A 271,496-nucleotide genomic window follows, 5' to 3' on the forward strand; every position below is an offset into this window, starting at 1 on the left:
CCCTTCTACCTCAGATGGCTAAGAAGGTTTGGTATTAACCCCTGCATACTAAAGACGTTCTACACCAGCACTGTGGAGAGCATTCTGAAAGACTGTATCACCACCTGGTAAGGGAACTGCACTGCTCATGAGTGGAAAGCTCTGCAGAGGGTGGTGTGCACAGCCCAGCGCATCATCAGGGTTCAGCTGCCAAACCTTCTGGATTTATATACCAGCCGTTGTCTGAGGAAGTCTAGAAGGATTATTACGGACTCCACCCACCCAAGCCACTGCCTGTTTTCACAGCTGCCCAGTGGTAATAGGTACAGAAGCTTGAAAATCAGAACCAGTCAGTTCAGAGACAGCATCTATCCATAAGCAATTAGCCTGCTGAATGATCTTGTGGACTGTGGACAATATCTGTACCATCACACCTCCTCCCCATACAAACACACTCTGCACCCTGCATTTACTACTGGAACCCCTATGCGCAGTCACACAGCACCCACAAAGACTTTTCCACATCCACACTACACTTAAATTCACACCCACCCAGTGCCATTTGAAAGTAATGTAAACATTCAGATTATATCAAACCTGCACATTTAAACTGCTTTAAACCTGTAACCAATATTGTAAATAGAGAGTATGTATAATGTGTGTATAGTGTGTGTATATATATTATGACCAAGATGGCAAAACGCAGCAGCTGCTCCAGGTCTGATAAATGGTGCTCCCCAAATTCCATCAACATGTGGACTTTGCAAGGAGATGAGCAAACGCGCTGGATCTTGTTTACACAAACATACCCAGTGCGTACCAGGCGGAGCCCTGCTCCCATCTCACGTTCTCTGATTGGTTTCTGTGTGGTTGACTCCAGCATACAGGCCTCTCATCAGACACTCCAAACCAGTTCAGAAGCAGGTAAAAACCTGGCTGGCAGGAGCCGTGTCTGCTTTTTAGGACATGACATGGGACATGTATAGGGAGGCTATAAACTGTCAGCGACACATTTAACCATTTAATCTCCAGGACCATCATCTCACGCCCAAACCAGAAGCCGTGGATGACTGCTGAGGTGCATGCGCTATTGAGGACCCACGACTCAGCCTTCAGATCAGGTGACAAGGTGAGGAAAGCAAGAGCCAAATTGTCACAAGCCATCAGAGAGGCAAAGAACGCACATGCTCAGAGAATCCCCGACCACTTCAAAGACACACGGCACATGTGGCAAGTCATCCAGGCAATCACCAATTACAGGACAATGCCACCATCCTGTGACAGTGATGCCTCCCTCCCTGATGCCCTGAATGACTTATACTTTGCACGGTTTGAGGCACAAAATGACACGTTGGCAAGGAATACCACACCAAAGCCAGATGAGCAGGTGTAATGTCTTACTGGATGTGAGAAAAACTGCATCAACCCACAGAGTCCACTGTGTCCTGTCTCAATGACTACTGTCCCATTGCACTCACTACCACCCAACAGCCCTCAATGGACCCCCTGCAATTTGTTTATCAGCTGCATGGACGAGGACATCACCACTACCCTACTCTCTCTCTTTCCCACCCGGAGAAGAAGGACACTTATGCCAGAATGCTGTTCATTGACTATTGTTCAGCATTCTACACCATTGTCCGACAGAACCTCATTGGAAAGCTAAGCCTGCTGGGTCTCAATACCCCTCTCTGCAACTGGGTCCTGGGAGGCCCCAATCAGTCCGGGTTGGGAACAGCATCTCCAGCACCATCACACTGAACACGGGAGCACCCCAGGGCAGTGTTCTGAGTCCTCTGCTGTTCAGCCTGCTGACTCATGGCTGTGCGGCAAAACACACCTCTAACCACATTGTTAAGTTTGCAGATGACTCAATACTGCTGGGTCTGATCAGCAATAGTGACAAGTCAGGATAAAGAGAGGAGATGCAGCAGCTGACAGACTGGTGTAGGGTCAACAGCCTTCACCTTAATGTAGACAAGACCAAGGAAATAGTTGTTGACTTCAGGAGAGCATGACATAACCACTCTTCACTCAACATCGACAGGTCCTCTGTGGAGATCTTTAAGAGCACCAAGTTCCTTGGTGTCCACTTAGCACTTAGAGAACCTCACCTGGACCCTGAACACCAGCTACACAGCCAAGAAAACCCAACAGCATCTCTACTTTCTCCGAAAGCTAAGAAAGGCCCGTCTCTTCTACAGAGGCACCATAGAGAGCATCCTGAGCAGCTGCATCACTGCCTGGTTTGGGAACCATTTGATTTTATTTGACATGCAGCCTGCCTTAACCAGTCCGTCACAGCTGGTTGATTTTCCTTCTTATACACAGGCCCAGGTGATCCCACCCAAAAAAAGATTTTTTTGTAGCTGTTCCTGGGGGATAGGTTACACTGTTTTCTTTAACCTATTGTGATTAAATTACAACAGTCACATGCTTTATACATTAAATAATCATTGCAGTTTGTTGCTGCATCCTGCAATATTAACTCTGTGTTCCTCCTGTAGATTATCTGAACCAGGTTAAAGGCCTCTGCGGTGGGTAACTTGTTTTATTTTGTCTTTGGTAAAGGCTCCACCCCCTGCCTGAATTTGTCAGGATCTGCATAACTTTTAATGGTGCAAAACCAGGGCTGATGACAGAGCCTATGCCAAAGACAATTAACATTTCTAACTTGTTAACATTGTTCCATCTCATTAATTATCAAGATCAAATTTACGATTTACCTCATGTCTCCAGAGTCATCTGTTTATATAGGTAAAGATAATAGCTACAGCAACTATAAGAACAACCATGTCAGTTCGAAGCACTGTTTATAAGGGGAAACTTTGACATCAACTAAGAAGCATATATGTACATTAATCACACACGTATACAATTATCCACATGAGAGGAGATTTTCAGGTAGAATTGTACTTGTTTTTATTTATATATTACTTATTCTTCTAATAGTTTTTTTCTTTTCTAGAACACATGTCTTAAATAGCATAGCTGTGTGACTGTGACAGTGTGAATGTGTTTACAGTTCAAAAGGATGTTACAAACAATTCAGTCTGCAATTATAATTCTTAATTGTTTATCATATGAAGTAAAGACATACATTTTACAGAAGAAACTATAAAGTTAATCAAATTGTTCTCATACATTTATCCAATAAATTAGAGACTATTAAACTGAAATAAATAAAAAATAAATAAAAAGTAGTTACAGTGGAATCAAGGCATTGCATTTAAGCTTTTCAACAATATAAAACAAATATTGGTGGATTCTCTGCTTGTTATTTTTATCATTGCAGTTCACAATGTTTTTCCATTGCAAAATTAACTTTGATTCGCTTGTAAAGAACTTTAATAGACTGCAGTACCTCCTCTGTTTTCAGAGTATAAATGATGGGGTTTAACATAGGGGGAATTGTTTGTGTTAGGACAGAGTTGATTATTCTAGCATTTGGATGAATGTATGTTGTAAGAGCAGTGATGTAAGTGCTGGTGATTGGCAGATAAAACATAGTCACTAAAATAAGATGAGAAGTGCATGTTTTCATAGCTTTCATTCGCTCACCACCATGTGAGATCTTCAGCAATGCAAAACCAATGCAAACATATGAGAATGTTATAAATAATAATGGAATGCCAAGCACAACAGCAGTGTAGAAATAGGCCATTATGCGATTAGGGGAATTATCATTACAAGCAAGTCTAAAGATGGGACCATGATCACAGAAATAGCTGTCAATTGTGGTAGATCTACAAAAAGACAGTCTAGTGATCAAGGCTACAACAACAGCCATAAAAGACAGAGAGAAAACCCACATAACACCAATGATCACAGTCATTGTAGTTTTGGTCACGATAGCTTGATACCTCAGAGGATAACATATAGCAATGACCCTGTCAAAGGCTAAAGCAAGCAGAGTAAGAGACTGCAGAATCAAAAAGGTAAAAACAAAAAACATGCTTGCCAGACAGTCTCCATAAGATATGTACTGGTTCTCAACCAGCAACATATCTGCATACTTAGGAATAAGAGCAGTGCTTCCACATAGATCAGACAAGGCCAAGTTGAAGACAGCTATATACTTTGCTGTGTGGAGAGTACGAGCCAGGTAAATAGTGCCCATTATAAAAGAATTCCCCAGAACCGTCACAGCATAAATAAAGCACATAAAGATATAGTAATACTTTGCATGTGGCATGTTGTAAAATCCACTGATGTAAAATGTGGAGGGACGAATAAATGTTGCATTTTCAAGGGACATGACAGAAGTCATGTTGGCAGGAAACTGGTCTTAAATAAACTGCAAGAAACAATAGTTGTAAAACTTTAAACTGCTTCTCATCACAATTCAAATAATCAATATAATTATGTGATTTACTAACACAATTAAATAATTAAAGTCTTGAGCACAAATAATCAGGAATAAAGGTCATTCAGTATGATCCAGAGTAGTTTGATACCTTTTGATGCTGAAGCTGAGTTTTAGTAGAGCTCAAACGTATTAATATCTGAGCTATGTTTATGTCATCCTCAAAAGCACACCCCCTGAATTCTCCATAGGCCAAGTAGTATGCTGAACTTGACAGAAATAGGGGAGAGTGGGGCATCTGTCTACATATTGTGGGATCAGTAGTCCACAATGTTACAAATTGCATACCAAATGAAAGAACTATGTCTCGATATGAATATATAAATGAATATATATAATATGAAATTATTATCTAAATCTTAAGATTAAATTCTAAATCTTGATATATCATTGAACTTAATTGCTGGGTCAAATCCAGGATTGGAGTAGGACTCAATAAAACAGTCCAATTACAACAGCTGGAAGTTGTTGTGTTTTAAATAAAACATTTCAAATAAAAAAGATCAAACAAAACTGCTAAAAAATAAATTATTTCCTTTAGGCTCTAAGTTACGTGAGCTCAACCTTTTCTAATCAGAGACATTGTCAGAAGCAGTTTGGCTCCATACAAACAAGACACATATTAATCTAATGAGTTGTCAAATGTTTCTTTTTGTAATAGTCTTTTATCTTCTGCAGTTTTTAATTGTTCCCCTTTGTTTCATCAGGAAAAAGATTGTGGTGTACCTGCATTTGTACTTCCAGTACCCCCATAACTAATGTGTCATTAAGCAGTTTTTTTATTTATTTGTGGGGAAACAGAGACAAATGCCCTCTGCAGCTACTTTGTGGCTAGAGCTGGCATTGGTGGGCAAGGGTGAAGTGGTGCTATTTGACAGGGCTGGGTTGGTGCTGGGACATGGCATGTCGGGGTTGTTGAACCCCTGTCACCTGAAAGCCACCCAGTGGATTTGCAGTGGGTTTGCAGCCAGAGAATATGCAATTGCCACAATGCCAGATATGACATAAATTGTCATAGTTTTCTTGGGTTGTTCCTAATGCAGGAATCAGACAATGTTATTGTGTTCCTCTTTAGCTGCATATAAACAGTTCTGGTGAAAGGTTGGAGCCTGTGTGAGCAATGAGGCAGGGCAAAGAGCATGATTCTAATATTTTGTTTGGCAACATTTAGTCCATCATTGGAAAGTTGTGATTAATCAGTAAGTTAGCCTGGTGTTTTCTTTGAACACATGATCAACAAGTGATGCAGAAAATTAAAATTGTATTTCCAGCCAGCAGGGCTTGTTTCTTCTTTGCTACCAGGTTATTACTGAAGTAATAGTGATTTCTCATCCAAGAAAACAGCAGACTAAATGTGATTGTTATAACCTACTGTCAAGTTAGTCAAGTCAAGTCGTCAGATTTTTTTATAGCAATTTTTTTACAACTGTTGTCACAAAGCAGCTTTACATGAATAGTGATTAATAAAAGACAGAGACAAAGAAGAAAGAAAAAATAATGTAAGACATGATGGATCAAAGACCCCCAGTGAGTAAGCCAACGGCGACAGTGGCAAGGAAAAACTTCCACAGAGCTGGAGGAAGAAACCTTGGGAGGAACCAAGACTCACATTAATGCGTAATATTTTAATTTTTCTGGCAGTGCAATCTTGGATACACACTACAGTCACAAGATGAATGACAACAATGTCCTTTTCTATATAAAGGTGGAGGCATAAGAAAACATATGGCTATTTTGGTAAAGTGCCATTTAACAACAGTAAGGGATCAATACAAAACATTGTTAAATGATTGTTTTGAAGATAATTTCACAAATGATAACAGTACTAAAGCTCACCTCCATTTGCCATTCAAACAAACAAGATGTTTTACAGGATTCCAATTTGCTAAAAAATTAGTGCTTCATTAAGTGCCTGATGAGATATTACCTGATATATGAAATAGCATAACATTTAAAGTAAAGAGTCTGTTTTAAAAATATAGTGAAAAGTGTAGTGTAAATGTATATATTTTCTTTAGTGAGTAAAAGCAACATAAAAAGATAAATTGTTTACTTAAACACAGTAACAAAGTACATTCATATTAGCATAAAGAAACTAGCATAAAGAAAACAAGGCATTTCACAGTAAGAATCAGATCAAGACTTAACTCTCTCAAGGCATAAGAAAATTTGTAATTGGGCAGGACCCTTCCCTGTTGTAAACAATGTAATTTCTGAGTGTCCTGTTTCTTTATCTTATTTCTGTCTTTTTGTTTGCATGTATCTACTAGCATAGTCTCTCAATGTTTCTGTTTGACTTTCTTTTTCTGGTATTTCTGGTATTTTACCACAGTATTAAACTATTGGTTCTCTGGTGCCTGTCATGGATTTTATTTAGGGAAAATGTAATGTTTGACTCTGGTACCCAGTAGTTGTTTCATGTTTTCAAACATGTTCCTTGCACTGGTGTCCACCCCTGCTATGGATCTGTTATGTGTACTTGAAGGACAAGAACAACCATGAGTGCTCAGAGCACTGTATTTAGGCTGTGTAAAGACATTTATTTAAAGATTCTTTGGTTGTCTCAGATTTTGTAATGTAAGATTTTGATGTAAACTAAAATGATGCTGCACAGAATGCAGTTTAGATGATTTTATTAATAATAATATAACAACAAAGTCTACATAATAAACTGTGATTCACTGTGATTTTTACCAGTTTACAAAAAGAAAAACCTTCATCAAACTACAGTTATTACAGACACATTTTAATTCTTCACATTTCTTTTCAAAGACTTTTCCTTTGCAGAGTTTACCTTGATTCGTTTGTGGAGTACTTTAATAGACTGTAATACCTCCTCTGTTTTCAGAGTATATATGATGGGGTTCAACATGGGCGGAATAGTTTGTGTTAAGACAGAGTTGATTATTCTAATATTTGGATGTAAGTATGTTGAAAGAGCAACAATATAAATGCTAGTGATTGGTAGATAAAACATAGCCACTAATATAAGGTGGGAAGTGCATGTTTTCATTGCTTTGATTCGCTGAACACCATGTGAGATCTTAAACAATGAACAACCAATACAAACATATGAGAATGCTATTAGTAACAATGGAATGCATAGTACAATGATAATACAAACATTGCCCATTGTGTAATTAGGAGATTTATCATTACAGGCTAGTCTATATACCGGCCCGTGATCACAGAAATAGCTGTCAACTGTTGTAGAGCCACAAAAAGACAGTCTGGTAATCAGAGCAACAAGAAGAGCAGTAACACACACAGAGAAAACCCACATAACCCCAATGATCCTTGCCATTGTAGTTTTGGTGACGATAGCATGATACCGCAGAGGAAAACATATAGCAATTACCCTGTCAAAGGCCAGAACTAACAGAGTAAGAGACTGCATGGCCATAAAGAGAAAAACAAAAAACATGCTTGCAAGACAGTCTGCATAAGATATGTACTGCTTCTCAAACAGAAACATATCTGCATACCTCGGGATAAGAGCAGAGCTTCCACACAGATCAGACACAGCCAAATTGAAGACAGCTATATACTTTGCTGTGTGGAGAGTACGAGCCAGGTAAATGGTGCCCATTATAAAAGAATTCCCCAGAACAGTCACAGCATACACAAAGCACATGAATATATAATAATATTTTGCATGTGGCACGTTGTAAAATCCATTGATGTAAAATGTGGAGGGGCGAATGAATGTTGCATTGTCATGGGACACAATAGAAGTCATATTAGTAGGAAATCGGCCCTGTATAAACTGTAAGAGAGAATCGTAATACGATCTAATAAAACATATGTAACAAGAGAACAAGATGTCAAACAACAACAATGCTTGGGATGCAATACCTTCTGCAACTGTAAATAGAATTTTATGGGAGATCAAACACATTTATTACTGACCTATGTTTACGTCACATCATACTTTGAGTGCACACCTCCAAAACATAAACCCATAGAGACAAGGTTGTACATTATTCGACTCTTTTTTTCACAAATAACAAAAAAAAAACAAGTTACATTTAAATGTAAGACAGAACAGTCTATGAAGTTTACATTTTAAATTACAGCATAACTACTTAATGTATGACCACAATTTTCTGTTCTTAAATGTGCATCTCTATGTGTATGACAGCCATTTTATTCCAGGCATTTCATCAAACAAAGCTGAGTTACCTGAATTTGCAGACTATGAATGGCAAAAAGTCACCCAACAGCAATGTGAAAGACTAGTGGAGAGCCTGCCAAGACATGAAAGCTGTGATTGGCAGTCAGTGTTATTTCACCATATTGATTCTTAAATGCTCTTGAAGTTCAAATATTTGTACTGTGTTGTTTAAATTTAAATAATAACTTCTTTGCCTTATAATTATTAAAATCATTTCTTTGCATCATTTGAGCAGTTGTGTTTTTCGTTTGTTTTTTTCTGTGCATTTTTTTTGTCTCACTCATACTCTGCCGCTGCTTTCACTGGGATCTGCTGTCTTTCTTGAAGGATCAGTATCCAGAAAATTAAAGCATGCCCATTTGAATACAAGTGTGCCCATCTTGAAACATACGCAGACTGATAATGATAATAATGTGATAATGATGACTAATGATGTAGACAACTGGGTAACTTAGTTGACAGGAAACATAATTGATAATTTCCCTATTTTGTCCCATAACTTCAGTAGAAGTTACCTATAACTTATAACAATGTTTGTAATATAGTTAATAGTCAATTCGTATACATGTGACAACATGCTATTATAGTCGAAATATTGAAAACAAATAAGAAGACCTTTCCCACAGCGCGTTCAATATGCCCACCACAGAGGAAAATTACATCATGTGATGCTGGTCACATGGTATTGGGATATCATTTTCTGTTGGTAACATAAATGACAAAACGTGCAGATATGAATAAATGAAGATATTCAAAGAAAAGTATTGTAAAATTATATTTTTCGTCAGAATTTAAAATTTTGCAATAAAAAAATAGCTGTTGTTGACTAATGTCTTTTTTACATTATGTTATGGCAAGGCTAACACATTAACATTTAAGCTCAGGCTAAGACACTAATAATTCATTCACGGGTAGGTGTAGGTAACATCTTTCTTTATGTAATTAGTGTCATACTGTACATATTTTAACTGAAATCTGTTTTCTGAATTCTACTGTCCTGCTGGAATTTTAGCATATTAGCAGCTTCCTGATGCTTATAATACGCGTCAGAACTGCGTGACACTGCATAGGCCAAGTCATATTTGTGTAAAAAAAACAGTACTATTACTCAGCTGCGAGAGTACATATGCTTCTGCAGTATATAATTTTAGTAAAATTCCACTTCCTGAGTGTAGTGTGAGTCCAGGAGCAAGAAATACTAGTTCTCCATAATTCTACTTCAAGGTGGAACGGTTAATATGAAAAAGAAGCCAGCTTCTTCATGCTAACTTACACTCTTGGTGTAGCACTTTGCTACAGTTATAATATAAAGAACTGAGTGCTTTATTTGACAGATTTGAAAGATTTCCGTCTTTATTTGACAGATATTTCGCAGTGAATATATACAGACAAGCATTCGAATGTGCTGTTATGAACTCATATTATACTATAAGGATTAAGCAGTAACCCTCATGTAAAAACAGGTTCAACTTGTATAGTGCTTGCTAAAAGGCTTTTTGAAGACTATGTCCACAGCAATAAACAGACCAGTTCCATTCAGACAGTAATTTTAAAAAGTTGGCATATAAATTACATAAAGCTAGACTTACAAAAATAAACTACTTTTTTGCACATGTTGTATTGCGCATAGCTCACAAAAAGTAATCTAATCTATCTTATGTGATTAACAATGCTTACAATAATCAGTCAGTCCACATTACAAGTACAGGTATAAATAAGAACCATATGTAAAATTATATTGCATGCTTTACATGTAAACGCATTCATGTACAACTAAATTTAGTATGATATAAAAAAGTGGTAATCTTACATAACCAAAATAATTTGATAAACTAAATGAAAAAACTGTTACGAGCCCTATGGTTTAATTGACTTGAAATGTTGGTTTAGATACATAAAATGAAACTAATGAGTAAATTGTAAGAATTTCTGTCTTATTTAGACACAGATACAATATTGATTTTATGGCCCCTTCCATTTTTCTGTGTACTAGTGCACCATTTCAGAAACAGTTTTTGTATTTCTTTGGACCTGAAAAAGTACATGAATGGGTTTACTAATGGTGGGAATAACCAATAAAACAACGTAAATGCAATTCTTTCATTGATATCAAATTTCACATTGGGTAGATAAGGCATTGTGAAAACAAAGAAACGAGGTACGTAATGGATGCAGATAATGCATAGCTGTGTGGCACAGGTAGAGAAGGCTTTCACTCTGCTTTGATTATTTGCTGTTCTAACCACACACACCACAATGTTGATGTAAAAGAAAATGATGACAATGAGAGTTAGGGCAATCACACACATAACTAAACAGGTGAAAATATAGCTCTGGAAGCTGACATCAGCGCAAACTAGATTATATAAAGACATTGTTTCACAGTAGCAATGAATAATACGGTTTGGTCCACAGAATGGCATCTGTGATGTCTGTATTGTAATAATGGCAGGGATAATCATGGAAATTGTCCATGAAAATCCTGTTAATAAGATCATAGTTCGATTGGTCATTAGCACAGGATATCTGAGGGGGAAGCAGATAGCCAGATATCGATCTAAAGCCATGGTCGTCATAACAAGAAAGTTTACGTTTGTAAAATAGTGGATAAGCAGTCTCTGCAGCATGCAAACATGGAAAGAAACTGACCCTTTATTAAACAAGTAACGGACAATTATTTTAGGCAGAACAACAGTGCAAAATCCAATATCTGCCAGCGCTAAATTGATCATGATGATATACATGGGCTTTTGCAGGCTTGGTTCAATCACAAACATCAGTACAAACACTGAATTACCCACAACCACAGTTACATAGATCCCCAAGAAAACTGCAGCAACCAGGTTGTAGTATTCTGTCCGTAGTCCAAGGAATCCCACAATGAAAAACTCTGTCACAACCGAAATGGCTGTCTGGTTTTTAGCTAACATGCTGAAAACAGAAGTAATCATGTCATTTTCTTACACAAAATGCACTGCTTCACCAGAACATATGCATGCACATTTGTTATATAGATTTAGTAGATTAAGCTATATTATGTGTTGTCTATTAAGCTATTAAGCTGAGTTGAAATTTAAAACCTATTTAAAAGTGTTAATACATATCGATTTGTGATGTAAAACATTTTCCTGATGATACTGTCACAAAACATAGTGATGACAAAATCATAATAAGGTCAGTGCCAGTAGTCTATTACATTCAAACTACATTATATCTATATTAAATGTATTGCATTTTTATTGTTAACACAAACAGAAAAAAATGTTAATTATGTATAAACTGCACAGAAAGAAGATATACCTCTCCATCCACTTGCTTGACTTTAATCTCTTTTTATGCCCTTGTCTTGGAGAGTCTGTAACAAAAAGTAAATATGTTCTCAAGCAACGGTAGCATAGAAAGTATGAAATTTTCACAATTATTAATTGTCATGTGTAGAGAGCAACTGAATGATCACCTTATCCTTATCTGTACTCAGAGAAGGATATGGATCTGTACCTACCTTCTGTTGCTGCACTTTCATATGTTCTTCCTCTCCAGTCTTATATAGGATGTGAAGACGAACCATATAGCAGTGCATCAGTTGTTTCATCAGGGTCTTTTCAATTGACCTCCTTTGAGAGTTATGAAAGTTTTTCCTGTTGCCATTTTAAAGAAACAAGGTTTTTATGTGACTGCTAGAATTTATTTGAAAGTCAAGTCAAGTCAAGTCAGATTTATTTGTATAGCGCTTTTTACAAATGTTGTCGTCACAAAGCAGCTTTACATAATTAGTACTTAATAAAGGACAGAGACAGAGAAGAAAGAAGAAATAACATGAAGGATCAAAGACCACCGTGAGCAAGCCAACGGCGACAGTGGCAAGGAAAAACTCCCTCAGAGCTGGAGGAAGAAACCTTGGGAGGAACCAAGACTCACAAGGGGGACCCATCCTCTTCTGGTCAGAACTATTTAAACATTAATGATAAAAATTACCAAACCAGATACAACAGAAAGTTAATAGTGGTGATATTAATAGTGGCAGACAGCCACGAGTCCATCTAGGTTTCAACACGGCCAACCAACAGGCAGCAGCGGCAGGCGGGAGAGCCGCCGGTTCGCCATGGGTGGTGGCGGGTGGGGCGGCCCGCTGGCCGGACTGGTAGGTGGCAGCTGGTTTGACGCAGGTAGAGGGGACCTCAGCGGGCAATCTTCCAGCAGGTCGGGCTGGGTGGCCAGACATTAAAAATCTATTGGAATCCTGTGAATAACTGCTGGCACAGCATACTCTATTCCCCCACACATTTATGTATGCCTGAGGTAATTTTAGAACTGTTATACTACTGTCACACTTTTTGAAATATATTTTTTGACAAGACTAGACAACTATATTCACCATTTGTGATGGAATTTGCTCTCAGCGTTTAACACAGCCGTGCAGTGAGCACACACATCAGTGATCAAACACACACAGTGACAATAAGCACATGTGCCCGGATCGGTGGGCAGCCATTGCTGCAGCACCCAGGGAGCAGAGAGGGTGAAGATGCCAACAGTGGCATCTTGCTGAGCCCCAGTATCAAACCAACAACTCTGGCATCAATAGCCCGGTGCTCTAACCACTGCCCCTTAAAACAGGACATAAGAAAACCTGATTGTCAGAAAAATGTAGAGTATGTTTACACCATGTAATAATATATTTTGGTAAACAAACATCATACTGAAAAACATGCAATACACATACTGCAAAAAATGAATATTGTTTTGCTCATAATTTGTTTATACTATAAAAAAAGTATGTCCATAATTGGACATTATGGCAAAGCCATAAGATTTTGAATGCATTTTATCGCAGCTTGTTGTAACCCAGAGTTCTGTTGACTTCTGTTGTTACTTATTTAAGGAAACCTACACCACATAAAGCCCATGTGAATGAAGTGTCAGCTTGTGAATGGTGGTAATGGTGAATAGTAGTCAAAGGGGTGAAAATAGCCAATAAAGGGGTAAAAAATGAGACAATCACTAGAAGCACCTTTTATAACCTTGTGCTGCTTTGTAGAAATCAATCATCTGCATTTTTTCGATCATCATACAGCCGCTTTGAAGAGCACAATGGGTTTGTTAGTGCAATGTTTCAAGAGTCAAAGAATTTGTTACAGACTAGAATTGCCATCAGTTAACAATTTTTTTAAATTAATCTTTTATTCCTCATTTACTATGGTTTCCTGGGCTTACTATGGTTTCCACAATGTGTTTAGCAATAACAGCCCTATATTGAACATACACTTCATGAGCAAGATATTAGAAAAAGTAGTATTCAACCAGCTTAACAACTTTTAATTAAAACAGAGAGTGCATTAACAAAAGTTAATGGTTTGCTGCTACAAACAGGTTCCAATTATGCTAAATTCTAGTGCAGCCTTCAGACAGAGTGATAATTTTGACCACTTCTCTGTCAGAGTCCACTCCTGAGGACACCCCTCACCACTCCTTACATTGCAGGGACAGTCTAAAGCTTAACTGAGCACTCTGAGATATTGTGAAAGACCTTAAATGCATAATTTCACATCTGTCACCTTCTTCAATTGACACCAAGAATAAACTAGTAGCTCCCCAGCCTGATCGAGGGATGAGCTAGAACGCACAAACCTATGCACACTGTTGATTGCATGTAGCATATTAGTCAAGTCAAGTCAAGTCAAATCTATTTGTATAGCGCTTTTTACAACTGTTGTTGTCACAATGCAGCTTTACAAAGTCAGTAATTAGTAAAAGAACAGAAAAAAATGAAGAAATTAGGCCATAAGCATGTAGCTAATTTCCTTATCTGTAATTTATCTGGTAACCAGTGCAGGGGGCAAGAGAATAGGACAATGTTAGCATTTTTACATTTATTATTTGTAAGGTCCTTGTTTAGTTTAGCTGATAAATAAAGCAATGAACATCAATACCATGCTTATGGATTATTTAGCCTGGTGGCAGCATATAAGAGTAAGTAGTAATGGACCCAGGATTGGTGTGGTTCTATGTCACTTTGCGAGCCCTCAGGTACTCTACAGCAAGCCTAATACAAGTCCCCCATAATAGAACTGGTGAAGCAGCCTTCATTACCTATGCCCTAAAACAGTGGAACATATAACCAAAAAGTATTAGAGAAGTGGCTCAGTGGACATTTTTAAATGGTTACTAAAAACATTTTCTTATTTTAACAGGATGTTTAATGTGCAACTTCATTAACCTTTTTTATCCATTCTGTTTAATTACAGTTCTATTATTATTTAATAAATATTAATATGATTTTCCCCTTTTATATTTATTTTGTTTGAGTGGTCTGTCCTGTCTATTACTCCTTTTTAACATCTATTTTTTTCCTCTTTATTCCTTCTCTTTGTACTGTAAAGCACTTTGGCCTGCGTCCTTCATGTATGAAATGCTCTATGTAAATAAAGTATTAATAATAATAATAATAATAATAATAATAATAATCACCAAATCATTGCCAATATAACAGGAACACAACCTTTATAAAGCCCCACAGTATTGGGCTATGGAGCAGTGGAACTTATTTTTCCAGACATTATAACATTACCAGTACCTGACATCACTAAAGCTCTCATGGCCAAATGGCATCAAATCCTCACAGCAATGTTAAAATATCTAGTTTAAGAAAAATAGATGCTGTTACTGGAGCAAAGGGAAAACAAGCTCCCTATTATTACCCTTGATTTCAAAAGCATATCTGAAGAAGCAGGTGTCCATAAACCTTTTAGATATATAGTGTAATTAACAATTTCTCAGATAGTAAATACAATGACAATTAAAAAAGAAGTAACTGACAAACAGTTTGACTGATTTACTGGTTTACTGATTTACAGATCAGACAACTCACACAATAAATGTTTTATTAAAACTACAATCAGACAGAGATAACCTGGTATTGTTTCAATACAAAAAAATGAATACGTGCAAAACTTTCAAAAACTGTAATTTCTCCTGGGTTGATAGTATTGTGACAGACTTATGTTATTATATTATCATCAATTTTCAGCAGACCACAAACTGCAGTAAAACTATGATTTCATCTTGTTCCAGATGCATTGTTGTTTAAAAAGTAATAAGGAGATAAAAGTAATGTCTTTGTAGATGAGATGATATGTATATACAAAGACAAATACATTAGAGCTATTAAATGCATTCCTTATAATGAATTACTACAACAAAATACACATCACCTCCACAAAGGCCTACATAGTGATGATGCGCTATACATATTTATTGCAAAACTGAACAAATATAAATCATTTATTATTAGACTCTTGTTTATTTTTAAATCACAAATGTGTTTTATGTATGTATTTTATACATTTTATTTCGAAATAGCCACAACATTAATTTCCTGGCTTATTCCATTTTTATGAGTGCACCATTTAAACAGCAGAAGACGAATTTCTTTGGTTCTAAAGTAATATATGAATGGGTTTACAAGTGGTGGAAAAAATCCATAAAACATGGTGACAGCAAGTTTTTGATCTATATTCATGTTAAAGTTGGGCATATAAGGTATAAAATACACAAAGAGGCGAGGAATAAAATATATACCAATGATACACAACTGTGTGGCACAGGTAGAGAAGGCTTTTAGCCTGGCCTGATTATTAGCTGTTCTGATAACAGATGACCCAATGCTGATGTAGGAGAAAATTATAAAAGAAAAAGGTAAAAGAAGTACAATTGAAGCCACTGTAGTTGAAATATACTTCTGTAAGTTAACATCTCCACAAGCTAAACTGTTCATAGACACAGAGTCACAGTAGCACTGAATAATTAAATTGGAACCACAAAAGACCATCCTTCCAGTCTGGATAGTACTAATACTAGGAGGGATCATTGCTGACACCCAAGAAAGCCCAGATAGAAGGCTCATAGTTCTGTTGGTCATGAGTGAAGGGTATCGGAGTGGGAAACAGATGGCCAGATAACGATCTAAAGCCATGGTCATCAATATAAAAGAGTTCAGGGTACCAAAATAGTGGATAAACTGTCTCTGTATTAGACAAACATAGAATGAAATATAGCCATTGTTGAACCAGTAGCGAGAGATTATTTTAGGCAAAGCAACAGTGCTGAATCCGATATCAGACAGAGCTAGGCTCAACATAGTGATATACATAGGCTTCTGGAGTTTTGGTGCAATAGCAAAGGATAGAACCAAAACTGAATTCCCCAATACAGTTGTCACATAAATGACCAAAAAAAATGCAGCCAGTAAGTTAAAGTACTCAGGCTGAAGTCCTGGGAAGCCAACGATGAAAAACTCTGTTACAACGGTTAGTGCACTTCTGTTTTCTTGTGGCATACTGAAAACATAAGGGGGGAAAAACACAGAAAACTTAGCATATAAATGATAATCATATACGTGACAAGCATATAAGTGATAAGCATATAAGATCAACTATATTATAGTGCATATATGTGCATATATATAGCATTCATGTATTTGTGTATTACTTGCATTAGAATACCTCATCACTCTTGTCTATAATATCCACTCTTTATTAAGGCATGACAGTGACTAACTCGTCTCACCTCTCTCACTGCTCTTTGTTTCACTTGCTGTTCAGTCTTTTATAGTAGAGAAAACTCTTCTTGCTCTATACAGTCCTCACCTCTGGGGAACCTATTTATGACACAACTCATTTGGCTTTGATCTGCTGACGTCAGTGTTAGCATGTTAAGCACCAGTTCCATTTAACAAAGATTAAATACAGCCTCTTAAATAAAGTTATTGCCCTAAATATATCAGAAGATATATTTCCGATCCCCGATCCCCTTATTTCCGATCCCCAGATTCTCTTTAAGTACTGTTCAAGGGATTTGGCCCTGGCAGGTATCAAAAATTGCATCAGATCCATAACCATAATGATTGAGTTTGACAGTGTTTGACAAAAGGATGTGTGACTAAGGTAGGACACCGCATAAAATTTTTTTTTGACATACGTACAAAAAAACAGTGCAGATCTGTCGTGTGCAAAAGTTAAGTGACGACATACAACCAGCTGAATGAATAAAGAAATCAATTGGATGTTTTTTTGTCTTGCACACTTCTCATAAAATGAAACTTGCACAGTTTCTGATGATGTGTGTACTTTGACATCAACTGTGGCAAGAGCTACCGGTGGGCCCTTGGCATATTAGGATGGTTGGATACTTTATGTTTTTTGCAGCCTGTTTTTGAGCTGAACATGGCCTGATATGACCATGTTGGCAGTTGTTTTAAATTTACATTTACATTTAAGGCATTTAGCAAACACTCTTATCCAGAGCAACTTACAAAAGTCCCTTCTGTAATCTTATTGGTTAATGTTTGCAGACGATATGCTGCACCTGATTCTAATTTTAGGCATAATTTCTTCTGTGATAATAATACACTTTTGAAGAAAATCAAAAAAAAAAAATATATTATCACCTAAGATGACTTGAAAAGTCATTTAAAAGTTCAATCCAATCATTTCAAAACAAATCTGTCAGGGGCCCAGAGTGGTCCAGAGATGCTGTCACTATGATTAGAGGGTCGCTGGTTGAAATCCCAGTCATGCTGCTAGCCATTGAACAATTGGCATTGTTCTCTCTGTGTTGGTTGCCCGGTGATGTTGCTTCGGCAGCAGAAATGTGAGGTTTGACTGTGCGCACATTGGGTGGTCCACTCTTATTAGTGTCAGGGTCATTTCAATAGAGGTCATTGAAATAGCCAATGTTGTACATTTAAATTATGTGAGGGAAGCCACTTCTGTACAATTTCACCAAAGTGTGTTTTTAACCATTTTTAATTGGTTCCCATTGCTCTATTCTTGGTATAATTTTTAAGTAGTAACAAGGGTGAGATGTCTTACCTTTTTTCTCACAAGTGTTCTAAAGAGGGTTGTTGCCTCCAAGACTTTCTGAACCCTAATAACCTTTTAGAGACTTCTCCTGTCATGATCTCTAATGATCTCCATCTTTCCTATTGAATCTGCTTTGGCATATATTCTACTTCTACTTGACCATAGTGCAGTATTTGATCAAATCAATCATTCATATCTTTCTTTTTTTTAATTATTGCTTTTTTAAATTCTTATTTATATTGTGTATATAGTGCAAATTATTTATCTACATTTTTGTAACTGAGTGTCTTGCTATCCCTTCCTGCTGTGACACTGAGAATTTCCCCACTGTGGGACTAATAAAGGATTATCTTATCTTATCTTATCTTATCTTATCTTATCTTATCTTTCCACTGCTGCTCTTACTTTTACTGTCCTATCCTGTTCATTCAGTTCTATTGAGAGAATCTTATTACCCATAAAGAAATCTGCCCACATAACTCATATCCTCTGCCAGTTACACTGGCTACTCATAACAGAATGTGAGCTGTAAAGTTCTGCAGAGAGTTTAGTGATTAGAGTTTAGGCTGTCACCTATGGTGGCAGGTCATTTAATGCAACTGCCCCCACCCTCTGGAACTCCTTACCTTCTTAGAAATGCTGCCGTACATCTTTTTCTACCTTTATTTCTATCTGAATATTTTCATTATCTCTCAACTGGTAATGAGGCATAACAAGCATTTTCCAGATGGGCAGATGTTCCTTGGGGTCAACATAATTTTTATTTAAAAACTATGGGTCAGTGAACCACACATAAAACTTAATTTTCTATAGTGACACTGTGCTGGTACAGTCACCACTCTTAGTAGGCCCCATTCCTCTCCGCTCTATGTTTCTTGTGTCAGATGCAATGGTTTAGAGCCAAGCATCTGTGGTGGGATCATGGCATCAAAATGGACGAACCATAATGTAAAAATTTTAGAGGAGGGATAGAGTGACCAAGACAGGGCAATGGGACAGAGTGAACAGGAGCAGAGAGAGAGAGTGAATTTAATGATATATTAGGGAGCTAAGCTATTAAGATATGCAGTCTTCCTATGTATACATTTAATTCTGAAGACAATACAGTTGAACCTGGGTGATATATCAAAGCAGATGACAACAAATTGTCTATAAACCTCTAAACCTACACTTGTGATAAAGCTATCAGTTTATACCTAACCCTTATAGTCTTTATTATTTATTGTCACATCCAATGTACTGGTGTCACTGTTCAATTACTTCTTGCACTGTAACACACTTTGCCAGGCTTTGATATGCAACCAAATTGGGTCAGTGTTATTGACAGAGACAGTGATTAAAACTAAACAAGACAATAAGGAATTGTCATTAAGAAATGTTTTTCAAAGACTAGACATGAGCTGCTTTGAGTAACTATGACAGTCTCATCACTTTTGCGTGTTTATTGAGTGAGCACAATCCCTCAGGAACTGCCTCCTGTCAGACTGGTTCTCTGGGTCTGTCAGGCATCTTTGGAGAATAAATTAAGGGCACATTGCATGTGCTCAGAGTGTGTTCATTCCCACAGGGATACTCAGACACACTGTCAATGTTTCCCAAATACCTGTCATTGGGACATTGTTTTTTTGTGCCTTAAATGATGCAACACATAGACCTTACAATACCTAACACAACTAAATAAGGATCAATCATTTTTAATAATAGTTAATGGATGAAGTCCAGTAATCCAATAAAACAAATATGTCAAAGCTTATTTGTATAATACCCAGATAAAGATGTGAAAATCAAAATAAGCAAAAAAATATATAACACAAGATAACACAGAATAGCAAAGTCAATAAGAGAACCTGACCAGAGCTTGAACACTCCGCAGTGCGTAGGCCACAATATTGCCTTGATTTGTATGCAGGTCCCTCTTTCTGGCAGTGCTCAAGTGCAGAATAAATTGTGGTCTCAGGTGCTTTCCTTCCCCACTGAGATTAATCACGGCCACTGATTAAATCTCCAATACTCTAATGTTTTACCTGTGGTAATAGATTTTATCATTATTACTTTGGGGAGAAAGGATATGGAAACTTTTCTTGATATGTAAGCAAGTTGGCAATGGGTTAGACGTGTTCATATGAGGCCCGATAGATGTAGGTTGCCAGGGTTAATATACTTTTAACTATTATGCACTGATGCCTTGGTATCTAAGCAAACATAAAGCACAGTTCAGCAGACCCTAAAAACATTAATGTGTTTTGCAACCAGCTAGGAGTCTTTTAATTGTTGTAGTTGGGATCATTCTTTGCAGTAGGCCTTTAATTTATTTAAAGAGATTCTTGGGTCATCTTGTAAATCTTGCTCTTTGAGGTTAGTCTTGCTCTTTGGGGTTAAATTGATACTGCCACCACCATGCTTCACAGTGAGGATGGTGTGTTTGTGGTGATGTGAAGTGTTTGGTGTCTGCCAAAGGTAGTGTCCAGGCTGATGCCCAAAACGCATCAGACCAAAGAATCAGTTGACCTTGGAGTCTCCTACATGCCTTTGGGTGAACTGTAGTCGAGATTTAATTATCTTTGTCCCTGTCCCAAAAATGCTTTGATTAGTTAAAAACCTGATCAGCAGTTCTTCTACAAAGTAGTCATAGGTGTCTTGGTGGAGTACCTCACTAATCTTCTTCTTGCATGGTGACTCAGTTTGTGAGGATGTCCTGCTCTAGACAAATTTATACATATTATACATGTTTAACACATATTTCTAATGATGGATGTAACTGAACTGGTGTTTTGGAGTTTTTAAAACGCCACCCTCTCACTTTTCAATAAACTCAGAGTTGCTTGGAGTGTTATTGATGTTACCCAGGGGTGGACTGGAATAAAAAAACGTCCCTGGCATTTTGGATCAGACCAGCCCACCACATTTGATAACGCACACAGTTTCAGTTTTCAGTCTTTTTGGCCACTTGAATGTGTATTGAATGTTTATACCACATTTCTTGTCTCTAGCCACCTAGGCTACAAAGAAACGGACCAAAACACATTTCTTCAGGCCTAAAAAGTTTCTTAGTGTGGGTCTACTAGTTAAGCAAATAATAGTCTAATAATGAAATCAAAATGCTGCCAGCGGACTTACTTTTCATGTTGGTGAGTGGTGACTTTACAAATATGCCTACAATTATTGGATTGTCTTGTAAAGAGGCACAAAGCTGCATCGGCATAACATAGACAATACACAAAATGAAAAAAAAGTGTGATTTCCTTTCATTGTCCCTAACCACCTGCATAAAAACTGCATAACATTTTTCCAGGGCCAAAAAGTAGCCTAGGCTTGGCTTAGTCTACTACTCTGCTAAACGTCTGTAATTTTGGCACATTTGGCAGCGTTTGCTTTCGCAGTATTGCTTTTTTTTAATTATTGCTTTTTTAAATTCTTATTTATATTGTGTATATAGTGCAAATTATTTATCTACATTTTTGTAACTGAGTGTCTTGCTATCCCTTCCTGCTGTGACACTGAGGATTTCTCCACTGCGGGACTAATAAAGGATTATCTTATCTTATCTTATCTTATCTTTCCACTGTTGCTCTTACTATTACTGTCCTATCCTGTTCATTCAGTTCTATTAAGAGAATCTTATTACCCATAAAGAAATCTGCCCACATAACTCATATCCTCTGCCAGTTACACTGGCTACTCATAACAGAATGTGAGCTGTAAAGTTCTGCTGAGAGTTTAGTGATTAGAGTTTAGGCTGTCACCTATGGTGGCAGGTCATTTAATGCTACTGTCCCCACCCTCTGGAACTCCTTACCTTCTTAGAAATGCTGCCGTACATCTTTTTCTACCTTTATTTCTATCTGAATATTTCCATTCTCTCTCAACTGGTAATGAGGCATAACAAGCATTTTCCAGATGGGCAGATGTTCCTTGGGGTCAACATAATTCTTATATAAAAACTATGGGTCAGTGAACCACACATAAAACTTAATTTTCTATAGTGACACTGTGCTGGTACAGTCACCACTCTTAGTAGGCCCCATTCCTCTCCGCTCTGTGTTTCTTGTGTCAGATGCAATGGTTTAGAGCCAAGAATCTGTGGTGGGATCATGGCATCAAAATGGACAAACCATAATGTAAAAATTTTTAAATCTAGAGGAGGGATAGAGTGACCAAGACAGGGCAATGGGACAGAGTGAACAGGAGCAGAGAGAGAGTGAATTTAATGATATATTAGGGAGCTAAGCTATTAAGATATGCAGTCTTCCTATGTATACATTTAATTCTGAGTACAGACAATACAGTTGAACCTGGGTGATATAACAAAGCAGATGACAACAAATTGTCTATAAACCTCTAAACCTACACTTGTGATAAAGCTATCAGTTTATACCTAACCCTTATAGTCTTTATTATTTAATGTCACATCCAATGTACTGGTGTCACTGTTCAATTACTTCTTGCACTGTAACACACTTTGCCAGGCTTTGACATGCAACCTAATTGGGTCAGTGTTATTGACAGAGACAGTGATTAAAACTAAACAAGACCATAAGGAATTGTCATTAAGAAATGTTTTTCAAAGACTAGACATGAGCTGCTTTGAGTAACTATGACAGTCTCATCACTGTTGCGTGTTTATTGAGTGAGCACAATCCCTCAGGAACTGCCTCCTGTCAGACTGGTCAGGCATCTTTGGAGAATAAATTAAGGGCACATTGCATGTGCTCAGAGTGTGTTCATTCCCACAGGGATACTCAGACACACTGTCAATGTTTCCCAAAGACCTGTCATTGGGACATTGTTTTTTTTTTGTGCCTTAAATGATGCAACACATAGACCTTACAATACCTAACACAACTAAATAAGGATCAATCATTTTTAATAATAGTTAATGGATGAAGTCCAGTAATCCAATAAAACAAATATTTCAAAGCTTATTTGTATAATACCCAGATAACGATGTAAAAAATCAAAATAAGCAAAAAAATATATAACACAAGATAACACAGAATAGCAAAGTCAATAAGAGAACCTGACCAGAGCTTGAACACTCCGCAGTGCGTAGGCCACAATATTGCCTTGATTTGTATGCAGGTCCCTCTTTCTGGCAGTGCTCAAGTGCAGAATAAATTGTGGTCTCAGGTGCTTTCCTTCCCCACTGAGATTAATCACGGCCACTGATTAAATCTCCAATACTCTAATGTTTTACCTGTGGTAATAGATTTTATCATTATTACTTTGGGGAGAAAGGATATGGAAACTTTTCTTGATATGTAAGCAAGTTGGCAATGGGTTAGACGTGTTCATATGAGGCCCGATAGATGTAGGTTGCCAGGGTTAATATACTTTTAACTATTATGCACTGATGCCTTGGTATCTAAGCAAACATAAAGCACAGTTCAGCAGACCCTAAAAACATTAATGTGTTTTGCAACCAGCTAGGAGTCTTTTAATTGTTGTAGTTGGGATCATTCTTTGCAGAAGGCCTTTAATTTATTTAAAGAGATTCTTGGGTCATCTTGTAAATCTTGCTCTTTGAGGTTAGTCTTGCTCTTTGGGGTTAAATTGATACTGCCACCACCATGCTTCACAGTGAGGATGGTGTGTTTGTGGTGATGTGAAGTGTTTGGTGTCTGCCAAAGGTAGTGTCCAGGCTGATGCCCAAAACGCATCAGACCAAAGAATCAGTTGACCTTGGAGTCTCCTACATGCCTTTGGGTGAACTGTAGTCGAGATTTAATTATCTTTGTCCCTGTCCCAAAAATGCTTTGATTAGTTAAAAACCTGATCAGCAGTTCTTCTACAAAGTAGTCATAGGTGTCTTGGTGGAGTACCTCACTAATCTTCTTCTTGCATGGTGACTCAGTTTGTGAGGATGTCCTGCTCTAGACAAATTTATACATATTATACATGTTTAACACATATTTCTAATGATGGATGTAACTGAACTGGTGTTTTGGAGTTTTTAAAACGCCACCCTCTCACTTTTCAATAAACTCAGAGTTGCTTGGAGTGTTATTGATGTTACCCAGGGGTGGACTGGAATAAAAAAACGTCCCTGGCATTTTGGATCAGACCAGCCCACCACATTTGATAACGCACACAGTTTCAGTTTTCAGTCTTTTTGGCCACTTGAATGTGTATTGAATGTTTATACCACATTTCTTGTCTCTAGCCACCTAGGCTACAAAGAAACGGACCAAAACACATTTCTTCAGGCCTAAAAAGTTGTGGGTCTACTAGTTAAGCAAATAATAGTCTAATAACGAAATCAGAATGCTGCCAGCGGACTTACTTTTCATGTTGGTGAGTGGTGACTTTACAAATACGCCTACAATTATTGGATTGTCTTGTAAAGAGGCACAAAGCTGCATCGGCATAACATTACATTACACAAAATGAAAAAAAAAGTGTGATTTTCTTTCATTGTCCCTAACCTCTGTCATGCTGGCTAAGCTAGACATGGACGGGTGAACACTCGCAGGGACGGTGCGATGCATGATAACGTTTCATTCAAATTAACAAGGGGAAAACACAAGAGTGCAGCAATATTGGAGAGGGATAAACAAGACAAACGTGACAAACTAATGCGGGCAAAACCTGAAGGCCACCTGAGGCTGGTAGGCAGCCAGGGAGCAACGCGAGGCTGGGCCACCCTAATGGAGGGGGAAGCCAAATACAGGAACCCAAACCGCGCTCGTCAGGCGCTGATAAACTTACGTGACTAGAGTGCAAAGGAACCGGACGCCGAATCTCACTGGCGACTGAACGATAGAGCATACACTACCGAAACCCGTAGACTCTCCTAGAAGTCTCATGAACGTGAGGCCAACATAATTCTAGTTCAATTCAACATAATTAGTAATTCTCGGCCCAGTAATTCTCAGCCATTAGCGTTTGCTCCCCTTTAGTACCCCAGCTCTCAGGTGACCCAAATCAGAACTAATAATGGGAAACGGGTGTCAACGTAAAAGTCCTTGAACATGAAGCCTGTGGTCCGCGGATCCGAGACGCCCGGTCGCCGGCCAGTAACCTGCGGAGCATGAATCCCCATGAAAGTGCCACGCCAGCCAGGCGTGCCGGGAGTGACAGCCAAAGACACGAGGGCACGGCACCAGTGGAGAGGCGGCCATCCCGGAGGCGACCACGGAGCCCAGGGACCGGCCTACTCGAGCTACGCCCGTGAAGAACCCGCCGTCGTGCGGGGCCAACCACACCCCTCCCAGACCATGAAGCGCTGCGCCCGGCCCCCGCACCCATGCGAACCCAGCCACCACCTGACTGCGTGGATGGGGGTCCCTCGCCTCCGCAGGCTATGGTGGCGAGTCCGTCGGGGTTGCCTCGTCCCGGGGCCCAGGATCCACAGGTTGATCTAGAAACCAAGAAAAAAAACAAGACATGACCGAGGTGCAAACAATGAACAAGAACGTGATCAAAATACAAAAAACCAGACGAGAACCAAAACCAACTTAACGTAAAGTCCGAGGCCGTTGCGGCCTACCCGGGGGCCAATGGTGGTCAGTACCCCAGGTAGCCGCCATCCTAGGGGCCGCAGACTCCAGAACCGACGCGGTGGGCCTCATCCACTTTGCAGAGGCCGCCGCGGTGTGCATCATCCACTTAGCAGGGGCCGCCACTGAGGACGCCATGCAATCAGGCCACCCTGGGGCCTGATTGAGGAGGGAGCTGAGAGAGCTGGTCGAGCCTGATTGCGAGTGCTATGAGCTCGTCCAGCTCAAGGTCCTCACCTCGGCACGCCAACTCTTGCTGCATACAGGGAGCCAGCCCGTTGCGGAACACGGCGACAAGCGCGGCATGACTCCACCCACTACGTGCAGCAAGGGAGCGGAACTCCAGCGCATAGTGGGCTACCGACTTGTCACCCTGCTCCAGCCACAGCAGCAGGTCGTCCGGCGTAAGCCCCCCTCGGGGATGCTGAAACACTGTCTTAAAGTGCCTCAGGTACTCCGAGAAGGGCTTCACGCTCAGCTCCTCCCAGGTGGCGCTGGCCCAATCCAGAGCTTCTCCGGCGAGACGGGATACGAAGAAGGCGACCTTCGCCTGGTCAGTGCTGGTTCCTTGACAACTTAAATAAACCGAGCACTGAAATACGAACCCCTTGCAAAGCTCCGGATCGCCAGAATACGTATCCGGAATGTCCATCGGATACAGACTAGGGATGTGGCGGGGAGAAAAAAACGGCTCTGTGAGCCCTTGGATGTCACCCACTAGTTGGGTGACTGGCTGCCGTTGGTCCGCCTGTTGCTGCATCAGGTGACCAGCAGTCTCAGACACACTCAGCGGAGTGTGGTGCTGCTGCCCCAAGACTCGTCCTTCGGCGCGAGCAGCCAGATTCAGGGCACCCATCCCCGCTGTTCGGGGGTTTAAGGCCGAGAATTCTGTCATGCTGGCTAAGCTAGACATGGACGGGTGAACACTCGCAGGGACGGTGCGATGCATGATAACGTTTTATTCAAATTAACAAGGGGAAAACACAAGAGTGCAGCAATATCGGAGAGGGATAAACAAGACAAACGTGACAAACTAATGCGGGCAAAACCTGAGCGTTTGCTTTCGCAGTTTATCTGCGCCTCATCCTACATTGCACTGCAAGCCAGCACACAGAAGAAGAAGATGTTTCATAATATGATTGGGCCAGCCCTGTGTCAGTTTGGCCACTGATTTACTGGTTTTATGGCCCAATCAGACCAATATATGTATAGAAAAAAAAGTGTTTGGACTGTCGGCCCAAATAGCATGTCGGTCCACCGGGGAAAGGTCCGGTGTGCTAGATGGCCAGTCCGTCCCTGATGTCACTCTAACCCAAAAATTGAAACGCAGTCCTTTCTATGACTCTTACTATAAACATTGTTTTGCAAAATGGTGTATCACCATTCTTGATTCAGCAGGATCTTGTTAGTCATATGAGGGCTTTGATTTGCCTTTCTTATCAGCATATGTTCAGGTCTCTCATAGTGTTGTCTTGGTCTTCCAGATCTCATTATGACCACAACTGTTCCTCTGAACTGCCATTTCTGCCACATCTGAATCCACAAGCTGAAAACACTTATTTTCTTTTTCTTTTCTTACACTTATCTTCTTCTCCTTATAGCCTTCTCCTGCCTTGTGTGCATTTATTACTCTCATTTTCAAAGGTTTAACAGTGAGCTAACATGTAAAGTGTGGGAACTGAATTTTGCTGAAAGATTCTAAATACAATTGGTGACATGTAACAGGCCTGATTTGCTAATCAAGGTCTGAGACCTTCTAAAAACAAACCTGTGCTGTTATAGCACTTAAGATGTCCAAATTAATTGACATGCCATATTCATTATCTTGATTAAATGTTATGAAAGACAGAGGAACATTGGGATGTATTAGGATGTGCCAGCAATATTTTGTTTTATGTATGTTTAGCTACATAGCCTGTGTTTATGACTTATTAATTAAAGGGGGAAAAAGACAAGATAAGTGTATATTAACAAGCCTTCTATTGTAGTGGTCTATAAAAATAACGTTCTTTTTACTTTCCTATCTTGAAGATTTAATATAGGATATAGAACTTCTATCATTTTATTTTGATGATTTGATGACCTTTGATATTTTAAGTCTATAAGTAAGTGCTTGGTAATTAACTGTATTCTATATAAATTGAAAATTTGAGTAACTCACCTATATATACTGTATACCTCACACATCTGAGGGAACTACAAGACAGCAAAATGTTACTAAAGACTGCTGAATAGATACACATGCCATCATGTGTTTTTGAATTTATCAAATATATCAAATATATTTATACATTTTATACATCACATATGGCTCTCACATAACTCTGTTAATCTTAAAATAATCATATTCATTTACTTCCTCCAACATGACTTCAACTTATTTTAACTTTACATCATGTCATGTACATCCCCATGACACTGCATAAACTGTATCATTTAAACAGGGGAATGTAGTTGTGTACAACAGCTATTATTTTGTACCCATGGCTCAACTCTAATGAGCAAAGAGACTGGTGACAGAAATCTCCCAGGTGCTGTTGGTGCTCCACACCAATCTCTCTGTGGAGCCATTACAACAGGAAAACTAATTAGCAGAGTTACATCATTGCGTTAGCAAGAAGATGTTTTGTTTGGGTGTCAAGGGTCAGAGGCATTGTCACTCTGTCTAATCATTAAGACATCAAAATAAGCTAATGCAATTTTAAATGTTGATTCCACAGATTTAGCAATTTTTCTGGAGTTTGAGTCTCTTTACAATTATAGTTTGTCTTTTATTTAATAACACTAATAAAGCATATCCTTAGACCCAACAACTGTCTCAATCCTACAGGTCTAATACAATTACTATAGATCTTTTTCCTTGCTCTAAATTCCATAAACGGTTCCACCAGATCTTATTACAACCTTCTATACTTGACCATATTGAGTCTATTTTACCTAAATTTAACCTTATTTTGCCACTGATGTCAGAGATCATGTAATATAGTAAAGAGTTTTACATTGTTATAGAGTCATCTCAGACTCTGGCAGAAGGACAGATGTTTACACCACATTTTCAATTTTCAGTTGTTGACTTTTTCATTGTGAGTATGATTTGTATAGTATAATTGGCTTTACAAAAACTTTTGCCATATACTTTACTAAAAAAAGTATATGGTAAAACACACCTTTATTCGAATAAAGGAAGATGGCATATGCTGTCATGATTTGTAATGTCCAACAATATTGTCGATGGCGGAAGCAGCTTTTTTTTATTTTTATTGAATATTGTGCTTGAGAATATTGTGCTTGCATTTTTCTGGCTATGTCTACTCTGCATCAACTTTAATTATCTTTTTTATTACATTTAACATTATATTCTATCCTGTTGTTTCAAGCGAGCAGACGCTTGTCAAAGCATTTTACTACTAGTTGTACTGTGTACTGTGTATGTGACAAATAAAATTTTGGACTCACACATATACATTAGGAGGCCAATGATGGTGTTAATGGTGTTAATGTCACTAGCTATTGGTCATTGCAAGTGCTTAACATTAAACATTTTTAGTGCTTAATCGTGATTGTTGGCAATGTTAGATTTAGTTTATCATGTGTTAGCAAGCAAATATACAGGGGAATGCAGAATGAACTTTAAATAAGTAGGAATAATATTTAATCGTCTTATTTGGCTGCTCAATCTTCTCATACAGCAAATTCAGAGGGTCTGAATAAATAGCAGTTCAGTCGTATATCTAGCTTGTTTGATAATTTAAGTTTGGTCTTCAGTTTAAACTTTGGTCTTCAGAACACGCTCACAATGTACAGTCACCCTTTGGTTGTGCATGAAGGCTGGCATAGAGGTGTGGTAAAACGGTTATATTTCTTATAATCCATGCATTCAATGGTCTGTTATTTTGAGAATCACAATTTGGTGTAAGACCTGGCTTTGGTGTAAACTGATTATGCAGCTAAATGAGGAATTCTGTTGTTTGCTTTGACAGCCTTCTGTGCTGTTGTTTTTCAGGCCTGTTGGCTGGTCTTTGAAAATGCATATGGTTGGGTAATCAGTTTTATGGTGTTGTTGTTTCGGTAACTTGCTAAATGAAACTCTATTAAATCTCTAATGCTTATCATTCACTCGCTCGAGTAGTCGTATTCACGTGCGTTGGAACTCTACCCTACATACAGTGGTATGAAAATGTTTGGGCACCCCTGATAATATTTATGATTTTTCTTTATAAATGATTGGTTGTTCAGATCAGAAATTGCAGTTAAATATATCATATAGCAGACGAACACAGTGATATTTGAGAAGTGAAAGGAAGTTTATAGGATTTACAGAAAGTGAGCAATAATTATTTAAACAAAATTAGGCAGATGCATACATTTGGTTTAAATCACACCACAGATTTTCAATAATATTTAGGTCTGGGGACTGAGATGGTCAATCCAGATGATTGTACTTGTTCATCTGCATGAATGCCTTAGTAGATTTTGAGCAGTGTTTAGGGTTGTTCTCTTGTTGAAGTATTCAGCCCCGGTGCAACTTTAACTGTCACTTATTCTTGAACATTGTTCTCAAGACTCTGCTGATATTGACTAGAATCCATGCAACCCCCAAATTTAACAAAATTCCCAGTACCTGCACTGGCCACACAGCCCCACAGCATGATGGAACCACCACCAAATTTTACTGTGGGTTGCAAGTGTTTTCTTGGAATGCTGTTTTCTTTTTCCATTATGCGTACCAGCCCTTGATATGTCTAAATAACTCAATTGTAGTTTCATTGGTCCACAGCACCTTGATGAAACTGAAGCTGGCTTGTCCAAATGTGCTTTAGCAGACCTCCAGCAACTCTGTTTGTGGCGTATGCACAGAAAAGGCTTCTTCTGCATTACTCTCCCATACAGCCTCTCCTTGTGCAAAGTGCGCTGAATAGTTGAACAATGCAAAGTGACTCCATCTGCAGCAAGTTGATGTTGTAGATCTTTAGAGCTGGTCTGTGGGTTGACTATGACTCATAGGATGGTTCCCACCATCCTTCGCCTCTGCCTATCTGAGATTTTTCTTGGCCTGACACTTTGGACCGTAACTAGAACTGTGCCTGTGGTCTTCCATTTCCTCACTATGTTCCTCACAGTGAAAACTGACAGCTGAAATCTTTTTGTATCCAAACCCTAAACCATGATGTTGAACAACCTTTGTTTTCAGGTCATTTGTGAGTTGTTTTAAAGCACCCGTGTTGCCACTCTTCAGAGACGACGCAAAGAGGAGAAAACCTTGCAACTGACCACCTCAACCTCCTTCTCATAATTGGATTCACCTGTGTATGTAGTCAAGGGTCAGTGAACTTACAAAACAAGTGTTATGCCACCATTACCAAGTTCTCATGAGAAGGGTGAGTGGGGCACAACCTGATGTGCATATTAACATGTAAAGCACATTTTTAATGTAGCGAATCAGGTTCAGTTAGACGTAAGGAGAATCTAGAAAGGTTCTTTCTTTTCTAGGTTAGCTGACCCTGCTAATTACCTGCTCTCACATGCTCTCATGGCCTTAAAAAACAGAAATATGTTTATTAATAAATAAGTCAATTAGATTTATTTTTTATCTGTCCATTCATTTAAATGAGGATATGACTATTTGTCAGTTATGTTTTGATTAGAGTTTGAAGACATGCTGCAAGCTTCCATGAAAATAAGGAGATATGTTACCTGCTGCCCTTCTTTCTCAAAGCCAATTGGTGAAAAACTCGAAAATGTTAATGAGACCCATTACAAAGATATTTACTACATTTGACAAATAATATTAATGTTCTCAAGGCTTGTCTGTTCTACATACAGCACCCACTTAAGCTCTCTATATGAATGAGGCTTAATATATGATTCATATAATATAATATAATATAATATAATATAATATCATCATATAATGAAGAGTAATATAGAAATTGGATGATTGTTATGAAAAATGTATTTGTATGCAAAATACTAAACACCTCATGGTATCATTTTGGATCAATGCAATAGGACATTAATCTTAAAAATTAATATGTGAAATAGGTCGAGAATTACTGTGCTTATATGGTTCACCTAGTGGGTTGGACACATGTTAATAACAAATCACTTTAAGATTAAACACCACAGAAATGAAACATATTGTTAATTTTTGGGTCTTTCAATAGTGCAGACAATAAAATGTTCACCAATCTGTAAAAAATCTATCTGGGTCTTCCATGAGAGACACTGATACATGAATTCATTCATCCTGTAAAAAAATATTACAAATGTAATGTTTCTTTTTACACTATTGTGTTACTGTTAGTCCTGGCTATAGGTAGATCTCCACCCATTTGTTTTTGTTAGGGACATGCTTCAGGAAATGATGTCACCACATAAAAAGTATAAATGTCTGGAGTCTGCAAGTGCGTTAGTAGGATGCCTCAGATGCAGAAGGTACGATGTTAAACAGGACGCATCACTTTCTCTATCCACTACTTTGATATGTAATGCATGATGTAAATTATGCTTCCACAGATTTTTCAAGGTAACATATCCTGACTTGGAATTATTATAAACTCTGTTGGTGCCTCCATCACCCAAACGACTCCCGGCATGGCTTCCTCTGGGTCAGCCATCTCTGCAAATGCAACATTTGTTCGTCCTCCTACATTTTACATCAATGGATTTTATAACATCCCACATGCAAAGTATTACTATGTGTTTCTGTGCTTTGTGTATGCTGTGACTGTTTTAGGTAATTCTTTTATAATGGGCACAATTTACCTGGCACGTTCTCTCCACACAGCAAAGTATATAGCTGTCTTTAACTTGGCTGTCTCTGATTTGTGTGGAAGCTCTGCTCTTATTCCGAAGCTTGTGGACATGTTTCTGTTTGAGAACCAGTACATATCTTATGAGGCCTGTCTAGCAAACATGTTTTTTGTTTTATTTTTTATGACTTTGCAGTCACTTACTCTGCTCGTTTTGGCTTATGACAGAGTGGTTGCTATATGTTGTCCATTGAGGTATAATGCTATTGTGACCAAAGCAGCAATGACTTTAATTATTGGTGTAACATGGATTTTTTCTATGGCCATCATTGCCCTCCTCGTTGCTATGATTACCAGACTGTCTTTTTGTAGATCCACTACTGTTGACAGCTACTTCTGTGATCATGGTCCTGTCTATATTTTAGCTTGTAATGACAAATCTGTAAGTTATGTGATGGCTGTCACCTGTTTTGCTGTACTGGCTTGCTTTCCAATGATATTAATTACTGTCTCATATATCTGTATTGGTATTGCTTTGCTTAAGCTCTCACATGGTGTTGAGCGAATGAAAGCAATGAAAACCTGCACTTCCCACCTTATATTGGTTTCTATATTTTATTTCCCATTTTTCAGCATTAACATTTTGTCTCTCACATCATCTATAAAAGCAAATGACAGGATGATCAACTCTGCCCTGACTCAAACTATTCCACCTATGTTAAACCCTATCATTTACACTCTCAAGACAGAGGAGGTCATGCAGGCCATTAAAATACTCTACAAACGAGCCAAAGTGATAATTCTACGTGGGATGGCTCAGCCCAGTAGTCAGGTTAGAATTTCCCCATGGATGAGGAAGGCTGAAGGTGAAATGGGACATTTTCAGTGAAACCCCTGAAAAACAAAGAAAACCTTGTTTTCTTAAATATTAATGGCATCAATGTTGTTGAATATTGTTGATTATTTCTCAGCCTTTTATTAAAAAACATACCAAAAACACTTATTAATAAAACACTTTATTTAGTGTAGAATTACAAGTGAAATTTCTTAATTAAAATTACTTTAATTAACAAATTACAAGTTGTTTTTAAACCCAGTGAAACACTTTATGTATGGATTAGAAAGTAATACATTACTAAAGGATAAACTGGTGGTTGATAATTATGGTGTGCAGAGTTGATATCCTGTTGTTTTTGTTTTTTAAAGCATTCTTTAAGCATTTTACCTAAACCTAAAAAGCTGTTTGAAGTTTATCTTCTTATAAAGGCTGACAAATTACTGTTATTTCTTTCGTGAAAATACATAAAATGTTTTAACCAACAATGGATTGCAGCATTAAAATATCTTCAACCTGTCTGAACTTGGTGATAAAACTAGTTATACATAAACCAAAATTTCTATTTTTAGTATGTTAGTTTCTATTTTTTTTTATTTCTATTTTTAGTGTGTTAGTTACACAATTAGTTATAACTCCAATATAACACTCCAATGCTTATTACGTTTACATTTAAGGCATTTATTCAAAGCAAAAAAGTGCTTTGCTGTTTACTCAGAAAATACCCTATAGACTAGGACCCAAAACATACCTCTAAGTCAGTATGGAGAGCACAATACTCTATCTTTTCATTTGTTCTGCCAGGACAGAACAAAAAGCCTGGATGCTTGTCTTTGGTATTAAACCCTAAGGCGTATTATTCAGTGACTGCAACTGGGACATCAGTGCACATTGTTGGGACTATTCTTTGGTAATAGAGGTGTAAAATAAAACTTTCCACCCGCCGGCGGGCCATTGGCCATTTGTGAGGTTTATAGCCATATATAAATTAATATACATAGCTTTAACATTGTTTTCTAATCAAATCTTTTTTTTTTTTTTTTCTTTTTTTTTGTTTGCCATAATGAAATTAATGTCAATTAATTGACAAGCTTGTTTACAGATCTTTTGGGGGTTAGTTCAGTTTGGAGGTTTTTATTCTGTGTTAATAGTTAATAGCTATTTAAATATATGACTGTAAATAAATGACTACATATGACTGCTACTAACACTACTTAAAAAAATAAAATAAATTAAATAATTAATTTGTTCTTTTAGAAGCTAAAAAGCTATCCTTTAACTAAAAATACATTGTATACATTGTCTTCTATATATCAACCAAATGTAAATCACTGTCTCTATTCACTTGCTTGGAAAAGCAAGGTTAAGTTGGATATTTTAAGCAGTTTCAAGTTACCTTTTTGTTCACTTTTGTACTGTGTAAAAATGCATGGAATTGATATATAAAGACATCAATTACCCCAGGCTGGGCCTCTGTAAATCTACAAAAAATGGGGGGGGGACTTAGGATGGAAGATAAAGTACAACAAATTGTGAATGATCAGTGAACCAGTTTTGCACCCAAACAGCTTGATGGAAACTAACAATGGGCCTGGACTGATCTGGTCCCTGCCCCTGGTGATGGGGAATAAGAATGCTGTGCAAAGAAGGTGATGATGTGTGCTGTGTTGTAGGAAACAAGGGTGGCATGATGATAAACAACAGCATTTTGGCTTATAGCTGCACAATTGTGATGTTGCCACCACACTTCCCAGGAACACAGACGATGGCATGGTGTTCTATAATGTTTCTCCCACTGTGCCTTGTTTTGGCAAGGTTGAAGCTAGCTTCGTCAATTTAAAAGAACTTGTTTTCCACATCCATCACCCTCTGAAACCAAACATTATAGCAGTGTATGACAGTATGAAATATTGTCACACAAATAAATAATTGCACATGGCAATGTTCTGGAAGACAATGTTTATTTCCCAAACATTGACCAGGTCAGCCTGTCCACAATGGACTGTGTCTTGAAACAACACCAGCTAAGGATAAAGCAGGTATATTGTGTTCCATTTGAGGGCAACTCTGACCATGTGAAGGACCAACGATACCAATATGTGCATGTGAGTACAGCACCCTCTCAGTACCCTATTTGGACAGGTCACTATTTACCTCAGAAAGTGCTTGAACTGGATAGCAGTGCTGTTTCCTATAAATATATTTTCATTGACGAGGCAGGGTTCAACCTGCACAAGATAAAGCGGCGAGGGATGAACATCTTTGGCAACCATGCCATTGTAAATGTCCCTAGGCAGTGTGGTGAAAACATCACCATGTGTGCTGCCATTGGTCAATATGGGGTCATCCATCACCATGCACAACTTGGTCCTTATAACACTGCTCATTGGTATTGTTTCTTGATGGACTCAAAAACCTCCTTAACCTCCCACAGGAAGAAAACCCAGAGCAGCCCCTTATGCTGTCATTAGGGATAATGTAAGTTTCCATACAAATGTTTGAAATATATTTAACAGGAGGGCTATATCTATTGCTGTAGCAACTTTTCAGCACCACCGAAAAAGGAGGGGGCTCTAGGCCAATTACATAAAAGTTTAGCGAGGTGATGACCAATCAAATGGAGCATGCTGATCTTTTTTTATTGTTTGTCATTCCCATAGACATGCTATATTAACAAGAAAACATTATATATGGCAGTGATTCAAATATTCAATTTAACACAATTGACACTGTAGAACTCCCCACATCGCAGCAGAACTAAAACTCTGTTTTAGTCAAGACCAAAACTGCAATACATCAAGTTAGAGTTAAGACCAAGACTTTTAGTAGTCAAGTCCAAGTCCAGACCAAGACCAGGAATGGTCAAGAGTGAGACCAAAGACCAGATGAAGATGTTTTTCATTATATGAAAATAAAAATAAAATAATTAATTCATATTATATATATTACATTTTATCATTTTATCATTATTTTATTCATAATAATAATTGATGTTGCTGTTGCATTACCTGAAGAAATTGCAGAGTGAATGTGCAGCTTAAGCAATTCTCATGTGGCTGCTGAGTATTTTGCTAAGTGGTTGCTATGGTATACAGGAGTTAGCTATAAAGTTGATAGGGTATTGCTGTGGTAGATTTGATTAATTGTTATGGGATTGTTTTGCTTTTGATAAGTAGTTGCTATGATATTCAAAGCTGCTATGCTTTTTCAAGCGATTGCTATCCTGTTACCAAGCAGTTAAAATAGTATTCCAGGTGGTTGCTTGTGGTTACTAGCTGGTTGTAATGGTGTCTAAGCTAGTTTATTTTGTGTATGAGTGTGGAGTCCATAATTGGCCAAAAACAGAGCTGATAGATTATTTTATTTGAACAAAGAAAACATTATTAAGACAGAACATGCTTACAAGAACAAGGAGACCTCATAGTAAACTGAAGGGGCCTTTACCAAAATTACTGGCAATATTCTACTGACAGAACTCTGAAACACCAAGTGTAAGCATGAGTATGTGAGAGAGCAGGGCTTAAGAAGGGTGGACACAGGTACCACAGACCAACCTTGATTACTGCTGGGCAGCACTGTGTCTCCCCTCGGTGGTTGGATGCGGTATCGCAGATGGCCTAGCCTCAAGCTGGTCTATTACAAGTGCTGCTTGCTCAAACTTGATTAGCATGGTAGAGTAGTCAAATAAACACCTAATTTTCTCGACTGCAAAGTGTTTACCAATACTTAAGAATTTCAAAACACAGCAACATATCTACCTCATACAAATAGCCAAATAGTTAAAGTTCTTTTCAAAAGCACATTTTCTTAACTAAATACCAACCCAGCATTTTACAATACACACAAAGGTTTCTCACAAGTCTTAAACATGTTTTCATGCACATCACATCTTATGTTTTCCCTTGCCATGCACCTGGGATAGAAACATTTGGCATGCCTTATCTACCCCTGACAGTCCTCCATTGAAATGTCTCTTCAGCCAGCATCCATTGCATTGAGAAGGGACATCATGTGGTTGATGATCGTACACCTTCTACCTCCAAGCTGAAAACATTCTTCAAATAAGTAGAACAGGAGGAAAAGGGACATCATTCTTTGATGGTCTGCAAACCAATTTGTGATGACATGATGATGGTGGAATGATGAAATCACAAATGTATTCATGTTTCCTGCCACCTGTTCTCTTTCTGCTTCAGACACCAGTTGTTGGTAGAGTTCATCCAAAAACAAAATACAGAGGTTGCTGTTATAGAGCCCAATCTGGCATTTGTGTTTAAGTCATGTTTCCATGCATGGTGGCATAGTGTAAAACTCACTATATTACAAGATATAACAGGAATATAGGATAGACAATTTACCTGGACATATTGGTCCTGGCAATAGTTGTCAGGCCAATGCTTTCCACATTCTGAAATACCTGGTCATTTTCTATTTTGGTCTGGAAGAACAGCATTCTCCTGGTCTGCACTATTAACTTTACTACCTCACTGGATTTAATATTTATTGCACACTCCATAATTTGCACACTGCCCCTAATTTATTTATTACTCTTTGTCTGTATTGTGTTGTTTTGTCTGTCTGCACTTGTACTGTGTTGCACTTGTGTTCTGTATGCACTGTGTCTATGTTGCACCATGGTCCTGGAGGAACGTTGTTTCGTTTCACTGTGTACTCTGTATGTAGTTGAAATGACAATAAAAACCCACTTGACTTGACTTGACTTGACTTGACTTAGGAGTTTAACCCTTTCCCCAGAGGGAGAAAGACACTGCTTCCTTTACAGTTAAGGGATAAAAACACTACATATGTATTAGTGGTGGGTTTGGTGGCCTGCAGTTACTATAAGATATAGCATCAGTAGGAATATACTTGTAAAATGTAGTCTGGATAGAGATAGACCATGGTTTATCACATGGTCTATGGTGGTGGGTCTAATTTTATATATTATTTATATAAAAAATATATATATATATATATATATATATATATATATATATATATATATATATATATATATATATCCCCTTTGTCACTGACAGCACCTGGTTGCATCTCCAAATGGGATTGGAATCAGCTGCCATTGGTCTATTAGTGCATTTAATTTCAATGTCCTACATTTAAAAATGTGTAGTCCAGTATTAGCTTTTCACCTGCAAAACGTTTTGCAAAACTATGCATTTTATACTATATTGTGTAGGTTTGGGACATTTTTGTAACCTTGTATGTAGAGAAAATGTAAGCATTTTAGAAACATGGTAAATGACTGCAAAAACAACATGAATTGTATTAATTGTATAGCCCAAAAAGACTGATGTTACATTTACTGTGTTCAGAGTTTTAAAAAATGGGAATACAGATTGGACAAAATGATGTAAGCAGACCCCATTCTAGTAATTTTTGCAATTGTGCAATTTCTTAAGTAGCCTATATAAAACAACATTCCAATAGGCCAGAGGCAAAAAATCTGAATTTGATCAAAAAAATGGAAAAGTGGCTGGCTTCCACAACAATGTATACTGTGAAATGTGTGTGTGTGGTGTAGGCCTTTGGTCAAAATGTGGAGTGCCAAAGCTTTTGGTTTTGGTTTACCAAAAGCTTGTACAAGGTGTTTGGCTTATAGAGCGTTTGGGTAACAGAGGAGAGAAAGGTGTATGCTGTGTATGGTGCGGCATGTGCAGTGTGTGTGGTGTGGAACGTGGTAAGGAGAACCATGAAGCAGTGTGTGTGTGATGTGTGTGTGGTGTGCAGTGTGTATGTGGTATGGAGTATGTTGTAGAGACTTATAAAGCAGTGTGTGTGCATGTAATGAATGTGTGGTGTGCGTTGTGTGTGTGGTCTGGAGTGTGTCTTTAATGTGAGATGTGTGGAGAATATAAAGCAATGTGTGTGCTGTGTGGCGTGTGTGTGGGGTGTATGGTACGGAGCGTGCAGTGTGTGTGGTGTGGAGAATCATGAAGCAGTATATGTGCGTGTGTGTGTGCTGTTCGGTGTGCGTGCGTGGTGTGGAGTGCGATGTGGAGAATCATGAAACAGTATGTGTGTGTGTATGGTGTGCAGTATGTGGTGTGAAGAGTATGGTATGCGTGTCTGGTGTGGAGAGTGTGTTGTGTGTGTGTGTGTGTGTGTGAAGTGGAGAGTGTGGAGTGTGTTTGTGGTAAATCTTGTATTGCCTTTACATTGTCTTGCAAAAGCTTGGAAACTGACACTGACCAAGCACAAGCACACTTTTGTCCCCCCCAAGCCTCCCTCACACCCCCCTCCTGCTCCCGCCCCTGTATGTTTGTACTGCATGTTTGGCCTATACAAACTGGAACAGGAAAGAGGAGTGGAGTGTTCTCTCGCTACATATGAAGCAACTGTATAACAACGAATTTGGATGACTTTTTCTCTCAAAATACTACAGTTTTTATCAAATGTAAAACACACAGAAGATTGCACATTACACTTGCAGTTGTTATTTATCTAAGTGCAGTATACTGTAATCTATATCAATATTGTAATATATATTGAGGTACATCTGTTACCATTTTTTCTGTTTACTGTTTCTCTGTGTTTTCAGGATGTCACAGAAAAACGAGACTCAGGCTACTTTCGTAACAGAGTTTTTCATTGTAGGATTTCCTGGACTTCAACCTGAATACTACAACCTCATAGGTGCTGTTTTCTTCAGCATCTATATTATTGTAATTGGGGGAAACTCTAGCTTTATACTGCTGTTTGTAACTGAAACAAGCCTCCATAAGCCCATGTACATCATCTTGTTGAATCTTGCTCTGTCTGATATTGGGTACTGTACTGTAGCCCTCCCTAAACTGATCTCTCGCTATTGGTTTAATAATGGCTTCATCTCCTTTCAGCTCTGTCTGATGCAGAGTCAATTTATCCATTATTTTGGAACACTGAATTCGTTTATTATGATGACCATGGCCTTAGATCGCTATCTTGCCATCTGCTTCCCACTCAGGTATCCTGTACTCATGACTACCCAAACTATGAAAATTGTGTCAGGGTTTTTTTGGGTATCATCCATGATTTACTCTGGTATTTCTACAATAATGACATCTAAGTTACCCTTCTGTGGGCCAAATCGGATCATGAACTGCTTTTGTGACACTACTTCTATGAACAGTTTAGCCTGTTCTGATGTCACTTTTCAGAGTTATATTGCCACCTCAGTGGCTACATTTGTGCTTGTTCTGCCCTTCTCTTTAATTGTTTTCTCCTATACCAGCATTGTTGTGTCTGTGGTTACAATTGTTAACAATCAAGGCATGCAGAAAACTTTCTCTACCTGTGCCACACAGCTGTGCATCATAAGTATATATTACATTCCTCGATTCTTTGTGTACATTTCACCTTACATACCCAACCTAGGACTGAACACAGATCAGAAACTTTCAATCACTGTGTGTTACACATTGTTCCCAGCAATGGCAAACCCACTAATATACTGTCTTAGACACTGTCTGTTTCAAAATAAGCCAATATTGTACTATTCATTTATTTGCAATGTTGTATATTTGGCTATAGACATATATAATATACATTAATTTATTTAATTTTCATGCCTAGTTTAAATTAAATTTCAAATGGTACTGCATATATGACCAGCATACACATTAAGTGATTCAATTAAAAAAGATTTTCATTAAAAAGATTGATAAGACCAGAAATGTGTATGGTGTATGTAAAAAAGACAATGAACTCTCAACTTCACTTGTAAGGTTTTACATTATGTTTTTATTGTAATGAACTTTATTTGGATTTCACTGGGGTTTTGATTTCTAAAAGCTATAAAACAAAATATGCAAGAGACAGAGCGCATTACTCATCAGCATGGGAGGTTGCATGCAGATTTCACTCATAAAAGAAACAGGAAACATATCAGTACTCTTGATGCCCAGTTCTCTCAATTAGCATTTTCTAATGTGGGACAGTTCTGTTCAAAATATGGAACACTGAAAATGACCTAAATCACATTCATTCATGTGATAAAAACTTCACACATTTCTAAATGTCCAATTATTTACTAATTTTACCACTTAATGTAATTGCTTTTACAAAACACTTATGTGTGAATAATTTGTATGCATTACAATGCTATAGTGCTACACAACAGTGAATCCCCATTTTTGCAGTTTCTGTTTTACTTTTTGACATCGGGCAGTATACATTTCATAATGAATGGACCAACAAAAATGTTCCAAAATGACTTAATAAAATAAAAAATAAAATCTAGAAAACGTTTTTTGTGTGACAGTGAAAATGAATTTAAAAGACTTATATCCCATAATTAGGATACAATAATAGCCCATAGCCCTCTACACATTTTTAGTATTTGTACTGAAAATGTGTACTATACTGTCCTGCCTTTCTGCATATTTTCCAAAGCTGAACAAAAGAACATGACTAAAATAACAAATAAAGTATTCTTCTTATGTATATATTCATTCATTCATGCATGGACTGACTGAATGAGAAGGAGGATAAGTAATGGGGGTATTGCAATCAGGTGTGAGTAATGGCTAGGGCAAAAGATTGGGCATTACATGTTCACAGCATGAATCAGCATTATCTTGCACATGCAAGCAAACATGGACATGGGAAATGTGCTGAAAAGGAGCTGGAGGTATGGGGCATATTCAAGCAGCAGTCTTTTTAAGGATAGGTCTGACAGAAAATGCATGTTTATGCATAGTAATATCAGGGATATTACTAAAGGATTTGAAGGTTTGGGTTATGTGTCTGCTAAAGTTTGTTTGCACATGTGTGGTCCTCTAAACACTAATGCATTTGTTTTGGTTTCTTTCATACATCCAAGTCAGAGGTGACATAGGTGGCAATAGTTCCAACAAAAGTGGCAGTTCACACATTACCTTGATGCCCAAGATGGAAAGCATACCCACATTCAGCCACCAGCAGAAAAAGGAAGCACATTCCACAATTACAAAAAAATAGATTTTCTCAAGATGGCTGTTGTAGATGCTAACTGCAAGTTCCTTGCTGTTAGCGTGGGCACCCAGGGCAAGGAATCAGATGGAAAGTTCAGGATCATAAATAGAAAGTGTTTTTCTCTTTTGAAATTTGACAACATGTGGAGTGTATTCCGCTCTACACTGTGAGCAGAATTATTAGGCAAATGAGTATTTTGATCACATCATCCTTTTTATACATGTTGTCCTACTCCAAGCTCTATAGGCTTGAAAGCCAACTACCAATCAAGTAAATCAGGTGATGTGCATCTCTGTAATGAGAAGGGGTGTGGTCTAATGACATCAACACCCTATATAAGGTGTGCTTAATTATTAGGCAACTTCCTTTCCTTTGGCAAAATGGGTCAGAAGAGAGATTTGACGGACTCTGAAAAGTCCAAAATTGTGAGATGTCTTGCAGAGGGATGCAGCAGGCCTGAAATTGCCAAACTTTTAAAGCGTGATCACCGAACAATCAAGCGTTTCATGGCAAATAGCCAACAGGGTCGCAAGAAACGTGTTGGAAAAAAAGGCGCAAAATAACTGCCCATGAATTGAGGAAAATCAAGCGTGAAGCTGCCAAGATGCCATTTGCTACCAGTTTTGCCATATTTCAGAGCTGCAACATTACTGGAGTATCAAAAAGCACAAGGTGTGCGATACTCAGGGACATGGCCAAGGTAAGGAAGGCTGAAAAACGACCACCTTTGAACAAGAAACATAAGACAAAACGTCAAGACTGGGCCAAGAAATATCTTAAGACTGATTTTTCTAAGGTTTTATGGACTGATGAAATGCGAGTGACTCTTGATGGGCCAGATGGATGGGCCTGAGGCTGGATCAGTAAGGGCAGAGATCTCCACTCCAACTCAGACGCCAGCAAGGTGGAGGTGGGGTTGGTAAAGAAAGAAGTTGGTATCGTTCAAGAAAAACATGATTTTCATGCAGGACAATGCTCCATCACATGCATCCAAATACTCCACAGCGTGGCTGGCCAGTAAGGGTCTAAAGGAAGAAAAAATGATGACCTGGCCCCTTGTTCACCTGATCTGAACCCCATAGAGAACCTGTGGTCCCTTATAAAATGTGAGATCTACAGGAAGGGAAAACTGTACACCTCTCTGAACAGTGTCTAGGAGGCTGTGGTGTCTGCTGCACACAATGTTGATCGTAAATAGATCAAGCAACTGACAGAATCTATGGATGGAAGGCTTTTGAGTGTCATCGTAAAGAAAGGTGGCTATATTGGTCACTGATTTGTTTTTGTTTTTGAATGTCAGAAATGTTTATTTCTAAATCTTGTTATATTGGTTTACCTGGTGAAAATAAACATGGGTGTATATTTGTTTTTGTGCAGTAATAGTTACCTGCACAAACAGATATCCTTCTAAGATACCCAAATCTAAAGAAAAAAAAAAAAAAAAAAACTCCAACTTCCAAAAATAGCAAGCTTTGATATTTGAGTCTTTTGGGTTGATTGAGAACATAGTTGTTGTTGTTCAATAATAAAAAGAATCCTCTCAAATACAACTTGCCTAATAATTCTGCACCCACTGTACAATTGTACTCCACCCAAGGTTGTCAAGATCACTAGGTCCTCAGGGTGTCTCCATAACTTCCTCCATGAAGTAGTGGTGGATTAGGAGGATGTTACACGCTCATTGAGGAGACTTGGAGAAGAGAGGGGCTAGGAGTAATGCAACCTGTTGAGACTGCAAGCACAATGTATGTTTAATTAACTAATTTTATTGCTCTATTATCATAGGGGTGGTTATCTTAAAAATGGCAATTGATGAGCAGGGTAATTTTAGGGTGGAAGGTACTGATAGTGGTCATGTGGTGTGACTGAAGTGTGTCACCGGTGGCAGGTAGGAAATCGATTGAAGGTGGTCAGATTCTTTGGTCTTCATAAAGAATGTTCATGATTTTCTTCTTCAGCAGTTTGGCAGTTACCTGTTCTCCAAATTGCAGTTGCAGACATTGTCTTTAGAAAAGGAGCTAGATGCAGTCAGTCTGCATTTTTTTATGTTTTTATTTTTGTTTTTTGATTTGTTGAGCGGGAATAATTCTTTTTTTGGTTTAGCTCTAGGGGTGTATTTAGTCTTGACATAGCTGAAATACATGGTCATCCAGCTCATCTTCATCATCTAGAACTTGAAAACTCTAGCTACATTAAATAAAATAATTGACAAATCACAAACACCATAGTGACAATACAAATTATTGTTGTGTTATTTATGCAATCAAACTACTATCATTGAGGTTTTGTCATGATCCACTCGGTCTGACAATGACGGGAGAACACTCGCAGGGGATGGACCGAAGCGAGGAGTTTATTGATAACAATAAACCATAAACAAACAGAAATGCAGCACCAGTTACTAGGGATAAGGAAGAACTAAAAACTGTGACAAACCATACTGGGCAAACAAAAAAGAACACACCTGGGGCTGGTGAGGCACTAGGGCAGTGCTGGCTGCCGGGGCTGAGCCAATACCGCTACTCAGAAACATAAACTACCAAGCCGAGCTTGGGAAAACTTAGAACTAGAACATAAAGAGTAGCGCTAGTCAGGCGCATTGAACTTACTAGACTTGAGAGCGTGAGGAGTCAGCCACCAAACCTAAACGACTGATCCGGTCCGACAATGAGGAGAGCTAACTGCTGAAGCAAGCTGGAGAGTCGCTCACTCCTGGAGCTCCAGGACCCCAGCTTGCTGAACCGAAGAAGCCTGGCGAGAGATCGCCGCAGACCTGCAGTAGCTCCCTAATGGACCCTGAGATGAGAGATGCCTAGCTAGTTAGCTTCCCCTGCTAAGCTAGCTAGGTAGAGAGAGAGTCCTCTTGTACAAGGAAGCACTCTACAGACCAGACCGGTGAATACTGAGTCTCTACCGTTAACTGAATAACCTGGGTGCATGTGGTGCACTAAGGGTAATCCTCGGCAACCAGCAGCTGGCACTAGCCCTACTTAAATACACCAGCCCACAGGTGTAACACATTACCCAGACAATGAACAGTCACATGACAAACAAAACCAGAAACCAAAATGGCGACGAGGGGCGTCAACCCGAAAGTCCATTTCAACATAAAAGTCCTTCCATGAATAAACATGACATGGTACATTAACAAATAGTTCATTATTTCCTGTGAGCCGCGGCCCGGGACCGCCTCTGGGGCGGGCGTGGCGGCGCGGGCGTGACAGTAACCCCCCCCGAGGCGGCCGGGTGGGTCCCTCGACGGGAACGCCCCGGGCGCCGAACCGAAACCAGTGTCTCCGAACTTTCCGCGGAGGGTCCCATCCGGTCCGACGAGGCTGACGGACCCCTCTCCCGACGCGAGGGTCTCCCACGGACGGGGGCTTGCGACTTCCTGGGACGTCCGCGAGGCCTGGGAGCCGGCTTACTTGGGAACCTTTCGTGGAATTCCCGGACCAACGCAGGGTCCAGGACGTGATCGGCCGGTTCCCAGGAGCGTTCCTCTGGACCGAACCCCTCCCAGTCGAGTAGGTACTGCAAACGAGGTGGGGGTCCCCTCAATCTCCACTGGTTCCGGCGGCGTGTCCGCCGGGGTGGCCTCGTCCAGGGGTCCAGGTACCACGGGCTTGAGCCGAGACACATGAAAAACCGGGTGAACACGTGACTGTGGGGGTAGTCGGATACGATAAGCAACTTCATTGATTCTTTTTTCTATGACATAAGAACCAGAGTACTTAACTTTCAGCTTGTGAGAAGGGAGACTAGTCTGGAGGTCCTTCGTGGCCAACCAGACCCGGTCACCTGGTTGGTATGTCGGAGTCTCCCCTCTCTTCCGGTCCGCTTGGGCCTTGTAGCATTGCAGGAACGTCTGGATGTGCTGGTGGGCTCCGGTCCAGACCGCTTCACTGCGACGCATCCAAGCATCCACTGCTGGGACTTGGGTCTCCGTGGCAGTCCAGGGGGCCAGCGGAGGCTGGTAGCCTAGGTAACACTGGTATGGGGTCAGGCCAGTGGTTGCGCACCTCAGTGAGTTCTGGGCCATCTCGGCCCAGACCAGATACCGGGACCAGTCGCTGGGGTAGTCATGACAGTACAGCCGTAGGAACTTCCCCAGCTCCTGGTTAGTGCGCTCGCACTGGCCGTTAGACTGGGGGTGATAACCCGAGGACAGGCTTACACTCACCCCCAGGTGTTCACAGAAGGCACCCCATACCTTAGACGTGAACTGGGCCCCCCGGTCAGATACTATGTCCTCCGGAATCCCGAAATTCCAGAGGACGTGGTCTACCAAGGCTTGAGCGGTCTGCATTGCTGAGGGCAATGCAGAGAATGGTATGAACCTAACCCCTCGTGAGAAACGGTCCACTACCGTCATCACCACTGTGTGCCCCTCAGACTTAGGCAGGTCAGTAATGAAGTCAACAGCCAGGTGAGACCACGGATGTTCAGGAACGGGTAGCGGCATGAGCTTCCCCGACGGGAGCGTCTTCGGGGTCTTACATTGAGCACACTCACTGCATGATGCCACTACCCGATGTATATCTGCCCTCATCCCCTCCCACCAATATTTGGGAGAGAGCATATAGTACGTGCGGGCCTCACCTGGATGACCCGATGCCGGAGAAGCGTGAGCCCAACCGATGAGCTTCTCCCGGAAAGCCCCTGGGACGTAGACCTTGTCCACAGGGCATGATGGGGGCACAGTGGTGCGTTTGAGGGCCTCGTCTATCTCTGTATCCAGGTCCCACTGAATTGCCGCGACGGTGACACCCGATGGCAGGATGGGTGCTGGAGCGGTCTCTCCCTCATCCACAGACTGGTGAATACGAGAGAGAGCGTCCGCTTTGGTGTTGCGGGAGCCCGGATGATACGAGATCGTAAATCTGAAGCTGGCGAAGAACAGGGACCACCTGGCTTGCCAGGGGTTCAGACACCTGGCATTTCTCAAAAACTCTAGATTCTTGTGATCTGTTAATACCAGGAAGGGGTAGGCAGCACCCTCTAACCAATGACGCCACTCTCCGAGCGCCATTTTGACTGCCAGGAGCTCCCTATCCCCTACCCCGTAATTCCGTTCGGCCCCAGTGAGCTTCTTTGAGTAGAACGCCACCGGATGGAGTCTATCGTTCTCCCCGTGACGTTGGGAGAGAACCGCTCCTACCCCGGTGTTGGAGGCATCCACCTTGACCACGAACGGCTTACGGGGATCGGGGTGGCGCAACAGCGGGGCCGACGTGAATGCGCGTTTGAGCGCCTGGAAGGAGTCCTCCGTGGCCGACGTCCACGTGATGCGCCGGGGAGCTCCTTTGAGTAACGACGTTATCGGGGCTGCCAATCTGCTAAAATCCCGGATAAACTGCCGATAAAAATTAGCGAAACCTAGGAACCGCTGGACCTCCTTCACGGAGCCAGGTGACGGCCAGTCCAAGACTGCCTGGACTTTGGTCTGATCCATCTGAACCCCCCGCTCGCTGATAATGTACCCCAGAAAAGGGATCTCATGAACATGGAACACGCACTTCTCTAATTTAGCGAATAGCAGGTGGGCCCTAAGCCTCGCCAGGACCAGACAAACTTGACGGATGTGTGTATACAGGTCAGGGGAGTACACTAGAATGTCGTCCAGAAAGACCACCACAAAGCGTCCGAGGTAGTCTTTCAGGACGTCATTTATGAAAGCCTGGAAGACGGCGGGGGCATTAGCTAATCCATATGACATAACCCGGTACTGGAAATGCCCCCTGGTGGTCATGAATGCCATCTTCCATTCGTCCCCCTCCCTGATACGCACCAGGTTGTACGCACTGCGGAGATCCAATTTCGTGAATATCCGGGCTCCCCGCAGCTGCTGAAGAGCGGAAGGCACCAACGGCATAGGAAACGGGTACCTATTGGTGATTGCGTTGAGTGCCCGATAATCTATACATGGCCTTAACCCACCCCCCTTCTTCCTGATGAAAAAAAACCCCGAAGCCACCGGAGACTTGGACGGAGTGATGTATCCCTGAGCTAAAGCCTCTGAAATGTAGTCCTCCATTGCCCTCTCTTCCTTCCCCGTAAGGGGGTAGATCCTGGCTTTAGGTAAAGTGGCCCCTTCAACCAGATCTATGGCGCAGTCGTAAGGGCGATGGGGGGGGAAGTTTAGCGGCACTGGACTTACTGAACACATCTCGCATATCGTTATACTCCAGTGGCAGGACTACCGTGTTTTCGGGCTCAGGGCTCTCTATGGAGGTAGACATGACCCTTAGGGGGGCTAGGGTAAGGCACTTGTCACGGCAATAAGGGGACCAGGATACAATCTCCCGTTCAGGCCAGGAGATATGAGGGTTATGCTGGCTTAACCAGGGCAGACCTAGTATCATCTCATGCTCGGAGACAGGTAGAACCAGCAGGGACGCCACTTCCTGGTGGAGGAAGCTCACAGCGAGACGAAATCCCTCAGTACGGTGAGTGATGGGCCGAAGACCCATGGGCTGTCCGTCCAGGGCGGTGATGCGGAGGGGCTTCGGGAGCAGCACGGTCGGGATCCGCAGATGCTGCGCGATGTCAGCTCGCAGGAAGCTGCCCTCCGCTCCACAGTTGATCAGTGCTGAAACGACAAGAGACTGGCTCTGGTAGGAAACCCTGACTGGCAACGTGATCGACCGGGAAACGAGTCCCTGGACGGGCAGACTCACCGCACTGGCGCGAGGGGTCCCTTCCTCGCGCTCCTCAGTGAATAGGCAGGATTTCAATGGGAGTCGTCGAGGACAGGCCTTCCTTCCGTGCCCCACAGTAGTAGCAGAGTCCCTCTCGGCTCCGTCTACTGCGTTCTTCCTGTGTAAGGCCCCGGGAACCCACTTCCATGGGCTCGCAGGTCGTTCCTGCCGACGACGTCGGGGCAGTTCGCCCCTCTGAACCAGCGAGTAGGTCTCCACTCTGGACAGCCGGACCGGTCTGCCTTCCCGGCCTGGCTGCTGAACCCCCAGCTTTCGGGAACCTGGGGTTAGTAGGAGGACCAAGAAGCTGGTCTAACCTAATAGCGAGCGCGATAAGCTCGTCAAGCTCAAGCGACTCACCCCGGCATGCCATCTCCCGCTGCAGACGTGGATTAAGTCCGTTGTGGAACAGTGCCACCAAGGCCGGCTGGTTCCATCCGCTACCAGCGGCTAGTGTTCGGAACTCCAGCGCATACTGGGCTGCCGGCTTGGAGCCCTGCTCCATCCGCAGCAGGAGATCGCCCTTAGTGAGCCCCTCTCGGGGGTGTTGGAACACTGCCTTGAACTGCTTCAAATAGTCCAAGAAGGGCTTCTCACTGAGGTCCTCCCAGGTGGCTGTGGCCCAGTCCAGAGCTTTTCCAGCGAGTCAGGATACGAGAAAGGCAATCTTCGCCTGGTCAGTGCCGGTTGGGTGATTATTAAAGAAAACCGCACGCTGTAGCAAGAACCCCTCACAAAGCTCTGGATCGCCATGGTACGTATCCGGTCTTCCAACCGGATACAGGCTAGGGGAAGTCGTGACAGGGCTGGGAGGACTAGGGGGCTCCAACGAAGTCTGAACCAGATTCGTGAGCCCCTGGATGCCACCCACTAGTTGGGCGACTTGTTGCTGCTGATCAGCCTGTTGCTGCACCAGGCGACCAACCGTCTCTGACACACTCTGTAACGTGTGTTGCTGCTGCCCCAGGAATTGACCCTGGGCGCAAACAGCCTGACCCAAGGCCTCCATCCCCACATTAACAAATAGTTCATTATTTCCTGTGAGCCGCGGCCCGGGACCGCCTCTGGGGTGGGCGCGGCGGGCGCGGGCGTAACAGGTTTATACATGTAGCCAGTAAGGTATTTAACCAGAACTTTATTTTCTAATTCCATATACTTCATAGAAACCATTTACCTTTCCTGTTGGTCCCCAATATTTACCAATATTTTCCTGATGGAGTGATATCAAACTGTAAGGATCTTAATGTTTTAACAGATAACCTGTCTTATGTATCTTATCGTTAATAGGACCTAAAGGTGTTCCTCAGGAAATTAATGGTCTGTTATGGTAGCCATTAATCTAACTTCCAGAGGTGGGTGGATGTTATGGCAAAAAAACTCAAACTCTGATGATGGCAAACATGAATTTTTAGATTTTTTTTTAATCATATTCTTCAGAATCCCATTCTGTTGGCAAAACCCTTGTTTGTTCTATAAGAAAATGTTTTCTTTATTGATACGTTTATTTTGGTTCATCATTATCTAAAGAAACTTTAAGATGTCATTTTGACAGAGGTAACCAAGTTTGTGCCAAAAGTATCCTGGTATTTGATGCAACTAATCTTTACTTCTGACAGCAAAGGAGACTCAACATATTAAAGATTATCAACCCTATTTTAGTGTTTCTTTTTGGCATATGAATCCCTCTGTTTACAACAAACATAATTGCAATGAATGTGGTCCATGGTCCATTCCAGGCCATCAAACCAAAGCATTGATCTGCTTTTTATTCTTGAAACTTCTGAATGGGCTTCATGTAACTCTTCAGTTACTTGAGCACATTGAATCCTAGCAGAGGCCACTGCACAAACCCTTTAAGGGCTTGTGGTATGTAAAAATAGTGAAAGTCGTCTTTACAGGTACTAGTGAAAACGCTTCACTAAAAAGACTACTGCTAGCCTTTCTTTCTCAAGCTGTGAGTAGTCCCTTTCTGCTGGCGTGAGTGTATGAGAACTACCCCAACACCACATAACGACGCATTACAAGAGAGGATAATGCTTATGACTGGGTCGAAGTGCACCAGATTGTTTTTCGCCTGCAGGAAAGTTGTAGGAGATCCATTTTGTTGGACTGGAACACCCCAAGCACCAAGCAGTTGTTTTTTAATAGGCTTTTGTGGGTGTATATGTCTTACCCATATAGTCCCCACTTATCTGCACTCTTTATCATATCATCCTCTTTCATAACTGGTAGTATTGGGGCTGCTCTGCTCTGCTCTGTGAGAACTCCTCAGGTTCAATGTTACCTAATGTCTGGTGTTCCACCACCTTGACTTTTAATGGCACTGTCCATGGTTTGAAAAAGCAAGGTTGCATCCGGGCATCTATACACATAGTCTCGTTGTTGTGCCATGGAGGGTTCCCAGCTCCTCTTAAAAACACGTTTGAATATTTTGCTAGCATATGTCTGACAGCTGAAAAATGCTGATTTTTTAAGCAGGTCAAGGCCCATTAAACGTCCCCCTCTACCACCAGCAGTTTTTCTCTTGATTCCCTGGCTTTGGTAAACTATGCTAACCTCTTAACAATGCTATCCCTTAAAGCTCTCTTGCAAGCATCAGAGCAAGATTTATGAGCTAAGCCTTAAAGAAACCAACAATCACTTTAAAGGAGCTATAGAGTTTAGTGCCTGAGACTGACAATGGAGTAAAGTTGCAGCAGTCTGCATTCTTAAGAGATCTGCATGTTAGGCTTACACCACAAATAGCATTATATAATGCTGTGTGTGGTGCAAGTCTAATACTGTCCATTCTTCAATAAACTCCCTGCCAACTTTACACCTCAATTCATTTGATTATTCTGCAGTTCTATTTGACAATTCTAGTGCAAATGCAAGATAAGGGGTTGGATACCTTGTCTGGGGGAATGCCAGGGGATATTTTATTTATATAAGAAGCAGATAGGAAGATGGATTGAAGGACTGCTTTTATCTTTGGATCAGTCTATATAAAACCACATTTAATGCAATTATGTTTGTAAACAGAAGGATTCATATGCCAAAAAGTGACACTAAAATATGGTTGAGAAATGTTAATATGTTGAGGCTCCTTTGCTGTCAGAGGTAAAAATCAGTTGCATCAAATACCAGGATGTGTTTGGCACAAACTTGGTTGTGTGGAACGCAATTTCTGTATATACTAAAGCATAATTATTGTAAAATATTGTTAAATAAATGCGGAGCGTACAAAAGTAATGGCTTGTATAATGTTACTTTCTTCTTGTAAAGGATTTGTTCACTTACTTTTTAGTTTAACTCTTTTGCATAAAACTATACATTGGTTGGTGAATTTAGAAGAAATGAGGGAGCACCACACGGCAAAAACAAAGGGCTAAAAAGGTCTCACAATTGAAAATCTCAGAGAGATGTGTCAGAATACATAGGTTGTTACATCTAGTGTCTTTTTGTCTGTGGTGTGTTCTGTCTCTGTCCCTCTTTCCTTGCGTATGATTGGCTGGCCTGATGTGGGGGACTGCTTTAAAGGTATTGTAGTTGACTGTGTTTTGGCTCCTTATAATAAGGCAACTGTGTTGCTCATCAGAGCCGTTTACTAAGATGATTCAGTCATCCCGTTTTCAGCCTGCAACCACAGCCCACTTTAGTCCATTCAGTCACAACCTGCCCAGTGACTTTGTGTCTCCTCACGGGGTTTGGCAAAGTATTGTCGCCTATTCTCTTTTTTCCAAATACTACCTAAAAGACTGAAAGAATTGTTGCTATGTGGTAGTTTTATTGATGAATGGGAACTTCAGTCCAGTAATGTAGTCTTAGACCGGAAGCTGGTGATGAATCTGGAATTCTAAAAGTGTCCGTGTCCACCTGTGGTGAAATATAAATGACACTGACACTGAGTAAATTCCAGAACAGGTGGAAAGGATGACTTTTGATCATCAGAAGCTCCATGCTGGGTGTGCGGGAGCATGTGAGAGGAATAAAGTGATCAGACACACTACACTACCCTTTGACTTCCCCAACTGTCCTGTCCTGTCCATGTGGTAAGCCAAGAAGGAATTGGCCAGCTGCATGGCGTGATACAACACTGCTGGGCTCAACCATTCCTCAATGATGCAGGAAAGTCCGTAATGTACGTCTGAAACTTCATTTTAATCTATTTCTGATCTATTTCTTAATCTATTTCTGATCACTTTACCACTTTCTGTGTTCTCCCTTAGAATCACAATCCACCAGCTTGGATTCAGAATTAAGAAAACATTAATAGGTGAAATCAGGGGTGTTCAATCTTATTTGCAAACAGCTAAATGTGGCAGCAGGTTTTCATTCTAGCTTGTTTGGAATGGCAACCCTCAGCCATTGTGAACAATATTGGAGGTAGCACTCCTTATAGCACATTCTTATACTGTAGTAAATAGGTAATGGTAACACTATGGTAATAAATTGTTCATATATTAAACTTAAATGTTAATTGCCTTATTGTCACTAAATCATATATAAGCAATTGTAATGGTAATACTACATATTAAAAGTACATAAAATATTAATATCATATTACACAAGTTAGTACCCCAAAAACTAAAGGTTCTGCTGAAATGCTCACTAGAACTGTTTCCACATGGTTTCTTAACTCTTACATCTTTAAATAGCCAGATACAGCATGACATGCAAACAGTAATAACAAAGGAAAATACTTCTTTCCATATTGGGTCTGTGTTATTGCATCTCATAATTGATAATGTCAATTCTTTAGTTCTGTAAAGTAATGGACCATAGACAGTATCTATACAGGGTACATCACACTCTGGAAGGTGGCAGGTGCACTGCCGTTCAACCTCAAGGCCCCTTTAGAGAGTGATGGGTTCTGAGGAATCCATCATAGGCAACAAACCTCTTGCCTTGTAGCAACTTGTAGTCTTCTCTCTGCACTACCCTGTAAAACTACATGGGGACCTCTTGTTTATGTATATTTTGTGTAAATATATATTGAAAATGTATTTATGGATATAAGTGACATCCTTCTCACCACAATGATATCCTTGTTATCATATATTAGAATAGGCTTTATGATGTTTGAGTCTTGCTAGTCACATCTTCAAAATGAGCTGCATTTCCTAATGAGGTTATCAGCTCTTGTTTTTCTTGTTTCTTATAAACTGTGGGGAATCTGCAGCTGTGACCATTTTCACACTTCAAATAAAATGAGGGATAAAGTATGTGGATTTTACTGTGAAACAATTTAATAACGTAGCTACTGGTTCAAGAACTGAATTACTATGACATCATCCAGTTGTCAGCTGGAATCTCAGTGGGGCTTTAGCACATTCTATCAGTCTATAAAAGAGAGTGGTGAGGCTGAGAGTAATGAGAGTTTCAGAGAGTCATTTAGAGAGAGAGGTAGGCTTGTTGCTTCCTCTTTACATATAAAATAAACACATATAGAACTTATCTAGACCTTTCTTTAGTAAACTGTACTAACTGTATTTGCAATGTGCATCGGCAAAACAAATGTAGTCACCTGTTCTTAAATAGTGGTCACTAAGTTAGTCTAGTTGCTTTTAGATGTGTAACTATAACTTTTTCCCTTGCAGCTCTGAGGCAGCTCATCCAATATTTGAATTATTAACTTTAACTTATTAACTTATTTTTTTTTATTATAAATATTTTATTTATTTAATTTATAAGTCTGTAGTCATCATTTTGTTCAGTTTATAGCAATTAAACACGTTATAAACACGTTTAAACACGTTATAATCAAACAATGAATCCCCCCCCAAAAAAATGTTGTGAATTTTACTTGTCTTTTTTATGTTTTTAGTATGTCAGAGAACAACCAGACGATCCCCACTGTTGTAACAGAGTTTTTCATTGTGGGTTTCCCAGGACTTCAACCAGAATACAACAGCCTCGTGGCTGCCTTTTTCCTCAGTGTCTATGTTACTGTATTGGCAGGTAATTGTGCCTTTATGATGCTGTTTGCATTTGAAACAAGCCTCCATAAGCCCATGTACATCATTATGTTGAATTTGGCTGTGTCTGATGTAGGATTCTGTACTGTAGCCCTCCCTAAGCTGATCTCTCGCTACTGGTTCAACAATGGCTCCATTTCTTTCCAGCTCTGTCTGATGCAGAGGGTATTCATTCACTATTTTGGTACATTGAATTCTCTTATTATGATGATAATGGCTCTAGATCGTTATCTGGCTATCTGCTTTCCACTCAGATACCCTGTACTGATGACCAACCAAATCATGGGCCTCTTGTCAGGGTTTTCCTGGGTGTCAGCCTTCATATCCCCTAGTATTTCTGCTTCAATGACTGCACAAATGCCTTTCTGTGGGCCCAATCAGATCATTAATTGCTTTTGTGATACCATGTCTATGAATAATCTCGCCTGCACTGATATCCGAGCTGCTTATCAAGTACAGTTCTCATTAGCCATGTTTGTTCTCATTGTACCGTTCTCCTTTATCATTTTCTCCTACGTGTGCATTGTGGTTACTGTAATTAAGATTGCAAACATTCAAGGCAGAATGAGAGCCTTTTCCACTTGTACAACACAGTTGTGCCTCATTAGCCTTTATTACACACCTCGCTTCTTTGTCTATGCAACTCCTTACATACCCAACTTAAAAATGACAGTTGATCAGAGACTGGTATTTTCTATGTTCTATTTGCTGATGCCACCACTAGTTAACCCGCTCATATACTGCTTTAGAACCAAAGACATACAACGGCTGTTTAGGAAATGCTTACAGGACAGAAGGATGAGTCAAAAAGTCAATGTTGTATTTTTTCCTAAATGAGAAAACGTTTATCTTTAATTGAGACAAATACTCTCATCTACTGTTCATACTGCTTTATAAGAAAATCAGGCCTTGTTTTTTTATATAGTACACTTAGGCCCCTATATATTGTCTGTAGACTTTTTGATAAAATTCAGGTGATTATCAATATATTATCAGTGTCAGGGTAAGCATTAGGATTGGGGCCAGGGCTAAGTTTAGGACCAGAGTAAGGGTTATGTTTAGGTTTTGGGTTGAGATTAATGGCAGAGTGTGGGTAAAGTTATGTAATTTAAATATTTATGTATGTAAAAGGTAAGCAGATAACATACAAAGCAACATTTAGTGTCCTATCCGAATAATGTTAAATTGAATAGCATTGTTTATGTATGGTTATGTATTTATTATGTTAAGTAGTTTTGATTTCTGACATAAATATATATATTTACAATATGTTTTATATATATGAATGCTCATTGTGTACAAGTAATAAAAACCTTGTATATCTTGATTTGAGATGAATGTGAAGCTTAATTTTTTTTATTTCCCTGACACTGTTTCCTTGGATTGTTCATTGGATGTTAAATTTGGATTTTTGTCTCCATCCTGTGGTAAACATGCCACTAACCAGAAATTACACCTTGACAGTACTTGACATTTAGTAGCTTATCATTTTCAGTTGGTCTAATTCTACCAAGGTCATGTATTAGAAAGCATTTTCATACAAGATAGAGATTGAAAAGAAATGAACCATGAAAAAAATAGCTATTGTGATTGTTCTGATCTTTCATTATCACACCACTAGAGGACGCCAATTGTGTACTTTTTGATTTTTTTTTTCAATGTAGGTTTATAAAAAAATTCACATCAAAACCATATTTTTACTGTTTTTCCTGATTCTTGCAGGCAAACAAATGTAACTGAATGAGTTGCTGATTCCAAACTAGGATGATGTTTTCCAAATTATCAGAAATGGCCTTGGGTGTGTGGTGTAGAAAGGCCTTCAGTCAGAACAAGTATAGATTATCCTGTTTTAGGCCTTTTTTATTCTACATTAATAAGATAATCTCGAATAGATATAATTCAACAACAACATATGAGATATTGAGATGACAGAAAAACATCACAAAGTGAGGACTGGGTTGAGAATCAGTATAGAGAAATGACAGAATGAAAAGACTATAGAAAAATATAGAGCAGACTGAGTCAGGCTGAGAGTAAAGGCCCCAGGCTTCCTTCCAGAGTTTATGATTATTGTTTATGTTACTCAGACAAACATAATCAATGTTCCTAGAATGTTACATGTAAAGCACAAAATTTTAAGTATAAATAGATACCAGGATAACAACCAGGATGCAAAGAACCATTTGAATGCCTAAACATTTCTTTGTAAATGGTTCTTCGTTTACAAGGAAACCTTTTGTAGGATGGTTCTTTATACAATATAAAATGGATCTATTTAGCACCAAAGTTCCACAGTTTTAATTGGTGCTGTATTTATTCAGTGCTACTTTACCTGGAAAAAATATTCAAATTAAAAAAATGCACCCAGGTAAATGAACATCATGATACAGATAAGCAGTAAACACAAGGAGGAGGACCAGCTGACCTTGACTTTGGGTCATGATAGTAGGGGGGAAAGATCTGAGTGATGATAAGATCAGCACATGGCATGCAAAAACTTGGACTACCATGGTAAAAATTCCTGTTAAGTGTATGAAAGATGACGATTTCTAAAATGCATACATTTAAAGATGTTTAAGCCAGATAAAGATCATTTAAGCCAGATTACTTTTGTATTTCAATCTTTTAACAAATACAAGTAAACCCCCCATGGCAAGTATCACAGATTGCAAATGTATTTTACCTTAAACCTTTCAACACTACTGTCTCCTAATTTAAAAAATAAATGCTGCACACCGAAACAGAGCCTCAATACCTGAGTAATGAATGTGAGTACTTTTGACACCTTTGAATACAGGACAATTGCAAAACCCCAAGACTGTTATATAACAGTCTTGGTTCACTTTATTTACACCCCCAAATATTACATACACCCCACCCACTAGTGAAACTTCTAAAACTGAATCAGTAAAATGCAACAGCCACTATTGCATTGCATTAACAGCATTTGGCTGACTTGCATTTGAAATATATTACATATGTAGAAGAATGGAGTCTTGCCCAAGACTCTTATTTCTATAGTGTGGTGTGCTTGCCAGGCCTTAGCATTTAACCCTATTCTGATGCACAGATTTTCTGCGAAATTCTTTCCTAAAGAGTTGCATTACTGCCAGACTCTGCAAATTGGAGCAGACTGTGCCAGTCTGCCTGCTCTGCTGTTTTTCAGAGCAGCAGCTCAAATTCAATGAGCCAGGAAGCTAAAGCCAGGAACGTGAGCAGGTACTAGGCTAAAAGCAAACTTTAGCTCAGGGAGGCACCCTTCAGGTAAAATGTCATTCGTCATTCCTCCCTGGCTAGTGATGACTTTTCACATGTCATTTCACAGCACCTAATGAATAAAGAGAGCTGTTCTGATGGTCACTGCAGTCGAGGTAGAGAGGATCTGAGTGTGAATTTAGAGAAAGTTTTCTCTCCTTTCCTTTGGAGTCTTGCAGATAGTTGTTAGGGTAGGCATGATGATCATACACTTTATTATGTAAAGCTGCTTTGTGACGACAACAGTTGTAAAAAGCGCTATACAAATAAATCTGACTTGACTTGATTTGACTTTATATCAGTATGCATTATGTGTACTTTGGTTAGCTATCTATCAGTCTATCCTAATGAACCCTAACATAGCATGAATTTAAATAATCCCACTCTGTTAGCAAACATCTTTTTAGATCTTTGTAGCCGTTAAACCGTTCGGAAAGGTATCACTAGAAATAATGTTCATTTCAACTGATATATAATGTTTTGTTGTTGTTGTTGTTTTTAATGACAGATATCCATCATCACCACAAGATGGAGACAAGAGTACACAAAACAGGTCCAATTCATTTTTAAACAAGTAGAAGGCCCCAGTGACTGGAAACTCCCACACATTGCATGGCTGACATTTGTTTATCCTGTCTGATTTATCTTAACTTCCAATTAAGTTCAGGTAAAAAAATAAATCTGATGCACCTCCATTGTGATCACAGTACTTCTTCCTCCAATCTTCATCATTTTAAAACGATTTTGGTATTTTTGTGAAATTCATGGTCTCAAAGTAAGAAATGGCAAAAAGCATAAAACCAGCTGACTGAGAAACATCCTTGTGAACATATTTGAACAATTATTTAAAGTATCATTAGCATTATTTATTAAGTAGCTTATTCCCAAGTAATCTGTCTATAATTAGTAAATCTGGCACTGTGGGAGCACATTCGGATTTCCAGTAATATACGTTAACATTAGCAAGGTATGTCACACACATTTAGAAGTGTGGACAGTTATCAGGTGAATAGTTTTGGAGAGCAAACTGCTTGATCAGAAACAACATTAATTCACTGTGTGACAGGGATCAGAGGGAGATTTGTATGCAACATGTACTGAAAACTCCTGAAGAAATTTGAAATTCAAAAAGTATGGATATACCCACAATAAGAACAGAGGCCAAAAAAATAAGTTCAATATTCTTTATTCAGTTTATAGATGTAATTCCATTTGTAGTTTGGAGAGCATTAGTTTCTATTTACAATAATTTTCTGAAAACGTCAGCGCTGTACATATTTGAACCCTGATCAGAATAAGCTGTGGTCTGATGAGCTAGTGCGGTGTTAAAAAGCATAAAGCAAATTAAAAAAAATACAGATTTTTAACATTTGAAAAAAAAAATATAGAAGAAAACACAATACAATAATCTTTTATTGTTAGGGGATTTTGCTGGTAAAGTACAAGACATCAGCGGATGACTTTTCCCACTGCTAATAAGCTAACTGTTTAGACAATCATACACTAGACACCAACACAGCTATAGCAATAATCTACTGTCATATTCTTTATACGATTCATATTAAATATACTCTACACAAATATAACCTTGAGATTTAATTCCCATTTGGAAAATAATGTCAAAAGAAAATGGAGGAACAAATCAGAACATGCTTTAGTGCTCTGCAAAGGTACGTTCCTTTTAATTAGACAGTAGAAGAGTGTAAAATCTTCATTTCAATTACGCCTTCTGGCTTAAGCCCGAGCACTGATCACCTCTACACTAAAATGTGTAGAGAATAAGAATTCAGCCTTTTGTCAAATGTACGAACCTGGCCTTTTCCTAAACACTGTCACACCTTTGCACTCCCCCTCCCCCCAGTCATATATTGTTTAAAGTGATTGATGCTATATAGCCTATATTTGCTTTTTCATAACCTGATATCTAGATAGTGCTATGAAAGTGCTGTATAGCCACAATAATGTAGCTAGAACGCTTTACATCACCATTACAGTTACAGTTGAACAAAATGCCAAACTAAGCAAGCTAGTTGGTTAGCTAACATTAGCGAATTAAGTTACCTCTTAAGTGAACAGCTCAATGGCCAAAATTCCCTTAGTTCCCACAGTATTCTCCATATAGAAGAAATGTATTCACCCTTGTATTTGATCAGAGCAACTGGCTTTTATTACCTTTGCCAAGATTTTGATGAAATAATAACTTGGGTAAATACCTGGCTATGACACACAGCCACCATTGTCATACTTACATTCTATCAGTTGACATTTAATGTATTATTTATACTTTTAAATATGAAAAAAAACATGAATGCAATAAATTCCTTGATATAACCCTTGTATACTTTTTAGTATACAGATGCGTTATGCAGTTTCTGCACAAATGACCGTGGCTTGCTATCCAATTTTCAAAAACGTTTTCAAGGGTAAGCACCTATCTGTGGCAATTTGAAAATAGAGGCATCGCAAAAAGGGGTTTCAGTGAATAATTGTTTAAGAACAATCATTTTATTATAACCACTTAATGCTATTTGAACACACAATCCTGTCCCCTGGCACCTTTACAAAAATAAAGGACAATTATCTTTAAACTCCTCTATGAGGAGCAATCAAAACGATCTAGTACGAGTGGACAGAACACTGGATGGTCAATTACAGAAGCCAATGACTGTCAAAAATACAGTCAGAAACTTGTTGGTACCATGCAACAGCAACCCTTTACTTTGCCTGGTTGGTGACAGAATCAAGTCTGCTACGCTTGCAACTGACCTACAACTACTCTATTTGCATTTGTGAGCCAAGGAAATTGCACTCTCGGCATACTGGAACTATATCCATAAAATGTGCACTTCAAAACACATGTAGTTCATTACGAAGAGAGAAAACAAAAAATAATCATTAACATTGATCAGGCACATTAATGCTTGGTCTGCTGAGCTAAAAACAAGACAAGAAATGTGGATTAACTCAGTGGTTAAATGATTGCTTCAGCGGTCTGACAGTTGAGTACAAATACAGCAATGCAGAGGTTAATCCACTACTGTGTAATCTGCAGCTATTAGAGGCCAGTGCCTTCGCCTCACCCATAGGGGCGCAAAGGTCTATGAACTGATTCAGAAAAGCCAGGCCCATGTCAGGTGTATTGTGTCATATTCTGCAGTCCTATTCTTTCTCTCTCTCTCTCTCTCTCTCTCTCGTTTAAGCAGGTGGAGAAGAAGGAAGGGGCTGCTATGCCTTCTGCTCATTAATGTGACTGCAATCTGAAACTAGTGTTTCCTCCATGTGCAAAACAATGGGGGGAGTGTATGTGTGTGTGAGACTGTGTGAAAAAAGGAAAACTGAGAACGAGCTCCGAAAGACGTGAGAGAGTTTGCTGTGTTCGAGTGGGTGTGGATGTGTGAAAAATGGAGCAACAAATAGAAAGTGTGTGTAATAGAGAGAGAGAGGAAGAGAGAGAGACTTGTGAAACATGAAGAGGGATTCTTTTTCATCATTCGCTGCATTTTATCCTAGGCTTCATAAGTGGTAAAATGTGACCAAGACAGTATGCAAAGCCCATGCATACTAGTCATCTGGTAGATGTCCTTCTGTGTATGAATGTGTGAGTGTATGTGTGTATTTTCAGCAGCATAGGAGTCTACAGAACACGCTAAATCTTGAAAAGAGGGACATCTTTACAGAATCACACAGCAGTTGCTCTCTCCAGTTTTTTCCCGATTTCTCTGGCCTAGGAAAGAAAAAACAACATGAGTCAACACATCATTACAGGTGGTGGTGATGAAACAGATAATGTGCAGCATGGTACTTGTCCAAACAAGTGTAAGACCAGTAAACAGCCAATTATAAAACAAAACATAGCTTATAAAATGTTTGAATACTGTAAAAAGCTGTTCAGCAGTGGTGGCTCAGCGGTTAGAGCGCCGGGATATCGATAACAGGGTTGTGGGTTCGATTCCCGGGCTCGGCAAGCTGCCTCTGTTGGGCCCTTGAGCAAGGCCCTTTACCCTCTCTGCTCCCCGGGCGCTGGAGTTGGCTGCCCACCGCTCTGGGTGTGTGTGTGTACTCACTGCCCCTAACACGTGTGTGTGTGTGAGTGTGTGTTCACTACCAGATGGGTTAAATGCGGAGGACACATTTCGCTGTACAGTCCACACTGTACAGTGACGAATACGTGCACCTTTACCTTTACCTTAAAGTCATCACTACAAGACATTTTCAACATTGGTGTACAACATTCTTTAGATGAGTCAACAGTAGTAACTGTAATAGTTTTTTCCATTAACTTCTGTAGCACAGAAAAAGCTCTGCTGCTTTTCTTGTTGTTTGTTTTCTCTTTTTTGCTTGTTGTTTATATTTACCCTTTATTTAGCCATTAGCCATAGCTTAACCATAGCTAACATAACATTACTTTAGAACACCCTTCAGTTGGAATATGAGTGCAATGCAACGCTACATGGCTAAAACGCAAAAAATCTAAATGGGGGACCACGTCACATCGCACCCCACTCTATGCTTGCAGCAGGTATAGACCAGTTTCACTGGAAAGTATATTTAGCTTGCTAACTGGCCAATCAGTTTAATCAGGCAAATAGTGTTAAATAATGAGTTATAGTGAGATTATAAGCCTGTGATGACCCATTTACTCAGCAATATTTAATACATGTTGCTGCTGTCCCAATACAACTGTTCATTTAGAGCACATGTTTGTGTTTTCATATCACATGAGTTTTTTATTGTATTGTATTGAAGGTATGTTGTTGTTTGGATATCATACTTTTATGATATCAGGCTTTATTTCCAGCTTTGACAGTATAATACAGAGAAAGTTTAAAAATACTTCCGGGCCTGCATGTGAAGCCAGTCAAGCACTTCTTTTGAAACTACTTGGACAGCTAACTACAATTGGAGGAGAAGGCTAACTTTCAGTTCTGTAATGTCAGCTAATAGATGCCTGTGCTGGCAAGTGTCGCTCTGAGTAATGCAGGTAGAGGGTCATCCTACCCATCCAGAAAGAGTGCCAATTGTGAAACCCTGGCCATGAACTAGTGAGAGATTTCAATCATTGTTTATAGTCTCACGTACAGTAATTGATACAATGTCACATTTAACAGTATTTGAACACTGCATTGTGTGGCCTTCCATAAAGTGTATTTAATGAATAAACCACATAATGGTGTTCTCTTGGGGCTCTGTACTATTGTACTATTTGTATGAGGCTACATCACACAGAAGAAAGCTGCAATTTCACATTATTGATTTATAACTTAATATAACTTCAAGCATCATGACACACAGTGATCAGGGAGCGTGTGAAAGAGCAGACAGAGAAAGGGAGAGAAAGGGAAAAATGGTTACCTTGGGAATTTGGCTCGGGAAGCGTCTCTCTAGCAACTAAATGCATCACTGTGGTTTTTCCAAGGGGCAGTTTTAAAGCTGCATTGAAGAGAAAGAGTGAAAAAACCCAGAATGAATGGACAAGTATTGCAAGGCTAAACATCAAGAGGCACATGACATGGATGTATCAGGCTGACTCTTCAGTGGGATAAAACAGGAAAGGATAGCTGAGACATAAAAGAAGAGCACAAAGACCCTGGACTGGCTTTATTGAAAACTGTCGGTGCCCTGACTTTCTCTCTCTGTCAGTGTCTCAGTTGTCTGTCTCTATTTGCTGCCAGCTTGCATTATCAAAAAGACATTTATTTGGTGGAACCTCACTTTGCTAACCACAAGGCTCAGATCTTGGGAGTATCCTTGCATTTGTACAAATGAGAATGTGTCTGCCTATGGAAACAATACTAAAAAAAGGTTTTGCTGGTCCACACCATTTTTGTTCAAATATTATCACGTGTCAGACCATAAAAGTGTTTATATGCTTGCTGACTGGGCAAAATAAGACCGGGTTATTTCCAATGGTGTGGCAAACAGGTAAATTACAGTCAAGACATGAGCTTTAGCATATGACTTTAAAGAGCCATATCAGTTAGTGACAAAATCAAGTTTGTTATGTTTGCATCTAACTGTAAAAAATTATGTGCACTTCTAAAGATACTCAAATGTTCATTATAATGAGAGAAAATGAGCAGTATAATGAGAGTTAATGAACAGTCATTAACATCAACATTAATATCAAGCATAATACTGTACGCTTTTAGCAAACATAAAGGAGGCATTTCAAGGTTAAAGCAAAGGCATTTCAGAAATTTGGAAACTTTTCTTACTTTCTTTTTATACATTGTGCTATGTAAAGTGTATATAGAGATCAGGAAAACAAGAACAGAACACGAAAAAACAAAAACGTCTTGGCCATTTTGTTTTTCAGAGTGTGTTTTTGTTCATGTGCAAGCTCACAGTGCTGCCATTTTTCCATAATACATCAGCCTGGTATCCTCACTCACACTCACACACACACACAAACACACTCCCTGGCTGAGTTTACCCTGCTTTTGCATGCCTCTTATTTCTCTTTCAAAGCCCTCGTTTACTGCTGTTTTTCCCCTCAATAGTCCTTAACCAGTGTCTGAGGGATGGGCAAACAAAAACGGACATGTTTCACGCTCCTGCCCAAAGCATTTCCTCTCCTCCCTGTTCCTGCTGAAAGCAAGTCTCTTCAAACATCAAGAAAATAGCAAATAGCTCAAACTGCAAAAAGTTTCCTCAACCCAATCTTTACCTGCAACAAAGTCTGTTCTATGAATAAGATGTCAATAGAAGGTTATTTTTTATTTTTAGCATAGTTTAGTTTACTGGGCCCTAGAAGCAAAGAATTCCAAATTCTTGCATAATGCTCCATAAAGACAACAACTCCTAGTCACGGTTCACACTTCAATGAACCTTCAGACCAACACGGTTTACACAGTTAGATGTTTTGTACATGCTGCACAGAATGATGGTGCAGTGTGTCAAAAGCTCACCTCCTAGCGTGACATTGCCGTGCAGAAAACGTCCCTGGTAGATGAGTCGCAGGATGTTTGGACTGCTCACCTGCTCTTCCTCCCAGTCTGGCAAACAGAGAAATACACATCTGTGATTAATCCAGAGTAATATTTTTAACACTTTGAAGTCACAGGTTTTACCAGCAATGTGTTGTATTACTTTTAGCAAACTTGTAGCAAATATAGTCTATTGACCTATGTATATTTATATTCTTGTTTTCCTATGTTTTCGTTTGATTGCAAAACAAGTAGAAAAACTAAATCAGGAAAGTTTAATCTGTTTATCAGTCAATGCAAGACTGGCTGAATGTACACACAAGCAAGTCTACCTCACAGTGGTTACAAAAATAAGACATTTGAAGTTTTGGCATAGTCAAAGTCCCAATCTACAAATGCTGTTGCAGGAGCTGAAATGTGCAGTTGTTGAAGAAGAAGTGGCCCATTCAATGTTTGAAATGTGCACAAATTCATCAATTCAGACAAGGGGGCAAACACAAACAACAAACAATCTTTTTCTTTTTGTTTCTTTTATTTGCTTTACCTGTCTTTATATTTCCCTGTAACCTGAAAAATCATCCACACTTTCTCACTTTTTTAGTTCATTAACCATGCCCCCCCCCATTTGCCTTTCAATTTCTGCAGTCCTCCTCCATGCATCTAAATGTACTAAATGACCAGAGTTCCACAAGTCAGAAGTAGAATCATGAGATTTTGCTTAAAGTCACTTTGAGCCAAAGATGGACAACTGTCCTAAATTATACTGAATTACTGAGTGATGCTTCTGGCCTGAATGAAATAAAAGCTTTCACTCTCCATGAGCATTTTCTACATTCCATTCTTTATCTTTCCCTCCACATCCTTTTTCTGGGTAATGAAAAGATGATGATTTCAATAAAAGAGTATTTATAGGAACTCAAAGCAAGCCAGTATTGGTGGAATTGAAGAAGCAGGGGAAACTGCACTATGATTAATCCTGTAAAATCTACTACTTTGCAGTTGACAGTAAAATCTTCAGACATGTTACTTGAAAGGCTGCCTGAGAGAAGAAGTGAGGCAAGAAGAAAGGGAACAAGAAACTAAGCTGGTGAAATTGAAATCTGGATACCATCTGTTGTACCTAGAACAGAGAAAAGGAGAGGTGTGTGTATGTGAGAGAGCGAGAAAGAGAGAGAGACAGAGAGGGAGAGAGAGATGGAGAGAGAGAGAGGGGAAAAAGAGAAAGAGAGACTCCTGATTCAGGATATAAATGTGTTTAGGACTGAGTACTGTCTTGGTGGTTAATACCTTTAAACAATCCCACTTAAAAACTGTTACACATACTTAATCAACCAATCAGGTGGCAGCAGGGCAATGCATACCATCATGCATATATAAGCTAGCAGCAATTGCAACCTATTTAAATCTTTTTGCTGACCATGTGCAACCCTTCATGTTCACAGTTTACCTGTCTTCTAATGGCTCCTCCCAGCATGGTGATGCACCATGTTACAGAAGGTATTTTAAATTGCTTTTATGAACATAATGTGGCTCACCCGATCTGAATACAATAGTACACCTTTGGGATGTGGTAAAATGGGACATTAGAAGCATGAAAGTTCTGAAAAATCTGCAGTAATTGTGTGACAAATCCCGAATCAACGAAAGGACTTTTTCCAACATCCTGTGGTATCCATGCCACAAAGAATTATGACTGTTTTGAGAGCTAAATGAGGCCCTATGCAGTTGATAAAAAAAAAGATAACAAGGTAACAAAGACTTATTTTTAAAGAGATGTGAGTATAACTAAGTATTTGGATATAGTGTACTATTGGTTTAATAGTGTGTTATTTATTTGAGACATTCATTTTGTATCTGATTAATATTTTGTATGTTAAATGGGTCAGGCATAGCTAGTTTTGACCAGCTTTGTAGTAAAGTATTTTAAATTAAACCTTAATGTTACATAAAGAGTCTAGACTACATAAACCTAAATATTTAAGTTAATTAGATTAGGTTAAGTTAAACATCTTCTCTTAAAATAGTGATTTAATATATGACGGATGACTGAAAGAATGTATGTGTGTGTGTTTTACTCACCCATTGGCCAGTTGTCATACACATGCTTGGCGATGTCTGTGGCTGAGTCGTTGGGAGAGAACAGAAACTCCTTTGTTTTTCCACTTACCAAGATGAGCCTCAAGTTGATCTGAAACAAGCACACCAAATCAGAAATCATTAGGACTTCCTGTGCCCCACAGAACACTAGGGACCTTCTCTTTCTGTACTCCTGAAGTGTTTTCATAAACATTTACTCTCTACTGAGCTCAATAAGGAGTAGAAACACAGACCTATGTCAGCATCTCAAAAGACCATAACAACCTTCTCTGCTACTCTGATTTGAGGTAAAGGCTCTCCAACAAAGTATTCTGGTGTAAAGCTAATATCTAGAGCTAATATAAAGAATAAGATTTTCCTAATTATAAAGCTAGTTAACACAGTAAATATATCACAGACACCATTCACTACTAAAATAGATTTTATTCATACAAAGTTTTTGGGTTGTTAAAATTCCATAATCTATGCATTAGTTTTGAGTATATCTTTGTAAAGCCATAATGTATGATCCTAATACACATTCACTAATTTTAATAAGCATTAATTGACAGATTAAACAGTTCTAATCAGTCTGACATAACACTGGTAGTAAAACAAACAATATTTAAAATAATTAAAATAACTAGACTATGGTACATAGAAAAAAAAGCAAGTTTATATTAGTATTCCTTTAAAGAGAAAGACGGCAATATTTCTGCAAGTAGGAAGAGAAAGGGTAAATAAAAGAAGAACAAGGACAGTAAGGCTGTGTATTAGCAAGAACTAATAATATACACTCTATTGTGCATAAAATCTAAGTAAAAGAAGCACTTACATTTTATATAATTGAGATAACAGTGGGATATGTAGACATACACTGTTATCTCATGGACGGGGTTTAAACACAACTCAAAATTGTCTGCTATGAATTTTTGCATGTAAACCACTAATTAATACAATATTGTGTTTCTATACAGCACTGCAAAACCTAAGATAATATTGTGATAGTTTGATATATCGATATAAGATCAGAGCGAGGAAGAGGTATAGATAGATAGGAAAGATAGAGAAAAGCACTCTTGTTCTGAGCAGTATATGTCCAATGCACATGTGCGCTATTATGCGAGTGTGCCTCCATGTGCCTCATCAGTGAGTCACACGCGCGAACACACACACACACACACACACAGGCAGACACCGCCGGCTGCTGTGACGTAACATAGCTAACACCAGCGGATTGAAACAGAGATCCTCCAAAGCACTTTATCAAATCAGATTAGAGCCAGGGCCTACACACTCAACTACACACCCACATAAATCAAAAAGCACAAACACACACACACACACACACATATGCAAGCATCCACATACTTACCTCAGCCACATAAATCATACCGTGCACACACACCCACACTTGGCTATTCTCCCAAAAGAATCAGACAGCTCATTCATACACAAATACACCCAACAGTCTGACCCAAGAACGGTTTGTCTGTATCATGAGTGAATTTGAATTACTGTATTACAATACACATATTAAAACACAATGAAAAGCACTGCAGACTTTACAAATACAGGAACTGCATTAAAGCGAAGTCAAACTTTGAAACATCATACCAGATGCAAATCAAACTCTAAACATATAGTTTAACAGTAGGAGTAGGAGTGCAATTCTACATAATTTCTACATAAAGTCCAGTATCTATCCTAGGGTATGATCTTATGGAGTGAATCCATAGCAGTCAATTGTGTGTATCTCATTTTATTTTAGTGCTATGTATAGTTCCTGTATCACCCAGTGGTGACTGTATTTGTGTTTTGAAACATAAACTGAATATTTGTTGGCCAGGTGTATCAGACATTTCAATAGATTGTTACTAAGGGGCTTCATCACCCAATATAGCATTGTTGCCTCACAAATCCAAATCCTATTGTGTTGCTGACTAATGTATACACCTTTGTAATGCAGTATACCATTTTTTTTTTTTTATGATATTTTACAGGAGTTTTCTTCGCCTGTAAAGTAACCTCCATGTTGGAGGTTTTTGCATAACAGCAGCGACTAATCAGTATATTCAAGAGACATTTATATTTTATTATCATACAGCTCTCTGTATGATAATAAAATACAGGTATCATACAGGTTTTGGCTACAAGTCATTGGCACATATGAATGGCTTCACCTTTCTTTTAGACCTCATATTAGCCTAGACACTCAGTCTTATTTGATGGACTTTAAAAGGTTTTATGGACTCATGGCAAACATGAGCCAAGAACACAGGAAGGGTAGGGAAAGACTTCACTTCCTCCCATTAGCTTTCATATCCGATTTGCTTCAATCGAAGTAGCCTCGCTACCCGCCTTAATCAATAATATGCCGCTTTGCAGTGGTGTTCAGTGATGTAATGTAGTATTGCTACATATGAGTTTTTAGAGGCTTTTATGTTCTCTCACACACACACAGACAAGTTTTTACACAGGCAGAATCCCCTTACAGAATTCTCTTCACCATGACTTGCCACTTGCCGAACAACAGCTAACAAAACAGACATTAGAATACAGTCGAAGAGAACTCAGACTGAAGACCCACCTCTTCCGAGAGTACTTGGGTGAAGTGTAGTGTTGAGTATGATGGTCTCCATATTGATTCGTGTGTAGTAGTGTCTAAGCTTAGAGGTATCTTTGAATTCAAGTCTATTTATACTAGCTAAGGTTATTCTTGAGTAAACATTGAAACATTTTTTGTAGGTTGCTCTGGATAAGGATGTCGTAAACGTCCTTTCAGTTGCCATAGTAATAGTTAGTCCAGCAGCAGTTTTTGCAAGTTTTGACCTGGTGTAACTTTACCCCACCTGCAGGCATTCTTCCATCCAAAAGCATACATCATTCTTCACACTGGTTTCTATCCATATATGTTTACGTGCATCTGTAAATGTTGAGACTTTAGCTTGATGTGAAATATTAGCTCAAATATTTTTGAGATAAATATGTAGAATCTTTCCTGAAATTATATAGCAATGTTATTCCTGAAATTAACATTCCAGGAATAACATGATCAAAACCTTGTGACAGGACCGACTCATTTTAACAAAACATTCAAAATGTTTGGAAAAACTAAAACTCATAGTCTATCAGAAATTTAGCTAATTAAAATTCTGGAAAAAATTATGTGAAATGTAATAATAGAAATGTGTTGATTGGTGGCACAGCTTAACTGGTTTCGCATTTTAGCATACTAGTTTGAACTAACAGAGCTGTGCTTAGAAAAAGGATACTGGATAGTTAATGTTAACAGGATGAGCTGCTGCTTGAAAGAAACGGACACAGTTTAGAATATCCCAGTAGAAGTTAGTGGTAGTAATTGTATAATTGTAGTAGTAGTAATTGTAGTAGTACTTGAATAAAGTAAGGTTTTACAGTAAATTTAGTGAGGGTAACATTAGCAGTAGCTAGTTTAAACTTTGCAACCTACAGGAGCAGACATTGTGATGGGTAGAGCTGCTGTTTACTGCTGCTGTAATTATTTTTTTGATTTTATTTATAAAATCAGAATGATTTTATTTATAGTACTCAAATGTAGTCTTAAGATTGTAGTCATTTTTACTGCCCTCTTTAAGTCATTAACTGACACTTTGATGCAACTATGAAATTGTTAATAACATTTTAAAAATGTAATACATTTTATTTATTACTGACATTATTCAATTATTTCAGCTCCAGAACTTACATTTATCTGATCAACAAAAACATATCAGATTGGAGGAACAATCTAAGTGTTGACATCACTGGCCTCTCTTCAATTCCCACCCCCACCCCCCCTCTTCATGCCCCATCACTTAACACGATGACAGCCAACGTGAGCATCTGTTAGATGATGTAACACAATTGGCAATTAGCCTTCTCCACCAAGCATGTTGAGCTATCCAGTGGTATTGGACTAGCGGCACTTCTCTTGTACAGAGCTGCTGGCAATGCATCCTTATTTGCATAACGTTTTTCAACATGTTATTGGAAATCTGGTTGCTGAAAACAAAGCAATTGGCTGATGGGAGGTAGCGAGAACACACAGGGTTGCAGTGGCATACCCAGCTGTCTCAGGAACGTGTGAGCCCATAAATGTAGTCAGCATTTTTTACTTGAAGGGCAGGGTGATGTGATGCAGAAAGGAGGCAACAGTATTGAAACTGCTTTTTCAAATGAACACTCATTCAAATGAACACAGAGCCAGCAAATAGCCAGGACCAATGTTGCAAGTGTAGCACTGCTTCAATACTAGTGTTAATCTAAGATTATGTCAATACCATCAGTGCTGAGGTCCAGTGACAGCCCTTCCCAAAAAAGGTAAGGAAAAAAAACACAACAACATCATGACATAATCAACTCTCAGAAGACTCTCACAGCCCGGCAAGCTAATTCATCTATAGGGGTTCCCTCCCAGCAGATACTGAACTCCCCCTTCAAACTGAAAGCAAACTGAGATAACTACATCTCTACTCATGTATCGGAAAAACTGGCTCACAGTACAAAGGGAGGTACCTATGACAACACCCAGTCATTACATGTAGTATGTTAGTCACATTAGGCCTACACTAGGGATTTCATGATACCAGAAATTTGGTAGTTGGTACCAATGCCACTTACTTCAATATGAGTTTGATTCTTCTTAGAATTTCACATAATTTAGTTTCTAATGGTTTCTAACAGCCGTGTCGTATTAAAAGTGAATGCAGTCTGAAGTAGTCAACTGCTCTAGACACTGATCATAAAGGATCATAAAGTGGCTAGCTTTGCTAACCCAACAATCAAAGATTTGAACAGTTGCCAAGTACTTCTAAAAGTTAAGGTACAAAAACAGTAAAAAAAAAAAAATAGAATGCAGAATACTTCAATACAAATTCATCAATAATTTACATTAGTACATGCAAAAGAGAATGAGTAACTTTTAGTAGTAGTCTTTTACCACCTCTGGAAAAATGTTCTGATGCTATACAAACTTCATTGTAAAAACATTAAAGAACATTTTAATATTAGGATGTAGGTATTGCTGATGACACAAATGGGAAGGATAATGATGCATTGGGGCCTTGTTTATGTAAAACCCTGCTGGGGATACTGAGAGTGCAGCTAGACACTCAACAAGAGAGAACAGCACAGTGGTTGCTTCCAGCAGAGAGAGAGTGATAGAGCAAAAGAGAGAGAGAGCAAGAGAGAAATGCGTTGGCGCTAATGAGAGAGCTGAGCCAAATGAAAAGCAGCCACAACAAATGCTGACCGAGGTGGACATGGCGGGTCGACCGGCTTTGCCCATCTCAGGACAGAGCTGCCAGATTGTTCTGGGAATGACATTTATGCAATAGGCAAAACACACAGGCATGTGCACACACACACACACAAAACCCTTATGCAACTGTGCATCAATGAAAACAATATCCAAAACTCTGCCCCAGGGAAGGATTTCTTTAAATAAGTCCAGTGTCTCTTTTGGAGAGAGAGGAAATTAGTGAGCTCTTCACAGTAATCTGGTGCTTTCACATAAGCTGGTTAGAGAACAATGACGTGGCGTTCTCCAGTAAAACAGCTCACCTGCATTATTGCCAGGTTACAGACATGTAACCCCAAGCCATGGGGTTTGACCACGCAAGCCTGCCACGGGTGCAAAATACAAGTGAAAGATACTTGCGAGAACATGATACCTGGAGTTTATTATCCAGCTGACCGGACCAGGTCCCTGCTGCTGCTGGTGATTGCTACTCTTTATGAAATGCTTCTATAAAGATAGGAATATAGTAATATAACATTGCCATTCTCCATTTTGCAGGTTATTTTTCCTACATGTTTCAAATCAATTAAAATTGTAGCCCTAATGGGGAACTGAAGTCTGACAAGAGAAACAGAGAGAGTGAAAAGAAAAAGAGAGGCAGAGAAATAAAGATGCAGAAGGCGGGAAAGCAAAACAAGGATGACAGAGCAAGACAGAGACAAAGAGAGTAGGGAGGGCAGTACAGACATTAAGAAAGAGAGAGAGAGACAGAGAGGGCCTGGTAGAGCATCGCATAGCCCTTGAGTAATAACTGATGACGTAAAGTCTCCCTTTTGAAGATCCTTCATTTGTATGTATGCCTCTTAGACACAGGCGATTCACAACATGTGCAAACTAAAGCATGCTGACACAACAAGAGTACATAATACAATTACATGGTATTACAGATAAGAGATAAGTCACAAACATGAGAAATAGCAAGAGAACAAAAACTATTAAGCACAATTATCCTAGTTTTAATTAGGGCTGCATAATTTTGAAAAACAAACACAGGAAAGATCACTAAATTTCACTAAACGTCACAAGATGTCAATGATCCGGTATCTGATGGTATTAATAATGCAGTCTGTGTATCGAAGATAAGAAGTAAAATAAATGATATTGAGCAGAATAACTTGCCTTTGGTAGATATGTCATAGAAAATGAGAACAGTGCAAATTTTCCTACTTTTTCCAACTATGGCGTGTTCGATTTGTCTTATGTGACCTGCATGCGTCCATTGTGATGGCAATGTTGAATGGATGTATTGTGCAGCCCTAGTTTTAAGTTCTGTCTGAACACATTCTGTCTGAACACTTTCTGAGCAAAGGCCAGGTGAAGGATTTAAACTAGAACTGAACTTTAGGCATCCAACCGATAGCACAAATCAATGACGCAAAATGAAAAAGACTACAACCCACATTCATCGATCCAGTTAACTTTGCAGTAAAACCACTCCCTGTGTTTTTCGAAATACCTTTCTTCATTGTAGTCAAATAGAGAACATATCTGTTCTTGTCTGGGGCTGATTCAGTGTCAGCTCTGTGTGCAGACCTTACAGAAGTCGTTAATAAGGATATGTGATGGCTCAGGGAAACCATCCATCTTTTACTTGACACCTCAGTGTTCATTCATGTGTGTGTGTGTGTCTTAGAGTGAGAAATATAGGCTGTGCTGTAGTTCAGACTGCAGTCACTCTGAAGCCTATAATCACACAGCTCTTGCCTCACCTTTCTTGGGTGAGAACGCTGACGGAATCACTGCTTCGTTTCCCACGGCAACGAGACAGCACCAGTGTCTGCTCCAAAAAAAAAAAGCCACTCCAAAAACAGAAAATGGAAATCTGCTTCCTGAGCCTGAAAAATGAGCACTCTTGTATCACTTGATGCTCTGTGCAGAACATAAGTTTATATGCACCTTATAGTAAGTATCCTACCTGACTCAGCAACGGAATGGGGCGTATGATTTTACACAATATGATATGTATTGTGGTTTCTCCACCACAATCTGATACGCTTTTGATACAGAAGTAAGAAAAAAATAATTGCCATCATTCATTGTCCTTAATTTTTTTCTGGTCAAAGCTAAGTCACAACTAGACAAACAAATAAACTGTTTTTTTCCTTTAAAGACAAATGTGCATGCATGAGTTTAAATGAAAGTAATAGTGTAAGAATGGTAAGGACAAAATGTTGTGAATCATTTCACCCTTACAATTCACACAAATACTTTCATTTATGTAAAATCTGATATTTAATATAGCAAAGAATCCATATTTTAATACACTAATACATTATTGTTACCATTTTCAGTTCATTAGAACAGCCAGCAAACTGTCCAATTTCAAACAATATTTGAAACGAATGCTGCACTTTATCTAATGTTCCCAATCTAATGTTCCAGCCACAATCTAATATGTTAAAATGTTACAATACAATTCGATACACTATGATACAATGTGAAGGAGTACAATATGTAGTATTGTTACCTCTCTAGTAAATGGATTTGGTTGCAGCGAAGGGGGGTGTTTTTACTTTCTTGATGGTCATTTTTAGTAATATAAAGGATTTAGTGATGTTACAGAACAATAAGAAGATAGTAAAGATTACTACGCATATTGGAACAGCAAATTGTGCTTCATGAAACTGGATTACAAACAATATACTGTTCTGCCAAGATAAATGAAGTATATTACATTCTGTTGTAGATATAATGCAATATATACACCATAGCCAGAAATACGTCTACTCAAAACCTTAGAGTAACTGATGCACTTTCTTTCCTTGATGTCCTTGAGCAAGGATTCAGGAAATTATTATTTTTTCTTCCTAAAATAACATTATTTATACAGTAAATGTTATGAGTTGTGAGTTCCAACTTTAGCTTAAAAACTTCAAGGAAGGAATATTAATGCACTTGTAAACAAATATATATTTAAAAGGTTCATTAACTAAAACCATGTCTTTGGACCAAAGATACAATGATATCTCAGTGTCCAATATCAAAGAATTAGAAGAGGCCCCTATTCATTATTATTTGAATTTCCTAAGCTGGTCATAAAGCTGTAATGACTCCGTAATAACTGCTCAGAGCAAGAAGATGAACAATAACCAGATCTAGAAGCAGATAACCTTTGGCACATCTAGAAACAGACAATGATAAAAAAAGAAAGAAGAGAAACTATGATCTATGGCTGTGCTTGATCTGTACATGTTTCTACTCCAATATGTGTACTATATAACATACCATATATAGGATCATTTTTACAAAATCATAAAACTCCTCAGATGAGATCATTGCATTTGATTTCACCCTATATATTTATATAGCGTAAACACATGTGAATTAAACATATATGGTGTGTAACATGTTATACAATGTGGTGTTTTAATGTTAAGATTAAAAAACACACAAGATTATATTTTTAGGATTTCAAGATAGTCTGTAAAGATTATTATTACAGTGTTCACACTATAATACAGACCTATACATTGTATAAATGCTGCAAAACAGAATCAACTGAATCAGCTAATGATCCATTGCAGAAGAATTGTCCTTTACAAGACAGATGTTACTAGAGAGCAAAACTGTATTACTGTAGTCAATTTTTTTGCTTGCTTTGAGCTACATACCAATTCATGTGTACTGTACATGTTTCTCATATTTGTAGGTTCCTGTGGTATTGTTTACTACAAAGTGCAGAGCAGAGCTCAGCTCTGTGATACGTTGGGCCTCAATTCCTGACATTGCATACATGTCCATCAGACTTTAGGCCTCTGTAGTGGGTCTACAGTTTAGTGCCTCACAGCTAAAATGAGATGCTGTCAGTCATGAATTGACAATTCCCTCCTCTGTATATGACTGTACTGTATGTCCACATACAGTTGTGGTTGGAAGTTTACATGCAGAATAAGTGTAAGTGTAAGTGTAATTTTAGCAGAACTGGTAAGGTTTAGCTACAATTATTGGCTTCTTAGCATAGTCCACATATTTTCAATACAGTTGAGGTCAGGACTTTAGGAAGATAACTCTTAAAGCTTAATGTTATTCTGCTTTGTCTAGCCACAACCACCTTTGATTGGGTCACTGACCTGTTAGATCCTTCCTCCAAAATGTTTTTCCTTTGTCCATGCCGAGCTAAAAGGTGTTCTATCTTCTTTCTTGGATGGCAGACGATGTAAAACTTGACATGACTTAAAACTTAACATGACTGTAGACAGTGCCACTGGTGTTCCTTTAGTTCATGGCAGGTAAATTTTTATTAAATGTTAGTAAATAAAAAATATATGACCCTGTATGTATAATTTTGACATTGTGTTGATCTCAGAAAATGCCTTAAAAAATAAGACTTCATCAGCAAATTCCTGTTTTTTTATATATAAAGGATCATTTTCGTCCCACATGATTTCTGACCAAAACTGTGCATATACAATTTTTCTTTGATAGATTGATCTTTGCCTCTTACATGTGTGACTCAATAACTTCCAGAAGTCACAGCATGTCCTCTGCTTTAATTATCATTCTCTTGACTTTCCCTGACTCATCTGAGTGCATCACATCTCAGCCATTAGCACTGCAATGCTAGCATTAGCTTCCGGAGCTAATCACCAACACAGCACAACAGCAGCTGCAGCCTCAGCCTGACCAGACGCCTCATCAGCAGTCCTGAAGGACACTCATACTCTCTCATACGCATACACTCACTCACTGATTACACAGCTCTGACCTAAAACATGCAAGGAAAACAACAACTTGGGAATGACACTGGTCTCAAAACTACAGATATATTTGTACCATATTCAAAGTTAACAAGACAATTATTCTGTGGGCGAATAAATAAAATTGAACGAACTGTCCTACGCCTTAACTCTCATGCAAACACTCGAACCTCAAAGAATGACAGAGGCCAACAGCACTGAGTATACCAGTGTCTTGCAACATTACCCTTGACCTGACCTGTGGAAGGTCTTCAAACATCTTTGAAATTAAATGTGAGATGAAGGCTGCTATGTCTCATCTAATCCAAGGCAAATGTTGTGGTGCATAGTCTGCACATGGCAGAACTGAGCAGGAAGAGTCCTACAAAAGCCCAGCTGATATTTTCATCCTGCCATGGTTGATTAGATGGGATGAGGATATAGTAAAAAGCCTGGTGTCTTTTTACTACACACAACTCAGTGTATTGGGCTGCTTTGAATGTGGTATTAGAAGTAAATTATATGCATTAGTTAGAGAAAATGTGCATTTTGGTGTGAAAGTAACTGACAATTAATGTGCAAATAAAAAAGGAATTAAAAATGGAGATTCAGTGATATCCAAGAAGAAGCAAAGAGGAACATGTGAAGGAGAAACAGAAAAAGAGAGAGAGAGATGAATAGTGCTTCATCCTCTCTGTGTGCTTCCTCTCTGTGTGCTAAATGAAGGCAGGCAGTCTCTTGCCCTGCAGGCGCTGCCCACGTGCCTGCTGATGTGAAGGGCAGGCATCTGCAGAGAGAGGGGGAGGGGCACCGACCTATCCCTCCATACCCTTTTCAGCCTATTTATATAGTGCTTTTCATTAAAATCATAGTATGATAAAAGATATTAAATATATATTTACGTTCTACAACCGCTCACAGTTTGAAACTGTAATGCAGGGCAACAAAAACAAGGGAATGCACCAAAAAAAACACACAAATCATGGGAAAGCCCCTGTTAACAGGTGAGTCAAAAGAGGATTAAAAAGAGGTCAGGCACTGTGCTACTTCAAAGATGTCTTCAAATTTAGTCCAGTGGTAATGGACTAGTCAAAAGGCATGGCCTCCCACTGAGCACAATTTGGACTTGGGCAGTTACAGACAGGTGGAGGCCAGACTATTTAGACAGAATTTCTCAAAATGGAGACACCAAGCACTGCATTATACTGGATTCTCTACATATTCACAATGCTAGTCCACCTTCTAGCACTAGCCACAGTAATCCAGTGCCTTTAACACAAATAAAATGATGTTATAGACAGTGTGGTCAAATCCACACTGCAGCACATATTTGAAAATCAGAATGAAGAAAGACATACACAGCATTACCAGAAGCCTGGTCAACCCCACACCCTGAAAGACACAGAATGGTACAGCAGCAGCAGGCCTTTACAGACTTCTTTAAAACTCTCTGAATGCTAAGTGCTTTTATATGTTTGACAGAGATACCAAGCATTCACCTTCATTCAGATGAAAAAACATCAGCTCTGTTTAAAGATGAATATGAGTTGCATTGAAAACTTGACTTTGGTCTGATTAATTATTCTTAATTGGTTGGAACTGATCTAAACTGTTGATTATTCTTGAATTCTTGATATTAAACATGACATCTGTAAACAAACATTATTGTGTTGTGAAGATAGAGCACTGTGTTGTGGATTGGATAGAGATCTGGAGCAAATGTAGACTTCTAAATCTGCCTGCCTTTACCTTGAACAAAATTGACTGTATTATTGTTGTCATATGAGGCATATTACATTTATTTAACCTTACAATATTGTTAACTCTACAACATAATTTTAGGATTGAATGTCAAGAAAACCATGTAACTAATGTAAATGTAAGTATGGATATAGCTAATGTTTCTAGAAAAACAAGTTACTTACTAACAAGCTAGTAAGCTAGAACCAGCTTGTGGTAGACAATTTCACCCTGAGGTTTTTGGAGTCAAATGCTTTGCATGTTAGCTAGCTAATGTTCTGCTATTTTTGCTGGCTGTTTTTAGGATTTTCAGGAAGTGCACATTTGGCAGCTTTATTTGGCACCTAGGAAGAAGCACTAGTAAAACACTACTGAAACACACACACGCACACATATATACACAAAAACAGTTCTATGACTATAGCAGTCAAGTCAAGTCAAGTCACATTCATTTGTATAGCGCTTTTTACAGCTGTTGTCACAAAGCAGCTTTATATAATTAGTCATTAGTAAAAGACAGAAAAAAGAAATAACATAAGAAGACATGAAGCAGTTAAGAGATTGTTGAGGAGATGCAGGAGATGCTGAAGTGCAGTTTAGTTTTTCATGAGATGGTTTGGTATTTGGTGTAGACACACCGGAATGTGAATTCTTTGTCTTTTTTTAAATATATATGACTTTAAAAAGACACATTTTAAAGGAACCCTCATAACCCTGCTTGTGATGTAGTGGAAATGGTGGTAAAGGCATTCTTTAAAAAAAAGTAATTCTTATGTGTGAAGCTCCTAAGAGTAGCATTGGATGAACTCTTTTGATTATTAGAAATAAGTTCATGCTAACCATGCAAAAATAGTCAGCAGGAAAGCTTTAGCAAGCGGTATGAGTAGACAGGGCACCTCTCTCATAGAGCTGTTGTAAATTGTTCCTCACTCCACTGAAAGGCTTCTTTATTGAGAGTCTGTGCCACTTCCTCTCCCTCTCTAGACATGTTAACCCTTACAGTCCTAAACCAGCTGTCACTAAAGCCCTGACTTACTATCTATCAATAATATTTTTGTATGGCTTCATAGAAGTATGGGATTCAGAAGTATATATCCACATGTTTTGTACTGTGTATCCCTAAGGATGTTCTGAATTTTGAGGTTAAAATAATAACAATAGCATGAAAGTAAGTCTATCTCTAAACCTACTACACTGTAATAACAGCTACTTAAAATATACTCACTGCCAAAGCAACTCGAATACCACGTTGGACAAAACTTACTGGTTTGCGTTGGATATTATGTGAGAGTGCTTATTTAAATAGATACAGAAATATTCATTTTACTCATGGCATTGTAATTCAGATGATCCACTGATATTCAGACAAAAAAGGTGAATAAGACAAAATGTATGAGATTTTGAAAATGTTTGTTCATCACAGTGGGTGACATCTGCTATTTTCAACAAACTTTCATTTGCCTAATAGAGAAATCCAGCATAGACACAGACTTCTAAACTACAAAAGGATGACAAGGCTTTGCCACTCCCACCCCCTACACCCAAAATCAATTGATGCACTCCCACTCTACCTCCTTTCTGAGTTAATGTTTGCTGCTAAACACTGTATTTATCCAGCTCAGTAACTGCTGTGCTCATACACTCTGTTTAGTTTTATCTTCAAAACATTTCTTTCAGAAAATAAATAGGAACTGTACTCTGAAATGTGCAGATAGGTTTACACATTATATACATTATACATGCTATATACATTTCATGTGTTTGCTTATTTTTACTTAGAAAATCAACAAAACATGTTGATGCTGCACTGTCCTGTCTGTTTATTGTGCCAATTATGTTTTTATTAACCATATACACATTTGAACTGTATGTAGTATTGTGTAGTCTTGCTTTATGTTAGACCATGGTCCCAAATGAATGTTATTTCATTTGACTGGGAACTTGTATATGGCTGAAATGACAAATCTTTAACTTGAATTTTAGTGGCCTACAGGCAATGCTTGTCCAGAACCTCTAATGGATAATCAAACTTGATTCTAAATGGCTGAAGCTGTGCTTTGTGAGCCTGCATCTCACCACTCCATCTACCCAAATATTGATATTAAGCTATGCAAAACTCCAATGACACAGCATTCTGTGAGGGAAAAAAACAGACTCTACATCCCCTTCCTGAATCGGCCAGGCTCTTATGTTGCTCACCTTTGAGACTCAGATTTCATGACACAACAAAAAGAAAGGCAAAAGTCTCCATATTGCTGTATGACCTCTTCAATTCCATGGGGCCTATAGCAAAAGAGAAGACCCCACCTCTCATGTCAATTCTCCATGGGAAGTCTGAACACTGTGTGGGGGGGTATTTAACAGCTAAACTGACATTTCCAGTGTAATGGGCATTCTTGAGAGGGTTCCCCTCTTAAGAGTACAGCAAGTAAGATTGGAACACACAGCACAAAGTGACAGGCCTGTCACACTTCCACTGATATGCAGCATGGAGATAGCTGCCAAATGTCTGGCTGTGTGTCACAGTGACTGATCATGGCTTTTCAGCTTCGTAAATCTGCAAATATAACTGATTTACATTGCTCAGTACTTATTTCTTTCAGCGTGAAAGCGAGATCATTCTGTAAAAAGACAATCCATTCAGCCAAATGCCCACACACAGACACACACACACACAAATACTGCCATTGTTGTGGTGTCCCAGCCCCCAACTAAACCCCTCAACAGTGGGACAAGCTAGTTTTATTGGAGACTGACAATAAGATGACTAAGCTACAGATGTTCAAAATGGGCATTTAAACTTTAGAACGATACAAAACACTTGACATTTTCTAGATTGCCCCTACTAATCACACTCTATTACACTAATAGATGCTTAAATTTTGTGATGACTTGTGATGTACTTCTGTGTGCTTACAAGTATGGTTCCACTATAACTGGTTTGGCCATGCGTCACATAACATAGGTTCTGACTACACCACTAGAAAACATCTTCAGGTTTGTGACTATTTTACATTTTGACCACTTGTTGTCCACATTAAACAGTTATCTTACTTTCCAAATATGTTTTTCTGTTCCTCTCAGGGTTTTTTGGCTATTACAGAGATACTTTAAAACTTATGGTACAGACAATTTACATGTAATAACAGTCATTAGCTTAGCCTTGCATTTCCTACGAAACAAAACATTTCTAAATGAAAGCTGTACTTTAACGATGGTTCATGCAGAAAACTAGCTTTGGGAGATTATAACAATGTTTATGTTTCTGGGGTTTGATAAGTTGAAATAGAAAAAAGAGTACCAGGTAACGCCACATTTAAAAAAGGTGTAACTGATTAGTTAGTACAAAGCTAATCATTTTCTGTGGGGTACTACATCCAATTCTTGCATGCAGCTGTATACACCAAACCAAACTGACTTGTTTGTTATATTAAGACAGCAGCAACAGTGTAATCTTACATTATACACTATACTGAGAAAGGCATTACATAATGACCTGTTTATAATTCTGGCCAGGTCCCCAGAATACAGGTTCACCAAAAATGAGCCCTTTTAAGTGAGAGGAGATAAGGTCAGATGCAGGCAAGGCCGGCAAAAAAAGAGAAAACAACAACATACTTTGCAGTTTATCGACACTTGCCCTTTGCTGGTGATCTAGTTAAGTTTCTAAAATTTCTAAGTATACTAAGACCAAAACACCCTAGGCGGTCATACACTAAGGAAAACTCTAATTCCACTACATCTAGCCAATAGACCTCCTTCAGCCTTGGAAGTTATAACACAAAGGAAATCTCAGTAGTCTTGGTGTGCCACTATGTCTGAAAAGTAACAAACATTTCAGCTGTTCTGCATATGCAAAACTGCTTTCTCGAAACCCAGGCCAGTCTCAAAACTCTAACCAGGAACCCTGCATAATATTCTGAGATGTAAATAAACATAAGTTGGCCACAGGAATCCGATTCAGAACTAGGATATACCTCTTGGAAGTCATCATGCCATGCTTCCAACATATGGGTATACATAGGGTTCGATTACAAATGCTGGAAGAAATGCTGAGAGAATGCTGAAGGCTGTTTTTGATTGATGAGGGTCGGTTTCTATTCATCAGAGGTTCTGTGTAGAGTATTAAAGTGGGAACCAAGAGCTAACTACACTAGCTGATATCACTATATAGCCACACAACTCTGACTCTGTGATAGAGGACTTTTTACAGAGGGAGTGGACGTGAGGTTTCCGGAAAATAGCACAGGTTACACACAAGGCATCTCAAATATGGTAAATTGTAGCTAGCTAGCTTGATCATCAGGGTCTGGTGGCAATCCTAGTCATGTTCTCCGAACTCCTGTAGCTAACTTCTAGAAGCCTGGAGACTAGTGGACGGAAGAGTTCGAGGTAACCTGCAATACTGTACAAACGAAAGTATTACTGATATTACTTACCATATCAGCTGGGGTACTGCCTGTCATCTTGTCCTTCTTGTTATTTTAAGTCTCTTCAGTTAAAAAAAGTTTTTCTCCTCCTTTGTTTGACAGTTCACTGCGAATAACGTAAAACCAACCACTTTACCACAGAAAGAGCACTCGTGTTGGCTGATATTCCCGTCGTCGACACGATGTTGTAAACACTGAGGAGGTGGTTAAACGAATATAGGAACGTGTTCGTCTTTAAATACGCATCTAATTCGTTTACTTCTCATGGTAGCGCAAAGCGAAGGAAAAAAGAAAGCAAAACGTTTTACGTGGGAGGATTCCCTCCCATCCTGAAAGCAAGAATATGTAAGAAAAAAAGTGCACTACGCCATAGAAAAAATACAATATTACAGCATTATACCATCCAAGGCTTGACCTTTTCTGGGGAAATCCTTGCTTTTCACAAACGACTCTGCTAAATGTCTCTTCCGTCGTGATGTCGCTACTGAGTAAAAACGGCCGTCCAGTCGATTAAAAACTGTAGCTAGCGTTTAGGATTGTTCACAGTCTTCTTTCGTCTTCCTCTGCGCTCTGTCTGCTGTCATTCTGCCTCACAAAAACATGGCGGCAGTTGGTGGGGGGAGAAAAAGCGGAGCGGGGAAAGCGGAGCTGCCTTTCGGAGATAAAAAGGCGCGGCGCCGTTTGGTATGTAGATACACGCGATCCGCCCCGCGTGCACCTAAGCAAAGAGGGGCGGAGCGACACCAAAGAGCAAATCCTCTCCGCTTTATTCGCTTGTGTTTTTCTCGCCCGTATTCCGGAACGCCCCGCCCCCTGTGCTAGGGTTGGTTAGTAGGATCAAGCCTCCTGCGTCAGATCGTCGGCGGACTGTTTGTGAATATGCACTAAGTAGCCAATCATAGCGCAGGAGGCAGGGCTTGTCGAAAAAGAGGGGTTGCGGGCAAAACATCTTATTTAAAAAAAAGTTTTTTCAAGGCACCTAACCCCTGATTGCTCCCCGGGTGTGTTCTCACTGCCCTATTCACTAGTATCAGTGAGTGTTTGTGTGTGTGTGTGTGTGTGTGTGTGGGCTTACTGCCACGAATGGGTTAAATGCGGAGGTTGAATATCATTGAACTGCTGTGCAGCAGCGATAAAGTGTGCTTTCCTACCCCTTTCATTTTCATATGTATGCCCAAAGAAAAGGTGTGCAAGCTTTTTTGATCTTGTTTATCTTGTTGCTTTTATAATAGTCTTATTTGATCCTCTTGGTTTGTAATGAACACTCTCAATTCTCCCCTTTTTGTGTAGTTACCAGGATATAAGAAAAGGGCACACAACCTGGTCTGTCTGTATGTGTGTGTATATTTATCTTTGTCTTTCTCTGTCTGTGTATCTGTCTGTGTGCAGCTGGATCAATTCTGCAGGCCTGATATCTGTATCCGTGTTGCTGGCGGAGTTTCATTCTCTTCCATGGCACTAAAAGGAATGTGTTCTATCATGAGGAGTCTTATAGATCCTGAAGAGGATTAACTCCCTAATCTGCAAACGATTCTTTGGTGCCACCACAGGTAAGGGTTTGTGCTTCTGTGAGCCAGTTTGTAAGTCTAGGTTGATTCTAGAAGATATCTTGAGTGAGATTAGAAGCACATGCGTGTTCACATTTCAACAAAAATGTAAGTACTTCCTGATACTTCACGCTAATCTGCGTAATAGGATGTTTACAGAAAGGCCATTGTTGTAAAATTCTGAGTGCATGATAGGGAAGGTAGGGGGAGTGGAGGAACAACATTCACACACAAAAAGTACAACAGGGACCAGAGATAGAACAAGTAGAGAAACTAAGGTCTTTGCTTTGCCTGCCAGATTTGGACACAGGGGATAAAGCTGCTCACTGAGTTGCAGCCAAGTGCTGTGGGAGAAGTGTTTACATGTGACTGGCTCTGGTACACTCTATCAAGGAACGGCATCAAGTTCATCAATCTGCATTTAAGGAGAAAATGTCCTGTACAAGTCTTGGGCATTCCTGTACAGTTTTCGCTATTTCCGTAGTAATTATCTGACATACATCAGGTTCAACAGCCAAACAACGAAAAAAAGTATTTGAGAGACGTAGTTGTGACACCATGCTTCAACTAATCCCACTGTGCGGAGGCTGTACGTTATCCTGTGTAGCTGTGACTGCTCTGACCCATACACACTACGTAGAAATCTAAATTGCTTGTGTATCATAAAAGGTCACGTTTATGGTAGAAATTTAAACTGTTTACATCATGCATTTACATGTGACATGTGATCAAATGATGTTGGATGGATTCTGCTTGATCACATGAAAAGCCATGTGTAAACACACCCAGGATGCATTGTGATAGGAAATTACTCATGGTAACAGGTGTATCTTGACCACAAGTGTAAATGCAATGCATTTTCCATATCCGCATATATTGTTCTTTGAGGATAACTGGCAGTGCACATTGGTATTGGTATGTGTCAATGTACTTTTTACATGAGAACATAAAATCAAACTTTGATTACAGCCAAAGTAAATCCAAATACCTTCCAGTATGAAACACATGCACATGTGCATGCGCAAGGTGTGAATAACCTTAAACAACCATAGGGAATATGGCAAGAAGTTTGATAGCGGCCTCTGTCTTTTACATAAAAATGACATAATTATGTAAAGCTGCTTTATGATGACAACAGTTGTAAAAAGCGCTATACAAATAAATTTGACTTGACTTGACGTTTAAAGGGTTTCTTTATACTGCATTTTAAAATATTATATAAATTAGATTTAAGTGTTATAAAGATAGTTTTTGTTGGTTTTTCAATTAAACTCAAGGATGGTATTGTGTCTCAGGGCTCTTTGGATGACTGAATGCAATCTCAGACACTTATGATAATTAGTTTGCTAGGTGAGCTCAATTAAAGGAAAGCTACTTAAGAAGGACGTTCCACATTGTTATACAGGCCACAGGTTTCAAGCAACATTGGAAAGAAAAAAGATCTCTCTGCTGCTAAAAAGCATCAAATAGTGCAATGCCTTGAACAAATTATATGGTCATAATGGTTGGTGGATGATCACCATGTGCCAACAGGGTTGAGACGTCAGCAAGGAGGTGGCTGAAGGTATGAAAATGACTCCAGCAAAGTATATTGAGTTTCTGACTGACCACTTTCTTCCATGGTATAAAAAGAAGATCTGTGCCTTCCGTAGCAAACTCATCTTCATGCATGACATAGAATGCCTCTGTGTCATTGGCTGCTAGGAGCATAAAAGGAGAAAAACTCATGGTGTGGCCACCATCCTCCCCTGACCTCAACCCTATTGAGAACCTTTGGAGTATCCTCAAGCAAAAGAGCTATGTGGGTGGGAGGCAGCTCATATCAAAACAGCAACTCTGCGAGGCTATTCTGACATCCTGCAAAGAAATTCAAGCAGAAACTCTAATATGTGATATTAAAGAAGGGGACTTATGTTTCTGTGCAACTTTGCCTGTTAAGATGTTTTTGATTTATATAATTTTTGATTTCAGTAAATGTGATCTCTTAATGCTGCAAACTCAACAAATTAGTTAATTTCTTTTTCTAAAAAAAGTTTGTTTTTTTTCCAATAAAATGTATGCTCAAATGGTTAAATACTTAAAAAAGTCAGAGAAAAATATCATTTGCATAATAATTTGGAACGCAGTGTAAGGGTTCTTCAAAAAAGGCAAAGGTTTGCTACAGAACCATGACAACTCAAAGAACCATGTGAATGTTCAAAAGGGAAGAGAAGGACCTTTTAACCAGACAAGAACCTTTGAAATATACAAATGGATCTTTGAAGTGCATAGGGTTCTAAAAATCTATTGCCTTTACTAAGAAACCCTTGGCCTGGATAAGTGACCTTGCTCACTACTTGGTCACTACTTGGTCACTACCCCCTACCTGTTTTCAGCATACTATTTGTACATTATTAGCAACAGCAAAATGGCACATAACAAAATAAATAAATGAATGAATGGATGAGTACAGCCATAGTTGGGGCTGCATGACCTCATGAGTTACAACACTGTAATTCTACAGTTTACATCAAAGAAACATGGTACTTCATAAATATCTCAAGCACTAGATGCGCACAAATGTGTCAAGTTGATTATTAACATTCTCAGCGTCAGTGTTGTTTTCCAGTGGACCTTGATCTTGTTTTGAAGACATCAGTTTTGTGGTGTGCATCAGGTTCACAGCTGTAAAACTGAGGAAGACACACCTTTCCTTAAAAATTTCCTCAATTGTTTACTGAAAACAGTAAAAGTCACATGTTTTTGATATCACTGTTTGTGTACATATCTATTTTATTGTAAAGGTCTACATCAGTGCCTGCCAAGAGCACGCCTATAATCATGTATCTTCTTTTTAACATTATGTGAATAATGATAATATCGACTGAGTTGATCATATTTGCACGTATTTGTCACTGTACTATGTACAGCGAAATGTGTCCTCTGCATTTAACCCATCTGTGGTAGTGAACACACACACTAGTGAACTAGGGGCAGTGAGTACACACACACACACACACAGAGCAGTGGGCAGGCAACTCCAGCGCCCAGGGAGCAGAGAGGGTAAAGGGCCTCGCTCAACGGCCCAACAGTGGCAGCTTGCCGAGCCCGGGTATCGAACCCACAACCCTGTTATCAATAGCCCGGTGCTCTAACCGCTGATCCACCACTCAGCGGTTATTGAATTAATTTTTTGATTTTTTTTTTTTACATTAACTTCTAATTAAAGTTTTTCTCCTTCATTTTTTGACATTTACTTCTAATTAAAGTTTTGCGTGACATCAACAATATGCTGCTCTCTTCTCTAAGCAGAAAGCAGGTCACTGGGTGGAACAGCTATCTTACAGTTCTTTCCAAGCACTGAACTTCTAAACATATACCTGTTTGTTTCTCCACCTCTGAGTGTCTGAAAATTTCCATGATCCTTTTTTCTCTTTCTGGTAGGCAGCTGTGGTTATAAGGAACTGCATCTGTTGGAAAAGCAACCAGTAATACTGGATTCTGCATTTCTCTAAGTCACTACTGCCCTGTTCCCCATGGCAGCCACCGCTGGCAGTGTTTTTCTTTCCGCCTTTAGACAAACTCGTCTGGTAGGTTTTCCTCAACCTTTCCACTGTCTCAACAGCGAGCTTCAAACCGGCCATTCATTAAACTTTGAAAATATTGTGCTTGCATAAAAAAGGAGAAGAACTTAGGTTGTGATGTCTTTAAAACAAACCTCAAAATACAAAAAAAGTGAAATTGTATTATTTGGTATTATTGCTTTATCGTTTTTAAATAGTGTCTCTAACCACAACACAACACATTTTGTCTGAGATGTTTCAGCACTTTTTAAGGCCCAGTTTCCAAGTGTGTTTCTGTTTTGAACTATTTACGTCCACACCTTTTTTCAAGAGACTGCGTTTATCAGCATTGTGATACTGAGGTCACACAGCCATTATAACCGCACCCGTTGGCTGCGCTAATCTAATGTTTGGGTGGACCTTCTGCCAGTTTTACAGCTGCATGGCTATGTTATTACTACGGAAAACGGCGTCATCATCTTGGGTTCTTGTTTGGAACTTCCATTAGTATTTATCTCTCTAAGAGAACTTACAGTACTACCTAACAGGTGTCTTAGTCATGTCATGTGCAAAGGCCCACTGTAAAAAAAACTAATATATATATATATATATGTGTATATATATATATATATATATATATATATAAGCATATAAGCGGACCAAGACTGATTTTGTGGCTATGCATTCATGAGAGATTACAGTGTGTTTTGAGGGTTGGATGTGACATCAGTGTGGTAAACACGAGTGTGGTTAGCTACCTGAATGACTATGTTTGCGTATGCAATGGAATAACAAGAGTTCTCTTATATCTGTAATGTGTCTCGAAGGCAATTATCACAGGCTTGAGCCTTTACAGTGCCTCAACCACACAAACAAACGAGGCAGGTTTCTTTGCATGGATGCCAAGTGGTGGTTGCACTGAATCCTCTCCACAAATCTGAGAAGATTTTGGTTTCTCTGATAATGGCTGTGTGTACTAGCCCCAGCTCCATGTAAAAGGCATGCCTTTTATACAGAATGACAGCATGCAGTGACCTGTAGACCTGTTGTGCATAACAGCAACACCAGAATGGACTTGTTTAGAACCAAGTTGCGGCAAAAAAAAAAACACTGTAAAAATGTCAATCATGTACATTTTACTAATTTAGAGAATGTACAGGACCTATTTTTGAAGTCTCATGTACTTTGTAAAGTCTATACAAGTTTTGAAACATCCAGCTTACATCACACTTTACAGTTGTTACATAAAACAACTCATTTACATAAATCCACCTATTAATCTTACAGCAATTGAGTCCTGCCCATTCAAGCTCAAGTGATATGGTGTGTTACAGCCTGGATTTCTTTTTGAATAAGGCAAAGTACAGATCAGCCCATTAGAACAGGGATTGTTTACATATATCTGTCTCAAAGCCACAGTTACATAAATAGCCTGTTTAATTCTTAGGGTTAAAGAAAGGATGGTTAGGTTACATTGATTTATGAGTGTATGAGTGTATCTGGTACATACACATTATTGTAGCTGAAACATAAAGGGGGGAAAAACAAACACTACAAAATGCAGAATATTGGAGAAAGAAACAGTGACACCCTCTGGGCTGATGGGTAACAAGATATTGTGGTCAGGTAAACGGGTGCCAGGTGACGCCATCTGAACTGAATTCTGAAAAGAACATTACAATGCATCACATTTTAACACAAGCATGTAAGAGGGAATTATTTAATAATTCATGCATGTTTACTACATTGATCACTTGTCTTTGGTCTAACATTTATATTCATTTTGGAAAGGCTGTCTATGTCCAGCCCTTGTCAGAGCTGGCAGTGGTATGTTTGTTCCTGTTTGGGTGTGGGGTGTTATATCATCAGTAATGGGAAGTGGGCGTTTGGTAATCAGCTATGAGCATGTTTTGCTGTCTCTTCCTCTCCCCCAGGGAAATCCTGCATGGAATTGGAGAGCTCATAACAAGGGTTCCAGCTTGGATGGACATGCTGGACTGATCTTGGGAGGAAAGCCCCATAGTTCTGAGCTCTGGCTCCAGCATCCGTCAATGGCTCACAGCTTGCAGACAGACCTTGCTAATGTACATTCAAGTGTAACCTACATGTTTTCAAATATGCAAGCTGTCAGGGTATGCAAAGATAAATTCCATAACAAGAACTAGCCACAATGGTACTAAATAGCTAGACCAGGTATGTTCCAACTCCAGGCCTTGATGGAGCATTGTTCAGCAGTTTGGTGATTTCCCTTCCTCAAGCCCACCAAACAGGTCCTGAATTAAGTGTGATGCAGCTTTTCAAGACTGTAAGTGAACAGCCCTATGGTTACTGTAGTTGCTATTATAGCAGAGAAGTATATTGATTGTCCATTACTTGGGATTACATGTCCGATAGTACATTTCAAGCCCTTCCCATTCCTTGTGGTGCACGCCAAGTCATGCCAGATATTCATTTCACAGGAAGTGCTGTTCTTTCTGACATTCAGGGGGTCACATGTGTAAGACAGGAAGTTTGGTACAGAATATCAACAGCCACCACTAAGCTCTGCATCCCAAGGGGGACGTCAAAGAGTGCACAATAACTGAGCTGGCCCAAAGCTTTCAGGAAACACATGCTCAAAGGCCGGTGAGGCATGTGAAAATTTCTTTCTCTCTACTGGCTCAGGCTTCATCTGCACTTAAAATGCATTTAAAATTAGAAATGGCTGTAATACCACTGCTAAAAACAGTACAGGCTCTACTTATTATTGCAGTGGCACTGCATGCATAAGTCTAAAAAATGCAGTGTATTTCCATGCCCTTCCATCTCTGTGTTACTGTCATAAATCACAAGTCTTATGTGAGAGCTAAGTCGACTTATGCAGCAATACGAAATACATATATTGTACCATGAGTGTTCCACAAGTAGGCACTCTAAGCTGGTTTCTTCTTAGATTATATTCATTAAGTCTGCTTAAATCTAGCCAGGTCCAGATGCAGTATGGACAGAGCGTATTAGAGGTCACAGCTTATGTTACGGCACATGGGGAACTTAAATCCCAGGATGCATGCGGAGTGCATGGACGCTCGTTTACAGATGGTTAAAAATAGATACATTAGACGCCCCACCAAGCACTCGCTTCCACCCTATACCTCCAAGGACTGGGACAGAGAAAAAATGTTGACTCACGTGTATGCATGCAATGTCTGTTAGATGAACAACCACTAATGTTACATACAGTATCTCTTCAGCATTACCGATTTACATGCCCAAACTTAGGCTTCTTTTTTCAGAAAACTCTAACCAGATGCGAAATGCTGAACACCTACATAGTATACAGCCAAAAGAAAGATGTCTCACTGTCCAAAGAACATTTTGTTGATTTTTGATCCCATATCCAGGATCACGGAGTCATAATCTACATTAATCCATATATTAACATCAAAAACAGCTCAAGATGAAGCTTAGCTGTTGGCCTGCCCAATGGCATTAATCAATGTTTATCTCCTTCTTTATTGCTCAGTCTGCACTGTGAACAATCATAATTCCCTTGAAAATGCCTCGAAACTACACAAAATGTGTTGAAAGTTTTACTGTCAATACAGTGTCCACACACATTCGTTTTGGCAATATATGAATGAAAACAAAGGTTGAGACATTTCTAGAACAAATGGCAGAGGAGTAGGCAGTAGGACCATAAGACAGGCCTCACAGTAACAGCAAGCCATGACTAGACATTTGCTACAGAATTTTATGCAGGCTTGTCAGGCTCTTTGGCTGTTCTGTAAATCTCTGATTCATTCACACAGGGGATTTGTCACAGTACTTAGTCCATCTGTGCCTGTGCCGAGTTTCTGTGAGTTCTTTTCAGTTTACGTGTGTTGTAAGTGAAAGCATTATGCATTGCGCTACACTGCATGCTCACAGATGCCAAACTAAGACTAGTGCTACTACTACTACCACCCCTAATAATAATAGTTATGATAATAACAATTTTATTAGTGGTGAAATGATCCACATGTTTTTCATTTGGTTCTCAGGTCAAGATTAAATTTTTAATCTCTAATGATTTTTTGGAGTACTATTTTTAACATGTAATGGGCTGTTGAAGGAATGTTCTAAGGAGTACAATACTTGACATACTCACACCTATGACTATGACTATGACTATGTTTACAGGGTGCTGCCAGGGATTCTGGACCCCATGAAAAGATATTACACTGGGCCCAACAACTATATAAATTCCCCTATCACTCATAAGCCATTAGAATAGTCCTAATACCCCCCATATCTCATCTTTGACTGCTTTACAACCACTTAATATTAATAAACATTATTAAGTGTAATTACAGTTTTAATATAAGTACTTCTTAAAACTGCAATATACAAATTACATAAAACATGTGAGTTGTGAAATGTTGGATCTACTCCTAAATAGTGTACTATATATCCAGCAGTAAATGGTGAACACATGGCGGAATCTTAAATGAAGCTGGTTTTTAGCGTTATTATGCACTGTTTGGGTACAGGAGCCTTTCTCTTTTCATGTAGGGTAGTAATCAGCTATGTAAGATTCCACCTCAGTGTGGAGAATAAGGAACAGATGACAAAGTTTAATTTGATGGTCACAAAAAGTCACTAATAAAAAGTATTATTATTGTTCATATAATATTAGTTAATATAGTAATAGTATAGCAATATAATATTACTATAATATGGGGTAATTCGGTGAAGAAAAACAATGTAGAAGGTAAAGGGGCACGTATTTGTCACTGTACAGCAAAATGTGTCCTCCGCATTTAACCCATCTGGTAGTGAACACACACTCATGTGTTAGGGGCAATGAGTAAACACACACCCACACCCCCAGAGCGGTGGGTAGCCAACTCCATCGCCCGGGGAGCAGAGAGGGTAAAGGGCCTTGCTCAAGGGCCCAACAGTGGCAGCTTGCCGAGCCCGGGAATCGAACCCACAACCCTGTTATCGATATCCCGGCGCTCTAACCGCTGAGCCACTACTGCCCACAGAAGTAGACAATCTTCCCATTAAACTGTATTATGACATTTGCAGAAGTTTACATACACTCATCATGGTCACGGAAAGTCATGGAAATATTGGTCTTTCAACAATTTCTTTGAACTGTTTTTTTTCTGGGTGCACAAGTTAAAGATTACACATACACCAACTTAAATTATTAATTCAGTGGTGCTGAAAATTCCAAAATATAATTTAACTTGACGTGGCCTTTTATTCTTACTTTTCCTGAAGACTCATTGAATTAACCAACACCCAGTATAATGGGAAGATTTTAGCTCTGTATTTATAATTGTGGTCCTGCATTGATTTTAGAAAAAAATCCACTTGTACACATAAATCTGTACAGTTAACATGGCAGATTCTGTTGGCCAGAAGCTCTTCAGACTAGACTTAGTTAAACGAAACCAGTTGCATCATATACAGTTTTGCTTAATGCAATGTGTAACAGCAAATATTGTGTACATCACTTTTTTAGTCATGTACACAAATGCAACAATACCTCCTCTTTGTGAAGATTTTTTCAGACTGCTAAACACGACTTTATAAGGTTCTGCAGATACCATGTTTACCAATAATTAGTCACGTCGATTCAAATATAAAAAGTGTTTTTTTTTTATTAATTTATGTTAAGTCATCAATTGCAATTCCATAATAAAGACTGCAGAAAAAAAAACAGCCAATTATTTGACCATAGGTTTGCTAATGTCATAAGCATTAACCCACCCCAAGAAACACACTTTACACTGATGGGATCCTAGACGACCAGTGACTTGTTTGATCATTGGTTCTGTAAAAGAGAAGAGTTATGCCCATGGCATATGAGATATGGCCATATTTGGAAACACTGTTTCACACTTTTTTCTCCACACCAAACAGCATAGAAAAAAACAGATGTTTCTTAAATTAATAAAAAATCTCAAGCATCGTTAAGGGTGTAATGAAATGTCACTATATGTATCCATTTCTGGCTCTGTTAATGCTACAAATACAATATTTGTTTCTATATTTGGATTTAAGCCTGAAGTGGGCATTGCCTTATTTAGAGGTTTTAAGGTTGACAGCAGCATTTGAGGGGAGCTAAATGCATATGAATCTGCAGGAAGTGGACTGTTAAAAAGTATTTGTTAAACTGAAGTCCTATTTCAGTCAGTAAATATGTGAAAAAATATATATTTTGCATAATTATTTTGTGTTTTCAAGGTCAGTTTGTATAGAAATATGACTTTATTTAGTAAGACAGTGTTTGGATCAGGCTACTAGAGCAAACCACTGAAGGCCCACAGCAACTTTATTGAACCATCCTTTCCTAGATTTTCTAGATTTCTGTGGATCAATAAGTTATTTAGCACTGCTACTATATTTATTGAGGCCATGAGCTGCAGATTAGAAAGAATAAAGAAAAAGCAGACAGGAAAGAAAGCTTTATTTTGAATATGCAGACACAACTGAGAAAGTGGAGTGAATCTGGATGTCTTGTGGGTTTAAAATTAAGTAAATAGAATTTATTTCTCTATCAATAAGAAATTTGGACCTTTGAGAAACACCCTTATCACGTCTGTATTTGTTTACGATATGCTTTCTGTTCGCTCAAAATAATGTATTCATATTGAGTTACATCCCTAAAGCATCCATTAACAATTTCGCAGTCGTGCATGTGGACACGCATAGAGTAACACACATATTACACACTGAAGACAAGCGTGACTACTGCACAATCTACAAGCCTCCCTCCCCCACACATGAAGCCCACGAAGACGAAGAGTCATCCTCTCCCTCTCTCGTCCTCCTTCTGCCTGCACTTTTTGTGGGCTGAGTCACTGCTGCTGAGGAAGCAGACAGCTGCCATACATGATGGCCAAATACTAGTAAACTTCTCTCTTCTACTAGCAAACTACCCTGTGTTTGGACTTTCACAACTGCTTTTGTATGGCTGACACATAACATTTGCTATAAAAGCTATGATAACACAATCTTCAGCTGATATCATTGATGAGACGGAAAACCAGGCACATCTATATTTTTATTATTTCCAGGCTTACATGATCAACATCCATTCATCCATCCATCTCTTATCCACTTCTTCCTGGCCAGTGTCCTGGTGTGTCCGGAGCCTAACTGAAATCATTGGGTGCATTGATCACTGGATGAATAACTGTGCACACACACAGCTTGAATAATCTCCACAGAAAAGTATTGCCTGTAGAAAGGGATGCTGTAGACGCCTATAGCCCTAAAGTCACTAAGTCCTCAATGTCAAGCGTTGATAGAAGAGGTACAAAACATTGAGCTGGGGAGCAATAGAACTGATGAAGTAATGGAGCTCCATCCAATACCTGTAACCAACCAGTCATATTAATTCACTTGAATGCTGAAGACACATTAGATACGCAGGTGTCTACGAATTTTTGGATGTATAGCAAAGATGACATGAGTATGAATGAATGGCATGATGTTTCCACTCCACATGTTATGTTACTCTTCTGTAGCTGGCAGATGTTGAAAAAAAATTCTGAAATCAACAATGAAAAAGTAAGTAAAAAGTAAACTCTTTATTTAAGACCTTTACAGTTCAGCTAAGCACAAAACACACATGTATCTGACTCAGTGCTTTAACATTTTACAAAAATGAATAAAGTGTAACGTACCTGTTTCTATAGCTTTTCTATATTTAAGTGGTTTAAAGACTAAGATAACACATTATAGAAACTAGCTTTCCAGCTGTTTTCCAGGAAATCAAACACACTGGGCCACCAGTGTGTTACAGCAGCACTGCATTGTTGAGGAAAAAGGTGCAAAAACCAGCAGCAGAGCTGTTCTCCTTGGTCCAGTATTTAAACCTAGCTGGACACAGAAATTCACTACATATGTCCATGTTTTAATGTCTGAATGAAACAAATATTTAACCTTCAAGTATTGATCTTCACAGTTGCACTCAAGAAATGTCTGAGGTTTCCTGTGCTCTCCTTCATGCCGGTCAGCCGAATCCAGCTCTCGTTATTAAACAGAGCCAAATTCATTCATCCAGGCCTCATATTTCTCCAGGTCAGCAGCAGAGACAGATTTGGAGATCTTTTTGAGAGCAAGCTCAAAGTCCTCCATGGTGACAGGCATCTGCAGCTCATCCTTTGAGAGTGCTCTGATCTCCTCCGGCCTCAGGCCCTGGATGCGCCGTCTCATCGCCATCATTGATGCATCTCTTTAAAGACAAACACAAATATCTGTTATTAAATAACCCTGGAATCATGAACAATGAATCTTTTGCAGACCATCTTACACCCTTGATGCTCATTGCTATAACTATGCTTGCGAATATATCTACGCCAATGGGCGCGGTGGTCTCGAAATGAAGTGTGTTAAAGTGGTAAATTTCTGGCGTATTGCTATCTTGGCAACGGAAAACACAGGTCCGCCACTGACTGAAAACAACCTAGGCAGACGTCAACAGACAGACGTTCATTGCTATCTTGGCAGTGAATTGTCAACACAGGTGTGTGCCCAACGCGCGTACACCCCCGCTTTGCACCACTGAAACAGCAATCTGCCAAAGTCAAACCTGGCTTTTAAAGGAAATGGCAAGCGCCACGCTGCTTGGATTACTGCACGTTACTTTTCCCGTCATTGTGATAGCAAAGACACACGGACATGCCCTAAATCAAGCTGTGCAGTGTGTGGTTGATGGCTCGCCTAAATATAGCTAAAATACCTTCTGCTTCAGGTGTGGATGTGCAAGTGAGAAACAATTGTATATAAACAGGTAAGCAAATATAGTAATATCTATAATAATCTCAGAATTGCTTTCCTTTAGCTTTCTTACAGAGCATGCTGCAAAGTTATGCTGCAATTATTAGTGTATTTGTATTGATTCTGAAGTAAGACAGCCCATCCTTGTAATACTAAAGGATAGTTCTAGGATTGAAAAAAAATGGTCAAATCTAAAATTTATTGGAATATAGAGCAGTAGAACTGCTGTGTGTTACTCAATACCTTTGTGTTTGTGAACTGATTATCCAACATCAGTACATGACCACTACTATGAAGCCATCCCAGAAGACCAGAGGTTGTCCCTATTGCTGATTTCAGAAGATAAAAGCTTTTGGACATTTACCATACCTGCAGACGTTAGTGATGTCGGCCCCGGAATAGCCCTCAATCTTTTCAGCGATGACAGCCAGGTCAACATCAGATGCCACTTCCACCTCCCTCAGACTGATCTTCAGCAGCTCCGCCCGCCCTTTTGCTGAAGAGCACAGTTTCAGTTACTATAGATGTTCCAATTCCATTGAACTACACAGTTTCATTTTTTTCCTGCTTTAACACACCTGATTGGGTTAATAAATAAATAGCTTAAGAGTTTAATAAATAGCTGATGACCTAAATCTGGTACCCTAGAGCAATGAAAACACGAAACTGCAGGACTAGCACAGACTAGGTCCAAGATGACAAAATAAACAAACAAATAAATAAATAAATAAATAAACACTGGTAATTGCTTTGAATTTTCTGTAGTTCTGTGAGCAGCACACTAAAGTCATGTGATAACATTAGAACACCATGAGCATTTGATCTTGAAATTATAACAATACTGAGAGATGGAGGTAATATAACTAAACAAGTCCTGTGAGAAAATAGGCATGAAACCTCCATATTTTTATTTTCACTAAAATGCCTAAAGAATTAGAATCAGGAGCACCACAACTGCAAATGAGAACACTGTTAGAAAGAGAAGTTTGGAGGAATTATTTAAACCTCAGACATTTAGGGTGTTTTTACACTTGTCTTAAGACATAAGTCCACACCCATTGCCTATTCTGGGCTTGTTTGGGGCAGCCCTTATGTTTGCTTTGACACAGAGGAATTCTGTTTGAGGAGGTATGTGTCAGTTCTCACCCTTCCATTACACGCAATCTTGGAGAATACTAACAAGTGTAATTGTAAGTGTAAGTGTAATTGTAAGTGTAATTGCTTATCTAAAATTGGGGATGAAAATTCAGTTTAAAAAGAAATAAATAATTTCCATTTTAACCATGGATCTAACATCACTTTTTGCTTTGACACAGAGGAATTCCATTTGAGTTCAAATCCCAGGCCATGCTGCCTGCCATTAGCAGCTGGAGTCCAAGAGAGCACAATTGGCCTTGCTCTCTCCGGGTGGGTAGATGGCTCACTCTCACTTCACATAATTTCAGTGCGAAACGGGCCGACAAGGGCATTTTCTAGTTGATGCATCAGAGCTGGGTACCCACAGCTTTCCTCCAAGTGTGTTGGTTGCCCGGCAATGTTGCGCTGGCAGCAGTTCACAAAGAGGGGGAGGTTGAAGGAGGTATGCGTCAGTTCTCACCCTCCCATTACACGTAATCTGGGAGAGTACTAACAAGTGGGTAGGGTAATTGGTAGGGTAATCTAAAATTGGGGAGGAAAATTTAGTTAAAAAAAAAAAATAAATTATTTCCATTTTAACCATGGATCAAACATCACTTTTTTGCACACATAGGCATAGGTTCATCTGTTCACCGCTTTTCATTATTTTCCTTGGATTCAAACACTCAAGTGGCAGAGAACAATGTTTGAATCCACTTTTTAGGGATACGAAAAAGAAGTCATTAATTAACCAATCATGCAATCCCACACCGCACCACGCCAGAGTCTGCTTAAAGCAAATCACAGACCACCAATTTCAGGAGGGCCGGGTTTATGTTGTCTGGACTGCTTCTGGGCTCGAAAACAGCTTTCACACTTAACCAAATGTACGGAACATTTAAATGTATGGAAGATTTAAAAAGATCTCAGAACAATTCAAAATGATTTCCGTAGACAGCGGAACAGCTCATTTACACAACCCTAAAATGTCATTGCGGGACCTACAGGTAGCTCTTGCCACAGTTGACCTCAAAGTACAGCATCTGGCATCAGAAAGAGACCAAACAAGTTTTTGAAAACCTTCTCAGACTCAAATGTATCTGCAACCGTCTTTCTGAAGGCCTCAGAGAGCTCTTTGGGACATGGTGATACTTTAACAATCAAGTGCAAACCAAACTAAATGTCTGAGGTTTAAATAAGACAGCCTTCTCCAAAATCATCTCAAACAACGTTATAATCACTCGCAGCTGGCATGGTGCACCTGATTATAATTTTGATTTTAAGTAGTAATAAATTATTAGATTTATAATGAAGATAATATTTGTGCAAGCAATAAGATACGATAAGGGGGGGCACTGCCCCAACCCTCTTGACTCAGCTCAATTTTCCTGCAGGTTCTTGGCACTCATGTGGCAGTTCTATTTGTTCTATTTCTGTCTGACCACCATCTGAGCCACTCTCTTCAGGAGTTTTCTTGGTCTTTCAGAGCTCATCTTGACCATAACATCAAAAGAGAAGGTTTTATTTCTCTGATATATTGCTTTGTTCTCACGAATGCTCATCCTTTTACTTTACTAATCAGCTCATTCGACCACTTTTGTCCCATCTCTCTCACTTGCTAAGCTGGAGAGGCCAACTTTCAAAGGTATTTAAACAGCACCAGACAAATACTACGCATTCTGCCTTCAAAGGAACCTAAGTCTATCTCGTGACTGGCTGGTTCTCACTGTTCATGTGAGGAGCGGAGCTGAATTAGTGCAGGCAATGAGATTTGAAAACAACCACAGAAAGCCCGTCTCTCAAGTACAATGACTCCAAAAGAGCCAAAGAGCCATGAAACAGAAACAGAACAGCATTCTACACAATGGAGTAAAAACTGTAGAGAGTTTTGTATCAGCTAAGCTAACACACACAGAGTGGACAGACCATGAGGAGATGTTTGCCGAAAACAGAAAATATTACACCAGTAATTAGGAACTGCCAGTTGAATTAAATTCCTTCAAACCATGAGCTTACACTCTGCTGTAACACGATCTACAGTAGCAAGATCTGAAACAAAAGAAGCTGATGCCCACAAGGTGGCAAGCTATAACAAACATTTTTAAGGGAAACTGTGGTGCTCAAGGTGAGATTTGAAAAAGAAAAAAAACAACAACAAAACTCCTATGCTGGAAAGATGAACCAAAGAGAAATCAAAACCCTTGTTAACTGCCAAGGACCTGTAGGAAGGTTCAATGTCAAGAGTGATGGTGTAGTTTTTTACTACGTCTCATAATCCACAATGGACTACCTCAAGAGACGCAAGCTAACAGTTTTGCCATGGCCCTCACAGTCCCTAAACATCACTGAAAATCTGTGAACAGGCCACAAAAAGAGCACTGCATAATACATTTCACAGAATATAAATTGAAAGACTCTTAGCTGACAGCTTTGTTATTTTGAAAATGTAACAGATAAACATTAAAAAGTAATTTCACATACACAAATTGTACAAATAAAGAGAAGTCTCCAACAAATCTAAAATGTTATCATGAGACATGCTAAGATGAGTTCTTAGCACAGTATATGTCAAAGTACAGCATCTAAAGGACAGTATTGGAAACCCTTGCTGTTAAAAAAAAAACATCAGTGCATAAATGAAGGTTTACCTTCTGAGAACACCAAAAAAAAGATCAGGATTTTAGGATGTCTTGCCCTGATGGTTTTTAATGGGGTGTTCTTTGGGAATTTCCCCACTGCGGGACTAATAAAGGACTCTTATCTTATCTTCTATTTTTCTTCATCAAAAATTGGAAGCAGAATTGTATATAAAGAACATAAGCTGTGCATCTCTAATGAAAATGTTGGAAGAAGCAGTCATATATTTTTTTTCATCCTCAGTATGAGTAAAGCACCTGAGTGAGAAAATGATTCATTCATAAGAACACAAGGCTATTGACGCAGTGTTTTGTGAATGAAGCTGGTTACACATGATCACTCAAATGTTCTCTTTGTTTAAGTAGGATGTCTGTGTGGGTGAAATGGAGGAGCTATGACTGCTCGTATGCAGTAGAGTGCCACCCACAATTATTGGCCTCCTTAGAGTGAAAGAATGAAAAAGGCTATGAAAAAGATTATTTTTTAAGGAAATCAAAAAATTTAACTTTTAAGTCAGGTGATGGTACCTGTTGGCAGAGGAATATAGATCCTCTTTTCCAGCCTTCTCCTCAGTGCTTCGTCAATGTCCCATGGAAAGTTAGTTGCAGCCAGGACCATCACCATTTTAGCAGGGTCATCGTTCTCTAATGCACCCCCTACACCTGCATAAAGGATTCTGGAGTTAAATTTCTCACAAAATGGCTAAAATTCCTATTAATTTGAAAACTCTTTTTGCCATTCTCCCGCTCACCATCCATCTGTACCAGAAGCTCAGATTTCACTCTGCGACTCGCTTCGTGTTCATCTGATGTGCCGCGTCTGCCACAAATAGAGTCAATCTCATCAATAAAGATAGTCGTCGGGGCATAAAATCGAGCCTGTAAAACACAGAAGACTTTTTATCAGTGCTGATGAATATTATGATCAGTATCTAAAAAGAAAAGAGAAAACTGATCCTGTCACTCCCACTTCCAGAAATTCAAATGAGAGTTGCATACAAATATGTATGAATGTGTAAAGTAAAATGGAATATATCTTATTAAGTGCATCCAGCTTCATAAATGCAAAAAGATAATCTGGACCAATTCACTTATGATGATTTACCCATTCTGAACAACAGAAATATTAATAGTAATAATACAAAGACAATTTAAAAGATTTTTTTGTATTAATTTGTAAACCGAAACATTCTTAAAATCAACTAAATAAGCATCAGCAGTTTGTAGGTTCTACTATATCCTTGTTGATTGCGTCACACCACCCAATCATATTTTTATAACGCTGTACTGTTCACTGCTATCCTCTTTTCCACACTACCATTTACTATCACAGTGCCACAGGTTCTCAATTTAAATTTTTTGATTGCGTCAAAACCTGAACATCCTCACTTTTAAACTCCATCCTCCACTCAATCACTTGATGGTGTTTTGCAATCCTGCATATCAACTTTTTTCTGTGGTTATCAACTTAAAAAGAGACAAACACAACTGAAATAGAGAATCAGTGTATGATATACGTACATCTGAGCAAACATAATAAAAATACCAAAAGATAAGAAATAATCAATTAATTCATAATAATTAAGGAAGAATTCTCTCTTATTCAGGGTGGTTATTATAGATTTCATAGATTTCTACAAAGTAATGTCATTATATATATAATAATAATATAATAATTATATTATTATATAATAATATATATATATGTATATATTAAAGTAAAATATCTTAAAAAATACCTCTTTAAAGTGACAGACAGATGTTAGGCGGACAACAAACACTGTACCACACCAGAAATACATCACCCCCACTGTGAAGCATGGTGGTGGTGGCAGCATTATGCTGCGATTTTGCAGCATGTCCTGGAAGGCTTGTTTAGGTAGATGTTAAAATGACTGTCGCAAAATATAGGTAAACCCTGGACGAAAATCTGAGTCAGTCTGCAAGAGAACTATGTCTTGATGCAAAATAAATCTCCCAAATCAATTACCCACACAGAAATGATTTACAGACAACAAGGTGAATATTTTGGAGTTGTCAAGTCAAGGTCCAGACCTCAAACCAACAGAGAATGTGAGACTGGACATGAAAAGGAATGTTCACACCCACTCTCTGTGAAACCAGACAGAGCTTGAGCAGTTTTGCAAAGGGGAATGAATGTCCAGATGTGCAAGTCTGATTGAGACCTATCCACACAGACACAGCACTGTGATTGCTGCCAAAGGTGTACATATATTTATGCAATCACTTTGTATTTTTTTATTTAAATGATAATACTTAGATAATACTGTAGAAATCCATTTTCGCTTTGACACCACCATTCATATGTAAGATGAATGGAACATAGATGGAGTTGTGAGAGTAAGCAAAGGATGGGATTACCATTTCAAAGAGCAGCCGCACAAGCTTCTCAGACTCTCCTCTGTACTTTGAGGTAAGTGTAGACGACGATACATTGAAGAAAGTGGTGCCACACTCAGTGGCTACAGCTTTAGCCAGCATGGTCTTGCCTGTACCTGGGGGTCCCACCATCAATACACCCTAACACACCGTAGAAAGACACATTGAAAATCAATATATTTATTACTAAATGTAGGCTCCAAATTAACAGTAAAATATATATATATTTATATACATACACACACACACATACACATACATATTTATACACACACACACAAACAAAGTGAAGCAAAAATGATCCCACTAGCCCCCCCAAAAAATCGAACTAACCCAAAATTTTCACCCTACAAAAGGGGGCGGGAGGGGAGGTGTATATAGCGCTAGTGGGTTAATTCATCCATTTTTATTATGCTAATGAATGTTGGTATTTCCGAAAATGGTTCTGTATTTTAAAGGCTTGAAAAAAAACTTAGAATAACAATAATAATTTCAAAATAATAATAAAATACTGTATAATATTATAATTCTATTATTTTTTCCTACTGTATAATAATTGTATAATGATATATTTTATAACTGTGTTATGAAATATAATAATGTTAATAATAAAAATAATCATTAAAAGCACAAAACTCACCAAGAGGCTAGAATTATGGAACAGCGCCATCAAGAGGACTGAAATATATGTAGCTTCTTCAGTAATTTATTTTTCCTTAATCCATTTTTTGGCATCATTTGAAACTGGCAGGTGTCCTTTACATTTCACAATGAATGTATCAATAGAAATAGTACAAAACGACTTCAAAAGGTTTTTCCCTTCTCCTGAAAACTTTTTCCAGAAGACTTTATAGAGAGTAAAAAGACTGACATCACTAAAACATTTAAGGTTTACATAGTTTTTCAACTTCCGTTGGTCTACAATGCATAATGGGTTGAGGGCTAACATGTTTTTAGTTACGTTAAATAAATAAGGTGTTAAACAACTGCACATAATGTGTTTGTTTTTGTCAGTATGCAAGTGTCACATATGGATGATTGAGCCCTGTTGGCAAGGTCTAACATATTAACCTTCCATGGGCGCCGGATGCCCTTGAAGAAATCTGGCATCCACATTGGCAGGACCACAGCCTCTCGCAGCAGCTTCTTGGCATCCTCCAGATCTGCTATATCGTCCCTGCATGAATCACGATACACAACAGCTTGTGTGAGTCACAGTCCAGCATTAAGTCATTCACCACCACACTGACTGACAGCTGTCACTCACTCTGCAAGAGTCCAATGCTGCAGAGCAATACAGATCAACACGCCATTTAGCTGTTTTAGTGGAAGATTATATATACACATGTTACCAGTGAATGTTGGGATTTCTTGACACAATGTCTCTCTCCAGTGCATCAACCAAGTCACTGTCGTAACCAGTACCATCAAATTTCTTCTGATCTCCATCCCCTGCACCCTCTTGGGCACCCTTCCTGCTCTGCAAAACACAAAATATTCTGGAAATCTGTGCAACCGAGTTACTGATCTATTTATTAGTAAATATATATATATATATATATATATATATATGTAACAAATTAAAATGACAATTGGTAATTCTTATGCCTGTTATCAGCTGAACTAGAATTGTGCCAGTCCATGTAGTTTTTGGATGGTCTTTTAATTCATTAACAAGTAAACAAGTTGTAACTAAACAACAGCACACAAAAATATCTGATGATTATAACAAAACAAAATTTATGAAAACAGATTAGTTGAGTAATTTGAGAGTTACAGCTGATTTGATCATCAGATCTCATCATAGTTCAGCACATGTACACACTAGTGCATGTAGATAAAAAAAAATTTCACAATATAATTCTATATAGTAAACTGTCATATTTTATATACATTACACATAAAGTGAGATATTTTTTTGTATTACGTATGGCAAGGCAGTCGTCTACCAGGAGATTTTAGAGCATTATGCTGACTTTATGGAGATGAAGAGTTCCTCGTCCAGCAGGACTCGGTGGCAAAACCACAACCAAATGCTTTGCTGACCATGATTTTACTGTGATTGATTGGCCAGCCAATTATCAGACCTGAATCCCATAGAGAATCTACGAGGTGTTGTCAAGAGGAAGATGAGGAACACCCAGCAATACAGACAAGCTGAAAGCCTCTATCAAAGCAACCAGTGCTCCAATAACATCTCAGCAGTGCCACGAGCTGATTGCTCCATGCTATGCCACACTCACGCAGTAAGTTGTGGTAAAGGACTAAGAATTGAGTGTATAAATGAGCTATTTTTTTTACTTTTTCTTTAATTTTGGGAGATGCATGCGTATGTTGATCATGCACAGACACACTGATGCAAATAGCAGCTAACGCAGATTGTATGTATATACCATATATGGCTGTGACATATGTCCCTTAACAGAATTTAGAGTGTTAGCTTATTTTTTGCATTGTTACTGACTTTGTCTTCTTTAGCTTTTGCAGTGCGGGCATCGCGGGCACCAGGTCTGTCTGATTTCGCATTGGGTTGACCCTTCCCTCCTGGCCCACGGTGCTGCATCCCAGGGGAGTCCTTCCTCTGTGGCTTCACACCAGTGTTTGGCCTCTTCACCTGTGCAGGTGCTCTGAGAATCAGAAGAAATTTGTATTTTGTAAGTAGGTTTAATTCACAGATTACTTGTATCAAAAACGCATTGTTAGTAATTTATCCATACAGCATTTGCAGAACATTACCAGCTGCACCAAGTATTAATGTTTTCTACAATGTTAGAGCGAAAAAAAGGAAAGGACCGCCATGCAAACGTTTGGGCACCCCATGAAATCTGAGCTCTAAGATCTCCCTGTTAGGCAAAACATTTTCAGGCAGCTATTTTTTCAGTTTAAACTGTAATTAGGAAATTGCAGTTAGCAGAAATGGTGAAGGTCTAGTTGGTAGAAAGGCAAATCATACCCCGCTTGACTTTAAAAGCTTTAGGAAGATTTAGCAGACTCTGGCGTGGAGATGTAATGTTCTAATGTGCAGCGACCCCTTCATAAATATGACCTTAATAGAAGAGTCTTCAGAAAAAAAAGAATCTTTCTAATGTCCTCACCACAAATGATAGCGCCAAGGGAACATCTCCACAGGTTTGATGCATTCCGAAAACAAGTCATGTGGATTGATGAAGCTAAAACAAACTGTGGTCACAATGAATCACAGTCAGGCCAACACCTTCACCATCAACAGATGATCATCATCAGCTAGAGGGCATGGATATTACTGATAAACTATTATTATTCTTATCTTACAGTTACTGCATTACTGCACCATTACTCATTTCATGTTTACACTGCTGTGGTTGCACAATATTTAATCTGTATAGTGTTGCTTATTGTGTATTGTCTGTAAATTATATGTAGAGTAGCTGTATATTGTTAACACTAGAGAGAGCACTAACAGCCTGAACAAATTCCTTGTGTGTGTGAACATATTTGGCCAATAAATCTGATTCTGATTCTAGGTATTTTGGAGAAAGAAAAAGGGTGCAGAATTTTATGAAGAGAACAAGGGTTGATTGATCATACTGTGGGCTTATGTTGCCAAAGGTTCTCTGATAAAAACAAACACTTACGTGTTTGTTTGTGCGACTGGTGCTGGTTTCTACTGCTAGTTAGAAAACAAAATAGTCTCTTCCTATATTGTGCAATACTAACGGGATAGTAGGGATTCGTTTTGATCACAGTCTAACAAATCTATTATGGATCTATTATACATAGGGGTTGTGTATCAGTCAGTGGCACAGGACACACTACATAGGTAAATGGAAGAACTGACTCCACCTAATATTGCCAAATTCAGGAGGAAAATCTGATACAGTCTAAAAAAAAAATAAATAAAAAAATAAAAATAAAAAAAAAGAGAGAGAGACTGGCCTCTAGAACAGAAATATTTACCGAAACTTACTTCAAAATCTTCCTTCGAAGCGCCTCCACAGTTTTCTCTTTATCAGCCAATCTTTTTTTTAAGATTGGCCGATAAATAATTAACTGTTACTGGTTTGCAACACATATAGTGGCTGCAACAATTAGTTGTGTGTCATTTATAATCCAAAAGAATTGAATACCTTCTGACTGAATACATTTTGAAGGCCTATACATAAAAAATGCTGTTTAGAAAATCCTGATTTACACTACAGTAGTAATGTAGATATTAGTATTTCTTTATTTTGTTTGGTACAATTGTAAATGGTGGTTTGTAATTCTGTATTTTAAATTAGTTTAGATTAAACCTCAGGTAAGGTTTACTGCTTCATATATCATCTATCATTAAATTATTTGTCTACACCCTATATCCCAAAAAAACAAAACAAATCTGAATGGAATGACACACAGACCTGCTGCGAAGTACTGTGCTCATCTGTGTTTATGCAGAAAACATTACTGGTTCCAACAACTGTGTGTGGATCCATATTTATTTCCACAGTGGCGGCTCACCAGTAGGGATTCATATAAAAGATGGCCAGCTATACCTGTGTTCTGCAGGTGTAGGGGGTGGCCACACAGCAGGGTCCCTAGGGCATTCTTCTGGTTGGGGATTGGGAAAGTCAACAGGCTTATCCATCTTGAAACTCTCCAGAGTGTTTACGATACTTCTGACCTGCTCATACTCCTCCTCCAGTTCCTGTCGAACCTGCATTCACCAGATAAAGGTATGATGGTTGCCTCAAATTCTTAATTCAAATGAATTACACACTGCATGGTTTGAACTGTCCTTGTATTCAATTTCATTGAACTTCTATCTTTCATAATGGGTTGATACACAAACTGGGGGGTTTAACTGTGTACTTTACTAAGTCTCACCTGCTGCCACTTGACTTTCAGTGCAGGATCTCTAAGAGACTGACAATGCTTGTGGATCTGCTGTAGAACACCCTGGTAGTACACCATGGACGAGTCGTAGTTCCCCAGCAATGCATATTCCCTTCCCTTCTTAGCATTGTCACAAATCTCGGTCAAATTCATCATGCAGAAAAGGTTTAAAGAAGACTTTGCTCGGGACGATCCGGTCTGAGGGCTTGGAGTTGCTTGATTGCAAGTGATTTTGTTGATGTTGCTCTCTGAAGATACGCCATATAAGTCAAAACGTTCTAATAAAGTAAAACAACAAAAATACATTTATTAGGCCATATGAGCGTACGTTAGGATTCATGAGTAAGAGAATTCAGCGCTGACTAGCTAACTCTAAGTGGACTAGCGCTACTGAATACAGATACAAACAGCTAAGCCGTATCTAAGTTCAATTAAAATAACTGTAATATGACATCAATCTTCTGTACCAATATTTACAAACAAATATTCTGTGGACATGCAAATAAATATCAGGTGTTCAGCTGAAAATGATGTCTGAAATCAAACAACATTTACAAAATAAACTGAATCGTTACTGAAAGTTGACATGGGATTTGTAGTTCAAGCAATGAAGCCCGAGTCGACAGTTTAGCCTTTGGTTTAGTTACTGGGACATCAATTCCCATCAGGCACTTGTGAAATACGCCCTCGACTTAAGGCCACCGAAATGAGCATAGATTCACATGGTAACAAAAAAACGATGTTTTAATTTGATTTAGGATCCTCTGAACATATAAAAATCTAATTTAAAGGTGTATGCTATTATAGAGCCGAATTACGCTAAATGTATTACCTTAGATAGATTCCGTAATCCGTTTTATCCACAGCTCGTGTGGCACTGATGTTACCATGGCCGCGGAGAGACGCCGAATAAAACATGACGAAAGGCATATGAAAGAAAGGCGGAGCTTCAGAGAAGCGAGTGTAACGTACTGTGACTAAGCCCTTTGATTGTTTTCAATTCGTGAAAAATATATATCTAAGAATATACTAAGAATATATATATATATATATATATATATATATATATATATATATATATATATATTCACTTTGTGCAAAATGTTCATGGGAACTGTGGAGGTCAAGATGAGATCTGGAAGACCAAGAAAACAACCCAGAAGAACTGTTTGTATGATAATAATGACTCGAGAATTTGGTGCATCATTCCACTGTGCAATACTGTGCACACTTGTTGCCAACTGTGGTGCATCAGGCACCTAAACAAGATGTGCAAGACAATTTAATATCTCAAAACTGAGGTCTTCTGCAAGGGAAGGTGAAGTGAAGTACAACTTCAAGAACTCAGACTTTAGATACTACATGCAGCCTGCAATTTCCTGCCAAAGGGGGTCTTCTTTCAGTCCAGACTCTGTAAGATGCACAAACCACACCAATGATTTGTTTTTACATTATGACACAATATACATGTCTTACGGGTTGCTAAAAATGGTTTGATTAGCTACAGAAGCTGTGTCTTCTACTTTTCAATGTCTTTACAAATGTGTCCTTTGCCCAAGTGAGCCCAAACTTGCATACAATTACATTTCTCATTGATGTGCAGGCATTATAAATACATAAGCCATAGTAACATAAAGCCAAGTTGTGGATCATTTCTTTATGTAAATGTACTTCGGGGTCTGGCAGCATAACATACCACAGAATAATGAACTAAATACCCCCCATAAGCCAGTTTAAAGACAGAATACTCCACCTCTGAAAATATTTGCTCTGTTTAACATATGTAGTGCCTTCTGCTTTTTATAGACTTACTCAACACATTAAAAACTTCCAAAGTATGCCATCAGCAATGCCATTCAGATTTGTTTGTTTCAATCTGTCCAACGTCCATTTACAGTAGCGTGCTGAAACTGCAAGTTCTCCCAGATGAGGAACAAGCACAAGGCCTAATCATTACTGCATGTGGAATTATACTTTTGTTTTGACTGGACCATGAAATACCACTAGATGGCAACATGTTTTTAAACGTCTGGTTTATAGAAATGGCAGAGGACTGGTTGTTTGGTATTAATACAGATTTCTGCCTTGTACTGATCTGTACGAATTTCGATCCTCTCAACATTATAAAGCAAAATGTATTTAACGCCTCACCCTTACCCTATATAAATGCTCATGCTGGTAATAAATCCATAAAAAAAAAGAAAAACCACAAATATTAAACTTTTGTTTTTTTACTTGTACAATGTAAATGTCCATTAAATGCCTCATCAGTTTTAAAAAGATTAACCAAAAATTACATTTTATTAAAAAAAAAAAAGTTTATTGATGTCAGAAGCATACCAGAATGTCAATGAAACACTTGCATTTTTCATCTTTTTTAATCGTTGTGGCAATTACAGTGGTATTCAAAGTACAGTAAAATAACTATGATACGGCGATTTACTAATGATAGTGATGTGAAAAAATAAACAAAAAGAAATACATTAAAGATATGAACTACAACCTCACATTAAACTAGGTTGTGTGCTGCACACCTCTAAAACTCCAACGCCAAGCCAATTTTTTTCAACCCCCTTAGACTGTACTGGGCAAGGACAATGGCTTAAGAACTACCATTACAAAAGGAGTTTAAAAGAATAAGAAAAAAAGAAAGGGGGGGGGTGAAGAAAAAAAACAAAAAACAAAAAAAAAAAAACAAAAAAAAAAAAAAAATCAATCGCAAAGTTGGGGAAACACAAACAAACACAGATGACACTTCTGTAGTGTTACTATACAAAAACAAAAGGGGAAAAAGAAACTGTACAGCTTAAAAACCATATCATATACACCACCTTAATTTGAATTTTTTCCCTTTAGTTTACCTTATTTACCCATTTTATGGCCTCAGTTAAGTGTGTACAGGGGGGTTAAATGCTTTATAAACAAGAAGCTAAGCTCTACTTTGTAACCAATTTACTCATCATCCTCCTCATCTTCATCATCATCATCGTCGTCGTCATCGTCGTCATCATCATCGTCATCATCATTGGCTTTATCTGGCTTGCTGGGAGCTTTTGCAGCACCCCCCACAACCTTCCCCTTTCGATATGCAGCAATATCCTTAATATATAAATAGACTTCATTATTTTATATATTTTGAATTAATGTATAAATTAGCATGCAACATTACACACATTAAAAGCTTTTAATAATTGCTTTAAATACAAAGCTTTCACTAGCAAATATACAAATTTAAAGAAACAAAAAGATAAGCACCACACACACACACACACACACACACACACACACACACACACACACACACACACACACACACACACACACACACACACACACACACACACCTGACAATTAGCATCGGAGTTAATGCGCAATGATCGCAATATTTTTCCCTTACCTTCTCATATTTCTCCTTCAGCTTGGCTGCCTTTTTCTCATAAGGCTGCTTCTCTTCAGCAGAAGTCTTATTCCACATCTCTCCAAGTTTCTTGGCCACGTCTCCAATAGACAGACCTGGGGTCTCTTCCTTCACCTTGGGCCGGTATTCCGCACAGAAAATGAAAAAGGCTGACCTGAAAGACAAGTGGGACACACCAAAAAAAAAAAAAAATTTAAAAATTACAGTTCAGACAGTTGACATTGTAAATCAAATGCACTTATGCTGTCAATGTGAAATCTGACTAGACTACAAGTAAACAAGATTCTTACGGGGGTCTCTTGGGGGCATTGGGGTCCTTAAACCTCTTCTTCTTCTCACCTCTGGGAGGAACATAGTTCTTCATCTCCCTCTCATAACGTGCCTTGTCAAGTCTAGCCATATCCTCAAACTTGCCTTTTTCCTTGGCTGACATAGTCTGTGCAGGACACACATGTTTTTAGTTGAGAGAGAGATATAGATATATATATAGATAGATAGATAGATAGATAGATAGATATATATATATATATATATATATATATATATATATATATATATATATATATATATACACACACACATACATATACACACACACACATACACATACACACACACACACAATCATAATTGAGAAAATAATGCAAGATTCAGGACACATCTAGTGTACCTTCCATCGCTCAGAGCACTTTTTAGAGAACTCTGAGAAGTTGACTGATGTGTCAGGGTGTTTCTTCTTGTGTTCCTCTCTACAGGTCTGAACAAAATAGGCATAAGAGGACATTTTTCCTCTTGGCTTTGTTGGGTCCTTCCCCATCTTCAAGATTTCCCTAAAACGAAAAAAAGAGAATTAAATGGCACCCTGTCTGTACACGACCACAGACATCGACGCTTTCCCTGTAGCTATTCGTCCACCGAATGCTTCACGTTTGAGCACATCCGATGCCTGAAGAGATCGCAATATTGTAGGCATTTCCCCTATTAAAATGTGAACTTGAAATGCCAACAGATCACTCGTTTGCCATCCCAAAGTTGCTAAAAGCTAAATATTAATGCTCATAAAGCGTCAAAAGTTACAATAAACGCTAAACGTAAAGTCACGAAAATTTCGAATAAAGTAGGAATCGAAGTTGCAAAATTGCTAAGAAGAGTGAAAAACAACCAAACTGATCAAAATATGTAAGTACATAATCTAGGCTTAATATCGTACAAGTGGTGAAAAAACCGTTAAAATGTTAAAAAAAAAAATTAATATACTGTCCATTGAAAAGAGCGATTTCTTCAATGTACTCAGACATAGCAATGGCGCACAAGCTGTCTTGTTGAGGGAAAGGAGGTCAACAACGACAGCAATATTTCTCCTTCCATTTTGTGAGAAAGCCTTCTTCATGAAAGAAAGTCCTCCTAAAATGTCTCCACCCGCCTTCCTGTTCGCTTTTTAACTCGACAAATAAATTGCGAAAGTCGGTGTTCTTGACAAATTTTCTCCTTCGGAAAACCCTATGCACTCGCCCCGGTGTATAGTAATACACTAGGTCTGTACTAAGTCTATGTACGGGCTGTGTAGAGTTTGCTGTGGGCTCGGAATGGCCGCTTGTCTTCATCCACTAACACTGAGAATATGGCTCCTTCTCTTTGTGTCAATGCTCAGCCATTACACTGCATGCAATAGGGGGCAGAGCGACCGCGATACCCACTTCATTTTAACTGAGAATTTAACAACGTTATGACGCATGGAAAAATAAAAAAACGCATTCATTGCAACAACGAAAGGTTGAAGTTTTATTTTCTGGCAAAATCTTTCTCGGTTAACGACCAATACCAATAGAAAACACGGTTTGAAAAAGTTGAAGTGAACTGCGCTTGTCACAGGCTCTGTGGCTTCGCCTTGTTTCCTATGCGAGTACAGTCAGCCATTACAGTAAAGCGCAGATCCTGAGGTAATTTTTTGATCAATTTCTTCGTCATTACAGGAAAAACGACGACATAAACACACCCGCACCCAGTTTACAAGTCACCTCATTTTTTACTCAGTCAGTTTTTTCCTTTCTGTTTATTTGTTACATCCTAGTGTCTTCACATGTCTGACATCTCTGGCTATGCACTGCAATGGCTAGCTAGCGAGTGAGCTAACGTTGACTTGCTAGCTCGCTAGCTGCCAGTAATACCGTCCATAGACCTTGTTTGTACGCAATTCAGTCACCCAGTTTCGCACAGAACGGTCAGCTTTAACGAATACATTCAAGAAATGCAGAAATATGCCAGTCAACACTTTAGATTTGACCAAAATTAAGCAAATACCTTATTTATTTTTTAACAGGAAAACGTAAAGCTAGCCAAGGATATACTCATTTCAATGAGGGGATAATACCTTCTCTAATTTTCTGGGTTTTTCAACGTTTCAAAAAATTAAACATATGCAAAATCTCCACATTAGTGGGTTGTTTAAAAATAAGCTTTGGGTTATCCTTGCGATTTCATACTTACCCATACTTCAAAATTTATATAGCTAGCTGACACTTACCAAAGGCTGGTGCTGATTCTCAATTCACTGCAATGGCTGTGTGGAGGTAATAGCGATACGCAGTCTTCTCACTCTGCTCTCGGCTCTGTAACATTACTCTCAGTAGGGCTCGTGTTCTATTGGCTACCGCCAAGCCGAACGTTCCGCCGATTGGCCAAAAACTTTCCATTGTCCTAATAACAGGCTCACTCGGATTGGCCGTCTTTTGTGAAACGTCACGAGTGTTTTAAATGGCGGGTAAATACAAACTGCGCCGTGTTTCTCTGCTGAACCTGAAGCAGTGTGTTGGTAGATAGTCTGCACTGTGTAAGCTATAGTATTACTGGGTTCTGCGAGTGCCATAGGGAGCATTGAATCAACGGGTCTATGTGGAGCGTGGTAGAGAGCGCTGTAGTGTGATACAGCACACTGAATGAATTCGATGTTATCGAAGCTGAAACCCCACTTAACTCCTCGATTTACTCTTTAGTCAAATTTTACATAGTGTGTAATTGTATTTAAAATATTTGAATATCACAAATGTCTACTCCTCAATATCAACACGCCAAATGTGTTTTTAAACTATGAAATATCGATGCAACATTCAACAATACATTCCCAGTAAAGTGCTTATGGCTTTCTGACGTGGTTAATTAACATATACACGAAAAATAAGTAATGTCCGATTACGTTTTTTTATTTTTATTTTTTAGAAACATCTTAGATGATTGGAGTCAGTGTTCGACACTAAGTATAATATATTTGCATTAACTTCTGAATGTTTTATTTAGATTCAGCAGGTGGTAACAGGTATTTAGAAACCTACATTATTTGACTGTAGTGGGCAATCTTTGCTGCAGGAATGTAATCTAATGCACCTTTACTGACTGAATTAGACTCAGGAAAGTGTTCAGATCTGAGTGGTCACTGCAGTGTACCATGTGAGCAAATCCGTCAGGCTTTCTATGGGCAGCAGCTGGCCGTCCATTTGGCTGCATTTGCATGTCTACCTGTCTTCATGGGTGTCTGCTTGCACTTCATTGTCTATCATCAGTTAATAAATGCAGATAATTAATTACTATTACGTTTTTTTTGTTTTTAATAATTGTTTTTAGTTAATAATATTTTATTATGTGTAATTATACACACACACATACTACCAACGGTTGTAAATACTTTAATAAAGAATTGATTTTGTTCATGCTTTCTTTGTACATGCACGGCATAGTCAGTAAAACGAATTTTCTCGGTAACTGATCACATTAATTTAACACCATAGATACACAAACAAACAAACAAACAAACAAACAAGCAAATAAATAATATATTTAAGAAAGGATATGCCTGCGCATGTTAATGAGAATTACTTGGGAAAATTATGCAAATTAAAATAGTAAGGGACAACAGTGACAGCGGTAGATAAGCAGCAGGGGGAGCCTGAAGGGGAGCAGTAGCCCCTCTGTCCTATTGTTTCATTGGATGAGCAGCTGCAGCAGTCTGCAAGCTTTCAATACAAGCATGCACGCGCAGACACACACACACACACACATACGCACATGCACATGCACACGAGTAACCGAAGCACATGATGTTTTATATATTGTACACATGCTGTGTGGGGGATTGTGAAGCAGACAGCTTGAAAAATGAAACGCAAGCATCCTTAAATACTGAGTAAAGTTACTTACCTAATTTAATTGCGCTAGTGGATTAGTGCATACTAAGTTTTCCGGTTTTACCCACTTTGATCTACTTTTTAACGTAGGTGAATTGAAGCTAATCACATCGAGACTGACGAAAGAAACAAAAACAGAATCTGAAAAAAACTTTAGAAACAACACTATGTGAAATTAATTTCCCTTTAGTTTGCTTATTTTAGTTGTATGTAGATTATCTCCCATTGTTTTCGTTAACTGTAATGCACATAAAATCCACACGGTGGGGTTAGAAAAGCGTTTTTTGCTGTCGCGTTGTAAAACCGGATGTATAACGCTCAACTTACGTCGGAGAGCGCACACATGGAGGCTCCTCATGCCGGTGTGTTGCGACTGTCAAATACCTTCATTTCTGTCTCGCTCACTTTCCAGGTACGTACGTATTTTTTATAACATTCCTGGTTGACCTGCATAACGCACACGGTAATTAATAGCGTAATCAATAACAATATATGGAAACCAAGCATTACTAATCTCGGTAGCTAGCTAGCTAGCTAACTAGCTTACCAGCTATTTGTAGTCCATTCAGCAGCAGAAATAGGCACTGGTGAATGCTACGTTTGACTAACCCCTCAGAAACCCTCATTGTAAGTAATAAATGTTCCAGGGATATATTTCAGTTGAATAATTGCCGTAGTAGTTTAGCTAGCTATAGTCTATAGTTGTCTTTAGGGTTCGGTGCAGTGTCGCACCGGCTCTCCAATGCTCGGCTAACGATGTAGCCTTTAAACATGTCTGGATTGCGTTCCGTTTACATGTTTTCGCACACGGCTGTGTCTCCGTTTCTGAAAGACCGAGTCCTCGGGGTTTGCGCTCAACTCAGCTGTTAGAAGACCATCGTCTTTTCTGTCCGACTTTAACTGCTCTTTCAGGGAGTGCCGTTTCTCGTTGCAGCACCTGCGCCTGTGAGCCTGCGGGTCGGGGCACATGCTCATGGAGGATTGGGACCACAAACGGCGGATAACGCGGTCACAACGGTGCCCATGAACGGTGAAATCAGCGGCGCGGGGTTGGCGAGCCCGGCGCTGGCGGGGTGTTTGGGAAAAGTCAGTTGTTACTCGGTTCTCCCCGTCTGTCACATGTGCAAAGCTGATCGTTAAATTTCGAAATCTGTTGGGTCATTTTGGGCGGGGGGCAAATGGGGCTGTTTGGGACGAAATTTACACAACCTCTCAGAAGGGTCAATAACACCGCTGATATTTTGGTAAAAGGCGAAAGTAATACTATTCTTACAGCTGGATCTTGTACTGCACTTTTCAGTTGTGATGAAGTGCTGATTGTCAAATCCACCTTGATACTCCTTCATGCCAAGTGTGGTAGTGGTTCTTATGGTGTGTTTTGAGTTCTGGTATTTTAATCATGTCATCAATGACTTTTGTCCCTCAAGGCCGGAGACAGAAGACTAGTCCCTGAAGAGTGTCCTTGGTGCTCTGCGAAAGGACAGAAGAGTGCTCTTCGCTCATATGCCATCAATTTTAAAGAGTCCATTACTCTCTGTAGCAGTCCACTGGTATGTCATGTTATGTTATGTTAGCACCATGTTTCTATTATCTGGGCCAATTTCTATATCTTTAAACACATGATAAATGCATCTAAAAACATTTTGACTTGATACCCCCCCCCCCCTTATGAACACCCCAACAAACAATAAATAATTCCAGAAGTTTGCACCCAGTGATGGTTAAAGAAGTTGCAGTGGTATTTTATGGTGTGTATGAATGTGCAAATCATGGTAAAATACAGTTTAGTAGTTGTGAATGATGCAAATAGTATCTAGTGCTGTCCTGGGATTTGTGAAATGGTATAAAGGATCACTTTGGTTCAATTTCACAGTAATTTGAAATGATAGATTCTGATAACAGCAAAGGTGTTAAAGGTCACTACCCCATTAGAAAGCATTATAGAAGGTAGTTTGGACCTGGCATACAGGGTTTTGTTTGATGCTCCGCAGAGTAATTTTTTTCCCCTTCATTTTCTTCCTGTGTAGTGCCTTTATCCTCTGGTCAGCAGACCTTTGGAAGATGTCCGCGCCAGTCTTTATTCAGCAGCAGACACAAAGGCATGCAAGAGGAAGTCTCAGTTTTCGGAGTCTGAAAATCCATCTCCAAAGCATCAGAAAAAAGAGGAGTCTGTCATTGTGTCTGAGGCCATTGACTGCAGGGTGTCTACCGAATCTGTAGAAGAGAAGCTGTTTGCTAATGGTCAAGAGGAACAGAGGGTGGTTGAGAATGGTGTCAAGAATGCATGCACTGATACCCCAGCTGCCAGTACTGAAGATCAGGTATTGTCAGATGTGGCACAGACTGAAAATTATGTATCCAGCACTCAGGATGAGACTAGTAAGACCACGCTGACTGATGAATCTACACAAGATTTTGCGGAGCTGGTACCTACCCGGCCTCACTTATTCTGGAGAAATAAGGACAACCTTTGTTGGTTAGATTCCTTGCTTGTGGCACTTGTACACTTTAGTGTATTCACCGAAGTTCCTCATGTTGATGCAAGTTTGACTGACAACTTTCCCAGCAAAAATTGCACTGTGAGGAGTTTGTGTGCTAGGTACAGGAAGACATGTACATATCTGAAATCCAAAGAGAAAATGTGCCAAGGTAAGTTATGGTTTCTATATTTTTTTCCCCTGTAATTTGGCAGTCAAAAATAAGTTATGTCTTTGTTTAAAAAAAAATATTTCTGACTGTCATGTGTCATCAATATTTGATCTTTTAAAGGATTCACAGATAAAGGCACCACCTTAGTCAAATTTGTTGTTTTGCAGTCACTTAATAAAAGCCATTCTAAAAGATTTCAAGACATACTGAGGAAATGTTGGGACACGCCAAATGCTCTAAATGCTGGTATTTCCCCTTTGGTTGAAATAACCTGTTAGACACTTCCTATAACCATCCGCCATTCATTTTTTTGTTTGCATATGCATGCAATATTCTTTTAGCTGTGTGATGTTTAGGGGTTATTTGTGTGCACAGACCCTTTCACCTAACAACATTTTAAGAGTTAAGGTCATTTTATTTTTTTATTATTTATTTTATTGTCAATTGTATAATGAATGGCTTAATAGAAATTATCCCAAATCACTTGGAATTGAGTTGTAATTTTGTTTCATGCTATTGGTTTACATAATGGGCATGTTTATTTTTATTTTTTTTTCCCTTGTAGATAGTGTTGTAAAAGTCCCTTCAGATGTCCTGCATAAAGCAGAGCAAGAGCTGGAAGCCCTCCAGCTGTCTGTCTTCCAGCTCCTCAAGACAAAACTCCAGTGTGAACTGGGTAAGATGTTTTACTCTGTGGTTAACCTTTTTGGTATGCATATTCTAAATGCCTGTGCTTATTTGCCATTATGTTTCACTGGAATATAGTGACACATTTGTAAAAATATAGGTTGCTATCATAGCGTTATAGGAGTGGATAGTAGTTATGCTCATGTCTCTTTTAGAAAAGTGTAGAAAGAGGTGGGAAAGGAAATTATGATACTCGTACCGTTTAAGCATGCCCTTTCTGCTAAGATGCTTTTGTAATTGTAAATTGATCAAGGCTTGTTCATGTGTATAAATGTGCATTAAGCTCAATTTAAATGATTTGGATGCACTATTTTTTAGGAATTAAAGGTGCTTTAGTATTTTAAGGTAATACATGTCTTGTATAATGTGCAAATAGTAAATTAAATATAAAATTCACAGCCATAAATATGTGGGCACTCCTAATTAGTAGGCAGGTTTGATCTTTATATTGGTTGCAACATTAAGCTGTCCACAGGCATAAAGTTGATCTTTTCTATGTCCATGTCAGAACTGTCAGGTGCAGTAAGGTGCATGCAGTAATCATTTGTCCTTGTTTGCTAACACACTGCACATCTTCATTGGACTGGGTTGCCAAGATTAGAAAGGTGCAGACAGACTATATTCACGAGTAAGTGATCTGTTAACAAAGGCCAAAAAATGTGCTTTTGTTCTTAATCTGTCCATGGCAACATGCTCTCGCTAAGGCACTAGTTTTAGAGTAGAAGAGTGTTAAAAATATACACGCATTTTCTACAATTGTCACAGTTTGCAGTCTTGGTAAAACAAGAAAACAACCTAATGATTAAGCAAACAGTGATTTCAGTATTGGACCCCTGGAACCATAAATGGTTAAGAGTGCTTAAGTTCATGCAAGGAGAACACTACCTGCTTGAATGAGTGGTGCCAAGTTGGACTGTATGTTGGCAAGAACCTGGCAATACACATCACGATTTAGAGGTTACAGTTCAGTATATTGTAATGCTTTTGAAAATTGCTACAGTATAATCCTGTGATTCTTCGATTAAGCCTATTTTCTAGTGCCAACTGTGAAGTCTGACAGAAATAATGGTCTGTAGCTTTTTTTTTCACTGTTCAAGATGGGACAATTGGCTCCAGACCCTAGATTAGCTGTCTAGACAATTAGCTCTAGACCGAGATTAATGCTGTAGCATATGGTGAAATTGTAGACAATTGTTCTTCCACCTTTTGTGGCAATAGTGAGAGACCCTATTTTCAGCAACGTCAGTGCTTGACTTCTACATGAAAGAAAAATCACCACAGACAAGTTCTAGTGAAAAACCTTTGCCATAAGAGTGGAGCCTGCTTTAGCAGCACCTAGATCACATATTCCATATTAATGCATATGGTTTCCAGAGTAAGATGTTCAGTGAGCTTATTTAAATATGATGTTTTGGTGTATGTATAGTTATGGCAGTTTAGTGTATAGTGTAGAACTAAATACTGAAGTACTGAATGTTGCCATCTTTGTTTCTGTTGAACAGGTCAAAAAGAGACTCCTGTCTTTGCCCTCCCTCTTCTCCTCAAGACAGATGAGTGGGCTCATGGTCTTTTTCAGCATACTGGGCAATGGGAATTTACTTGCACATCCTGTGGTTATACTCTCAATACCAGGTACACTTTTTATTACTCTTGCTGCTATGTGTATACCACCTCTCATCTTTTTTGTTTACCTGCCACTTATTTATACCAGTTCTGGAAGAATTGATCTATTTGGAATTTTGAGCCCAAATATGCGCTTAGCCGATATTTCATAGTCAATCCAGTGAGCTGGTCAGATTATATGATCCATGTTTTGCAAGTTGCTGCATTGTTGAGGGAGGTTACATTACTCTGCAGTTACTCGTTTAACCACCAGATGGAAGGAACCTCACTCATGACTGTAGAAACCTATTAAAGCCACTGTTGAAATCTTCTTTAAACGCTAAATGGCTGGCAGTTTTAACCGTATCTGACTCAAACTCACATTTGTAGAATGTGCAAATGAAACGTGTCTTGTGAGGACAGCAGAGTAAAGACCTTTTGAGAGTACGTCCCTCGGTCAAGTACTGTGAGTGTCAGAATTCAGACTGGTGTTCAACAGCATTTAAATGTTGTTGATTCCAAAAAGCAAAATATGTTTTTATCTTGAGAGCCGATGCACGCAGTATCACAAAATACGTCCTGAATTAATACTCAGCAATCACCTTTTTTAACACCACTTACTGGATACATACTGAGAGTACACTACTCAGCCCACTCAGAGTATCAGAAGTAACACCACCAACTAAATGGGGCCAACCACATTTAATCGCAACCAAAAGTACTGCTGTGCAGCTGTTAAAGCTGAAGGAATCTTGTAATAAAACAATGAAGTTTTAGCACTAGATAAGCAACCCTTTTTTTCGATTGTGATTTCCTCTCTGAGCTACACTATGTAGGTCCGTATGGGGCTTTCTCAGCTGGTGCTCGGAGTTCCATAGCGTTTTAAATGTGGTTGATTGCCAAATGTAAAGTGCATTTTTATAGATAATTCATGCATCATTACAAAAGCCCTGCAAGATGAATTTTATTACTTGTATTATCAAGTTTGTATTACCAAGTTTGCCTGAAAAAAACCTTTGATCCACCGATCATACTGAAAGGCAGTTAGCAATCGTATTGGCCCCAAAAACACTGATTATATAGTAGTGCTGTTGCATGCATTTTTGTTACTGCCCAGTCCTGGTTAAGAATGTGCTTTTACATATTCCATTCCAAATACACGTTCATGTTTTTGTTCTACAGTGTGGAGAAGACTGTAACAACATTTACACAGCTTGTGACTGACTGGCACCCACTCAGAGCAGTCCATCGAGCACAGTGCAGTAACTGCAATCATAAGAATCAGAGGAGGAAATTGTTTTTTCAAAAGTAAGACTTTTTTTGCCTAGAAGTTAGCTTTTGTGTGTTTCTTTTTTATTAATGTATTATATTTTAATGAATAGTTTATGTATAAAAATGCCCCCCCCCCTCCTTTTTCTGCAGACTTTCGCCGGTGCTTGCCCTACACTTTGTGGAGGGACTGCCACGGAGGGATGTTTCTAGATATTCCTTTGATTTTCAAGGCACACATTATGTCATCAGGACTATTATACAGTACAATGAGCAACTTGAGCACTTTGTCACATGGATCCACCAAGCTGATGGTGAGTTGTTGCAATAATAATATTATTATTATTATTATTATTATTATTACTGTAAAGTACTACATTTTATTTATTGATCCTTTATCTCCGGGATTACGGACTGGGGGCCAGAGTGTCCAGCACGGTTCTCAATTGTTTAATGCCCAATCTGAACATGGCTTAGCTTAATAAACTAATGAGAAACTCGCCAAACTAGAATTCACCCTTAAATAAATAATGAAAATGTTTTTTGACCTTTTGTAAAATGTGCCTTGTTGACCAGTTACAGCACTAACAATAGTAAGAATGTAAACCTTAGATTTTATGACATACTTTTTTTATACTCTCCAGGTTTTTGCCAATATTGAAATTCCAATTAAGCTAAAAATGTCTTTCATCTCTTCCCCAGGGTCGTGGCTAGAATTTGATGATTTAAAATACCCACACTACATAACCCATAAACGGTTTACACTACGTGCCACTCAGTTCCACATCGTCTTCTGGGAGGCAGAGGCCAGAAAAGAACTACTTGAGCCAATCCCTGAGAAAGATCCCACTGTTGTGGGCAATGAAAATGTCTGCTTTGAAGATATGGCTAATTCTGTAACCAATGATGCATGTATCATAGAAGCCTTGACTACAAATGAAGACATGAATGAGGCTGCCAGTAGTTTGGATTCTTCTATCGGCAGTACAACCCTTCTCGATACTTTTGAGGGACTTACTCATTCTGATATTGTCACACTTACTTTGGTTGAGGTGAAAGTAGATGGTGGGGAAAAGCCTCTTCCAAATCCCCAGAAAGCAGTAAATCAGCCTGTTGAGTCGAGTCTCAATGAATCACTGGCACCACAAACAAATACCACTCTTTTTCAAGCTCCAGCCACTCCAAAACACAAACTAAATGATGCAAAGGATATTTCACTTGCACCTGTAGTTCCTGAACTATTTAGTCCTTCAATAGTAAAAATGTCTCCAGCTGCTACGGCAGCAGACAAAGCTCCACAAGTGAGCCAGCATCTACCTGCCCTTCTCCCCTCTAAACCCAGTGTCTCCAACCTGTCATTCTTAATGCAGCGGCACCCTTCCCACAATTCTACCCCACTGAGAGTACAGTGTCCTGCTTCACAACCAAAGCTTGCCTTTAGATGTGAAGTTAATGAGGCCCTCCCAGCCAAGCCTGCTGAGCTTTTTGGTGGCTTCAAAGCTAAGAATCTTGTTCTTCCAGATGTTTCAAGACAACCGCTTGCAAAGCTACCTGGCTCTCAGCTCATTGTTCCACTTCCACAAAAGTCGTTTTGCCATTCTGGTGGCACAACTGTTCCCATTCAGGCATCTGAAATTCTGAAATCAGCTGGTAAGAAAGCTGCTTCTCCTTCAGCAACCCTGCGTGCTCTGTCAACCACTGATGCCCTCAGAATTAAGCTGATGAAAAAACTGAAGGCTAAGAAGAAGAAGCTTGCAAAGCTAAATCAGCTGTTGGGTAAATGTGAAGGGCAGCCTACTGCCATACCAGACAGCACTGACCTCACCTCGCCATACTCTGTCACCTCCAGCACATCGGTATATAGCAGCCCAGCATATGACCATTTTTTTGCTGACCTACTATCTCCTGCCACAACCAGCAGCAATCATTCACCTGATAGCACAGGCCTCCTGGAAATGATAACCAACAGTCAGGGTGGTGAAACGTCAGACAGCAGCCCTCCAGAGAAACGAGCACTGTACAAGGCAGACTTTTCAGCATCTGTGCTTCCAGAGCCTCCTGTAAAAGTCCTTTCTTCTACCAATGACGACTTTTTTGATGAATTCATCTCAGGATCAGGGGTACAACAATCAGCTATTGAGAACACTGATTTTAATACACTGGACATGTTCTTTTGATCATTGTGCTTTGACCCCTAACAGTCCTGTTTCCATTGGGCTACAATTTTACTCCTCAGTGTAGAAATGCTACCCTAAGATCATATCTCTGCTATTTATTAAACCAAGATCCTGTTTTTCTGGCAAATTAGACACTTGTCAGCTAAGGTCTGCATTTGACAACATGCAATGTGATTTGGGAAGAGAAGCTGTTTACATATCAGCAATCAGCTGATTCTTCTCAGAGTAAAAGCTAGTCTCTAATACTTGAAGAGTACCTAATTGTTTTTTTTCCATGGCTTATGTTTTGAGTTGATGTACAAAAGAGTTTGTTTTTTGCCAGAATAAGTGCATGAATAATGTATAGATTTGTACAATTTGTAAAGCATAATAAATTGTAGGATTTCTTTAGTTGTGGTTGGATGTCTAGATTGGCAAACTGTGTTTACAATCATTTGACTTCATTTGTTTTACTCTGAACAAACACACAGAAAATGTGCATGTTAGTGGTGTTGTGAACACTGCTTGACTGTGCATTACTACCTGGAAGTAATAAGCTTTTTCTGGGAAATGATGCTTTAATTATTTGTACCTCTAGAGGGTGCTCTCCAACAATGCAGATCAGTTGACTTATAGCATGTTACAGAAAAGACGAAGAATAAAATATTTTGAGATTAAAGATAACCCTGGAGAAGATTCACATTATGTACGAAAGGCTATTGATAAGGATGCTTAGATTCTACAAATGTCTTCTAAATTTGAAGTGTTTAGAACATCATCAAAGGTGTATTTTACAATTTATATGGGAGGTTGGTAATTATTGTAACAAAGTTAATAAGCAGCCCAAGGAGCAGGATACCACCCCAGTAAGCAAAACATCAGCAGGGGATGGCCATGGTGCTTGCACAGTTCAATGAAGAGGCACAATTCTTGTATTTTAGGTGCATGCAGTGCTTAAAAAGGTTGATCGGTGACTTTAACAGCTTATCTAAAAACATGACCGCAGAGTAGGTTTACATAGGAACAAATGTCTAAAGACATGTATGGCCCACACAGGGGTTTAGCATAGTCCTGAATTACACAGTATTTTGAAAGGAGATTCTTTATGGAAAGTAAAATATAATTTGAGACCACGCTTAATCCTCGTGCAGGTAATCAGCCTTCAGCCCTTTATTTATTTATTTTTAATTTTGTTTTATTTTATTACAATACAATGTCTATTTAAAAAAAGCAAAAGTAACTGAACAAAATTGCAATTTTCTTCACAATTGCAATTTTGTAATGCAGTCATCATCAGTTCCTTGTTTTTGTGGGGTTTTTTTGCTTCAGCAATTGGCTTTTGTGAATTCTTTAGATTTAGAAAAAGAGAAGTGAAAGTTAAACTTAAAGGCTTTTTCAATACGTAAATAATTTTTAGAAGTACTGGGCTTGGAATACAAAAGCCTCACATAGAACTCTACATGTATGTTGGTTCTCTTAATTGTGAACTATTAAGGCTGCAAGAAACAACTGAGCAGCCAAATTGTATATAATTATATAGCAGACTTGATATTCGTTATTTTATTTAAATCTAATGTGCTGCAGTAGTCTACTCGTATTCCCTCCTTTTCTTAATGATGGTTTTAGCTGAACTTCAGTGAATGTTCAGTGACTGAAATTGTTCATATAATTTTCTTAGACTTTTTCTTAGAGTTGCTTGGAGCTTTCTTTTTTTCTTCATGGTGTATTTGTAGCCAGAAATGCTAAATAACAAGTAAATGACCCTTCCAGACAGGTGTGTTTTATACTACAATCGCTCGAGACACATTCACTGCACTGTGATCTCCAGTTCACTAATTGAGAGACTGCTAGCACCTATTGCCTGGACCCCTGTTGAATTATGTCAGTTACCTTACAGGGGGGAAACAGTCACTTATTGTTTATTATTTATGTTGTAGTTAAGTTGTAGTTGTAGTTTTCACTTTGACATTAAACATGTGGGGGGTGGGGGGGGGTTATACATTTTTGTCAAAAAGGCAAATTTTATTGACCATAATTTCAGTTACAAAAGCAATAAAAAGGGATAAACTTCTGAATAAGGGTTATTAATGTACAACTCAAACAAATGCAGCCGGGTTTAAACAATGCACCTCTTTGAGTCTGACAACTTTGTCGATAGCGTAGCTTCAGTGTGTCAGTCAAAACATGTGGGCAGAGCCTTTTCTGAGTCGACAACGGTTCAGTAATTTGTTGCCTGATTCACAGACATTTAAAACACTCTGAATGCAATGTTCCACTGGCAGCAATAGAGGCCTATAGAATGCCTTAACTTTACTTGTCACATTGTGGGCAAACATTTTTTTAATACATGTGTTCGGTTGCAAACATTAGTCAAGCCTGTAGGTGGATACTTTTTGGAGCAGTGGCTTCTTTCTCTGATGGCACATCTCTGTCTATTGGTGCTGTAAAACTCACTTGACTGTAGACAGTGACACTAGTTCAGGCCACTTTCAGTTCATGGCAGGGGTGTGCCTTGGTGGTTTTGGGTTGTTCCTGACCACCCAAACAAGTTTTCTCTCCACAGAGGGAGACTTCTTACAAGACTGGGCAATGTGGCTATGTCAACCCAAAATTTGCACTTGCATACAATTGTTTGAATTGACGATCTTAGAATCTGCAGTTGTTTGGAAATGGCTTCATTAGACAAGAGCTTCTTGGACCTTCCCACTGTACTGTGTGTTGATCAAACCAGTGAGTGCTGTACCCTTTTTATGTGGGCTCAGAGAAGCTACCAGCTGTAGTAAATCATGATCACTAACAGAAAGTTGACCAGGATGGGGGAAATTTATTTAAATTTTTTTTTAAAAATGAATTAAATAATTAAACGTTCAATGGGTGTATGTATATTTTGACGCTGTGTTAATTTCAGAAAACGAAAATGTAAACTTGTGCACCACATTCTTTGTTTTTTTTTATTGAACATGTAAGTCATACACTCATCCTGCCCCTGAAAAAAAAGTAACGATGAAAAGCTTGACATTGCCATGATGTTAAATAAATGTAGCAAGTGCATTTGCTCAGTTTACATAGTGACATCATCACATGGTAGCAATGGCAACTTTTTGCCCATTTGTCATGTTTTTCAATCAATTTCTATATGAGTTAATACATCATTATTTACTAGTAGTTGACACATGATTTTAAAGTGAGAGGTCCGTTTACAGAACTGCTCTGATTTGTTTGCTGGAAACATGTTCCATATCGTTTGTCACTACACCTTCCCGAGTCTGGTGTAGATTTGGAATTCGCTGATTTTAAATTTGAATGAAATTTACTACTTTCACAACTATGTTTTTTCTCTCTATTGGTGAAAAACGAAAGGGGTCATAATGGGAAGTATACAAATCAGTGAAAAAGAGGAAAGGGACTCTGTCATCACAACAGGAAATGCATCACTGAGAATTTGATAAGAGGTGTAGCAACTGTCTCCAACACTGGCTGATTATCATCACTCTGCACATCAGCAACAAGAGACAGTCGTGCTGCACTCGCACTGAAAAAAAGCATGGACGAGGTGGTGATGGAGAATATATTCTTACTGGTGCTGGTCACACTGCTGAGCGTTGTACAAAACGGTAGGTCAGTTAGATATTATGTGATAAGAAATGTTATCATCCACTTAAAGGTTTCTGAAACACCTGTTGTTATAAACAGATTTTTTGAAATGCAGTTTTCAATTCAAAGCTGATGCTCTTCATTTATATGTTTTCATGTATCGAAGCATTATTCGCTCAGAAAGTTGAGAAGGAGTGTAAGGCACATGATGGCAAAACAGCTGCATTTGAACGATTATCTTGTGCCAAGTGAGTATTATTCTAATTTTATCACTAAACAGACTTTTTTAGTCATTATTTAGGTGGATTCTCTACTAGTATCACTTGTGCTTAAACCACAAGGCAATTTTAAAATGTTTAATGTTAAAAAGTGTGCTTTGCTTATATTTGTGCGAGAGCTCTTTTGCATAATATAATGTACTTTCCATAGTCGGCGAGAACTTTCCATGTGATTTGCCTAAATATGTTTAGTGAAAACAGACAGCATGAACTTCCTCTAAATGATCATTAGACTGTCTGATTACAATGCATAGCCGAGCCATTGCTTTTGGAAAGTACAAATTCTTTGAAAAAAACATTGAAATGGTTCTTTGTGTAATGCAGGACTATGAAGGTATCTGAGTAATTTGTAAGCTTTTCTTCATATACCAGCACATAGTCATGATCTAGCGAAAAGCATCAACCCAAAAGAGGAAATTCTGATATCATCAAAAGTGAGGGGTTTCTCCACATCCTGTTCTGTTTTGCAGGTCTTCAGAATAGAATGTCTGTGTAGTCATGAGTTGTGAGGTTAATTTAAAATGTTTAGCAAATACATGTCATTGTACCATCTATCATATGCCCTGAGCATAAAATAAGATTGATGGGGAGATCTGTTCATAGCTGTGACAATAGCAAGTTACAAAACTAGATGTGGTCTGGTATGTGAATCTTCTGGGAAGTGGGGTTTAGAGATTTGCTAGACTAAAGAATTCTTAATATTCTTAATAAAAAAAACAAAGAATTATGAGAATGAATGGTCTGTTTTATATTTTTTGCAGTACTTCATCTGAATTATAAATCTGTGTTTCCGTAATGTTTGTTTTATTAGCATTTGTAGTGACTGTAGTTGCAAGTACTTCCAACTGCATTTTAATGTGCAGATGCCTTATATAAAGTGATCCTTCTCTCCCATCTCTTAGTCGAAACTGTATGGATGCCTACCCAACCTTCCTGGCAGTCATGTGGTGTGCTGGTATCTGTCTCAGTCAAGGTAAATGATAATCAAACAAAGAGAGACAGAGAGAGGGATAGCAACATTACACAACAGCTAAATCTACAAGACAGTGCTTTACACATATTTGCTATAATATATGCTATAACACACTGTAATGCATTTCTTCAATGTGACACGTGTACTACTTGTTTCCCCACTGCGGGACTAATAAAGGACTATCTTATCTTATCTTATCAGCACCGGCAGCGTTTGCTGGGATTGTGTATCTTGTAGCCAGGCAGAAGTATTTCGTTGGATACATGGGACAGACATGCCAGAGGTAATATTCAGATCTTCATTTTCTGAAGTATGTAATGTTCAGATATATACTTCCGGGTGGACTATGTTATTTTGTCCTTAGGATACTTTTCTCATGCTCTTGTTTCTGCATCTTATTATCCATACATCAACAACTGTTTTTTTTTTTTTGTTTGTTTGTTTAATAAAAGCATAAGCTTCTTAGCAAACCTTGCAAGATCGCTGCCAGTAATGTCTCAAGAACTGTTGCTTAACTGCCTCGAAGCCCCAGATTCTGTTCATGTTATTTACTTATTTTGGTATTGCTACAGCACTCCGGGCTTCCTGTTTGGAAAGCGTGTGCTCGCCTTCCTGGCCCTGATGTGTGTCGTTGGTATTTTTAACTACCTGCTGGTGACATATGGGGGCAATGACTATAAAGAGTACATCCAGACCATCACAAAGGCTGCCTCCACTCTCCTGCTTCTCCCTTAGCCAACATCGTAAGACCATCCTAAGACAGAAATTTCACATCCACATGCACATGCAGCAATATTACACACATTACTGGTTAAATGTTAGGAACTTGTTACATAACAAACCAAATGGCATTTTCAGTATTTTGACAATGATCAGAAATAATAAAATGAAAAATAATGGAGTGTAATTTTTTTTCTATGATATGATTGTGTAATTCATCAATTCATACATTTATATTCATCCCACTTCAATCCAGTGTATTTTAAAATACTAATTCTGAACTTTTGAATGGCACATAAAATCAGTGGTTCCAGTATTTAGCCTGCTTTGTCCTTTGTTCGCTACATGAAGCAATGAATGTTTGTTTCTTTGGTCAGTGTATGCTTTATCTCATTATATCAAGGTCCAGTCATTTGATTATGGCGATTTGGCCCTTGTCAAAGTTTTAAGGGTTTTCAAGGCTGCCCATTTCTCTGGCATCTAACACACAGACTATATGCACTGTTCAGTTACCATCCAACACTGACATGCATTGTTGTATAATTAATGTTATTTACTTCATCCTTTTTCAATGTTAAGGTTCATCTGTGTATATGTATTAAGGAAAAGTTACTAATAAGGCCATGTATTGTATAAACCATTGCAATTTAGTGAAATAAAACAAGTGAATTGAATTTTTAAATTTTTATCTTAAATCTTAATTAAATAAATCTGTTATTGTGGATTTTGAGTCAAAATGTCTGTTTTCTTGAGATTTCTGTACAAATATATACCATTCTGAAAACATGGCAAAGTCACCATGAAAACGTAACCATGGTGGGCTTAGAACGGAAGACTCTTGAATTCTATGGGACAAATAAGTCAAATAGGCCTTATTCACCAATCATTCTTAAGAAGAAATGGCTTCTTAAAAACCATACTTCTTGTTACTTTTCAATTTATGTATGTAATTTGTAAGCATGTTACACTTCCCATGGTTCCTTCAGGCATGTCTCACCAAACCATAAAATACAAATAACTGCTGGGAGGCTTTGAGTGTTTGTGGCGTGAGAGAGGAAAAGAGATGTGAACTCAAGGCGAAGTAAATGTGAGAATAAACTTAGAAGTAAAGTCTAAAGAAGAAAACCTGACACAAACCCCTTATCCTGACTGCATATATAGATTTACAGACAATTGCATGAATGAGTGGGCGAGTGTGCTTCCCACTACGATACACCAACCACTACAATTGCATTACCTGTATATGATTTTTTTGCACAGTCCACCTCGTTTTCACAGTTATAAATGAAGGCTAAGAAAATGGTAACAGTTATAAAATGGTAGAAAAAAAACAAAGTGTAACAAATCTATCAAGCTGTAGAGCTGAGCTGGTCTAGACAGAATGCTCAGCCTCTCCCCTGGTGCTGTCTCGCTTCTGACATTCGTGGACCTGCACTACAGAAACACAGAGTAGGTCTCACACAAAACAGCAGATGCAGGCACACAAAAAGAATATTACGACCTAGATTCATAACATTGGTTACCTATCTATGCAGCAAACACACACATACACACCAGTGAAACACACAGAACCCACAACCCTGTCATCAATAGCCCGGAGCTCTAACCGCTGAGCCACCACTGCATTTGACTGAACCTGAAGCAGAATATATACACCAGTAACCCAGTTCAACTGGAGGCCATACATGCCCTGCCTCCACTATGTTTGACAAATAATATGGTATGCTTTGGATCATAAGCTCTTTCTTTCTTTCTCTGGTACAAGAGAATCTATGTTTCACATGTCTAACAATGTTCCAAAGCTATCAAGCTATCATTCTGGGGCTAGCAAACATCATATAGTAATATAGGATGACCATACATTCCATCTTCTTGGAATGTGAAAATGTGCTCGTCTGGGATTTCTAAGTTGTGTCTAAAATGTGCAGCATTGGTTTCCCGTCAGCATTTGCTTCTGCAGGTTTTAAAACTCTTTTTCTGCTTACGTCCCGCCTACCTACCTCCACTATAGGTCTGTCTACAAGTATCTACATCAACCATTGGTCACAGCCTAAAAAGAATATGTTGCAAATGTAAATAAACACAAATCACAGTTTGACTTTACCTGACTTGTTTATTTTATAGATTATTTATTTCATAGTCCCCTGGCCACAACACCCTTAATAATGGGAGCTAAGGCAGGAGAGGAACAAACAAACCAATACCAAGGGGTGGTGTGCTAGGACAGAAATAAGAGTAGTAAAAACTGTCCTAGAGAATGAATTAAGAGGTCATACTGGCAGGGTTAAATATTTTTAGTTATTTTTATTTTATTTGTGAAGAATAATATGACCGAATGAAGTCGATCGTATTTCAGCATACATGAACCTAGTTGATGAAGTATTAGATGAGGTTTAGTTTGAAAGTGCAGGTTCTAAATACAATTGCACAAACGTCCCTCCAGAAAGGGGTTCTTTGTTCTTCGGTTAATTGTGAATGATTTGAGAAGCGATTTGAGAAGATGAAGTTGTATGCTTGAAGTTACAGTTACTGATTCAATGAACCATCACTGTCCGCTCCCTCTCCTCGCTGCGTGGCCTGTAGGAGGAAAGTGACGTAATTGAGGAATTGCGCACAACAGGATCTAGAAGTGTCTCGGAGAGGCAGGAGTTAACACACATGTTGATGAACGGAAAACACGGTGAGTATTTTTATTTTGATATGTCGACTTGAACATGGGTTTTGGATCGTGCTGTGGCATTTTCTCACAAAAATCCGTATGTTTTTAAGTGTCGGTTAAAGAGATGCGACAGTACGGCAGGCCACGTAGTTTGCGACGTTGTGGACTAAGCGCGCAGCGTTGGCTAGGGCAGTAGCTAGCTTAGCTCCATAGTTGAGCTAGATAGCTAGCTACGTCGTTTTTCTGCGGATCCTCGGCGACGTGCTTCTGAAATAAGCACCATCTTGTTATTAATTACATTAGCACGTTATCTAAATGTTTGTTCTTGTTTGCTTCAGTCAACAGCAGCATGTACGCCTATCTCGCCCACAGTGTTACCCGATTGGGCACTGGCGTTAGCTAGCTATGTTTTCTTAAGAATGTAAGGCAGAGAATTTAAGAGTTTTTCTAACTTGAATCAATATCGAGTTAGACAAATGTTACAAATGTTTATTTTTATGGGACATTGCAAAGAACCGCTCTTCGTTTATTGTGAATACCGTTAGCCTTTGGCTAACTGCCCGGATTTTGTAAGAGCTGATGATGCCAAGCGCGCCATTATCTGAACGCTCCCGCCGATTGACTGGCCAGTTGAATTTATTAGCTCAGTTGACGCTGGGACTTTGTTTGGGGGTTTCCAAGTTGCTAAGTTAGCAGCTACCAGGAGCTACCGCCGCATGCTGTGATATGATCAAGAGTGACTCATCCATGTTACTGTATTTCAGTGGAAAGGTAAGAAAAGTGTAACATTTAATGATGAACCAGATGTAAACAGGGTCCTCAGAGAAGAGCTGTGAATTAACGGTGATCTCTTTATCCTTAGTGTAATAAGCAATGTAGCTTAGTAGACACTTGGATGTAGATTGTTTGCTTCCGGTATTTATTATTATTATTATTATTATTATTATTTATGTGGTGTGACCCAACAGCTGACCAAACTAAAAGCTACCCGCTGAGCTAAATCGGGTGTGTTTAGGCAGGAAAATGAGCTAGTAAACTGTGCAGGATGTCAAGTACAGGAATACCCTAATTGTGGAGTATCTGAGGGGTCCTGAGGGACTGTTTTGAGAACCACTGTTCAAACGTTACAGAAATGATGCTGCTGTGATGGTTTTACTTATGTCCATTATGCTTTTGACAGAATTTGGACCAGATTTTCAGCTCAACAGCTAACGATGAAGAAGGAAATTGCAGCGGTGGTGTTTTTTCTGAAGCGATTGATCAAGAAGGCTGAGAAGTTGGATGGAGAGAAAGTGGATTTGTTTGTGGAGCGGCTGACTGTGGCTCTGCAAGAGAAGTTCAGGGGTCACTGGTATCCGGACAACCCTAGCAAAGGCCAGGCTTTCAGGTACAGGTGCCTGGGACGTATGCAGTGTAGTGGTTTGCCATTAGCTTGGGTTCTTGGGACCTGTTTGAGACAATCTGACATTTTAGCAGTAACCATTACTGTGGTTTACTTTGCTAATGTTGAATTTACTGTATTGTTCTGCAGGTGTATTCGAGTGAACAGGTTTCACAAAGAAGACCCAGAACTACTGCGGGCCTGTGCTGAGAGTGGAGTACAGTATAAGGACCTTGGTCTTCCTAAAGAGCTCACATTGTGGGTAGACCCAGGAGAGGTGTGCTGCAGGTGAGTCTTTTGGCATGTTGTAGGCTATAGCTAAACCTTGTCTTGGGGATCCAGCACACTTGGCTCTAATATTCAGCTGGCTCTGAAATGTTCAGTTAGATAATCTGACTCTACAGGGTGGTGGATCACCAGGACCACGATTGAACATGATTTTTGTTTTACAAAAAAGCTTTTTCAATGAACTTTTCTTTAAAATGAAAGATGTGCAAAGTAGCAGCAATACAGTATACAAAGAGTAGTATACAAACAGTTTTTCCCATTATAGCAAAAAAAAAAAAAAAAAGTCTGCGTGGAGCAGTTGTCTCTTCTTTAATGTTCATTCCGTTACACATCATTCTGAGGTTTACTTGAAGATGTCTTTTTTTATGGCACAGTGTTGATTGTTATGGACCAAAATGTTGAATTAGTCACAGACTAATTTGGTTGTCAATTTTGTTCAACTAAATTGATTACGCCCCTAGTTTACATTATATTTAAAATTTTTAATAATATTTGGTACATGATGGAATTTGTTCTTAGTTGTAACTGTGTTGCATCTTATGTTATTCAGTAATATGATTCCTCATTACAGAATAATATATTTATTTATTTATTTTTGTATTACTCAGATATGGTGAAAGGAACCTTGCCTTTACAGTAGCCAGTTTTTCAAGTGATGGTGATGATGATGACAAGGAAGATGTGACTAAGAAGGTGACGAGTGCTGTTGAGAGAGTGACGTCAGATTATCATTCAGGATCTTCTTCAGATGAGGACAGTGGCTGCAGAGAGCTCAGATTCACTTCAAGCTTTCCTCATAATCGCCCTCCTTACCAGGTACTAACTGTTAGTCAACACACAGAAGTTGCAACTTCGATTAATTTGAGTTCATATTAATTTAATCATTAAATACACTGGACTGTGATGTGAGATGCATATTGTTCCATAGTTTAAGAGCTGTTATCTAGAATTAAAGAACCGTTTTTCCCCTTCTTCCCTAAAAGCTCATCTACCCTGGTGCTCCCATGTGGCATCCTGCATCCAAGAAGAAACTTGGACCGGGGAAAGGACATGGACCTCCACGGCCAAACTACCTTTTCCGCCCCCCTGGGAGAAACCTCCACTCCTTTAAACCAAACAGCTGGGTTCCGAATAGCTACCGAAGCAAACATGGTTACTGGGCCAACATGCCCAATTTGGTGCACCCACTTTAGTTACTACTGTAGCACTGTTAGTTTATGGCTGTGTGACACAGGAGGTTTTTGAATATACCACTAAGATGACTGACCAAGGTTTTAAAGTATTTTTGTAGTTCGATTGTCACTTTTCCAATTTGTGACCTTGTATATTTTTAAAGAAACATAACAGTAACTCTTTTGCACTTTAGAGGCTTTGTAATCAAGTGTTTATATTGTAATCTTTATGTATTGGATTAGAAGTATTTGAAATTTTTATAGGAATCGTACTGTATTTATGTTAAATGGAATCATTACTTGCTTATACTTTACCCTAGTGTTTGTCATTTGTTTCAATGACCAAATGTTTTATTTATTCACAGTAAACTATTATGTATTGCGCAGACCAATTAAGTTATGAATTTCATTAAAACACTTTTTCTAATCAAATTTCAGTTTCATCAATTTCATCTTTCAGTGTTTGCCCAAATGCATTTCCTAGGGAAAATACATGTTTAAACTGAAAGGAAAACAGCCAGTAGGTGGCAGCAAGTGTGAACAGCACCAGTCTCAACTCCACTTGTACCAATATCCTGTATTACTTATGCCTGGGTTGTGTCATATTACTTGGTTAAGTCCTAATTGACATTAATTAGGTTGTTATTTTCTAACCTTTTCATTTACATGTTCTGTGGGTATAAAGCCAACCTTATGTTGATGGTTTGTTGTAGGAATTTGCTTGAAATGTGGTGGTCTTACCAAAAACACTATTGCTGAATGGATGTCTATTTTCAGTGTAGTACACTATGTAAGTGATGACAGCTGCATCCATAAACTGTATTTTTATGGCCAAGAGAAGGCCATTTATATAGGGATATGCAATATATAGGGAGAAGGGAGCCATTTGTGATTCAGTCTTACTTTACTGCTCTTCCAGACAGCTGTCTGGTCATCTCTAAGGAATAAACAGCAGCTAAATAGCATCTTTGTTATACATCCCGTGGGAGCAGAGACATTTTACTAACATGGCATCTGTGTTGAATCTAAGAACAAAATTCTCAACCACAAGAATAACTATTCAGTGCTCCGTTAATCAGAGTTTCTGTTGTGCTTTGGTCATGGCTCTTGTGTTGCTACGCCCAAGTAACTCCTGAGCTAAGCAAAAATTATGCCTCTGACAAAGTTAAAGAGGAAGTGATTGTGTTTTTTTTTTTACACGCCCATAACAGACAATTTATTTGCGCAAGTGCTGATATGTGGGTGGATTCAGGATTTTTGTTGATTTATATAGCTTTTTATTCGTTTAATATCATTTGCTACTTATCATTTGTTTGAAACAAATATTTAATTTTGCAGCAGATCTGGATCCTTACCATGCAAAGAAACACTCAAGTCAATCCTCTGACACATTGTTAAGCAACAGTGCTTTGCTCACAGTCTTATCCGTTATGCACAGCTGAGTATGCAAAAAAAAGGCCAATGTTCCAGTAGCTGGACCATACACATTATCTGGAATTACACAGGATGGTGTGTTGCTGACTACTTCAAAAAGTGATTCTCTGGTTGCAGAAGAACCATACTGATGGTATCTACGATTGCGCCAATATTTTCCTGGTACAGCAATGGGTAGTCATGCATCATCACCAAAACTTTCAACATGTCAAATGCAGAAAGCTATACTTTGCACTAGTATATTGGAAACAGTACTGGAATATGTTGTCAGAACTTTTCGTTTACATTCGTGATGTCAGCATCTGTCTGCTATGTTTATTAGCATGACGAGGCGTCACGATCAAGATGGGTTAGAAATGTATTAATGGAGTCTGCAGAGGACGCAGTTGGTGTGGTTGCCAGAAGTGTTAATAATCGCAAGTAAGGGAAACAATGCGACCTTTGAGTTATTTTTGAGATGATTTCAGGTAGGCTGCGGTTTTGCACAAGCCGATGTGATGATGTGCAACCTTGCTGTAATAAATGCATTAAACTGAACACTCACGCACACAGATGGGCATGAATTGGGTCTCAGCAGGCCTAGAATGCAAATAATGCACACATTAAAGAAATATAATTGACTGGAAACAAATGATGGAAGATTCCCTAGAATATTGAACTCAGGGTCTTATTTCCAGTACTGAGAGACCTGCTGTAGGTGCGTGCACCAGGGAAAAAAAATCATATCGGAACTGACGTCAATTCACGAGGACGAATGATGTGGCAAAAATCAAAGGGCGAATTGTAAAGAAATAGTGCCAGATTGATTTGCTTTCTGTAACGTTTTCAGTTTAAAATAATTAATTCTCGTTTTTTAAATAAAATCTTCTTTAAAATTAGTTGTTGTTCGCTGCGACTGAAAGTGGTTGACAAAGCCACAAGTTTACATGAAAAAAAAAAAAACAGTTTTCGTATCCATCCGCGTCGTTAAAGTCCGGACCCGCTTCCGGAGCGCTTCCACCCCGGAGAGATTCCGCCGCCATTGCAGCTTCCGAGAGTTACAGACCAGCAGCCACCTCTCGGCGATCTGGAGCAGAAGCGCCTGTTCTTCACTCGTCGGGCAAGCAGACCATCTAGCACGTCATCCGGAGCGTTCACAGACGACACAGCTCTTGTCGGTTCGGTGGGACTCACAGCAAGCCGTCCTCGGGGAGCCCGGCTTGGATCTGAGAGAGGAAGCTGTAGTTGGTTAGCGAGTTAGCAGCGAGAGAAGAAATACGGAGGAGAGGGAAGAGGAACGATCATGGCTCAGATCCTGCCTATCAGATTTCAGGAGCACCTGCAGGTATGACTTTTTTAATGTCTCCCGAAAAGTCTCGAAGTGTTGTTTTGATGTTTTGACACAGCACTTCGTGTAAATCATCACGACTGTCCAACCTGATCGGTGTCTACAGGCTAGCTCACTCCCAAAAGGAAAATGACCTCCCATCAGCAGTGGGCCAGCTAAAAGCTAGCTAACGTTGACTGCCAGGTAGCTAGCTGCCTCTAATGAGACGCATGTAGGGTCATTTCAGAGCAGATACATTGATTTAGTTAGCTAGAAAGCTGTGTAGTTTAGTTGTAGATGTTTAACTCCGTGTAGGTTGTGCTGTTTCTTTAACTGGTAGAATTACAGAGGTGCTTTTGCTCGCTCGCACGCTAGCTGTTATTAAACTCAACATTGGCCAGGCTCATTGATTTATTGGTCGACAACCTTGCTCAGCACCATAATGTCTTCCTCTATCAGCTGTGGGACTAGTGCTGGCGTAACGTCGGCTTCAAAACTGTATTAAATATGTATTTTCTCAGAATGTACAAAACCTCGCCCGTGTTCCCATATACAGGGGATTGATTCAATATTCAAACACGTTGCTGCCAAAGTTTTTTTTGACTCTCTGGCATCTGTTTTTATGCCAGATTAGTGGCTCTCGTCCTAATTCCATGTATGACACACAAGACCTAGTAAAATGTATCCAACTGTACTTTCAGTCGATCGGAGCAGGTTTCCTAGTCGGCCCTGAACGTCAGTGCTCCCTGGCTGGGCTGTAGCAGGTGCACCACACTGCCACACCTCTTGACTTATGGCCTTAACCAAACACACAACCATTTCTGATTTTATTTGCATTAATGAATAACAGTTTCCACACTTGGTAACAGTGTTCACTTTCCCTAGGCTTATTGTTTGTCCATCATTAAACACCTTGCATTACTAGATCTGAATCGATGGGCACTAACCTTTCAGTTCACATTGGTGTACTGTTCACTTTTATGGTTCCTGTGAATTCAGTAATTTTACATACAGTGCACTCTTTTCAATATTAGGACAGTTTAGTACGGTTTAGTTTAGTTTAAAATACCTTTATTCTGTACTTTTCAGTTCATTGTAAAAAGACCAATGTATCAGCGGTCCCCATAAGTAGTGGCAAGACAGCGCTGCAATCTGAATGAATGAATGAATCAATGAATGGTCTGGTTTTGGTCTTTAAGTTTACAGTGCACACAACTAAAATGCTTGGGGTGTGCAAGAACACTCATTTGCTGAATACTGTTTTATTTTTGTTCCTTTCTTTTTCTTAAGCTTGATTGTGCATCTCCAGTAAATGCATAGTTTCTAGACCTTTGCGATTGAGTAATAGCAAAGGCCAAAATAGTAGTTATTTTTTAGTGGCTGTCTTAGCAGACCTCAATTTGCTCTGTGAAGACAGAGAGCATATCACTTCTGTGTCTGCAATAGTGCATTAATTGTCAAACGCTGGCCTTGTGTCCTTACCTTGTCAAGGTCATTTTATATGACAAACAAGCACTCCGAAGCAGGACGCTGCTCTTGAACATGATATTTACATAGTAGCCTGGAATGTTCTCTCTCTATCATGACTGGATTGCTGTTGGTCTGTTTCTTTCTCTGTCTCATGCAGCAGTAGCACTAATCCCATCACTGCTGGTCCTGATGATTGTTCGTTTTCAATTAAGCATAGACCACTAATAGTATTCAGGGTACATTGAGCGAAAAACAGGGGTTTATGGTGATTGTCTATGCAAGTGTCATAATGAAGGGGGCATCGGGTTTTACAAGGGTGAATTGCTCAATGCTTGTTGTACCTGACCTTGCTTAACGCTCCCAATAAGGTTGTCACACATAATGTATTGTTGCACTTAGTTATCAAAGCTGAGCTTTAGTTCAGCTCAGTATTAAAGTTGTTAGAGTGGGGGGTAAAAGACTGTACTTCCATACTCACACTCTCTGATTTTGCTTGTCTGACCTCCTAGCTTGCACTTTTGTATATAATCCATTTGTACAGCTAGGTTTTCTTCTTTGTTTCAAGTAGACATATGAGCTTCATATGAAAACGACATAGCTGCATTGTCCATAGGCCGAATAGCTCAGTTTTTTCCAACATAAGCAACTTATCAGGCTCGCTCTCGCGCTCTCTCTCTCTCTCTCTCTCTCTCTCTCTCTCTCTCTCTCTCTCTCTCTCTCTCTCTCTTACACACACACACACACACACACACACACACACACACACACACACATACACAAGACAAACACACATGCCCAACCTAAATGACTACTGTTACAGTGTTGGCGCATCATATGATTTCAGTGGAGACACAAACTGAAACACCCCCTTATATCCTTTCAGTGGGGGTCAGGCTAGAACCAGCACGAGTTTAAAAAGAGCTTATGGAAGCTCCAAGTTCAGCCACTCATGTAGTTGCTGTTAAATTATTATTCGCCTAAATATCTAACTAACATATTAATGCAAAATCGAATAATAAGGTGTCCACATTCTTTTACTTTAAGATTGCTAGTTAAATAGTTAAGTTGGACAAGCAAGCCTAAACATTGACACAGAACACAGAACTAGTATCAAGTTGGAATTTTGAACGAAACTTTAGCTCTAACCTGTACTCTTTAATGAATACGAAGCCTGTTGTAGGTAGCCCCACACTGAACAGAGGCCTTTCAATCAGGAGCAGGTCATGTGGCTGTGAGGCGAGTGGTGAATATTTGATGTTTTACAGCAGTAGTACGGCATTTAATACTTCACCTTAAAGCATTTGATCTTTAAACTCTCACCTGCTAACCTGCTGACAACTCATGACTGCCTCATGTGGATGCAGCGTGGCAATTTTCATTGGTCTTCCCAGCAACATTAACCTATGGTAGGGAAGCTCTGTTGAAAGAGGTTGAGGATGGCAGGGTTGGTGGGCTGGGGGGGGGGGTGGTGGTAATGAATGTATATGTGCATTCCAGCTTTTCCCTTTCCCCTTCCCTTAGCTCTGTCTCATCTGCCACTACTTGACTAGTCACATGTCACCACCGGTCGCTTGGTCACCGTGGCGACGGCTGTGAACGTGTTGTTTCAGCTCGGTAGACAATAGATCGCCGCTTCCTGTTGTGGAGCAACGGTGGCAGTGCGCTGCAAGCCTCAGCACATTGCATATCCTTCCCTGCCCTTCCTTGATCTTTAGCTGGTGCAGGACGCAAGGTTATGTGCTGAGCAAGGTGCCATTTTTCCCTCGACAGCTTCAGAAAGGGGGTGAAAACAGCCGTTGAATTTCCTGTGGGACATTGGTAGTGGCGAAGAGGATGTGCACTCAGCGCTTTACAAGCCATGAATTTAAATGATGCACCAACTTATCTGTCCAAGATTAGGAGGCCTCTGAGTGCCAGAGTGCTTCCTTCAAAATGCTTCGCGATTAGGCTTTCGTTGAGGTTTTCGTTGCCGACAGTCGACCTTTTCACTTAAACTGATTTATGGCTGTGGGAGTGTAAAAACTCGCACTGTAAAATGTGCTGCTTAAGCTAGAATTGAGTTGCTGACGCTGTGGCATATGTGGCATACACTTGCCTTGCTTCATTTGTAGTAGGAACTCTCTCTGATCTGTTGTTGAAGTAAAGTGTGTGTGTGTGTGTGTGTGTGTGTGTGTGTGTGTGTGTGTGTGTGTGTGTGTGTGTGTGTGTGTGTGTGTGGACCGGCAAGCTGGGAGTGGGAATCTGCAGGCGTGCTCTTATGTAACCGGTGTGCGTGTTTGAAAAGACTCATCCCTTTCTCTGATGTCAGTTAAGACACATTGTGTTGTACCTCCTTACCAATGAAGATTTATTTTAGGGCTTGGCATTTCAGTCAAATTTGACATTTATTATATGAAGTCATTAAAAAACATATATAATCCCACCCAGGGATGTAACCTCTGCATACTGAATGCAGAATGATTCCACTTGACTTCTTATTGTTACTGTACTAAGTTAAACCCAGACCTAGATAGCATGGCTTGGAATGTATTCCCTTTCTTATAGAAGAACGTTTTAAATCTGTTTGAGGGGCGTGTAAAAAAAACACATGACCTTCTTGTTCATGGAGCTTCCCAGTTTAGATTTAAACTTATGGAATTCTTCTGTACCAAACTTACCCAGCCATGCCTTTTTATGGACTGTGCCTTGTGCACTGGGGCACAGTCATGCTATAACAGAAAAGGGCCTTCCCCAAACTAGGTTGGAAGCATAAAATTGTTCACATAAAATGTATTGGCATCCTAAAGCTCCCTTTACTGGAGCAACCCCTAAAAACAACCCCACAGCATTATCCCTCCTTCACCAAACTTTACAGTTGGCACAAAACAGTCAGGCAGGTAACAGTCTTCTGCCATTCACCAAACACTAACTAATTGATCAGACTGCCAGATTCATCACTCCACAAAACTTGCTCGAGAGTCCATTGCTGGAATGCTTTACACCACTTGGCATTGTGCTTGTTGATGGAAGACTTGCATGCAGCTGTTTGGCCATGGGAACCCATTGCCATGACACTCCTGGCATACGATTTTTGTCCTGATATTATGAACTCTGCGGTTGCTGTTTCAGCACTCGGCAACCCTGCTATGTAACTTTACTTGGTCTGCCACATTGTGGCTGAGGAGATGTGATTCCAAAACGCTTACATTTTTCAATAATACCACTCAGCTGATTGTGGTATAGCTAGGAATGAAGACATTTCACAGACTTCTTGTGATAGTACCATCTTATTACAGTACCACTCTGGAATTCAGTGAGCTCTTTAGAATGACCCATTCTTTTACTAATGTGGGTAAAGGCAGACTGCATGGTTAGGTGCTTGATTTAATACACCTAGGGCAATGTAACTTAATGACACACCTAAATGTCTATCCATATAGTGTATATTCCGATCTATATAAATAAATATAAAATATGTATATGCACAAGCATCTATTCTCAGCTTCATCAGTAGCAGATTTATCACACATTCACTTGTTCGTTGTTGACTCTCCTACTTTGATTCTTTTGGTTGGGTTTGGTTTGTGCCTTAGTGGGGGGGCTTTCTAAACAGAAACCCATTGGTTTGATTTTATTACCTAATTCTTAGCTGTAAATCTCATTTATGTGTAGTCTTAACACTAGGCTGTGGTTTTCTTTTCAGATTTCCAAATAGACAGTGTAGTACAGAGACAATATAGTAAGATATGCAGATATCGGTGAAAGCCACCGATCTGGCAGAGGAGTTGCAATTCCACACTCAAATTTTCTTCTCATTGGTTTTCAGCACTCAGCTCTGATCTTGAAGTGTCAGGAGAAAAAAACACAGGAAGTTCAAGAGTCCAGGTATACCTTTTAGATAGCAGCTCATCAAGCTTCCTCCAATGCAGATAACATTTTACAGTTGCACTGTTCACCCAGAGCATTATTAGCCCATCAAATCTCCTGTTTGAGGCTAGAGAGTAGAAGATTTTTCAGTTCTCTTTCAAAATAGAAAGTTAGCTTCAGGATCAGTCTTCATAACCTGTTGGTCAATGTTAAAGCAGGCATTTTCTCCTCGGGAACTTTCTTGTAGCTGCATTATTTAAGTTCCTAGACAGATTTGACACCTGCCTTAGTTTTGTAAGGATTTTTTGGAATGTTTCTGGGTGAATGTAAGCCTACAAGGTGTCACTGTGTTGGGGAAAGTGTCAGGCAGTGAGCTTTGCTAAGATGTAGGTCATCTCGGAGGGGGAATAAATGTGTTATTTCTGACTGTGTGTATGTGTGTGGCGCTACCCTGAATCACATTTCCCTTAGGACAGGCGCTGCAGCACAGAGACGTATTGTCTTACGTTTACTAGCGTTTCTGTCTCTCTCGCGTCATGCACTATGCGACCTGGCAAGGGCAGGGCTTCCCTGCAGCCAATAAGAACATCATGTTCTGTGGTGATGTCATCAGCGACATGGCGGGCAGGACACTAGCGTCCAAACAAGCCTAAAAAAAGGGTGAACTAGAAAAGGAGTGTTTAATGCTTCAGTTACTGTTTGTTTCTTTTCTTAAATGATTAAAAAAAACTCACTGAGCAATTTATTAGGAATTAGGTTCCCCTATGCTAATCAGCCAGTCATGTGACAGCAGTGCAATGCATAAAATCATGTAAATTTCATCATCAATCCTGCCACGCTCAGAGTGGCAGGATTGATGATGAATCGCATTTTTGGAACATCGCTGTTTAAACCTGTCCAGTAGAACACCTTTTGGGATGTGGGAGATGAGCGATTCACAGAACTGAAAAACACCTGAAAAAATCTGCATGAATTTTATGGCCAGTCATGTAAACATGGACCAGAATCTTTAAGGAGTGTTTCCGGCTTTTTGTAGAATTCGTACCATGAAGAATTAAGGCTGTTTTGAGTGCAAATGGAGGCCCTACCGGTACTAGTCTTCCTGATAAATTGCTTGGTGAGTGTATAATGTCAAGCTTCAGCAGAGTGTAAAGGTGGAACTTCCTGCTCCTTTGTGGCAAAGTGGAATGTGGGTGTGGATCTTGGGCGTGTCTCTCTGCTTTCTTTATTGGTGAACTGTTCTGATCTGTTCTGTTGAGATCTTCTAAAAAAAAAAAACTAGGTCCTGTTCTCTGCTTTCTGACCATAATGCTGGAAGTAAAAGAGTAAATGTACTATTTAGGAAAGTTTTTTTGGCTCTGATTAAAGTTGTGCCCTGCACACTGTATTTACAGTAATGAAAGTAGTATGTATATTATTATTGTATTTTAAGTCTAATTATAAGTTCATTACTGTATAAAACAAAACTGTGTGTGTGTAACACCCCCCCCCCCAACTGCCTGCCATGAGGGCAGTAAAATATGTAAAATATGGATTTACTGACGGTGACACTGCTGCTCATACCAAAAAAAAAAAGCAGATGAAGACGAGTGCCCAAAAAATGTTTGATCAATGATCATCTTCAATAAAATGAACAAATTCACAGATCAAGGCTGTTGGGTAATTGACCACAGCATGGCTATCGTTGTATTGTGATAAATTGTTATTGTGGTAACAATATGCTTTTCTCAGCATGTGGAGGAGACTGACCGTGCTTAATAAACACTGATCAGCTGCAGGTTTCTTTACAAACAGTGTAATTAGACTGAATCTGTTGCAACTGATGTTTTTAGTCTGTGATTACATGTATTGTGATATAGTATTTTTACCATATCGCCCAGCTCTACTACTTCCCATTTCTTAAGTTTCTGTTCTGCCCAGCACAGTAAAAGCATCACGATAATGGCCTTCAGCAGAACATCTCACTGTCTTCCAAACAATCTCCAAGGCCTTGTGTCTTTGTCACTGTGACAGAGATAGACAAAGCTAAAGAGAGTGCATATTAAAGGTCATATCGCTCTAAAGTATCAAGTAATACGTTTGTGAATAAACAGTTTAATAATAAGAGTGTAAAGGTGTGGTTGTCTCTGCAGTCATTCCCAACAATGTGGTCTAATTTTATATTGTGAAACTCACTCCTTTGCATTATACCCTATTTATCATACCCAACTAGTATGATCATTAGTTTTATTGTACTGTTAACTGTAAATTTAGGGGACTTCTATTGAACATATTTGCCCTATTCTGTCCACAAACCTTTCATTTTGACCATAGGTTTCACAAAAGCCATAGGTTTGTGAGCTCTGCCCTCTTGTCCAACATTAGCTTTCCTTGGCATTATGGTTTCTCATGTGCAGCAAGTGAGATTATGCAAGGGCTGCTGTCACTCTTGCGCTCGACTGTCAGCTCTTATTCCTGTCATCTCCTGTGTCTGGCAGCTGGTAGACAGTTCTAAGCATTTATATATTTATTTATTTATTTGAAGCTCACTCCCTTGAGTTCCTCTCCTTGCCGTTGGTAATCTGTGTGATGAGATATGGAAGGCGGGGCTTTGGCTGCCTTTTAGTATTAAGTGCTACTCCCATTTTCAGTAGCAGACAGACCTCTATATAGTAATATCCTGCAGTAGTAACCTGTAGTCCGTTATGCCGCTGCATCATTCAGTTATGTCACGTGTGTGTCTGTTCTCATTTCATTTTTTTTTCCCTTTCATTTTTAAAATTTTTTTTTAATTTCAAGCATTCTGTCAAATCATCTGCTAGGCACCTGAGAGCAGGAGAACTTTTTTTTTTTTTTTTATATAATAATGAAACCATCTGATAGTGTGAGTTGCAGCATGTTCTAGCAGCCTCTGTTTGCCACTGTAGCCTCTGCTTTGCTGCCTTAGGCTTTTTGAAGGCTGCAGACCATGTGCTTGGGCTGCCAGGTCGAGCCTTGTAGACTGTAGAATTGTCTTTTGAAGCAGCTGGTGTGGTGGTGCAAAGCTGGCGTCCCACTGCCTCTTTACTTGGCTTTAGTGTTTGCTTTCTATTCTCATCCGCTCAAACATGGTTTGTCAGGGTAGAATGGGTCAGGAACAGACATGTATAAAGTACTAGAGACCCAGACTTGAGTAAAGGTACAAGTGTTCTTTAAGCTCTAACTCCAAGTGTTTAGCATTTTGTTTACTTAAGTATTGCAAGTAGTTTATTATAAAATTTACTACTTAGGTACTGTAAGTAAAAGCACAAGTATTGTGTTATGTAGTAATTACAAAAAGCAGGCAAAAGTTTGAATATCATAGTCTAAATATTATTACAAATGCTTAGACGTGATTGACTGTCACAAATCCTTTGGCTGCAGTACAAGGACAGGAATGTAGAAGACTGAGTACATGTACAGTCTTCAATGAACTCTCTCAACAAACTTGCCCAAAAGAAAGGCTAAACACAATTGACAACAACCTGCCACATACAAGTGTTTCGTATTTAAAAACAAGTGAGGAGAGCTCCTTAAAACGCCAAGCTCAACAAAGCTACAACTAAAAGATCTCTGGCCATTAGACCACATACAAGTACTTACATTACATTACTTTTAAGGCGTCTAGTAGACGCTCTTATCCAGAACGACTTACAAAAGTGCTTTGCTAGCACCTCCTGAGGTAGTCAGTCAGTTGTGGATTTTGAGGTGCCCAAATCTTTGTACAGTGGCAGTTTCCTTTTTTTGCACTCAAAAATAAATAAATAAAATAAAAATAAAAATGTTCATCTTGTACTTACTTAACCGTTCACAGTGGCACAAATTTTGAACAAAGGTGCCCAAACTTTTAAATGATTCTATATGTATGAGACTTGTCTGTTTTGATTAGTAGTAATGTTGGGCAACTATCGGCAGATAATGGTTATCTGAGAAATTCTGTTCCTATACTGTAACAAATAACACACAGTCCCATTGTGTGAGGTCATGTTGGCTGTGCTTTGTGGGAGTGGAGTGTTGGAGAATAGTTTAAGTATGATGGCCTTAGAGCTTAAAGGGTCAAAATGTTGGATGGGTATCTGTGTTTGCCCAGTACTCAGTATTTCAGTAACAAGTAGTGGGTGATACCATTAGAAAATTCTTTCTTTGTTTAAATTTGTTTTGAGTCAGTTTCCTAGTGTGTATGTGTATATATGTATGTATGTATGTATGTATATATATGTATGTATGTATGTGTGTGTGTGTGTGTATATATATATATATATATATATATATATATATATATATATATATATATATATATATATATATATAAATAAATAAATAAAAATTCTCGATAGGCCTGAACCACCATGACCCTGACCAGGAAGCGCATTAGATGGAAGATGGAAGTCTAAACACCCTCTTCAAAGTGGCACAAGAGTTTATCGGTCACCTGTGAATGTTATATGTTGGGGAAAAATTGTCCTTTGTCAACATCATTTAGCCATATGTTGGACGACTGTGACCTTTGGTACATATAGACAGTTTTGTGCAGTGGTTTTGCATTACAGGCAGTTCAAAAATAAATTGTGACCGTCTTGACATTGTCTTTTTATTAATTAATTTATTTATTTATTTTCCCCCCACAGCTCCAAAACTTGGGAATCAACCCAGCTAACATCGGGTTCAGCACTCTGACAATGGAGTCAGATAAATTCATCTGCATTCGGGAAAAGGTTGGTGAGCAGGCACAGGTGGTGATTATTGACATGGCCGACCCAAATAGCCCTATCCGTCGACCAATCTCTGCAGACAGCGCCATCATGAACCCAGCCAGCAAAGTCATCGCCCTTAAAGGTACAAGTTCTTCATTTTTAAACAGTTCTTTTTGTGTTGAACATTACTGGAAGACTTCATAAAATAGAAATGTGTTGGTACAACATTTGTTTTTTATTTCTTTTGTAATTGTTTTTTCAAAAATGATTTATGTATTATTATTATTATTATATTATATCTTATTTATTTATTCATTTTTTATTACATTTAGTATTACTGTATCAGAACGTTTTTTGTTTTAGTCTTGCTGAGCCTCATAGTCTCATCCATGCTTGCGTATGTAGTTGTTTTTACTTTTTTGTTTTTACCTCATACCATTTGTGGACAGATGTTTTACAGTGTTTTTCTAAATTTAGTCAGCATTTAGGCTAACAGTTATAATAGGCGATAGTTTGAGTTTTGTCCTGCAGTCATAATTGCTTTGTCTGTTTGTTTTTTTTGTCTGTTTTTGTTTGTTCTTGTTTTATTACTGCTTTCTTATGTGTATGCAGACGGTGAGTCACTATTTAAGTACTATATCTTGTGGAAGTTACAATCCTGTTTTTCAGATTTTTGGAAATTTAGGGAATTTACTTATTGTGTACATTTTTAGGTATTTTGGAGAAATAATGCACATGTTAAATGTTTTGTAGCCTAGATCAGTGTTTCTTAACCCTGCCCTTCCTGCTCCCAACACACCTGATTTAACTAATTGACTCATTAACAAGCCTTTTCAGACATGTTTTAGACTTGTAGGGAGTCCATTAAAATGTGCAAAGCAGGGTGCCTCCAGGACCAGGGTTGAGAAACACTGGCCTAGGTTGATATTAGTTCCAGTGTACTTACTTACCATTTTTGTTGTCTAATTTACAATGTAATATTAATTTAATATAATGTAATAGTTATTAATAAGTTATTAGTAAATTTTAAATCTTACACAATACAAGAATTTGTCAAGAAAGTCCATATTTTTACCTATGCCTACATGACAACATTTTTAAATTTTTTAATTTCTTGTTTTTTGTAATATTCCTTAAATGTTAGCTGATTTGTAGATCGATGTGCTTGACCATGCAGCACCGTTTGGCCTACTTGAGCTAAACAGGATTTAACTTTCACAATTTTCACAGCGTGAATGTGCGCATCATATCAATTTTTCTAAGACATGTAATTGATGCAGTATCAGTTGGGCCGTTAATGCGTCGTCCGTTTTCTCCTTTCTTTGTTTTAATTGAAATTTTAAATTTTTCCAATTTGTTTTGCTTGCCATTTTAAAACCTGTCCTTCACCTTCTGAGTGTGACTGTCTGAACAAGCATAAAAGTGTGTTCCTTTTACAGTAGTTATATGGGGTTAAGGAAGGGTTTATTATTTTTATGGTTCTTGTAGTTGTTCATAGTCCTTTTGGCCAGTGGCTTCGGTTTATTTCCGGCTCAGAGCTAGTCGGTGGTTCTTTGGTTGTTGCTCACTTAAAAGCAGGTTTACTTTATTTGATTTTCATGGCCTTTTTCTTTGGTCTGCAGTTCAGCATGCGCTAGTTGTTTAAAAAGACACATTACTCTGCTGTCTTTGTGCAAAAACGGCATGATCATTTGAACTGTGATCAAGTTAATTATTGTCCTGCTGTAAGGCTTTTTATATTTTTTTTTTGCTTTACCTGATGTTCAGATTCAAACTTCAGTATAATAATGTAATGATTAGTTATGCTTTGTGTAATAGTCGATTCTTGTAGATTCTCGATAGCAAATGTTTCTGACTGTCACTGTAGAGGCTTATGTTCGAGATTGTAGTTTAGTTCCCAGTGCTTAAACAATCCTGACAATACTGATTGCAGACAGACTGAATCCCACCCTGTAGTTATTATTTCTAATGCTTTGTGCTTGAAAGAGGCATGTCATGTGATCATTGGGTGATGCTGGAATCATATACTCACATGCCTTAAACATGTTAATCCGCTTCAGTCAGTGTGCAAAATCATGACTAAAATTCTGCCCGTTAATGCTTTGGTTTTTACCCCACTCTGCAATGATTTTATGATCTTATACAGAACAACTTCTGGCCTCAAATTAAATGCTACCTCTGCAGAAAACACTCCTTGCTGCTTATCTAAAGACATTCGCACTCTTGTGGCTCTGAGCCCCCTTTGTACATTTAAATATGGTTTGAAAACTCTGAATTCAAGTACTTGTAGATACATGTCTGTTGGAACTAAGGCAGGTGAGTGGAATAATTGGCTTTGTTTCTCTTCCTTTAACACCCTTAATGTAACCCAAACCAGCCAGTTAAACTGTGGCAATATATTAGGGGTGAAATTAGCAAACAGTGTCTAAATTCATCCAGACATCCTTGTTTATTCTCGTAAAACAGGTCTTCTACCTAATTGCAGATAATATATTTTTTCTGTTCTCTAAATGTTGCTTTGTTTCTTTCCATTCTTTGCCTTGTCCCTATCTTCCTGCTGTACTAGATCTTTCTGGTCATGGTGTGCTTGCCTGATGCCATGGCTATCAATTTGTTCTACTTTAATTTGATGATCTGTGGAATTTGGTGTCTTATTTTCAAGCAGAGTTTCTGTGTGTTGAGTTGCTCTTGGGTCCATCAGACTCCCTTCAACTTCTGTGTGTCCTATTTTTACCCCTTAATAGCTGCCAAAACCCTTCAGATTTTTAACATCGAGATGAAGAGTAAGATGAAGGCCCACACCATGACGGATGATGTCACTTTCTGGAAGTGGATCTCCCTGAATACTGTAGCCCTGGTGACCGATAACGCCGTCTACCATTGGAGCATGGAGGGAGACTCTCAGCCGGTCAAAGTCTTTGATCGCCACTCCAGTCTGGCAGGCTGCCAAATCATCAACTACCGCACCGATGCCAAGCAGAAATGGCTCCTCCTCATTGGCATCTCAGCTCAGGTACACAGACCACCCATGTTGTAGAAATCCATTTTTCATTTATTTTAAAAAGTGTCTTTTGAAGTGATAGTTACTGATATTTAATGTTTTTTTAAATTGTTTTTATTTTGTTGCAGCAAAACCGTGTTGTCGGGGCAATGCAGCTGTACTCTGTAGACAGGAAGGTGTCTCAACCCATTGAGGGCCACGCTGCCAGCTTCGCTCAGTTCAAAATGGAAGGGAACACCGAAGAGTCAACTCTGTTCTGCTTTGCTGTCAGGGGCCAGGCTGGTGGAAAGGCATGTCTGCATATATATCTACTAGTTTAATCACAGGCACACTGTATTATTACAGTTTGTTTAAACAAAGTGTGTAGCATGAAGTGTTAGTATTGTAGTATCAACAATCAATAATAGAAATTGTAGTCAACACTGTTTTTGAGACATAGCCGGTAACTACTTTTACCTTTTTTGTGTAAGTAACAGTAACATCTAATGATGGCGTATATAAAAATTGTAGCCTTATATAACACCTTTAATGCAAAGATGATATGAAGAATGAGATTTAAGACACATGCCATAATGTCACAAAAAAGAAACACATTAATTGTTAATGAGACATTTGTTTCTGTGCCTCCATGTTACCGTGTTTGACCGGGTTTTGTATAGTTAATTGAACTAAATGCTGAATGATGTCTTCTGGAATTTAGCTTCATATCATTGAAGTGGGAACTCCACCGACTGGTAATCAGCCCTTTCCAAAGAAAGCCGTGGATGTGTTCTTCCCTCCTGAGGCTCAGAATGACTTCCCAGTGGCCATGCAGGTGTGTAGCTGCTGGTGTGCAGTCAATACAATGAAGTGTTTAAGCAGTAAAACGTTTAAATATAATCTTCAGTAGTTTTAAAACCGTGTCTGTTCTTTTAAACAGATCAGCCCCAAACAGGACGTGGTGTTCCTTATCACCAAGTATGGCTACATCCACCTGTACGACCTGGAGACAGGCACCTGCATCTACATGAACAGAATTAGCGGGGAGACCATTTTTGTTACTGCGCCGCATGAAGCCACTTCTGGGATCATTGGTGTCAACAGGAAAGGACAGGTATGCATATGATCCCTTTAGTAGGTTCATGAGACCCTTGTTAGTCCTCTCTCTCACGTGAATCTATGTAGATGTTTCTGGGTGGGCATTTGTGTTTACATTTCGATGATTAATTGTGGGGTGGTGTCTTGGTAAGGATTAAGTAAAGCCATAAATGATGGGATTAGCTTTAAATATACTCCAAAAATGTTCTACATGCATGTCTCCATCTGAATGAGCTGTAAAAGAGATTTTTTTTTTCCTGGTCCATGTTGTAGTTTAAGCCAGAATAAAAGCTTAATAGGAGTTTGGAGAGGACACTGACTCTCAATGTGCTTGCAATAGAACACTGCGTTTTTGGTTTATCAGTATCAGTTCATCCAGGAATTTGCAATCTTGTAATCGCCAGAATTCACCCAAATTCAGCATTCTTGCAGTGTTGTAGCATGGTAAAATGACATATATACACCTGAATTGCTCCAGGACCCCATTTAATGGACCAATGGGATAAATTTAATCCCATCCAAATGGGACTTTTGGAACAGTTTTAGTATTTATGTTTGTTTTTGGATTTTAAGTTAATTTCATTTAGGTATAATTAATGCCCAATTTATTTGTTTATGTATTTATTTATAAATGTAATTATTTTTATAGAATTTTTTTAATCAAAGGTTTTCCTTTTTTCTTACAATCTGGTACTGCCAATTAACCCACTTATTCGTAGCTCCCCCTAGCACTTGCAAAGCTTCTGACACTAGGAGGATGAGGGCTTAACACGTGTCTTCTCTGATACATGCAAAGCCATAGTGGCAGTGCATGAGACCGCTGAGCCACACAGAGCCCTTTCCAGTTTGACAGGGACTGACTAAGCTATACTTAAAAAGGATGCAATTAAGAGACAAACTTTCTCTCCTGAAATATGACTCCAATATGACAATATATGGAAAAACCCCCGAGTGAATCATCTTCAGTTTACTGAAGCTCAGTGAAAGTAGTTCTATTCCATTCCACATAGAACTGTGACAGAGTGATACCTGATATGCACTTCCAGGCTATATGTGGTAATTTGGTGAAATTGCACTCATATATTGTTCTGTACGAATTGACTGGTCAAATGACTTGTCAAATGATTTAGTAAAACTGTCCTCTAAGCATTTAACATCTCTCTGTTCTATACCCACTGTCCAGAGCTCTCCCCTCCTACACCGGCATGCATTTCACTCTTCTTCATTCCTACCTCTCAAGGCTGAGCCTAGAAGAACAAGGCCGTAACAGCCAAAGTGGCCTTGCTCAGTGAAACTAATCATTGAAGGATCCTTCACCTCCCCCAACACATTTTAGCATGCCATTGACTGAGCTAATCAGGTGTTTAGTTTCTCAGGTGAAGCAGTGGCTACATTCGCAACCTCCTTTTTTGTCCTGTGTTCAGTTATGGGGAATTTTCTAACAGGCCAGGTTGGGCTGGACCATGAATATTTCAGCGGGTGACCGAAAGCTGATCTACATGGTGTCAGTGCTTCCAAACTCAATGGTGGTGTTGGAGAGTACTGTTACCTTGCTCAATAATACACACATTCTGTCTGGGACAAGAAGTTGTTCCACTCACAGCAACAGCCACTAGTTATTAGTATGTAAATGGAAGGCGCATATATATATATATATATATATATATATATATATATATATATATATATATATATATATGTATGTGTGTGTGTATATATATATATATATATATATATATATATATATATATATATATATATATATATATATATATATATATGATTATATACTATTATATAGTGTGTGAGAAAGAGACTGAGTAAATATAGTTAATTGGTAGTTTAGCTTATTTAATTACTGTTTTGGCACAAGAGTGTGCTTATTTAGTTACAATGCACAAAGCTCATGATGGAGAATCTGTCGCGCTAAGCTTGTGACATGACACAGCCTTGTGCTTTAATCTCTGTAGTATGTATCCCAGCAGATTGTACATCCTGCGTCCTCAATCACAGTGAAGAGTGAAGTTTGAACAGGCAGGTTGGAGGTTGCTGTGTTTGCACTTAAAAGCACTATGACCTTGAGCATAAAGGAATCACTGAAAATAGCTGCAGCTGAGATAGAAACTGAGTGAACGGGAGAGGGACAGTGTGATAAAGAGAGGAGGCTGAGGGAGTATGAGTGAGTGTGTGTGTGTGCCAGATGTCATGTGATCATGCTGTGGGTGGCATTGACTTGCAGCCTCAGTCCTTTCAGCATGAACAGAGGAGGAGCCTGGTAATGAATCTCGGCCAATCATATTTTGTGAAGCTGAACACGTCACTTGCACTGGGAAATCATCTCTATCCTCCCCCACCATCTCCATTCTGCCAGGCTTACTACAGTGTTTGTGATTCTCAGCCTGTGTAATGTGACAGACACACACACACACTCTTGCTCATCCAGTAATGTGATCTATTGGTTCTTTGGCCCTTGCTTGTGGTAACTGTAGCCATTATAATGGGGGGAAAAAACCCTAAACACTGCTCGCTCTGTCAAATGATCATTAGACTACTTGATTGCTAAAGCTGGACTGTCAGGGGGCTGTAAAATGAAGTTTGTTACACATGTATAGCTAAAAAAATTTTTTTGTCGGTTTGTGTTGGAATGAAGTAACATTACAGGACTGGTTGTCACTCAGGGTGACTCACAGCTCCGCCCTATCGTCCTCTCTATGCCTGAAGCTTTTATTGACGTCAGTGGTTCTTCCCTTCTGCCTGCTGCAGTACTACGGTTTTCCCACCTCATTTGTTTTTCTCCTCACCCTTTTGCACGGTCCCCTCCATTCCTCTCACATTTGCACGCTCACTGTCCCCTCCATCTCCCCCATTCCTCTCACATTTCTCGCTTTCTCTTTTGTGCTGAAAAGCCATTGTCACAAAGAGTGCTATTTTTACTCCTCTTTTCTCTCCCTGGCTATGAGCTGACCCATATTGTTGGGGGTGGGTGGGCTGTGGTGGGTTGTGAGTGCCGAGCAGGGTGTATTCATGCGGAATAACAGCTGTAAATGTGACCCTGCTAAGGCTGATCCACTGACTGCATGTTTGTTTAAACGCTTGTGGTACGCGTATTGCCTGCTGCAGGCACACATGCGTCATGCTGTGTCTGAATACATGGTAAGTTGTGGGAGCTGCTGTTGAGTGCAGTCTGTAAAGCTGAACAGAACTCCTGGTGGGAATTATTTATTATTTTGATAATTGCACACCTGTTCAGGCTATATATATATTGTAATGCCCACATCATCTCCCTGTAGTGGCTGGATCATGTTTCATGACAGATAATTACACACCTGTTCAGGCTGTTTCTCCAAAACGACAATCTAAGAAAATCTTTTGTTTTGGTATTTTGACCTTTGTACTGCCTAGGAACGGTTTGGAACGCAAGTGAACCACAGAATAATTTGCCCAAGTTTGACCATATGATGTGGAATGTGGTTTTTTTTTTTTTTTATTTTATTTATTTATTTATTTTTTTTTTGTTGCTGTTCCTTTTTACAGTACTGATTCCCTTAATCTGGATACAGAGCTGTAGTGAAAACATACAGTTTCTTACGTGAGTGAAGCGCATGGATAAAACCGCTACAGTTTGTAAATGTTGCGCCACAAGAGCTATAAGGCAGCACATCGAGCAAAGCCACACATCTGCAGCATCATCACTCTGGTGTGTGAGTGGAGCGCAGAGTTATATTGGTGTGAGGCCTAGGAGTCTGTGAGGCATAGACATGGCCTGAGAGGACAAAAGAGAAGATCAAGTTAGTCAACTTTAGAATGATGGACTCCACTGTTAATACAAAAATTGATCGCACAAGAGGGAGGCGATCAGTCCACACAACTGCTACATCCCACAACAGAGTGTCAAAAGAAGTCGTTAATACAAACAGAGCAGACACACAAAATATGATGTCTAAAATGCCTCACATTTGGTGATCCAAAACATTTATGGTCATGGAAAAACTGAAGGAAAATGTTTTTTTTTTTTTTTTTTTTTTTTCCCTTTTCTTTTTTTTATTGTGTTATTTACTGTTTTATTACTACTACTTTGCACAACCTTGGTTTTAGAAATTGACAGGAATAAGATATTGGAGTTGTATTTATCTTTTATATTAACAGAGAAGTTTATTTAAAATGTTCATTGTTGAATGAAGGTATTTATCTTCTTTGTCTTCACTGTTAAAAGCTGATGTAGCTGATGGCTACAAAAGAGTTATTTGGTAATTTGAGCGATTCAAAATAGTGTGTGTGTGTGTGTGTGTGTGTGTGTGTGTGTGTGTGTGTGTGTGTGTGTGTGTGTGTGTGTGTGGTCTAGGTCTTGTCGGTGTGTGTGGAGGAGGAGAACATCATCCCCTACATCACCAACGTCCTGCAGAACCCTGACCTGGCCTTACGGATGGCTGTGAGGAACAACCTTGCTGGAGCCGAAGAGCTCTTTGCCCGCAAGTTCAACAACCTGTTTGCTGGAGGCAACTACTCAGAGGCTGCCAAAGTAGCAGCCAATGCTCCAAAGGTGTGTGTGCGCATGTGCGTGGATGGGCGTGTGTTAGGATTGTGAATGTATTCTAGTAATCCAATTTTAGAGCAGTTTCAAAACATTTTAAACAGAAGGGCGCAGCCACTTATAGTGCTTAAGAGAAGCTTTACTGACTTACATATAATAACAAATATATTACTTTATTTGTGTGTGTGTATGTGTATTAATGTCTGTGTGAATGTATGTTTCTGTCTGACCCACTTCTGTGTTTGTTTGGTTCAGGGGATTCTACGCACTCCAGACACCATCCGGCGGTTTCAGAGTGTGCCTGCTCAGCCAGGCCAGACCTCTCCTCTGCTGCAGTATTTTGGAATCCTATTGGACCAGGGCCAGCTCAACAAGTTTGAGTCTCTGGAGCTGTGCAGGCCAGTCTTGCAGCAGGGCCGTAAGCAGCTGCTGGAAAAATGGCTGAAAGAGGATAAGGTATGCAAGCAGAGGGAGAGCGAGATAAGGTCAGAGGGGAGATTAGAATCAGGACACACACACACCCTACTGGGAAGCCCTTCCTGTGGGAGTGCATCTGTATGACTGGGAGTGTACTTGTGTGCAGTGCATTGGAGAGAGAACACTGTCAGTGTATAAGAGATTTGTTTGTGTTTGAGCGAGCAAGAGAGGGAGAGAATGTTATCTAAGATGTTTGTGCTGTTTTGCATGTGAGGTAATGTGTTTATGTTTGAGGACTATTTGGGTTTTCCCCTTTAGTGCCACAAAATGGAAAAAGAGATGGCCAAATGTGGACTTTCTGTGAACTGCATGCACTTCTCAAAACCTGCCCCAGTTAATGGGCAAATGTATTGATCTACTCCTGTTACACTAGATTGTAAGAATAGAATCTGTGTTTTCCATTTGTGTCTACAGTTAGATTGCAACCCATATGTTAACATGTACATTTTTTCCCCCCAAATGCACTGTTTATGATATACAAACAAATGGATCATTTTAGTCTTACTACAAAGTATGTGTGTGTTGTCTTGTAGCTGGAGTGTTCTGAGGAGCTGGGAGATCTTGTGAAATCTGTAGATCCCACCCTGGCTCTCAGCGTCTACTTGAGGGCCAATGTCCCTAACAAAGTCATCCAGTGCTTTGCTGAAACTGGCCAGTTCCCCAAAATTGTTTTGTATGCCAAAAAGGTAAGCTGACAAGTTAGTACCTACACTTGAGAGAAAGTCTATAGTTGGTGACTAATTTGATGTTAGTTTATATATTTGAATTCTCATTAAAGGCCTGTATGTACACCTTAAATTCTCAAGTCCTGTTTATGAACCCATACAATTCCTCACTCTCAAACAACACAAGTTACATATTACTTTCAAAATAGTTACTGAAAAATGGATACGAAGCACCAAATTTAAATTCAATAACTTGATAAAAATCCAAACTCTGAAATGTGTCTAGATGTTCAAAAGGTTAAGCTTGTCTGTTATTCCTAGGTGGGCTACACTCCAGACTGGATCTTCCTGCTGAGGAATGTGATGCGAATAAGTCCAGACCAAGGTCTACAGTTTGCGCAGATGCTGGTGCAGGATGAGGAGCCACTGGCTGACATCACACAGGTGGGGAGGAGGCCTGGAAAACGGTTGCTTTAAAAGGAAAATGCTAATTACTAATGACATATTGTTTAGTGCGTCATAACAACACCGAAGAAATATGTGTATCTTTTTAATAATTTAGACCATTTGTAGAGAGCCTGTAAGGAACCCATATATCTGCATGAACAACAAGATTGAATTGCATCTGGTTATACTGATGAATAAATATATTAGTTTTTGCCAAAATATGAACTTTTTTTTAAGCCAGTCATACAACCATTTTGCCATATTCCCCTTACTTTTTTTTACTACCTATGATTTATCTTCTGTGCATTTCTGCTTCAGATTGTGGATGTGTTTATGGAGTATAACCTGATTCAGCAGTGCACCTCCTTCCTTTTGGATGCCCTGAAAAACAACCGCCCCTCAGAGGGGCCGCTCCAGACTCGTCTGCTGGAGATGAACCTCATGCATGCGCCTCAGGTCTGTACACACAAACGCACAAAAAACTATGCATGGTACATTTCAGCTACTTATGCACAACAGCAGGCTTAACCTATCTACAAACTCAAGAGCATGCAATCCTTGAAAACACCCTACCTGCCTTTTATGTACCTGTGAGGATCAGTGGCCTTTATGTGGTTCTGAGTGTTTGTGTATTTGGTGCCCTCTGTAGGTCGCTGATGCCATCTTGGGAAATCAGATGTTCACAAATTATGACCGTGCCCACATTGCCCAGCTGTGTGAGAAAGCAGGGCTGCTGCAGAGAGCACTGGAGCACTACACAGACTTGTATGACATCAAGCGTGCAGTCGTACACACGCACCTGCTCAACCCAGAGGTACATACTCTCTCACACACTTGCTTCATAGTTTTATAGAAAACAATGTCAATGCAGATTGTATTTATGCCAGTAGAAAATTACAGTCCACAACTGTAGGAGCTATTCCCTCACATATTTTGCCACACTACATAGTCCATTACAAAACACTGCCACAGCCCAGCTCAAAACCACTATGCTTCACTACTTCCCTGTGCATACAAAATAAAAAATAGATTTTTGTAGCCAGTATTAGAAAAAAGCTGTGTAGGTCTTTCAGGGCTGTTAATTTTCGTGCTTGCGAACAGCTAGGAGTGGTGCTTTGCAGTGAATGAATATCTGAGCCTGTCTATATCGGTCATTAATATGCATTTTGGGTCTGAGAAGCACCTTAATATACTTTGTTTGAATTCTGTTTTGACTAAAATGCATTTCCAGTCTGACCAGATGACATCTGATTTCGTACTTCCATTTTACTTCCTGTAAACGACGGTTTTTGATTCTAGTTTTCCTGCTCTGGAAGACTCTTCTTAGTTTAGAAGAACCATGGGTTCTGCAGCAAGGTGGAACAATAGAAGATTCCTGTAACTGCCCTCCTTGAAAATGTAAATAACTGTTTAACAGAGGACACTTGGCGTAGACAGAGGTTTAGGTCTGATTTACAGGTTCTTAAAACATAGAATGTGCATTTCCACATTGTAATTGCTCCAAGGCACAGGTGGTTTCCCCGGTTTGCCTTCAGGAGTACTGCTTTGCAGATGTATGCAAGCTGCACTGTCCGCTTTTGAATATAGCATCATGCTAGGGATGCCCCTCTTCTACACCTTTTTAGAGGTACCTAAAAGACCTCTGACTGAATGCTGGGTGTACAGCAGTACAGCAGCAATCTCCCTGGAATGTCTCACTTCTCCCTGTTCATGGTGTTATAGTGGTTAGATAAATTCAGGACAGGTGGCCTTCGGAAAATGCCTGGGCGCAGATCAGTCTCCTCAAGCTCCAAGACATTTCTCACCAGCCTTACCGGGAAGATGTTTGGTGCATTTGGACAGTGTGTCTGCAGTCCTTCACATCAGCCACTTGGAGACTCTACACTGTCCTGATCACTTCAGAGTAAAGCTTGTACGGGAAGGCAAAGGTAGATCTGTTTACCTTGTCTGTCACCTCATCAGTGTTCGAGGAGAACTTGATGGGCCAGGCTATCATCTCAAGTCTTGCTAGTAGTCCTGAGATGACCGTATCAACTGTGGATACCTCTGCTGCTTTCCTTATTGCACAGAAACGAGTAGAAGCTCCCAGTGGGTAAAGACCTTCCCTCCCCATGCACAAACTATGCTATACTAAATGCCAAAACCCTGTCCACTCAAGCCTTATGCGAAGACCGAAGACTCAAAGACAGATTGCTTACATTGGAGATGCATTTTCTTTTCAGCTCATGTTTGGCTGCTTTAGCTCATCAATGTAACAGGTTATGTGAGTAGTGGATGACTGACAGAGATTTTGGTCATTCGGAAGCTGGAAAAAGAACCTGGTCCTGGAGGAAGATTGTGTCCCAAGAACATATAGCCTCAATGAGGTCACGCAATGTATTGATCTTCCACATTTGGTTTGCACAGGAGAGATTCATACACTGCAAAGAAATGCCCCTGACGGCCATGTACTACTTACACAACTGTTTTTCTCTTAGTTACTTGGATGTCTTATAGTGGACCAAACTGTGTGTGCAGTAGTTGGTATTTAGTTATTTTTTTTGTTTTGAAAAATAGTAAATCTTAATCTTGTGCTTTGTTATTTTTGCTAAAAGGCACATTCAGTCAGAGGCACACTAAAATCTGAATCTGGACCTAGAACAGAACATACTTGAACAGATATTCACTTAACATTTGTTTGTCTCTCTCACTCTCTTTGTGTTCCTAGTGGTTAGTAAACTTCTTTGGCTCTCTGTCAGTGGAGGACTCTCTGGAGTGTCTGAGAGCCATGCTCTCTGCCAACATCAGACAGAATCTTCAGATTTGTGTTCAGGTGGCTTCCAAATACCATGAGCAGCTCTCCACTCAGGCCCTCACTGAGCTCTTCGAGTCCTTCAAGAGCTTTGAGGGTAAGTGGATAGGGGAGCCACTAACAATTAACTCTTTTAATCTTTCAATAAGGTTGTAAATTTATACTTTTTTTCCATTAACCTGTTTTAAACAGACAAAACGTATATACTAGTCTTTTCATCAGAAATTATTTCTCAGTGCACTGTTCTTAAAGTAGGCAAAAGAAGCAGATCATTATCTGTTCTTTTGATCAATGCTGAGCCATGGTCATCTTAATAAATAGCTTGTGAAATCATCTGTTGAATGATGCATTGACCCCAGTCTCTGTCCCTGCTCTCCTTCTCAATATGGCATAAGATGTAGCCTGCTGTGTAGCCAGCTAAGTAGGACAGAAGCCTTGGCAATCAATGCAAGCAGCATTACTTGCCCTCTGGCCCTGAACAAGTGCCTTGGTTAGCAGAAAAAGCATCCTTTTAATAGTCAGTCTAAAGCAGATAATATTTTAGATGTTTGACTTCATGCTCAAGAACAGAGAGATACTCTTCCATATTTCATGGCTCCTCAGGTCTGTTCTACTTCCTTGGCTCCATTGTGAACTTCAGCCAGGACCCAGAGGTTCATTTCAAATACATCCAGGCCGCTTGCAAGACGGGCCAGATCAAGGAGGTGGAGCGAATCTGCCGCGAGAGCAACTGCTACGACCCTGAACGCGTCAAGAACTTCCTCAAGGTACGGCCAAGGCGCTGTCAGGAAACTAGGGTGATCTCCAGCCAGCCACAAAAGCACACTGAATCCCATTTCTTTTTCAATAGTTCCCTTTCCATCTTTTTATTTATTTTTTTTTTTTATTTACTTTTTTCATTTATTGCCTTTTTCTCGAGTTATACCCTCAGAGCTCTACCATGGATCTGTCTGCCTTTTTGTTTTTCTCTGTTTTGGCTTCTGTAGCATTGGTCTTGTGGTTTCTGTTCAGATAGTTGACGTTATTCCCCCAACAGAAATGTGTTGTTTTTTTGTTGTTTTTTTCTCCACATATTCACTTACAGTAACATTTGGTTTGAAGTAGCAAATCATTAGCCTGCCTGTAATGATTTAGTGAAAGTGCCACTTAAAGTACCACTGATTTTTACACTAAAAGGAAAAGAAACTGAAAATTTGTAGTCAAAGCATGTTGTAGCATAACACTGGTTCTGTTTTGGTTTTATTTGCTACTTCACATGCCCCAGTGGATTAGGTAGTCTTTAGCTTGTAGTTGGTAGGACGTCAACATGAATTTCTCTCCTGATGGTGGTTATTATCTCTTATGCTTGTCACCTGTATCTTTGGAATGGGCAGGACATGAATCAGGTAATTTTAACCCACAAGTACAGGGTCTCCCCCCCCCCCCTTTTTTTTTTTTCTCTTCACTTGTCATTCCTCCCTTACTCCCAATGGCTAGTTTGAGGATTAATACTGGGGTTGGTGTGTGTTTGTGTGTGTGTAAGATGCAACTACAAGGTATCTTTTTTACAATGTAAAAAGTAAAACCTATTGGTACAGTTGTATGCAAAATATGAGCCCCCCTGATTAAATGACATGCTTGTTAAGAGCACACTTGACAGAGTTGTATAGAGAGTCAGTTGTAGAGATTGATTGATGGACAGAAAAATAAAAAGGTTTTAATAGGATAGATGGAGATTTTTTTTTGCTTAATTTAATATTATAGAGGAAAACTACTTTAAAAAAGGAATAACCTTTTGTAAATACTACTTTTTTGTTGTATGTTTATTCTTTCTTTATGTTAAATTAAGCACTTAAATTTTGGTTTGTTCATTCAACCTAAAAAAAAAAAAGACTTAACAAGCAATTTACAAACAAAATTAACAAACAATTGAACTAGTTTATTCCCAGTTCAGGTGCGATTTCACCACATGACTGGCTATTAGCATTTCAGCTTCCAAATCCTGTATGTCTGTGTTGGTGTGTGTTTGTGACTGGCTATGACTAGTTGGTAGATATTCCATTACATTTCTTCTCTGAAGAAACTGAAGTCACAGTTGGATGTTCGTGTTTATCTTCCAGCAACCCAGGTCTATGTGGAGTAGTATATTTACTTAACAGATTTTACTTATATTTACTTACATTGTACTTTTAAATTCCCACCTCAGTGCTATAATCTGGGTGACATAAATCTAAACTGTGACCTTAGTACAGAGCTGCAGCAAAACTTTGCACTGTGTAGATATAGTTTGTTCCAGCATTTGTACTTGTGCGGGGGTCTTTTGCTCTTGCTTTCCTTTTGGTTTTGGTTTTCCCGTGGCTAGAGTGCACAATCCCAGTTCATTAATCCTGTTTTCGATGGCCGTCACTTTAGTGGCTACAAAGTTTGTGTTTGGCAAACTTTAAGAAAGCGAGCCAACAGAGGGAGCTCTTACACTACCCAATCGGAGCCTGAGAAACTCCTTAGTGGTTTTTATTTAGCTCATTTGCCCTACTTTATTTCTGTGTTACTCTGTCCATTCAGTAGAGAGCCATTTTATCTGTGGTGGACTACTCAGCCATTCGTTCTAACCTCTTTGAAAATGCGATGGTCTTCCCATTTGTTATGAAAGCACATTTGGTTGTTGAAGTATTTCTTGATATTGTGCCATTATGAATCACACTGGAGAGTTAATGCAGTTAGAAAATGATGCCACAATCTCATTTTCAGTGATTCTAGTTTCATTTTTGTGTTTTTATTTATTTTTATATTTTTTTATTTTCTCCCCCCTGTAATGTTGCAGTCAAATCTGCTGAGTAGATACTGAATTTATACATTCAGCTCTTTTATTAATAAGTTAATCTCAGCAACTGAATGAATAAAAGGTGGTTATTTTACATTGCGCTCCTTGATATACAGTGGACATATTGCTATAATATGTCATGCACAATGATCAATGACTTCGCAAAAGTTTATAAAACACTTGCTAACAATTCATACTTCCAATAGATTTCTCTGATACATATTTAATATCCAGTGCTTCTAAATTTCTAAATTTGCTTATTCATTTAGAACAAGTTTAGTTCATCATTTTAACCCTAATTTAATTTTAGGTTTAATCAGGTTTAAACAAAAAAAATATTTTTTCAAATTCTAGAAGGGCAAAATCTCCCTCGTCCCAGCTTGAGGAACTTTTGGCTTTAAATGTTCTGTGGTGATTGGCTCAGTTTGTATCATGACCTCAGATAATTAAAAGCAGAGAGACTCTGCAGCAGATTAGGCTACAGTCATTGTGAAAGGGCACTTAATGTGGGATGTAACCATGTCATTCTTCACTTATTTGATGTACAGGAGGCTAAACTCACCGACCAACTGCCCCTCATCATTGTATGTGATCGCTTTGACTTCGTCCATGACTTGGTGCTCTACCTGTATCGCAACAACCTCCAGAAGTACATAGAGATCTATGTGCAGAAGGTGAGTGAGTTACTGCACTGCTCAAAGAGGAATGTTACTCTGGTGATGTAATGGTACATTTAAGACCCAACTTCTGGGACTTGTTTGTCTGAATCTGTGTGTTTGTGTGCATTTTTTTCTTTAGGTGAACCCCAGTCGTCTTCCAGTGGTGATCGGTGGGCTGTTGGATGTGGATTGTTCTGAGGATGTGATTAAGAACCTGATCCTAGTGGTGAGGGGCCAGTTCTCCACTGATGAACTAGTGGCTGAGGTGGAGAAGAGGAACAGGTACAGTCCATACCTCTTCTAAGCTCACTCTAATGTTCTCTTCCAAACTTTTTGTTGGTGGCATTGGAGTTAGTTGTCATTGAGTGTTCAAGTGTGTGTAAGTAAAAAGCAACTCCAAGGTTGTCAAGCAAAAACTCGAGGAACATAAAAGTTTACTCTGTGTTTTAAATTTTTTTTGTGCCCAGACTGAAGCTGCTGCTGCCTTGGCTGGAGGCTCGTATCCATGAAGGCTGTGAGGAGCCCGCTACCCACAATGCCTTGGCCAAGATATACATTGACAGCAACAATAACCCAGAGCGCTTCTTGCGGGAGAACCCCTACTATGACAGCCGTGTGGTGGGAAAATACTGCGAGAAAAGGGACCCCCATCTGGCCTGTGTGGCCTACGAGAGAGGCCAGTGTGACCAGGAACTTATCAGTGTAAGTGTTTGTGGTGCTGTGCTCTGAGACAGATTTGTTTGTTTGTTTATTTTCTACCTCACCTCATCGGAGAACTAAGACTTTATATTTATTTCTAAAATCTGTGAACAATTGTCCATACATAAATAGGTACCATTCAGACATGCATATATAGATTATAGTCATATGAGGGGGTGTGAATCGGTGATGGCCACAGGGAAATAAAATGTTTCTGATGTCTTGTTAGTCGCTTACTGTAAAAGGAAAGAACAAACTTTGGACAGTTCTGGATCAGGTGTCCTTTGCCACAATGTCTGCGTGGCCCAGAGCCCTAGTTATTTCAAAAGCAAAACAATGTTAGAATATTTTGGCATATATGCATATGTATAGTTTGTCCAAAAACTATGAAATTTTATCCTGAACACACAACAATTAAGCATACATGCACTGATTAAATATGCATGATGCATTTTATGTCATGTCCTAATGTGCCTTCTATGGTTCTATATATTTCTCCATTGGCAAAAAATAGATGTTTTGCATTTGTTTGTTTGCTTGCAGGTGTGTAATGAGAACTCCTTGTTTAAAAGTCTGTCTCGTTATCTGGTTCGTCGCCGGGATCCCGAGCTGTGGGCTAGTGTGCTGCTTGAAACCAACCCCTTCAGGAGGCCTCTGATTGACCAAGTGAGGAGACTTGACTTTTATCCCATTGATGAGAATGCAGGCTGATTTTAATATATAGTTTTAATGCCTGGTTACAGGTTCTTGTTGTATTTACTCCTTTCTTATCAGAAACAGTGTTTGCTTGTCTGATATCTAAATGTCTTATGCTACCTTACACTGTGGTGGGTGTTTTGTTTTTTTTCGTTTTGTTTTTTTTTTCTCCTTCTTTTCCTTTCTCCTTCTCTGAACGCAGGTGTTTTTCAATTCTAAGGACTTCTGTAGTTGTAAAAATGTTAACATTTTTCAAAAATTTTGTTGCTCTGTGACAGGTGGTGCAGACTGCACTGTCAGAGACTCAGGACCCAGAGGAGGTGTCCGTCACGGTCAAGGCCTTCATGACAGCTGACTTACCAAATGAACTCATAGAACTTCTGGAAAAGATTGTTTTGGACAACTCTGTATTCAGTGAACACAGGTACGCTGATCTAAAACCAAATCATAACTCCCTTCATATTTTGTTTCTCCTAGGCAGTTAGCAATCAGTGCCTTTTTTATTATTATTATTATTTTTTTTTATAGAAACCTACAGAACTTGCTGATTTTGACAGCCATCAAAGCTGACCGAACGCGTGTCATGGAGTACATTAACCGCTTGGACAACTATGATGCTCCTGACATTGCCAACATTGCCATCAGTAGTGAACTCTTCGAGGAGGCCTTTGCTATTTTCAGGAAATTTGATGTGAACACCTCAGCGGTGCAGGTATGCAGTATAAAACCATTCCAACTCTAATTATCAGATCCGGAATGACCGGACAGGCCTGCTGAAATGCCTACGTAAATATGTGAATGTGGCAGTCATCTCAAGATTATAATGACCTATTTGAAAATATTGATATATGAAAGTGTTTTTTTTTTTTTGCAATAGAACACTGTATACAATACGCTGTAACTAGAGATGGACTGATCAGTGTTTTCAAGTGTTTCATTGAAGTAAGATGTATGTGTAATGGGCAATGAAGTGATGCACAGTCAGATACGGGAGCGGTTTTAATCACTGGTTTTGATTTTGAGTGTGATACGTATTGCCATCTAGGGTTTGAATGAGAAACTGCATCTTGTGACCTTGTGCAACGCTGTAAGAGAATGCTGCAGCATCTTGCGAAATATGGATCATGTGATCTGACCAGCTCTCGGGATCGGCCAATTGCTGATTGCATATTTGGGCTGAAAATCGACAAATACTGATACATAGCCAGTTGATCTTTCCAATTATAACTCTTGTATCATATGCATCACCAGGGTCTTGCCGGTACACCGCCCTAGTTTAAATGCTATCAGATCACCCTTTTTCAGTGACCCAGTGGTTGATGGATTGTAGTTGCCACTTCCACATTGCAGACTTGGATTTGACTGCTTGCCTGGGCAAGCACACAACACTATCAATGAGAGACCTTTGGCAAGACGCTACATTTTTCTAATTCTGTAATGCGATTTAATAGCTAAATGTACCTTTTTAAAGATCAACAAAGTATGAACTCTGCATTCACACCCTTATTCCAGGTTCTGATCGAGCACATTGGTAACCTAGACCGAGCATACGAGTTTGCAGAGCGTTGCAATGAGCCAGCTGTGTGGAGCCAGTTGGCTAAGGCTCAGCTCCAGAAAGGCCTGGTCAAAGAGGCCATCGATTCTTACATCAAGGCTGACGACCCCTCTGCTTACATGGAGGTGGTGCAAGCAGCTGATCAGAGCGGTAAGGGGAAGTTTGAGGCCAAGACCAATCCTGGTTAATTGAACAGGCCCTTATCATTTTTACTGTACATATGTGCCTTGCTTTGAGAGGGGAATTTATAAATAAGTGTTTCTGTTCTCAGGTAATTGGGAGGACTTGGTGAAGTTTCTGCAGATGGCTCGTAAAAAAGCAAGAGAGTCGTACGTGGAGACTGAGTTGATCTTTGCTCTTGCTAAAACCAACCGACTGGCTGAGCTGGAAGAGTTTATTAATGGTCCCAACAATGCCCACATCCAGCAGGTAATCATGCGTTCGTGAAGATGTTAGATGGTGCTATCTTCTCCTATCTTCTGCATGCAGAAATTAATAATTATATGAAAGAAATAAAAAACATTGAAATATGAAAATAAAACATTTGATAAATAAAGTTCATCATGTTCAATCATGTGCATTTTAGTAGAAGTGCTCAGACTGTTACATTGTGTTTTGAATATAAACGATAGCATTTATCTATAAATCGTTGTTGAATGCATGCTCATCTTGTTTCTTCAAAGGTTGGTGATCGTTGCTACGATGAGAAGATGTATGAGGCTGCCAAGTTACTCTACAACAATGTGTCAAACTTTGGCCGCCTGGCCTCCACCCTGGTTCACCTTGGAGAATACCAGGCTGCGGTGGATGGAGCTCGCAAAGCTAATAGCACACGCACATGGAAGGAGGTGAGCTAATTAGATGTCATGGTTTTATCAGTGATTTGCATAACTAGACAGTATCATTGTATTCATGTCATATGTATTCAGTCACTGAAGCATAAGCTGTATATATATAAGTAGCACAGTGTAATTTGTCTTAATTGCTTGCTCTAGGTGTGCTTTGCCTGTGTGGATGGCAAAGAGTTCAGACTGGCACAGATGTGCGGCCTTCACATCGTGGTCCATGCAGATGAACTGGAAGAGCTGATCAACTACTACCAGGCAAGCATGACTTAAAAATTAAAAAGGCTAATGATAACTGGGACACTTTTCTGTTATTAGTACATATTTTGTGATTGCGTATTTTGGGGTTCCTTATCTTCAAAAGTGGTGTTCACGTGTTCTGTGGTTGCTGCTCTGTGTAGGACCGTGGTTACTTTGAAGAGCTGATCACCATGCTGGAGGCGGCTTTGGGACTGGAACGTGCTCACATGGGCATGTTCACAGAACTGGCCATTCTCTACTCCAAATTCAAACCTCAGAAGATGAGAGAACACCTGGAGCTCTTCTGGTCCAGGGTCAACATCCCAAAGGTACTACATCAGTAGACAGCACTGTCTGGGTTAGTGAGGCTAATTAGTCAGCTTAAGGTCTAAGAATTTGATTTGATGTTTGTATTTAGGTGTAGGTAAAGAAATGTTTAAACCCTATTCTGCTATTCTGCGATCAGTCGTTGTTTAGATCTAGGATGGAAATAGACGCCTGCAGGTAGGCAGACCTCTCGGGAAGGTTGGTGATCAGTGGTCTAACCTGCCCTGTGCAACTGAAGAGAACAAATTTTAGCCACTGAAGACTTATACTAAAACAGAAAAAACATCACATCCCCAGTGGTGTGCGAAGGGAATTTAAATTTCAAACTTGTTTTCCAGGTGCTGCGGGCAGCGGAGCAGGCTCATCTGTGGGCAGAACTGGTCTTCCTGTACGACAAGTATGAGGAATACGACAATGCAATCATCACTATGATGAACCACCCCACAGATGCCTGGAAGGAAAGCCAGTTCAAGGATATCATCACCAAGGTGCAACTCAACGAACACTTTCACTGCAATTCATAGAATGTAGGGTTGTGGGTTCGATTCCCGGGCTCGGCAAGCTGCCACTGTTGGGCCCTTGAGCAAGGCCCTTTACCCTCTCTGCTCCCCGGGCGCTGGAGTTGGCTGCCCACCGCTCTGGGTGTGTGTGTGTACTCACTGCCCCTAACACGTGTGTGTGTGTGTGTGTGTGTGTGTGTGTGTGTGTGTGTGAGTGTGTGTTCACTACCAGATGGGTTAAATGCGGAGGACACATTTCGCTGTACAGTGTACAGTGACAAATACGTGCACCTTTACCTTTACCTTTTTAGTCCTGTTGATCTTGACTAGTGGTATTGCGTGCCATTGCAGCAGCAAGAAAAAATTTGCTGGTGTTGCATAACTGGAGCTTGAGTGAAGTGGTTTGTGGCACGTCTCCAAAGAGCCCTGACCCCTTTTTAGTCTGGAAGCTGTCTTCATGACTTTTTTTTTTTTTTTTTTTGCTCTGTCTGTGTTTAGGTAGCCAATGTGGAGCTATATTATAAAGCAGTCCAGTTTTACTTGGAGTTCAAGCCCTTGTTGCTGAATGATCTTCTTATAGTGCTCTCACCAAGGCTGGACCACTCTCGTGCAGTCAACTTCTTCAGCAAGGTAAGATGGAACCAGGGCTGTTTTACATCTGCCTTTAGATCTAATGGTGCTGAATCAGAATTTGTCATTATGCTTTTCATATGTTTAAGTATTTCAGTCATATGAATATTTATATGGTATAGCTATGGAAATATTCATTTTTTAATGCTTTCTTTCCCAATTACTCTGAAGGTTAAGCAGCTCCCATTGGTCAAACCCTACCTGCGATCTGTACAGAACCATAACAACAAGTCTGTCAACGAAGCACTTAACAACCTCTTCATTACAGAGGAAGACTACCAGGTCAGAGGCAAAGATTAATTTCTCGATTTACATTGAGATCGACAAAATCTTTTCTGCCTTTATTCAGAAGTGGCCCTATTGTTTTGTTTGGTTTTCCTGAACCTGCTGTGTAATTGAAAATAACTGTCAATTTCTAGTCTAATTGAAAAATAATATTTTTATGCAAAAACAAATGGCCATAAATATTGGATCAGCTTTCACAAATGCTGGTTTTTCTTTTTTTTCCTTTTTGCTTCATTTTCCCTTACCGAAATACAGGCACTTAGAACATCTATAGATGCATATGATAACTTTGACAACATTGCACTGGCTCAGCGTCTCGAAAAGCATGAGCTCATTGAGTTCAGAAGAATTGCTGCCTACCTCTTTAAAGGCAACAACCGCTGGAAACAGAGTGTGGAGCTCTGCAAGAAGGACAAACTGTACAAGGTATGTCATGTGTTGTAGCTTACCTAAACTAACATTTGCACCTGTAGTTAGACAAACCTGATCAGGAATCTAAAGGAAAGAAGCAAAACAATCTTTCTGTATTCTTTGTATGGCGAAGATCTCCCAAATAATCTTATTATAAAATGTTTTGGCTTAAAAACTTAGACTCTGCCCTTCAGGCCTGATTTTCAATATAAATAGTTTTTTTTCTCTTTTTACTGCTTTCTAAAGCTTGTTGAATATATTAATATGGGATATTAAGTTTTATGGCAGTTCAACATGACCCCATTTCCTAAATACGATTATAGCTTCTGTTACCATGGCAGTCATGGGATGATATCTTTAGAACCCCTCAGGACACTTCGGATGATTCCCCTGAAAAGTACAGCAGTGTATCATAATATGTAGATTTGAGTAGAGAAACTGTGGATAAGTAAATGCATTACTGTTTGTGCTTGTATGTGATTAAAGAGCACTTATTTTTGTAATAAGTGTCTGTGTGCATTAAACATTTGGGAAGACCATGTGTCTAGATGTAGAACACAAATGACAGCCCTCACTTGAAGGATGTTTTTGTTGTTCACTATAATGTTTACTTTTTAAAGGATGATCAGATTTGAAGAACCAAAACATTTCATTTGTCTGTTTTTGGTTGGAATTGAGGTTTGTTTTGAAATTAGGCCTACAGCCGCATTTATGGTTTGGGCTAGGCCTAGGAACATGGTCAGCACAGGGCTTAGGTTTTCAAAGAAATACAGTCAGGCTGATATGTATTTGGCTAGTTTTTTTGTCTGTTTTTTTTTTTTTTTTTTTGCCTTCGAGAGGATTTAAAAGAGTTTAAAATTTTGCAATGATCAGAAGCGGAATTAGGAATCGTACCTCCATATTCAAAAGTAATTGGACAATGTGGATGAGTAAATGCATTTGGTTTTGGTAGCTTTTGCATTTGGTAGCTGTCCATGGCAGCAGTCAGTATGCGGTCCAAGAGGTAAAGAAGCAAGTAAAAGAGGCTAACCTTAGGCTGAATAAACAAAAACCTGTCTGAGAAATAGCAGAACTTTTGTGGTGGCCAAAGCAAAAATGTAGTGCAGCTTTTAAGAGAAGAAACCAACATCTAGTCAAATCAAGAATACTCTTGAGGATCATTGAAAATCATTGTAATGGTCTACAATCAAGAGACTCCATTAATGTAAAACAGCGTTCATCTATTTCAAGATGCAAACCACTAGTAACCGTTAAGAACAGAAAGGTCAGATTAGACTACTAGATTTAGATTGAAAGCGCATCATCTGTCATACGTTGAAGGCACTGTTATGACGTGACCTGGGCTTGTATGGCGTTTCTAGTGAACCTGAGTCACTGGTGTATATTGAAAGTAACGCAAGACCTTCTTAAGGCAAAGAAAGTTTATTTTCTTAAATACAGTGTTGGTCATCTGACGCCTGGTTCATCATCTAGCCATGCAGACTGCCTTTTGGGAAAGATCTTTGGGAGCTTGTGGTACTATAATAGGATGCTTCCGTTCCTGTTCACCTTAGCTGGTAAAATTTCTTGTGGAAAAAGAAGTGGAAGTGTTTAGCAACCACAGCAACTCAGCCACAAAGTGACAGACCACGTAAAGTTACGGAGCGAGTAATGGCAATGGGTTTCCATGGTCGAGCAGCTGCATGCAAGCCTTACATCAAGAAGCACAATGCAAAGCGTTGAAGTTGCACACCACCAGTGGAACCCCACCACTTGAACTTTTTGAGTTGCTGGGATTCCTAAATGCTTCCATTTTTCAATAATACCATGCACAGCATCTGATGAAGTGGTGTAAAGCAATGGACCTGAACCACTACTGGACCTCCTGTTAGGTGTAATGTGTAGGTGTCCCAATACGTTTGTCCATGTAGTGTATTAAAATGTTTTGTTTGTCCAAAACCTTGAAGCCTGCTAAAAAGGGGGACAATACAAATCTGATTACTAAACAGTCAATGCAACGCCTACGCTTCAAATATATCTTGATTGGATCATTTCAAATCAATTGAAGTGGTGTACAGAATCACTGTCAATACTTATGCATGTTTTTGCGAGCACTTAAGTCAAGGCTTGGTCTTAAGTGAGATTGCATTAAAGAAATCCATAATTGTGACAATAGTAGTAGGACGTTGGTATAGGGACAGATTTTTTGCAGCACTTGCGTTTATAAGAATAGATGTGTTATACTTTTTATATGAATACTATAATACTTTGTTTTTTTTTATAATTAAATATCATAATTTTTTTCAGGATGCCATGCAGTATGCATCAGAATCAAAGGACACAGAGCTTGCAGAGGAGCTGCTGCAGTGGTTCCTGTTAGAACAGAAGAAGGAATGCTTCGCTGCCTGCCTCTTCACCTGCTACGACCTCCTCCGGCCTGACGTGGTGCTGGAGACTGCCTGGAGGCACAACATCATGGACTTCTCCATGCCATACTTCATTCAGGTTATGAGGGAGTACCTTAGCAAGGTAAGAATGCTGTGTACACACCTTTGTCTTCAGGCTTTGTTCATGGAGCCACAACCTCTTCTCCATATAGGTCAGACACTTGTGTTTGTGGTCCAGGCCTAGATGATGACATGCTATAAATATATATTACATTATAAAAAATACAAAAAATAAAAGGAAAAAAAGAAAAGAAAAGTTAGTTCTGTGATAAGAGAAATACAAGAGATAAGAGATATGAGCAGTAATCTCTGTACAGTTCAGATTTCTACTTTTCTTTTTATCAGACAGCACATGTGGATAAAGATTGAATGCCTGTGACCAGTTTTTGTAGTGGCTTCTCAACCAATGACCAACTGTCTACGAAGGTCGAAGGCATACATGATTAAGCAAAAATGACATCTGAAATATAGGGGGTTTGTTTACAGATTACTTGATAGAGACATCAGCTGTACAACTGATTTTAAATTGGGTAATATTCCTGAAGAAGCTGTACGTGCTATGCAAGTGCTGAACTGGTTTCTGTACCAATTATGTTCAGAGTTCAGAAGCATGTTTTAGCCCTTACCTAGCCAGATTGACCACTAATGGAGTAGGATTACACATTGGTGGGAAGAAGCTAAAACTAACAATTAGAGAAACATTCCTGAAGATAATTTTACAATGTTTGCTAAAACCGAATCACCAATTGGCAGCCAAAAAAAGTTTGATACAGATGATCTGCCCTGTTAAAATGAGCATGGTTCATTTAATTTCATTTGCCTTTAACCCTTCCCCCTCCCCTCACAAAATAGGTTGACGATAGTCTCCCAGAGTTTCAGGTAGTAATTTCATGGATTTGTCATTAAAAAAAACCAACAACAACAAAAAAAAAAACAACACGGAACTTAATCACTCCAACACAACAAATTGCACTTGGATTCAATCGACATCAATAAACGGTATTTGGGATCTAATCACTCTCCTACTAAGTAGTCCACACTCCAGCTAAGTAGCTGTCACCATATGATCCAATAAATTTTAAACACTGGAGTATTGCATGTCTTTGTGAGGTAATATTTTCTTTTAAAAATACACCATCTGTTAGATTTGTCACCTAATGTATCTACATAAGAACCACTAGGAATAAATTTAATTTCAGTTGCAATTTATAAAAATACCACAACCTCATTAGGCTTGTCAGTGTTTCATTCTTTTATCATGGGATTTTATTGCCCATGCTACCTCTACATGTGGGTCCTGGCATGGGAAGGTTTAGGAACCCTTTTTGTGGAGGGTGTTTGAGATGCATAAACTAGGTTTACTGAATAATCTATGCTTTGGATTGGAATATTGCTTCTGTTTCTCTGTTCTCTTCTCAAAAAGGTCATCATTGCTGTGATTCTTTCACTTCCAGTGCATCTGGTTTATGAAAAGTTTTATATTTAGTATTTTTGTTTATTTATTTTCTAACCTTTTTACATTTCCTTTTAGGTTGATTCAGTTAAAAAGAAGGTGAAGATGATCTTTCTCTCCCCCTATTTTTCTTTAGCTTTGTTTTTCTTTAAGCCTGGTGACATGAATTGTTGAGACGCTGCATGATGTTTTTTTTGTTGGTTGTTGTTGCTACTGAAGCGTTACACAGCCTTTTCTAAACCTCACACATGCACAGTGCCCTTCCTTTAAAGCCTACGTAAATCATAGCTGAGTTTTTAGTGAGCACTGCAGAATAGACCTGTAGTTACTAAGGCAATGCCTTAGTTCTATCTACATCACAGTCCTGCTGTGTCTGCTACTATTTCTCTGTCCTGAAACAGACGTATGGATCAGATTGGGCAGAGCGGATATGCATCCAATTCTGTACCAGCCACCGGACAGTAATAGCTTTTTATCTGTTTTTATTATAGCTTTTATTACCTGCTGAATAAGATCTTAGTTCTTCAGCATTGTAATGCAGAATTCCTGTCGGGGTGCAGCCATGCAGAGGTTTGGTTTCCTTCATTCAACCCTCAAAAGCTTATTAATGGAATCCTTTGTCAAATGAGGTAAAATACTAAACCCTGCAGTGCTCTGGCAGCCTAGGGCTGGTCTGATGCTAAAGATCTACCACCTTGTACAATTCAGCTTCAACACTAATCCTCATTTTATAGCCTTTAGAAGTCCTTGATCAGCTGAATGGGGTGTGCTTGATTTGAGTGAGAGATTTTACCATCTGACTCCAGTCGCTTGGTTATTATAGTTAAGGGAAGCACCTCTGTCTGCAAGACTGCTAAAGTTGTGAATTGCATGGGCTGTGGCATCAAAAATGTATGCTAGTTAATGTACAGATGCTGTGTGAGATGACTATGAAGGGGGACTTTGCCTCTTTTGTGTTAGGAGGGTTATCTCAATAGTGTTGTGGAATTATTTGGACCTTCATAGATTAAGATGCCTCAGTTAATTTTGTCGAAATATTTGTCATGCTCTATGACCATTTCTCACGCTCCCTCTAAAGATGCATATTCCCTCTTAAATGTGTATAGAGTGAGTACAGTGAGTGCCTGTGAACTTGGACCTTATGGCCATATATGTGCACTTTTACTGACTGCAGCCCAGGTGTTGGCCTGTCAGCTATGCTCAATCCCAAGGCTGCCCAATCTTATCCGCAAAGGGCCGGTGTGGCTGCAGGTTTTCAGCAAAGCAGAAGCACATGCGATCAGTTGCTTGCCACACTGGCCCTTTGTGGATACGATTGCCCACCCTGCTCAATCCATCCATGGGATCGCCGTAGGACCAAATCCCATTCTTTTTTAGTTGTGGCCATCATTTCAAAAAGTAGAAGGTAGCTGACAAACTGTGCATAAGAGCATGTGTTATAGTCTGTAACCTCATCTTTAAAATAAATACACATATACGGTAGGTGTACCTGAACAAACAGACTGGGACTGTAGTATCTATTAAACTGCCAGCTTGAATGTCTCTGCATTGGCTGTGTATGAATAACTGCTAATGCAATTTTTTGTTTCTATTTATTGATTGCGCATTGGTATCATGGTTTGAGTCCACAAAAGCCATCTTACTGACCTGGAAGGAAGGCTAACTACCTTATTTGCATAATTTAGCCAAAGACTGATTGATTTACTCATGCCTGCTTTTCTGTGTTTAGGAACAGTTTTTGCCTATCCATGCATTAATGGGCATGATGAACCTAAAGTGTTTCTTTTTATGTTCTTTAACTGTATCCAGGTTTTTTTTTCCACTAAAGGCTTACCTGTAATTTTAAATGTTCTAGTGACATTCGGAGGCCATGCTGAAGCCCTGGATACCTATTTGCCTCATGTGTTTAATGATTTCTGCCAGCTTGCTTATGTCTTCATATAACCCAGTTGATTCTGACACTCCTAAGCTTGTGTGAAATTTGTGATGCTTAAGCCTTGTGCCTGCTTCACTTTAGTCGTCCTGTTGAGACAGCACCCAAGACGCAAATGCCACATGTAGAACTGCCTGGACTGCTTTTGTTAGCTTGCTTGCTAACAGACATGCTGATTATTCAGTGATCCGTTACTGGCCAGGAAGAAAGTGAGCGGCTAATTGTCCAGTTACATTTGGCCTCTAGAACGAGAGAGAACAGGTCATGGAATTCCAGCTCACAGCTGTACCTTGATGATAATCATTTAAAATGCAATGTGCCACAACCACAAAACAGCAAAAAATTGTCACAAATGATTGCACTGACCACAAAATCACTCAACATTCAACATCAACATTTTTCTCTTTGGCCTGTTTGTATTTTGCATTGATTGCCTAATGGGGTTGGTTCTCTACGTACTGATTCTGTCTAAACTATGGGGATATTATAGTCGAGAGGTGGGACCATGGTCTGCAGCCCTACTGATCTGAATGCATCTTGTTCTCTGCTAAATTGTTTTTATATAATTTTGCCTTCATGGTTTACCCTAAACAGAAGTTGCTAGGCATGGTCCCACTGATCAGTTGTATTAATTGCTTGAATAATATAATTGAATGAAGAATATATTTTTCAGTGTCCTGCGATCTTTGAGAGATACTGACATTTTAAATGTTCTGATTGTTTAAAGGTGGACAAGCTGGAGACTTCCGAGTCTTTAAGGAAACAGGAGGAACAGGCAACAGAGACACAGCCCATTGTTTATGGTCAGTTAAAATCAGTTACTTGAGCGTTACTCAGGTGTGACCTTGATGCATGCTTAAAAAAATAAAATAAATAAAAATGTCTGAACATGGCTTGCATCCTTTTTTGAAACTCTGTTTAGTTGAGACTTGCTTCGACCCTCACTTTTTAACTGCCCCCCCCCCTTTTTTTTTTTCTTTTTCTTTCCCTACAGGCACACCCCAGCTGATGCTGACTGCAGGTCCAAGTGTAGCCGTACCCCCACAGCAGGCTTATGGCTATGGTTACACAGCACCAGGCAGTTATGGCCAGGCTCCTCAGGCGCAGCCTGGCTTTGGTTATGGCATGTAAGGACCACCCCTGCACCCCTCTTGAAAATGCTGCCGCTTGGTTCGGCCCAGCCCCTCCATCCATTTCCCCCTCCAATTTCTTTACCAGCCCTCCTTGCCTCCTCTACTCCCTTCAGGAGATATGAGCGAAGTTATTCTTCTACCTTTTTTTAATGTTTTTTTTTTATTATTATTTCCCTATACAATGTCATGAAGGACTCAATTTTATTTCTGTATTGTCAAAAAAAAATGAAAAGTTTGAATCACCAGAAATAATTGTTTTCCACATTCCATGCCTCTGTTAGATTCCCCCTCCCTCCCATTTCCATTTCATTTTTAAGGGGAATTGTTTATGTCCAACGTGAGAACTTTATGGGAAGACCAACTTGTCTATTGAATAAAAGTCTTTTTGTGAAGCGTCCGATTTGCACTCTGTAGTGAGAAGAGAAAACTAATGTAGAATCTCATGTTGGTGTGTGTGTGAGCAGCTTGTTCAATTTGTCTGTCAAATGCATTTAACCGTTGTATATTCTGAGAACAGTGAAGTGTTCCAAAATATTTGAACACAGTGACTGTCGCTTCCATGAATAAACACTACTTAAAGTACCAGTAATACTATCTACATGGAAGTGTGGTGTTCTACATATACGGAAATTGTTTTAATGCATTTAGATATTGATTTATAAAGTGAGTTGGATCCCCCCCCCCCCCCCGACCTATGCCGCTTGCTATGGTAAGACTGTGGTAAAGGCAGCCAGCTCTATTTTTTTGTTTTTGTTTTGTTTTTTTTGGTCCCCCTGCCATGTTTGAGATCATCTTTCTGTGTGCAGTAGGCAGTGCTCTTCATGTGGGACCATTCCATTTAGAGAGGGATAATAAAGAGAATACTATTATACAGACCTGGGTGTGTCCCTCTCCTCCTATTGCTGTGGGTGGGTGTGTTTGTGTGGATGGGCTGGCTATGATGGTGTTTAAAACCCCTCTTTTGAGTGTACAGAGAGAATAAGAAAAAAATCTATGAAACATGCAATCCTGCCAGTTTCACCTTAGCGTTTAGAGAAAAACAATTTGGTTTAAAGAAAAAAAAAAAAAGTATACTCCTTTAAATTAACTATAAAATTTGCTTTACTTCATATACTATATAAACCATGCACATATGTAGATTTGATGTGTGCATAAGACTGATAACCATGAATAACCTTCTCTCCCAAAATGTAAACAAAGGCTTCTCAAAGAAACGTCTTGTGCAAACTGCAATAAGTGGCTTGCATTGCTCCAGTCTCTTGTTCTTGTTTTGACTCATACTGCTGCTAAGACAGTAACTCTGGCTTATGATTACAAATGTTTTTTTTTTTTTTTTACCTTAATACCTTACCCAGTGGACAGGACTATTTAGTGATGCACTGCAGAGAAAGTTCCAAGCATATAATCTGTAAGAACATTAACATAAGGTGTCAGATTTAAGTTTGGTATCCATTTCACATTGGAAATAAGGGCCAATTAAAATTCATGCAGTATTGTAGATCTGATGACCATTAAAAGTGGTCACTAACACAAACCATTGTTGAAACTGCAAGTAATGGTCTTACTCAAGCTGCGGTTGCACAGGTTCCAGTACTCATCCAGGTCTCCGCTGAGTATGTACGTTTTGAATTCTTTGATGTTCATGATTTAAACATGCCTGATTTAATCTGAAGCTACAAGACCCGTCTTTGTATATACACATTTAAAATGCAAACAAATGTACTCATGGAAAAGGTGATTTACTTGCTTCTTAAAATAAATGGTCAAACTGAAAAAACTCCTGTGTTATGCCATTTTAATATTGTATTTTATAGCAGATGTATATATAAAAAAAGGGAACTTTAATTAGCATATTCTAGCAAACGTTATCTGTACTGAATTCCGTGTCTAGAACAGTTTCAAGTGTCCTGTTACTTTGTCCACAAGATCTGCAGGTCCTGGTCCAATCCCAAGAACTGTCCTTGAACCTGGGGCAATTTGGGTTCTTCCAGCATCTTGAATCAGACTGACCGGGAGCCCAACTTCTTTTGCATGGGTCAACAACTCTAAAAGGCACTCTTCATCCGGTGCCTTGACAACTACTTTGGGCTGACCGCAGTATTCCCACTGCTTCAGAAGGTCGGGATTTCTGCGCTGGACCTGCTTGTATGCGGACACTGCAGCGTGGGAGCACTGAGCTGCCACTTTGCCTTTGCCCATTTTGAGGTCAGTTCGGACTACCAACACCATTTTGAATTCACCGCTTTCACCCATGATGCTGTTTTCGCTGGCATTTCCGCAAGCTGCCATGAGGCCATGGGCAGTTCTGCTGAGCCGGCCTCGAAGGTACCATCCAAGGCAGAGTCCACAACCAACCCCAGCTAGTATGCCCAAGGCCAAGGGACTGTACGAGTCCATCTCGAAACCTAGTAGCATTGAAAGAGTTGATATAGGCATGATTAAACTGTACAAATTTACATTGTTTAACTGTACAAGAGACAGCCATAGCACTCTTCCGACAACCTTGCTGCCACCAAGGTCTCGCCAGCAGTCTTACTGGCTACTAGCTGCTTTTAAAGGAAATGAATTTGCTCTAAAGCTGTAGCTACTACTGTTAAAGTCGTTATTAAGTTTAAATTAACCATGCATTAATAGCAGCACTGCTAAAAGCAGACATAACTTAGTGGGGGAAATTAGTTTATATTTAGTATACATATTTTAGAGATTAAATCAGGGGCCACCAATCTTATCCACAGAGGGCCTGCATGGCAGCAGGCTTTCTCTGCAATAAAACAGAAGCCAACCTGGTTCCAGCTGTTTAATTTAGTTGCTCTTGGTGTTCAAATAGTTGATTAGTTAGCGAGCTGTATGCTTGGCTGGAATGAAACCTGCAGCCACGTCGGCCATCTGCGGTAAATTTGGTGACCCATGACTTGAACAAATCTATTATTGGCAACCTGTGCTTTTACCCATGGCTCAACAAGGGAAATACTCTTAGTTTGGTTTATAGGTGGGAGCTAAATTAGATGAGTTTCCACAACACTCGAGTCCAGCTTTCCGAGCACTGGTGATTTACGGTCAAATAATTGATTCGCGCGTCTTTGCCTGATATTACGATAAATGTACGAGCAGAGAGCGGGAGAGTAATGCGTAATGTCAGGCGTATACGCGCATTCAGATTTAAAGCACAGGGCACATTTAAAGCACGCTTAGCATGGCTCTAGTACCAATGTGGTAAGCAATGGGTAGTCTGTGATTTACCACAGTAAATATATCAGAATAATAGTTATATAAATATCAGCTGACTGACAAAAACTCTAACAAACGCTTCTGCGCCGTAATCCCTAAATGGCCTTAGTTCCAAAAAAGTTTAAAATACTAATACACGCCTAATCGCACAAAAGTTTAAATACACAGCAGCAATACAAATGTTACAATCTTGAGCAATCACTCATAAAATATAGCTAAAGAAAATCAGTCATCCCCGTAAATCCAGCCAAAGCTAACCGGCTAGCTAACTCCACACCGATAGCGGACACGTGTCTCAATACAAACAATATTAGAGCACTGTTAGCTGTCGACAGATCAAGCTCCATTTTTCAGGCCACTACAAAGCTTGATTTACTTCATCCTTTTTTTTTTTTTTTTTTTACATAATCTTTAATCTCTCTCACCGTAATGACCGTCACTGCCACTTCTTCTTGCACAGTGCAGCGTCCCTCGCTGATGACATCACGAGCAACGGGTCGCCCGAGGAAACCGCTGCGATCTGCGATCTACAAAACAAACGCATAACGTGCCCAGCCCGAATCTGTATGTACTAATGTGTTGGATATCCTGCAAGCTACAACTCACTAATAATGATTTGAAGATTTGTGAACCGCCATAGAATAAAAATATGTATAAATATTTATACATTATAATATGCTCGCATGGAAACTAAATTTAACCATACTGAAATCATATAGAAATAATAATAATAATAATAATAATAATAATACACACATAGACAGTTATATATAGACAGTTATATATATGCATATTTTGAAATTATATCAATACTTACAGAAAGAGAATTATAAAAATTGTTTACCCAGAAGGGCATGGAAATATTTTGTAACACAGAAAAACGGTACAACAATCAGCGGTGACTTTACCATGATATTAGATGCATTGGGATTGACTACGCAGGCTCAGGTAAACGGGCCGGTACCATCCCCGATCCACCGAGTTCGTTCAGTCCCCAGATTGGTCCGCGGCAACCGCATGAGCGGAAATGGATGTCTCAGGTTGAGCGCACGTATTCGCACAGAGTTGCGGCGACCTGCGGCTGCAGTTTGACAGGCAGACAGAGAGGAAGGTAAAGGTTACTGTGAGGAGTTGTGGTCTGCTGCTTTAACCGCGCAACAGACCAGTCTAAGCGGTGCAGGTACATCTGCTGTTTATTCTGCTCGTGTGAAATAAGCACAGTGAAGCAGTGGACATTATTGTTGTGTTTTTTAACTGTGCCTTTTCCCTCTGTTTACTAGGGTAGTTGTTGACTGCTTTAATCAGTTCATTCATCTTTGATATGTGTGGGATTGGAAAGGAATTAGGTGTGGGTACTACATGTGAATTGTGGCAAGCTGCTGTTAATGTGATTTGTGGCTTGATTTATGCTTTTCTGATAAAGTTTAAAAAGACGTTGAACCATTTTTCATGCTGGTTTTTGTATGCGAGGACAGATGTGTGAATGAGAGCTCTGACACTAGAGTTAAATAGGATGACAGAAGTGGGCCTGCTGTTAATAGTTAGTTTACATTTCAGAGATTGTAATGTCAGATTTTAATGTTGCTTTTGTTCACAATGAGTTTTTTCCCCGGTGAAATTCTGCAAAACCATACGTACTGTACAATCAACTGACTAAATGGGCTGAGTTTAGCTCATTTGGAAGGTATTTATTTTTTAACAGTTTGTTTCCAGAAATTTGCAGTTTACAGTTCTACTGATCTGTCCAGATTTTCCAATAATGTGTGTAACGTGTGGTGCAAAATTGTGCACTGTAGACCATGTAGACCACCAACTTGGATTTCTTTACAACAGAGGTGGCCAATTCTGGTCCAAGACATGTGCCACCCTGGAGAGATCAGATCCAACACACCCAATGCTAATATTCGCCCTGAAGGCCTTCATTACCTGGTAAGGTGTGTACCTTTGAGGCTTGGAGCTAAACTCTGCAGGGTGGCAGATCACCAGGGCTTATCTACAACACAAATACAGTTATTTTATTCGCTGAGTAAAATAAACAGGGAACCTACACGTCTTCTGAGTGTTCTGTGTGCAGATGCTACAGGGCTGATATTTGATAACATATTTATTGTACTACACAAGCAGAACGTTTATTGGATTGATTTTATCTACAAATTAATGTTACATTTATTTTATATTTTATATCTTTATCTGTTGTTAGATATGTACCTAAAAATGTTAAATCAGCTTAGTGTTGGTCATTTGACATAGGAATGGTTGTAAAACATTAAATGTATTTCATAACAACACAAGGCCTACTTAGCAGTGACGTCTTTGTGACCGTGGCGGTACAGATTTTGCAGTTGAGGTGTTGCTCTGTGCTTCAGTGGCACTTTTTAAATGTCTTTTAAATAGAATATATAATGGAGTATATCTCCCATGCCTGTGTGGGACATGAGTGTGCGGTGTGCAGTGCAGTGCCTAATTTTGAGGCCATATTAAGGGGCTGCTTTAACTGATTGAGCACTCTACAATCTGTGCTAGAATCGCTACGTGAACCCTAGGGAGTGAACCTAATTTAAGGCAGTGTGAGGAAATCAAATTTCCTGCCACTCTTTTGTCTGTGTTCATGGACGATGGGAGACATAGAAAAGCAGGTGTTAAGAAGAGTTTGTGTGTTTGAGAAGGACTGTGGTACCCAAAATATGTGCACTAATTAACCTACAGGGGGCCTGAATCTGCCCTGTAGTTAAAAAGGCTGTGTGTGAGATTGCTGATTCCAGATCAGTTTTGCATTTTAGCACCCAGTTCCGGAAATCAATGAATCAAGGAAGCCTTAAAGTAGTCCTCATGTTTTCACCACTTTTTTTGGGTAACATTCATGGTAACAGACTTTTCATGTGTGTTTAGCATGATGAGGAGAAGTGGTGTATGTTTATTTATATCTGAGATCAGAGAAGCAAGGCTCATGGTCCCTGACTGCCATTGATCCAGGTATGGGTGAAAAGAGATGTTGCATGTTAAGGTGCCCTGTGGTATCTGGCGTTAGCAAGATGTTAAATGACTGTTACACTTTATACCCAAATCCTTTACACTCAGCACTCAACCAACACACACTGGCAAGAAACAGCAGCCAGTTTTACAGCTCAGCCAGAAAGGACCATCCACCAGGAGGATTGAATTCAGCACTAGAGGCATTGACCTACTTTAACCAGACCATATCTGGGCATACTGATTTGTTTTAGAGTAACCAATTTACATGATGTCCATGTTTTTGGACTGTTGGAGGAAACCTACACAGACACAGGGCGAACATGGAAACTCCCCTCCACCCAGATAGGGACTTGAACCATATAGCAGTCCATATACTGTATGTTTCTATATCCTAGTCATGTTATAACATTCCGTAATAAACCTTTTCCTTTTCCCCATTGCTATCCATGCTTAGTTCATTGCCAAGCACCCTTCATTGACCCCAGCACATAAATCAAATTAGAAATCCCATTCCTGAGCTATAATTGTCTTCCTTTTTTTCGTCCCCAGGTCTATTACTCCTTTCACTAAGATGGCTGACAATCAGGCTGATTGTGAGCATCCTCAGAGGAGAGCTGGCATTAAGGAGCACTGCAATGGGAAGTCTGCTGCCAAGGAGGCAGGTAAGCCCTGGAGACCCACATTGAGTGTTCTCATCATTGAGTGTTCGACCTGGGTGAGTTTATTGTTGAGTTTAATGGAACTCTTCAGCCACAAGCAATAAAAGTTCATTTTATTTTCACAAAATAAAAATTCTCTGTGATTCAAATGTGTACACTGGTCCCTCAAAAATGAAATGTTACTTCAATTGCTATGTGTGCGTGCTTCATTTACTTATGTTTTATTGTTTATGTAACAATTTATGAATGACATAGATTTTTGTGACCCTTTTAAAGGTGAACATTATGTAGCATTCGTACCTTAAAATGAAATTGACTTCAAAACATTTTAATTTTCAATTGACCTGTAACAGGGAGAATAGCGTCTCTATCATTGCCACTCTGGGCTTGGTACACCGGCAGCTGCACTGTGGGCAGGACAATGCTCGCGAGAACATTGTAACACTGTGGGTCATATTTGTATAAAACCCTGTAACAGTACTCAGTCGGCATGCTTCATTCACTTTCAGTGCCTGCTCTGTATCTCAGAAACGTGTGGCCTTACGACTACATTTCCTGACTAGGGGGAGCACAAGGGTTATACTCAATAACTATTGGCTCCTCTAAGCAGCTGGGTAAGGATTTGAAAATCAAGCTGATTGATGTCCACAAAACATGTTTGTGTGGCATTGATGTCACAGAATGATTATTTTGTAAAGAGAAGCATCTTTTAAAGCTGAAAAGGGTTACAAAGTTATTTCAAAGACTTTAGAAATTCTCCAGTCTACAGTGAGGCAAACAATCTACAAATGGAGAAAATTTGGCACTGTAGCTGCTCCGCCAAAAAGTGGGCGCCCAGTCAAAATGACCCCAAGAGCACAACAGAGACTCATCAATGAGGTAAAGAAACAACCCTGAGTGACAGCCAAAGATTTGAAGGCATCATTGGTACATGCTTACATCTGTGTTCATGAGACTTGTCCTTGAACAAGCGGGTGTCTATGGCAGGACAATCACAAAGGAAGCCGCTGCTTACTAAAAAGAACACTGCTGCACAACTGAAGTTAGCAAAAGACCGCATTGACACTCCACAATGGTACTGGCAAAATGTTTTGTGGACAGATAAAACAGATTAAATCATGAGGCCTGCTTTGCTGCATCAGGGTCTGGCCATTTTACAGTCTTTGAGTGGAAGATGAATTCCCAAGTGTATCAAAAAGTCTACAGGATAATGAGAGTGAGAGTGTCTGTACGTCAGCTGAAACTCTGTAGAAGTTGGGTGATGCAACAGGACAATGACCCAAAATAATGGCTTATTAAAAACAAAATCTGCCTTTTGGAGTAGCCAAGTCAGAGTCCGGATCGCAAACCTATAGAAATGCTATAAATTGACTTGAAGAGAGCCATACACATGAGGTTTCCAAGGAACATGACGGAGCTAAAGCAGTTCTGGCAGAAAGAATAGACTAAAATTCCTCCTGAATGATGTGCAGGTCTGATCCACAGCTACAGGAAGTGCCCGGTTGAGGTTATTGAGACCGGGTGGGGGGGGAACAACCAGCTAATCATTTCAAGGGTTCACTTAATTTTTAAACTACCACTTTGAATGTTGAATGAGTGTGTCCAATAAAGACCTGCAAGATCATAATTTTTGTGTTATTACTTTAGGCACATTATATTCAGACTTTATATAGATCGACTTTATTATCATTCAAGTTTACATTGTACAGTGTGCAATATGTCGATCCGCTTGACTTTGATAAGGATCAGATCACATTTTATGACAATATAATGCAGAAAACCATAAAATTCCAAAGAGTTCACATGCTTTTTCTTGCCACTGTAAATACTGACAATGCAAAGCATTTGCCCTTGAAGTACACTCACCAGCTTTCCAGGTGAAAGCTGTGATTCCTAATCAAGTTCACCTCTTAAATCTACTTAGGAAGATGAAGTGTAGAAGAAGTAGTTTTAAGAAGACTTTTTTTTTCATATACGGTCACGTAAAATGTGAGAAACAACATATGTTGTATGCAATATATAATTAAATCCATTCAAATCTAGTAGGATTGTATGTGGGGCTGTCTAATGTAGCCTTTGTTCTTTTTGTCATTGTAGTTTGTATTTGAGTGTGGCTTTGAGCATGGGTATGTGTCCTTGTGTGTACATGTGTGTTTAGATGCTGCATCCCTCGCTGAGCTGAAGCAGAGGGATAAACAGGAGAGACTTACTCTAGTGCTGTGGAAGAGGCCTGCCCTCACCCTTCACTACTTCCTCCTGGAGATGTTCATCGTTCTGAATGGCTGGATTAGAAGGTAAGGAGAGCAGAGGCCATTTTCACAAACACTTGGATAAATTAGGAGATCACATCCTGGCCTGTTTTAAATACAATGGTTTGTCCCTAATTGACTTTCTACTGAACAACATTGAGCATTGAGCTGTGGAGCAGTGGAACTGCGTTCTCTTGAAAGACGATGCTCCATCCATTACTCTCTTCTTCTCTTTTTTGACTTCTGAGTTTAGTCCTTTGGTCACTGGTCAGAAACTGAAACATCACATTTTTGCAGTGCAGAAGAGGATAGGCAGTGTCATGCCCTGACAGAACTTATTAGTCATATCTTCACATTGACACAAGGGGGAAACGATAGTCCCCCTTTTGGCATTCAGGGTAAGTGGGAGATTTTAATTGGGCGACTCACAGCACCGTGAGAATGACGCGGCTGTGTTTTTTATATGACTAACTGTAGCTTTCTCAGCCCACAGCGCGAACTGCCGGCCTATTCCCCGATATTGCTCTCCGCTGACGCAAATGCCTCTGGAAAGTAGGTCAAGCTATGCTGTTAGCTAGTGTAGGATTTTATTTAAAAATACTTGTGTTTCAGTGGTGAACATAGAATATGAAACACAGTAGCTGCTACCAGAAAAGGGTCTGAGTACAAGAAACAAAGTTGTTGCAAAAACTTATATATGTCATGTCATGTATGTTGTGAATTAACTTCACCTAAAATGTCTTTGTCACACCTACTCTTCACTGCAGAGTACTGTAATAGGCCAGTAGATAACAGTGAGGGAGCAGGGAAAGCCCTTAATGCTGTTAACATGGATCAAAAGCTTAGAACGTTTCCTCAGATGGCCACTGATTTGTTAGTGTGTGTGTGTGTGTCTATTTACTAAACCCCTCACACTTCAGCCAGCAGTCTTCCTCACCGCCTTGCTCCTCTTCTTCCCTAAGGCTGTGGCAGCAGAGAGGAACTGTGTTCGCTTTCCTGCTGCTCATCTTCCTCCTCTTCATTGCCTACTACATCGAAGGAGCACATCAGAAAGTGAGCTTAACACACACATTATATAAGCGTTATACAAGCATAGGCAGAGATGCTAGTCATGGCTGCAGCTTCAGCTGCCTTCAAAGAAAGCAGAGGCCAGACTGAATACTCCAACTTAGTAAGGCATGTGCTACAGCGATTGCTGTTTTAGTAATAAAACATGTGGCTGATTGATGACAAACTCCTCACTTACAGCAATTTCATTGTGTTCTTTATTTTTAACCAGGTCTGGCCAAGAGTGTATGTTTTATGTGTCTTATTTTAGAGTCAGAGTATTTATTTTCAGTTCACTTTTTCAATAGACACTGGCACAAAGCAGCTTCACAGAAATCTCTTCATTTCTGGTTGATTTTCCATTGCTGTCATAATAGTGTTATGCAAAGTCTGTACTGTGTCCATTTATGTTAACGTATGATGCAGAGAAGGGCACAATATAACACATTTAAAAAAAAAAAATGCCTGTGGACGCCTATCAGTCGCCATATCAGAAAAGCCATTTCTAAAAAAACACTACAAACAGAGCCATACATGTCCAAATGGAGACCCCCCTCTTCCCATGAGGAGAAACCGTTCCATAATCTCTCAAAGAAAAAGGAGTAAAATCATTCATAAAGTGACAAAGAACGCAAGAAAACACCTAAAGAACTGCAGGCCTCTTGTGCCTCAGATAAGGTCAGTGTTCATGACTCAACTTTAAAAAAAAAATGCTGGGCAAGAATAGCTTCCATGGTAGATCAGAAGAGTGAAAATCCTAGCTGAAAAGAACACAAATGGTCCTCCTTCTCTCTGTTCTGAAACAATGTGTTCTGGACAGATAGATCTGAAGTTGAGCGTTTTGGATAACTGGACACCTTGTGTGTGTATATATATATATATATATATATATATATATATATATATATATATATATATATTGTCCTTTATAGATAAAGACAATTTCAGATGGAATATCATTCATTGTTTGATATGTGGGCAATTTCAGGAATTCCTGTAAGGGTCAAACACTTTACCAGGGCACTGGACATTGGCCCTATACATGCGTATGACTGTATGCACAGTTCTGTACTTATGGGATTGTTTGCCGTTTTTGAACTTAGCTAAAACACTAAACCTAACGCCAGCCCTGTCATCAAAGTCGTAAAGGATGCCAGGCAGACAGATTGGATGTACACGGTTGGTAGGAAGAACTTTAGAAAGCTCTCGATTCACATGAGGAGGGTGGATTCCTGGTGAGGCAGTGCTCTGCATTTCGCCAGAAACCCCTAATGTTCCCGTAATAATCCCAACCCGTAAATTTCCCTGCGACTACGAAAACAGCCCCCTCTCCACCCCCACTCCTTCACCGACAGGCACTGGCCCGTCCGACGGGAAGCGCCACACGGAGAGATGGAGCAGGGGAATAAAGTGAAAACAGGAGATCTAGAAAGAGGAACCAGAGTGTGAGCGAATGAGCGCGTGAGTGAGTGAGAGTGTGAATGCGTGAGGGGCAGAGAGAGAGAGGGAGAGACAGAGATAGAGAGAGAAGTGCAGTAGGGTCTCGGCTGGCTGTCCTCGCGCGCTGTGTTGTGTAAGACTTGGCTAGCTGGACTAGAATAACACTCTTATTCTCTCTCAGTGTTCTGAACTCTCTCACCCTACAGCTCTGTCCTCCCCGCACTCAGCAACAGAAAGCAACAACAACTCACAGAGGTGCCCTCTCGCTCTCTCTCTCTCCCTCCCTCCCTCTCTCTCTCTCACTCACTCCCTCCTTCCCTTATGTCGCACTTTCTCTTTCACCTCTCTACCTCTACGCCTTCCTCTCGTTCACCCCTGTTCCCTTGCCCCACGCTTGTGTGTGTGTGTGTGTGTGTGCATGCACACGGCTCTCACGCGCTGCTCTGTCTCGTCAGTATGTGCGTCTGCTGGAGAAGAAGTGCCTGTGGTGCGCCTACTGGCTGGGCTTGGGCATTCTCTCGTCCGTCGGACTCGGCACTGGCCTGCACACCTTCCTGCTTTACCTGGTGAGTGACCGCCCTGATCCGGACTCGGTTTGAGTTGATCATTCCTTCATGATCTACTAAATTCACTGTCGTTTGCTTTTGTCGTTTTCATGCTGATGCTGATAGTCGCACATGCAGTACTGCGCACGCACTCGTACTGTAGGCTACCTGTTGTTTACGTGCTGTTTGGGGGGTTATGGATAAAGTGTGCTAAAGGAACAAGTGTGATCTGATTGTGCACGTGGTCCGCATGATTGAGATGCATTGAACTTGGACATTTCACGCGGTTAAGTCAGCATTTTGGATGGTGTTTGTGCGCGCATAGAGCGATAAAGGGACTCGTTTGGTAACTTTGTGTGCGCGTGTGTGTGTGTGCGCGCGCGCGCGCGCTCGCTGGTATGGCACACAGTGTTTGGGATCAGTTGTCATTTCACGAGCACTATTGGAATGGACGAACTCACTGACCCTGAGTTTAGCTGAGTTCCCTCCCTCCCTCTCACACGCACTTCCCTCTCTCACCCCGTCTACCTCCCTCACCCCGTCTCCCTCCTTCCCTCTCTCTCTTTCTCTCTCTCACGCTCACTCTCTTATACACACTCATCCCCTCCCTCCGTTTTTTCTCCCACTCTTTTCCTTACTCCTTTCTTTCGGTAACCCCCCCCCCAGCCGCACAGCCGAGTTTCTGGGCTGACATGTAGGTGTTGACGCTGCAGCAGATTGCAGCTCCGCTCCAAACATCTGGGTGTTCAGGCTGTCGTCTTAACGCTCAGTCTGCGTCACTGTCTGTTCCCACTCGCTGTCGCAGCTCGACAGCACCCGTGCACTCAATCGGCGAAGAATGTACTAGAGACTTCCTCTGGAAAGCTTGCTTTCCTGTCCTACATGTAACGAAAGAATCTTTTTTTTCGAGTGACTTTTTTTTAAGAAGCGTCATACGTGTTTTCTGATAGAGCTTTGGCGCCACCTACGGTTCAATTGTTGAAACGATCCGAGGGCACATGGTGTTCTCTGCTTTATCTTGATGTTCATCAACAACTGAAAGTGGGTGTCTCGCAAACCTGTGTGATCTTGTGTAAGCCACTTCAGATCTTAATCGTACTTGGCATCTCGAGAAGCGTCAGTAGTAAGTCAGAAGTACGTTCATATTTATCCTGTTATCTCAGTAAACTGACGAACATTTTTGTCTAATAAGCAGAGATGCGTGTACTGTTATATGGAAAGGTTACTGGATGAACTCATGAGAAGATGATGGATGTGGGTATGGGAGAACGAAAAGTTGTGCATATGTACATTGTTGATTCCTCACATAAAACTCTTTTTTTACCATTTGACATGGTTTGTTGTGTGAAGATACCATAATGACCAGAATGAACCAAGAGAATAGGAATGATCCAAATTGACACATTTTGGAGATACAAGGTTTTTGAGTGAAAGTGACAATGTGTGTAGCTGGAAGAGAAAGGGTGGTCACCAGTTTTTATATATACTGCCAGACTTTATGTCCAGTTTTAATCAAGTCTAATACTTTCCATCAGAAGTACTTGATTAGCTGAATGAGGTATTTTATAAGGTATGGAGGTGAAACCTGCCGGGAGGTAGATGTTCAGGTTTGTGACCACAGAATCTTCCTAGATTAGTATTGCAAAAGTCAGTCCTGTGGACTCTATGTGCTGAATGTTACTGTGTTTACACTACTCGTACACACTTGGCCCACTTGTTAGTTAAGTAGTTGGATGAGGTGTGCTTGATAAGGAAACAAACAGAACTATGTAGAGTTTAGGGGTCCCTGGAACTGGAACCCCCTGCCCTAGAACCCACATTCAAGTAGCCCAGTAGGTGGCGCAATTCACCAACTTGTGGTTTATGCCACGGACCAGAGCTCAATTCAATACCAGTCTAAGACGTTCGAGGATATTGCAGTCATATTAAATGTGATATTTGATTGTCAGTCTGTCCGGTCGTGCTTACAGCCTGCACGTGATGCACATGCTGTTGTAGGTAGCGAATTTAATACAGTTCTGGAAGAGCTCAAAGTACATAAAACCCACACACGGCTCTGACTTTTATAGTGGTCTGAAAACCGCGGATGATAAAGTAGGGCAGCGCGCATGCAGTCAGGATTATATAAAGCTCAAGCACCTCTTGAGGGCGTTTCTTTGTTAACTTCCAACATCTGGTTCAAGCCGTTTCATAAACCTTTTCATGGGCCTGTGCTTCCGAATGGGAGTTTACATACACACAAGATTTGGATTCCTCTTGTTTTCATCTTCTGATTTATTGAAGGAGACTTTTGTAGTTTCCTTGTGGGAAATTGTGGAGTAGAGAAAAATGTACTGTTTATGCCTATTTAAACCACACCAGTGCTTTGATGTAAGCCTAGAATGCCAGAGTGCAACTTGTAGTATCGTACTTGTCCAATAGAGGGTAGAATAGGCAAAAGAATAGAGTAGATGGCAGGCGATAAGGTCCCCTCCACTTGTCTTCCCATCATCAGAGCATAGGGGGCATACGCAACTCATCCATCGAGTGCGCAATAGAAAAATGAAGGATCACTCACACACACTTGCACTTCCCCTGTTCCATCTGTTAAACTTGTGTATTCTGTTTGTTCATGCCTTTTATGACAGAAACATGAAATAAGACTTAACTAAGACAGCATGTGATGTCAGCTCTCACGATGGCTGCTATGTCTGCGCAGTAGACGAGACATGACTCATCATCTTTTTCCTCTCTCTCTCTCTCTTTTTTCTCTCTCTCCCTTCCCTTCATTTTCTTTCTCTTTTCTTTTCTTTTCTTTTCTTTTCTTTGAGTCAATGTTTCTTTTTTTTTCTTTCTTTTTTTTTTAAATAGGAGTCAGAATAACATGTTATTGCTCCCCTCACAGGGCAGCCACTCAGTGTGACTTCAAAGAATCACCGCCCACCACCAATCTTCCACAACCGTTTAATTGCCTGCCGGGACAGTGTCTATGGACGCAGCCGACGCTGTGCCTCGCTTTGTTGCTGTTTTGTATCCAGAAGTGCTAATTCATCTTTGTCATGCCGAGGCAGATGATGGGATGAATCAGGAGCAGACGGCAAACCTTGCGAGTGATTTCGTATGAAAGTGATGTTCTGACTCAGCCTCCATTCAAATTATGCTGAGTAATCACAGCTGTCATTAAGTTATTGTGGTCAGCACAAAATTACAGCGCTTCACTAAATCGGCAACAAAAAAAAGCCATTATGAACCCATTATATTCCACATTGCACACATTTGTAATGGGATGAAAGCCATAGTTTGGGAGATCCCCTGTCTGTGTGTTTGTGTGTGTTTACATGTGTTTCTCCATAGTCACCCCACACCATTTGCGCACACTCGTCCTGTGTGTGACAGAACGTAATTTGTGGTGTTTCACTGTAAGCAGACCTCTAAAGGATCTAAGCCGAGGGCTGAAGTGGAGTCAGTGTGTTTAATTGTGCGGATCTGATCAGAAGTGCACTGCTAACAGCAATGTGCTTGGTTAATTTTTGATTTTAGTAAAAAAAAAAGAAAAAAAAGAAAAATTCACCTGGAGCACCTAATGCAGCACAGTCTATTCAGTTCTGAACGGTCATTGAACTCTGGACGGCGATGTAACCTGCTTTACTGGGTGATTTTTTTTTAATCCATTATTCATGTGCACTGGGACTTCTACTAAAGTGTAGAAATATCAACTGATGAAAAAGGTGTTTTATTTTTTGCCGTAATATTTATTAGTAAAGGCAGTGGCTTTGTATAGAACCATGAACTATACAAACAAACTTTTAGATGCTTGAATGTTTCATCAAATACTATAAAAACCCCTTGTAGATTTTGGAATCTCTAACCTTTTTTCAGTACTACTACCCTTTTCGCTGGAGTGTAATCATGCTTAATGTAATATCTAAAGGATACATGTGGTTTTCATACAGAAATCAAAACATTGTGATTTTTCCTATATTAAAAGTCTAGTAAGGGATTCCCTAAACCCCACCACAGTGTTCTTGCTCTGTGTTTTCTAAAAATGAGCACAGTAAATCTAAATGCTATTTTACTGGAATTTAGTGGGTGTGGTCACTGATGCTGTTCAGAGCCCTCGCCATTACAGTAAAACTGGCCCACGTTACTGACCGGGCCTTTAAGGTCTTTGCAGGGCGGAGAAATTACACGGTACAGGAGGTTTGGGTAAACACAGGCTGACTGAAACATGCCAAAAGCCTTGAAAACATAAGCCAGAATCCCGAAGCGTCTAAAATAACCATAGTTTCTCTCTGACATATGTAACTCACAGACTCTTTGACAACGGGCTGTTTGTTGCGCGTAGCTTTGCTATATGAGTCAGTGTGCAGCGTAACTGTAAACTTGTGTAACTGATATAGTCTTTGTCTGTAAAAAGAGAGAAAAAGGGAGGTGTCCGAAGATTGTCCAGTCAGTCATGTGATCAGGGCCTCACAGCCTTTAACCCCTCACTGTACCCCATCCCACAGTTTAAGCATGACCGCCCCCAAACCACCTGCAGTGCCTCTTGCACACACACACATCCCTTTGTCTCCATACTCTGCTCACAATGGGCATCTCTAATCATGCGTGCCGCTTTGTGCTTGTGTGCTTGGCGGCTTTCCGATACCTGTTCGCCTCTCTGAAACGTTAGCACATTCATAGGTAGAGGAAATACGAGGATTGCAAGGAAGAGAGGGAGTTTGGTGTTGGCCAGTTTAGAAGGGTGATCGGACAGGTGTGTGTGTGTTTGCATGAGCGTGCACAAATTCTCTTTGTGTTTGGGTGTGTGTAGGTGTTTGGGTGTGTTTGATTTCCTGTGTCATTTCTCTTGTGCTGCATCCAGTGTGTATTATGTGCATGCGCATGACATTATGAATCAAAAGTGAGTGGGTTTCTGAGGGCACGGCATCTCACCCACAACAGAGCATGGTTTGCCAAGAATCCAAACAAAGGGTGTGTACCCAAGCCATCTTGGTAATCCCTGTCAGCGCGTGCGAAAGTGAAGCGAAGTTGTAATCTCTCAAATAGTTCTGTAAACCAGTTTGTTAACCCCTTAACCTTAAATAAGCATATTATTCATTTCATAGGCTTTACATTTTATTATTGTCATGGTCAAAACCAGAACCTCGTAGTTTTACAGGAGAAGAAAAAACATGTCATTACATTTCTAAGTTTGTAGATCAGTAGGTACTACATTCCTAGCAATTTCAGAACATTTCTGGCATATTCATCATTCTTTTTTCACACAACGTAAAGCCAATGCCCAAACCTTTGTAGTTATTAGACTGTAGTTGTTAGTGTGAGTATTGAAGTTTGCAGTACATGCAGTTGGCATACATGTCTGCCAAAGTCAAATCTAAATCTATTTATACAAGCTTGTGTTTAGGTAGCTTCAGAGAGATCCATCTGGCTTGCTAGGAGTTAACAGTGAGGCTGGATTCATTGAGCTTTTGAAAATGTCATCCGCCTGCATGTGCCACTTCTGTTCACAAGGCGCTTGTCTCTCTACCCTCCGTCCGTGATGGAAAAAGCAGACAAAAAGTCTTTAGTTTCCAAAGGAAAATCACAAGTGTAAGACACAAATGCCCTTGATCCTTCATTCATTCTTTCGTTCATTTATCCCTTCGTTCATCTCACTCCCTTCGTTCTGCCATGACACTCGGCCCACATCCTATGACTTCCTCTTGGACCCTCAAATTCAATCAGAGCTGGTTGTGTAAGTAGGTGGTGTGTGTGTGTCTGTCTCTGTGCACGAACATGTACATGTGTTTTGGTGCCTGTGTGTACTTGCCCTTTTTTTCATAACTCTGCTGATTCATGGCTACTAATCTCATTCTCATCCTGTAGAGATTCGAAATATGCCACTAATCTGGTTAGGAATGTAATTTGTTTTGTTTAATTATTTCACAAGTTCAAGGCATATCCTTTCTGACAAACACCTCACATAGCTGCCAGCACAATAGAAAAGTTTTTTTCTATTCTAAAAAACACCTTTATCCTTAAACAATATGTGTTCCTACAAGATCAGGCCAGAGTTGTAAACAGTAGCCTAAAACGGGTTTTATTTTATTGAAATGAAGGATTTTTTTTTGAGTAGATGCACAAACGAAGCAACAACTGAAGTTTGAAGTTCCAAAAGTCACAAAATATCATATACGTAGAAGAGATGTTGTCACCAGTGTAACAGTATGAAAAGAAACACAAAAAAACATGTGCATAGTGAAATGTTAAAACCTAAAATATAAAACAGTAAGAACAGATTTCTTAAATTTCTTTTACAAATCCATCACGTTGTGTAAAGGGTGCATCTTTTTGACTCTAAATCTAAAGCCACTCCTGTCCATAGTGGTGTTTATAAAGCTAATCACAGATAAATTTAATCTGAATAGTACAAATGTGGTGCAAAAATTTGGAACAGATCAGTCTCTTCCAAGCCAAAGTCTAGTTCAACTTTCAAGGCACAGGGGGATTTTTTTTAGTTGAAGTGGTATTTTTTTAGAGCGTAAATGAGAAATGTGTAAACTAGCGCAATGCGGTGAAATACTGTGATGGAGCTGATGGCAGTGTCAGCCATGCCTCTCTCTAAATTATTAATAGTAAAGCTAGAGCTTCCATGGTCTGCTGCTTTAGTGCATTGAGCCATTTGAGAACCCCTAATGTGTACAAAGCAAATAAATGAATAAATAAATACATTAATAAAGTTCCCTAGATGAATCAAATGATTGATAGATATCCTGAACATAACTCTGTATTCTAGATAGGACTTTGCTATCAGTATTGATAATTAATTAATTAAAGAGCTAATGCGATCCCTGCATAAGCAATGAATCCCTGCACGGTGTGTGTGTCTGTGTTCTAGCATACATTTGTGTGTGGGTGAACGGTATTACCGTGGGTGGAGAAGCCTAGATGAGCTCATGTGGTTTAAAAGCCACATTGATAAATCATAGACCCCCCCTCACCATTACGGAGATCTACAGACCCAAGGCAATGCATGGAACACTGGTGTCAGAATGGCCTACTGTTAATTCACAAACTAAAAAAACTCCCATTTAAAATGTGACTTGTCTCATTCTGTGTTTAGAGTACACTGTAGCTCTTCATGCCCTGTAATATTGTTTCTGTTGTTGTGTTAAAAATTACATATACATTTTTAGATTTTTGAATATTTTCTTTTTTGATTTTCAGAGTTCATGTGTTAAAAGAGCATGTCCTTTAGCAAATTAGTGATCTTATAAAGTTTCTGAACTCCACTATCTCAAAACTAAAAATATTTACGTCAAAGTATTAGACGCAATTAAAACATGGGCCAAATCAACCCTGAATCTCTAACTAAGCAAAGGGCAATATGAACATTCTTTTTTTCAAATTTTCAATATTGAATTGAATTTGTGAAAATACATGCATAGCAATTCACAAACTTCATAATTTGATTTGACATGTTTGTTTTCATTGTTTTCAGTTTATTAGATCATTCAGCATTAGAGAACAGCCGGTTGCCAGTTCACAGAGCCTAAGCAGAGGTTGCCAGATCCCTACCTCATTCCCTCCCACCGTGGCGGAATTGGCCGTGCCTTTCCCCCTTTTTGAATGTGTGTACACTTTACTGGTGATCCCGCCTGTCTTTATTGCATGGCCTCGGTTTCTGCGGCCTGCCGCAAGAATGTCCGCTATTTTCTTTCCATTATCGAACGGCTGAGGCCTCTGGGTTGGCGGCGGGAGCAGACGGCCATTGTCAAAAAAAGTGGGGTTGCTGTTTTATGGGCTTCACAGCTGCTGACATAATTCAGTGAGTTTTTCCGCCATGGAATGACAGCGAGGGCAAACAAACGGTACGCTGTGTGGAAACCGTTATTCCAACACCCCACGCCCTTCTTATATTCTTCTTCTTGCCCCCCCTACCTGCGCCTCAGTCGTGTTTTATGGCCTGTTTAAAAATCTAATCCTAATTCTCAGACTTGTCAAATGTAATCAAATGACTATAAATTTTAAATACAACCTGAGAGCAAGCAGTGAAATTAGGCTACTCAAACATTTGGCAAAATCATAATATTGGTAAAGCCTTCTGCCATATTAGGCTTGTTGTTCCTTGAATGAATGAGGTGCAAGTGTGTGTTGGAGGGGATGTGAGGCAGAAGGTAGTTTCAGAGTGGAAAGAGATAATCAGAGACGATTAACTGGGCAGAGTGCATGGCATTCTACTGAAGGTAAGTTCACTATAGGCCAAAAGTACACATTTCACATTAAGTCAATTCCATGCAAGCCGTTTTTATGATACACAATATGCATTGCAATACACGTGATTGCAGACAGAGTGCATAAATAGCGACAGATTTTAAGGAATAACTGCTTTATCTTCAAAATTTGCTGCTCATCAACTAATTAAGCAGGACTAATAACACTCTCTGTAATTAAATGTGGTCAACTGGTCTGTGTTCCACTGACGATATCCTATGTACGTAGAAGCATACTGTGGATCACGATAAAATTTGTCACGATACAATAAAGTAGCACCATATTGCCTAGCCCTAATTCTAATTACATGTCATTTGGACATACTCCGATGGGACAAGCTTTTACTCTCTTTGTAAATGACAGCTTTGGTCAACTTATGCTAATTTAACACAATATGATCAGTTAATCAAGCCTTCAGTAGCATCTGAACGAGATAAGGTGGATATGATTAGGCCTGCAATAAGTCTGCAATAATAAGAGTCTGTACGGATAATCACCAGGAGCGAAATGTGTGAAGAATCAGCTGTATATTATAGCTTCAGACTAAAAATATTATATATTTTGAGATACACAATATTTATCACAATACATGTAATCACAGACTAAAAACATCAGTAGAAGCAGATTCTTATAAATTACTGTTCAGATCCTCTCCTGTACTGAATACATTTTTATTCAACATCTACTGCACTTCATCTAATTAAACCAGTCTCATTACACTGTTTGTAATGAAACCTGCAGCTGATCAGTAGAACTAACTGTATCCTTAATATTCTTAGAAAGCATATTATTATCACAATAACAAAATTTATCACAATACGATAAAATATTGTCACATTGCCCAACTCTACTTGAGACATTATGACAAATCTTGTTGTTCTGTGTTAATTAGATTATTATTATATTATATTATATTATATTTTATTTTATTTCTTTAGCTCGTCCTAAAACCACAGTTAGGGTTTTAGGTTAGTGTAATACTTGTTAACAGTCTGTTTGTTTGTTACATGTCATACTTGTGTTGCTCTCACCAAGTAAAATTCCTAAATAAAGAGATTGTGATTCAGATTCTGAACAGAAGTGGTAAAATCTGTAGCAGGTGCTTCGATGGGAAAGGCCTCCATGTTTTTTGTCCACCATGTCCTGCCCATTTGTCACTTAAAGACTGATTTACACCCTTACTTTTTGATATGGTAGATGAGATATGTGGCAGTTTGTTTTCTTTCCTTTTTCAGCAGCAGCCAACCCCCTTTTCTTATGTAAAGGTTACCGCGTGAGCGATGCTGAAAGTGGGTTGAGGTTACTTGAACATGGCCTACAAAAAGGCAGATGTTCAACTGTTATGGGAGGTAGACGGGAGTTTTATTAAGATTGTGTTTGGACAGCGTGACGGAGCTGAAATGCATTATCAAGCCATTCTTTTTGTCTGAGTCACGTTCACTCGGACTGCGTGAGAGAGTCCCGGTACTCTCTCTAGTGAGTTATTTATTCCTCTGTTTTGTAAACACTCCTACATTCCTTCTGGACTTCTCAATGGCTGCAAAAAGAAAATGAAGATCAAAGTTGGCATATGTTTGTCTTTCTGTCTGTGTGTGTGAATATTGACTGTTTACCTATCTGTATTACCTCTCTCTGTCTATCTCTCTCTGTGTCCCTCTTTCATTCAATGTACAGATGTCTGTCTCTTCCCAACGAAGTGCCAACTGACAACATTGACACCCCTTTCACCAATAGATTCTGTTGCAATTCTCACACACCCTTTCTCTGAAGGGTAACTTTGTAATCTAAATGGATAGGTGGGTTTTGCTGTTGCTGAACAGTCGTAATATGGTAGAGGAAACTGGCCAAATTGTTTAAGAGGAGAAACACAGAAACCAAGTTACTGTTAACATGAAAAAAAAGAACCCATATTTTGGCTTCTTACTTGTTCCTGACTGGAGAAGGCTCATGCTGCATTAGAGGGCAGGTTTTTGGACATTTCTTTACATGCTGCCACTTTGCCTACTCTTGTTACGTTCTCTTGTGTCCCAGTTTAAAACAGAAGCTAGGGCACCGCCCTATTGCAAAAGTTTTTTTTCCTCACTCTGAATTGCATAAGACTTTGCTGACTCGTGTGTAGAATTTGCGTCACTGAGCGGGGCCAAACACACCCTATTAAACAATTACTCATTCAATCTCTCATACCAACTGATTTTGCTTGAATACGTTACCTCTGTTTACATGTATTGACCTGTGTGTGTATGAATGTTTGAAGAAAAAAAGGATTTAGCCATTTTATTCTGTTGGTCATCAACAGTATGTGTGTTAGAGAGAGAGAGAGAGAGAGAGAGAGAGAGAGAATGTGTGTGTGTGTGTACGCCTAAAATGCGTTGAGGCAAGCATAGCATTCATCATCACCATTCTCCACTGCCAAAGTTTCAGTGTACTTCTCAGCCATTCTCCACCTCACTCTCGTTGGCCATTCTCTTCTGCCCTATTATTAACTCTCTCCCCCGTACTTAAATGTAAAGCAAACATGACACAGGCTGTGTGCACACAATGTCCACAGATCAAAAGACTGCCACCATTACTTTTGCACCTGTTTCACAGTGCAGCTGTACAGCTACCAGCTCTTCGCTGATTTGGGATCGATATCTTGTGTCCAAATTCTAACATCATAATGCAAATTTGAAACTGATCACTGAGCACTGATCTGGGGTCAGTTTTTTTCCATTTCTCAGTAATCATGTCTGTATGCCACTATTTTGGTAGGGAATGGTAGGGACATGTCCCTCCTAGGTCTACGTGATGCCTAAAAACAGTAAGGACAATATTATCCTGTTAAAACCTGAATTAACTGTAGCACTAATGTGTGATGTTTTTAGCAGGAATTTAAGCACTCCTGTCTATGTCAGATTTTATTTCATAAGTGTGTATCATTCACAAAATGTTCTCTGTTGTACCTGAAATATGATATTCTTAAAAACTTTACGTTTTTTAGGTCAGCAAGATCTACTGTTGAACAAAAGAATATAATTATGCATACCAGATTTACTACAGCTATTTTTGTAATTTACTCCTATAAAGAGCGTTGACTAAAGTGTGTTAACACCTTCAGCTAAACACAGTATTCTGCGAGAATTGGTATTTGTTGTTCTCTGACTACCCCTACAGTCAGGAAGTGTAATTCGTGCTTTGAGACACTTTTAAATGGCATGCTTTGCACATGCATTTCTGGGCAAGCGGAGAGATACAGAAGTGTCACTGAAAGTGAAAGAATCAGGTGGATTCACACGGTAGAGTAATATTACAGGTTGACTCTCAGATAATGCATTAATATTATCCCCATTAGCATTATATCCCTATTACAAGTAAGTGGAGCAGCAACATGACATAATAGCTGTTGTTTTTTGTTTATAGATTTTTTAAATGCTACATATTTTGCTACACAAGTCTTAAAACTCTTCCTTTTTTCTTTAAGCACTGCTAAAGAATGTTTACTTCACACAACTCTCAACCAATCCCTGCATTGTACCAGTCTCAAAGCAGTTTTCAAATAAATGAAAGACACACAGACAGAACACACTATTCAGATACTTTGGAGATTTCATTCCATTCCTAAAGACGAAAAATTAACGTACGTGAAAGACTACAATTAATATCAAAACTAGTAACAAGCAGATCCAGGGTAAGCAAAATATTTTTGGGGTTACAGTATTTGCTAACACTCATTTTAACAGGCTGTATAATGATTCATTTTACAGAACAGTGAGAAGTACAATCTCACTTACAATCTTGCAATCTCACTTGCAAATGAATGAGTAAGCCGACATTTTTGTTATTCATAAGGTATTTCTTATGGTGGATTTTGCCTGCTGTTCAGCACCCAAAACCAGAGGCTGCTAATTCCTGTTCAGTAGGCATGAGTAATAATGATATATAAATAATAAAATGAATACATGTTCATATTAACAAACAAATATAAAACTCTACAATTTAGCCAATAGTATGGGCATTCCTCTGACAAATGACATATATATAAGTACAGTAAAAACACTTCTTATGAAGCATATTTACTGTTTTACATTTAATTTACATTAGTTTGCTTATTTAGCATTGCAAAACATTACATGTGGCATGTGCAAAACTAATGGCTTATTAAATGTTATATACTGTGACATTTAACACATAGATTACTAATAAATATGGTTTAATTGTCTTCTAAATATTATCCTACATTTCTAGACAAACACAACCTGAATAAAATAATGACACACAAACAGTTGGTCTGTCGGTGTCGATTTATTGACCATGTTGAGTCAACATCCACTGTACAGGCTTAAAAAAGTAAGTGAACCTTTGTTAATGTCTTCTAACTTTGCCCAATAATAAGGGCATGAGAAACCTGGTTACTGACATGTATTCTCAAAAAGATTATTTAGTATGAGCCATGCCTTGATGCTCTGCGTGTTTTAAATATGTATGAAACTTAAAAAGGCTACAAAACCAGAACTGTTGCTACTCTCCTTGTGGCACAACCGGCAAACCTGAAAGAGGTGAGAAGGAACCCAAGGGTAGCAGCAAAAGACCTACAAAGTCTAAAAACTGCAAAAACTGCAAAGCCTGGTATTAAAAAAAACAGAACAAGAGTGATTTTCATTGAAGAATTTTGTGAACTGTATGCCCAAGACCACTAGGATGTTCTACAATGCTTCTGGGGAAATGTTCCATGAAGAGATGAGATTTAACATCGCACACCAATACCAAAACTGTGTGGCATCTTTGCTTACTCGGGCCAGAAGGCCTTGCAATCGATGAGGGGTAAGTGATTGCAAAGGTGTATAAAAACATTTTACTGGAGAATGTGAGGACAGCAGACCATTGCATCAAGCAGAAGAGATGTTAATGCAACAGGCCAGGGCATAGATCCTGCCCTTAACCCAAATGCTGTAGCATGACTTGAAGAGGCCCAAAAATATCTTCTTTAATGTTGTGTAAATCTTATTTGCCGCTACAGGAGACATTTGGTGGAGGTGATTGCTGCTAATAAGGGGTTAAATATACAGGTCATTATATTCCAGGGTTTGCTTACTTTTTCTAGCCTGCATTGTGAATGTTTGCTCTGTATACTCAATTGAATACACAATAGAATCATGTCAACGTGGACCAGAATAATTAAATTGCAAAAAAAAAATTTTGCTCTTGAAACAGCCTTAATTATTGGGCATGGATTCTACAAGATGCTGGAAATATTCTTTAAATATATATATATATATATATATATATATATATATATATATATATATATATATATATATATATATATAAATGTATATAATAAAATCCAGATATATAAAATGTCTAGATTTTTTGTAAAATGTGCACTGCATTTCTTTCTTTTTTTTTACTTTACTAGTTCCGTTATGTAAATATCATGGCAATTAGCTATACAGAAATATAAAGGCTGTACTTTTTTATCTTTTTTATACTGATCAATTCACCTTTCAATTAATCTGACTTTCTTTGCTGTTTGTTTTCTTATGTTTTAATAACTTGAAGAATTAATATAGACATTAATTAATTTATGCACTTATATCTGTGTATATGAGTATATATTTATTTCATAAAGGCTGAGCGGAATCGATGGTTAAGGTTTCAATTTGTGGTGCTTTTTCTTGCACTAAGGCAGCTAAGGACATTATTTGAACTTGTTAATTAGGTTTTGGCATATGCTGCCTTTTGAAAAGTTGTTCTTTACAACACAAGTGTGTTGCTGTGATTATTTTTGGGGAAACTCATCTAAGATCAGGCTATGTTTCCATACCTTGATTGATTAATTAATTTACACAGGACAGTGCAGTGCTCATGTTGTTTATTCAAACGTTATGTGTAATTTTGTGTAAATTTTGTGTAACTCACAAAAGAGATGTGTAAAACAGAGTAAGCAAGGTTAAAACAAAGTAAATTTTTACTTTCCTTTGTAAAAGATATAATGGCAAGCAAGTATCACATTCGAGTGGTGTATTAGTTGTTAATCTAAGAGGCAGAGAATCCCTAAACTGCGACATTATTACTAGGTCCCAATCCAATCTTTGTGTTCCTGGAGGTAATATAGCCACATAGATGAGATGCTCTGTCAATTAAAATGTAATTAAAATCTCTTTGCTTTTAGGCACCATGAATGTGCTTTATTTTTTGTTATTTTATAACATAAGTGCAATTGCGTACTCTTTTCAGATTTGAGAAAAAAGGTGTGTGGTAATCCTAATGAGACAACGCAGTATTTATGCAATAATTTAATTTCCTGAATTCAAGAGTAAATATATGGTGACAAGAAAATAGACACATCTGGAGGAAAATGGATCAAACAGTTAAAGGACTGGAGCCACAGATATTACATTTAGTGTTCATAAAAGCAGATACTAAGTACATAACCAACTAAGTATACAAAATATTATTTTTCTTTTACAATATTAGCTGTTTAGATACCTTACTGCCATGATCTAACTTGAGGACAAATGTTTCATGTATGTAAAAACAAAATGTACAATCAGAACACATCTGATTCTCTTTATATATGGTGATACACATTTTTAATACAGTTGCACATAACTGGCTAGAATTAAGCATGACAGTGTTACACAGATTGTTTTTTTTTGTTTTTTTTTTTGTTTTTTGTGGAATGCTTGCGTCATATTAAAGTGTTTACATTCCTCCTTCTTACAATCAGCTTTTAACCAAACTCTGAAGTATAGACCCAACTATAGGATTTTACTCCATATTTGTTTTTCATGCTGTTCCAACGTACATGGTCCAATGCACGTGAAAACACATCAAAACCGTATGATTTAACTCATTAGCTGCATGACCCAAGCATCTATGTACAAAAATGTCTATAATTTTGAAAAAAATAAATGAACACATGAATACATAAAATAAAAGAGAAGTCTTAGTTCTAAGTCTTAGAAAACGCTACTTGAAGATTTTTATTATTATAATTTTATTTTTAAAGTTCTAACTACATGTCCAAACATGTATAAATAATTACAATTTTATTTTTTTTCCCAAATAAAACAGTAAGTATACTTATTAGGAATGCAGATGGGCTTAAGAGGTACAAAAGGTCAATTTAAGTCTAAACCAAACTTGGATTTCTTTAGAAAATTTTAGAATGATCTTTTTTAGAATTATTTAGAAAACAAAAATGTGCTTTTAGATTTAGATTTTTCACTATTTTACTAACTATTTTTTGAGAGCTTTTCTAGAGCTGTTTGAAGGAATGCTCTGGCCATTTGGTTGTATTAAGAGTTTTAAAGCTGCACTTCTTTTGAAACGTTATGTTTCTCATAGTAAGTGAAGGGTGGATAACTGTCTTTTGGTGGCTAAATGTGTCTTTTTAACTCCCTTTTTTACTTTAATTAGTTCAGTGAGTAATAGGGCTTGCTTCTTTTGCTTTCACTCATGGCCTCATTAACAGGGCCCCATTCACCTTCATTCCTGCCTGCTGAGCTGCTCTCCGTGGAGCCACAGTTGACTAGTGACACATCATTTCTGTATTTGTGAAATGAATGGGCTCGAAGGAGAGAGGCGGTATGTGTGTGTGTGTGTGTGTGTGTGTGCACGCATATGCGTGTGTGAGCATGTGTGCATCACCGCGTCATTGTGTCACAGAGAGTTTGACACAGGTGCAAATCGCACCCCCACTAACGGTCGCTCCTGCCCCGGAGTTTCTTTTCCTTCTTTGATCTCATCCTCTGCTCTACCCCTTGAGCTTGTATTATTACCCCCCCCCCCAACCCCATTTCTCAACCTCTACATCTAACCACAATAGTACAGATCTTCTTACTTTGCTTTTTTTTTTAACTGCATTCCTCCCAAGACCTTTTTAGAAATCTCTCTGTGCTTACATGCCTGTCTTTGGTGCCCAGACATTAATGTTTGCTGTGCAGGGGAGCTAACAGTAAAGTCTATGCAGCCTTTCATTTCATAACCAGCACTTACATGAAAGTGTTGTGGTGAAGCCTGGTTGCCTTCCAACACTGTGGAAAAAAACAGAAGATGCAAATGAATTTGAATTTGATATACTTGAAAGAATTTCCCCATAGCTTTTACAGGCAATTATCTACATTTGATACAGGATTAAAAAACATTGTTATCACTTTCTTTGTCTAATACGGTGCAATTAATTGATTTAACAAACACAGTACATTTTGTTTTTATATTTGTATATTGTCACTGACCTGTAAAAACCTTGATTTCTCCAAAATGGTAAGGTGAAAAAATATTGTATTCCATTTTGTTACATTTCTATTGGAATATAATATGATTTTGACACAATGTAAAAAAAGAACGTTTAGATTTAAACTATGTCAAAGGTAAAATAAAAAAGGGATGATTTTTTGCCCCTCTCTTAATGTTGAGTATCAGCCGATACTGATCCGATCTGATCTTTGTGTTTGTATAAATCATACAGCCACACAGTTTAGCTGTGATGTACATTAAATAAAAAAAAATCTTAATGCAAAATACTGTTTTATTTAGTTTAGTTCAAAGTTTTTTTGTCACATACATAGTTATAAGCAGTATAACTTGCACTGAAATGCTGTGATAACTGTCCGGGGTTCTGAATGCACTCTTCAATGATGGTTAAAACACAAAGAGAGGCATGTGAAGTGTTTCAGCAATAGTTTTAAGAAATTTCAGATATTGTGTTAGGTTTTCATGCTCCCCTGTAAAATAGTTCCACACTGCAGACTCTAAACTCTTTTATTAACCTTCTGAGAAAACTCCTCTGTGCTGCCGGCTGGGAATAATGTCTGTTAATGACGCCTTGAGGACACCAGATGCCACTCTGAACACTGTGGTTAAAGCTAAGACTCAGAACTGTATTTGGATTACAGTAGCCAAAACCTAATCAGGTAAAATATGATAGAATCAGCCCCGATCCACTGAATCGGATTTTGTAAAAGAAAAAAAAAAAAAAAAAGGAAGCAACAATATGTTGTTTCTATTGCAATTCATGTGTAATAGCCAATAACTAAAATTGTGGCGAATGGTTTGTCTGCACAGAGATTAAAATGAAACGATGTGATGATATGTAGGATATGAATGTCAGCTATTACTTATAATATCTCTTCATAGTATTTCGTATGGCACATAACAGATGAGCTGCTGTCAGTACATTCTTGATCATCAGTCAGATGTTTAAGATGTATGTTGTTTGCATCTATGAGTTTTTGATCTGACCTCTGTTGTTGTGGTGACCTATTACTTATTCTGTCTTAATTCTCATTTCTCTCAGGGTCCCCACATAGCTTCGGTCACAATGGCTGCCTACGAGTGCGGCTCAGTGGACTTCCCTGAGCCGCCCTACCCTGACCAGATCATCTGCCCACAGCTAGTGATGGGGAAGAGTTCGGGAGGTACAGAAGAACCGTCTTCTGCAGGAGGGGCAGCTGGTGATGTTGTCTCTCTTTGGACCATCATCTCTAAAGTGCGCCTAGAGGCATGCATGTGGGTGAGTGTATGTGGTCATACCAAGGCTCCTAATCTCTCTCTTATCTACAGAGTTCTTATTTGTAAGCCCCAATCAGGAACTTGCCATGGTCTGGGTTCACAAACAGAGACCACGGTAAAAGTACAGAGTGCTTCATTTGAGCAGGTGAAGTCCTATCCTGTGCTGTTACTGGGAGGCTTGTTTTTTTTCTGTTCCAGTAACTGCCATTCTGGACACAGCAGTTCTCAATTAGGCCCCACTCACAATTTTTGTTGTACTTGTGGCTTTGCAAGAAAAATGTCAAACCCTGAAGTGGAAACCTTGACTGATGCTGAATTATTTGTAATCTGATTTCATTGAGATTTTCTTCTTTTTGTGTCTTTTCTGAATGATAACCGCTGGTGGTGGGGAAATAACCTGTAAGTGTTGCTGAATTTCCCCTCACCGTCTCTCGCGGTTTCACACTTCACACCAGACCTGTGGTTTAACATGTTTTTTTTCGACAGTAGTACAGCCTGTTCTTTATGGTCACACACGCACACACACACACATATAAAAACAAAGCTACTGAGGAAGTGACCCTGTTGGTATGTCAAAGAAAAGTACAACTTTTACACTTCACATGTAAAGTTCCTGTCATTGTCCAGAACAGACTGTACATTACCATCTATTACACAGAAAATAATTGATTTCTATCTGAATGGACCTTGTTATCGTTGGAAGTCAAGCAATTTATAAAGCTTATAGTTTAGTATTTGCAAGGTTTCACAGTCTGAAGTAACCATTGTAAAGTGGTGAGAAAACATGAAATTAACATCACCCCTCGCATATGCTATTAGTTCAGCATATGCCATTATCGTTGAACAAATGATAAACACAACAAACATTTCTGTATTTTGTGACTTGAAGAGCAGAATACCTGTGTGAATTGAAAAATATTTAACCCCCTACCACAAGTTGGTAAATACTACAAATTCTAAAAACACAAATACAAATAGTAGCCTGAATTGTCTAGTGGTCACAAAGGTGGTTTTCATGGAGTTAACTTTGGCGAAGCACAGATGATTGGCAAACAAATACACAGACAAATTAATCTTTTTTTTTGAGAGTGAGTTTTCCATAAAATCTCTCAGCACAATGATATTCTCCTGTCATTGTAAGCCCAAACAGTGTAAATGAAACCACATACTGAGCTTAAAAAGTCTTCTCACTCTGCTAACATTTTGTAAATCAAAACTACACTTTTTCCCCCAATTCAGTCATTTCCAATTTCCTATCACAGGATTCCAGTGCTGTTAGGAGGATGAAGGCTAGCATGTGCTTCCTCCGATTCAGCAAACCACTTCTTCTTAAACTGCAAAGACACTGAACAGCTGAACACTCTTGGAGGAGCATGCTATTATGTTCTTTCAGCATGAGTCAAGACAGAGTCTGTTACACTAAGATGGGTCAGAACCACTGACTTAAGGGCTACTAGGTTATAATACACAGAGATGCAGTTTAATCTGTATTTTGAAAAAGTCAGCATCCGATCATATATCGTGACTACATATGACCTTAACAACTGTGACCTTAACAACTAGAACTGTGTATTGGCAAGAACCTAGTGATACGATAAACATCACAATACAGTGGTTGCGATTTAATTTGCAATATATTGTGATATGGAGAGCAAGGCAATATATTGCAATTTTATTTGTTTTATTAGATTTTGTTTATTTAGATTCTAAAAACACATAATTGTACGCATGAATCTGATGTGAAAGAGCCGTTTATGTTTTCTGCAATCATAACAGTGGGATCTGAAGACAGTACAGCACTGCTATGTAGCAGTCATATAACACAAACCACTCTCTGTCACATAAACTATTAATTAAAAATGGTTACTGTGTTTGCGTATCGAAAGAGTATTGCAAAACATTATATCGTGATACTCAGGTGCATCAACATTTTCTTATACCCCTAGTAACAACCCTATTTAAGAAGGCCTTGACCTAAGAAGAAGGCCTAATGTCTCAAGTGTGAGTTGGGGCATGACAAACACTCCCTAGCAGTCCAGAAACATTTGAGTTTTTGTCACTACAGGTTTCTCCGAATACACATTTTACCTTTCTTAGAATGTAATGTGGCTGTGTGACTGCAGGTTGATTGTTGTTTACAACTCTGAGAAGAAAGAACTACAAAGAACTGTGTGTGTGCAATACATGCGTTCAGTTTTTTTTCCTTCTTCCTCTAATCATAAACGAGAAGTGAATGTGCTAATCTGTGTCATGGATATCAGCAAGCACATGTAGCTGCAGTCTCGCCATTAACTTGTTTCTGGATCATCTAAGCTCTTTATTGTTACAAGATTTCCCCAGATTAGCACATTAATAGAAAGAGATGTAATTGATGATAAATCAGCCTCTAGTTGCTACCATTATATTTAATTAATTGAAAAAAGTGGATCATAATATTACTGTTCATTTTGACAAAACGGTTAGCTTGCCGCATATAATGTGTTTTTGAGCAGAAGTAGCGAACTGACGTCAGGCTTGTGCCACCTCCCCTTCTGGCAGCACCTGAGTTGGATGGCACATCAGCCACCCTTGTCTTTTTTTTATTTGTTTGAGAGCATTAAAGGGAAATCTAATGATAGGAGATTGCTCTAGCTTCAGCTTTTTGGTTTTTATTTGTTTGTTTGTTTGTTTGTTTTTTGCATAAACACATAAGATGCTCCATGTTTGTGTTCTACATTAGCATAATTGGTCTTGGTTCAGGTGTGTTGGAAACAGGTATAGAGCAAAAAAAAAAAAGTGTCCCAAAGGTTCGGGCTAAGAAACATTGCGCTAGTTTACTTTATTTAAATTTCTTATTCAGTTGTTTGAACCCACAGCAAATTTCAGGGGTGTCTGTTTCAAAACTGTACACAGCCAGGAAGAGTCGTATTTCAGCAAAGCTCTCTGGGATTTTACTTGGCAATTTATGTCTTTATCAAACACCTGGCGATGGCAGACTACCTGCTGGGCTGAGCCTTAACCCCATGTACTGCCAGTGCCAAGGCTCATTGTTAGAAGAGCTACCCTTGGCACGGAGACCAGCAGTCAAAAAGAGAGATCTCACTTACACACACACACACACACACATATATATATATATATATATATATATATATATATATATATATATATATATATATATATATATAAAAGAGTTTACAAACAGCGTTTTCATTTTCTTTGCCTAGTGTTGTACTTGCAGTGAGCGTGAAAGAGGGTGCTAATAAGCAAACCTTTGCTCTCACACACAACCCAATGCACAACCTATACACTGGTAAAACAGCTTTCACAAAGTGGCTGTTGATGGGGCAGCTGTCCGGGAGATTAGCTGCAACTGCTCGATGAGTAACCCGGTGGCGGCCTCCATCAAAGCCAGTTGTTTTTGAAAGGAGGCAGGATGTCGAGATTAAATAACAGCCCTGTTAATACCTGACCACCAACGGCAAGAGAAAAAAAAACCATCTATTTTTGCTGTAAGACTTCATTCATTTTAGCAGCACTGCATATTGGTGAGCTGCTTAAAGTGAGTGGGCAAACCTCCATCACATCCACTCCCTGGGGGGACTCCCTGCGTTTTGTTATATAGCTTTCTTTTCTCTTGTTCCAGCTTAGATACTGCAGACCTTTCTTCTCATGAAACTCCATTGTGGTATAGTCTGCCAAGCTGCAAAAGGACTGGATGTGTATGCTCAGCTCAATGTCAAATTAGCTTAATGGAGCTCTTTTGTTCTGAAGCGATAATATTGGCGGCATACACTGACAAAAGCGGTTAATAGAAACACTTGTATTCATTTTTGATAACCTAATCAGTCAGTTGGTTGGCAGCAGGGTAGTGCACCAAATCATTTGATATGGGCCAGCAGCTTTAGGTTCATATCAACCATTAAAATGGGGGGGAAACGATCTAGTGATTTTGAATATGACACTATTGTTTGTGCCAGATAGGCTGGTTTGAGAACTGCTGGTCTCCTGGGATTTTCAACACAACAGTCTTTAGAGTTTACTCAGAATGGTGTAATAGAAAAAAGAAAACATCCAGTGGGTGGCAATTCTGCCTACGGAACTGCCTTGTTGATAAAAGAGAGGTCAGGGGAGAATGGTCAGACTGGTTCTATCTGACAGTAACTCAGAAAAGCATATCAGAATGCACAACATATTAAACCTTGAGGCAGATGGGCTACAAGATGGTACAGTCAGAATTTGGTACCAGCAGCTTGAATCCATGGACTCAACATGCTTTGGGTCAACGGTCCATGGAGGTGGTATAGTAGTGTGGGGAAAGTTTACTTGACATGCTTTAGAATAATCCAGTCATCACTCAAATGGTGTAGCCTACTTGAGATTGCTGTTGACCATGTGCATCCATTCATGCAGGGTGCAGGGACTGCTATAGGAGAGCTTCCTCCTTATTTTATGGCACGGGCTGCTCGGTTGTCTGGCACAGAGCCAGAGGAAGACTGTGAGGTGTTTGAGGAGATTCTGGACCAGGCTGAGGTTGGACAGGCAAGTCTTTAACCCTATCTCTCTTTTTACTTTCATTTCTTTCCTCCCATCCCTCTTGCTTCCTTCCTCCTTTTATCTTCACTTCTGTTTCATTGGCTGACTGATCCATGTAGCCACTAGTCTGTTTTACCTCCCCCACTTAAGCCAAGCATACACTGTATGATTTGTGAATGCATGTTCTTTGGTGACAGCTCACACATGAATTGCTAGTTGTGCACAAGAATAATATGAAATGTGACCCCTACAGATAGCTCATGAGATTGCTCTAATTGCAAGACAGCAGAAGGATGTTTCTGACATTTCCGCAGCATCACAAATGGAGATTGTTTGGACAGTTAATCAGGCCTGACTACCCCTCCCACTCTGCACCTCAGTGGGCGGCTGATGAAGCTGAAATTCAGCTAGATTCTAAAGATGAATCTTCTGTATAGTGTATGCTTGGCATTAGCACCTAATGTCACAGCCATAGTCTTAAAGTAACTCCATGTTTCACTACACCTGTCATTCAAAAAAAACCTATAGAAATAATATTTCTAAAGTTTATGTAACAGCATTAAAGACACTCTACTCAATCCCTACTCAAAACAAGGCAAAGGTTTCAGAAGCTCCTCTCTTAACACTGCTTCTGATTACACAAAGGTCCAATAAGAGCAGTTTAAACGCATTTTAGCTGTGCTAAATCTAACGTTCCCACCAAGAGAAAATCCCTGAAATCATTTCACAGAACTGTTTTTGTCAATCAGCATATTTTAGGCCAAATCTTATCTCATGTTTGGGCCACAGAGTAAACATATATACTGTAAATGTTCCCTTATTTTAAACGTTCTGCAGTGTTGAGTTCCGCGTCTATTGTTCATAACTTTTTCTCTTTACTTTAACAGTATTTTCACTCATCTGTGTGTTTCAACCACAGTGACTAAATAAAGTTATTATAAGAACTGTGTGAGTACGTGTGTTTCTGTGAGAAGCTGCATCGGAGTTCCTGACCTCCTTCTGGTAACGGTTCAGCAGTTCCGCTAAGTGAGACGTTTCTAGTCATTTCATTCATGCAAGGGAGATTTTATCACGAATAAGGACATCAGAGTGACATAAATGGAGGTGTGCCGATCTAGTCACCATCATCAGTTCACAAACGCACTACTCTCGTTCCTCTGAACATAGAAGTGTGCCTGCAGTTTGTGGAAGTTGCAACGCAGTGGCCAAATAAAATGTGTTTAAGCAGGGTTGCGGAATAAAATGTATAACGACGCGCCATCTGTAAATATAAAATGTATTTATATATATGACTTTATGACACGGCCCCCTTAAGTCCTCAACTCTTGGTTTTGCATCGTACTGATCTGGTCCTCCTCCTCGTTCTCCTCCTCCTCCTTCTTTCTCTCTCTCTCTCTCTCTCTCTCTCTCTCTCTCGTTCTCTTCCATTCTGTAATGATCTGGGCAGTTAGTGTATCTGGCTGCCGCATGTGGCCAGCAGCTACTGAGTGCAAGTTTTTCTGGCTGCAGGAGCGCTTCTCCAGCCGGAAGCCCCTTTTCATCTCCTCTTTCCTCCTCCTTTCTCACTGTCAAATGGGACAGTCTCACATCCGCTCAGAGTGAGATCTGCATCCTCTCTAATTCCCTTTCTTGCTTTTTCTCTCTCACCCTCTCTATATTTCGCTCTTTTTATTTGTCTCTCTCTCTCTCACCTGTTGCCTTTTTTTTTCTAAGGAAATCACTTTCGACTGCAGTTCTCTTTGATTCGTTCTTCAGTTGACAATGTTTCGCACTATCCGTCAAATCCACCTTGATAACGATAACCTTCCGGACAGGAGTGTTTCATAAAGCGGCAAGCTTGAAGAGAGATGGCCGACACCTGTTTTTTTTTTTTTTTTTCCTCCAGGATTTCCATATAATCTTTTTGGGCTTGTGTTTCTAGTTCTATGAAACACACTTCTTATCTTTTCCTAACCTTTTTTAAATATGGCAGCATCCTACACACTGTACATGGCAACAATCCAAAAAAAATGTAGCACTTTTTGCAGTGTTTTATTATTTTTTTTTGGTTGTTTTTTTGGGGTAAGAAGAGCACATTTATGTTACATCTTCAGTGGCATCAGGCAGTGTGGCAGTGTGAGAGTGGGTGTGCATTTGGTCGACCTTTGTCCAAAAGTGACCAAAGTCAAAAGTGTGTCCCAGTGTGCTAGTGGCATTGTGGTAGCCTCTGATAGTCCAAACATTCAGGATCCTCGATATGGACTGGGCATCGTCCGTGGTTTTCTAAAACAGGAACTCCATGAACAAGTGGATCTCATCGGTTATGCTCGCTATGTTCTTTTTCCGAATGTTCAGTTTTTCTCCACCAGTTTCAAAAAACAAGGCAAAACAGCATCAACATGTGTATTTTTTCCCCATTCTGCTTAATAAATGGTGCACACAATGTGTGACCCTGAATGCAGCAGTGAAAGGGTTACAGCTGACTGGGATTTGTTAATTTTTTTTCATGCCACTAAAAAAAACCTGGCATGTGAAGAGTTAACCTGCCATCGACCCCATACTGAAAGGGTTAATGAGTCTGTGAATTCTCAGTTGCCAACTCCCAGGCAGGCGAGTAAATCTGTAACTGGACCAAGCTGCATCTCTGCTGGGCAGGGCGTGAGTGTGGCTGCGTTTGAGTGAGTGAGTGCGTCTGTGTGTGTGTGTGTGTGTGTGTGTGTGTGTGTGTGTGAGAGAGAGAGAGAGAGAGAGGGGGAGCGGGAGAGAGAGCCTCCCCCCTGGCCCTGTCTCCTCTCCTCTCCTCCTCCCTGATCTGTGGTTAGCCCCGCCCCGGCCTGTCACGTGACTTCTCTGAAAGTCCCCCCTCCCGCCACCTCCCCCCATGTTTCCAGTAAATTGCTTGAAAGGAGGGGGTGAGTCAGAGCAGCTTCCCTTCAACCACAGCTTGTTAAAGAATTTGTCAACGTGGACTCCAGGGCGCACTGCCCCCCCCCTTCCTCCTTGCAATACATTTGAATTTTTTTCCTCCTTTCTTTGGAACGGTCTCTGGGTCGGATTACGTCAGGCGCTCATAATCACTTAACTTCCTGTGACACACTGTAAAAAAGAAGGGAGGGGGAGAGAATGAGCGCAAGAGAGAGAGCTTGTGATGGCATCGAACAAGTGTATTTGTGTGTGTGTGTGTGTGTGTGTGTGTGTGTGTGTGTGTTGGAGGGGACTAGAAACACGTGTCTGTCTGGCTGTGCTTAATTTAAAAAATTGTATCTAAAAACAGTGTGATTGACTTGACTTAATTAAGACCAACCTCTTCCTCATTTCTTCCACCCGCTTAAATAAGCAGTTTTAACAGATCATTTAGGGGTTTCGTGATCATATAATGTAAAATATCATCATAATATAGATATTATAAGCTCACTCATCTCCTATATTCCTAATTGAATTATTATCATTAAAATGATAAATATATATTGCTATGTGGCCTGTAGAAACACTTCTACTGGAACTAGTATTTTGGTATTTGCATAGGACCGTTTCTGTTTTTGGGAATGTACATACCAAAAGACTGATTGGGACTGGAGTGGTGAATTATGGGATGGTGAAGCAAGCGTTATTTACACTGTGCCAAAATCAGGAAAGCCTGTTTAAAGCTCTCTGTTTTCCCCTCTCATTTATTTGCGTCAGTCTTCGTCATCTCTCCGCCTGCTCAAGCCTGTTGCATCTCATTCTTCAACACCTAAATATACAGCTTTCCTGTGTATGTGGAAAAGGGTCAGTTGTCTAGACACAAAAGCAGTGTAGGTAGATCTTGTACTGGGTGCCAGTCTAAACTAGAAAGTATCAAGAAAATTTTGTCAAAAACTTGAGCTATGAACTATAGAAACGCCTCAGAGATGTTACACTGTCTGGCTGTGTCATTGTTGTCTGCACAGTAAGCACCAGAAAAACTGAACATGAAAAAGAATGGAGACAAAAAAAAGGAAAAATGCAGGATTGTGCCAAACCTAAATCAAAGGGCTGAGAGTGTGTCCCATAGCCTTAAATACTGGTGCACTTTTGACAAGATCTCCTAAACATAATTGCTGGGAAGCCCTGCCCCAGGGGACGGCGGGGTGGGTGCTGGTAAGGGTGGGTGGCAGTGGCGGGTGAAAGGCTTGCCAAATGGTAATTTTCCATGATGAGTTCAAAAAAAGGTGCTACAACACCTTTGTATTATTCCTTAAGTGTGTAGTAAGAACTGAATGATGTTGTAGGACGTGTAAACAGAATCCTGTAAATATGTGTTTATCATCTCATCAATAGCAAAATGTTTTAAAGAGGGCTTTTAAGGGAAATGGTGAGACAGATGCGTTGCAGATAAAGGATAAAAGGCTCAGTTTTTAGAGGGTGGGGGGGATGATGAGAGACTTGTGATTGGACTTGAATGCTGTGATTTACCCTTGGCATTACTCAGCAATTTCTTTTGACCGTTAGAAGTGGCTTACTCATGTGGCATAATGCGTCTGTGAGGAGAGTGGGCAGTGGCGTCTGAACGTGGCTCTTTTATCACCATGGTACAGTAAAGATCCCGACGAGTCATGCTGTTAGTGAGATAAACAATGGACATTCCTCTTCTTTGAACAATAGACATTCCTCTGACACAGGGTCTGATCGGGAGAGAGGGAGAGGAAGAGTCCAACAGAACGGGTGCAGCTGTTGCTATGTGTAAGCCCAGCCTGCGTGATTGGACAGAAATGCTTTTGAATTTTAAAGTTCGGCCAATCATCACACAGCTACATCCGTTGGCTCTGGAGTCCTCCCCCTCTCCCCCGCCAACATTTCTTGGACTGATTTGATGTCCATATTAGGCTTGATTCGGTCAAATCTCCTCCCATTGCCAAATAAGAGAGCACTCGAGTTTCAGTGGACTTCTGTGTCATGGGGACAGATAGGATGCACAGCATATTGGAAATGAATTAAAGATGAGCTCATCTGCCCGTGGGGTCCATGTGTGATTTACATGATCAGTGATCTTTCTGTATTAATATTAGTCTTTTCACTGTTAGTCACTGGAAAACGGTGTTGAAGGTTTATTTCTTTTGCCTAGATGTTTGCAGAAACATTAAGAGCAGCAGCACAAAATATGCAAGTCAAAAACAAGTCAAATAAAAATACATGTGAATGAAATATAAAGCAATTATTGATAAAGTGTATTATAAAGCGATTGTCTCAGACATCACACATCTTTCTTGGATTACATCTCAAATTTATAGTGACTGCAGAAAAATCCCACTGCACACGAAGGAATGGTTTTGCAGCTGTTTTCTTGTGCTGTTGACTGTGATTTAACACATCAAAAATAACTAAAAATATATTTCGTATAAAAATATAGATGAAAATCCATTTTCAAATTTCCAAAGATGCGTATACACAAATTATTGTTATATTTTCAAACACATTTAAAGCATCTAAAAGGCATTCAAATATTCAATTAAAGTTAAAAAATCTACTTTAAACAGACAATGCAGAGATGAAAAGGCTCAGATAAAAAATTCAGCTGGAATGCGAATAGCAGAATTAATTTTGCCCTTATATTAAAATGACCTTAACCCTCCTCTTCCCAGCATAGGTATAGGGGGAAAAATCCATGTTATTACAGGGAAAGAGTTTTGTCAGATTGGGAAGGATAGCTGGAGATATTTGAAAAGCATTTCTGACTCATTGGAATGACTTTGGAGAGTCTCTTGTTGCTCTTCATCCACCCGTTTCTTTTGGAAAGTAAAAAGGTTCATGGATCTTTCTGGTAAGGGTTAATTGTTTGTTCTCTTTTTTTTACATTTTAAGAAATAGTTATAGTGTTTGGAAATATGACAGTGATGTGTTAAGACAATTAAAATTGGTTCTAAAAATCTTACAAACCTAATTTAAAAGTGACAGCTTACTCTGAAATGGCTTAGGTGTGTATTTCTAATCAGATTAGTGCAATAAGCAGAGAGGTTTAATTTATTATATTATTACGCTCCAAATGGTTGCAAACCTATTAATTCTATTATTTGTCCATTGTAAAGGATTTGCGATAAATATGTGTTAATAGAATTCATGATAAAATCATACTTTATTAATTCAGACATGTTGTGAATGTTACAGAACATTTAAAACAGGTTAAACATTTTTTAACTGGCTAGAAAGGCACTTTGTGAAGCATTCGTTCCATTTTGTACCTGATTGGTTTGGATGCTGGCTGGAGTCCAGCATTTCTGCAGGTTTGGACACTCTCTTTCTCACATTTTTGCCCTGAATAATGACATCTAAAATCAGCTGTATTTTAAACACAATTAGAAAAGCAAGAAATTTAAGAAATACAGTGGCTAGAGGGTTTTTTTTCATCATGCAGTTTAATGCAGTTTGTCCTTCTATGTTAGATTAAACACTCATTTATTAAGAGAGAAGAGCTCAAATAATTTAGATAATTAAAGGGAACACTAACAAAGCCTAATTTTCATCATGCTAAAATATTTCAAAATTCCTATTTGAAAGGAGCAGTTAATTTGTTAAATAAATGTTGTAAAATAAAAGTGCTTATCATTTGTATTTTTAAAAGATATTCTTTCTAAATTCTTTCTTTTTGTGCCTGTCGGCTTTTTATTCTGTACAGAATTGAGTACTCCAAAATGTGTAAAGTGTAAGATTTATACACATACATCATTTTAATTGAATAAAAAAGCTCTTAAAATAAAATTGTAGATCATGCCAAAAACCAGGCTAGTCCCTAAAAAGATTTTAAATATTTATATGAATTATTGTGTACAAAAAGACTATTCAAATCACAACCATGCCTGAATTTCCAGCATATTGGATAACAAACAGTAGTAAAATAATTAACTGACCATTGTATTTAATGCAGTACTGTAATGATGCCTGTAAAAATCACAAAACAAGTGAATTAGATGTTGATGTTTTCTGTACTGAGAAGAGACTATACACCTTAGATTTTAGGTAAGTAAAAAATTGCGTTTTGTCAGAGGAAAGAATGTTTTAAACACAAAATAAAATAAAAAAAAAAGCCTTTTAAGAATTGTTCTTAAAGAATTGAGATTTTGTTGCAATGTTTTTACACAGTTTCAAACACCTGATAATCATAAGTCAAAACTGTTTTGCATGAACTGCAGTTGTGCAGTAGCTTTATTTAAACTGTAAATGCTTCATTTAATTTCTTTAAAATTGCAGTTTGACCTGTGCTGATGCACTGTGTTGCACTACATTTCTTATAAATTACTTATATTATTAAGAAACGAAATATTTACTTTATTCTTTATTTTATTAGTTTGTGATTTGTTTTCTGTTTTGATTGATTTAATGAACATGTTATCATTTGTATCCTTTTATGGTTACCTTACTGATTAGTACATTATTTCAGGATAGCAAACTGTCTTTCTAAACACTTATTTTTTTCTATTTTCTCTCCAGGATTTTACAAGCCGAGCAAAACTTGCAGTGCAGAAAATGGTCCAGAAAGTTGGATTTTTTGGGATACTTGCATGTGCTTCTGTAAGTTCTTGTTTTAAATCGGTCTTATCAATACATAAAACATGTCATTTAATTTTTAATTTATTTAAACAAAAATGTTGTAAGTGGTTCAGCTTTAGATTTTCAAATTGGCTCATTTAAAGCTGTAGTCTTTTTTACTCTTTGTCTCCTGAATGAAGTAAGTCAATGCTCATTAGTTTCTACAATGCCAAGCTTTTGTAACTACTTTGATATTGCTCATGCTGTAAAATATCATTCATTTCAAATGTCATAGTTCCAGCGTAATATAATATATACAACCTATATTCTGCATGTATTTTCTCTGTTCTAGATCCCAAATCCACTGTTTGACCTTGCAGGGATAACCTGTGGACATTTCCTGGTGCCTTTCTGGTGCTTCTTTGGAGCCACGCTCATTGGAAAAGCAGTGATAAAAATGCACATCCAGGTGAGCTTACAGGGGGAGGCAGTAGATGTCTTTCTAGACATTTAAGCTTTCTTTGAATTACAGCGCATTACATTGAAATGTTTTTAACTACATTTTTGAAAACATGGCATCTGCACTTTGTATAGGTTTAGCAACATTAGTATGTGAGCAAAGCCATTCAGACCCAACTGTATGTAAGTCATTATAAGAGGCAGCCATTTTGTGTTTTATTGCCCTCCATTTTGTGAATATTGCAGCTGTGCTGCTCTCCACAGGCAACACACTTCAGTGCTGGCAGCAGAGTCAGATGTTTAGAGTTAGGATAAAAAGCACAGGAATGTGCTGAACAGGTTATTGAATAGAGTTTACTTTAATCTGTGCAAAGCTTAAAATAAGTCATGAGTCTGTGGCGGGGGGTAGAAGATATGTGTTCTTTTTGAACAAAAATACTTTTGGTATTTAAATTTTCAATATTGTCATTACTGTATATTGCTGTTTTTTTATTTTAACATGCCTGCCTCATAAAATGTCTCTATAAAAGATACCTTTAGCCCCTGCACCCCCCCTCCCGACACTCATTTAGCTGCTCACACACCTCAGCACCTATTTTCTCATTCTTACTCACCATTTCTTTCCCTCTGATTCTATATAAGTGTACAGAGCATACCGAATGTAGACACTTTGCTTGCATGTGGGTGTTGGGTTTTCATCTGGCTTTCTCTATGCCTGAACAGTCTACGAGTAAAACATGTAGCTCAGGTGAATTGAGATATATGATACTGTATGTTCCCATAAACCCAGCGCACTAGTCTCTTCAGTGAAGTCTTACATTTCACTCTTATTCTGCTGTTTAAAGCACTTGGGCTGCTTTGGTCGACATCAATCAACAAAACTTTGTCATTTTACAACTATTTCTAGCAGTGTGTAATAAATAATAATAAATAAATAATAATGTTATAAATGTCATGCACAGAATAATGATTTATTTAGTTAAAAGTATAGTTTTTAATATTCCTACGTACTGAATTTTAAAAATTAATTCAATAATGTTACTTAAGTCTGAAAATTCAGCTGTATAAGGTAACCAATTTGACCAAATTGAGTTCAAACAATAAGCGTGTAGATAATCAACCTTTAAATTGGCTCAAACATTTCATTTAATTTTTGTATGGGTTTTCAATGTTTTTGTTCTGTAATCAGAAAAATACACCATTTACAGTAAGTGTAAATACTTGTAATCACATTGTACATGTACATTGTAATCAGATTTACATATTTTTCCTACTGTTTTTTTTATTTCTGACCAGAAGGATATTGTTTATTTTTTAAATTGGATTCGATCATTTGAATTTGTGGCCTGTATTTAACAGCATACACAACATCCCAGCATTTATTACTTTATTTGTAAACACATCCCAAGTTTTTTTCCCCAGCTGGGTGTGTAGGTAAACCCAGACACCATCCATTACAGAGCATGTTTACTTGACTGTGTCACGGCTGCTTGTTTTTGTCCATTGTAAGGGAAACCTTATGGAAGAGAAAAACAGTCTTTAGTAATTAGTGATTTTTAGACTGATTGAGGTGCCCTAGTCAGCCCCCCCATCCTGCCTTTTATCTTGACTGGCCTGGGTCCATGAGTCACCAGGATCTAGACTGGACAGGAACCATCACTGATCTGAGTTTACTTGTAGTCTGGATCTAAAAGTGCTGGGGGTAGAAGACAAAAGATGACACATCTGCTTGTCTCTCCAGGGCAGGCCCCCAGCTCCAGTTTTTCGTCCATCTTTCCTCTTGTTTTCTCTCATGTACTAGATTACTCCCTTTGTTTTTTCTTCCACCTCATGTTGTTTTTGTATCAACTGTGACCTATGACCCTGTCTGGGCTCATGTCATCTGAAGGTTGTTCAGAGACTGTTCTGTCTGGGTTGCTGATGTGTCATTGCTCTAAGAGTCTCCCACCACAAAGGCCTCTTTCTGCTGACCAAAGATGTTTGTTGGAGGACCTGTAAAGTGGGGGTGAGGGTGGGTTAATGATGAAGCCATGAGCATGTCATGCAGACCCACTCCCTTATGAACATTTGGTGAATTATATTACTGATTGCGAGACTTTGTCCCTCATTCTTCTCTTCCTCTCTCTCTCTCTCTCTCTCTCTCTCTCTCTCTCTCTCTCTCTCTCTCTCTCTCTTTCTCTCTGTCTTTCTCTCCCTCTCTGTCTGTCTGTCTGTCATTCTCCCTTAGAAACTTTTTGTGATCATTACCTTCAGCAAGCACATAGTGGAGCAGATGGTGTCTCTCATAGGGTGAGTAATTCAAGCCAGTGACTTATATTAGGGGGGCCCATGAACAAATGGAAAGGAGTGTGTATGTGTGTGTGGTTTCTGTGTGACAGGGTGGGTGGGTAAAACACCATGATGTATAGCAGAGGAGGAAAGGGTTAAATGGAAAAGTGAAGGATGGACAAGAGTCATATGTACCACTGAGCCCTCTTTGTTCTTTTTTTGGGCCTTAACTTGGGAAAACCCTTTACTTTTCTTCAGACATACGCCTTCTCTCATAGGTTTTACACCAAAAGTCTGACTTGAAATGAATCTAACAACCTCTAACGGTATTATTTGTAGGTTGCCAGACAGTATGTTCAGATATGAACCTCAAGTGCTCTGCTAAACCCCTTAACAGACTAATTAGTCTGAACGTTTTAGGTAGGGGACGCTTAAGAGTATCCAGCTTCAGGACATGTTCACCGTTGAATTTAATGGGAGAACTTTTCTCAAACAAGGGCTATACATATGTTCTTCTTTATTGTTTGTCATCTCAATTTCATTGCATTTGATTATCTCAAATCCTGAACTATGGATTGATTTGGCCCTTTACTGGCATCTAAATCAAGGTTTACTTTTGGATTTTTTTGTAGGCTGCAGACAGTGAGGATATTAAAGGCTGTGACGTAGCCAGTTTGATGGCTACACATCTGACAGTGTCTCTGTCACAGCCCTGTGGCCTGTGGGCCCTCTAATCTTAACATATCACACCCACCCGGCCTTCATGCTGTCTCATATAAAGACCCCATAGTGGTTCCGTGGTCTAGTGGATGGGATGACTGGATAAGATACACTGTGTGTGTGTGTGTGTGTGTGTGTTCTTTCACGGGCGCATGTGGGAGAATATTTGCAGGAGTGACGGGTAGTGAGGCTACAGTTAGTGTTCTCTCATTGCTTTTAGGGAGCTTAATTCCGCATTCTACACCTGTATTGGTATTTGCCTTGTTTTATTGATGACCCTGTGGTATTTGTGACTGTAAATATGTACCTGTTGGTTTTATGATTCTGTGGTCTTAGATTGATCTCCAAATATGAGAGCGCCTCTGAAGTATTGTTTTTAACGTTATTCAAAGAACTATCACTATTCTGTTATTGTATGAAATCTAAACATATCCTGCACATACAATACTGTGCTCATTTCTTAAGCACCTGTGAAAAGTAGGATTCTAAAACTCCTCATCTGGGCAGTAGGTGTTTTATTTACTCAGAAAACGCTACAATGACAGTAAATCCAGATAAAATGAATAAAAAGTAGTGGTTATATATTTGTCACTGTATTTATTTAAAAAATATCAAAGCTCTCCTCATGGGAGTCAAGTATTATTTATAGTTATCATCCAGTATATACATGTAATAAATGCTTTACGATGTTAAATAAGGTGAGCTGGTGATGGAATTGAACAAAAGCTCACAAGATACTTTCTTCTAAAAGAGAAATTCTTGCTTTTTAATGTTTTTATATTTACCTGCATATATATAGTAATGTGATCCTGTATTTACACAAGCAAAAACATCCTTATTGTTGAGATAACTGGTTTTAAAGAAATGTGCTTAGGTGCCTAAAACACACAGCACAGTGCTGTATATACTACTGCGCAAAGGTCTTCAATCTGGTCAGTGAGTGTGTGTTTACCTGTAAAAACTGTATTACACTAGAGTAACACATTATCAAAAAACTGTGATTTTTTTTTTTGTAGAAGTACAGTTGGTTTATTATTGATTCGCCAAACCAGGTATTAGATGAAAACAGCAAATAATAATAAGCTTTTTTAAGAACAGGCCTGAAAACACATTAGACACATTAAACACACTGACATGCATAGTCACAACATATTGTATTACTGTGTAATTTATTGAAATATCATGATAAAATCTCACTTCCAGGACAGAAACAAGTGTTTCTGGAAACTTTGTAACTTATAGGCTTTACAGGAATTTTTCTTGACGTCTGCTTCTGAATGGTTGATTAGTTCAACTCTGTACTGATTCAAATGCAGCTTAAATTCAGCTGACCTTGAATTCAGCTTGTCAGCTGACCTTTGTTTTTGAAAGCAGTGACATTTACATTTACATTTATGGCATTTAGCAGACGCTCTTATCCAGAGCGACTTACAAAGTGCTTTGCTATTTACCCAAGAAAAACCTTAGCTAGTTAGAATAGACCAATAATTCAAAGGATACCTCTAAGCTTAGACATTACTAAACACAAGACAATAAGGTGACCATAGTACTCTAATCGTCCAAGTACTCTCTGAAGAGGTGGGTCTTCAGTCTGCGTTTGAAGACAGCGAGCGACTCGGCCGTTCGGACACCCAGGGGAAGCTCGTTCCACCACTTTGGTGCCAGGACAGAAAAAAGCCTGGACGCTTGTCTTCCGCGGATTTTGAGGGATGGCGGGTCGAGCCGAGCCGTACTTAAAGCTCGAAGGGCTCTAGGTGCAGATCGGCTTTTGACCATTGCCATCAAGTATGGAGGGGCTGGTCCGTTCTTGGCTTTGTAGGCCAGCGTCAGGGTTTTGAATCTGATGCGGGCAGCTACAGGACGCCAGTGAAGAGAACACAGCAGTGGAGTGACATGGCTGATGACAATGACAAACTCTGTAGGTTGTCTGATACCTGGCCCCACTTACTTATGTTCTACAGCTGATGGTATAGAACTGTAGTGCCACACTACAATGTGGTGTAGTACAGTGATGTCCACAAACACCTGTCTCCAGGGAGAGCCCCCATCCCTCCATTCCGAATGTCAATAGGCCAGCCACTGCTGAAATCTCAGACAGAGATTGCATCAGCTCCCTACTCCATCACGAGTGTTTTTCTTTTCTCTCACTTTCAAGAATGCTGATGCTGTAGGGAATTTTTACAAATCTGTTTCCAATGAAAAAAAGTGTCTGTTTTCCTCACAGTTTGTCCAAATGCTTATGACTAAGTTGAGGAGGTCAGCAGATTAGTTATTTATGATTTTGTTTTCCACGTATGTGCTGTGCAGCAGGACTAGTGAGTGTGTTAAGTGGATTGAGAACAATCAATTGAGGGTTGGGGGTGTGGATGAAAGCTTGCATGTTCTAATGTGTCTCCCACTATCTGTTATAACTAATAGCATCTTGTTTGTCTTGACACAAAGCATAAATCTATCTTGTAGGAAACTGAAGCTCTGAGAGTGTGCATTTGCATTTAAAGGCACTTGGTCTATGTTATAGATATTGTTGCCTTATGTTGCAACTAATTTGTGTGTGTGAGAGAGAGATAAATATCAGTGTGTTTGTGGAGGATCCTCCTATTAGATATGTGTCTATGTGTGAGTGTGTATGAGCACGTATATGTGTGTTCATAGATGGCAAGATAAAGTTAGTGAAACTGACTCGTTGAGAACTCAGCACCTCTCTGAACCACAAGCACAACTACAGGCGCGTTTCTAATGAATGACAAGTTTCTCTCAGAAACCCTGTTTTTGCAGTGGTCTTTTTCTTAGTAATGTCCTCTTATAGATCCATGTTTCCTTCACAGCACACCCTGCTATGCTATTACTATACTTACAAAAGGGCTTATAGTTTTTATTTTTTTCATGATTTTTACCATGAACTCGTTAATATTACTTAGGTCACGTTTAAATTTATGCTGTTTTTGTCACCCCAACAAAATGCTCCAGCAATAAATGTGTTTATTTAAACATTTGTCATTGACCAGGGGACATGGCACAGTATAGTTTTCCTGTAGAGTAGGCTAAGGTATACTGTGCTTTATGACTTAAACCTTACCATTCAGGGGTTTATAGCCTTTTCTGCAGCTACCTTTTCCTGTTCATTTTTATGGTCATCCACACCCAAGGATCCACGGTAGGAGTGGTGGATCATTATTCGGGCTGCTTGGTGTGCTGTTAATATTGTTTAGGTAGGGATATCACAGCTTTGCCTTTTTTTTTTTTTTACCTTACTGCACTTTTGAGTTCATTCCATCCATATATGAGATCATGCTGGATTGTATCACTTTTACCATAAAGAGATTCTGTATACTTGTCATTGAATAAACCAGTATTATAATTTTTACAGCATCTATGGTTTTATGCAGTGGCTTATTTGCATAACAAAAATTTAACTGTAACAACTGTAAACTGTAAACAACTGAAATTGTTTTATAGCACTACTTTTGTCTCTAAAGCTCAACTGTCTGATACAAAGCAAAGTTTCTTTTGCATTTAAAATTTGAGATAAAACATGTACATTTGGCATATGGTGTTTCACTCACAACAATATAATAGTTAGATAGTGAGAAAGATAGTGAGATCTTATGATAAATATAATTTACCATAAAGGGATTTAAAGTACATTTAATTGAAAATCCAATTTCATATATCATCCATGGTTTTTATACAGTGGCTTATTACAAACCACAAAAACTGTTACTGTACTGTCGTTACATTGAAGTTGAAGTTGAAGCACCAAAGATTTCTGAATGTGAGCAATACTGTGTCAGCAATAAAAGCCTGTAGTCACTGACGCGATAAAAGTTCTCTTACATACAAGTACTCTTCACTGTGTGTTGGTGCCGTGGTGTTTGAACATATTACTCACAAGGAAGTCAAATGAGACAAAAGCAATTGCAATTGACATGATGCATTTTTATATGTATAGTAGATTTATTATATTTTATCATATTTTTAGTTTTGTGCAACAACTGTTTTGGTCTTTTAGTCAGAGGCAGAATCAGTATAAATTACAATTATTAAACTGGAAAAATAACTTTTATTCATTTACATTTGACTGCTCAAGCGATACATTTCAGTGATGGTCTAGTCTCTTAGCCAGGCTTTATGCACAGTATATGTAAAAATATCCTTTATATATTGTCTGTAATCTCTTATTTGGTGATTTGAATAGTACAGTGACAGACATTTTGTTTGAGTGCTTCTGTTTCAAATAGAAAGTAAAGTTCTATATTTTCCATTTCTCTTTTTCTCCAAATAGAAAAATGTGGTTTCATTGTCATATGACACGGCTGCACATTAATTTAAGCTTGTGCTTTTGAAGTGCCCAAGGGCTTACCCACCGTGTGCGTGCTTCACAATACAAAAAGGGTTTTCTTTTGCTTTTACATTTTTCTTTTAAAGTAAAGCTTAGAAATATCACTTACAGTGTTTCATCCACTACAAAAGTCATGCAGTGTAAAAAGTATATATATTTATATATTTTTCCAACTTTCACTAGTTTACTAGTTATATTTCACATTAAGTATAAGAAATATTAGTAATTTAGTAACATTTTCAAAAAAAATATTTAAAGCCCCCCAATGAGCATTGCTTTTATTATAAATGAAAATTGCATTTTGACCATGTTATGAACTAATCATTGTACAATTTCTGGTACTTAACATGATGTGAATATTGTAAAACAGATAGGGACTGTGGGGAAATCTATTAAAAAAAGCTAAATTAAAATGAGTAAAACCGTGAATAGCCTGAAAGAGAAGTAGAGTCGTTTTAGTAAATTGTAATTCCCCAGAGTATCACTAGTATCAGTCATTTAAACAAGCAGCGGTAAAGTCACATCTAAGCGAGTAGTCAGATGAAATCATTGTCTTACGACTGTTTATTTCTATTTTTTGATAGTGAGAATTTATACCAGTGAAAGAAGTTTTACATAGCGCGGCTAAGAAATTTTAAACTGCAACGTGTGTGTGTGTGAGTGACAGTGACATTTTTAAAATGTTATAATCTTATAAAAACACACAAAATAGAAGCCATGCACTGAAATTAGATAATGACTTGACCATTGATATGTGCTTTTTATATATATTTTGCCCTGAGGCCTTTGTTAAGATTTTAAAATAACAACATTTAGAGATTAAATGCATATTGTTTTTGAAGGTATTTTGAAAAACAATATTCCTGCAAATTATTTCTGGTGCCAGTAAGTTGCTGTTAAAATTGATTAGATAAAAGAATTTGAGCAGATTTGAATGGCAACCCAGGTGAGCCATAATAAACTTTATTTGCATACATTGTGCCTGCAAACCATTGTAAAGATGTGTTTGTGTGTTTGTTCTCTCTACAGAGCCTCTTCAGAGAGATTATCTGTGATTGGCTGCAGACTAATGCTTAAGAGTGCACCAGACTTCCCTGTTGCCGCTTATCTTAAAATGATCTGATATTTTGCGTCTGTTTTAATCTAGTTCCCTATTTTCCTCCCTAACCTTCAGTAGTGCTGAGACCTCCTGTGCCAGTGCTCTCAGGGGAGGAAAGGAAAAAAATGTGAAAACAGATGATTACTGGAAGCACTTCCTTGCTCTATCGCTGGGAATTAGTCTCAAACCATGCATGATTTGACATTACTGTAGTCCTTCGTCTGGCAGCCTTTGATCTCCTGTTTAGGAGCGCTTGTTCGTTAGAGGTAGAGGTCGGCTCTTTTTCCTGTCTCATATGATGACTATTGATTATCATAATGAAAGGATTTGACTCATGTGGAAGCTGGGCCCGAATGAGATGTTTGAACCATTTCTTTCTTCTGGGGTGGGCCTGCTCTCCTGTTGAACTGATTTGTGTGTGTCCATGCAAAGGGTGTTGCTGTGTCTGTGTTCAGTGTTTTGGCATGCCTGCTTGTGTATTTGTACGTGTCTGTATCTGTGTGTGTTGTTTTTGGAGTGTGTGTGGGTGGTTGCAAGCATATAAATGTTTGTGCGTGTGTACATACGTTGACCAGTCATACTGAAACATCCTCATTACTTACATCAGATAACAGCAACTACCAAAAACACTCTTTGAATATCATTGATTGGAACTGTTTAACTTTTAAGTATTTCTGCTAGGTTGTTCGAATAGTTCCTGTTCATGTCAAGTACCCTGCATACTGCACCATACTAGGCTGGCTTGTATTGATAATCATTGGCTCATTGCATGGGCTTAGATTACTGCCCCAGAGCTATTTTGTAAATGTGAATGGCACAGCAACTGTAGAGAGGAACACACATGTGGTAAAGGCCGTATTTCCATTTGACAAGCCCCCCATGCTGTCCAAAGGGCCACCTTTAAGAACACTGAATTATCACATTATCAGAACAAAACAAATGCAGATGACCCTCTCTGGCTTTCTGAGAGGACATTCCCCGAATAGAAGGGGAATGGGAGGGGGGGGGGAGGCAAGAGACAGGAAAGACCCTTTGGAATGAATGACAGTGACAGGCGAGGATGGCATGCAGAGGTAATCCGACAAAACATGACTGACTGAAAGGAGGAAGAGGACGGATGGAATACAGGAGAGAAGGATTCTTCAGGGATTATAGGGTGATGGAAACTGCAGTGACTTTTGCATCCAGTGCTAAAATGGATCGACAGAGTCAGGGATTAGTTGGCATACATTTTAAGTCCTTGCGTGTACATGTTTTGCTAGCACAAGAAGGAAATGCATGACAAATGAACTCAGACTGAATAACATTACCAGGCTTCAGAAATTAAATCATTGGGAAGATAACTAATGCGATTGAGTAATGAATGTCCGTTTCTTTGCTGTTCATGCCAAATTTTTAATTGGAAAATGACTAGCTCACTAGTGTTTCTATTCATGGTAGGCTTCACAATAATGCTGATGTTGAATGCAAAAAACGGTAGCGTTACTCATTTGGTCATGCTTTACTGGCATGCCTGACTTTTTGTTACTTTTTTCTGAGAAAGAGGGAATGACGTTGTGTAGTGACCTGAGGAACAGTCATCTAACAAAGAACTGCATTGAGTCTAAATGCTTTACATAAAGCACAATGGTACCTCTCACTCTGACCCAAACATACATACGCAGGTAAAGGATGAGGTGTGACCCAGGTTCCCTCTCTGTTGTGATTGAAGTGTGTTATTTTATTGAAAGCATAATTAATATGGAAGGAAGTGAGAAAATCAGTTAATTGTTCTGAGTTGTGCAGTTGTGGTGAGATTAGATGGATGCTGCTGACAAATCAGCAGATGGACAAATGAGTCGCCTGATAAATAGATGTTTTTTTCTCATGAGGTTGGACAGGGTGACACACAAAGCCATAATCTATTCAGGTTCTTAAGAATAGAGGCTCTGAAGATAATGTCCTTTTGGTTCATGACTCGGCACTTCTGGTGACTTGCCTTCGTGACTCGGCTCTCAGCAGAGATATCTGAAAAACAACTGGCTATCTGATGACTTGATTCAGTGAAGGCAGGTGTTACCAGTAGAAACTGGTAAGCATGCTTTGTGCGGGGCCTTTTTCCAAAGCCTCTTCAGCACTTGGGGCCTGGACGAGTCATTACACACTAGTGTGCATTCACCCAAAATCCCCCCCAAAAAAAGAAGTCTGTTTTTTATGGCCCTCTTTTATGGACCTAGGGACAAAAAAAAGTCAAGTCAAGTCAAATTTATTTGTATAGCGCTTTTTACAACTGTTGTTGTCACAAAGCAGCTATACATAATTAGTAATTAGTAAAAAAAGGGAACGCTCAACTGATAACGTGAAGTGACTAAATATGTATTTTGAAATGTTCTTTTCATAATTTGACATCTGAAATCCAGTGATTTGTCTGAGAGTTGTTTTGAGAGGTCTCAACTAAGACATGGCAGTAGCTCTGCAAAGCTCTATGGGCTAAATTACCAAAGCACACAAAACTGCTTTCCTGGAATACAGAAGATCTGAATGGCTGAGGTGTTTAAGCAGCTGAGACTTTTCCAGTAACTGACAAAGGGGGGAGGTGGAGGGTGTTGGGGACAGAACATTAGCACTATACAGACATTATATGCTATGCAGATTTATATAACTGATCTCTAAATGTCATCCGATGATCTTTTAAATAGGATATTCAATATGTAATAAAAGTGTTTGTTTTTTTCAATGGTGTGCTATACTTTTTTTTCCCAACAATGTTATTTAAAAGCTTTTTGAGATCCATATATAATGAGTTGATGAGGTGGCAGTACACATGATATGTAGATGTGATGGATAGATGGAATAATGGCTAGTGTTCCAAGATATAAGCTGACAAGTGCAGTTAGACAAGAAACACATTAGACATCATAACAGCCACTAAATCTAGATACAGATGTGTGCTGCACAGAAGTGACTGATATGAGCATAAAGTAAGGTGAAAGCACTTGGTATTTATCAGATAGATTATTATTTTTTTGCTAATCATAAATCTGATAGATAAGTAAATAAAAACTCTTGTTTAAACACATTTCTTTAAAACATTATTAAATTGATAGAACAGTTGAAAAGTCTTGAATGAGTTTAAAATGTCTGCCCATTAAAAGCCCACCCAAATAAGGATCCAAATAGAGTCATTTCATTTCAGTAAAAAATATTATCTTATAGTCAATACATAAACAACAGGAACACATTTTATGTAAACTTGAAGCCATGTTAATTTTAAAGTAAGTTTAACATTACAGTTAGACTAGAGAGTAAAAAAATGAAAGGCTCTGTGTGTATGTATATATATATATATATATATATATATATATATATATATATACATATATAATGTAGGAATTTTAACTTTAGTCTCTGTGTACACGTTTTACTAAACACTTATAGTGTAACTTTAATTATGATGTAGATCCACCACTTTAAATGACGTTAAGCTGGCCCTGCCTCAAAATTACATATAGTAAAATTAAGGCTTACAAGCTTTACCCTCTACTGTCCAATTCTTAGTCAGAAACAACTCAAAATAAGTCAAAATAGCAATCTTAGCCATCTTATTTCTTGCCCCTTATATTCTGCCCACTTAAAAGGCCATCCAAATATTCTGTCTATAATATATAGTGTTTGCTGTGTCCCTGTACATGAGAAAAGGTCCAAAAGTTAACAAGCTGTTCTTAATGAGTTTCAATTCAAAATCTATATTAAATTTTACACTGTTGTCCTATTTAAGGCTTCCTGTAACACACTGGAACCGACAGTCTAGACACAAACATTCTGGTAACTTTTAACAGAAGTTAGAAAAGTTCTAACTTAACTTCTGACTTTTTTTTCAGAAGATTTTTGTTTCTTTCTTTTTTTATAGCCAGTCTGATTTTTTTTTCTTTTTTTCACTTCAGCATCAATACTGAAGCAGGCACTGCATTTTGATCACTTCAGGTGTATATACTTTGAGGCTTATTAGGGAGTTCCCCCATTCCATGCTAAAATATGTGTGCAATACAACTGGAAGAAACTGAAATGAACTGGAATGATGTTCTAAATATTGTTCATTTAAACAGTTTTTGGAGACAGTTATCACTGTGCAAAGACCAGGCCCTAAGCTTATTATACATGTCTCTTTTTATGATTAATGTAGTGATATTAAATGTAATATTTGTACATAGAATATTTTGTGATTTTAGTCATTTTTAGTAAATGACATTTGTGTTGTTAAACATCTAGTAGATGGTTGTTTTTGAATGAATTGAGTTTCTACAAGGCCTGGTGTCTGGTGCTAAAACTTTCACTCTTTGCTTGTTGGCTAGACAACATCCTGCGCAAAGGTGTGTACGGTTTACCCACAAACCTGCAACTCACTATATTCCTGATCAACTGTACTAGTGCACTGTACCCTGCAAGAAGAATGTGGTTGCAGTGTGCTTAGTTAGCATGTTGGAAACAGTGTTGTACCTCTCTACATATTGTTTTATTGCAACTTGTAATTCCAGCATTGTTGCTAAAAAGTCTCCTATGCTCCTTTTGACTGATTTGTACGCTTTAAGTTTTTTTCATTATTTTTTTTCTTCACACAAACTACTTTAATGTGGTCAGTTAAACAGCTAAAACAGCTCCCTCAAAGCCACCAAGTCTTCCTCTTGCTTTCGCTTGGCCTTTTGCAAGTGTGGACAAGAGAATATGTTTCATATTTATTCGCATTATATGTACAAAGTGTAGTATTACATTATGGTAACCTAAAAAAGCCAGTAAAAAGTTTACAGTAAGTCTTTGTACCCACATAATTTCTTCATTAGCGTAACTTTTTTATAAATCCTGAACCTTTTTTTGCTTTTATGAATGGCCATCCTACATTTATTTCTGACTGAGTGTATGTGTGTGTGCGCCTGTGTGTGTGCGCCTGTGTGTGTGCGCCTGTGTGTGTGCCTATGTGTGCCTGTGTCTGTGTGTATGTGCCTGTGTGTGTGCGCATGTATGTGCCTGTATGTGTCTATGTATGTGTGCCTGTATATGTCTGTATATATGTGTGTGTGTGTGTGTGTGTGTGTGTGTGTGTGTGTGTGTGTGTGTGTGTGTGTGTGTGTCAGGGTCAGAGAGACACAAACGTCTCTCAGTTTCACTCACTTTCACTTCTGAAAAATTACTGAATTGAATACAGCTCACTGCTGTATCTTTGTAAGAATTGGATCTCTTTGTGCTGCAGAGTGTCTCAAATGGACTGATGTCGTAAGATGTGTCCTTTACTAGTAGAAAAACTGCCAGAATAGGAACCGGTTAGGGATCAAGCAGTAAGGGCAGCTGGGGTCACATTCACATCCTCTGAAATTAAAATTACACTTTAAATTGACACACATAAATATTTATACATATATATTTATATTTTTTTTAATGGTTATCCATGGCACTCCAGTGTGAATTATGAGTGCCAGTCGATTTTACACATCAGTATATGTCAGTGTCAAAGCTTCATCCATATAGTAGGCTGTGTAGAATAACTCTACATTTAGCAGAGTGAGTGTCCACACAATCTGTGCTATAGAACCTTGCATAGACTGCCCCAGTGGACGGTTTTGCATCCTGCTGGGGTGCCGAATGGGCGAGCGGATCGATATGGGCAGGAAAGGAAGGGCACCACAGGATGGACATTGGCGTCAGCAGCAGCTCACTCTATCACTTCCTCTCAGACACACACACACACACACACACACCTCTCCCTTGTCTCCCAGTCGAGCAAGGTGCAGCTCTGCCTGGTCCACGTACCCGCCCCAGCCCTGTCTGGAGCTGTGGTGACTCGTACGGAGTACGTTCTGCCCAGAGCTGTGCTTATGCGCATCCAAGACTCAATTTTGGGGTTAATCATGCCCTGTTTAATGGAGTTTTTGGAAAAGATTTGTCTCGTTTTTTGGAGATGGCATGTGTTAATCACGGGATATGTTTATGGTGATTGGTTCCTTTTTATGTCTGCCAGAGCTCACCTTCAATGAGGCTTTTTATACCTAGAGAATTAGTGGGAGCGAGGTTGGATTTATTCTTGTTTATTCTGCGGTGTTAGAACTTGATGGCTTGAGCTTTATGACAATGCTGCATTGTGCTGCACATGTTGTCAGTGTTGAACCAAAAAAAACACAGTGCCATGAGCTGAAACATTACACACTTTATAAGAGTGCAATAAGGGGCTGATGTGTGTGTGTGTGTGTGTGTGTGTGTGTGTGTGTGTTTGTGTGTGCGTGTGTGCGTACTAATAGACCACAAACCTTTTCACTGTGGAAAATCCAGATCTATCCTATTCTATCCTGATTCTATTGTTTATTTAAGCTGAGCTTCTTTAAGACTGATTGGTTTAACAGTGTGCCAGTTTGATTTTAACCACCATCATAGAATCACTGTGTCGTCTTGCTGGCAAAATAATGAAGTGCTGTAAAACATTAACATGCCTTATTTGGTAGATGTGCCCCACCTATCAAAAAAGCATTCTGTAGTGCGTATGTGTGTGAGTGTGAAGGAGTCAGGGTCAGTGAAGCGATATCTGTTTGGCGTGCATTTTGGAAGTTGCTGAAGTATCGGTCGGCTATAATTAGTGTAGGTTTTTCCCTGTGTGTGGTGACCCATGAGGGCAGAGATCACTTCTCCCGCTCTCGCAGCTCCATGCTGATAAGACTTTTCCAAAATAGGAATGATCTCATCCTTCTCTTTTTCCTTTCCTCCTCTTTACTCCTTTGTTTAGTCTTTTATTATTTTTTTTATTTATATATTTATTGTTCTTCCTTTATTCACTGTTCAAACAGGCTGGCACAGCTGGTGAAGGAGTGGTTGTGTGTTTTTTTCCATCTTGTGTGTGTATGTTGGTATGTGTATCTGATTAACACCCTGAATTTGGGGATCTCCATTCAGGACAAATCCTCGTGGTTTGCTGATGAGGTCATCAGGAAAGATCCTGGTGTAACATGGATCCTGTTGTAGCTGACACAGAGAGGAACAGAATGGAGGTGAAAGGCCTTGTGTGCCGCCCAAAACGCCTCACTTTAGTTTGCATCTGAATTTACTTCAACATGAAGAGTGGTGTCTCTTGCAAGGACTGGAGTGTTATCAGGAATGCTTTATGCTGAGTCCTTTACAGTACCGTACCACTCCTGCAGTGTAAAATCTCTTGCCACAGTTGCTTTGTGTGTATCTGTGCTAGATTTACCTTTTGTGTGCATGTGCATGTGGGCCCCATTGCTCTTCAAAGACGGTCCTTCTCATCTCAGTGGATGGCTTCAGCGGGGACCTGAGGTCAAAGGTCCCATGTGACTCAAGGCCCATGGAATCTGAAGTTTCAAGGAAACGAATACTGTGTGTGTGTGTGTTGGGGGGGTGTAACTGCTACAGGAAATGATGGCTGGTGAGGACAATTTTTTAGCTCTGCTAAACAAAAAAAGAACAAAGGGTTTATTTCCCTTCAAAATCTTCCATTTTATGTTGGTGGAGCTCAAGGGAAGGCATGAGCAACACCTTAAGGTTGCTCAGGTTCTGCTAATAGATCGCAGAGACCTGCTTGTTTGAGCTTGCCATGGACCACCGTTTACTCACACAACACACAAATCCATTGGAATTTTTTGACAATGACAGAGTGCTGATGTGTTGATTTAGTTGAGTCTGGTGTCACAAAAAGCCTCACGCTATTATTCAGCGTTAGTCAATAGATGGCTAACCTGTTAGAACCATGTCAGCATGTGTAACCTACTGGCTCCGTTGTTCTTTAGACGCATCCAGTCTACTCATATTCTATAATAAGCATATCAACAATAAGCAGTTTTTTTTTCTTGTCTGTATTCACCTTGTTGTTGTTTACTCTTCTGATTCTGTCTTAAGCTGAGCAGGAAGGCCTCTCTCAGGCTGCAGCCTGTATTGGGCCAGGCATTGGAATGGGTAACCTTGTGTTCTCAGTTATGACTGTCAGTATTTATCATCTGCTATCATCCCTTTGAATCACCCCTCTCTTCCCATTACTGAGCTCTCGTGGAATGGTGGCCTTACAAAAAATGGCTACCACCTCTATATCTTCATTCATCTTTATCTTCATCTTGTATAAACCTGAGCATATTACAGTGTACACTGTAATATATATATATATATATATATATATATATATATATATATATATATATATATATATATATATACTCGGTGTACTGTAATATACTGTACAGTGCAAGTGTTTTCTCCTCTGCCAGTATTAAGTTCTTAGTACTGGCAGTAAATCCAGTTATTATTATTTTTTGTCCGATGTGTTAATTAGTTTGACAATGATACACACTTCTCCCTTTAGGCTGTAAATGATGACTAGGCATGATATTTTGATTGTTTTTCTAAATATATTAATACCTGTTAAAAATGGTGTGGATATATTTTTGCATGCATAGTAAATTAGTTTAGTCACTCAGAGTGTAGCACATTTTTACATAAAAGATTTTTTTAATCCAAAAAATCTTTAGGTGTGGTCTATTTGCCATTTATCTAATGTAAATGTAAGCTGTGCAGATATTTAATCAGTTTTGTTTTGGAAGATTTTGTTCCTTATGCCAAATGATTTAAATATTAGGGACCCATGCAGGTTTATAAATTGATAGAAAAAATGTGTTTACCTGAACTTCTACGTGGCAGTATTAAAGTTGATATTTGCTTTGATGTTAATACTGTACATTTATTTTTATTTGTTTGTTAATTTTCAGTTATTTTGTCAGGGATTTTGAAACAAGATTATTTGGACATGCACGTTTTACGTTGGATTACACTGATATCTAAAGCTTTTGTTCTTGCAAATTTCAAATATGACAGTTGTAGTTGCTTACAGTCATTTGTTAGATTAATAAATACAGAGTGTGTAAAAAATATTATGATATTATTATTGTAACTAAATACAGTTAACCTGTGTTATGCATTCAAACTGTAACTTTTGGAAAGTATACTCACTTAGGATGGCAATGACTATTTTATTCTCTTCTACAAAAATAAGATTCTCTTAAAAAATTATGCCCAAAGTTTATCTGGAAATTGTTCAAGTACTCACTTTTATTGCCCCTCATTGTAAAAAGCGCATGAGCTCCATCGTGAACAGAATATGGTCTCATCAAGATTTTTTCCAAGACATTTAACAACACAGAGCTACATTCTAGAAGTTGAAATATGGGATAAGAAAAACAAAAAAAATCCCTACATATGTCAGTTAGTCCAGCATGTGTTACTTTTGTCCAAAAAGATCCTCCGTTCCAGAGAATGTTCCAGAAATACCCTGAAAATCCTTGTTTAATGAAGGAGACAAACATGATGGTAGTCCTCAGGTCTATGGAGCATGTTTCTGATAGCTGGTTTGAGTTTTTCCCAGTGTAATGGCTGACTCGTACGGGTGCTGACTCACTATTGCTCACATCCAGTCCGCCACTTCTCCAGCACAGAGACACTGGTTTAAGTCTTTGTTCTTGTGCGTGGGTATTTTAACCATACCTGTATGCTAATCTCTCTCAAAAAAGCCCTTGAATACATCAGAACTTTAAGAAGAACTTGTAGACCATGACTATGAATGTCTTTTGGGTCTTTCATACTTTTCATTAAATGTATGAAAATCATGTATTATGAAGTTTGATGTATTTTTTTCCTTACTTTTACACATTCACTGTCTGGTTTAACCTTATTGATCTTTTCCTGTTTACTTACATCAGAGGTGTCTGAGACACCTTTGGTGTGAGACACGTTTGGTTAATAATTAAAAGTAATAGGCATCATTATTTCACCCATTGGCCACAAACATGCTTGTACTTTCATCCAGTGAGTGACAAGATGTGCAGCGTCTTTCTTAAAATGTAGAAATGAAAGTTCAAAGAAAATGTTATCTGCTCGACCACACGACACATGACTTCAGGAGGTAAAACAAAGGCTCGAATGTGTCACATTAGCCTGGTGCGAATACAGACGTTCATTTGAAAAAGAAACTGAACAAAGACTGTCTACGCTTTTCACAAGTATTAAAAAGAACTTACTAAAGGTTTTTACTTTGTATTTGTAACATTTTATTGATTGCTAACTCTTGACTTACTCGGGAGGGGCCATGCCATACCAGGGCAATCTCCCTTTTTTTTTTTTTTTCTCTTCCTTGTGTGTGTGTGTGTGTGTGTGTGTGTGTGACAGTGGGGGGTGTGTGGAGGAAAGAAGGAGGGGGGTACTTGGTGGCTAAATCTCGTAAAAGGGTTTTCCTAATATGGGCTGTCTCTCCAAGGGCTCCTCCTCTCCTCTGTAAGTGGGCGGGACGTTGGCCTCTCCTTCAGCCAGTGATGACACAGCTACGACTCACTTCCCCATTAATTGGCTGAAACCAGTTCTTACAGGAACCGCCAGTGATAAATGTGAGAGTTCTCAGAAATCATTCATTTCTTCCTCCTCCTGAGCTGAGGGACACTGCAGGGCAGCGGGGATGCTTCTTTGTGTTCGCGTACCTTGAGGACACCCTCTGTTTTTTTTTTGTTTTTTTCTATATACATATTTTTCCCCTCCTTTTCTGTTTTTTTTTTTTTTCCTTCATCCCTTTTTTCACTGAAATACATAGGATATGTGACTTGAAGTACATATGGTGCTCGTCTGGGTTTTTTTTTTTTTTTGAGAGAGAGAGAGTTTCTATCTGTCTGGACGAAAGGTTTAACAGTGCTTAGCAGTCTCTCTCTCTCTTTCTCTCTCTTTCCCTCTGTCTCTCTCCTTGTCTCTCCTGCTCTCTTTGAGTGTCAGAAGGACGAGCATGGGCAATAATGCAGATCTGTAAAGGACTCTTACTGCCCTTTACAATCGGTGAGTAAAATTTATGTGACCTGCTCCCCCCTACTTCTCTTCAACAGTGCTGTTCCCCTGTTTGGTGCCCCTCTACAGACACCGTTCAAGGAATACCTTGAGACTCAGAGGGCAAAGCTGCATCGCACCGGAGAAACCACACCAGCTGTAAGTATCATCCCAAATCAGTGCGGTTCTGTGTTTTTTTCTTTTCTTTTCCTTTTTCTGTGTTGTTCCCATTCTTCTGTCACCAGCTGAGCCCATATCTTTCAGTCATATCCTGTAGCGTTGTGTGTAGTGTGGTCACTTGTTAAAAGACCACGGCGGTGCAGGTACAGAGCGGGCCGGCGTAGTGCGGCAGCGGGTAGTGCAAATGTTGGTGGGCGGCAAGTTAGGGGCCGACTGTGGGCTGAACGACGGCTCAAACACTGTGGGTTGTTCAGGCTCTGGCTCATGAGGGATGCTGAGTCATGCTCAGCAGTTGGAGCTCCTCTGAGTGAACCGGACACTCCCCCGCGTCACACTACCACTCACCCTCCCCCCCACCCTAGCCTTCTGCAGCCGAACCCTGTTGAACCCGGCGCGGGCTGTCCAAGACGGGAGGGGCCCCGGGGCGGAGGGGGGAGGGAAGGGGGGTGGATGTACTCCCTATTCCTGCCACTGACAGTCTCACACAACTGTGTGTAGAAACAAAGAGACTGCATCTTTCGTCCTTGCTTTTGTATGCCTGCCTGCCTCCTTAGGTAACTGCGGGTCTGTTCTTTGTGATTTTGTTTTATTATTTAAATATGTTTGTCCAGGTTGTGGGTGTTGTGGGAGGGTGGTGGTGGCTGAAGTTGCACAATAGGAGATTACAGCAGTTTCTGGAACAAAGTTCCTTTTTTTTCTTGTAACTTGAACCTCCTGCTGCGACTAGGGAAAAGCACTTGGGTTGTTTAACTGGCAATAAGAGATGATGCCAGTGTGTGTCAGCAGCCCAAACCCAGCTATGAAAAAGTGTGTGAGAGAATAGAGTGAGGTGGGGAAGAAAGAAGGAATGATGAGACTGTTTAAACATGAAATATTCTGTTTTTAATTTGTTTAACACATTAAGAATTATTCTGAAATATCAATTTTCTGACCTGTTCTTTCTTTCTGTGTTCTCTCTCTGATGTGCAGGATGAAAACTGGTTCTCCTCGGTGTTTGAGAAGGTGGTGATCATCATGGTTTGTTTTTTTGTCTGCTCCATCATAAACTCCATGGCTCAAAGCTACGCCAAACGCATGCAACAGCAGAAATACTCAGAGGGCAAATTTAAATGAGGAAACTTGGGGCGAGTGTGTATTTGTGTGTTGAACAAAGAGGAAGAAAATAGGGTGGATATGAGATTTACCACTGATTTCATCTAACTGTTAGCAGATAAGCTCTCTTTAATGGGATTTAACTGTATCTCATATCATAGCACATCTACTGTAATTTTTGTAATTTTACTTAGATGTCTTTAGTGTTATGCAGGTTTATCTACCTATTTTTACCGTTTAGTGCTTTTTTGCCCATTTTTTACAGTTCTGTTTCTATACTAGACTCACAATTGTGCTTCTTATAGAGTTTATTGCATTAAGCAGGGTTCTGGAGCAATACCTTAGATTTAGTGGCCGTGTAGTATGATGAGTCTTTGGCAGGAAGTGGTGACCAGCTTCTTTTTAAAAGAGTCTTTTGATCTTTTAGCAAGCCTTAATCTACTATATGCGTTTCAGAGTACAACATAGAAGGGCATCATGAACTATTTAAGCTTGGATTTATTAGATATGTAAGAGGACCAGAATTTATTATAGTTTTTAAGCTTAAAGGCAGTTTCATAAATGCAGAGTTGCATGTTTATTGAATCTAATTATGAATTGTCTCACAAGAAGGAAGATCTAACTGCACATTTTCTTAAGAATCCCAAATAGTAGGGGTTTGGTGCATATTCTATATTGATAGTCTGTCTTTGATAAGACTCTTAAAAGTTATTGAAAATTTTGAACTGAATTAAGAATTAAGCAAGTAGATAAGTAAGTAAGAAGTAAGTTAAAATCTCCCAGACTGTATAAAGGCTCAGTGAATCATACTGTTGCCTTTGTCTGGAGTCATTGTTTTGTTTCCAGAGGGAGACAGAGAGAGCAAATGAGTCAGACCAGAGCTGTGTAACCAGATGCAATAATATACTGAATCAGATTAAGGTTTGTGTATGTGTGTGTGTTTGCACACACATGTGCGTGGGTGGTTGCCTGCTTGCCGTTCGTGTGTAGTTCCACTTCTCATGTATTCTTTACATCCTCACTGAGGGTTTTCTCTGAAGTACTTCCTGACTACAACAGTGCTCACAGTAATGACTGGCTGATGGCCTGTTGCTGCTTGTGCTGATGGGACTGGCTGATGGTATGTCAGTAATACAGAGAATAGAATTAAAACTAGAAAAAAGCTAATGTCTGTCTCATGAGGTCTTTTGGTATTGAGATTCATCTAATTTAACCCAGTTAATCCCTTTTAAAGATTTGTCTGTAACACTTAAAAATAGCGTTATGTCATTGTTTATTTTTCACGGTCTAAATGGTGAGATTGTATAATATGAAAAAGCCTCATCGACCAGCCTCTGGTCCGTTATTTTTGTCTTTCTTTCTTCATTTTCTTTTAATTGCTTGTGAAATGTTTTTTTCCTTCCTCTGTGCCTTTTTGTAACGCTGCCCTGGTATGCTAGCCTGGACGCTTCAGGCGTATAAAAAATGGAACAGTGTGGAGTTTCTTTGCCGTTACCTTAACTGAACCCTGGGCTGAACTCGATGCACTGTGCTGCTGGCAGAGAGGATGAGAGAGAGAGAGGGAGAGAGGAGAGGGAGAGAGAGGGAGCGGAAGAGACAGGCAGAAGGCTAGACTGAGCTCAGCTAGCACACACACACATACTCACTGCTGAATGGGAATAGCATTTTACACTGCCATGATGGGATTTAAATCATTCTGTTAGAAAATAATCAATGGTCCCCCACCCTACCTCAGCACCACCACCACCACTCTTTGTCCATGGTAAGTGTTCTTCTCTTCTTTTTGTTCTTTTTCGTGTGTGGTTCAGGCATTTCCATCCGTCTCTCCCAGTGTGTCAGATAGCTTATCAGACTGGTGTTGGCTGTTACATTGCATGGCGACAACAGTCTGTAGGCTGTCTGACATTTTGGGCTCTTTCATCCAAATCGCATCCTATAGTCTCCTTGTTGATGTTGGTGTTATTTGTTGGGGTTTTTTTTTGTTGCTGTTGTTGTTTTTTTTGTTTGTTTTGTTTTTAAACACTGCCATTTTTCAATTACTTCTACTGCTGCAGTAGAAGGAGATGTCTTTCGACAGAGCAGTGTGTGGATTCTTTTTCTTTCTCTTTTGCAACAGGTACAATCGTAATGTAAACCGAATGATTGCCATCTTTCATTTTCTACATCTCTGCTCAGACCTGTAGTTCTCTCTTCCTGTTAGAAGAGTGCGTGCGTGCATGTGTCTGTGCGTACATCGGTTTTTACGCATATGCCTGTGCGCGCTTGTGTGTTTCCGGGGCTTGCCTACGTCCACTTACATTTCTGTAGAATCCAGAAAGAACACACCTTATTGCGACACACGCTGTTATGACACAGTTTTGGTGTTTGGAATACTTCCCCCTCCTCTCTGGAACCTTGCCTGTGTTGCTCAACACTTTTTTTTCCTCTCAGAGTCTCATGACTGTGTTCATTTGTTCATCTATTGTTTTTGCCCACAGTTTTTATTTGAACTGAGTTAAAGTCATGGCTTGACCAATTAATGCTTATTCTGCGGCCATTAAAATCCAGGGCCAAGCTGACTTACCTTTTGAGGGATGACTTGTTTTTTTCCACCGACTTGTGATGAAGAGGCTTTTTTTTCTGTGTTGTAAAAACTCTGGAATGGTCTGGTTGGCTTGCAGACTCAGGGAGTATGTTTTCCTTAGTAGTGTTCTGAACATCCTGTTCTTAAGGGGAGCTCCCCTCTTGGCAAATGTTGCTCTTCTGTATGACCACATATGTGTGTGTGTAAGTGTGAGTGTGTGTGCTTATATTAATGTATGAATCTTTATAAAAAAAATTAATAAAATAAAGTTGTTTGAATTTTTTTGGTGTCTCCTGGCTTGTTTTTGCTGCCCGATGGGTCATACCGGCCCTTATTAACAAATGACTAGAATATCCATGTTTATGTTTCCATATGTCAGTATATTTTCCACCACAGACACAAACACACACACACACACACACACACACACATTGAAGAGGTAAAATCAGAATGATCAATGTCCCTTACCTTATTTATCTTAATTTTGTCATCTGATGGTAGTTTAACAGACTTCTTCATGGGGCAGCTTCAATCAGTCAGTTATGATAGCATGTGCAGATCATGTTCTAAGGGTGCTGCCAATGTTCAGCCACTGATGGGCCTCTGCCCTGGAAATAAAGACACTGACACTACTATTGAGTTTACGTTCCAGTTTTTGTCAGGATTATTAATAGTTGAAACTGTTTTAACTGTTATTAATTATATAATACTCATTTTCTCTACCGTGTGTGGAGATGCATAGAAACGTTGAGTGAAAAGGGATTTTGTACATTTTAATTAAACCTTTTATGTCACCTAAAGGAAGGGGAATTTGGTGTGATGCAAATGGGTTAATGATGACTTTTGATAAAATGATTAAATAAATAGAGACAATATTCACATTTAAACATTACCTGGGGATGCTGGATGTCTTGGTTTTTGTGTAGGGTAATATATAATTTCATTTTCAACATAAAGTGCAGAATTAAATGTTTAAAAAAAGGGAAACAGACTTTTATGATTGGTATTGTGACTTAAAGCCAGTCGTATGTCTTACTAGAGCCTTCCAAGCTGTGCTTCGACTGCTTACAATGAAACTATTATGCAAATCTCTCTTGTTCAAACAGGTTTTAGTATTCAAATTTCATTCTGGCATGTTCCGTTCCGTTTTTTTTTTTTTTTCTTTCATTAAAGCTGCACAAATGTGCCAGGTGCCCCGCCTTATATGTGACGAGAGCAGCACTTTTCGTGGTTGACTGGTATTGTAAAATATGCCCTCTCATCACACACAAACATACCATCTACTACCCATAGCTGCAGCACTCCAAAAAGTGGTGCATTTGTTTTAATGTAAAGGTATCTATTTTGCTTGCATTATTTTCCAACAGATTAGTTCAACAGTTTTATAGTACCATTCATATTTAGTGTGTCCAAATATGGTGTTTTAATAAGGAATGTCACTTTTTTGTTTGCTTCATTTTAAACTTTTATTAGATGTTCTAGATTTAGACTGACTGAGCTCTGATTTGTCAGTTTACAGGACTGTTTTGCACTAATGAGCTTCGACTCCAAACACATGGGCTAAGAAGGAGTCTAATTACTTAACGAAAGAACATTGTGAAAGGATTCCACTTATAATGTGAGAATTATAACTGTTAACTTTACTGTGCAAACATTTTCTATATAGTAGTCTCCTGTCATCTGCCTGTTTCTGTTTACTGTGTGTGTGTGTGTGTGTGTGTGTGTGTGTGTGTGTGTGTGTGTATGTGTGCGCACGTGAGCTTTTGGACACATGCAAGTGTATTTCATTTCAGACCGGAAAGCCCCATAACATAAGGACCATATGGTCTAGAGAGATGACTGCAATGCATTCTCTTTTGTTCTTCAGACACATTGAAAACGCACTTCTGATGGATTACTTCCTCCATTGCTATCTCCAGACACATACACACAAACATACACACATTTTTCTAACACAGGCATGTGATTGAACTCACACCTAAGGAAAATTCACCTACACGGCTGTGTGTTCTGTGTAAGATAGTAAGGAGATTATAATCACCACACTGGCTAAAATGATACTACTAAATGTCACTACTGAGTACAGAATGCTCCAAAGCTCAACTTGCCTTTTTTGTCCAAGAGTTTTTAAACTTTGAATAATTTTTTCTTGAAATGTAACTGTTTAATTGTTTAGTTTATTGTTTATTGTAGCTCATTTGTTACTGTTTTAGTCAATTATTGTAATTCATTGATTGTTATTTTTGTGATTTTTCAATTTATTTCTCTTTTTCTTTGTTTGTTTCATTGCCTTGTTGTTCATTAAATATATTCCCTACTTTTTTTTGTTTACTTTTATTCAGCTACATTGAAAATAAAATTTCCCTTCTAAGTGACCTGTGTTACATAAATAACCTGGTGGACCTGTTAAAGGTGTTACTGGCTGTATCTAGCAATCAAAAGCAATAAATAATTGCTTCTTAACTCCATATCATCACTGTAGGACAAAAATCGTGTATCTCCAGAACAGCAACTTTACAGCAAAAAAGGAGAAGGAAGTCCATGTAAAAAAAATTGTATTCAGAATAATTTTGGAGCATTTCTGTTGGTCCATTCATATGCTTCAGATACAATGTAAAGAATAACCACCAAATTCACATTATGCTAGAAGATAAAAACTGCAAAAATGGAGATACAAGGTTTTTGCATGACAGCGATGAACATTTAAGGAAATTTTTTTTATAGTTTGGAGTAAAAGTTACTCGACATCTGATTTGATAAATAATAAGTTAAAATTAGGAAACAGGTTGTAGGTAATAGGAATAGGCATATCTCCTGTAATACAAACCGGCGCCTCCCCTGTTATATGACAGCATTCTTCTCTTTGAAAAAAACATACTTCAAAAAGGATTCAGTGGACTCAACCTATAGAACTGGTTCACTGAATGTAAAATTTCTCAAGGCACCAGTGTGGACCTCTCCACCACTGAAGATCCTTTAGGTGCGGCAGGGGCCTCGTCTGCCACTGGGAGGAGATGGGCCAGTCATGGGAGTGATAAGACCTACACATTCAGGTTTACTCACTACCAGGTGCAACCGCCTCATGTCAGTAAGTAATGCAAATACTGAGTTGGAGAACGTGCTCACTGCTGAACCATCAGTATGTGCTAGAACGAAACCCTAATCCTTCAAATCCCCTTTGTTAACTAATCAAGTAGCAATCTTTACATGAAGCTTGATTGTTTTGTCTAGTTTCCTCTAACATACTTTCAACACAGGGACCATTTCCCCTATTCATTAAAACTGGAAATAGGAAGCAGATTTTAGGAACAAATGCCTAAAAGAAATATTTCAGAACAATTTACAGCCTTTCATTAATTTAGAAAATGTATTAAATGTGCATTAAAACACATTAGGACAGTTATGTCATCCTCATTATTAATGATGTATCACTAGTGTTTAAAACACAGTGGAAAGTCCCTGTAACTGTAATTTGCATGGTAATGTATTTCCTGTTCTCAAAGCCTATGTGACACACAAAGTCCCCATTGTATTCATGTGGTTTTAAGAAGTGGGATAGAAAGAATGATGGCTAATAGTCTTTCTCAATCCCTTTAAACACAGTTCATTAATAGCTTTAAAGAAAAAGAAAAGCTAACTTTTCTAGTCTGAAAGGCCTGTACACATTGCAGACAATGACTCTCAGTCTCACCCAGCACTAGACATACACTATATGTACCAAAAGTATTGGGACACACCTCAGCACACCACAGCAACTCAGACATGAAGTGGCAGACAATGTAAAGTTACAGAGCGCACTGGCACTGGTTTCTCTGAATGAGCAGCTTCATTCAAGCCTTGCATCTCCAAGCACAATGCCAAACATCAAACAGAGTGGTGTAAAGCACACTGCCACTGGAAATTCTTAAGTTATCTTGAGGTATCCCTTTAATTTGATGGTCCATTATAGATGCCTCATAGATGCTTACCTGACATCCAACCCAATATGTATTAACTGCAATTGAAGTTGAATATAAAAGACTATCTATTACATGTAACCCTACACCTAACCCTAACCTTATCCTTTTAGGGTTAGGGTTTAAGGGTTAATTCAAGGGAAACTTTAAGCTTAGGGCTAGAGTTATGACCGTGCTCCACAAAGTAAGGTTCTTTACAGCATGGTTGGGTGAGTTTGGTGTGGAAGAACTTGACTGGCCCTCTTGAAAACCTTTGGGATGAGCAGGCCCTCTTGTCCAATATTAGTGCTTGACTTCATGAATGCTCTGCAGGATGAATGGGCAAAACTTCCCACAGATATACTTCAAAATCTTGTAGAAAGTCTTCCCAGAAGAGTGGGAGCTGTGACAGTGACAGCTGCAAACAGGGGACTACTATGCTTATGGGTTTAGACAACACAACCATATTCACTTGTGTTGGACACAAATAGAATTTGGGGTCCACCTTTAACCCATTTGTGCAGTAAGCACACACAGTGACAGTGACCCTGTGATCAATAGCCCAGTGCTCTAATTGCTGAGCCACCACTGCCCCAAACACAGGTGTAATGTATAGGTGTCCCAAAAAATTGCCTATATAATCCATAGAGTATGATACTGGATTATCCTTGCTATTCTAAAAGAGAAAGTTAACTCTGAGATATAAAAATAGAAGAAAATAATTAAATTAAATTCAGTGAAAATTGTATTGGTAAGATCATGCTGAAACACTAATTAAAATGTAAAGGAATAGTTCAATGAGTTTGCTGTGAATTTTTTATTTGCAAAATGCACAATAATTTACAATAATAAAATGTTGGGTAGTGGTCTTCAGACACACAAGATATTGCAATGATAAATGATGATCCAACTGTTCGTGTTTTTATTTGTAATTTACAAACATTTGGGAATCCTTGACTATATAAAACATCTTTTTGATTTTTTTTATTAAAAAGGTAATAAACACAGCCTCTGTATCTAATCAAACCATTAAAAACACTGTTTTCAGTTAGTCCTTATACACTGTTAAACTTTTTATAACGTGTACAAGTTGGGACACATTACAATGTCAGGACAGTAACATCACCTGTAAAAGGCATGTAATTTTCAGCTTGGTAATTTGATTCAATTTACAGTTCCCAATTGCAGTGTAGCACATGCCTCAGGCCTGATTTGGTAATCAAGGTCTAAACTTGGTCAGAAAAAATGGGAACCTTTACAGTGCTTACGGTTCTAAACTTTTCTTTTTGAAGACTGAGAAACTGTGCATAAGGATTTGCTAAAATTATCATGTTTTATGTTTAATTCTGGCTACAAAGGCTAATACATGACATACAAAACTGACAAAGTGAGGGTGCTCCCTTTTTACTTTTGCCTCAGCATACCATTTAGAAAGACATTGACCAAAGCGTGTACACTTAAGGATAACCCACTAACAATACTGGATTATACTTTTGTGTCAATCTGAAAAGGAAAACACAGGAACATATCATACCAATGGTATATGCACAGCACCACTGTGCAAAAGTCAGAGACCACCTTTTATTCCTTTCATTTAAATATTTGTTGTGCAAGAAAAAGAGCAGAATAGGATAGCTTGGGAAAGCCTTTTGTCTTTATTTTCTTTCATGATCAAATTATGAAGTCTAATCTAAAAGGCTATGGCTTAATATAATCATAAATGTCTGGATTACTGCATTCCTGAAAACCTCTGAGGTAAAATGTCCCCATATACAAGAAGCAAAAATTATCTTTATTATTATTATTATTATTATTATTATTATTAATAATAATAATAATAATAATTATAATAGTTATTATTATTTATGCATTTCACTCCTAAACATTTTGGTCAACTGTATATTGCCATATATCCAATTGGTGGGAGGGTAAGCACAGAATAACTGCTGGGCACTTGTATTATTGTAAAACATATATATTGAACTATTATGATGCATATATAATCCTTCTTTCATCTGCACACTTCAATTCATTTCAGTTATTAATTCTTTTTTTTTCATAATGTTATGTGTGACAGGGCTGATTGTATGTTTAGTATGTTTAGTTAAGAAGTGTAATTTCTTATGATGTTATGTTAATGTAATGTGTTTCTGGAAATATTACATTACAATTATATCAATATATACTGAAATATTATTATTAATAAAGTGTTAACTCAAAAGCAGTGTGACATACAGCAGGCGTTTCTAAAAGTCAGACGAAATTTAAAACTCTAGGAGCATAAAAAGCTTCACTGCATGCATAACATACATATTATATAAAAAGGTAAGGTTAAAGGTGCAAGTATTTGTCACTGTGCTTTTTACAGCAAAATGTGTCCATTTAACCCATTCATGGTGGTGAACACACACACTAGTGAACTAGTGGCAGTGAGCACACACACAGAGAGCGGTGGGCAGCCAACTCTAGCGCTCAGGGAGCAGAGAGGGTGAGGGGCCTTGCTTAAGGGCCCAACAGTGGCAGCTTGCCGAGCCCAGGTACTAAACCTACAACCCTTTCACTGATAGCCCAGAGCTCTACCCGCTAAGCCACCACTGCCCAAGACGACACTTGTTGTACCTGGGTGGTCTAGAACCATGGAATTTTTGGAATTATAAAATGCTAGTTATTTGTACAATTTATGTAGACTGACATGTTTTTAAATATTGAATGTGAATGATGACAACTTGAATTTGTTTCTGTGTTTTGTCTTAAAAAAACCCCAAAACAATTATTACCATAACTAAACTATGAAAGATCAGATGTGGCTGGGGACAACCTATTTTTCAGGATTTGTATTTTTGTGTTTTATACTCTTGAAAGGAACATCAATAATGTTTTTTTTGGCTCAAATTTACCAGTGCATGTTTGACCATCCAAAAGTACAATATTTTCTCCATAAACCTCGTCTTTAGCTCAGTTAATATATGTGTAATCAATATTTAGTAATTGTCATATATTTAGTACTTTTATAATTATGATAATTCTATATTTATTCATTATCATAAATAAACAAACAAAAAGCACAATCACACTTTTTGAAGTCTACATTTTTTGGTGGGGTGGGGGGTTACAAACACATTCAATTAGTCATTTTTGCATTTACATGTTCATTATGGTTCAATTATTTTTTCTTGTATAAACTTTGAAACGATGAACTAAAAAGGGTTAAATAAAGATAAAAAGCATCAGCAAACCCAAATGAGCTACATATTTCTTTACAGAATAACTCAATTAGATGTAATTAAAGTACACATTTACAGACTTTAATATCAGAGAAATCCTCATTTGCCTGTCCAATCGATCATAAAAAGCTATAGAAGGCACATGTGTAGACTTCATGAACAGAAATACAGAGGCTACAATGCAAAATGCAAACCAATAAATAGAATGACCAGAAAACAGTACTAAAAGAGCCTGCAGAATTCTGCAGAAAAGTCTTGTGGACAGATCCAAAACTTATCACCTGTGAAACATGGTGGTTGGTTGTTATGGCTTGGGCATGTGTGGTTGCCACAGGTACTGGTGCTCTTATGCTCATTGATGATGTAACTGCTGAAGGCCGTAGCACAATGAATTCTGAAGTGTATAGGTGTATCTTCTTAATGCCCAGTAAATGCCTCCAGACTAGTGTGAAGGAAACACAGGTGTTCTTTAAAGTAAAAAAGTTCTTGGCAGTTATCTGATTTAAATTTAATTAGCATGCCTTCCATATGCTAAAGAGTAAACTTAAGGGACCAAGGCCCTGAAACAAGCTCTTGCTGCATTAAAGGGTATGGCAAAGCATCACCAGAGAAGATACTAAGCACCTGGCAATGTCTTTGAAATGCAGACTTCAAGCTGCCCTAGCATGCAAGACATATGCAGCAACAAAGTACTAAACATTACTGCCGGTATAAAAAAATGTATTTCTGTTTCATCAAGTTGTAATTTCAACATGATGTAACCAACATGTTTAAAAGTACCTTAAATTAAAGTCTGAAATGCATACTTTAAAGATGATAACCTGCTCCAACCCTGCTGAGGCTGGCTGTAGAAGGTTAGCTGCGATGCTAACAGCCAGGATCAGTATGGTTGGAGCTGCAATTCTAACAGGAACAGCAGCTGGGCTGCTGGGCTGGGCTCACTACAAGAATAGTAGTGAGGTAGATTTACATAAAACAGAGTACACAGGCAGGGCATGGGAAGCAGCAGCAGCCACAGAGAGACACGAGCGTTCTCCAACTTTATGACAGCACAGACTAAATGAATATTGTGCTAGTGAAATGGGTGCTTCCTTATCTAACAGCTCAGTTGTGGTGGTGTGTTTAGCAGCTGCTTTCTCTGGGCTACAACCCTGTGCTGAGAACCCAAACTGGAGGAGGAAGGTATTGCTCAATGTTAAGCATTTGTTTTGGTCTGAGATGCTGGTGCTCTAGTGTGGCATCTAGTGGCAGAAAGGATCACATAGTGCTCCTTTAATAAACTGATTTGGAATTTTGAACTGTGGAGAAAGGGGTTATTTCAAAGAACAATGTGTCTTTGTCCCAAACATTATGGATGGCACTGTTTTATGCCATGAGATCACTCCCATTACATTTTGGGGTGCTTTGTACAGCTTTATATCTAAGGCAACATCATACAACTGAGAGCGTCCCACCCTAAAACAAGGTGGTTAATTTAAGCCCTTTTAGCAAACCACAAAAGGTCACAGTTACAAAGGCCTTGCTTTTGTAAAGGAACACCTCATGCCATAAAACAGTCCCCTTCGTAATGTAGCGTCCTATGGGCCGCATTCTGTAAGCACTGACAAAGGACTAAAGGATGACCAACAAAAACTGTGCAGCTGTAGATAAGCTCCTGTTTTTGACTTTACATCTACAAGGTGGACCAACTAGGAGTTTAAAAACTCCAATAGAACTGCAGTGCAGCACACATGAACACACCACAACATATTTATCACTGCAGTGCTGAGAATGATCCACCACACAAATAATACCCTACCTGTGGTGGTCCTGTGGAGTCCTGACATTGACAAACAGTGAGAAAAGTATTCAGAAAAACAGGTGGATTACAATTACAGAAATACAAAGTGTTCCCATATGGTAACTGGAGTTGACATATTCCATGATTAACTGTCAAATCAAATCATCAAATTCCAATTGAATAGCAAGTTTTGCAACTGTTGTCACAAAGCAGCTTTACAGTAATCCAATAGTAGGACAAGAGGTCAACAAAACAAACTAAAAAAAAAAAAGTTAGCAAGCCAAAGGCGACAGTGGCAAGGGAAAACTCCCTCTGGAGTTGGAGGAAGAATCCTTGCGAGGAACCAAGACTCACAAAGGGGGACCCATTCTCCTCTGGTCTGAACTACTTATTTAATATTGATGAAATAGGTCACTATATCATCACATAAGACTGAAAAAAAGAGAAATTGCTCTTCACCCTACTGAGGGTTTCTGGCCTCTGGGAACTAGTAAAAAGCCAGCACCCTGTAATCTAAGTAATCGTGTTGGTTCATTTTAGGAAATAAGATCTAGCCGGTAATCAGTAACTTTTTTGTTACATTTGTTTCGTGTGGTTTTTGGAGCCAAAAGGTGTTTTGCCACTGTTTAGAAGGAGAAGGTTATAAAACATACAGCATTCCACATCTTGTACACAGTGTAATCTTTGTTTTAATCTAGGTTTGTTATCAGATTTTGTATTATCTGCATAACAGGGGAATTGCTTATACTATAACTTTGTCTAAAATAGAGCCTTGCAGAATTCCATTTCTCACTTTTGTATAATTTGAAGATATGTAATTTAACTTTATTAACTGATAATATTAAGTTAAGTAAGATTAACTAAATTCAAATTCAAATTTAAAATTTGTCATGTATGTGGTTCTTATGCAGGGTCCAGCAAAGTTCTTAAGCCATGAAAGGTTAGTACATGCCCCAAGCTAAGCGATGAGTTTACTATTGTTAAAATGATTGTAATTGGAAGTACTTCTTTTAGTAGTTTTGAGGGAATTGCTCTGAATGTGCAGGTTGTACAATTTGCAGAGATGTTCTCAAATTTTGCCGAGGGAAGTGGGTAGAAACTGTCAGACTCTCTTCTGCTATTAAGTTTTGTTCGATATCAGCCACACCAGGTGACAGACGGGTTGGATATTGAAGATTTGGGAAGTAGACAATAATACTTACATGGCTGCATTAACTGCCCTGAAGCTGTCCTTTGTGCCCAAAATCAATGTAGTTACTGCATGCAATATATTTTGTCAATGACCAATGAGACTGACCTTGCTTTGCAAAAGTCAATTACTATTGCAGGGCTAATTAAGTTGAATCATTGAAGCTAAAGCCCTGATGCACACATTTGATGTTGCAGTCAAGACTGCAAATGCCCATGCTCATGTTTCTGCAACTTCAAAGCAAACAACATCTGTCAGTTCTTATCAAACAGCACATGCTATCACTGTGGTCCAGCTTTACACTCAGCAAGCTACCCAAAATGTCCAGCAAAGCAAGTAAAATGTGAAAAGTATCACTTTGCAAGGGTATGTCACAGTTCAGCATATGCATGCAATAGACAAGTAGTGACCATACCACACCTTACAGTTCTGAGCATTGCAGCCCCATTTACTGACGAGCAAAGAAAGGATCTTGTTGATGATACAGTAGAAACTGGTTCCACTGTTTCAATTCTGCCTGAGCCAATTAACTGCCAACACTGTTGCTCTCTACCTTCAAATGTCGTCTCAACATATATGACATATATGAAGTAACAATTTCTGTGCTTGGGTGCATTTCTCTTAGTGTTTCATGCCATGCTCACTGTATGTAGTTGGGAAATAGATTCCTCTTACCTGGATAAAATAATCATTTATGGTGACACACCTGAGAGGCCTGAGAGGGGACTTTCAAATCAAATTTATTTGTATAGTTATTTTACTTTTTCCCAGTAGCTTAAAGTTGCCACTAATGTCCAGTGCTCTGTCTCCCAGTAAACAGCTAACTGCTACTGCTGGAGCCCTTAAAGGACTAGCTACTTTCTCATGCTGAATGAGGCTCCTATGACCAGAGTACTTTTAACAGACTACTCATTACCTTAACAGATTACAAACCTGTTTAACATGCAAACATTCTAGCTGCAGGGAGAGAGAGGGGATTCATATTAATATCTATGTGTAATGTGTCCTAATTTGTGTCCAAACAGTGTATGTATTGCACTTATCCTAAATAATGTAAATATGGTCATTTAATGTGAGGTACACAAAAATACATACCCAGTCATCTAAGCCACTTGGGTGGTTTATTGTTCAACTTTGGCCTCCCTTGGGGTGTTGGACTTGGGGTGTTGTTGAAGGTTTCACCCAATGCATATGTTGCAAATACAGTTGCAAACAAAATGATTCAATGGTCCTTCTGCTCCAGGTGGGTAAGGGCAGTGTGTACCACAGAGGAAATGGCATCTGCATCAGCATCCAGTGCTGTGTAAACAGCAGTGATGAACACCGTTCACTTGAATATTCTTGCGTTTGCCTGCTGCAACCACTTACCAAAGTTTTTTGTGCACAGAGTCAACCCATGGAAAGCTGCAGGATCAGACAACATTCCGGGCAGAGTGCTCAGGGAATGTGCAGACCAGCTGACGGATGTTCTCACAGACATCTTCAACATCTCTCTGAGCAGCTCCACTGTCCCAACATGCCTCAAGACCATCCTGGTGCCAAAGAAATTCACAGTGTCCTGCCTTAATGACTACTGTCCTGTTGCACTCCCTTCCATCATCATGAAGTGCTTCGAGAGGCTAGTCAAAAGGAACATCAAGATCCCAACTGCCTCTTCACTGGACCCCTTGCAATTTGTGTATTGTCCCAACTGCTCCATGGACAATGCCATCACAATGGCTTCCCTTAGAGCTGTGTGTTGAGTCCCCTCCTGTTCACACTGCTCACATATGACTGCTCACCTATCCATCCAGGCTGTCATATTGTGAAGCATTATGAAGGACCCCACTCACCCAGCACATTCACTTTTTGTCCCGGTTGGAGGCTGCAGACCACTATGGGTAAAACGAATAGACTGAGAAACAGCTTCAGAAGCTGTAAGACTCTTAAACTCCACCTAGCCAAACACACTGCGCTGACACTTTTTGAGGACACTTAGACACTTTACCCACACTTGGACACTTTATTCTTCTTCTACTGCTTTCTCACTTTTCCTATTTATGTCTACCCTTCTTATATTATTATTTGATTAATTAATTTTAATTTATTATTATTTTATTTATTTAATAATTGCTCTTTGGGTGTAACTGAAACCTTGAGATCTCAATTTTGTTCCACCCCATGTACCACATGTGATGTGAATGGCAATAAAGTCTCCTTGAATCCTTGAATCCAATATTAGCTGTGTTGGGCTATTTGATTGGTTGAAAGTTGAAAGTTTGTCAGCTGAAAGTTTGTCATTTAAATTGTTGTATCTTTACAATGCTGACTTTCTAAATCTGCTTTTGGGACAGCTTAGATGATGTGACCTGAGGGCTGGGGTGTTCCTCTACCTTCACTGCACTGGGCTCCAAAGTAACTTTACAACCATCCTGAACCATAGAGACTTCAAGATCACACTGCACTCCTTGGTGGTAAAAACTACAATTTCCCTCAGCAGAGTATGTCAAATACTAAAGTTTAGCCACACAACAACATTTTCACAAATTTTCTCTAAACAGAACAGCCGAATATATGAGTTGAATTAAGAAGTAGTCCTCCTCATATAGCGTCTTGTGGTGGTGATGTCAAGGTTAATGTTTGATCAGAACTCTATACAATCTCTATATTTTTAAGCCATCTTGCTACACTCCCTCATCTTGACATGCTAACACAGACTGCTAAGATCAGAGAACAACAAATGGCATTCCCAGAAGGTAGTGATAAAAGTATCTAGAGAATTCTACTATGGCAAGTAGTTTTCTCCGGGTGCAGAAATTATTTTCCATAGAGGATAGTAGTCAGCTCCCTTGTGCTAGGACATGTTCTGTACCATCTTTTGTTTCATTTAAGTCTGCACCATTGCCAATAATATGTCCACGACATGCGTGGTGAGGAGTAATTGTCACTGAGATGCTCTCTTCCCAGCACTATGAAGTCATTCAAATACACCAGACACATCTCCGACTGCATCACCTGCCAGAATGTGATCCATAGTTACATTTACATTTACATTTACGGCATTTAGCAGATGCTCTTATCCAGAACAACTTACAAAAGTGCTTTGCTATTTACCCAAGAATAACCTTAGCTAGTTAGAATAGACTAATAGTTCAAAGATACCTCTAAGCTTTAGACATTACTAAGCACAAGTCAATGAGGTGACCATAGTACTCTGCCATTCGTCCAAGTATTCTTGGAAGAGGTGGGTCTTCAGTCTGCGTTTGAAGACAGCAAGCGATTCGGCCGTTCGGACACCCAGGGGAAGCTCGTTCCTCCACTTGGACACTCGGTGCCAGGACAGAAAAAAGCACCTGGGTGGCCTCTCTAGAGAGAAAGGGTCGAATTCTCCGGATGTTGTACAGGAGAAATCTGCAGGACCGAGTTACGTTTGCAACATGACTTGAGAACGACATCTGATCATTCATGACCACACCAAGGCTTCGAGCTTCTGTAGAAGGAGTGACCAGTGAGTTCTCAAAGGTGATGGCAAGATCGTTTTAGGTCCAGCAGTTCCCGGGATGTACAGCAGCTCCGTCTTGCTGGGGTTGAGTTTGAGGTGGTGAGCTGCCATCCAAGAAGAGACGTCAGCGAGACAAGCTGAAATGCGGGCAGAAACCTGTGTGTCAGATGGTGGGAAAGAGAGCATGAGTTGAGTGTCATCGGCGTAACAGTGGTAAGAGAATCCATGAGAGGATATCACTTTACCAAGAGAGCTAGTGTAGAGTGAGAAAAGAAGAGGACCAAGAACTGAGCCTTGTGGAACGCCAGTGGAGAGACTACAAGGAGTGGACATGTCCCCTTGCCATGTTACCTGGTAAGAGCGTCCCTGCAGGTATGATGCAAACCATCACCATGCAGAGCCGGTAATTCCAAGGCCGACAAGGATAGACAGTCGGATCTTGTGGTCCATTGTGTTAAAACCTGCGGAGAGGTCAAGAAGGATCAGAACTGATGACAGTTTGGCAGCTTTAGCTGCATGGAGTTTCTCTGTAACTGCAATAAGTGCAGTTTCAGTAGAGTGTGCAGCTTTGAAGCCAGACTGGTTAGGGTCCTGTAGATTGTTCAGAGTGAGAAAGAGAGACAGTTGGTTGTAGACAGAACGTTCAAGAATATTTGAGAGGAAGGAGAGAAGAGAAATGGGTCTGTATTTGCCAATGTCCAAGCTGTCCAGAGTTGGCTTCTTTAGGATAGGCACAACTCTGGCAGACTTGAAGGCAGATGGTACCTGACCTGACAACAAAGAGCTGTTTATGATGAAGGAGATGAAAGGAAGGAGGTTTGGAGCAAATGTTTGGAACAGAGGGGATGGAACAGGGTCTAGTGGACAGGTGGTAGGATTGTTAGAGGTGAGAAGATGAAGGAGGTCATCTGTGTTTTCAGGTCATCCAGTTTCCCTCTGTAGTAAGATGCTTTAGCAGCAGCAACTTCCGTTCTAAACCTGGAGAGAAGAGACTGATAGGAGTGGAGGTTGGAGTCGTGTTGTGACTTCCTCCACTTCCTTTCAGCCATTCTTAGCTCTCTACGGTTGTTGCGGAGAACATCTGACAGCCACGGGGAGGGTGAAGAAGAATTTGCTGACCTAGGTGAGAAAGGGCAGAGAAGGTCGACAGAGGTAGAGATAGATGAGAGGAGAGTGTCTGTAGCAGTTTCTAGTGGAAGAGAGGAGAAATATTCAAGATGAGGAAGAGTGGTCAGGACAGTTGAGGCAAGAGCTGGGGGGGAGACAGAGCGAAGATTGCGGTGAAGAGTGGAAGAACTTGCAGAAGTAGTGGTTGAAGGAGCAGAGAGGGGGAGTGAGAAGGAGAGAAAGTGGTGATCAGAGAAGTCCAAAGGAGTCACAGCCACATCCAGAGCAGGGACAGGTCAGCTGAAGATCAGGTCCAGAGTGTTCCCTGCTCTGTGTGTTGGTGCAGACTGGTTGAACGTGAGATCAAAAGAGGATAGCAATGGAAGAAGGCATTATGACTGGAGCTTCTCTGATGGAAGGTTAAAGGTGCCAAGTAGAATAAGTGGGGCGTCAACAGGGAGTGTCTAGTGGGAGAGGAGACAGTAACAGCATGGTGTTCAAAGGAGCAAATGTCAAGATTAGAAAAAGAGAGCGGGGAGAAGTGCCACAGAGGAGAGAGGAGCAAACCGGTGCCACCACCCCTGCCAGTCCTTTGCGGAAAGTGGGAAAAGGCAAAGGCGGATGACAAGGCAACTGGAGTTGCAGAGTTGTCCGGGTGATCCATGTCTCAGTCAGAGCCAGGAAGTTGAAAATGAAATGAAATGAAAGCTGCCTTCTGCACTGCAGACTGGCAATTCCATCGTCCCCCAGTTACCATCACATTGCTATTAGAACAAGGTGGGTAAATGAGGTTACCGGAATTACGGCGTCTGCATAGGTGTCTGCACCTCCGGCTGCTGTCAGAAGTGTGGACAGGAATTGCAAAGCACATCTTCAAGTACAACACAAAATAGAGTTATTAAGTAATAAAGTTTTTGCAGCTGATATTCTAGTGAGGAGTCATAACGTCTAACAAACATAACATCTGTAGCGGCTCCACACCTAATTTGTCAAGATTTGAGGCTCTTGGCTCCTCCTCAATTCACACTTTTAGCTGACCTCAATCTACTAATGAGCACCAAGCTTCTATGTTAACCTTAAGACAAGAGTGTTAGCAGAATCTAGTATATTTAAAAGCTGAAGATGAACCCAAGTAAAAAAGCAAGCACAGTAGTTGGATCCCATTTTGTGAAACATAGTGAAACATAGTTGGCATGTTGTAGAATCCAAAAGGCATAACATTCCAGGTAGAAAACATTTGTTGCAGGGAAAAATAATTATTAAATAAACTAATTATAACAGACATATTAACACAAAATGAACATGTGTATCATTGCCCCTTGCACAGGCTTTACGTTACAATGCTGCAATCCAGACTGGTTAGGCTAGCTACTACTGTTAGGCTAGCTACTCCTCAAACTTTTGTAATGTCAAAAAAAATGGCCAACAACAACCAACGATAGCATTAAAAGGTTCTTTTCAGGAAAAGGAACAAATGATACAGCAGCTTCATTATCAACAGAAAAGGTGTGCGGGCTTACTAAGCAAACAGGAAGCACAACAGAACATGTCAGTGACCTGGAAGCTAGCAATGTTTCTAAATGGCCAGCCAAAAAAATCAGGAGCTATGCTCTTTGAAGATAAGTTTGAATTTGTTGACTATTTTCTATTTGCCAAGTTTGCCAATGTGCCTAATTTGTGGGGAATAGCTGGCAAAAAAATGTTGAAGACAGGAAAGCTACTGGCAGATAATCATAATGTATTTTTTTCTAAAGAAGGCTCACACAATGACAAATTGCCTTTAGTGTCATATAAAGTTGCATATCATGTTGCAAAAGAAAAACTGCCTAATTCAGTTATTGTACTACCTGGCGCAGTTCTGGACAAAAAGGCTGCTGAAAAGCTATAACAGACTGCGGAATGTCGTAAATGTAAATATTGTGTCATGGCAAATTGAGGACATTGCACAGAATTGGGAAAATAAACTAATAATTAGATAACATACAGCTATTTTGCTAACAGGATTTTGCTATTCAGCTAAATGGGCGCACTGATATTTCTGTGTCCTGTTGGTGTATGTAAGGCACGTTTTGGAAAGGGAATTTGTTAAGGACCTCCTTTTTTGTTTGAAGCTGCCCTTAAGCACAACAGGTGAACAGATTTTTTGTTTTAGTTAAACTTGTATATGACAGTATGGGCAAGATTGGTTCCTCTGCAAGTATAACAAGTGACTGAGAAGCCAGCATTACAGGGGAAAACAGTAGTGTTTAGATTTAGGATGCAGCAGCCCAGAACATTACTTGGAATCACTGATCACTTATTCATCATGAAGCACCTGCAGCAAAAGCAATGTTACAAAGTTGGAAATAATATTGTCGTCTTTGTCAACTTCATTAAAGACAGTGCTCTTGACAGTGATCTTTTTGAGACCCTGTGTGAACAGAACAGCCGAATATATGAGATGAAATAAGAAGTACATTCTTTTTGACCAGACCACATTTGGATTTGTTTGGTGAAATATGAAATGGCTGTAAACTTTGTCATATATTGCTGTTTTTTTCCTCTTGAATATACCAAACCTAAAACTTCAAGAACAGGATTGTCTTTTTAGATTCTGCAAACAAAATCAAGGCTTCCAGAAGTCAATAAAGTTGTGGAAATTGTGAATGAAAACTTTCTACATTTTCCCCAAAATGAATAAACACAAACACAGAAAGTGGTTGTGTTTCTTGACACAACTCTTCAAGGCACATCTGGATGGACTGACATGGAATTTCATGCACTACTTTCAGCTTGGGAAGTTTGATCTGAAAAATAAGTGGTGGGTAAAACAACTCTTCAACTTTGAACCCCCGAAATCAATAGCATTTCTAAACCCTAACCCCTCTGGAGTAATCAAAATGTTTCAGCTGACTTGTGACAGCACACATTTGTTCAAATTCTGGATTGGACTGTTGTCCTGTCGTCTTATGAACCACAATGGAACCAGATTGTGCAGAGCAGACAAGCCCACCCTTCTCATTAAGTAAGTATATTTCGGTGTGTGTTTTAATAAGATGCATTTGTTGTGTTGTCTGGGTCATGTTATGCATGCCATCAGGGCCTTGCAAATGAACTAGAACTCCACAGCATGATTAGTCTTTGGTCTAAATTCAGCCAAGTCACTTTTTTACTGCATTTTTTATGTTAAGTGGCTTCTTGTAGCTACCCACATCAGATTTAAAACGTGCAAGCAAACAAAGAGACCAGTCAAAGAGACCAGTATATAGAATGAATATACACTGCTCAAAAAAATAAAGGGAACACTCAAATAACACATCCTAGAGCTGAATAAATTAAATATTCTCATTGAATACTTTGTTTTGTACAAAGTTGAATGTGCTGACAACAAAATCACACAAAACTCATCAATGGAAATCAAATTTATTAACCAATGGAGGCCTGGATTTGGAGTCACACACAAAATTAAAGTGGTAAAACACACTACAGGCTGATCCAACTTTGATGTAATGTCCTTAAAACAAGTCAAAATGAGGCTCAGTATTGTGTGTGGCCTCCACGTGCCTGTATGACCTCCCTACAATGCCTGGGCATGCTCCTGATGAGGTGGTGGATGGTCTCCTGAGGGATCTCCTCCCAGACCTGGACTAAAGCTTCTGACAACTCCTGGACAGTCTGTGGTGCAACGTAACGTTGGTGGATGGAGCGAGACATGATGTCCCAGATGTGCTCAATCGGATTCAGGTCTGGGGAACGAGCGGGCCAGTCCATAGCTTCAATGCCCTCGTCTTGCAGGAACTGCTGACACACTCCAGCCACATGAGGTCTAGCATTGTTCTGCATTAGGAGGAACCCAGGGCCAACCGCACCAGCATATGGTCTCCCAAGGGGTCTGAGGATCTCGGTACCTAATGGCAGTCAGGCTACCTCTGGCGAGCACATGGAGGGCTGTGTGGCCCTCCAAAGAAATGCCACCCCACACCATTACTGACCCACTGCCAAACCGGTCATGTTGAAGGATGTTGCAGGCAGCAGATTGCTCTCCACGGCATCTCCAGACTCTGTCACATCTGTCACATGTGCTCAGTGTGAACCTGCTTTCATCTGTAAAGAGCACAGGGCGCCAGTGGCGAATTTGCCAATCCTGGTGTTCTCTGACAAATGCCAAGCGTCCTGCACGGTGTTGGGCTGTGAGCACAACCCCCATCTGTGGACATCGGGCACTCATACCATCCTCATGGAGTCAGTTTCTAACCATTTGTGCAGACACATGCACATTTGTGGCCTGCTGGAGGTCATTTTGCTGGGCTCTGGCAGTGCTCCTCCTGTTCCTCCTTGCACAAAGGCGGAGGTAGCAGTCCTGCTGCTGGGTTGTTGCCCTCCTACGGCCTCCTCCACGTCTCCTGGTGTACTGGCCTGTCTCCTGGTAGCGCCTCCAGCCTCTGGACACTATGCTGACAGACACAGCAAACCTTCTTGCCACAGCTCGCATTGATGTGCAATCCTGGATGAGCTACACTACCTGAGCCACTTGTGTGGGTTGTAGAGTCCGTCTCATGCTACCACGAGTGTGAAAGCACCACAAACATTCAAAAGTGATCAAAACATCAGCCAGAAAGCATAGATACTCAGAAGTGGTCTGTGCAGAACCACTCCTTTATTGAGTGTGTCTTGCTAATTGCCAATAATTTCCATCTGTTGTCTATTCCATTTGCACAACAGCATGTGAAATTGATGGTCAATCAGTTTTACTTTCTGAGTGGACAGTTTGATTTCACAGAAGTTTGATTTGTTTGGAGTTATATTGTGTTGTTTAAGTGTTCCCCTTTTTTTGAGCAGTGTATTAGTTGATTGACTGTCTTTAAATGCAGTCTGATCTTTAAATGTAGACTGATCTTGTAATGTTTCTCTTAGTAAAAGCATGTGATTGCACAAATGTAGCAGACACTGAAACTTGTTTAGGTATCAGGTATAGTGTAAAGTTTGTATCTAGCTGTTGAATATTGTTATCATGTATGCAGGACAGAGACTGGATGTAAGCATGTAAGTATGAAAGTAAGTATGAAGTATTGAAAAACAAACAAACAAACAAACAAAAAAGCCAAAATCATAATAACCACAGGAAATCAAGATCTGAAAACTGGTAAACATAGAAACATGCATTGAACCAAAAACTAGACAAGCATTTGTACATCTTTTGTTTTGTTTTTGACCCTGTTTGACTCTATTTTGGCTGTTCCTTTTTTGGCTCTGCTAATAGGTTATTGTTCTGGCTTTGACCTTGTTTTGGTTTCTGTTAATCCCTTTTGCCTAGTGTTTTGGCTGAAATGATTTGACTTGCCTGTATTCTGACTATGTTTACTGTCTCTTTACTTACTTAGTAGAGGTGGACTATAAAGTCAGATGCAAGTAAACAATAGCATATGCTAAATAGACATAAACAGCAGGAAGAACAACAGATCAACAAACAGCTTATTCAACTAATAGAGCGCATCTGCTGTGGTGCAAACCATTTTCTAGTCCTGTTTTGCCAGCTGCTTAAATCACCAATGCCACTATATTCACTAAAGTACACCTAAAGAGTGCATTTAAACTAGTTCGCATTAAAGAGGGAGATAAATATTCCCTTTAGAGCCTTTGTTACTAAATGGCATTTTGAGCATTTCATCATGTTTTTCTTTGTGATGATTAAACAAATTCGGCATTGCAATTCCAAATCCTTTTTAGGGTACATCACTAATTCTTAAGGAATTACCACGGATGACTATAAGGCAGATGCTGCAGATGGGACGCAAGGATATCAAGAGAGCTTTGAATCACATTCCTAGACATGCTAATAGACTGTATGTTCCTGGCCCATTTTTGGGCCAACTTATTACTTGGGCTCACTCATCAACCACTTCTGGTCATCCCGGTGACCAACTCAGCAGCTTTTAGATATTAGTGGGAAAAGTGATTTGACATGTTTAAAATGTAACTCAGAAAACACTGCAAGCCTGTAAATTAATGCCTTTACCTATTTCAAAATGTCTTTTTACACCAACAGTTGAATTTTTCACTGATTTATTTTACAGTTATCTTACATGTCATCTTATTCTGTCATTCTCACTGTTATATATTTTATAAGAAGTTTATTTACAGCAAATTTTATTGAACAAACCAATATTCCATTATATATTTTTTTTTCAAAAATAAAAACTTGAAAAAAAATGTACTGTTCCAAATTACAATGCACAACAGAGTTTCAAGAGATTTCTTATAGGTTGTAAAGACCTGAAAATTGTCATTTGTTGAATTTGCAGTAATAGGAGGTCACATAAAAAGCTATTTCAATCAAAATCATTTTAACAGGCCAAGTTACACATAAACATAGGTCCCCTTCTTTAATCTCACCTTCAAAATTCTTGCATCCATTGAACTTGTCAGTTTTTGGAGATTTTCTGCTTGAATATCTTTGAAGGATGTCAGAATAGCCTCGCAGAGCTGCTATTTTGATGTAAGCTGCTTCCCACCCACATAGATCTTTTGCTTGAGGATACTCCAAAGGTTCTCAACAGGGTTTATGGTGGCCACCATGAGCGGTCAATGACACAGATATGGTGCATTGTCAACCTATCAGTCAGTTGTGGGACTCTCGACGATAAGGGGACATAGATTAGTACCTGGTCGACTGGAAAGGTTGCGTCCAGAAGAGAGGAGCTGGGTTCCTGCTCCAGAAATCCTTGATCCTGGGCAGACCTTTACCAATTCAACTTGTCTCCTTTCAGTATTCTCAATGTACACATTTTATCAAGGTCATCTCCTCACGATCATGTAAACCTGGGTTCAACTAATCTCTGTTCTGTCTCTCATCCAGCATCCTCAGATTACTGTTTACACCTGTTTTGTGTCTCTCATTGTGAAGTATTGCCACAGTTTATTCTGTGACATACCAAGTGTTTTTTTTTATAATAAACTAAATTATAAAAATATTTGCTCTATGTTTTTGCCACTGGTTATAGTTTTTGTTCTGGCTTGGATCTTGTTTTCATCTCTGTCTATTCTTTTGTTTATTGTTTTGGCTCAGCCGTTTTGGTTACATTGCTTTCTGATTTTGATCCTCACCTGTTTTCTGACTATGTTTACTGTTTATGTACCACAGAACTTACAGTACTTCACCTTGTAACTACTTGTACTTCAGGCAAAGTCTGAAGTGAAACATCCTATCTTATAGAATCCATAAAGATATTTGCAAGGTATTACACACTTCTGCCAGGGTTGCTAGCCTTCTAACCACTATACCTGGTTATAAATATAAAAAAAAGACAAGGCAAGGCAAGGCAAGGCAAGGCAAGCGATGTTTACCCCAAGAATGCTTTTACTACAGGGAACTGGACCAATGGAGAAAGTTTTGAGAGACTGCCTGCCCTGTCTGGCTCATTTTGGTGAATGGTTTTGATCCGAGAAGACTTTTTTTATGGCGTTGTTAGTAAGAGAACTCACAAGTAGGACTTGCATAGTGAGATATATTTCTCATTTGCTAAATCCTGGAGCATTCCCCAGTACACTTTCAACAAGGTGAAGGCTTCTCAAGGCATTTCTTGAGAGTGGCAATACCACTTCTTATTCCTGTCACAGTGGATGCTGGTGACTCATCAGAGGGGGAGTTCCAAAGGACAGCAGTGGATTCCACAAGGCAGGAGAATGTTGCCACTACGAAGAGCACTGACCGAATCCGAGTCTCCCAACCCATCGGCACCAGTGCTGGCTGCCCAGTTTCCTGACCAACCGATTTCATTGGTGGTCACCCAGTCTTCTAACCCACCTGTACTAGTGCCAGCCCCCAGGTCACCTCCTCCAGTGCTGTCTCCAAGGTCGTCTGCTCCAGTGCCTGCCCCCAGATTGCCAGCTCCATTTCTTGCTCTCCAGGTTACCCCAGTTTCAGTACCATACTCTTGTGTCCCCATCAGTCTGGCACAAGCTGCCCATGAGCTGTTATCTCATCTTTCCATGAGCTGTTGCAGAAAAGTATTAGCTTTTGTGTTTTTTGGGGCCCACTTTAATCTAGTTTTCCTGTTTTTAAATCTTGGTCTTCCAGTGTTTTATATCCCGTGATAAACCTTCTGTATTGCCTTTGTTTAGTACATTTCTACTGCTGTAACAAAGCTAATAGTGGCGTAGAATCTTTTTTCCTACATCGGGTGTAACTGCTTCCCGCAGGGCCTGGTGATGGCAGCTGCTCTTTCTTTGTGGTGAAGTGCTTTGAGAGGCTAATCTTGATTCACATAAAGAGCAGCCTTCCTAGCACTCTGAACCCTTATCGGTTTGCCTACCATTCTAACAGATGTACTGATGATTCTCCCTGGCAATGCACACTGCACTCAACCACCTGGAGGGAACTAACACCTATGTTAGAATACTGTTTATTGACTTCAGCCCTGCCTTTAACAACATCATCCCATCCAGACTGGTCTTCAAACGTAACACTTTTGGAATAAGTCACACACTCTGTAACTAGGTTATGAACTTCCTTACCTGCAGACCACAGTCCATTAGAATGGGTGACCACACCTCCCCCACCCTCACAGTCAGCACAGGATGCCCACATGACTGTTTTCTCTCCCATGCTCTACACTCTGTACACCAAGGCCCTGCAGAAAGTAGTGAAGTAGTGAATACCAACCTCAACCTGACTATACACACACACACACACACACACACACAGACTGCTACTGATTACTCTGATCCATCCAGTTCATTATACACACACTGAGCTCTACTAGCTTAGGGACTGTATGCATTTAGCACTTTTACTGGAACTCCCTCTACTGTACATAAGCTGTAAACTGTTCTCTCTACCTCATCATCAAGCTGCTATACTGATTACTGCACTGTACATATTCTTTACACATGTGATGCAGTTTACAACATACCTCAGCATACACTCCTGAACTCCCATTTACAAGCACAAACTTGTCTTATCATCTTGTTATTCACAACATGAGGTTGCCGCCACTTATACGTCACCTGTTGTGAGATGTTGAGGAATGGGCAGTGTTAGGTGTAAGCAATATATAACATATTTTTTGTTATTTTTTAATTTTTTTCTGCCCATAACGCCTTATTCAACATTTTAAGAAGGGTCACTTTGATGCAAACTTTCTAGCAAATGCCAAACATTCTTTAATGTGTTTTTTTTCTTCAGTAATGGCTAGCTACCCTTCTATACAGACCACGTGTATGCAGATTTCTTTATTTTATTGTCTTATGAGTTTGGCCACATTTCACACCATGCCAAACACAATATTTGGGCTTGAGTGGTATAAAGCATTGAGCTGTGGAGCAGTGGAGCTGTGTTCTCTGGAATGATGGGATAAGTTGGGGAGTTGGGGATATGGTGGTGTGGAGATCAACCAACATCCTGACTCCACTAATGCTGTTGTCACTGAATACTATCAAACCTTTGGAACAGAAAATCTAGTAGATTTTCAAGACCATGATTTCGTCTTTAGGCTATTCTGAGAAGACGTCAGCAGGAAATGTTTGCATCTTTGTTGTAATGGTACCTATAAGCCATTTGGTTGTGTTATAAAATGCAGTGTATTTAAATACATTACATGTACAATTAAAAAAAATGTATAATATATTTTTGTGGGAGAAAAAAAAGAAATACATACATATACATTATTGATGCCTTCACAACAGCAGCCCACAACAGAACGAAGAGAGATACTACAGTAATGGAAGTACATTAGTGCCATCTAGTGGCGATTCAGCGCCTGCGCAGACGGCTCCGCCGTTTCTCTCGACGACGCTTTATGGAGGCGGGTAATGGCTGATGTATGAGGGCTACCATGAAACGCGAAACCACACAGTATTTATTAAGCATTCCCATTTCTTATTATCATAGTATTGTTAATGTAACATTAGACTAATTTATCTCAAAGCTAATAAAAATTAAGATTTTATCTATATATACTGAACATTTTCATTAATATATAATGTGCAAACTCTAAAACAGAGCAACATAGGACCTTGTAAAAGACAGACCACATTAAACACTTTTGTTTATGAGCATACAAAGCTTCCTTCCCCCCCCCCCCCCCCCCCCATCCTCCTCTGGTCAGAAATAATTATAAATTATTGATAATAGTCACTGAATCACCAAGACTGTCGTACTGCTCAGGTGTGCTGATATAAAAGTCTAAGGCTTTCACAAGGCTGTCAGGTCTTATAATGCAGGGCAATTCAAAATGCAAAATATCTACATAATCAAATTTGTTATTAGGAATATCTTTGGCATTAAGGTTGAACATTAAGGAGTTTGAAATGCTTTGAGCTGCTCTGGGTTTTGGGGAAAGAAGGCTATGGTCAAGTCAAGTCAAGTCAAATTTATTTGTATAGCGCTTTTTACAACTGTTGTTGTCACAAAGCAGCTTTACATAATTAGTAATTAGTAAAAGACAGAAAAAAAGAAGATAGCATAAGAAGACTTGAATGATCCAAGACCTCCAGTGAGCAAGCCAACGGCAACAGTGGCAAGAAAAAACTACCTCATAGCTGGAGGAAGAAACCTTGGGAGGAACCAAGACTCACAAGGGGGACCCATCCTCCTCTGATCAGAACTATTTAAACATTATTGATAAAAGTTACCAAACCATCTATACTGTTGAACTGTTCTGATCATAATCACAATATAATAATAATGGTGTAGTATAACTTAATGTAGTCATGGCAGTGATGGTCAGAGTAATGAGAGTAATGATAGTTAATAGTGGTGATATTAATAGTGGCAGATAGTTAAGAGTCCATTTAGGTTTTAACATGGTCATTAGGCAGGTAGCAGTGGTAGGAGGGTGTGCCGCTCGTCTGGCATGGAAAGGTTAGCATGCACCATCCCCTATCTACTGCCAAGCACTCTCATCTCTCATGTACCAGGAGTATGTACTCAGTTGTAACTACATCATATTGTGTGTTTGGTGTACAGACTATAAGAATTCTAGGTATAGTGCCCATTTAAACTCTTTGCAGGCTTTTATTATCTCATCAGCATTGTTGTCAGTTAGGTGATTGTTATCAACCACTGTGTCATCATTCAGCGTCTATTTCATCTATGTAAAAGTTTATCCCAGAAAGAGGTTTTTCAGGCAAACGGTCACTGTTCCATGACATAGGAGTTGACATGAAAGGTAAATATTGCTTTATTTATTACTCTATATTGTCAGTTTACTTCATTGTTGTTTGTCTTTTCTGCTTAATGTATTTCTTGTCTGGAGAGTATTCTCTCTTTCAGTGGGGAAGTAGAGAGCTTGTGATAGCCAAGTTTATAGTTTTAAGCAGCCTTTATTTACAGTTGCTACTGTATCGGCGCATCTGATGTCTGCTCTCTTTCGCGGTTTATGGTGAAGCAGTCTCTAAAATTGTGGTTGCCAAATAAAACAACCCCATTTACTTTGGACACATGCACCAAAACAGTAATACTCATAGTGCTCAGCCCACCAGGGCTCATCAAAGGCATGGCCGAGACTTTAGAAAATTCACATGTCTAGTCCTCTCTCCTTGCCAGGAGGAAATGAGTGTCGGCATGTATGTGTAGAGCCAGTTAAAGGCTTGTGATGTTTTTAAGTGAGTTGCATGGTCAAAATGCCTTACATTCCTGCCTAATCACAAATAAAATTTGCACTATATGGTTATTTACAGAACACTATAGAAAGCTACAGAATAGAAACATGTAAGAAAGCAAATTTACTCACAACAAACCTGAGCTTAACCTGTATTTATTTAAGCTTTGTTTTTTAACTTGTTTCATTTTGGTATCCTTGGCTATGGATGTTCATAATGCAAAATACACAGTCCACACCAAAGCTGAGAGGAGTATTTTAGAGGAGTTGAAACACCTGTTTACTGTAGACTTTTGTGCTTTTTAGACTAGGTAGAGTTACAACATAACTGAATTTTGGGAAAAGGACCATACTCCAAACACCTTCTCTTGGCCTTCTCTCAGTTCAACTCCATGTCGAACAAACATTGCACCCACCTCCACCCCATCTCCTTTCTTTCTTTCATCAATCACTACATGAACAGGGGTGGGGCAACCTTCCGTACTCTCTTAGACCATGGTCCATACTAGCAAAAGGTAAGTTATATCTTCAAGTTCCTCAGTGGTGAGTTCATCGCTGCAGCCGAAGACTGTCATGTACTGCTTGATCTGGATTACGTTTTTGTTGCTGTGTTTTGATTGCAGTGTTTACTTAGTTGTATTAATCATGTAACAAACAACAGATGACAATTAGTTTCTTTCTCAGGTGAGGAGCTTTTCATGCAACATGAAAGAGAGAGGATCTTTGTGGAGGACACAGCATGGTGGTGAAGGGATTTGAGAATATATCTGTTGCTATTAAATATTATAATAACAGGATTAATTTCCCCCCTTTACAAGACATGTGAAGCTAACAAATTTTGGACACTGGTATATTGATACACGATGGTGCGGCCACCCTAGAGTACATGTAGGTGAAACCATAGAGTACATGTAGGTGAAAACATATACAATCTGTATTAATCAGGCTCAGTCTTATTAGACTAAAAGATTTAAAGTGACATTGGGGTTATGTAGAGGTGTAACAGTATATGTATTTACCCTGAACCAGCAAAGTTGTTGGATAGTGTGTGTATGTGTGTGTGTGTGGAAACACATCCATCATGTTTATATATATATTAAGCCAAATTCCATCTCTGTCTGTTACAAATTGTCAATGTGGTTGTGTTTTAATGTTAATGTTAAAATATTAATTACAAACTTAAACTTTTCAATGCCTGTGCTGAGACATTTCCAAGTTTACATGAAGGAAATATATCACTTAAGGACATTGGTAACCTTCTCTGAAAAATGACCCTATTATACATTTGGTTGGACTGTGACTCTGAAGTTTTGAAAATCAAATCAAAGTGCATTCTGAGGAAATTTGTCTCTAAATTCTTTGTGTAAGCGAAAAAGAGACTTGGGGGGCAACAATCACTTCGAAGAAGCTGCTGAACTCAGTGGCTGCAACTGGAGTGGAGAGCTCTGCATGCATCTTGTCTGTATACTGTAGTAGGGTGACTAGAAAAAAGCTATTAGTAAAGAAAAAAATCTCAAAGAACACCTGGAGTGGTGCAAACCTAAAAATGGCTTGACAAAAAAACATCTAAACAATGATGTGGGAGTGGCAGCATAAGGGCCAGAGGGTGGGGGCAATGTTAGTTGCTAGTTGTTTCAACACTGTATTATAAATTCTGTAATTATTCCTGAGTGTTACAGAGGGTGTTGCTGGCCTGTCATTGCATCATTTGACATTCTTTGAGATCTACTGGTAAAAAAACAAGCCAGTGACTTTTTTTGTTGGCCTGAATTGGAATTAGCCAATTTTTAGTTATGCTGGATCACAAGAGCAATAATGAAGCCATGTACTAAGTTGGATAATTAATTTACAAATGTCACTCCAACTCATTTGAAAGTTTGAGAATAGTTCACAGCTTAAGAGTGGCTTTATTTATGTTACAGAGTTTTGTTTGTTTGAGAACATTATTATTAAACCTTTCTGGGTTTTTTTTCATCTGGCAATAGCCCTTGGTTGTGTATAGTAACTTTACCAAAGACAAATATCTAGCTGTGGTCAGCTGATGCAGATTCATGATATCAAGTTAGCCCATGAACTACTAACATCTGCATGATAATCTACTTCTTAATGTTATAAAC

At 39.2% G+C, this 271,496-nt stretch overlaps 16 protein-coding genes across 19 annotated transcripts; 8 read left to right on the forward strand and 8 right to left on the reverse strand.

Moving 5' to 3' along the window:
- Positions 1-3,265: 3,265 nt before the first annotated feature.
- Positions 3,266-4,249, reverse strand: LOC140536542 (olfactory receptor 1M1-like). Its single transcript, XM_072658412.1, has one exon. It carries the CDS (start codon positions 4,247-4,249, stop codon positions 3,266-3,268), a length of 984 nt encoding a protein of 327 aa, XP_072514513.1.
- A 2,842-nt stretch (positions 4,250-7,091) lies between these two features.
- LOC140536582 (olfactory receptor 1N2-like) lies at positions 7,092-8,102 on the reverse strand. Its single transcript, XM_072658464.1, has one exon. It carries the CDS (start codon positions 8,082-8,084, stop codon positions 7,092-7,094), a length of 993 nt encoding a protein of 330 aa, XP_072514565.1. The 5' UTR covers positions 8,085-8,102.
- Positions 8,103-10,453: 2,351 nt separating this feature from the next.
- On the reverse strand, positions 10,454-11,449 carry LOC140537030 (olfactory receptor 2AT4-like). The gene has a single exon (XM_072659178.1). The coding sequence runs from the start codon at positions 11,447-11,449 to the stop codon at positions 10,454-10,456; it is 996 nt and encodes a 331-aa protein (XP_072515279.1).
- Positions 11,450-15,864: 4,415 nt separating this feature from the next.
- LOC140536881 (olfactory receptor 1E16-like) lies at positions 15,865-16,854 on the reverse strand. Its single transcript, XM_072658946.1, has one exon. The coding sequence runs from the start codon at positions 16,852-16,854 to the stop codon at positions 15,865-15,867; it is 990 nt and encodes a 329-aa protein (XP_072515047.1).
- Positions 16,855-32,469: 15,615 nt separating this feature from the next.
- Positions 32,470-35,933, forward strand: LOC140537254 (olfactory receptor 1E16-like). Its single transcript, XM_072659578.1, has 2 exons — positions 32,470-33,420; positions 35,445-35,933. The coding sequence occupies exons 1-2, from the start codon at positions 32,470-32,472 to the stop codon at positions 35,931-35,933; spliced, it is 1,440 nt and encodes a 479-aa protein (XP_072515679.1).
- A 4,089-nt stretch (positions 35,934-40,022) lies between these two features.
- On the forward strand, positions 40,023-44,279 carry LOC140537256 (olfactory receptor 1E16-like). Its single transcript, XM_072659579.1, has 2 exons — positions 40,023-40,926; positions 44,200-44,279. The coding sequence occupies exons 1-2, from the start codon at positions 40,023-40,025 to the stop codon at positions 44,277-44,279; spliced, it is 984 nt and encodes a 327-aa protein (XP_072515680.1).
- Positions 44,280-54,919: 10,640 nt separating this feature from the next.
- On the forward strand, positions 54,920-55,906 carry LOC140536911 (olfactory receptor 6Y1-like). The gene has a single exon (XM_072658986.1). It carries the CDS (start codon positions 54,920-54,922, stop codon positions 55,904-55,906), a length of 987 nt encoding a protein of 328 aa, XP_072515087.1.
- Positions 55,907-59,494: 3,588 nt separating this feature from the next.
- Positions 59,495-84,223, reverse strand: ubl3a (ubiquitin-like 3a). The gene is made up of 5 exons (XM_072658826.1): positions 83,502-84,223; positions 67,330-67,438; positions 65,233-65,319; positions 63,677-63,754; positions 59,495-62,048 (listed from the first exon to the last, which is right to left on the reverse strand). The coding sequence occupies exons 1-5, from the start codon at positions 83,526-83,528 to the stop codon at positions 61,996-61,998; spliced, it is 354 nt and encodes a 117-aa protein (XP_072514927.1). The 5' UTR covers positions 83,529-84,223; the 3' UTR covers positions 59,495-61,995.
- Positions 84,224-96,127: 11,904 nt separating this feature from the next.
- Positions 96,128-109,258, reverse strand: katnal1 (katanin p60 subunit A-like 1). The gene is made up of 11 exons (XM_072659216.1): positions 109,174-109,258; positions 108,333-108,619; positions 108,002-108,162; positions 105,955-106,117; positions 104,843-104,970; positions 104,562-104,667; positions 103,473-103,631; positions 101,843-101,969; positions 101,619-101,753; positions 97,708-97,834; positions 96,128-96,793 (listed from the first exon to the last, which is right to left on the reverse strand). The coding sequence occupies exons 2-11, from the start codon at positions 108,495-108,497 to the stop codon at positions 96,595-96,597; spliced, it is 1,470 nt and encodes a 489-aa protein (XP_072515317.1). The 5' UTR covers positions 108,498-108,619; positions 109,174-109,258; the 3' UTR covers positions 96,128-96,594.
- Positions 109,259-110,700: 1,442 nt separating this feature from the next.
- On the reverse strand, positions 110,701-114,391 carry hmgb1a (high mobility group box 1a). The gene is made up of 5 exons (XM_072658595.1): positions 114,284-114,391; positions 112,430-112,589; positions 112,050-112,195; positions 111,739-111,913; positions 110,701-111,440 (listed from the first exon to the last, which is right to left on the reverse strand). Exons 2-5 carry the CDS (start codon positions 112,574-112,576, stop codon positions 111,294-111,296), a joined length of 615 nt encoding a protein of 204 aa, XP_072514696.1. The 5' UTR covers positions 112,577-112,589; positions 114,284-114,391; the 3' UTR covers positions 110,701-111,293.
- A 1,874-nt stretch (positions 114,392-116,265) lies between these two features.
- Positions 116,266-124,711, forward strand: uspl1 (ubiquitin specific peptidase like 1). The gene is made up of 9 exons (XM_072659393.1): positions 116,266-116,349; positions 116,872-117,023; positions 117,365-117,487; positions 117,965-118,586; positions 119,152-119,262; positions 120,776-120,905; positions 122,058-122,183; positions 122,298-122,458; positions 122,847-124,711. Exons 2-9 carry the CDS (start codon positions 116,961-116,963, stop codon positions 124,319-124,321), a joined length of 2,811 nt encoding a protein of 936 aa, XP_072515494.1. The 5' UTR covers positions 116,266-116,349; positions 116,872-116,960; the 3' UTR covers positions 124,322-124,711.
- A 3,079-nt stretch (positions 124,712-127,790) lies between these two features.
- On the forward strand, positions 127,791-130,587 carry alox5ap (arachidonate 5-lipoxygenase-activating protein). Its single transcript, XM_072658861.1, has 5 exons — positions 127,791-127,914; positions 128,061-128,142; positions 129,075-129,145; positions 129,347-129,428; positions 129,718-130,587. The coding sequence occupies exons 1-5, from the start codon at positions 127,845-127,847 to the stop codon at positions 129,878-129,880; spliced, it is 468 nt and encodes a 155-aa protein (XP_072514962.1). The 5' UTR covers positions 127,791-127,844; the 3' UTR covers positions 129,881-130,587.
- Positions 130,588-132,474: 1,887 nt separating this feature from the next.
- btg3 (B-cell translocation gene 3) lies at positions 132,475-135,797 on the forward strand. 2 transcript variants are annotated; one of them, XM_072658725.1, is made up of 5 exons: positions 132,475-132,545; positions 133,705-133,911; positions 134,056-134,193; positions 134,802-135,009; positions 135,177-135,797. In XM_072658725.1, the coding sequence occupies exons 2-5, from the start codon at positions 133,739-133,741 to the stop codon at positions 135,384-135,386; spliced, it is 729 nt and encodes a 242-aa protein (XP_072514826.1). In that variant the 5' UTR covers positions 132,475-132,545; positions 133,705-133,738; the 3' UTR covers positions 135,387-135,797. The 2 variants fall into 2 exon arrangements, with proteins under 2 accessions (XP_072514826.1, XP_072514827.1); XM_072658726.1 differs by lacking the exon at positions 132,475-132,545 and adding an exon at positions 132,618-133,295.
- Positions 135,798-137,796: 1,999 nt separating this feature from the next.
- cltca (clathrin, heavy chain a (Hc)) lies at positions 137,797-179,029 on the forward strand. Its single transcript, XM_072658562.1, has 32 exons — positions 137,797-138,123; positions 148,047-148,254; positions 150,857-151,125; positions 151,242-151,403; positions 151,814-151,927; positions 152,033-152,206; positions 156,533-156,730; positions 156,977-157,177; positions 157,732-157,884; positions 158,185-158,307; positions 158,629-158,766; positions 158,960-159,124; positions 161,018-161,198; positions 161,705-161,868; positions 164,450-164,575; positions 164,700-164,842; positions 165,028-165,262; positions 165,803-165,925; positions 166,234-166,379; positions 166,484-166,667; positions 167,468-167,660; positions 167,782-167,939; positions 168,194-168,358; positions 168,506-168,613; positions 168,757-168,924; positions 169,261-169,410; positions 169,921-170,052; positions 170,224-170,334; positions 170,593-170,763; positions 173,035-173,256; positions 177,288-177,363; positions 177,555-179,029. The coding sequence occupies exons 1-32, from the start codon at positions 138,082-138,084 to the stop codon at positions 177,689-177,691; spliced, it is 5,040 nt and encodes a 1,679-aa protein (XP_072514663.1). The 5' UTR covers positions 137,797-138,081; the 3' UTR covers positions 177,692-179,029.
- Positions 179,030-179,471: 442 nt separating this feature from the next.
- ptrh2 (peptidyl-tRNA hydrolase 2) lies at positions 179,472-181,387 on the reverse strand. The gene is made up of 2 exons (XM_072658566.1): positions 181,347-181,387; positions 179,472-180,098 (listed from the first exon to the last, which is right to left on the reverse strand). The coding sequence occupies exon 2, from the start codon at positions 180,088-180,090 to the stop codon at positions 179,581-179,583; it is 510 nt and encodes a 169-aa protein (XP_072514667.1). The 5' UTR covers positions 180,091-180,098; positions 181,347-181,387; the 3' UTR covers positions 179,472-179,580.
- A 1,427-nt stretch (positions 181,388-182,814) lies between these two features.
- On the forward strand, positions 182,815-243,366 carry LOC140536642 (vacuole membrane protein 1-like). Of its 3 annotated transcripts, none has more exons than XM_072658565.1 (11): positions 182,815-182,855; positions 184,444-184,556; positions 186,712-186,847; positions 187,765-187,855; positions 189,745-189,855; positions 207,350-207,565; positions 211,957-212,085; positions 219,502-219,582; positions 219,893-220,009; positions 239,309-239,408; positions 240,399-240,487. In XM_072658565.1, exons 2-10 carry the CDS (start codon positions 184,466-184,468, stop codon positions 239,360-239,362), a joined length of 1,026 nt encoding a protein of 341 aa, XP_072514666.1. In that variant the 5' UTR covers positions 182,815-182,855; positions 184,444-184,465; the 3' UTR covers positions 239,363-239,408; positions 240,399-240,487. The 3 variants fall into 3 exon arrangements, with proteins under 3 accessions (XP_072514666.1, XP_072514664.1, XP_072514665.1); XM_072658563.1 differs by lacking the exon at positions 182,815-182,855 and adding an exon at positions 222,227-222,288 and having other exon boundaries at positions 184,451-184,556; positions 240,399-243,366; XM_072658564.1 differs by lacking the exons at positions 182,815-182,855; positions 211,957-212,085 and adding an exon at positions 222,227-222,288 and having other exon boundaries at positions 184,451-184,556; positions 240,399-243,366.
- Positions 243,367-271,496: the final 28,130 nt, after the last annotated feature.

Source organism: Salminus brasiliensis, chromosome 16 (genome assembly GCF_030463535.1).
Source record: "Salminus brasiliensis chromosome 16, fSalBra1.hap2, whole genome shotgun sequence".
In the NCBI taxonomy this organism is placed as follows: Eukaryota; Metazoa; Chordata; class Actinopteri; order Characiformes; family Bryconidae; genus Salminus; species Salminus brasiliensis.

What these genes read in the sequence shown, in the direction of transcription:
- btg3 (XM_072658725.1), top strand. Translation starts at nt 133,739, where the DNA reads ATGAAGAAGGAAATTGCAGCGGTGGTGTTTTTTCTGAAGCGATTGATC. An exon ending in AGCAAAGGCCAGGCTTTCAG is followed by an intron (nt 133,912 to 134,055) that starts GTACAGGTGCCT and finishes ATTGTTCTGCAG; the next exon opens with GTGTATTCGAGTGAACAGGT. An exon ending in ATAATCGCCCTCCTTACCAG is followed by an intron (nt 135,010 to 135,176) that starts GTACTAACTGTT and finishes CTTCCCTAAAAG; the next exon opens with CTCATCTACCCTGGTGCTCC.
- uspl1 (XM_072659393.1), top strand. Translation starts at nt 116,961, where the DNA reads ATGAACGGTGAAATCAGCGGCGCGGGGTTGGCGAGCCCGGCGCTGGCG. An exon ending in AAAACTCCAGTGTGAACTGG is followed by an intron (nt 119,263 to 120,775) that starts GTAAGATGTTTT and finishes TCTGTTGAACAG; the next exon opens with GTCAAAAAGAGACTCCTGTC. An exon ending in ATGGATCCACCAAGCTGATG is followed by an intron (nt 122,459 to 122,846) that starts GTGAGTTGTTGC and finishes TCTCTTCCCCAG; the next exon opens with GGTCGTGGCTAGAATTTGAT.
- LOC140536911 (XM_072658986.1), top strand. Translation starts at nt 54,920, where the DNA reads ATGTCAGAGAACAACCAGACGATCCCCACTGTTGTAACAGAGTTTTTC.
- LOC140537256 (XM_072659579.1), top strand. Translation starts at nt 40,023, where the DNA reads ATGTCACAGAAAAACGAGACTCAGGCTACTTTCGTAACAGAGTTTTTC. An exon ending in AATATACTGTCTTAGACACT is followed by an intron (nt 40,927 to 44,199) that starts GTCTGTTTCAAA and finishes CTATTATCATAG; the next exon opens with GGGTGGTTATCTTAAAAATG.
- LOC140536642 (XM_072658563.1), top strand. Translation starts at nt 184,466, where the DNA reads ATGGCTGACAATCAGGCTGATTGTGAGCATCCTCAGAGGAGAGCTGGC. An exon ending in TCGAAGGAGCACATCAGAAA is followed by an intron (nt 187,856 to 189,744) that starts GTGAGCTTAACA and finishes CTGTCTCGTCAG; the next exon opens with TATGTGCGTCTGCTGGAGAA. An exon ending in GGATACTTGCATGTGCTTCT is followed by an intron (nt 219,583 to 219,892) that starts GTAAGTTCTTGT and finishes TCTCTGTTCTAG; the next exon opens with ATCCCAAATCCACTGTTTGA.
- alox5ap (XM_072658861.1), top strand. Translation starts at nt 127,845, where the DNA reads ATGGACGAGGTGGTGATGGAGAATATATTCTTACTGGTGCTGGTCACA. An exon ending in GAACGATTATCTTGTGCCAA is followed by an intron (nt 128,143 to 129,074) that starts GTGAGTATTATT and finishes CCCATCTCTTAG; the next exon opens with TCGAAACTGTATGGATGCCT. An exon ending in ATGGGACAGACATGCCAGAG is followed by an intron (nt 129,429 to 129,717) that starts GTAATATTCAGA and finishes GTATTGCTACAG; the next exon opens with CACTCCGGGCTTCCTGTTTG.
- LOC140536881 (XM_072658946.1), bottom strand. Translation starts at nt 16,854, where the DNA reads ATGCCACAAGAAAACAGAAGTGCACTAACCGTTGTAACAGAGTTTTTC.
- ptrh2 (XM_072658566.1), bottom strand. Translation starts at nt 180,090, where the DNA reads ATGGACTCGTACAGTCCCTTGGCCTTGGGCATACTAGCTGGGGTTGGT.
- hmgb1a (XM_072658595.1), bottom strand. Translation starts at nt 112,576, where the DNA reads ATGGGGAAGGACCCAACAAAGCCAAGAGGAAAAATGTCCTCTTATGCC. An exon ending in AATGCCCCCAAGAGACCCCC is followed by an intron (nt 111,914 to 112,049) that starts GTAAGAATCTTG and finishes CTTGTCTTTCAG; the next exon opens with GTCAGCCTTTTTCATTTTCT. An exon ending in TGAAGGAGAAATATGAGAAG is followed by an intron (nt 111,441 to 111,738) that starts GTAAGGGAAAAA and finishes TTATATATTAAG; the next exon opens with GATATTGCTGCATATCGAAA.
- LOC140537030 (XM_072659178.1), bottom strand. Translation starts at nt 11,449, where the DNA reads ATGTTAGCTAAAAACCAGACAGCCATTTCGGTTGTGACAGAGTTTTTC.
- LOC140536582 (XM_072658464.1), bottom strand. Translation starts at nt 8,084, where the DNA reads ATGACTTCTATTGTGTCCCATGACAATGCAACATTCATTCGCCCCTCC.
- ubl3a (XM_072658826.1), bottom strand. Translation starts at nt 83,528, where the DNA reads ATGACAGGCAGTACCCCAGCTGATATG. An exon ending in GCAGTACCCCAGCTGATATG is followed by an intron (nt 67,439 to 83,501) that starts GTAAGTAATATC and finishes TGCTTGTTTCAG; the next exon opens with ATCAACTTGAGGCTCATCTT. An exon ending in CGGCAATGTCACGCTAGGAG is followed by an intron (nt 63,755 to 65,232) that starts GTGAGCTTTTGA and finishes TCTTCAATGCAG; the next exon opens with CTTTAAAACTGCCCCTTGGA.
- LOC140536542 (XM_072658412.1), bottom strand. Translation starts at nt 4,249, where the DNA reads ATGACTTCTGTCATGTCCCTTGAAAATGCAACATTTATTCGTCCCTCC.
- cltca (XM_072658562.1), top strand. Translation starts at nt 138,082, where the DNA reads ATGGCTCAGATCCTGCCTATCAGATTTCAGGAGCACCTGCAG. An exon ending in CAAAGTCATCGCCCTTAAAG is followed by an intron (nt 148,255 to 150,856) that starts GTACAAGTTCTT and finishes ACCCCTTAATAG; the next exon opens with CTGCCAAAACCCTTCAGATT. An exon ending in GACACAGCCCATTGTTTATG is followed by an intron (nt 177,364 to 177,554) that starts GTCAGTTAAAAT and finishes CTTTCCCTACAG; the next exon opens with GCACACCCCAGCTGATGCTG.
- LOC140537254 (XM_072659578.1), top strand. Translation starts at nt 32,470, where the DNA reads ATGGCTTCCTCTGGGTCAGCCATCTCTGCAAATGCAACATTTGTTCGT. An exon ending in TACTCTACAAACGAGCCAAA is followed by an intron (nt 33,421 to 35,444) that starts GTGATAATTCTA and finishes AACATTGACCAG; the next exon opens with GTCAGCCTGTCCACAATGGA.
- katnal1 (XM_072659216.1), bottom strand. Translation starts at nt 108,497, where the DNA reads ATGATGAATTTGACCGAGATTTGTGACAATGCTAAGAAGGGAAGGGAA. An exon ending in TGAAAGTCAAGTGGCAGCAG is followed by an intron (nt 108,163 to 108,332) that starts GTGAGACTTAGT and finishes TGGTGAATGCAG; the next exon opens with GTTCGACAGGAACTGGAGGA. An exon ending in CTATATTCCTCTGCCAACAG is followed by an intron (nt 97,835 to 101,618) that starts GTACCATCACCT and finishes TGTGCTCTTCAG; the next exon opens with CAAAAGGGCGGGCGGAGCTG.